The sequence below is a fragment of the Canis aureus genome, chromosome 21 (assembly GCF_053574225.1).
Source record: "Canis aureus isolate CA01 chromosome 21, VMU_Caureus_v.1.0, whole genome shotgun sequence".
NCBI classification, from domain to species: Eukaryota; Metazoa; Chordata; class Mammalia; order Carnivora; family Canidae; genus Canis; species Canis aureus.
The window spans coordinates 3,535,829-3,746,527 of NC_135631.1; the positions used below are offsets into that span (position 1 = coordinate 3,535,829).

The following is a 210,699-nucleotide window of genomic DNA, read 5'->3' on the forward strand; positions in this document are numbered from 1 at the left end:
AGATGCTTGCAGTTAGGGATGCTTGGGACTGAGGTTATGGGGAGAGAGCTGTCATTATTGGCAATGAAAAGACCTAGCACAGTGCTTCCAGTAGAAATGTAACAGGAGCTATATATATAACTTAAAAATCCCTAGTAACTACATTAAAAAAGTGAAAGACTTGGGACGCCTGGCTGGCTCAGTGGTTGAGCATCTGCCTTCCTTGGGTTGTGATCCTGGGTCCTAGGATCAAGTCCAGCATCAGGCTCCCCACAGGGAGCCTGCCTCCCTCTGCCTATGTCTCTGCCTCTCTCTCTGTCTCTCATGAATGAATAGATAAATAAATCTAAAAAAAAAGTAGAGGGCAGCCCCAGTGGCTCAGGGATTTAACGCTGCCTTTGGCCCAGGGCGTGATCCTGGAGACCTGGGATCGAGTCCCGTGTCGGGCTCCCTGCATGGAGCCTGCTTCTCCCTCTGCCTGTGTCTCTGCGCCTCTGTGTGTGTGTGTGTGTGTGTGTGTGTGTGTGTCTCTCATGAATAAATAAATAAAATCTTTTTAAAAAATAGAAGACTTAATTGAAATTAATTTTAATAACATCCAAGAGGCTATTTCAACTTGTCATCAATATAAAAATTATTAATGAAAATTTATATTTCCACATAAGTTTTTAGAATCTGCTATGTGTTTTATACTCACAGCACATCTTGTTTCAGGCTAATCACTTGTCAACGGCTTTATAGCCTACTTGGTGGCTCTCATGTAGGCTGGAGCTTCTTCCCAGTATGGCTACAGGAACGTGTGGCTCGGGCAGGATGGAAGACACACGGTCACGGTCAGGGAGAGGTGGTTCCAAGGAACTGAGAGACTCAACGCTGGATCATCTATATGTTATACCAAAGTCTCTTAAGAATTAAAACCAGAGTAGGAGGGAAAAGAGTGACAGCAAGCCAGGAGCTGGAATAGTCAAGAAAGGAGCGATCCATGGGTTGGGAGATGTCAGAAACAAAGTGGGCAGCATACCCTGATAACTTGAGTGCATGCCAACTTGAGTGTTTGCAAGGAGGGAGGAAGGGGTCTGTAAGCAGCAATGAGAATCATGGAGAGTGCCTACCCGACCTCCAGACCTAGTGACAGAAGGCAGAGGGCAGTAGTGACCTCAGGGTTTCTGCCAGAGCAGTGGGCTGAGGACCATTTGCAGAAGGAGGGGGGGCGGGGTTTGCTGAAGATGGACCATGAGATGAGCCCAGAGGGCACCCAGACAGCTATTAAGAGCTAATTTTGGAGATGGGGGTCAGAAAAGGGGATGGTCAGAGCTCTGGAGAACCTAGGAAGCCTGAGTCTCTCAGAACTTGTTCTGATGGTCCTAAGGCAGGAGTGAGGTGGGGAGGGGGGCAAGTGTGATGTGACTGTACCAAAGGCAGGGTTTCAAAAGAAAATCTTAAAAAAAAAATGTTAATATCATGGAGGCAACAAAAAATGGGAGACCAAGAAAATTTTTCTGGGTTAATGGAGACTAGAGAGAGCCTGGACCACCAAATGCAACATGTGATCCAGAATTAGATACTTGATTTTTTTTAATGCTATAAAGAGCATTTTTTAAAATTTTAATATTTTTATTTATTTATTCATGAGAGACAGAGAGAGAGAGAGGCAGAGACACAGGCAGAGGGAGAAGCAGGCTCCATGCAGGGAGCCCGACATGGGACTCGATCCTGGGTCTCCAGGATCAGGCCCTGGGCGGAAGGGCCAAAGGTGGCGCTAAACCACTGAGCCACCCGGGCTGCCCTATAAAGAGCATTTTTGACACAGCTGTATCATCAACTGGGCAACTTAAACAACTGAAAACGCAGAAATGCCTTGTCTCCCCATCTGGAGTTTGGAAGGCTGAGGTCAGAGTGTTGGCAGGGCTGATTCCCTCCGAGGCCATGAGGTAGAATCTGGTCCAGACCTTTCCTCAGCTGCGGGGGGTTTGCTGGCAATCTGTGGTGGTCCTGGTTTGTAGAAGCATCACCCTGATCTCTGCCTGCAGCCTCACCTTCACATGGCCTCCTCCCTGTATGTGTATGTCTGTGTCCAAGTTTCCCCGTTTTTAATTTAAAAAATATTGGGGGATGGGGTGCCTGGGTGGCTCAGTTGGTTAACCATCTGACTTCGGCTCATGTTGTAATCTCAGGGTCCTGGGATCCAGCCCTGCATTGAGTTCCAAGCTCAACATGGAGTCTACTTGGCCCTCTGCCCCTCCCCCTGCTCATACTCTCTCAAATAAATAAATAGAATCTTTAAAAAAAAAAAAAGATAAAATTGTTTTGTGTGTTTTTTTTAATTGTTTTTAAGTAAACTCTAACCCCAGTGTAGGGCTTGAACTGATTACCCCAAGATCAAGAATCGCCTGTTCTACTGACTGAACCAGCCAGGTGTCCCCAAGTTTCCCCTTTTTATTTATTTATTTTTATTAAAAAATATTTTATTTATTTATTCATGAGAGATAGAGGCAGAAACATGGGCAGAGGGAGAAGCAGGCTCCATGCAGGGAGCCCGACACGGGACTCGATCCTGGGACTCCAGGATTACGCCCTGGTTCAAAGGCAGATGTTCAACTGCTGAGCCACCCAGGCGTCCCAAGTTTCCTCTTTTTTAAAGGAACCAGTCATATTGGACTAGGGCTCCCCTTAATGAACTCATTTTAATGAACTGCATCTGCAATGGCTCTTTCCTAGTAAGGTCACTTACTGAGGTATTTGGGGTTAGGACTTTTTTTTTTTTTTTTTTTTTTGCAGTTTTATACCTTGATTTGACAGTCAGCGATTAGCTCTCATCCACATTAACAGTCTGTAGATTTTTGAAAGCGGTGACAAGTATGTAAGTAACCAGTGTGTAGAGTTTGTTTGGTGAATCATCCTTGTTACATTTTCTGGACAACCGAACACGGATATGATATGGAACATTCTGTATTTCTTTGGCCCAGACAGCTTTGTAGAGCCTGGTGTCAATGCACACATCTGGAGTTCCTGTGTCCTTCATGGCAAATTTCCGAATCTCTTTGAGTGCCTGAGGGGCACGCTTCTTGAAACCCACTCCATGGATACACCTGTGAATGTTGATGGTGTATTCTCTGGTCACTCACTACCTTGTTGATGGCAGAAGGGCCCTTCTTCTTCTCACCACCCTTCTTTGTGGGAGCCATTCTGCTGGGCCCTAGTTGGAAAGGAAGGGTGTGAGGTATTGTGGGAGAGGGCTGGGTTAGGACTTAAACATATGAATTTGGGGATCACAGTATACCCAATAACGATTGTCATTAGATGGTATTCTTGTATCAATGTTAAATCTCTTGAGACACTAAAAGCGACTTCTGGTGGCTCCTTTTTCTTTTTTAAAAGATTTATTTATTTATTTATTTATTTATTTTATATAGAGAGAGAATATGAGTGGGGGAGGGGGCAGAGGGAGAGAGACAGAATCTTTTTTTTTTTTTTTAAGATTTTATTTATTTATTCATGAGAGACACACAGAGAGAGGCAGAGACAGAAGCAGGCTCATGCAGGGAGCCCGATGCGGGACTCAATCCCGGGACTCCAGGAACCCTGGGCTGAAGGCAGCGCTAAACCGCTGAGCCACCTGGGCTGCCCAGGACTTCTTATTCTTAAGAGATGCCTCTGAAGTTGTTGGGCTCTTAGGGCTGGAATTCCCTGGACACCCTTCCATCCCAACCAGATGTGACACTACGGCCTTGTCTTGGTACTTTCCTCAGTTTAGGGCTGGCTCTAGTCTCAGAGCATAGCCATCAGTTCCCCAGGCCTGCCTTGATCCCAGGGCATGCACAGGCTGTACCCTCCTTCTTCATGCACATCAGGCCTGTGTCCTGCTCAGTCAGGGACCCCCCTTTTTTAAAAGATTTTATTTATTTATTCATGAGACACACAGAGAGAGGCAGAGACACAGGCAGAGGGAGAAGCAGGCTCCCTGCAGGGAGCCTGATGTGGAACTCAAGCCCAGGACCCCGGGATCACGCCCTGAGCCAAAGGCAGACACTCAACCACTGAGCCACCCAGGCGTCCCTCAGTCGGGGACCCTTGAGCTCAGAACAGGAGCCTTCCCAGGCCTCCTCTGGCCTCCCACACCTCCCAGCCTGGGTGGGGCAAGAGTGGGTTGGCTACCCTTGACATACCCTGCCCTGCCCTTCCCCTCCCACCTTGGCTCCAACCTGGAGCTCCAACTCTTTCCCTCTGCCCCTCTCCCCGCAGCTCAGTACCCCCAAGGCTGCGCTCTACTAGCTGCAGTAACCAAGCTCTAAAGTCCTCTGGCTGCTGCTTGGGAGGCAGGAGATGGAGGGAGGGAGTAGAGTGAGGTATGAGGAATTTATTCCCTGGGCTGGCTGCCACCTTTCTGCTCAACCACAGCCAAGTTCTATGGAGAGACACAGCTCCTGTCAGGTGACATCCTGGTATCTTCCTGCTGTGTGGCCTGGTGGTGGTAACAGCTTTCCACACTGCTGGGGCTCAAAAGTGCTGCCACTCCTTGGTAGCCACCATGAACACTGCCCATACTTCTGTAAACTGTCCTTTCGCTATCGAACTGTCCTTGCTACCCCCATTTGCGTGTGTACTCTGATTCCCGAAAGTGCAGGGAAGACAATTGTCCCAGACATCCATTCCTCCCTCCATCTCTGTAACCCAGTTTTCTGAACCCCAGGAGGACAGATCCAAGCAGGGAGGCCAGCAGCTGAAAAAGTTGTCTTTATTGCTTTCTCACTGCCTCACAGAGCTTCAGGTCAATCCCTCCCGGGAATATGGTGTTTGAAGAGATAAATACTTATTTTGCCCCCAACTTATCAGTAGAGGGAAGTTTAATAAAAATAGCAATATAATAACAATTATTATATTAGTCATTATTATGACTATGATCAATAATAAAATGCCCCCTATTGCTCCCTAATACACAGATGGTTGAAGGTTTGAGAGAAAGGACCACCCCTTTTCTGGCAAGGGCCAGGGTGTGCCTGGAGACCCTCCAGCAGGCCCCCAACAGGGTCCATCTCCTACCAAGTAGCCTTTATAAATACCCTCCCCATCCTGTCCCTGTCCAGGAATTACCTCCCCCCTGGGCGGATTAGATGCAATGTCAGTTGGTTCACAGGGCCCCTCTCTGTTCCTGATCACAGAGAAAGGCCCCTCTCAGTAGTGTGCTTCTCTGGCTCCCCTCGGCTCTCTGCTCCTTGGCTCCTCTTGGCTCCTCTTCAGAGCTCCTCCTTTATTTGTCTCCTCCTCTGGATGGCTCTCCCTTCCTGCCAGTCACTAACACTGCCTCTTCCACTTCCTTTCCTTTCCCTTCCCCCCTCACTTCCTTCACCTACACCCTCCTTCACCTACATCCTCCCTGCTCCTTGTCTCTCCTCCTTAAAAAAAAAAAAAATCCATCAATTTTTTTTTAAATCCTTCTAATTTTTAAAGTAATTTCTACACCCAACATGGGGCTTGAACTCACAACCCTGAGATCAAGAGTCACACCCTCTACTGACTGAACCAGCCAGAAGCCCCACCCTCCTTTCCTTTGGATCAGACTCTGTCTTTCCTACCTTGACCCCAAGCAGAGACAGCGATATGCCCCAACTTGGCCCCACCTAAGAGCTAGACAGTCCATAGCCAAGACCCCAGGTTGCTCCCAGGGCCTCCGTCCTTCTCCATCCCTCAGCCCATCTCTTGCTTGCAGGCTTTCTGAAGCTTGGCACTGGAAAGGAGAGCTTTGGCACGATTGCCCCTGGACTCCAGGGCAGATGGGCCCCCAGAGCAGAAAGGGGGCCACTGTGTTCCCAGTAGCTAGCACAGATAGGGGGTGAAAGCAGAGAACAAAGGCAGGATGAGGGCTGGGAGTCAAGGTCCCCCAGGGCCTGGGTACCCAGACCAGCTTCTGAGTCGCCTCCAACACAAGGCCTCCCTGAGTCCAAATTTCCACACATCCCGGGCCAGCCGGAGCATGGCATTCCTCAAGCTCTTTGTTCATTCCTGTCTCTTGGTCCTGGGATCAGGGTGGCCCCTGCCAAAGAGTGTCAAGGGGAGCCCTCTGATTCAGGGGCTGGAGGGAGGCTCCGGGGCCGTTCTGACACCTGGAGGGGAAACAGAAGGAAAGACTCCCAGTGCCTCCCAGAAGCCTCCCCAGGACCCATCACCTGCTACATCCGGGCCCTTAGAGGGGGCCAGATGTGAGGTGGGGGTGGGCCTACAGAAGAACCCTGGCAACTCCAACTTTAATTAACTCTGGAGCCCAAATCAAAATCCGTTTGTTCATTTACTCTATTCATCTATCAACAAACATGGTTTACTCCAGGCAGAAAACAAACTTGACCCTCACTATCAGGGAGCCCAGAGTTGAGGGAGGAGGACTGGCATCCAAGGAAAACCCTAGCACATAAGGACTGACAAGGAGGGGTGGAGGGAGCAGGGCGTGGGCCCTAAAGAAGCTGGTGGCTGCCAGGCACTTAGGTGATCTTTGGAAAAAGTGCTATTAGCGCAAAGCCTTGAAGGTGGCCTGGATGTTAAGGAGAGGATTCCAAGCAGGGGTGGGGGACGACACGGGGTGGGGGTGGGGGACACGGGACGGCAGGCGCAAGAACCTGAAGGTGTGAAAGAAAATGGCAAGTTCCAGGGCTCCCAGCAGCCTGGTGTGGCTAAAGTGGGGGTGGCAGTGGAGAAGTGGCCAGAGGGTGAATGGGAGCCTTCCAGCTCCTCTTAGGTCCCCTCCCAGAGTGGACTGTTCCCTCCCCTGATCCTTCCACCTCAGGCCGGGCCTCTAAAGAGTTCCCCTTCTGTGGCATTCTCCCCGTGTGCCAGGTACCCTGCTGAAGCAATCATCACCTCATCTGGTTATCACTTACATAATAATAATATCAAACAGTAACCTCATTTTATAGGTGAAATAAGCTTAGAGGGGCTCGACATCTCAGCCAGGGCCACAATCCTGGAGCAGTCCGAGCCCAAATGCCCACCTGGGCCAACCTGCCTCCAGGCCTCTGTTGGGGCCCACTGTAGGGCGAGTCTTTCTCTTAGGATCCCGGGAGGGATGGGCTCAGCTTGTTCTCTAGCCTCAGGTCCCAGCACAAGGCCTAGCAAGAACAGAACTACCTGCCCTTTTATAGGAGGGGGAACAGCCCCACCAGCTCACCTGTATCAGGGAGTCTGCCGGGCTCAGAGATCCCTGGGGGCAAGACACAGACTCGCTGGACAGAGATGTCCAAGGCTTCCTCTTCCCTGAGCCAGGGGCAGGATGAGAGAGGGAACAGAAAGCCAAGGTCACAGATCAGGTGTCCAAAGGGGTGGAAATTTGGGGGAGGGCTGTGGAGGCAGGGGAAGCGGAGGGGTTGTCCTTACTGGCGTCCGCGTCGCCAGCGAGCCCGTCGCTGCCCACGGAGGCTGGGCGCCGCGAGGCCTCCGAGAAGCTGTGGGGACGCTGCGGGCCAGAGCCGCGGCTACCTCGGCCCTTCCCTTCTGGAGCCTGTTGGGGGGACAGCGCGGCAGGGCTGGGACCGGGGGTTGCGCCAGCCTGGGGTGCCGAGGCCGCAGGCCCCGAGGTAGGCAGCGGGCAGCAAGTGGCTCCAGCGCGCCGGAGGGGCCGCTGATTGGCTGAGCCCCACCGGGGAGGCTTGTGATTGGCCTCGGAGAGCTCACCGGGGGCTGGGTCCTGGCGCCGGGCTTCCCGTCCGTGGGGCCCACGTGCACCAAGTGGTTGAAGTTGGTGGGCGGTGAGATGAGCTTGGAGCGCACAAACGGGTCCTTCAGCATCTCCCTGCGGGCAGAGGGAGTAGGGGGGGGCGGCGGCGAAAGGGATGCTTCCCCGGCCCTCCCCCGAGACGGGCCCGCGCCCCGCCCCGCCCCCAAGCGTGGGAGGCCCCGCCCCCAAGCGTGGGAGGCCCCGCCCCCAAGCGTGGGAGGCCCCGCCCCCAAGCGTGGGAGGCCCCGCCCAGCGGCCGCATCGCGCACGCGCACCTGCGCCGCTGCTGCCGCTGCTCCTCCGACACGCGGAAGGAGAAGTGGCGCTTGCTCTTGGTGCGGAACAGCTGGCGCCGGCTGTTGTCAGTGAGGTCGGGGATGTCGAACTCGTCCTTCTCTGTGGGAGGAGCAGAGAGCCGGACGGTGCTCACACGCCCCCAGTGCCCCCGTCCGCTGGAGCTCAGGGTCGCAGCCACACGCGAACGCCCACTCTCCGTACTCTCATGCACACGCGCTTCCTCACCTGCCAGCCGGTTCCTGAGGTAGGTCAGGCGGACCTTCTCCGTGCCAAAGAGGAACAGGGAGCCCTCCGGGTTTAGGGGTCGCACCTGAGGCAGCAGGCACAGGGGTCAGCCGGGCTACCCAACTGCACCGAGGCCAGGGCCAGGGGCCTGGGGGACGACCCTCACCTTCTTGAGTGGCACCGTCTGGACCCATTCTGTTTTCCTCACGTCAAACACATCGATAGAATTCTCGCTGAACACTGTCAGGTAGGGGGCTGCGTAACCTGCAGGGCAGGAGACTGTGCTGTGCCGCCCTGGCAAGTCCCGCACCTCTGTGGGCTTGTCCTCGGCTGTGGCCCAGTGACTTCCATGCCCAACCCAAGGTCCTTCTGAAGACTTCAGGTTGTCCCCCCCACCGTCCATAACCAATCAGAGATTACAGTCCATGGACCACTCACTCAGTGGCATGCCAGGCATAGTTCCAACCACTTGGCTAACTTTTTTCTCCTTGACTTCTCTCTCTCTCTCTTTTTTTTAAGATTGTATTTATTTATTCACGAGAGACATAGAGAGAGAGAAGCAGAGACACAAGCAGTGGGAGAAGCAGGCTCCACGCAGGGAGCCCGATGTGGGACTCGATCCCAGGACTACAGGATCAGCCCTGGGCTGAAGGCGGCGCTAAACCGCGGAGCCACCTGGGCTGCCCTCTCCTTGACTTCTCAAACAGCTCTGGGCAGGTAGTATTAGTATCATCCCTAACTTATAGATGACAGAATGGAACCCCAGATCTAAGTAATGGCCAAGGTCACGCAGTCTGATGGCCCGGGGCAGTCTGATTCCAACTCCTACAGGCTAAGTCTGTGCTACGCTACACCCAACTCCCAGGCCCAACCCCAGAAGAGCCACTGCTTATGAAGGGAGTTCTGTCCCCGTCTTCTAGCCCGAACACCATCTCACAGTTACATGTGAATGTACTGGATGCTTCCACTGCCTTGTTTGCTCGTTCATTCATTCATTAATTCATTCATTGACTCACTCATTCATTCCTCCAAACATTCATAGCCCCGAAGGTGTGCTTCCCTGGACTGGGTGCAGGATGTGATAAAGAAACCATCACATCTTGCACCCAGCTCCAGCCCCTCATAGGCCCCCGGGGTACCAAACCAGTCATTACAAGAAAGTGCGAAGAGCAGTAGGGCAGAGGTCTGCACACAGAGATGGGGAGCAAAAAGGAACAAAGGGCCAGTGATGGGGGAAGGCAGGGAGCATGAAAGCAGTAATGACTATGACAGAAATCATGGTGGTCATTTATGGAGAGCCTACCAGCTCCAGGCCCTGCCCTGGCATTGGGGCAGGACCTGTTTAAGAGTTTGCCAGGTACAAGAAGAGTTTAGGCAGGGGGAAGAGCATAAGCAGAGGCATGGGAGAGGAAGATCTGGTGCAGCCCACCTAGGGCAAAGCAGGGTATGGTCAGGCAGGAGGACCCTCCACAGGCCTTACCCCAGCCTGTGGGCACTGCTGGCCACAGCAACTCATGGACTCGAGACTTGCGGCCGGTGCTGTCCACATAGACCCCCGCAGTGGTGAAGAGTAGCAAGAACTCACTGAGGCTGAGCTCCACAGCGCCCAGAGCCTCGCCCAGGCCCCCACGGGATGGTGGCAGCTCCTCAGGCACCAGACTGGCCCCCAGCGGTAAGGGCGCAGCCTCATTGAGCAGTGGGTAGAGGGCAAAGGCACCGGCGGCTCCCACGCACAGCCGGTCGCCCAGCAGCCCCAGGCTCTGCACAGGTGCGGGTGCCTGTAGCTCACGGATGCGGCGCTGCCAGGGCCCTGGGCCTGGGCCGAGCTGGTAGCAGAGCACCTGGCGCTTGACAGCTACACAGAGCACAGGGGTGCGGGCCTGCAGGATGCGCCCGGCTGCCAGCGCCTGGCAGCCTCGAGACTCGGGGATCTTGGCACCCACCACCTCCGCACTCTCCAGCTTGGCCAGGGCGAAGAGGCGCACGCTGGGGCCACGGCCACACAGTACGACCAGAAGGCCTGCCATGGGGCTCACAGCCAGCCGCTGTACCCGCCGGCACTCGCCGACCTGGAAGATGTCTTCGGGGTTGGCAAAGAAGAGTCACCAGTAGGCGGGTGAAGAACAGCCCCATGCCCATCCTCTGTCCTCTGGGGCTGACCCCCACCTGGGTCCACCCTGGTGGCCCAGCCTGGCACATACCATTGCTATGCAGGTGGATCACAAATAGCCCCTCCTCGGTGCCCAGAGCAAGCCGTTCCTGGTCTAGTAGAGGGAGGGAGAGGATTGGGTCAGACAGCCCATCTGACAGCCGGAGATGAGACAGCCTGCCTGTCCTTCCTGAGCTTCAGTTTCTCCTGAGGATGTGGGGATGGCAATCCCACTGTCCCTGCATCACCGGACCCTTCTCTCTCAAAGTCTGGGCTGGCTGTACTGGAGGGAAGGCCCACAAGGGCAGGGGGCTGGGTGAGAGCCCCTACCCCAAGTTGCGGGGTTTGGGGTAAGACCTGTCACCTCTCAGAGCCTTGGCTTTCTTTATGCAAAGTGGGGACAATGGGTCCTTTTCACAGCGCTGCTTGGAGGCTGAAACAGTGCAGGCTGAGAGTACATTCACAGCAGTCCCTGTTCAATGCCCTTGTCCCCCCAGCTCCTGACTGACACAGGGGACTTGGAGGAGCCACATAGGCTCTCCAGGAGCTCCCACTCTGCATGCCAGGGGAAGTCCCAGCTCTCCAGGGCAGGGGCTGGCTCAGGGCCCCGGCAGCTGCCCGGAGAAGCCAGGAAGCACCACTCCCTCACTTCTCCCCCGGCTGTCATGAAGGTCCCGCCGAGCTCCAGGCTCTGGGATGAGCATAGTTGCCCCCACAGGAGGTCATATGAGGCTCAGCTGCGTCCAGGCTCCCCCGTGATCACCCTACTGCTGGTAAGAGAGCCAGGCCTGGAACCCTCATTTGTCTCTTCCTAAAGCCTTTGCTCTTTTCACTCACTTAAGATTATTTGAGCAAAAGCAGAAACTGGGGCACAGAGAAATGGAGTGGCAGAAGCCAAGCCCCCGGCCCCCCAGCAAAGGCTGCCACACACCTATACCCAGGGGAGGGTCACGTATGTAATGTGGAGACCACAGCTCATGGCTATAGGGACTGGGCAGTGGTCACTAGGCAGTCCTCCCCAGAGCCTGCCCGGGGCAATGCCCCTCAGCATGTAGCTCACCGATGATGGCAGCGCAGAGCGCGTGGGGCAGCAGGGGCAGCCCGTTGTCATAGGCTTCCTTCAGGGTGTACACAGGACGGGGCCTTGGCCGTGAGTCCAGCAGCAGCCTCTGCAGCTCGCCCAGCACCTGCAGCCAGCGCTCCCGCTCGGCCTCGCTCTCTGCCAGCAGCAGCACAGTGCACACAGCGGGGGGGACCATCAGCTGGGAGGCTGTCACCTGTGGGCAGGGACCCAGGTGAGAGGGCTGTGGGTTGAGGGCTGGCCATCCCCTCTCTCCACCCACTGATGCCTCTTAGCACCAACGTGAGTGGCCAGGTGCAGTGCTAGAAGCTGTCTTACAGCAGCAGGTGGTTCACCAGGCAGGGTGGTTAGACGAGCACACCAGTAAGTCTAGAGCCCTGAACCAGTGCCTGAGTAGGGGAGGGACAGGGCATCGTGGGCACATGCAGCAGGGCCCCTAACCCAGGCCAGGAATGAAAGATGACCTCTCAGGGGAAGAGACATTTCTGCTGGAGCCCAGGGGATGAGTGGAAGAACCAGGAATGATCCAGGGTGGGGAAACGCTTGGGGTGTGGTCTGGGCCCAGCAGAGGAAACAGGATGTGCAGGATCCATGGTTACAGGGCACTTTCAGAGCTGGGGAAGGGGACGTATGTTCATAGCAGGGAGAGGCTCCAGAGGAATTCTGGGGAGGCTGGCAGGGTCAGACACGTGAGGCCTCAAGGCCATGGGCAGGAGCGCCCCGAGGGTGATGGGAAGCCACAGGAGGCCCCAAGACTAGCAGGACACAGCTTCACAAACAGAAAGTGTACCGCGGCTGTGGAGTGGTGGCTACGGAGCCGTCCCTGTGGAGGCAATGGGGGGCAGGGGGCCGGGGTGCGGGTAAGGAGGGCAGCCATGGAAAAGGAGACAGAGAAGAGTGGCTGGAGCAGGGCCACATGGAGGCCGACGGTGGCCCAGCCCACCTGCCCTGGCGCTCACCCTAAAGATGCGTGGCAGGTCCCTGGTCTGGGCGTGAATAACATCAGAGGCCAGGACAGGGGTGGCTGAGAATTGGGGGTCCCTGGGGAGGTCCATGGGGCTGGTCAGAGACCACATTGCCTCTGGCCGCCCCCTCACCCCCCACTGCCGCACCCCTTTGCCCCTGCCCCTCCCTGGCACCCACCTTAGATCCAGTGCCTGCAGGAGTGCCCCACTGGCTGGGCTGAGTCGTGGGTCTGGGGCGTCAAACAGCAGCAGGCGAGAGTCGCTGAGGGCAGCAAACACCCGCTGCCAGCCGCGCCGCACGCCCGAGGGCCGGGGCACCTGGGGGGAAGGCAGGCATGGGAGGGCCCGCCAGGCTCTGGGATGGCCCCCGCTGCCTCCCCCTCCCCAGCCAGCCCCAGCTCACCGACAGGAAGCCCTCGTAGGCAGTGCCTGTGCCCGTTTCGGGGTGTACACCCAGGGCTGTGCGGAGGTGGTCAGGGGGCACGGGACAGGGCGGGGCCTGGGGGACGCAGGCGGAGTGACAGAAGTAGCCACAGGCTGTGGGGGAAGCAGGAGAAGCAGGCGGTGTAGGCTGGGTGGGGACAGCCCAGAACCAGGACTCTGAGTATTACCCACCCTGGGCTTCCCTGAGGCTGTGGTGGCACCTCCAGCTGTCACCAATTCCCCAGTCAGGTGAGAAAGAAAACAAACTAAATGGAGCATCGGGAATGAGGGGTGGACTAAGGGGAAAACCGGGATGGGTCAGGATCAGAGCAGTCTCCTTCTCTCTACCTGGGGACAGGAGGTGGGCATGCGGGTGTCGGGGGTGGGGGGTGGGGTCTCACCATCACAGCCCAGGCCCTGGCGGCCCAGGCCCAGCATCAGCGAGGTGCAGAGGAGGCACTTGGTAGGGGACGGGAAGCTCCGGGGCCGCAGCGCGTGTGAGCCAGGCTGGGGAGGCAGGACACGCATTACCCACGCCTGACCACGGCCTCCTGGGGCCCTGTGTCCCACCCCCGAGGCCACCGTGAGATGCTGATGGGATCAGGGAATGAGCCTGGGGCAGTGTGAACCCAGCCGCAATGAGTCTGTCACAGCACTCAAACTCACTGCCGCCGTCCCCAGTGTAGTCGGCCAGCCATGATGCACGCGGAGGGACCCAAGCAGGTCCTCGGAGACCCGGCAAGATGGCCTGGTGCCCCTACCCCGCTCCAGCCCTCTGGGTGCTGACCTTTGCAGGGGGTCCTTCTGCTGGGGCGGTGGGAGCCGCAGGCACTCTGGGGAACACAGGCTGCAGGGGAGGGCAAGCAAACAGGTGAGGAGGGCCCGGCGGGTGGCGGGTGGCCCAGCCCTCCAAAAGCGGGACTCCCGCCTCCTCACCCCCAGGCGCAGGCTGCGGCGGCCCTCTGGCCTCAGCTCTGGCTCCACACTGGGCCTCAGGTCCTCTCCTGAGATGCCCGGGTCTTTGCTGGAATCCTTCTGGGGAGTGAGATGGGGGGGAATCAAGGCCCCTGAGCTTCACCGGAGGATGCCTCCCAACCAGCCCCTGCGCACAGTTCTCACCTCTGAGCTCCAGAGGGACCGGAAGGGAATCAGGGAGTTTGAGGACTTAGCGTCTGCAGACAGAAAGCAAAGGTCACTCGGGGTGGGGGTGGCCCGGGCCCAGCCCCAACACTCATTCCTGAGGAACTGGGGCCAGCAGGAAAATGGAGCAGTGACTGCAGGCTGTGGTGACACATACAGCAGGTGCTCGGTAAGTGTTGGGTAGCGGATGGTGGGGTAAAGCAGCCGAGTCTGGAACCAGATTTTGTCTCCAGAGCACTGCAGGGCTGTCATGCCCCTCCCCGGCCCAGTCCCCGTGAGGCTCAAGTGGGGGCCTTGCTCAGGGACAGGCACGCCAACGAGCACCTACCTCCTGGCCCACGGGCCGCCAGCTCCTCCCGCAACGCAGCCAGCTCCTGCTGCAGGCCCTGGCTCTGCTTCTGGGCCTCCTGCAAACGGCTAAGAGTGGGGTGAGGGCTTGTCAGAGGCCACTGCGTGGGTCCCGAGCCCCCATGCAGGGCCTCCTCCACTCTCACCTCTCGGCCTGCAGCTGGGCCTCTTGCATGTGTGTCAGCTGCTCCTGCAGGCTCTGCTTGGCCCGGATCTCGGCCTCTAAGGCCGACTGCAACTCCAGCCTGGCTGAGGCCTCCATCTTCTGCAGCCGCCGGGCCTTCCACTGGTGGTCCTGGTGGCCAGGGGGGTACCCACGTAAGACATCCCTGGGCCTGGCTGCTTCAGAGGTCCTGCCCACCAGAGTGCACTGCCGGACTCCAAAGCCCTAGATAGGCCACTGATCTGTTGTGAGCTCAAGCAAGTCCCTGATCTTCCCAGAGCTCAGTGTCCCCACCTGCTGAGTGGTACCCCTTCCCCCCAGGGTATTTCTGGGGCTCACAAGTGGTCGGGCAGGGAGTGTCTGGGTGCCCACGTTCCGTATAGACTCCAGCTCCTCGGCCATCTTGGTGGCCAGGGCCTGCAGGTAGCCTCTTGAGACCTTCTCATCGTTCACCCTGATTGGGAAAGGGGCTCAGGGTCATGGCCTGGGTTTCAGCCCCCTTGCCTGGGGCCAGCCCCTCCCCACTAGCCCCTCGGCCCCCACCAGCTAAGGATGTCAGCGATCTGGGCTTCCCAGTTGCTCTCCGTCTCTCGCCGCTCGCCCTCCAGCTGCTGCTTGCTCTGCTGCTCCCGCTCCAGCTCTTCCACCAGCTGGGGGCCGGGTAGGAAGATGGGTCAGGCCTCAGGGACCCCAGCACCCCCGAGCCCAATCCACGTCCACCCTCGTTTACTCACCATCACTTGCCTGCCGGCTGTGGGTCCTACAGGGCTGGGAGACAGCCTGCTCTGGGACCCCAGCAGCATGGACCACTCACCCTGCCAGCTCCCCTCCTCTGTCCCCACCGCCCCCACCGGTTCTGTGCCCTCCATCTGCCATGCTCACCCGCTCCTGCTCCAGGCTCAGCCGTCGGTTCTCTTCCTGGAGCCAACACAGAGTCTCCTCCTTCCCACTCAGCCTGGGGAAGGGCGGATGACTCAGTGACTCCCAGCTCAGACCCCCCCTCCCGTCCCCTACCTGCCCAGGCTGCCCGACTCACCCATGGCTGTGGGCCGCCTCCAGCTGCATGCGAAGGGCAGCTACCTCCTTCCTCAGCTGTGCTTCCTGCGGCCCACCCTCAGGCAACCCCGTGCCATTGGTCTCAGAGGCCATATGGATGGTCTTGAGGACATGGAGAGGGGTCAGGGCAGGGGCCTGAGAGGCCATGGCCCACCCCACCCTAGGGAAACAGGCCTGAGTAGGTCAGGCCAAAGGGAGTGTTACTCGGAAGAAGGTTAAGACCTTGCTACCTTGACTCGGAAAGATTCCTTCTCAAGACTTCGCTCCCACTGTCTCTGGAGCTGTGTCACCTCCCGGCAAAGTGTGGTCACCTGGGCCTGCAACTGTAACAAGGTTCAGAGGCAGCCGCTGCTGACCCTGTCCACCCCAACCCGCTCCCCCGCTGCAGACTGTTGGGCCTTGTCAGCCCTAGCAGGAAGGTAGGCAGTGAACCTCCAGCTGGCCCCACTCTAAACATATCCCCTCACTTGGGCCTCAGCCAGCCACATTGGGGGTGCAAAGGCACATGGTGCTGCCAGCACCCAGCCCTGAGCTCCTTGGGCTCCCTCCAGCCACACTGGGGTTCACAGGGGGCAGGGTTCTGCTGCTGTCCCTACCCGCCCCCATCGCTCACCTTTCTGCTGGTATCCTGGGCTTCCTCCAGCTGTGAGCTCAGGGCCTGGGTCTGGCTGGCTGTGGCTGCCTCTCTCTCCTGGGCCTCCTGCAGCCTCTGGAGCAGCTCCTCCTGCCGCTCCTGGGCTCTGCACAGCTCCTGTGACTGCGCCCGCAGCCCTGCCTGAGCCTCGGCCAGCTCCTGGCGGGGAGAGGGTCAGCGAGGGGGTGCGGAGGGCAAGGCCTGGGGTCAGGGTATGGACCTCCTTAGCATGGAACCCCAGGCCACTCACCTACCCACCTCACTGAGCTCTCACCTGGACAAGCCGGTCTCTCTCCTGCCATAGGTTGCAGTTCTGGCCTGGGCTGCTGCCATCCATCTCGGCCTCACCATCCCTTGGTGTCTCTGCCAGGAATTGTCACTGAGGCCCACATGTACTGACAGCCTCAGCCTGACATTCCACATGCAGCATCTCACAGAACTCTCACCACAGCCTGGGAAGTGGGTCTCCTTGGCTCATTTTCTACATTTAGGCTCAGAGAATTTAAAATACTTCCCCAAGATCACACCTTGTATACAGTAAGGGCAGGATTGGAATCCAGGCTGGACTCCAGTGTGTGCTAGGAAAGCACCTCAACCTCCAGGGTGAGGATGGGGGAAAGAGATGGGGTGGCGTTGGGGGGCGGAGTACCTGACAGCCTGCCCTGTAGAGTCTGTACTTCCTTCCGTAGCCGTTCCAGCTCCCAGTGGTCCGAGGAGACCTGCAGGGCCTCTGCAGAGGGGGCACTCGTAGGTGAGTAGCCAGTCCAGCAGTAGCTCCTGAGTCAGCCCACCCCCGCCCTAGCCCAGCGGGTCCCCCTGTACCTTGGAGCTTCCGGCTCAGCTCCATCTTCTCCTGTTCCAGACAATGGAGCTTCTGCTCTAGGGCAGCCAACTGCTCAGAGCTGCTCTCAGGGCCCGGACTGGGGAGAGCAGGGTGACATGGGTTGGCAGAAAAACCCACCCCAGGGATCCCTGGGTGGCTCAGCGGTTTAGTGCCTGCCTTTGCCCCAGAGCACAATCCTGGAGACCCGGGATCGAGTCCCACATCGGGCTCCAGGCGTGGAGCCTGCTTCTCCCTCCTCCTGTGTCTCTGCCTCTCTCTCTCTATGTCTATCGTAAATAAATAAATCTTAAAAAAAAAAAAAAAAACAAAACCCACCCCACCCAGAGCCCTTCCATCTTCCTTCATCCAGTCGTTTATTCATCCAAGAAACACCCTCTGTGAGCCAGCTCAGCTCTGTGTCCATCCCTGGGCTCTGTGCCCGAAGAAAGAGACCAGACCAGGCACTGCCCACAAGATCCCAGACCCAGGCTCAAGCCCCAACCCTGGCCCTTATAGGCTGTGTGACCTTGAATAGTCACCTAACATATCTGATCCTCAGTTTCCTCACAGGGCCTCTTTCAAGGACTGCCACGAGGAAATGGTGATTTAGGCCAGCTGGCCCCATGCCTGGCACCCAGTGGCGCTCAGTGCAGGTCAGACACATTTGTTTGTACCACAGCGTACCTCTTCACCGTGATCTCAGGCCAGCCCCTCGAATGAACTAGATCATCTGACCCAGTGTAAAATGGGCATAAAGAGGCATAAAGTGCATCTCCAGGACTTGGAGGGGTCCTTCCAACTGTAGGCCTCTGGTTCTGAGGCTAAAACACTCTGAGCCTGCTATGGAGGGTACTCTGAGGGCCAGAGGCTGGGACGGGACTCCTAGGAGGCATAGGCATGGCTCCACTAGAATTTGAGGACGTGAGAGTTGTCTTCCTGAGGGCTCAGAGCACACTCCCTGTCACATACAGGCACCTGGTAGGCCATTTAGCCCCTTTCCCACGGTCCCAGCGGGCTGCATTCCCAGTGTCCACCAGGCCAGGCAGCCCCTGGCCTCCCACTAGGTATGTGATGACTAGACTCACCTGCTGGAGGTGTAGGTAAAGCCCACGAATGGCAAATGGTGGCCAGAGAAGGCCCCGTGGGAGGGTGGTGGGAGGGTCCCCTGCAGAAGGAGGGGAAGGAGTGTCAGACTCCCAGGCATGGCTCCAGGCTGAGGCTCAAGACCCAGGAGACATCCCTGGGACTGGGAGTGCTGACCTCCTGCTCAGATGGAACCTAGGAGGGTGCCACGGCCCCCACCTAAACAGACCACAATTCCCATGAGCCCTTATGGTCATGGCCTTCCAGGTGCCACTGAGAGCCTTCCTCTTGATAAGACTTCTGGTTACTAGGATAACACTTGGGGTCCAACAACCCACCTCGGTAGAGGTGAACCAGCCCAGGTGAACCATGACTCCCGTGAGCTTCCGGAAAGCAAGGGCCTCATCCTCCACCCAGCAACTGCTCTGGAGAACTTCTGGTTTCCCTTGGCCAGCAAGGGTCAAGGCAGTTTTCCTAGTGCAGTGGAACCCACTGCTCACCGGCTGGTTGAGAGTGTCATCGTCCACATCGAAGTTGGAAGTGTCCACGGGCCCGCGCAGCTCAGGGATGTAGGGGGCCGTGCTGGTTGCCAGCCGCTCCCAGTCCACACCTTCAAAGAAGGGGTGGTTCCGGAAGTCGTCCAGCCCTCCACGGCCCAGCCGCTCCTCCTGGCGACACAGCAGCCGGCGGATCAGGTCTTGGGCAGTGGCTGGCACGTCAGGCACATCCGAGGGAAACTGTAGGTGGTCCTGTAGGCCAGGGGAAGGGGTGCAGGTGGCTGTCCAGGATCCTACCCCCTTGGGTATACCAACCATATGGGGTCAGGCCTCCTGCCGTCCTCCCAGAACCCCAGAGCTGGTGGCCTGACCTCATGGTTCATGATCTTGCCGTAGGTTTCCACCAAGGATTCAGCATAGAAGGGCGTCTCCCCAAAGAGCAGCTCATAGGCACAGACTCCCAGTGACCACCAGTCACACTGCGGACCATAGTGGCCCTTGCCCTCCTCCATGGCCTGCAGGATCTCCGGAGAGATGTAGTCTGGTGTCCCTACTGCCACTGACGAATCCACCTAGGGGTGTTGGTGGTGAAGATGCCATGAAGACAGCCTTGGATTTGGCTCGGCCTGATGCTCCTTCACTGTAGCCCCGGCTCTGGCCCTGACACCCCCATTCCCTAAGGCTTAACTGGCCTGGTGACCCCACTTGGGGCCTAGACCCAGTCTTTCCTTCCCCTGGGAGCTCTCCAGGCCAGGTGTCCCCTTCCCTCACCCTGGGGCCTTACCATACCACTATTGTTGAGACGGAGGCAGGAACCAAAGTCAGCCAAGCGGATGTGACCATTCATGTCCAGCAGGACATTGTCTGGCTTGACGTCCCTGAGGGAGCGCAGGGAAAGAGAGGGGCTTGACCTGCATGTGTAGGTGTGAGTTCAGGCACACATGCACACTAGCGTTCACTATCTGTTCACAAGATACGGCGTGTGTGTGCATGCATGCAGGAGGGAGGCTGGTGGCGAGGCCTCCTGGCTCCCGAGAAGGAAGGTGGTTAGATTGGGAAAAGCGACCCATAAGGATGACCCCTGGAGGCAGCAGGGCACGCAGTGAGGGATGCAGGAGTTAGACTAACCCGGTGCAAACCACTAGCTGAGTCACCTTGAGCCAGGCGCTTACCTATGCTAAACTCTGACTCTCTCACCTGTAAAGTGGGCACAAGAGCAGCCCCCATCACATAAAGGTTTTGGTGTGAGGATTCGAAGACATTGTGTGTACAAAGCACCCGGTCTAGGGCTTGGCATGTGGTGAGCACTCAGCAACTGCCAGCTGTCCCAGAGCAGTTAGCAGGGGCTAGACAGGGCAGCAGGGGCCTGGGGGCCCTACCTGTGGACGTAACCCAGCTGGTGCAAGGAGTGGATGGCCAGCACCATCTCAGCCAGGTAGAACTGGGCCAGCTCGGGTGGGAGGCGGTCCTCAAAGCGGCTCAACAGAGTGAGGAGGTCTCCACCGGCATAGTAGTCCATCACCAGGTACTGGGTGGTGGTGGATGGGGGAGAGGTGGGGCAGAGATCAGATGGGGAGGGTGGGTGAGGGGCACCTGTCCCGGGGCCCTGCCTCCTGCCCGCCTCCCCATGGTCCTGAGGGGTTCTGGGAAGGCAAGAGTGTCTCCCAGCAGCTCTAGGGTAGCCAGCCACCAGCCAGAGTTCAGGCAGGGCCTCCAGGCCCAGCAGCTGGTGCCTCTCGGTGCCCAGAGCAGGGGTCTCTCTCTCCTTGGACCCAGCACCTCTGGCCCCCAAGGGCCTTCTCCTTTGTCCCTAGGGTACACCCTCCAGCTTTGCTGAGTATCCTCACCAGGAACTCCTCGTCTTGGAAGGCATAATGCAGAGCAGTCACCCAGCGGCTGTCCCCCTTCACCAGAACATCCCGCTCCTCCCGGAAACAGGCAGTCTGCAGCAGGTTGGGGAGCAGGGGGAAGGATGGGATCAGAGCCCTGGAAACCCTCCTTGCTAGCTCAGGGGACAGAGGAAGAATAAGTCTAGAAGCTCTGGTCAAGGTTGCCTGTGTGGGCCAGGCACAGGTGGGCCTGTGCTTTATGGCTCCAGGCCTCAGAGTTCTAAGGAAAATGGGAACTAGGCTAGCTTCTAAGAAAGGCCTATCGTGGGAAAGCAATGGGGGAGGTTGGCAGTTCAGCCAACCTGAACTGAACACGGTTGCCGGCTCAGCAGCCATGCCTGCCCCTTCCCCAGCATGCCCTGATTTCCCCACAGGCAGCACCCTCACCCTGCCCCACACCCCCACCCATTCGTAGGGTGCCAAAGTCCCAGCCAACCCCAAACTGACCTCGGCCCTCTTCAGCATCTCCCACTTGTGCAGCATCTTCATGGCAAAAATCTGCCCACTGTCCCTTTGCCTCACCACGGCAACCTGAGGCCATGGGGAGCATAGGGGTCAGCTCTGCCTGGGTGCGAACCCCCTTTCCCATCTACCCCAGGCCTTTGCCTTTTGCTCACCTCCCCAAATGCCCCTCGGCCGATCACCTTCAAGATCTCGAAGTCATCTCTCTGTAGCCTCAGCTCTTTGACCTTCGCTACGAAGGGACTAGCTGAGGGGAACACAGAGTGGGGCTCAGGGCACCTGCAGGGAGGGTCCCAGCTCTCTCTCTTGCCTGGGGAAAGCAGGAGCTGCGACCCCCATGAGGCCAGGACTGGGAGGGGCCACAACCCCCTCAGTTGTGAGTAGGAAGCATGGAAGGTGGGGTCCAGGCTTTGCTGACCACCTGGCCCCGAGACCTCCTGGAATCCATGGTTCCCTGGACCCCTGTCCACAGATGCTAGGTAGGCAGTCTCCATCCCAGGAGCTGATGGAACTTGTAGTCCTTCCCAGCCTGGGTGGGGTTGAACCTGGCTGACCAGGTCACCCTGGGGAGGAAGGGGATACCGTTCCCACCCTCAGCTCACAGTTCTTGGCGCCTGGCAGGACCAGGCCTGGGCCTGTCTTGGGAAACTGGACGGGCAACATTCCTTGTCCCCAGAGAGGCTTCCCTGCCACTGGGAACTGTGAGCCCTCCTCTCCGGAGCCTGCAGGCCCAGAGGTATCTGGCTGGGAGTGAGGCCTGGGGCAGCCCTGGAGGAGAGGTCAGATGGTTCTGCAGGGCTTGCTCTGGGAGGATAGGCTTTTCCCGTGTGGGGCCTTCTGGGTCTGGAGGCATAAATAGCTCTGCCCATGTTCTCACAAGACTCAAAAACAGAGCCAAAAAACCTTTCCTTGGCCCCTGACGCTGGCACCTGAGGGGAGTGAGCGCTCAAGATGTCCTGCAGGCCTGACCAACCCTACAACTCTAGGCACTGCCTCCCATCTGGACTTGGCCTTTATCTGGGCAAGAACTTCCTCCTCTCCCAGTCCTGAGACTCCCTTGAGGGGCATCTCCAGCCACTCTCGGACCCTTTCCAGGCCCGGAGAGGGGAGTGGAGTCTGGAGGCTTAGGGAGGTAAGAGTGCCTGGTGGGGGCTGGGGGCAGCTGCAGTTTGGCCCCCTGCCTCAGTTTCCCCCAGGTAACTCCCTGCCAGCTGGGCGGGTCTGTGGGCAGGACAGGGAGCTGCTCCACAGGTTTATCAGGGAGAACCCCCGCAGCAGGGGTGGTGTGGAAACCTCATTACAGAAATTAATTGTCTCTTTCCCAGGTCTGTGTGTGCAGCTGGAGAGGAGGAGCCACAGGCCTCCAAGGGGGAACTGAGGCCAGGGTGGCTACCTATCAGCCAGACAGGAGCCAAAACCTGGAGTCCATGGTCAGGAGGATCAAGGTCCCCAGGACAGGCTGCCCAGTCCTCTTGCCTTGCCGCAGGGGATGGGGGCTCTGGGCAAGAGCAGGGACAAGTCGGAGCGGGAGCAGAGTGAGTCACCACCCTGCCAGTTACCTTGGGAGATGTCAACAGACAGGCCCCCATGCCGGGGTCTCAGGCAGAGACGCCAGAGGCAGGCAGGGAGAAGCACATGTGTGTGCAAACACACACACACACACACACACACACACACAGGTGCGTAGGCATCACAGCAGGTGATGACAACACAATCAGATACGCATGAATAAGGTGAAGTCCCAGGGAGAGTGGCAGGCACCAGAGGTAGGGGCTTCCTAGCTGCACTCACTCTGGAGGACGGGGCCGGGCCGGGGGCCAGCTCACTAGAATGTCTTACAGGCCCCAACCATGCCAGGCCAGCCCTTGGGCCTGCTCAGAGCTAAGGTGTGCCGGGAACGCTGGTCACCCACCGGGCAAACACCAGCCTCACCCCATCCTCCTGGCCAGGCCCCTCAGCCCTCCCCCCTGGCCTGGCCAGGCATAACCAGGGAGGCCTGGGGCTGGTGCCGGTGCCCACACTGGGTGGAGGGTTACTCCAGGTCAGCCACTTCCGGTGACTCAGATGAGTCAACCAGGAAGGGGTACAGACCCACCTCCAGCCAGGCCCCCCTCCCTGTCGCTGGGGAATAGACCTCAGGAAGCCTGGCCGGCGACTTGCAGAGGGAAAGGGGCTGAGGTTGGTTTCTGTGTCCAGTCTGGGGTGTGAGAGATGCCGAGAGATGGAAGTGTGCATGTGGGAATGTGTGTAGGTGTGCAATCCCTGTGGATCTGTGAGTAGAAGTAGGCAAGCATGTAATAGCCAAGGTGGTCCGGATGGCGTTTGGGGTGAAGTGTGGGGCTCCCTGGGTCTCTCCTTGAGCTGTGAGTACCTCAGTGTGTCCGTGTGGTCTGCGGGAGCCAGAGAAAGCATGTGTGTCAGTGCGTGAGACACGTGGAGGTCTGCATGTGTGACTGTTCTCCAGGGTCATGAGGTATGAGTGTGAGTGAGGAATCTCTGACGTGACCCCGTAGCACACGTATTATGTGCTTGAGTCCGAGGTCTCTACTTGGGACCGAGGTTGTGTGTGTCTGGGTACGTTGTGAGTGGCGCACACGCGCCAGGGTCTGGGTAGGAAGGAGCGTGTTGTGAGTCCAAGGGAGGGTAAGGTGTGCAGCTGAGAGGGCCCAAGGGGTCCAGTAACGTGCCAGGCCAGCCCGCGGGGGTGCCGCTCCCGGCGGGAGGATCTGAGGGCGCGGGGTGTGCGGGGACAGCCCCGGCACAGGGTCCCCGGGGCCACCCCACCTCGGTCCCGCCCAGGCCACTCACCCCAGCTCAGGAACTGCGCCACGTTGCGCTCCCGCCGGAGGGGGGCGCTGCTGAGCTCGTGGTGCAGCCCCAGCAGCAGATCCAGGAGGCCGTCGAGCCCGGGGCCACCGCCGGCCTCGCCCCGCGCCAGCCGCTCCAGTGCGCGCAGCCGCCGCTCCATGGCTGAGGCCGGGCGCCCGGGCTAGAGCCGCGCCGTCCGCATGCCCGCCCGTCGGCCCGTCCGTCCGTCTGTCCGCGGGTCGTCCGCGAGTCCTCCCCCGCCCCTCCCGCCCTCCCCGCTGTCACCTTCCTCGCTCGCAGCCTGCGCGCCCACACCTGGGCGCCGCGCCCCGCCCTCTGCCCCGCCCCTCGACGGACGGCAGGTGAGCGCTGGCCAATGGGCGGCGCGACGGCAGGTGAAGGTGGGAGGGCGGAGGCGCGCGGGAACCGGGCCAACCCTCGGCCAGGAAGTGGGGAGGGCGGACCCCAAAGAGTAAGCTCTCGGGGGGCTGGGCTAGGGGGTCTCCCGCGGGGGCCGGGAAGGCTGCCTGGATCCCCGCGCGGCCCCAGAGCCAGCCTGACCCGGCCCGTCGCCGGCCCCGAAGCCAGGTAGGGGATGCCGGGGGCAGGAGCGCTTCCCTCGCCCCCTGGGACAGCGACAGCCTCTCCCTCTGCTCTGGGAGAGGGGCCTGGAGACGCCCGCGGCCCCGGAGCCGGATGGGAGTTGTAGTCCCCTCCCCGGGATGCCCGCAGCGCTTGGCCAGCCTCCCCCCCGGAGCGGGGGCGGGGCGGGGCGGGCGGGGCGGGGCGGGGGTACTCGCTAGTTTCCGATTTCATTTTATTTGTATCGTTACTGCCCACCTGGGAGACAGGTAGGTGAGGCAGGGATGATTACACCCATTTGGCAGACGGACACACCGAGGCTTGAGGAGGACGAAGGGGATTGGAGAGGCTGAGGGTGAGGAGGCCCCGCAACTAGCCCCCGGAGTGGGGCCGGGCTGGACTCCCCACAGGCTCCTCAAGCCTAGGCGGGAGCAAGGCCTGCGGCCGGCCTGGAACCGGAGGGCCAGAGAGAGGTGGGAGCTGGGCTGGACGAGGTAGGAGAGGGGAGGGACTGAGTCTGTCCAGTGGCATTTCTGATTTCTGCCCAGCTGTGTGCAGCTGGGCTGGCCCGGACGCCATGGGACTGTGCGTCGGTCCAAGAGGAGGGAACGAAGGGTGGGGCATTTTAGTGGCTTTAGACAACAAATTCTTCCATTAAAAGATCTCTTTGAGGATTTGCCTGCCCGCTCTGACCGGGACCTCCTTGAGCCCAGGCGGGGTCGTTGCCAGCGTCCAGGGAGGAGGCGCTCTGGGTGTCTGGAGCTGGGCTGAGCCTCCCTGGCAGCACACAGGGGCCTTCTACCAGGTTCCCCGTTTGCCGTCCTCTGAGACATGCCCTGTGGCTTCCCTGTGCCCGCCGTCTGCGAAATGGGGAAACGGAGTCAGGCCGGCTCACTCACTGCTGGCCAGGCGTGGGGGCAGGAGTCCGGCCGGTTGGTGCACTCTTACCTGGAGCATTCTAGGTTCTCCTGGGGCAGGGCCGGGTGGACCCCGCAGGGAGAGCCCCCACCAACGGCCACAGGGGGGCGCCAGAGACCAGAGGAGGGCCAGGTGCCCCGGGGGAGCCCAAGTGCCGTCTCCGAAGGAACGGAGGGACGGTGTCCTGGATGGGGAGATGGGCGATTCTACTCCCCGCGGCCCCTCTTGGACAGCCTGATTCCCCGCCCGGCCCACCACGGCCCCCAGGGGTCAGCAGTCACGGGCCAACCAGTGAGGCCCCTGGGTCCTGGATCACTGCAGGTGCAGCCTCTGGCAAGTCCCTAGCCTCTCTGAGTGCTGTTCTCAGACAAGGCTGTCCTCTTGCCCTGAAGACCATGCCCAGGGGGCGCCTGGACCTGAATGCCTGGAATTCCTGCCTTTTACTGGGGCTCCCTATGAAAGCTGTCACAATAGGGGCACCTAGCTGGCTCAATCCTAGAGCATGGGACTTTCGATCTTAGTGTTTTGAGTTCAAGGCCCAGGGTATAGAAATCACTTTAAACAATTAAAAATCTTAAAAAAAAAAAAAAAAAAAAAAAAAGACTCCATCCCCACATAGGACAGCAGAGAGGAAACTGAGTCACAGGCAACAAGGATTGAGTCCCGCCGAGGTCTGCTTGCACAGAACTGGGACTGGTGCACGGCACTCCCCATCCCATCCCATACTTGATTCTGTTTGGTCCTGAGTTCGTTTTTTGTCACATTCTTGTTCCAAGCCTCAGTTTCCTTGCCTGTAAAAGGCGGTTGGGCACCCTGCCCACTCCACTGTGGCTCCAAGGTCAGAAAGCCTCTCGGGACTCCATCTGTGCCTGAACTGCTCCAGCCTTCGCAAGCAGCCTGTCCTCCAGCCCTGGCCGCAGAAAGTTCTTGCATGTGGTGCTGCTTCACCGCAGTAGATCTGTTCTCTGAGCTTGTATGAGCCAGACGGCCAGGGCCACAGAGTCCTTGCCCCACGGAGCCCTGTGTGGGGCGAGGATCTTGGCCCAGCTCAGTGGGTGCTCAGCAGGTGAGTCTGAGCAGGAGACCCCCACTACCTTCTCAGTCACTGCTTGTAGGAGGCCCTCCTGGGTGCAGGGGCAGCTTCTCTGCTCATAACCTCTCCCTCCCCCACTCCGAGTCCCTTTGGTATTGAGGTGCTGGGCACTCTCTCTCACCCAGCCTCGCAGGGAGCAGATCACCTGGATAACACCTTACGAATATTCCTATGATGCTTCTTGGCATTTCAAAGTGACTGCGGATATGTTATTTTCAGGACGTATTATTACCCTCCGTTGACAGATTAATACCTTGAGGGCAGCCCCGGGTGGCTCCGCAGTTTAGCGCTGCCTGCAGCCCAGGACCTGATCCTGGAGTCCCGGACTCGAGTCCTATGTCGGGCTCCCTGCATGGAGCCTGCTTCTCCCTCTGCCTGTGTCTCTGCCTCTGTCTCTATGTCTCTCATGAATAAATAAATACAATCTTTAACAACAACAACAAAAAGGATTAACACCTTGAGGCAGAGGAGATGGGAGGTGAGTGGTGCCAGCTTTGCCTCCTAACCTAGGCTGCGGGCTTCGGCCAGTGCTTGGCGGCTCAGGAGGGCGGCGTGTTGTGCTCAGATGCTGGGGACAGGGGCGAGGAAAGGCCAAACTGCGGTGGACTTGACATAGACCTTCTGCCAAGGGCCTTTAGATGGTGAGACCCAGGCCTAGCGGTGGGGGGGTGGGGGAGAGGCTAGCCCAGATAAGGGGGCCCCTTATAAGTGGGATAAGTGACAGGGAACCCAGCTTCTCCCACCCCTGAACATAGTCCTCCGGGTCTGCGAGGGGACCAGAAGCAAGACAGTCTCCAGGGTCTCCTGCATCCACAGCCACGTCTTCAGTCTCCCCAGCCTGGTCTGTGCCCCCACCCCCCACGCCAGTGAAGCAAAAGTAAGATTCAGCTCCAGTGACTGAGGATGACCCCTCCTGGAGCTGCCCTGGAAGCTGCTCTCAGCAGATGGTCTTGCGCTAACTAGAGTGACAGACTGCCCTTGCCCTTGGCCACACCATAAGTCGTAACCTACTCCGGCCCCAGAGAGCCAGGGAAAGATGAGGCTGGCTGCGGCGTCATCCCGCCCTGCCTACTCTTAACCACGCACACATGTGGCCTTGGGCAAGTCACTTCCTCTCTCTGGGCCGGTCTTTGTGCACAGGGAGAAATGTCCAGCTCAGGTGTGAGAGGCAAATGGAACCCAGAAAGGCCACCAATGGCTGCTGGAGCCCATCTGCCTAGAAGAGTGTGTGGTTGAGGGGGGCGGGTGGGGGGGGTACAGAGCTCACATAAAAGCTATGTCGTGCTGCTCAGGCACTCGAGTTTATTTCAGTGTCCACTGGGATGGCTTTTTGGGGAAGTGCTGGTAGAGATGGTGGGGTTAAGGGTCCCCACTCCCCAAGCTAGTCTTGGCAGCCCCACATACTCAATCCTCCGCCCTCCCTAGCACACTAAGGGTGTGTCCTTTGAAAAGTCCAAAGCTCCAAATGGATGGACATATGGTGATTTCATCATCCTGGTTTTTCTTCCAAAAACCTTCTCTGGGCTGTTCCAAAACACTATAGGGGCTCCCACACTCCACAGCGGCTGCAACTCCACGTGGTTTTATAATTATCAATCCCTCTGGGTGCACAGGAAGCCAGGCTCTAAGCCCCCCCTTGGCCACCATCCCTCTGGCCCATGGGCGCCACCCAGTCTGCGAGCGGCCTCAGGGAAGGGTGGGTCCTGCCTGCTTTGTTCTGGGTGGGGTGGGGTGCTGGGCTCCCTGCGCCAAGACTTACCAGCCCCTCTGGCCCACCACATAGGCCACTCAAGCTGGGCACCCCAGGGGCCCTGCCTGTGAAGCTGGGGTCACGCATCTGGTGCATGAGGAAACAGTCTCCGGGAGGGAGGGGCTGAGTCCCAGCAAGTGGCAGAGCTGGGATTCTAACTCCTGCCTGTCTGGCCTAAGGCCTGCCTTCTGTGCACTTTCTCAGCTGTGGTGTTTTGAATGAGGAGGGGCAGGAGTGGTAGCTTGGTGTCCTAATCCTATCACAACCTGGTGGCTTTGGGCAAATCCTAAGACCAGCCCACTTGAGATAAGAACAGGACACTGGGTTGGATTCATGGTTTACTTTTTTGTTTACTAAGCACTAGGAGGAATGTTCTTTCTGAGGTGTTCTCACGGGATGTCAATATATAAAACAGAACTGCTGAGTGGGGCCTAGACAGTGGGTAGGCCCCAGTGCCTCCTGGGTGCTGGACTCTGAGGTGTCATGTGGGTAGATGACCCCAGATGCATCTTATTCCAGGAGCTGTGGGGACTGGGTGGCAACAGCCCCCCTGTGTTGCAGACTAATCTCTAAAGGGGGGGGTCTTCTGCCCAGGATCCTGGAGTGGGGGAGGGGGAAGGGATGAGGAACTGGCCCTCAGGAGAGTGGCCATGCCTAAACCTCAGCCTGGGAGAAGAAGAGCAGCCCCTCCCCGCCCCCAACTGTAAAACACAGACCCAGACGGGGGACCTGAGCTCTGAAGCAGCAGGGGGCAGACACCTGCTGAGGGCCTCTCCCTCAAGCCTTAGAGGCACAGCCAATTCCTGGGGCAGCACCCCGCGCGGAGTGCAGGCCCTCGGAGAGCCTGCAAAGGGCAGAGCCGGCCAGCAGCGCCTCTCACCCACATTCTGGAAGAACTGTTTTAAAGTTCTGTTTTTTCCCTAACAGCAAGTGCACTCCACCTCTTGGGTGACCCCTGGAAACGGAGGGCTGCCCCAAGTCTTGAAGGCCCTCGGCTGGAGTGATTGCACTGGACCTTCAGTGTGGGGTTCTCAAATCTGAGTCTTCAGAGCAGACTTTGGGGAACAGAGAGCTGCAAGATTTTCTTTTTTTTTTTTTAAAGATTTATTTATCTATTTTTATTTATTATTTATTTATTTATTTATTTATTTGAAAAAGAGAGAGAGAAAGAGGCAGAGACACAGGAGGAGGGAGAAGCAGGCTCCATGCCGGGAGCCCGACGCGGGACTCGATCCCGGGACTCCAGGATCACTCCCTGGGCCAAAGGCAGGCGCTAAACCACTGAGCCACCCAGGGATCCCTGAGCTTTTCCTTTTTAAAGGCTACTTGCAGGGGTGCCTGGGTGGCTCAGTCAGCTCAGATCATGATCCTAGGGTCCTGGGATTGAGCCCAGTGGGCTCCCTGCTCAGTGGGGAATCTGCTTCTCCTTCTTCCTCTCCCTCTGCTTCTCTCCCTGGCTCATGTGCATGCTCTCTCTCTCTCTCTCTCTCATTCTCTCTTGCAAAGAAATCGTAAAATAAAATAAAGGCTACTTGCAAGAGCTCATGCATGAGTCAGGTGGACTGGGTTTGAGTGTCACGTCTCACTGGCTTTCCCAGCTCTGTGGAGTCTCTGGTTCCCAGCTGTGAAATGGGGAAAAAGTGACCTCCTAGGTCTCAATGGTCAAGACAAAACTTCTGAGTGGTAACGGGAAGGCTGGTGAACCCCCCACTAGCTCAGCTACTGGCCAGCAGACCGGACGCTTGTCACATGAGCTGTGGCACATGACCTGGCCCTGAAAACCTGTGGGCCCTTGTGTGCGTCCTGCCTACCATCACAAATGTGCCAGCCTGGAACAGTCTCTACCCCGACTGCACCTCAAGTGTTCACCCCTCCCTCCGCTGGTACCAACAGGCCCCCTATCTGACACCGGCTGGCCCCACCCTTCATAATTTTCATAATTGTTTTTGTCGCTGGTATGTCCGCTTGGTCTGTCTTCAGAGGGCCTGCCGCACTGTCTCCAAGCCACCCCGGGGCTAGCAGGGAACACACAATAAACCCTTGTCTACTGGACCCCTCCCAGTGCCGAGGGCCCCATGACGTCCCCATGTCTGAGGCCGGGGAGGGGCCCAGGTTGGAGAAGCTGTGAAGGTCACAGAAGGCAGAGAGTACCTTCTTCCCTAGACCCTGGGGGACCAGCCTCACCCTCAGTCACCAGAAGTTCTCCTGATTTCTCTACCTCAGTCTCCCCCCACAAATAAAATACTCCCGCTCAGCCCACTCCTAAGCAAAGACGGGGTGGGGGATGGGAGTGTGTGTGTGTCAGCCCCACCGAGGCCTCACTTTAATAGGAGGCAGCAGCTGCTGCTGGGCTGAGCATGGCGGGCAAGGACTAGCCCTCACCCCCCTGCGGGCCTGCCAATCTGTCTCTGCTGGCATCTTGGCCCTCCAGATGCTCCGCCAGCGTCCCAGTAGGCGCTGTGTGGTGCAGGCCCTGGAAGACACAACTAAGCACCAAAAGCGAGCTTCGGCACAATTAAACTTTTTTTTTAATGCAAGAAAGAAAGTTGTCTTCAGTTGCCCTTTCTTCCCAAAGCCAAGTGCAGATGAGCCACAGCACCTTGCAGTGACTTCCCGACCAGGAGGCTGCCTCCATCCTCCCCTAATGCTGCACAGTGGTGGGCCAAAGCCAGCTGCAGGTACAGAGGCCAGTGCCAGGGAGTCAGACCCAGTGGAGGCCCAGAGAGCAGCACTGAAGGGCTCGGTGGGGGCCAGAAGAGGTCAGATGGAGAAGTCCCTGAGACCTACCCTGGGAGTGCCTGGTGCGAAGCTTGCTCCCCCACCAGGGGCCCGTGAGGAACCAGCAAGTGCATCCAGGCCCTCTGGGTGTGCTGGGACAACCTGGCCACAGCAAAGCTGACGAGGCAGCCTGGATGCTCAGCCTGGAAGGAGGTCATTTTCAGGAGATCCAAGACATACGCTGCCCTCCTTTGCTTGATGGGAGGAGGGAGGACAGAGCTTCCATGGGAAATGAATGGTCACAGGAGGAGGGAAGGGGTTGCGCTGTCCCTGGTCTCTGCTGTCTGGAAAACTAGGCCCAGGTTGGAGCACCGAGCCTGCCAGGTCCGTGAGGGCCCACCACCCAGCCGAGGTGGGGGAGGAGGCAAACCAGAATGTTCCGGGAAAGTGAAAGGGAAAAGCAGGAAACACAAACTCTGGGGTTCCCAATGGTGTACTCTGCACATCCAATGGCCCCTGGGTGGACTGTGGGAAAGGAGACAGAAATCACAGCTTCTGAACAAGTGGTTGGGCAGTTACTGAAAATTCCATCAAGTACGGAAGGTGTCACTTTACAGAACACAGCTAGCTTATGTTTTTCTGGGAAATGTTCTCGCATCCCTGCTCATCCCCTGGACCTCATAAAGGTAGTTGGGGTAGTCAAGCTGGGGGCGGGGGGTGGATAGGAACAAAGAGCAAGGCCTGTGCATGGCAGGGCAAGGGAAGAAGGCACCAGAACCAAGTCAATCCAGGAGCAGGGGGAGAGGGCAGAGCTGGACAGGGCAGGAGCCACTGGCCCAGCAAAGTAGCACTCAAACTCAGAAATGAACTGGAATCCTGGGGTTCCTGTCTACACAGGGCCCCAGGGCCCCCGCAGCTGCCAGGATAGGGAGGTCAGTGAGCCATGGGAGGCGCTGCTGTACAGCAGAGGAGAACAGGGCAGGACAGGGGCTTGTGTGCATGGGGCTGTCAGACGGAGGAGGCACGAAAGAATACTGCCTCTAACATTATATATTAAAAATATCCATAGTTCTTGTGCACAAAATTCCATCATTCACATACGACTATTACCCGCCTCCCTGCTGGGCCCAGGAACGGCCTGAAAAGAAAGATGGTGGTTTTTCTTTGCAAGAGCTGCAGAATCATGGCTCAGTCTTTATGGCCCTTCCCCTCCCCACAGCAGCCCTGCCGGGCGGGGGTGCTACGCTCACTCATGCCTCCGCTTGGAGGGGGGGATCAGGTGTGGGGGCAGGTCGGCAGGCAGCTCATGGCCCTCTAGCTTGACTTTGATGAGGTGGTTGGCTAGGGCAAACTCCTCATCATCCAGCAGCCCATCCTTGTCCACGTCGGCCAGCTTCCAGATCTTCCCCAGTACCGTGTTGGGCAGCTTGGATTTCACCATCTCCTTTTTGGCATTGGCGCCCGTGATCTTACCATTGACAGGCGATAGTGTGTAGAAGATCTCGTCGTAGGTGGGCTTGTCCTTACCCACTACCCACTCTACGTCATCGATGCCCTCGCCGGCCCCTTCGCCGTAGCCGTGCCCAAAGGGCCCGTTCATGGTGCCGTCGAAGGCACCGCCCTTCACAGCCTGGGAGGGCATCAAGGACTCCTCCTGGCGAACCATCACCATCAGCCGGGCAATGTCATTCGCCAGCATGTCATCCACTGTGTCTAGCAGCTTGGGCTTCAAGGCCTGGAACTTGCTGAAGTCCTGAGTCTGCAGGAGTTCCTGTGGCAGGCAGGGGAGGGGATGGGCGGGTCAGGTCCCTTGGGGACTCCAGGCTGAGTGGGTAGAGCTGGGGTTCCCAAGCAAAAGAACTGGTACCAGGTCACAGGCCCAACCACCCAACCACTCAGGTGACCTAACTTCTCCCTCGGCCTTGGCTTCCTAGTCTGTGAAGTAGATGTGACAAGAATACCTTCCCTGAGGGGCTTGGGGGGGCGGCGGATCTGCTGGAAGGCCAGGCGCCCCACCCCTTCCCCACTGCTCAGAGTGAGTCACTGCATTCCCCTCTGCGGTGTCACCTTCTTCCGTTCGGGCAGGGTGCTGCTGACTAACTCAGGGGCTCCCATTGGGGAGGCCCCGCCCAAAGGAGGGTGTGCAGGATGGCCATACCTGCATCTTGCGGAGGCTTGGGAAGTCCCCGGGGGAGATCTGATGCTCCCTCTCAATCTTCTGATAGATCTCTCCCAAGTTGTTCACCAGCTCCTTCTTTTTGCTCTCTTTACCAAAGACATTGGGCATCTCCTTCTTGAGGGAGCTGATGATGTAGGCGTGGACCTAGAAGACAGGAAAGGGCAGATGTCAGGTCGTCAGGCGCTCCCAGGACACTCCAGAAACTGGGGGCTGCCCGAAGCCATCCAGGGCGCTTGTCTTCCGCAGTGCTGGGCATACCCCCAGTTCCCCCTCCATGCAGCAGAGATGTGGAGCACACTGTCCGGAGCCAGGTAGGGCCCTGATGTCCCACACACGCATAGCGGTGGCTGCTGTCAAGTTCACAAAACTCCAATACGGCCCATATTATGCTCCATTTATCACCCTGCTGGCTCAGAATGAGTAAGATTAGGAAAACCACATAAAGCTTTTCCTAGATGTTTTGGAGTTTATCTAAGCTCAATACCTTACTTAGACGTTTGCCAACTGAGGGCGGCACACCCTTCGTTTCCCCACAGCAGACCAGTGACGCTGGCAACCCTCTGAGGGCATGGGCCCTCGGATCCCTCCGCCTTCCGAGAAACGTCCAGGCGTGAAGGGCTGCGGCCAGCCCTTGATCAGGTCACTGAGCCAGCCTCACCCTCCTTCTCCCAGGCTGCCAAGCTCTACCCCATCAAAACCCCTCCACCGGCCTGACCCTGTCTGCCACAGGCTGGGAGCCTGGCTGAGAACTGCCCGAGGTAAGCAGGGCTGTGTGAGAAAGTGGCAGTCACCACACTGCCTATCAAGGGCCTGTGCAAGTTGGCACAGAGAGCCACTCACTCCAGGAAAAGGAAACAGTCTGGAAACCGCAGGTGCGGGATGAGATCGGAGGCCCTGGGGTTTTCCAGGCATGGTGACTCAGTGCACATGCAGGCCCAGCAACTACACACCATTTCTGTTGCTGAACAGAGCCTATCCTTTGTTCGGTCCTCAAAGGAGGCTGCACGAAAGCACAGGCGGCCCTGGCAATGGGAGGCTATTCAAAGAGAGAGTAGAGCTGCCCTTCCCTGCAGCCTGGAAATGGGAAAGACCAGGAGCCAGTTATGCAGGTTTCCTCATGGGTTTCTTTCTTAAAACCAGCTCCACTCACTGGGAAGGCTCCAGAAGTGAGATGTGGGAAACCGTGTAGCCCTGGATCCCCCAGAGCAGGATTCTGCAACTGAACTGTGCATACTGATTACCAGGGGATGGTGTTCAAATGCAGATGGTTCAGTAGTGGAGGGTAGGGCAGGGAACCTACACTTCTAGCATGCTCCAATATGGTCCTTGAGCACTCCGGGTAACCAGTGTGGAGAAGATGAAAGGTCAGTTCTTTTTACTCAAGACTGAGCACCAAAATGCTACTCGACTTCACACCGCAAGATAGTGCAGGGAACCTAACCACTATGTCTGGCCTACAGCAGACTCTCAAAAGCTGTGAGCTACATCCAGGTGGCTGTTTCCCTGGAAGCAGAAGCATGGCCTGTGGGGCTCCTCTTTGGATCTCCCCGGACTGCCTTCGCCGAAGCCCTCACACCCAGAGAACATGTTCTTACTCCTCCACAAGCCATAGGCAGGTGTAAATACCCCCATCCTCTATGGCCATTTCATCAGAGAAGTGGTGATGCACAGGGTTACAGGGTCCCGGCTAACAACCATCACTGATGGGGCCTGGGCGGAAGCTGAGCTCTGAGCCCAAGGATCCATGATTCTCACATGTGCACTGATGCGGCCTACAGACTTATCCAGGTGGGCTCATGATGTGCTATGGTGCTAAATCAGAGCACATGTTCCTGTCTGAGGGGCCCACTGGTGCCATCAACCTTCTTTCCCAGCCCTAGCCACGCCAGGGTCTCACTGCAGTACTTGGCCAGGCACTGAGATTCCAAGCTCTTGAGCAATTCAGATGCCACCCAGCAGGTGCCAGCAGGTCCTGTGCTTCCACAGAGGGGCGGAGATGGTTTACAAGACCCTTGGGGGCACAGGCCACCCAGGGTTCTTGTGCCCCATCTTTCCACTAGCTCCCTCCTGTCCTGGCTTATGCAGCGTCACCCACCTGAGGCCCCCCAGTTGCCGGCTTCTATGGCATACCATGACAGGACAAATAAACCAAGCTTGGTTTTTCTTTACGTGTTCACTTTCCCGTTGCCACCAATGTGTGCTGGAAGGGCAAAGACTGTGTGTGTCAGTCCCCACTGTGTCCCCAGCACAGGCTGAGGGCTCAACAGGCCTGGGAGGTGAGGACTGGAGTTGCACCCCCGCCTGCACCCCACTTCTCAGGCTGCCCCTGGGCACAGCGCTACCTTCCCGCTGAATGTCTGCGTGCATCAAGAAGACTCAGCTGAGAATCAAGGGCTACACCCATTGGTGCAGAGAGGACTCGTTCAGACACAGCACACACAGGTGTAGCTGTGGGAATGGGTCTTGGGCACCCCAAAAGCCAAAGCAGACCAATCCTAGAGCCCCAAGTGCCAGTCCTGGATCCCCGTGGGCCCCACCCAGCAGTGGGCCCAGCCCCCCACTCCTAGTCTACCTTTGCCAGCCGTGCCCGCTTGATCAGGTCATTGAGCTTCCTGAGGGCAGCATTTCGGGGCAGAGACTGGATGTCTTTAAAGAGGTCCTGTTCCTCCGCCTCAAAGAGCTTGCGATTGTCAGGGATGAGGAGTGGGTGGGACCAGAAGGAGCCGATGTATACTCTGACAACCTCGGGGGTGTTGATGATCTTCCCCAGGGACCACATGAGAGCCCCGTAGACCCGCATCAGCTGCTGGGTCTCAATCTGGTCGGCTTTGTTCAGCACCACACGGATCTTGTCCTCATGGTTCTTGAGGGCCTTGATGACCTCGGAGAACTCGTCAGAGATGTCCAGCTTGTGGGCGTCAAAGAGCAGGATGATGCGGTCGACCCGCTCAGCAAACCACTCCAGGACAGCTGCGAAGTCGTAACCTACGGGAAGAGCAGGGTGAGCTCAGGGGCACCATGGCCAGGCAGCTCTGATGGCTCTCTTCCCGGACCCAAGCTGGTATTTATTTAAATTTCCACCACATACTCAAGGGGCCAGCACAGCACCCTCCTGCTCCCCCGTTTCTGTGCCCACTCAGTACCCTAGCGCATACAGCACCTGGCAAGGAGAGGTGTGCCACAGATAAATAATGCAAAAGAAGTCACAAAGCCCAGGGGTACCTGGGTGGCTCAGTCAGTTGAGCGTCTGCCTTGTGGCTTGGGTCATGATCCCAGGGTCCTGGGATGGAGCCCCACATGGGGTCCCTGCTGAGCGGGGAGTCTGCTTGTTCCATCTCCTGATCCTGCCCCCGCTTGTGCTCACTCACTCTCTCTCAAATAAATAAAATCTTAGAAAGGAAAAAATAAAAGTTGTCACAAAGTCTGAGCCCTAAAGTAGCTCAGACCAGGTCAAGAGTGAAGAGGAGAGCGCAGCAGTGTGGCTCGGCACCGTGTGGCGAGAAGGACAGAAACTTGGGGTCTGCCACCTGCTGGCTGGATGTCCTTACATGACAGGGACAGTAAGGAACAGCCATAACACCTGCAGCTGCTACTCGTGGGGTGCTTGTGCTGGGCCCCCATTTTCCAGGAACCTCACTTATTCTCCACAACAGGGGCTGGCCAACTGCAGCTGGCCCATCACCTGTTCTGTAAATAAGTTGTTTGGTTTTTTTTTGTTTTTTTCTTTTTTTAAAGATTTTGTTTATTTATTCATGAGAGACACAGGCAGAGGGAGAAGCAGGCCCCCTGCTGAGCAGGAAGCTGGATGTGGGACTCGATCCCAGGACCACAACCCGAGCCAAAGGCAGATGCTCAACCACTGAGCCACCCAGGTGCCCCCATAAATTAGTTTCATTGGAACAGAGCCACACTCCTCTGTTCAGCTGCTCTTGTCTCAGATAGCAGAGTCCAGTTGTTGTGACACACACCACAGGCCTCCCAGGCCAAAGATATTAACTCTGACCCTTCAGAAACTTTGCTGGCCCCTGCCCTATGACAAGCCTAGAAAGTGTGACACACCACTTCCCCTCTCTAGGTCTTAAATGCTTCTATGCTGTTTCCCACCATCCTCTGGAAGCCCTTTTTAGTGGACGTGGCCAACTATAGCACAGACTGCTAACTGGAGCTCTTCCTTTAATAACAGAACAGCCTAGTTCCAGCTGAATTCAGGGCCCCTCCTTTTAAGACCACATTTCCTAGCCTCTCCTGCAGCAGATGAACAAAAGAAGTTTATGTGCCCTTTGCTTTTCTCCCTTCCTGAAGAATGGAATGCAGATGTGATGGTAGGAACTGGAGCAACCACCTTGAGTTCAGAGATGGCCTTGGACTGTTATTTTCCACGTAAATGATCTGATAACTGATTTAAGCCCATGGATTTTTGGGTCTCTCTAACAGCAGTTTAGTTTGTATCCTGTTTTATAATCACAACTCTTAAAATGTTTCTACTTCTTACCACTGCCTCCAGAAGAAGTGATGGTTCTATTTCTCACCCTTTAGGAATAAAAGATGAGGAGAGATAGGAAGACCATGTGATGGCCACAGCCTGAGAGTCTTAGGGAAGCTTGGTTTGAAGGCCCTGAGCTGCCATTTCCTCTCTGGGTAATTCTGGGCAAGCCTCCTCGTCCTTGGGCTCCTCCTCGTTCTTCACCCACTACCCACAGGCCACCTCAAGCATAGGCCAGCCCTCTTAACCAGCACAAATTCATCCCAGAGTGCAGTCAGGCTCCTGAAAGTAAGCCAGAGAAGCTGCTGCTATAGAGAAGAGCCCGAGACGCTGCCCAGAAACGGGACCAGACCAACCTCCTCCCCCTGACAGCCTGCTTCTAGCTCGCATCCCTCACAAAACACGCCACTACTCCTGACCAAACTGGGATGGAGACATACTCTCTAGACCGCGGGTTACAGGAAAGTAGCACGTAGAAGGAGAGAACAAATAAAAGAACAGAGCGACCACAGTGCTGTGAGGAGGGAGGGCAGCCCTCCCCACCCTGCCGGTGAGGAACCTGCTGAGTTGGTCATCAGAGTGGTATTCAGCTGCTCCTGGTCCTGCCAAGCCTCCCAGACTGAAGACAAGTCCACAGGAGAGTCCCTGAGAGGCTGCTTCCACTTGGGCCAGAACTAGGCCCCTCTCACTCACAAGGGCTTTAAGACCAAAGTCAACACTGGGGCATGTCTAGGGGGTGAAGGTCTGCTGGGATGGATAAACCTTCTGGATAAAGCCCCCCAGGTTTAAGTGCTTCAGAGCTGTCTGTGTACCCGAATGCACAGCATTCCAAGCTTCTCCCCACACTTCAGCGCTCAGAAAGAACACAGGCTCTTAAACAAGACAGCTCTAGAGTCAATTCCCGGCACTGGCCACTGACTGCGATCTGAAGTTCTTAACTTCTGAGTTCTCATTTCTACTTCTGTAAAATTTAAATAACAATTCTTCCTCCTATGACCACAGGGAGGGTTAGATCAGGTACCACAGCAGGCTCCTAGCACCGGCCCCACGGCAGGAGGGGCTAACTGGCCTAGGACAGCATTACTGGTCAGGAACAGTGACAAAAGTCCAGCCTGGTTCTGAGGCTAGGGGCCAGCTTTCGTCATTGGGGTAAGACATTGAAAGGAAAACCCCCAATTCACTGTTTCTGTTGACTTAGCACAGCAGCCTCGGGATGGCAGCAACATGCAGCCTGTTCCTGCCACAGCAACCCAGGCAAACGGAGCATTCTGATCAGAAGCAGCCCCTTGAAAGGCCGGACTTTCTAACAGGGTGAAGGGGAGGGCAGTAAAGCCCCCATGAATGTGAACTTGGGCCTGAGCAGGGCAGCCACCAACTTTCCTGAGGCCCATGCCGATGGTCAGAATCAGCCAGACCACCTGATTCTCTGTGCTCAGAGTGTGGGAAGGCATGGTCACCCCTGTGCCAGCAGCCAGCCAGTATCACAGGTTGCCGGGTCCAGAGGACACAGTCCCCACAGTCCCTGGACACTATGCAGCTGGCTCCAAGAGCCACGGGACGGCATGCCCGGAGAGGAGCCACCAGCACAAAACAAGAACAGGAAGGCAGAGGGGCTGGCGAAGGAAGCGGCCAAGGAGACTGCAGTGCCTGCCTGGGCTGCACGGCGAGCGCCTTTTATGGCTGATTCTGGGAGCGGCAGGTCAGTGCTGGAAAAGCAATGACTCAGGACTGAATGACGGCTCCCTCTCAGCAAATATGAGGCCCCATTCCTCCCCTGGTCAAGCTGCTCGTCCTCAGACCGCCACAAGCTGAATGACCACAAATTCACATAGCTGGGAAGGCAGCGGCGCCAGAGGCGAGGTACTAGGAACGGGGGCACCCTGACGGACTGGGCTCCAGCCCAAGTTAGCTTTGGCCTGGGAGTCAGGAGGGCGCACAGGGAGCTGAGCTCACCCCCGAGACTCCACCCAATGTGGCCTCACACCCCCTCCCCAATGGAGGGGGCCCAAGATGACTCCAGGAAGGACAAACAGAAGAGGGGGAGGAGTTGCTTCTGAATCGTGGCACCAGAGTCACTGCAGGCAGAGTGGAGGACCCCAAGCGGCCCCTCCTGCCCCACCTGCATCCCAGTTACCTGCCAACATCTCCAGTTGGAGCCAACAGAGCTCAGTCCATTTTTTTTTTTTGCAGGTGAATGAAATTTCCTGTTTATTATGAAAAATGCTCACACTTTCAGTGAGGGAGACATGATGGCTGGCCAAGTGTGTCCACGGGTCACGAAAAAGGTCATAATACACAGGCGCGTGTGATGTCACCACAGATGTATGATCACACACAACCATGTGGCTGCAGCCACCTCCAGGCCCACCCAGCACACATCTATCCACCAAACTGTCACTTGGCCCGTGATGGTGTCTCGAAAGGAACCAAGGGCCGGACTCACAGCAGCAGCACCAAAACATCAATCAAGTCCGTGCAATCAGCAGGGTGGCTGTAGCCACCAGGGCAGCAGGTGACAAGTACACGGACAAGCGTGCCAGCCAGCGCCCCCACTCGCAGCACTGCCCAAGGCAGTGAGCCTCCAGGCTTCGGGACATGCTAGATGTCAGCCTCAGTGACAGGATACGTTTTGGCCCCTGCACTGGGCTTAACGCACAGCAATTCTGCAAAGCAGGAGTTCCTGGTGCTCCTGGTAAAAGAGCAAACTACATCCTCACCAGTGGAGACAGGACCTGCTGTAGCTTCATCTGCCTTGGGTGCAGACGGGAGTGAGGGCGCTGACACCCATGTCCCTTGGACAACACAGTCTAAGGGGGCTTAGCTGGAAAGAGGCCAACCCCACAGTGTAAGGAAGAGCCGGTGCCATCTCTGACAAGGGACAAGCTCTCACATAGAAAGAGTTCTGGAACTTTGGAAACATTATACCAGGCTGAGGGCTGGGCTCAGACTTGGGGACATAAGCACACAGGGAGATGTGGACAGGGGGTCCAAACGTGCTTTCCCGTCTCCGGTCCATTCCCACCACGCCTCCTTGGGCCCCTCCTGCTCTCGGGAGCACCCGCTGGCCTCCTCACTGGGTCTGTCCTCCAACAAGAGTCCCGCTCCCCACCACAGGCACAAAGGTGGGGAGAGGGGAAGTTATGACAGGTCCTCGCCCAATCCTGGCACCCTCCAAACACAGGTAGTTCCAGTGGCTGAAGGAAAAGCTGCTTTCATACATTCCAAGTTTCTAGAACATCAACAATACAGGGTTTGTCTGCAATCGACTTTCACTTCCTGCCATTCAAGCTGCGTGGGCCTCGGTATTTCTTGCTGTAGCCCCTACCACACACATTTCCAACGGGTGCTGGGCCCGGGAAAGGAGGGGGCACAGGACCCCAAGACGAAAGTTAAGGAGCACAGAGAGGACCCCCATGGTTGGTGAGCTTTCTCCAGGGGCACGCTCTTCAGGAAAGGACTCTGCTGGGGTCACCCAACAGCAAGGAGACAGGGGGCCTCCTGATGCCTAGGTTGATGCCAAGAGAAATTCAGAAACTGAAATCCACCCTACACCCAATATTTGTAGGAGCTTTACTCAAAATCGCTCCAAACTGGAAACCCAAGGGCTCTTCAGCAGGTGAAGGGTAAGAAATGAGAGCGCAGACTCGTGACGGGAAGAATGAGAGCAACAAAAGGAACAATGGATCAATGCTCTCCCACACATGATGTCCCGCGAAGCACATGCTAAGTGGAGGATAGGCACGGAAGACCCATATAGGACCTTCTGGAAAAGGCAAAACTTAGGGATAAGTATCAGCTCAGTGGTTGCCAGGGACCAGAGGAGATGCAAAGGGGAGCAGGGAACTTTCTGGGCTGAATGGAAAGACTAGATCTTGATGGTGGTGGCGATGGTTACATGACCGCTTCACAGAGCTATGCACCTAATGAGGATGAAAACCTCTACAAATCTGACCAGTAAATGGGCAAAGGGCAGGGAAAGACAGGTGGACTCTGACATCAGGCTGACATCGGGCTCTGGAGCCCCCTCCTTGGCAACCAGTCGAGTGACCCCAGCACCAGGGCCCCTCTCTGAGCCTCGTTTCTTTGTCTATAATGTGAAGGTGTGACTGTCTAGCTGCTGTGGGCAGCGAGGGAGCGCCTGGAACACTGTAAGCACTTGGTAAATGTTTGCTGTTATTTACACACAGGAACTGTATTTTGGGCTCAAGCAGCTCAGATTCTCAGGGGTGTGTGGGCGCTGACCACTTCTAATGCTCGAAGAATGCCTCATCCCACCAGATATAAATGGAATGTCTGCAGGCGCTCGCGCCAGCTACTACGGGGCCGCCTGCCGGCTCGCAGCCTTCGATCCAACAGGTGCTGAGCCCCAGCACCGACTGGTATGGCTCCTCCGTGGGTGGTGGCCCACGCCCTTAGGCAGAGCTGCACCCTTCCCACCAAAGGCTCCGCCCAAAAGCTGTCCAGGGGACCAGAACAGGGGGCGGGGAATGGCAGGGGGTGCGGTGGTGAGAGGGAGGCTTGGAGGCAGCCCGGGGCCCTGAGAAGGGAAACTCCAGCTGAGTCAGTGCTTCCCTAGCCTCTGGCCTCTTTGGCATGTTAGTCAGAAAAAGGTCTTTCTAACCAAAGTCTGGGAATCCCTGGATTTTTTGGTGTTATCTAGAATTAGCTGACATGTGCTGAACATGCAACTGAGCACTAGGTAACAGGGCAAGGGCTAAACACGCAGGATGCAATAACTCCCTGGAGTCCCCAGCTTCCAAAGTAGTGCGCTGGGGCCTGAAGCTTCTGTCATCATCTGTACCGGGGGCACGAAGAATCCAGGAGGGATGTAGCCTTTGGCCTGGCCCAAGGCTGGCAGGCAACCTCATGGGGCATTCTACGGGCTGCAGAAAATGCCTGGGTGCATCTCAGGAGGTAGTCAGCACAACGGTTGGTAGGCAGGGAGGGCTGTCCACAGTGCAGGCCCTCCTCGGAGTTAGAGGACCCCAAGTCTAGACCTGGAAGGCCCTGCCTTACCTCCTGAGATGGCTTCCAGACTTAAACGGGGCCTGGGAACCAGGGACAGTCAGCAGGATGGCAAGTGAGAAGCTAGGGAACCAGCCAACTAGGGCCAGGGGTCCTAGTACCCATCCCCAGGGGGTCTGGGGGCCAATTTCTGCTCAAGGCAGAGATGCCAGCATGGTCAAGCCCTGGACCTCAGGTCCATTTCTGGCTCCGAGTCTGATTTTAAGCGGGGAGAAGCCAGAAGTGGTCCCTGTGCCTGTCAGGAGAGCTCAGAAACCCTGCACAGTCCACCAAACAGGGTCAAAAACGTGCCCGATCTGCACCCCCCCCCCCCCCGCCCCGCCGCACTCCTTCAAGTGGGAGCATCCCCTCTCAGCACGGGGTGGCATATGCACAGCTCCTGTCAGGCCTGCAGACACACACTAGCCTGCGAGGCCTTGCACAAACTACTCAACCTTCCCAAGCCTTGGCCTCCTCATCTGGAAAGCAGCAGCGTCCTCACGGGTGCGGCTGTGTGACAGCTAAGTGGAGCCGGTTCATATGGCGACAGTACGGGCGGTCTGTGGAAAGCCAGGCACAAGGCCGGCCGGGCATCAGTCTCCAAACGCAGGTTTAAGTAATACTTCCCTGCTGACATGACTCGCATGGTGAAAACCAAGGCACAATAGTTATGGCCAGCTCACAGCCACGTAGTGCCCTGGGCAGGCCGCTGACCCTTAGGCTGGGGTTTCCACCTGAGTGTGCCTGGGCCTCCTGGGAACCTGCTGTGGGAGATCCCTGCTCCAGCCTGAGACTGCGCAGGCAGGCGGCAGCCCGGGAGCCAAGGGTACCAGCCCCACCAGGTCCAGGATGTCCTTTGGAATGCCCTTTGTCACTCACACGGCACTCAAGAATAAATGTTGTCCCTACAGTGCACCTTTCTTTGCTGACACAGGAGATCGTTTATCTTTAAAGCTACTCAGATTAGGGGCGCCTGGGTGGCTCAGTGGTTGAGCGTCTACCTTTGGCTCAGGTCAGGATCCTGGGATCCTGGGACAGTCTCACATCAGGCTCCCTTGAGGGAGCCTGCTTCTCCCACTACCTGTGTTTCTGCCCCCTCTCTGTCTCTCATGAATAAATAAAATCTTAAAAAATAAATCAAACTGCTAGAAAAAATAAAGTTGCTCAGATTAGCATGATAGGGAAGTTCAGCCGCAGACCCCCATGGAGGCCCCCTCTCCTTCCCGGAAAAATTCTCAGTGGCCTGTTGCACAGCCTGGCCTATAGCCTGACTGCTCTAGGCCTACGTTATCTTTCCACATGGAATTTCCTGCACACATTAGGGACCATGGGGAAAGGGGGAAAAAGCCAGGAGGGGCCAGGCAGATAGGGTGGGAAATGGAAGTCAACGTAATTAACAACTCTAACACACATGTGACCTCCTGAAGAACCTTCTGTTTCCAGAGAGCAAGGGCGGCAGACCACAGAAACTCTCGCTGCTTGCCCAGGACCCGTGTTTTCTATTGGTCCTATCTTTCTGAGAGGGAAACACCTGCTTTCCACGCTGTCAGCAAAGGGAGCAGACAGGCACGCTAGCCAGGGAGTCTGGAACGTGCTGCCCTACCATGACTTCCTCTGCTGGACAGGGCAACATGGGGCCTCCCATGACTGATGGGTGGGGCCTCAAAGCTGAGATCCACTCCTTCCCCATCCACCCAGCAGCCTTCCCTTAAGGACCACTGCTAGCATACTTGAGAGGTACAGGTACTGTGCCATGATCTCTCTCTGGCTGATAAAACACTGACACCAAACATTGCAGAGCAAATCCCAACTGGATAAGTTTTGGTAAAGTACTTGAAACCAAGACACCTAGGGTCATGGAGGGAAAGAGAAATTATCTAGTGAAATCAGTTTAATCTTGCTATTTCACGGAAGAAGCCTTCCTCCTCCTCCGTGCCATGATGGGGGGAGGGAGGCCTTCTGCAGCTGCCCCAGGACAGAGGGGGCATGGGCAAGCAGGGGTGAGCCCTGGTGCCTCTCACTGGCCTCCTCCTCCAAGTATCTGCCAACTGCACGGATGACTTGAGGGCTGGGACTGACTGCCTTGCATGCCGCATCCTCCCCCTGGTCCCCAATCAAAGTGTACCCTACATCTGCCAATCCACCGACTGGGGAGCGCAGGACGGCACCTTGGTGGTGCCTGTCGCAGAGAGCAAGTCTGGACACCGCTGCCCACCTGTTTGCCAATCGGGAAAGGAGGCAGGGAAGGGAAACATCCCAGCAGACAGGGCTGAGGTGCCCAAAGCAGCAAGACATTAACATTACACTCCTCACCAGTCAGCCTGCTAGACTCTGTGGACACAGGCTCAGTGATCAAAGACTCCTCCCAGCTGGGAGGAGACTTCTCCCAGCACTGGTGGCAAACGGTGGCATCTGGGTTCCCTTTCACCAGATCTCAGGGTCCCACAAGAACCCTTTCCCTTTCCCTCAAATCCCATAACTCCCAGCTCTGAAAGCCAAAGTGAACACAGCCTGCACAGAAAATAAGCCTCTCCTCGTGAGCTATTGTCCCTATCTGAAGATGTGTACACATCAACTGACTCTGGGCTGGGAGCACTGCACACATTACCCCACGGGTAGCTTAGTTCTCTATCCCATAGCCCCAGTGAGAAGAAGCCCCTCCACCCAATCTTCCAGGTCATTACAAAGATAATGCTATAGAGCCTCAAAGAAATTCCACCTAGGATGATAACTCAGGCCAGGAAGGGAAGAGAGAATCAATTCCCCATTGTATGTCTGTCTTTGAATGCTTTCCTAGGCATTTCTTAAAACCAGCCTGGAACAATAATAGCAGTAAGAGGAAAAACTAGACCTTGCCTTTTTATTTTTTAAAGATTTAAGCCATCTTTACACCCAATGTAGGACTCAAATTCACAACCCCGAGATCAAGAGTCACGTGCTCCCTTGACTGAGCCAGGCAGGTGCCCAGCCCTTGCCTTTTTAGAAGGGGTCCAAAAGCTGTTTCCTTGAACGCCCAAGAGTGTCACCGGGGTGCAGAACCTAAAAGCTTAAACCAGATCGAGAGACAGAGCAGTTTCAGGATGCTCTGATGCAAGCCCTTACTAGCAGGGGCCCACAGCCTAGAAAAAAGGAGAAGCAAGGTTTCTCAGCACCAAGAACAGGGCCCCCACCCCCTTGGAGCTACAGCAGACATGAACATCCCCCAAATATCAGGCTGCTGGCTTCAAATGCAAAGCTTGCCAATGCCGGGCAGCCCAAGGGGAAGGGGAACACTGGAAAGATTTGCAAGTTAACGATACACAAATCCAGCAGCTTATCCTCAACCCCTGAGTGTGATCTTATTTCATTTCCACATTTGCAGCTGTAGGCTCCACTCCTGGCCAACCCTCACGCCCCTGCCAGAAAATATTCAGGCCCCAAGGCTCCCCCACCCATCTGCAAAAGGAACAGTGGCAGAAATATCGCCCAGTTCAGGCCCCTCCTTTACCAGATCTTTAGGAAAGCTTGGCAAAGCCGAGACAGGAGTTTATACAACTAGGGGCCTGGCACACCGACTCTCTGCACAAAAACCTTCCACTGCACACAGCACCCAGGGAAGCTGCTGACACCACCCCCGAAGCAAAATTAAACACGTTTCCACTAGCCCCTAAACATTTAACATGTCTCCGCAGCTTCTCCTCTTGGCTGTCTTGTTCGAGTCAAGTGTTCTCTCACAGGCCTGCTGGGCTCGCCAGGAATTTATATATATATATACACACACACACACACACAAACACACACACACACACATACTGGGGAGCAAAGCTGTTAAACCCCAGCTCAGGTGAGGGTGCCCCAGGGGAGCCCAGGCCCCGTTCAGAATGGCAATGCTGGCTGAGGTACCTGGAGCCCAGTGATTTCCTGTGACCTCACGGCCAGCCCCAGGGTGCCATCTCACAAGCCTGCCCTCTTTCCCAGCATGCTCCAGGGGTCAGAAAGCACAGGAGCCCCGAAATAGGCTGTGCTCTGGCCCTGGACAGCTCTTAGTAACCTTAACAAAGAGAGCCAAAGAGAAAGAGCAACTCCTGTCCCATCAGGGCTCAGTGCACAGGGTGGACCCAGGTCTGATGTCAAGTGGGTTCTCACTTGGGCTGGGAAAGATTCAGAGGCAGCATCTGGTCCACATCACAGACATCACACCAGAGGCACCCTGTACAGTGGCAGAGCCTGTTTACCTCTGCTGATGCGCTGTTTCTCTCCGGACAGGATCCCAGGAGTGTCGATGATGCTTATGCTGTCCAGGACCGGGTTGGGCAGCTGGGCACACATGAACCTGCACAAGAGCAAGAACCAGAAGAGACATCAAGACTCAGCTATCAGGGGCACTGGGTGGCTCAGTGGTTGAGCATCTGCCTTCAGTTCAGGGCATGATCTGGGGGTCCTGGGTTCAAGTCCTGCATCAGGCTCCCCATAGGGAACCCATTTCTCCCTTTGCCTGTGTTTCTGCCTCTCTGTGTCTCTCATGAATAAATACATAAAATCTTAAAAAAAAAAAAAAAAAGACTCAGCTATCACTGCTCTGGAAGCAACGTGGGGCTTTCTGTATACCCTCTTCTCCACCTCTGCCTTCTTTCCCAGAAGCGAGGAATTTAAAGGAGGTTTTCTCTTCTTCCCAGGGGCGGCAGCTGAACTCTATGACCAGGAATCCAAGCAGCAGCTCAAACAGGCCAACATCAGCAGTTCCCTCACGTTAGCTTTCCCCCCAAGAGTTCAAGAGTTCAGCTTTCAAGTTGCTGATGTGTTAGTGAAAACTGCACCAGCCTAGGTCACTGTTCAACTCCAGAAGGAAAACAGAAAGGGGATACTGGGACCTTGGAATTCCATATTAAAATGTTCAACCACTTGGTGAAATTCCCAGTCTGAAGGCGGGGAGCAGCTTTCCTCCTGCTGCTGGGACCAGCCCACCCCTTCCACCCAGCTGCCGGTGGGCGGCTAGTAAAAGCTGGGGGACACATGGCCTGATTGGTGGGGCGGGGAAGTACAGACACCATTCTCTGAAAGCCAGAGCAGGCCAAGGAAGGACGAGTGAAGCAGAGAGGCTGGCAACTCATGAGCAAGTGCTTAGCCATGTGTGCCTGAGTTCTCACTGAGCTTAGAACAGCCCAGAACAGGCTCCTTTAAAAACTTCTCTGAAAAAGATATTGTGAGCAAAGAAAATACTGACCTTTTGTCCGTAGGACGCAGGCTTAAACTGCCTTTCCAATTGTGGGGGGAATCTGAGCTGATAAGGTTCTCCTTTTGGCTCAACCTCCCAAGTGACCAGTGGCCAGGCTAAGGATAACTGGCCAAGGTGAGAGGTGTTGCCTGCAAGCACAACAGAGCAAAAACAGCTGACCCGCAGACCTTGGACCTGGGCCTTGCCAGTGCCAGCAGCAGAGCACCCACGCCATGATTAACTACATGCCAGGTCTGGGGCTCCTGCTGGGGAAGGGTCATGGGGAAAAGACCAAACTAGAAGAATCTGAAATAGAACTGACTCTGAGAAGTAACAATACATAAAAATGTCTTGTAAAGGAGACCTCTGAGTAAGTGGACATCTGTAAGATACAGAGATAAGAGGCCCCACAGAGCCTGGGGAGCCTGGCAGGAAACAAGGGAGCAAACAGTCCAGATACAGACGCTTCATCTCTCACCAACAAGGATATACACCGACTGCATCTCACCCGACAAGTGGCTGGTGCCAGCTACACAATTGAGTTTTCAAAGATGCACTTAGGACATCCTGACTGTACCCTGCCTTGGTCTGCTCCATTGGATTTTAGTTTTAGAGCAGCCACTTAGGGTAAAAAGGGCAGAAAGTCAAGTTTATGTCTCAATGGGTCTTTTAAACAGCAGGGAGAGACTGTGTCAGCCAGAGAAGAGCCCCCTTTGTGTGCCCTAGCTAGCTAGCCAGCACTCAGTGTACTCCATAGGCTGACACAGCTTGGGGCCCCTGCTCCACTGCAAACCCATGGCCCCCCAACCCTCAGCTGATAAGGCCCCTTTTGGCAGGGCTGTTAGTGATTGGGAGCCCTCTGGAGATGAAGTGGCAAGAGGGAAATAAGGGGCTCCTGGCTGGCTCAGTCAGTAGAGCACACGATTCTTGATCTCAGGGTCATGGGTTCAAGCCCCATGTTGGGTGTGGAGCCTACTTAAAAAAAAAAGAAGGAGGAAAGAAATGTGTGGTTCTTGAATCCTGTGGCACCATCATCAGAGTGCCCAGCTCAAACCCAGCATCCTGGAGCTGCACCTTTGGCCAGAAGCAGCAGGTGGGAACCGGATGCTTAAAGGCCAATCAGCACTGCATTAAGCTGCCCCAGTGAGCTTGACAAATCAGCAGAGTCCTCCGAGCTGGGGTTTCCTGAACCACGAAGATGGGGGTTGCCTGGATGATGTCTCTGATCCCTTCCAACTCTGAAATTTTAGGTTTCCAACTTCAGAAACAAGTGGCACATCCCGTTTCTCCTTTCAAAAAACAGTCTGCTCTCACAGTCAGAAGTGGAGGCCCAAGGACAGGAAGTGTAGCTACCCTTCCTTCTAGCTTTCCAAAGTTCTATGTGAAAGTCAAGACCTAATAATGCTTGGAATTCTCATCCTAGCAGCCAAACCGTGCACAAGATCCTAAGGCGCCCACCAGCTGACAGTCTGGGCCAGTCGCCTATCTATAAGCACAGTAATTCCCAGACACAGGTATTCTCCAGAGGAGGGCTCAAGGCTAAGAGGGCCATGCCTCTCACATGAAGGGCTCTACTCAGCTCCGGCTGTGACACACAAATGCCCTCAGCCATCCAACATGTGGACAGGCTTAAATGCCTCCAAGGGGCAAAAAACAAAACAAAACAAAACAAAAAAACACAAGTCTGCCTGTCTTCTCTGCTAAAAGTCAGCTCTTGTGCACAGAGGCAGGCTGGCCCCTGGCTTGGATCAGGAGCAAGCTGGTTCACCCTGTGTAGCTGGACAGTGTCTGGAAAGGAATGTGATCATACAGGGTGGAGACCTGGAAGACAGGAGTCCAGGATTCTTTCCTAGGCTCTTCCCCCCAACACAGACTTTGAAAGGCATGTGGAGTCACTCCTTGAATGGGGGGTGGGGGTGGTGGCAGGAAAAGCAGATCTGTGGAGTCCTTTGGTTGCTGGGGGTAAGGGTGGGGACAAGTTCCTTTCCAGAGGAGTGAACTTGATTGTTGGAAAGAAGAAAGAAGGCCAAAGTGTTTCATTCCCAGCATCAGGAGGGTTAGACTCTGGGAGGAGGACCCAGATCATGAGGCAGACTTCACCCATCTAATTGGGGAAACTGAGGCTCTAGTGAGGGATTCAGGGCCCAGATCTCACTCCAGGGCTCCCAGTGGTACAGCCTGAGGCTGCTTCCTGCAACCCCTAAAGGAGCACAAACCCTTTAGAGCTGACCTCCAAGGAGAAGTGTTCACACTCCCTCTGTCTGCGACCTCATGGGCTGCCCCAAATACAGCAGGCCACAGCAGATCCTCTCTGCCCCTCCCTCCCACACAAAACCAGCGGTCACGGGGGAAGCACAGCACAGCAGCAAAGGGAATAACTAAAAGTTTCACGTATTTTTCCATGACACTTCGGCAGCAGGCACTTGAAGGAGAGAGGGGAAAGGGGTTGGCTTGAATGAATCAGGTGCATCCAGTCTGGGACGACCCTGGGAGGAGGTGGAGACGGGACGCTCTCACCTTCCCGACGCTGACCCCGGTCCTGAGGGAAGCGGGGTTGAGATCTGCTGGAAGGTTTGGGAGTTAAACTGATAACCTGGAAAATTCTGGAGGCGATAAAAGCGGGGGAGGGGCCGGAGACCTCCGGATGCGCTTTTTGTGCGAAGCGGCAGGGGCCCCGGTCCCGGGGAGCGGTCGCTGAGGGGCTCGCTAGGGCCTCGGAGACAAAGGACGAGCGGGAGCCGGGGGCAGGCCGCGGCCGCGGTAGGGTCCGGACCTGGGTGCGGCCCCGGGGTCCCCCTCGGCTCCGCGGGGGGCGAGGGGCGGGTACCTGTTGAGGAAGGCGTTGCCGAAGGCGTTGAGCTTGCGGAAGGGGCGCCGCGGGTCGACGACGAGCGCGTTGCCCGGCACCACACCCTCGGTGGGGCCGTGCATGACCGCGATGAAGGAGTCGGTGGTGGGCTCGGGCCCGATGCGCATTCCCGGGAAGTCCTGCTCGATCAGGTGCCGGATGAAGGTGGTCTTGCCCGTGCTGTACTGGCCCACGAGGAGCACCATGGGCTTGTTATCGAAGTCGGCGTCCTCCAGCGCGGGCGAGTGGAACTCGTGGAAGCGGTAGTGCTCCTCCAGCGGCAGCAGCTTCTGCGCGTACAGCTGCCGCAGCCCCTCGGCCACCGTCTGGAAGAGCTCCGGCTCCTTCTTGCGGCGGGCATCCTTGCTGACCCAGCTGAACATGCTGCCGGGCGCGGGGCTGGCTGCTGCGGGGCAGAGCGGCGCTGAGAGCCGAGCAGGGCGCGGAGCCGAGGCGGGGCCGGGCCGGCCGGCGGAGGGGCGGAGGGGCGGCGGGGGTGGGGGGGCGGGGAGCGGCCCGCACTGCGCAGGCGCCCGGCACGGCCCGCGGAGCGCCCTCTGCGCAGTGGAGCGCGCGCCCCGCCGTGCGGCCTTTATAGGCCCGGCCTCGCGTCCGGGCGCGCGCGGGGCCGCGGGAGGGCGGCGGCGGGAGGAGCCTCCCCCGCGAACCCCGTGCCACGTCCTTCCCTCCCCCGCCTCCCATTGGCCGGCTCCAAGTATCGCGAGCGCCGCTAGCTCCGCGCCCCGCCCCCGGCCCGGGTGCCGTGGCAACCGCACCTGTTTTGGTCCCTCCTGGGCTGGGGCGGCTCGCGGAGGCGCTGCGGCTGGGAAGGCGGGAAGCGGGGCTCCCGCGCGGAGCGGTCCCGCGGCCTACGTGCCTTCCGGAGCCCTCGAGACGGCTCCCCGACTGCGCGCCCCAGCCGCGGTCGCCCCGCGAACGGTCGTCCTTCCCCCGGCGGCCTCGCGCCCCCCCCCCCCAACTGCTCGCCCTCACCTGATCCTCCTTCCTGCCCCTCCGCTTTACCTGCTTCGGAAGACGGAGAGATAGGAACGAGGTAGTGGAGAGAGGAGGCCGAGGGGTAGAGCATCCCAGGCCGGGTGGTGACTGGGGAAAGAACAGGGCGGGAGTAGGCGGTCCCTGGGGAAATCTGGCGGCGCAGCAAGGGGCCGGACCCCCGGGGGGGGGGGGTGCTGGGGTTGGGAGGTGGGCGCGGCCGTGGAAGACACGTGACAGCTGACACATGGGAAGAAAAGGTGGCTTCTCCGAGGAGGCTGCACCCCACCCTGTGGGAGGGTGGGTAGGGGTACAAAGGAAGTGGAGGCCCTCTGGCCGCTTGAGTTTTGAGGAAGTGAAATCGGAAATTCCCCGTGTGGGGAGGAGGGGGAATGTGGGGCAACAATGAAATCTTGTGGGAACTTAGGGGAAATTGAAAAACCCAAATACTTCTGCTTTCCTCTCAGGGTCACTACTAGTTAACCTTTATGCTGACCTGTGCATCCCCCCTCCCCCTTACCAGGTCCTGGCTGTTCCATTAGGCTCATTCCCCCACCATCATTCCCAGCCACACTTAGACCCCCTTGGCTGTCCAGGCTGGTGAGAATCTTCAGTGGGTGATGTCAGAGCTTTGGGGACTGTGATTGTTATGTAACCAGTATCGGGGACACCAAAGTGTAGGAGCGGGTGGGGAGCCTCGGAGTTAGATCTAAACTGCACTTAAGAACTTGAAGGCCTGGTGTCCAAACCTCTGGCTTCTGGGAAATGTGAGAGCCCCGAGGGCCAGATGCCTATACTTGAAAAGAGAGCAGGCTGGCAGTCTAAGACGATGGAGGCGGGAACCCAAATCTGAGAACAAGTAGAGTTACTTGGGGAGCTGGGTCAAGTGGGAGCCAGAGAGGGCAAAATGGGAGGTTTTGATTGCCACTTCATGTAGGATGAGGCTCAGTTCTTTCTGAAGAAATAAAATGTTAAGTCAGTTGCCTTCCCCTCTTCCCTCTGCCTCCCTGATCATTGGAGAGCCCGGCCAGCTGGCACTCTTGTAAGTCTCCAACTTACTGCTTTTATTTGGGATTTCATTAGCATTCTTTTCATCACTGCCAGTATACCAGAAGCCGCAAGACTTTTCTTGGTGGACTCCTCAAAAGAACATATTGAGACTCCTAGGCAGGGCTGTCACCAGAGGCTGTGTGCCAGCTGATGATCAGGAGCCTTGGGTGGGCCCCAGTCCAGACTTCCTGGGCCAGCCTTAGAAGCCAAAGAACTTGCCTCCTCTGTGACACTTTGAGGGGTCCACCCCGGAGATGCAGTTTCTGCTGTTCCAGGGAAGGGCTTGGGGCTGAGGATCCTGAAAGAGGTGGTTGTTCAATGGCCTGAATGAGGCTTCAGGGAGCTCCCTCGCGGCAGCATTCACATTGACCCGCCATGGTCTTCACATCTCCCCAGAGTCCTCTGTGCTGGGAATAGCCAGCCCAATAAAATTGAAAACAAAATGTTCCTGGGTTATTTATACATGAAACTTCCAGCCACCGTTCTTTCTATATGGCCACTTGACTTTCTCCAAGGAGCGCAAAGGACTGAAAGAAGGGATCTCTCTTTCTCTCGTGAGGCTCAAGGGGACAGAAATTAGTTTTCCCAATTTCACGGAGTTGGCACTCAGGTCCTGGGGAGCTTCCTTATCTAGTAATTCCCAGATTGTAAAAGTGTCCTAATTTTCTTCTTGTTTTTGGAGCAGAGTAGATTGTTTTCAGTGGGAGTTTTGTAAAACATGAATGAAGGATTTCACTTTTGGTTTCTCTGTTTCACTGTCTTTGCCCAGGGCCCTGACAAAAGATTAAGAGTTCAAATGTTTTCCTTTATTGTGGAAATGATAACCATGCCCCACTCCCAGTGTTTCCTCCTTTCAGATTCAGAAACGCACACCTGCGCAACCTGGCCTTGTGCCACTAGGTCTCTGCAGAGATTGCTCTCAGCAGAAAAGGGTCACCTGCTTTCTCTCAAGGCGGTCTGCTCAGTCCCATAATGGCCTGGTTTAGAGAAGGGTCTATGTACAAGGCCCCTAAAAACAACTTTAAAAAGAGGTGGGGGGGGAACCCTGGGTGGCTCAGCAGTTTAGTGCCTGCCTTCGGCCCAGGGCGTGATCCTGGAGTCCTAGGATCGAGTCCCGCATTGGGCTCCCTGCATGGAGCCTGCTTCTCCCTCTGCCTATGTCTCTGCCTCTCTATGTCTTTCATGAATAAATAAATAGAATTTAAAAGAAGAAGAAAATAACTTCTGTTCAAATATGGCAGAAGAGTCAGGCTGGGAAAAACCAAAAACCCATAGGTTTGTTCCTGGGATGAGACTATGGAGAAAGTCTGTGCAGATGCAGCTTTTCTTGCAGTCAAGAGGAATAAATTTGGCCAACAGATGAGTTTTATCAAAGTAAAGAAAGGGGAACGTCTGTTCCTCAGCAGCCTGGGGTCTCCAGCACCAGCCACAAGGGGATCCTTGGCACCCCAAAGAAGCCTCTCTCCTTAAAAGGCACATGGCCACGGGGGAGGATCCTGGCGACAGTTGCTGTGTTTCAGGGGCCTCAGAAGCTGTCCAGGAGCAAGGATAGGCCCAGCTTGGAGGTGACAGTGTCAGGGCTGTTCAGGATCTCTGCTTTCAACTCTCAATGAGAAGAGCCCAAGGCACAGGGATGGTGAGTGCCTTGCTTGGAGTCACTCAGGCTGAATAAGAGGCTGAGCCTTTGGAATCTTAACGTTGCCCTCTTCACGCTCAAATCCTGAAGTTGCAAGGTCGGGCCAGTGGCCACTCAGAAGGAGGGGTTTCCAGCACCTCCTTCCCAGGTGCGGGCCGGGGTGAACTCTACCCGTAAGTGCAGCAGCCTGGGAGCCCAGCCTGCATATTGACCTGGGTGCTGTGTGTACAGAACCTGAAAGTGCGTTGCAGAGCTGAGCCACAGAAGCCTCTGAGTACTTGTGGTAGAAACTCTACCCACTGCAGGGCTTCCCAGCGCCCCGTCTTGCAGGGGCTGCCGGCAGGAGCTGCAGCTGAGCTCAGGATGCAGTGTTTACCCTCAGCTCCCTGGGGTGCTCAGGCACCACCCCTGTGCTGCCCTCCAGGTCTTTGCTGTGGTGGACACATCGGGTCTGGAGACCCGATGGTCATTTATTATTTGGCACGTGAGAATTCTGCCCTCTGCATGATACTGTCAGGGGTCCTATGGCAGGGTCTTGGGGTCTCCTTATTCTGTACTGGTGGAAATGGAGGGTGTGGGAGGACAAATGGCAGGAAGATGCTGAGATCAGCGGGGGACACAGGATGTGGATCCATTCGCCAGTCAACAGGCTCCCAGGGCACGTGGCAAAGTTTGAGACAAGACGAGATTTGGGAGGTCTGGCCTCTGCAGCTGGAGAGTACACATAGGGGCTCCGAGGTGGCTGCTGAGTGACCACTGGTCACTGTGGGAGTGCAGGCCGCTGCCCTCCTGACGTCCCCTCCAGGCAGGCATTTCTGCTCCAGCTGACTCTCTCTCATCATAGTCTTGAGCTCCTGTTCCCCTGTGACTGGGGGCTACCCTGGGCCACTCTGTGGGCCTCTCAGGCTGGGGAGCAATTCTGTGCTCAACAGTGTGTCACACTTGGCTACCGGGGCACAAGCCTGGCTCCTCTGGCTTCTGGCCCAGCCCCTCACACCCATACCTCAGTGTGGGGGTCAAACACTGTGCCCAACGCCACCCACCAGGTCCCTCCACTGGCCTACAGCTCTCTCCTTTCCCCACACCAGTCTCCGCAAAAGTCCCACTGAGCTGGGGGGGTCCATGCAGCTGCCCCAGGTGACCTACTCTGCCAAGAGTCAGCCTCTCACTTCCCTTCCAGCCCAGCTGGAACATTCCCCTGCCCTTTGTCTTCATTCTGTCCTAAGTACAGGCAGTGAAAATGAGTCATCTGAAAAGGGACTGGCAGCTGGGGAGATGAGAGGACCCAGGTCTGCCCAAGCTCCATGCTTGCTCCCAGAAATACATGTTGGGATTTCTCCAAGGGCAGGGATATGCAGCAGGACCCTCCTGAGAGCTGGCATTGAGCCTCCACTTCCTGCTCAGCTAGCCTGGCCTCTGGCTCCTTGGTTCTAAGAGCTTGCCCTGAAACACCCCTATCACCATTTAGTCCTCATGGTGGACAGAATTCTCAGCTGTACGCAGGATTCCCCACTCTGGTGCACATACCTGGAATAGGGCCTACGATTGTGACTACGATGGGTTTACTCTGGGATAGGTCATGTTCAATGGCACAGTTGACTTTATTTGTTTGTGTATTTATTTTAAAGATTTTAGGGGATCCCTGGGTGGCTCAGCGGTTGAGTGCCTGCCTTTGGCCCAGGGTGTGATCCTGGAGACCTGGGATTGAGTCCCACATTGGGCTCCCTGCATGGAGCCTGCTTCTTCCTCTGCCTGTGTCTCTGCCTCTCTCTCTGTGTCTATCATGAATAAATAAATAAAACATTTAAAATATATATATTTATTTGAGAGAAGGGGGGGCAGAGGGAGAGGGAGAAGCAGGCTCCCTGCTGAGCAGGGACACCCCCCACCCCAACATGGGGCTTGATCCCAGGATCCTGGGATCATGACCTGAGCCAAAAGCAGATGCTTAACTGACTGAGCCACCCAGGTGCCCCCCATAGTTGACTTTCAATAGGAGATTCTCCCAATGATCTGATGTAATCAAATAAGCTCTTGAAAAGCAGAGATTTCTGCAGTTGGTGGCAGAGGAAGGAAGTCAGAAATTCAAAGCACAAGGAGAATTCGACATGCCATTATTGGCTTAAAGACGGAGGGGATCTCATGGAAGGAATGTGGTGGGCTCTAGGAACCTAGAGTTGACAACCAGCAAGGAAGCCCAGTCCCTGCCAAGGGACAAGAATAAGGGTAGAGGGAGACTCCCTCCACCCCTGAACCTCCAGCTGAGAATTCAGCCAGGCTAACACCAGATTTCAGCATCTGAGACTCTGGACTTCAGACCTGCAGAACCATGAGCAGGTGTTTAAAGCCACTAAGTTTGTGGTAATTTTTTGCACACCATGAGAGACTATTGTGGCAATGGATGTGTCTTTTGGGCAATTGATGATTTATTTGATGGGAAGCACCTGGACCTGGTGGCCATTGAACTGTTGATGAGAAGAAAAGGAAGGAAAACTAAAGTGATGGTGGAATCAATAACTGAGAAAGCAGATTGTAAGACTGAACTGAACATAGTGTGCTTCACACACACACACACACACAAACACACGAGGTTCTTCTTTTTTTTTTTAATTTTACTTGAGAGAGAGAGAAACTAATGAGGGTATGAGGGTATAGGGGCAGAGGGAGAAGCAGGCTCCCCACTAAGAAGGGAGCCCGATGTGGGGCTCGATCCTAGGACCCAGGGATCATGGCCTGAGCTGAAGGCAGATGCTTAACCGACTGAGCCCAGGCGCCCCACACGCGAAATTCTTAACCAGAGGCAGTTTTGCTCCGCAGGAAACATCTGGCAGCATCTGGAGACATTCTTGGTGGTTACAACTTGGGGAGCATTGGTGGCATGTAGCAGGCCAGAGTCAGGGATTCTGCTTACCATTCCACAATGCACAGGACGGCCCCCAACAGAGAATTATCCAGCTCCAAAAGTTGATAGAAGTTTGAGACTCATCCACTCACACCCAGCCACTGTCAAGAGGCAATGCACCATAAGGGCCAAGTACAAGGGCAGACTCGAGTCCTACCAACCATGTGATCTTCAGCAAGACTTAAGGTCTCTGGGGCAAGCTCTAAGGAAAGCACCTACCTCTCGGCTTAAATGAGTTAATGTACAGAGTGCATAGAATGACAAAGTCAGCTAACTTGAGTGATTACAGGCAATGTCTACAGAGCTATGCTTGCATCATAGAACCTGGGGCAATTTTTGTTTACTTTTATCTATTGCCCAAATTTGATATAATGGACATATTTGATTTTCTTAATTGGGGGGAGGAGGGAATAAGCTAAGGGACACACTACAAAACAACTGTCCTGTACTCTTCGAAAATGTCAAGATCTTTTTTTTTTTTTTTTTCTTTTCAAAAATGTCAAGATCACGAAAAACGTAGCAAGGTTGAGCACAGTTTCAGACTTAAGCCTGAAGGGACCTGGCGACCACATGCGAAGTGTGATCTCAGTTTATTGGGGCAGCTGGTGACATTTGAAAGTGGATGGTAGGTACACCTGGGTGGCTCAGTCGGTCAAGCATCTGACTCTTGATTTTTGACTCAGGTTATGATCTCAGGGTCATGGGATCAAGTTCCACGTCAGGCTCCAGGCTGGGCACAGAGTCCAATTGAGATTCTCTCTTTCCCTCTCCTTCTGCTCCTCCCCCTGCTCTCAAGTGTTGCACTCATTCTTTCTCTCAAATAAATAAATAAAATCTTAATTTTTTTAAGTGGGTAGCACGTTCAGTTTTATCACAGAATTGCTTCACTGTTGCCAGGCCTAAATTTGGTAACTGTATCGTGGTTGTGTAAGAGATGTCATTTTGGGGAGGGATACATGTTGAAATATTTAAGGGTGAAGGGTCATAACCCATGTAACCTTCTCTCAAATGGTTCAGAAGAAATTCCTGAGCTGTGTGAGAAAGAGAAAGAGAAAGTAAATGTTGCAGAATGTTAACTGTTGGTGAATCCAGGTGAAGAGTATGCGGGTGTTCCTCTTACTTTTCTTGCAACTTTTCTGAAGATTTCAGGACTGTCAACAACAAAAGGCCTGTGACTAGGTGCTCCTCCTTCAGGCACCCTACAGCCTGGTCCCATGTTATTTGCTGTCCCGTGCACCATCCAGCGGTGCCAAAGTCCATTTATAGTAAAACGATGGAGAAACCAACTGTTTTCATACAATGGAATGCCGCACAGCAGTGAATGAATGGGAACCAACGATGGCTCCAGCCACCTTATGCAGACAGCTGGACCCAGGGGCAGGGTTCCACTTGTCTGATAAACACAACGACAGCAACAACAAATGCAGGCAAAATGAACACATATTGTTTTAGGCTGTGTACACGGTGGTGAACTGCAGGGAAGGGCGATGAAATGATTATCATTAAGAGCACCATTGAGCTGACCTGGGAAGAGGTGCCCTGGAAAGACCATGTGAGGGGGCCCTGCAGCACGGAGATTTTCTTTGTTCAAGATTGATTGAGGGACACACTGGGTGGCTCAGTGGTTTGTCCCCTGTTTTCGGCCCAGGGCATGATCCTGGAATGCCTGGATCAAGTCCTGCGCATCAGGCCCTGCATGGAGCCTGCTTCTCCCTCTGCCTGTGTCTCTGTCTCTCTCTCTCTGTATCTCATGAGTAAATAAATAAAATGTTAAAAAAAAAAAAAAAGATTGATTGAGGGACCCCTGGGTGGCTCAGCCTTTGAGTGTCTGCCTTTAGCTCAGGGCATGATCCTGGATTCCTGGAATGAAGTCCCACGTCGGGCTCCCTGCATGGAGCCTGCTTCTCCCTCTGCCTGTGTCTCTGCCTCTAATTTATTCATAAGAGACGCAGAGTGAGAGAGGCAGAGAGACACAGGCAGAGGGAGAAGCAGGCTCCCTGCGAGGAGGAGCCAGATGCAGGACCGGATCCCAGGACACTGGGATCATGACCTGAACCAAAGGCAGACACTGAACCACTGAGCCACCCAGGTGCCCCAAGATTTATTTATTTATTCAGAGAGAATGAGCAAGAGTGCACAGGGGGGTTGGGGCAGAGGAAGAGGGAGAAAAAGAATTTTAAGCAAATTCCATGCTGAGCAAGGAGTCCCCCAACCCCCCTTGGTCCCAGGACCCCCAGATCCTAACCTGAGCTGAAATCAAGAGTCCGATGCCTAATTGACTGCCCCATCCGGGCGCCCCCAGAAATTCTTTCTTACTTTATAATTTACTTTATAATTTTTTTTTTTTAGATTTTATTTATTTATTCATGAGAGACACAGAGAGAGAGACACAGACAGACAGAGCCTCACCCGCCTGGGGCCTGCTCCCGGAAGGGCTGGGGAGGAGGATGGGGAGGACGCGCCCCACTCAGTTTGGGAGGCAGGGATGCGGCCCCGTGCGCCCCCTGGTGGTGGCCGCAGGGAGTGAGGCTCGCAGAAGAGCAGGCCCCCAGGCCCCCCACCCCTGCCCGCAGCCCCCAGCTCCCAGCCCCATCTCCTTTCTGCGCTTTTCCCCGTTATTCACCTCAGCAAACGCTAAGTTCAGCCTCCGCTCTAAGGAGACTGCCCCCCTCGAAGCCGGTTCTCTGACCCTTCCATCCCCGTAGCCCTTCTCTGCTGTTGAACAGTGGATTTGCATATACTCTCAGGATGCCTGGTGGGCATCCTGCTGTTTCACAGATGTGTGGTGCTGGAGAGGGAGCCCACGGGCGGCAATTACTGCGCCTCCCGCCTGCCTCTCCCCCGCCCCCCGTGGGTCAGCCCTTAACCATGCATTCATTAAGACGCTACTCTGTGCCAGTCTGAGGCCACAGGAAACGAAAAGGCAGCGGCGGGGTGTTGGGCGGGGGGTTCAGAGCTGGGCGGGAAATAGCTAGGCACCGGTGGCAGGTGTGATGGAGACTCTTAAGAGAGTTCACAGAGGGCAGCCCGGTGGGGCAGTAGTTTAGCACCACCTGCAGCCCAGGGCCTGATCCTGGAGACCCGAGATCGAGATGCAGTCCCATGTTGGGCTCCCCGCAGGGGGCCTGCTTCTCCCTCTGCCTGTGTCTCTGCCTCTCTCTCTCTCTCTCTGTCTCTCATGAATAAATAAATAAAATCTGTTTTAAAAATCTTAAAAAAAAAAGAGAGAGATAGGTCACAGAACATCCTGGGAGCCGGCGAGGGAGAGGATGGAGCCCTCCTGTCCCGGAGGGCTCAGGAGAAAGGGAGCAGGACCTAGGCTAGGCAAGACATGCACAGGCCCAGGGCCTGTCCAAAAACGGCCACCAGTCAGTGAAGAGAAAGGAGCCAGTCAGAGGCAGCTGGGTCTGCTTTGCTTGGGACCTGGGACCTGATCTGCTGGAGCTGGGGCTGGCAGAGGCTCTGCGGAGGCTGATGGAGGTGGACCCCCAAGGCAGGGGTGGCTGCCTCCCACCACCTTCCAGCCTAAGCCTGTACTCTGGGCCTGGGGCCTGACAACCCCTAAGAGGGTCAGAGTTCAACTCCTTGCCATTTGGCTGGTGTATCTTGAACACCTACCACGCAGGGGCGGTGGCAGGGGTGGGGGGGCTCAGGCAGGATGAGTGAATAGTGGACTTTTGCCCTCAAGGAGTCTCAGACCAGCACAAGGATAAGATAAGTGCAACAGAGCTCTCAACCCCGCAGAAATAAGATAAGGGGATGGTGGGAGAGGCTCACAGAGCTCAAGGTGTGGGCTCCAGCAGTCATGAGAGGGACATCTGAGCTGGGCCTCCATAGGGACGGGGGCCCAGGGATCCGGAGCCGATGGGGCAGCGTGAGCAAAGCAGCCACACCGGGATAAGTGACAGCGTCACCAAGAGCCAGAGAGGGTGGCCAGAGGCTTGTCAGCAGCATAGCCCATGGAAGGTTCAACGACTCTGTGACTTTAGCAAGATGCTCACCCTCTGAGTCTGTCTTCATCTCCTGCACAGGCTCATGACAGTTGCTTTGCAAGGTTGTCAAGTTAATTCCACGTGACCACTGTGTGCAAGTGCCCAGTGCACAGAGAGGACACAAGAACCGGATCCTGTTATTAAGCAATTCGAACTTTATTCTTAGGTCTGTGTTTCCAGGTTTGAAAAGTTTATCTTTTGCAGCAGAAGCCTTCTTATTCCAATGAGGATGTCTCCAGAGCTGCATCATATTAAAGCCAGGCAGGGGTGAGGCTGTGTGGGAAGCTGGAGCGGGGGCTAGGTCGGAGTCCTGCCCCCTAAGGTGCCTTCTCTGCTACCACCACAACTGCTACCTGGGCTGGGGGAGCCTGCAGGGTTGGGGACTGGCGAGAGAGAAAGAGAGAGAGAGAGAGAGAGAGAGAGAGGAGAGTGGGAGGAGAAAAGGAAGAGAAAGGGGGTGAGTGGACGGGAGGCAGCTCTGGGTCCCTGTCTGGGGGTGGGGGGAGGACACAGACTGGGGCCCAGGGCCCTTGGCCCCCTCTTGGCCACACAGGACATTGGTGGTGCTTCCTTGGGGTACAAGATGAAGGCTTAGGATCTGTTCAGACATTTATTGAGCACGCACCTGGGCTTGGCCTGGGCTGGAAGCTGACCTCACAGGTGGTGGGGAGGGTGGAAACACCGGGGGAGTTCAGTCCTCTGGGGAAGCCCAGGGTGCTGGGGGTGCCCAGGTGGGCAGTAGGGACCAAGTGGGCTTCGGGAAGGCTTCCTGGAGGCAGCAAATGCTTGGACAGATCTTGGAACAGTTAGTAAAGGTGAACCTGGCAAAAAAAGCTAGCAGGGTGTTCCAAGCAGAGGGAACAGGACGGGTAAAGCACAGAGGCATGTCACACACAGTCCGTCTAGGTGGGGACCTAAAGCAGTGCAGGCTCCCAGGAGGAAAGGTAGGAATGAAACAGGAGGGAGTTGGGCCTGAGCGCTGCACTGGGGTAGCAAGTCTTCACTGCCCTCTGGACACCCCAGCCCCGTCCCTTCCCCCGCAGATCCTGGTGGCTGGCATTGAGGCGAACATACCTGTGACCTATGGAATTGGCAGCCAGAGGAGAGATGAGAGCACTGGCTGTCAATTCATAGGTCAGAGCCCTGTGCACTCGATCTCAGCAGCCTGCTGACAGCCCGCCACCCTTTGCCATCCTGGGCCCGGGAGCGTGGCCATGGAGGTCCCTGCTGGTCTGCTGGTGGCAGCTACCTCTCCTCCTCCGTGGGTACAGGTCCCCATCCCCGATAACAGCAGCCCCACTGGAACCAGTGGGCACTTCCACATGGAGTTGCTGTTACAGGGGGTAGGAACCAACTGGAGGCCTGGCCCTGCCTGCCTGGTATCTCCCCTTGGGCAGAAGTCTGGGGAGGACCTCATGCCCATCCATCTGGGCTTCCTGGGTCCTAACACCTCGAGGTTCATGGTCTTTTTATTGAAGCTCCTTATCATCCAGGGCCCACACCCAGAGTCCCACACCAGCCCTCCTTCTCTGGGTGAAGTCCGGGCTCAGCCCCAGCTCTGCTCATAAAGCCGGGAGTGGCTCCAATTTACAGCTCCTGGGCAGCCTTTGCCCACTGACACCCCCACACCCTCAGTCCCCAAGTTCCTTCTTTCCTCCTTTCTTTCCCAACCAGAGCTGGGCCCCAGGTTGGGCCACCACAGCCTCCACCCTCTGCCCTTTGCCCACCCTTCCTGCCGCAGACACAGGACAGAGGGACAGCAAGGGATGGCAGGGCATCGGTCGGCCTCCAGGGCAGGGACCCCCACCCCCCACTCCACTACTCAGATTCCCGAGGATGGCCCCAGATGAGGAGCTGGAGACATGACAGAGGCTGTGGAGGGGGGTACACAGAAAGTAGGAGAGTGAGGCAGAGAGGTCAGGAGAGCAGCAGATGTGGAACAAGAGAGGATTGGAAAGGAACAGAGCAAAGAGGGACAGGACAGAAAGAGCCATGGGGGGAGGGAGAACAGGAACCATGAAAAGATGCTGATACACAAACCTGCTGGCAGAGTGCTAAGAACAGGGCTGTCAGCAACCGCCATCCGGAGGAACACTTAGCACCTCTGTGGCCTGAGAGCCAGCAGGGGTCTGAGAGCTGAGTGACCTTGAGCACTTGGCTTAACCTCTCTGAGTGGCTGCTGCTTCCTCACATGCAAATATGGGCCCGTCCTGCACTCTGGCCTTGGCTGGTGGGAAGCCACCCTCCCTTCAACCTTTGGTTCCCTTCCTGCTGTGGGGAGTGGAAGGGACTTCTGCTTCTGGTCCCTGAGCTGGCTCAGGACCCCCGAGGGAGCAGACTTTTCTCCTGCAAAGTGTGTTCTCACCTACCCTCCCATCCCACAGATAGGATCTGGCTCAAGAGGCTTCAGGGACAGGCTCCAACGCCAGTCCTACCCACCAAGGGGACACTTTAGAGAACCCACGCTTCTGGAAAGGAAGGGGACCTAGGATTCTGAGCTTCGAGAGTAGACTTGGGTCATGCCTCCTTCTCCTGGCAGTGGAAATGCCCAGAGAGGCAAAGGAGGCTGCCCAAGGTCACAGAGCAGGGCCGTGAGGTCTGTTCCTGTCTGGCAGCTTCTCTGAAGTGGCCTCCTTCCTCTTGGGATGCAGTCAAGGCGGGATGGGAGGTCCCTGGGCAGGAGTCCTTTGCCCGGGAGGACAAGCCTGTGAATGAAGACACCAGAGCAGGTGACACCTCCCCCCTTCCAAAGCCCAGAAGGCCCTCCCAAAGACACTAGGCAAGGCCAAGCACCAAACTTGGTGGAGGCAGCGGTGGTGGCCCCCCAAGCAGGAGTCCCAGCTCCTTCATCTCACAGGTGGAAATGGAGGCCCCGGGCTGGAAGGGACTTGCTTGGGTTACCCAGCGGCTGCCTCGGCCCTTTCCTTTCCCTGTCAGAAGGGCTGGGGCCCCTGTTGCAGGTGGCCAGGCTCAGGAGAGCCCTGAGGCAGGGGGGCTGCGGGGGTCTGACTGTCTGGGCAGGTTCTTACCTGGGCGCCTGGCTGGCCCTCTGGGCACAAGGAGGAAGCAGGGACGCCCTGGGCCCAGTGCCTTTTGAGCCGTTGGCCCAGCCCCTGGTGGTGGTTAATGATTATCCTGCTGCTTGTCAATACCGATCACAAGTGTGGTTCGAAGGGCATGAAACCCTGGACTGTGCCCAGGCAGGGTGGGGCACTTCTAGGAAGCATAAGGCTGGGCCTCCATATGTTTCCTTCTGTAGCATCAGACCCCAGCCACCTGCAGTCTGTCTTCTTCCACTCCCCCTCTCTCTGCTTGGCTTATTGCCCCAGGTGACCAACCCTGGGCAGCCAGGACCCCAGGATCCACCCGGAAAAACTTTTGCTGTTTATTTGGTGCCCAGACAAAGGGGACAGCAAGGACACAGAGGGGATTGGGGGAGGGGGAAGAGGTCTGCAGATGACCCCAGCAGGTGAGGGTTCTCTAAGTCTTGCCTCTTAACCTGAGCCTGTTTCCCCACAGGCCTACCTGTTTCAGTGCAGTGTACTGAGGAACAAGATGGGGTGGGGGATGAACAGATTAGTCCCTTGTTCTGAAGGAACAGGTTATGTGTGTGTGTGGGGGGGGCTTTACAATGGGCATTTCCCTACCCCCATGTCAGTCTATGTGCAAATGCCTGACCCCTGCTAGCGAGTGCTACCCCCAGCGCCCTCCCCATCTAGTACCTTGGAGCTGGGACCCCAGGGCAGAGGCTCTAGTCACCTGAAAAGCCTTCTGCTACAGGTGGCAGGAGCAGCCTCTGTGGGGGGCAGGTGGCAGGCAGCCTTCCAGGAATGGCCTGGACTGACCCTCCAGATCCCAGGTAGGAATTACCAGGAGGGACCCAAAGCTCAGAGAACAAGGGCACAGCCTCAGACCACATGGTCAGGGTCTGAACCTTCTTGGGGCACTCCACAGCCCAACCCTCTGCTCTGGTCCAGTGTCCTCTTAGCTGTCCCCTCACATCTGGCCCCAGGTAAGGCTGGATCCTGGGCTTTGCAGGGACAGAGCCAAGAAACATGGTGGGGGTGAAGTCAGCTCCAGGCCTCCTCCTCCCCCAGTTCACTCAGCTCCTGCCACAGTAGACTAGGGCCAGGAGCACAGAGCAGAGACAGGGCAGCCAGGGGAAGGAGTACAGGGTGGGCAGGTAGCTGGAGGCCAGCTTGAACCTGCTGGTGGGTGCAGTGACCCCTGGCGGTAACACCAGAGGTGCTGGGCACAGAGGTGGCATGTGGTTAAGGTGGAGGCCGGGGCAGCACAGGTACACAGGACAAGGGGGCTGGCGGTGGGCACAGTTTATTCTACACTCCATGCAGACACTGACCCACACGCTCAAGGAGCTTAGAAATACATTGAACCACAGTGTCTGCCCCCCACCTCCCCCAGACACAGAGACACTTGGCTGAGTGGGGTTGGGGTCTGAGGGTCCAAAAGCCTCCGCCTGGGACAAGGCGGCAGTGTGGGCCCAGGTAGCAGTGGAGGCAGTGTCCTTTCTCCCCAGAAGAAAAGTGCAGAGATGGGGCCGAGGCCCTAGGCGGGGAGGCCTCATTCTCACAGCGATTGGCAGGGTAGGCCAGGCGGGGGCCTTCCAGGTCCTTCCCCTGAGGGCCCACCCGGCTGTAGGCCAAAGCTCTGGGGAGGCGCACGAGCCATGATGCCACTGGGGCTGGCTGGGCGAGGCGGGCAGCAGTGCCTTGGGTCCTGGGCGCCTGGTGCTCAGTCCTGGCCTTCATCCGAACGCCACTTGAGAGTGTGGTCCTTGTGTGCATCAGGAAGAATCTGATTTCGCATCCCCCCAAGTAGACTGGACGTGGCCTCCGTGGCCAGAATGAGGGGCTTCACCACGGTTGGGGGCAGCTGGCGGATCACGCCCCCCACGGCGCCTGTAAGTCCCTTCTGCTCATGGCCCCGAGATGCCACATCACAGATGGTCTGAGCAGTGTCCAGGATGCCCTGTGGAAGTCGGAGGTCAGTGCAGGGGTTTGGGTGGGGAGGTGGGTGTGGGACTGGAAGGAGGGAAGGGCCTCATCACCTCTCGAACCGTGTCGTAGGCCTTCACCACACCCTCCCGGAGGTCAGCAGGCTGGTGGCCCTTTCGTAGCCTTCGCACAGAGCGCTTGTCCTGCAGGGAGCGGGGGATGGGCGCTGCTGGGGACAGGATGTCGTACACTGTCTCCGCGGTGGCCTGAGGGGACACAGAGGACACCAAATGAGGACAGCCAGTCTGGGCACACACACCCAGCCCCATGGCCCCCAAGCCAGCCCCAAACAGCCAGCCTGGGTGGCGGGGGGCAGGGGGCATCACGCTTCTGCCTCCCCCACAGCTGTGTATTATGGTGCTACTCCTGGGGTCCTGGGGAGGCTTCCAGCACCCAGGTCAGGTGGAGTGCATGCCTCCTGAGGGGATTCTCCTAATATCCTCTGGACCCCAAGCCCTCCTTGTGTGGACCACATGTACACCCTTGTCCCATTTGTGTGGTGCCCCACGTGCAGCGTTCTTGAGACTGTGCCGTCTCCCCACCCTGTACCTGGTCTGGCCTTGCCAGCTCCAGAGGAAGCCCGGGCAGAGTGCTGGGTTCCCCTGGCTACCCCCTCTGAGTCTGATCTACTTCATGACTCTGGCGTCTCTGTTCCTTTTGCCCCCTCACTTCTCACCCAGCTGCCTCACCTAGCGGTGTCTCTGGGGGACTCTCTGGGGCCTGCTCATCCTTAGCCTCCTCTCTAAAGATCTTGCCTCCAGCCTGCAAGGGGGTGGGCTTGCAGATCCCAGAAAGCAGTGAGCTCCCCTTGCATCTGCACGCTCACCCTCCTCTGTCATGCCTGCCCCACGAGGGCCTGCCCATCCTAGCCCTTCTACTAGAGTTCATGAACCGCAGCTGCTTACAGGACAACTCCCTGGCCTCCTTGGGGATCTGTCTGGGCCTAGCAAAGTATGGGGCTTAAATGAGTGAGGGCCAGTCTGTGCCTCAGTTTTTTTGTCTGTAAACAGAGCCACAGCCCCCCTTCTCTCCTCTTTAAGAGGTGGCCATGAGCAGTCACCCAGTGGGCTGTAGAGCCTGGAGAGCACTTACCCTCCAAGGAGTTGCTGTGGGCCCCAGGCCAGTCACTGGGCCTCTCCTGTCCATGACTGTGTCTCATAAAAGTGAGACCGCGTACCCAGACTGTCCATCCTTAGTAGAGCTTTGAGAACATATCAGGTGCTGTAGAGCAGACTCTCCTTGCCCTACTAGGCCTGGAACCAGATGCCCACTCACCTGGATAGCCTGCACCAGCCGGTTGCTGAGTTCCAGGGCAGCTGAAGCCGTGGATGAGCCAAAGGAGGCAGCCCCTCGCTGCAGCCCCCGCATGAGGCGCCCATCCTTTCTGTACTGCTCGATTGGCAGCCAAAGCAGGTCCCGGAACCCTTGGACTGCAGGAACAGGGAGTTCAGAGAAGCCCAAGGCTGTGCTGCCCACACCTACCCTGACTTAGGACATTCTCCCTATTTCCAGGGCAGCCTTTAGGCTTCCCAAGAGTAAGAGCAATTTCCAGAGCCCCCAGAGCCAGCCAGCCACTCACAGAGCTGGACAACTGAGTGCATGGGGCCCACGCCCCCCAGCAGGCCAGGCAGCTGGTTCTTGCGGATATCCTGCAGCCACTCGTTGAGAGCATAGCCCAGCACCTTGTCCACACCCAGGAGTCTGGGAAGGAGAGGAGGGTACAGGGGCAGAGCCACACATTGAGGGGTCACAGGGCCAGGACCGGAGGCACCCCAACACTGTCCACAGTAGCCCCCCAGCCCAGTGTGAAGGATGATTGTGCCCACTTTATGGAGTGGAAACTGAGGCACCAGAGGAGTGTGGCCAAGGCCACACAACTGGTCAGGAATGCAGTAAAGGGAAGATAGGGAACCCTGAAGAGAGGCTAGGAATGCTGGAGGGCATGGAGGGCTCACCCGTGTCGGCAACAAAGCCGCTTCAGCTTCAGCTCGGAGCAGTTGAGCTGGGCTAGGCCGATGAGGAGGCCAGCGAAAGTGCCCTGGGGAAGGAGAAGGTAGGTATTTGGGGTTCACAATTCAGGACAGGGACTGGCCCAGCCCCGGCACCCAGGAGCCATTGGAGGCCGACTAGCAGCCACTACTGCCTGGATGCAAGCCCTAGCCTCCAAAAGACTAAGCCACACCTGGGCAGAATGGGGCCCCCCAAGAGGGATGGCACATGCAGCAACTCTGTTTGACAGCGCCACTTACCACCTGGTCCATGGTGACATGCTTGCCATGGTAATCCAACCAGATAGGTACTTCAGACGTGAAGCGGAACTCCCTGGAGGGGGAATTGGGGGAGGGGTCTTTTGGTCACTGACCCAGCCCCCTGCAGCCTGGGCAAAGACCCCAGTCTTCAGCCCTACCTGAAGTAGATAGGCTGCTGCTCAGCAGAGGAGCTGTGTCTACCGCCCGCGGCTTCCCCGGAGCCAGTCATCTCTGTGTCCTCGAGCTGGCCTTCCTGGAGGCTTCTGGGCTGGACCCGGGTCTCAGGGCGAGCTAGGGTGGGGGGACATAGATGGAGGATGGGTCCAGGGATGGCTGGGAGGCGGGAGGCCTGGGCCTTCCCTTCCCAGCTCAGCCCCTCACCCTCAGCGGACGTCTCTGCCGAGACCATAGGATTGATGCCAGCCACCAAGCTGGTGAAGAAGTCCTTGAGGAAGAAAAGGGCGTCCTACAGGAGAAGGTGCAGGTCAGGTTCAGAGGCCCAGAGGCAGTGGGGCTCACTGTAGGCTCTGCTTCCACCTGGCCTACTCACCTGGTCCACGTTGAGCCGCAGGGGCATCAGAGAGACACGGAGACAGCACTCGGGCCCACCCAGGTTGGTTGTGGGGGCCACATGCAGTGCTTTGATGGTGAGCTGGGGGCAGAGGGCAAGCTCTGGGTAGCTGCTGGGCCTCAGCCCTGCCCTACCCTGTGCCCAGCTGGTGTTGCATCTGCATACACTGTTCCCCCAGCTGGGCCTGCCTGAGCCCCAGCATTCTCCCAGCATCCCCAAACCACCTGCTATGTGCACACATGGCCCTGCCCAGGTGGGCAGTGGGGGCAGCCGGTACCATGTTGGAGTGCGCGCGACGTGGCATCCGCTCGCTCGTGTGTAGGTACAGGAACTTGTTGATTTGGGAGGAGGCGAGCCGGTCTCGGACCTCAAGTTCTTGCACGATGAACACCTGACGGGACAGCGGCCGCTCCTCCAATTCCTGGCCCGGGGCTGCAGGGCCTGTGGCTGGCTCCACTGGGTACACCTCATGCTGGAAGCTCACCTGCGGGTTGGATGGAGGCCTAAGCCAGATAGGCAGGGCCCTGTCTCTCCCAGCCACACCTCAGCCCCCCACCTGGTTGCTTCCCCATGGTTGTCCCATATGCATTTCAAACTCTACTTGGCATACTGAACTCTTGACCTCCCCTGCATCTACTTGCTCCCATTCCCTTCCTGTCACTTAAGAGGCACCATCTGCCTGTCACCAAGCACCAACACTGCCCTCCAGCCTCTCCATCACCAAGGCCATCTGGCTTGGTTCCTCGGCACATTTCTCCAATCCCTCTACACTTGTGTCATCTCCACTGCTGCCACCTGGTCTGAGGGCTGCTGTCCCCTCTTCCCCTGCATGGCCTCCCTGCTTGGGTCCCTCAGGCCCTTTTCCACACACCCAGAGGGATCTTCATAAAGCACATGCCCACCCACCTTGCACCTTGCAAACACCTCCCCCTGGCCTGGTGAGGCCCAGCCTCTCCCTCCAAAGCCCATCCTCCACCTTGCTTCTGACCTGCCAGCCCCACTGGCCTGTCTTCTGCTCCTTAAACAGGCCAAGGCCTTTCTCATCTTCAGAACTTTGCCCTGGCCTCCCCTCTCTCCCACACCCAGTGCTGGCTCCCCTGCCCAGTGGGCTGCAGAGAGCCCCAGTTTTCTTGGCACAACAGCCTTATGTGCTTGAGGAGAGGACCCACATGGACTCACTCCCAGTCAGCAGCACCTCTGCCTGCAGCAGCACCTCTGCCTGCACCATCTCAGGTCGGCCCGGCAGCCCACCCAACCTGTGGTTCTTCCCTATCCGCATTCTCCAGAATCTGACTGCTGTCACTGGCTCTGCAGCTACCAGCCTGCTGACTGCATCTCACTCCAGGAAAATCCAAAACCGTCCCGTGGTCTGCAGGGCTATATGCGGCCTAGTTCTCAGGGGCCTCGACTGCCCTCCTCCTGCCCCCTTCCTCAGATCTTTGTACCAACGACATCTTTTCAAGACTTTCCTGATCCTCCCCAGCTCCCCTTCCCCAAGCATTTATTGCATTCCACACAGCATAGATCTGTGGCTCCCTTCACTACCGCACGAGTGACAGGAAGGCAGGGCTTCTGTCCGCTTTGCTCAATGCTATGTCTAACATCTACAACAGCACCTAGTGTGCAGCACAGCAGCCACTCTGCAAACACTACTTGTAACTTGGTGCATGACTAGGGACCGTGAGGTAAGTTGTCACGGTGAAGTGCTGGCTGGGTGCCAGGGATGGGATAGCCTGCCCTGTCCCCCACCCAGGTGGCTTTCTGCACGCTGAGCCCCCAGCTCACCTTGCTGAGCTGGATCTCCATGAGGACTTGGTGTTGCCTCCCACTGCCCCCCTGTGTACGCCAAGAGTTCTGGGGCCGGTTGGGGCCAGAGCAGCGAGAAGGAGAGCCCTTAGGGCCCATGAAGCTGCCTCTTGCCCTGGAAAGAGGGACAGGGGACAAGGTGACTCGGGGGAACCCCCTTCACCTCAGAGTAGACCCTTCTACCTGAGGCAGGAAACCCTCTCCAGCCTCAGCTGTGGGAGGTGGGTGGGGAAGAGAAAGAACGGAGGCCACTGAGGCAAGGATCCTGCTCAAGGTTATCAGTGGCTGAAGTCAGAGCTGGACCTTGGGCTGCGTCCCATATCCCAGGTGGGTGGGCCCCCTTGCCATAGCTGCCACCTGCACCCGTCCTACTCACCTGTGGCCAGGGTGGGGCCCAAAGTCTCGGCCCCCATAGAGGTGCCAGACAAGGGAGACCTCACGTAGCACCACACGGCTGCTAGGCACGGGGAAGTGGGCAGGCGCCCGTAGCAGGTCTGTGCTGCCCAGGGGCCGTGAGAAGTACCCATCCTGCACGATGATGGGGCCTGGATGCAGCTGTGTCACCACGGGCTCCCCATCTCGGGGCTGTAGGCAGGAGGCCAAGTGAACACATGTGCATAGATACTTTTCCCAGTCTAGGCCCAATTTCTTCCCCATCCTCACACTTCCCTTCCTGTTTCTTACAAAAGATGAGTCTCCTGCCCGCTCCCTCCCCCGAACTTATATCACAGTGCTCTGTCCAGGGGGGACCAAAGTGCCCCTTGCTCTCGCCAGCCCTATCTCCCTGGGTCTTGCTTGCATGTGACATTCCATTGGCTCCTGGAGGCCAGCAGGTCATCACCCCTGCAGTCAAATAATTCTTCTCCCGCTCCTGCTAACCACCCTGCTCCTCCCTCTCCTTCCCCTTGATGTCCTTCCCTTTGTCCTGGATGCCATTCTTTCTCTCTTCCTCTGAAAATCAACTTGCTCCTTCAAAGCCCAGAGTCAGAGAGACCCACCCCACCCCCAAACTCTGCCACAGACCCAGGTGCACCTGCTCCTCTAACAGCAGGAGCTCTAGAAGGGGCATAGAAAGGAGCCACCCTCTCCCACCACTCTGTGGCCCTGCCCAGCCTGCCCCCCACACACCGGGATGCCCAGGCCAGGAGCATCAAGGATGCAGAACTCGTCACTGTCCAGAGTGTCTCCATCTCCCTCTTCCTTTTCACCTTCCTTGGCCTCTGAGCAGGACCCCAAGCTGCCAGCAGGGGTCACAGCAGGGGCCAAGTGGGGCTGGGCCCCAGTCCGTTCCCCTGGGAATAGATAGACTGACACGGGCGAGGCCTGAGTGAGAGGGTCACCTGGAGAGAGATGTCAGTTTTGGGGGGATGTCTGATTTGGGTGCCTGATTGTGTCCCCTGGCCCCAAAGCACGCCCAACCCTACCTGAAGGCTGGGTCAGCTCCCGCAAGGTGCGCTCAGTGTCCAAGAGGGCGTCGGCCAGGTCCCGCTGGTTGATGAGGGCTGTCTCCACTGGAGGGCAGGAGGGCAGGGAGGCAGGGCTCTCAGAGAGCTGGGCCAAGCAGAGGAGGAGTGATGAGTGAGTCACAGGAGGAAGGGGTGCCTCTCCCCCAAAGCCAGGCCCCTGGGGGCTGAGGCAGAGGAGTGGGCCTGGCAGAGTTCTAGCAGCCTGTAGGGCCAGGCCTCACCTGTACTTTCTGGCCGGCGATCTCTGTGGGGCTGGGGGGCCGGGGAGGGGGGTGTAGGTCGCCCTCACTCATTATGTACTGGAGCAGGTTGACCAGCAGGGCGCAGGAGTCTGCACAGCTGTGCACGTGTACCACGTTGTTGGAGCAACGCAGCTCGAACAGCGGCTGGCTCTGGGTGGCAGGGGTGGGGTGCCATCAGCTCAGGCTCTATCCACGCCACACATACGTAGGACCTGGCCAGGTCTTCCCCAGGCTGCTCAGCCTGCTGCCCAACAAACCCACTGAATTATGGAGCAAACTGAGTCCAGAGGGTGAAAGGGACTTCGTCCAGAGTCACTCAAGGAAGCAGGAGTGCACTCCCCGTGTGAAAGTGGTCAAGTGCCCAGTCCTTTATTGCTCACCTCAGCCTGGCCAGGTGGAGCCTACTATCTTTATTTTACAAAGGAGGAAGCAGGTCCCGCAAAGGCTATCTGACTCCCTAGGCCCTGCTTTCGCCCTCTAGTGGTGGGGTTCATATTATGGGACACCCAGGGTAGGCCGGGCCCTTTCCAGGAGGGCCACTAACCAGAGCCCAGCACAAAGGGCAGGTAGTGACTATAACCTAAGCCCAGGTCCAGGGAACAGAAGGGAGGAGAGTGCAAGGGGAAAGGCTCCCTCGGCCCTTGGCTCTGCTCTGGCTCCAGGGGATTCTGGGCAACACTCACCAATTTGCCCTCGGTGCTCCCCTTCCAGGTTTTAATCACAAGCTCCAGAAGGTCAACATCCAAGACACAGACGTAATCTGAGCAGGAAGCAAGAGAAGTTGCAACTGCTTCTTCACACCCAGCCCCTGGCCCACCACCAGAGGGGAGAATCTGGGCTTTATCTGAGTATAGCCCTTGTGTGCGTGCACAAATGTGTGGGTGCAGCTAGGTGAGGACACCTGGCTGCTCTGAGTGTGGCCGGGGGCTGTGTTCCCTCAGAGGGGAGGGAGCCCAGTCCAGGCCCTGCCCACCTCGCTGCAGATCCGGGGTCTCCACCTCACACTTGTCGGACAGGTATAAGGCTGAGTCGTCGAGGATGAACCTGGTGGGGAACAGGGCTGAGAAGGGCCCAGGAGCCACTGCAGGCTGCAGCTCCATGGGAGCCAGAAGGGTGGGGCTCCTAGAGACAGGCAGAGGGGAAGCCACAAGGGGTCCCGAGCCCACAGGAAACTAGCGCTGGGTCCTCTCTGGCCTTAGTGTTCTTGTCTGTACACTGGGGAGACTGGTCCTATCTCCTGTGCTGCAGGCCCAAAACAGTGCATGCTCGCTTAGGTCAGAAGGCAGGTAGTGCTCTCCAAGTACTTCCCGCTTCTCTACCTCATCCAGGCCTCACAGTGGCCCCAGGAGGCAAGTGTCCTGCTTCCCTGCTACAGCATTCATTGTTCTTTCAAATTAGGTCCTTATTCTAATGGCAACACAACACAAGCTCCTTTAAGACATTTTAAAATAAAAAAGAAATAATCTCTTATCGTATTCCCTAATCTCAAATTCTGAGAAAAGCATCATATATATTTTCTTCAACTTTTCTGTGAAGCCACAGACATATACAAATAAACCCTTATAAATCTTTAAGAAAACAACGCCCCATAGAACTTTGTATCTTAGATTCTTCAGGATGTGTTGCATTACTGCATTTCCCATATTTTTCAATGTCACTCTTTGACTTGACTTTAATCATTGGGTAAGCCATGTTTACTGACTCAAGTTGTCATTTGGGGGCATTTAGACTGTTTATAAATTTTAAATTATACTACAAAGTCATCGCATTCCACCTGTTTTCCTTGTACCCTTAGAACAAGTACCTCCGTGAGACATCAGGTTAGAGAGCACCAGCGCTTTGAAGGCTCTGATGCACAGGCACAACTGTCATCCAGGAAGGTGAAAGCAATTCCCATTCCTGAGAGAGGGATCATCACCCAAGTGTACAGAGGGCTCAGAGACCAGCCTGAGGACACACAGCATGTAGGTGGGACCCTGGGGGAGTAGCAGCTGCAGCTCAGCTTGAGGGGGAATGGAAATTGTGCCGGGTGAGGGGGGTACATACCTGAGTAGGAAGGTGGAGGTGTCCATGATGATGTTGCTGGAGAGGGTGAAGGTCTCAGCGGTGACAAGGACACGCACAGGGAGGTAGAGGGGCCTGAGGGGTACACATGCACCAGGGCAGGCTCCTTACACATGAGAGCCTGCCCCTCGCTCTTAGCCCACCTAGCCTGGGTACCTGTAGTCCACGGCGCAGGAGAACAGGTGAGTGTGTAGGACGGTAATGACGGTTGGGGGCAGGTAGCCCAGCACTGGGTCATCGAGCACATCTAAGAACTCCAACAGCTTTGGGGGCCACGACAGGAGGGGCAGTGAGGATCAGGGGCCTCCTCTTTCCTCTAACCCCTGCCCCCACCACAGCATGCCCCCCCCACCTGCTACGCACCCCTTTCTCAGGGGCTTCACTTGGAAGTCAGCTCTGGCCCAGCCCAGGTCCCTCACACTGGCCTCCCCCCAGCTCAGAGACCTGCCTGCCCACACCACTTATGCTCACCTGGGAGTGCCAACTCTGTTCTGGCAGAGCCATGAAGTGGCGCAGGGTGGCTCTGTGGAGCCTCAGTGTCACGAGGAACTCCTGGAGGTGGGGCATAGTCAGCATAGTGGGGCCCAGCCTACCAGGCACCAGGGAGGCAGTTGCCCCAGCCAAGCGGGTAGATCAGAAGCAGACACTGCTGTACCTTGACATTCTTGTGGGGGTCCAGATGGATGCGCACAGCAGTGGATAGCATGTGGGGACCCCGGCCCTGGCCCTTGTGGCCTGAGGCTCCCCGTTCAGTCACCCCTTCCTCTGATGGGTAGATGGTTGGGGCCAGCTGGGCCGGAGGAGCAAAGCTGGGCAGCTCCAGGTGACTGGGCAGCAGGTAGTCATCCACAGCCGCTGGGGAGGCAGCTGGTGAGCCCCCTGCTGAGCTGGCTTATTGTCCCCTCCACCCAGGGCCCATATCCCTCCTTCAAGCCCCCTCCCCTCACACCTCGGTGGTAGAGCTTTGCCTTCTCTGCTTCTAGGCAGAAGTAGCCAAGTCCCGGCTGGCCTCGGTACTGGGAGACGCTGAAGATGGTGCCTTGCTCCACATCCAACACTAGTTCCCCGTGTGAAGTCTCTAGCCGCCTCCCAAGCTCATCCTGTGGAAAGAGGATGTGGCGTGGCCTCACCAGAGCACACAGCAGCCCCCACTCCCTCAGAGGGGCTGTCTCCTGGAGCCCTGGCCCGACTAGGACCAGCTCTAGCTCTATCAGGACTCCACTGAAGGCCTAGGACAGCACTTGTCTCTCTCTCTTTTTTTTCTTAGAGAGGGAGAGGATGAGGGACAGAAGGAGAGATAGAGAATCTTTTTTGTGGGGGAGAGAGAGAATCTTAAGCAGGCTCCATATGCAGTGTGGAGGCTGATGTGGGGCTTGATCTCATGACCCTGAGATGACCGGAGCTGAAATCAAGAGTCAGACAGACCCTTAACTGGCTGAGCCACCCAGGCGCCCCATCACTTGTCTCTTTTGCCAGAAGGGAAGTCATCCCTGCTTTATCTGCCATCCAGCACGAGACAGTGCCCATCTGGATCCCTAGCATTGCGCCTTACACACAACAGGTACTAATGGGGTGAGATGGATCGTTGGAGTGGCATGTGTGGGTCCGTGGGTGGTGGGTGGGTGCTGCTGGCCAAACAGACCACTCTCAGTCACACTGGGGCTTCTTTTCTTCCCAGTTTCCCAAATTGGAGCTGTTCATACTGGTCTTGCTCTCCTGCAGTGGTGGGTGGGGGGCACTGCAGTCAGCGGGGCTCACCTCCCCAGGCTGCCCTCACCTTGGTCTCACAGAAGGCTGTGATCCGACCCTTCAGCACTGTTACCAATGTAGAGACGGTACTCTGGGAGCGAGGACTTGGGGACTCAGGGGCAGGGGGCTGGGGAGCGCCTGACGTCCCTACTGAGAAGAAGTGGGCATCCTCCTCATCCGAGTCTGAGTCTGGGGTGAGATGGAAGGAGTGGAAGTGGGAAGGAGACCTGAGAGGGCTGCCCCAGCCCTGCCCAGCACCAGGGGGGGCTGCCCAACCCTGCTCCCTGCTGCCCCAGCCCTGCCCAGCTCCGGGGGGTGGTGGTGCTTGGGACCCCTGCTGGGGCAGCCTTCCTACCCAGCTTGAAGGCTGACTTGCACATCTTGAAGTTGTCGTGCCAGAAGCCTGAGGGGCCTGGGAAGGCAGGGGGGTGAGCAGCGGGGTCAGGGGCGGGAAGCAGATCCGCAGGCTCCCACATGAGCAGGTCGTTGTTGATCCTGGGACAGATAGACGGCAGCAGTGAGGGTGGCCTGGCCCAGCACAGGCAGATGGACAGCAGCAGTGAGGAGGCCTGCCTTCCCCCTACCCGCCCGAGGCATCACCTGTTATAGAGGCTCTCATAGACCTCCTTGCTGGGCAGGAAGATGTGGGTGCTGGGCAGGACCACTTCCAGGCTGCAGCGGGACAGGGCCAGAGCCCGGCTCTGGAAGGTCCTCATCTCCTCAGGGTCTCCAGGAATCACCATCTAGACAGGGGAGCAGGGAAAGGCATCTGAGAGACGTCAGGGTCTGCTGCTGGCTCAGGAATCAGACCCTGGTCTACATCCTGACTTCCTATCATTTATTCATTCACAGGAACCTCTCTCTGCTGGGATATGTGATGGCCAGCTCATGTGAAGCGCTGATCACGTGCCAAACCTGCTATGAGAGTTTCACATATTTTAAACTCCTTTATCCTCATGATAAGCCTATGATGCAGGTCATTGTATCCACTTTCAAGACAAGGAAACTCATTTGTGTCTAATTCTCTGAGATTAGACCACTTCTAAGAGGATGAAACCACTGAATAGAAGAGCCTGGATTCAAACCCAGACCATTTGCCCCAGAGGCCAGGCCCTTAACTGTCTCTCACTCAAACCTCTTCACCTTCAGAGAAGGTGATGTTCAAATGTACACAGCCAATAGATGGGGTCCTGATCTTCCCAACCAGGGACCTGTGCCTCCTGGGGCTGACCCTCACCAGTGTCCTCACCCACCAAGCCCCACGAGCTGGGGTGCTTTTGATTCTCCATTGGTCTAAGATGATGGAAGAGATGAAACTCTTGCTGGTGCCCCAGGTGGTCCTGTCCTCCTGTCCCACAGCTACCAAGTGGCTCCCCTGGTTCAGGGCCTCACCTCCTCCGTCTCGTACATTGTCCTCTTGGAGGAGAAGGGTGAGGGCTCAGGTTCCCGCAGCTCACATGGACTCTCAGCCGACAGCTCCAGCTCCTCTCCCTTCTCAGGGGCCACTTCCCACTGTGCGCTGCTGAGCTGGGGGTTCAGGGTCACCACTACCCTGCCAGGGCACAGGCCTGTCACTGGCCTGCAAGGCCCCCTTAGCCCCTGATCCCACCTCAGTGCCACTCTCAGTAGCAAAGTGCTCCTCTCCTGTCTGTCCCTTCTAGAGCCCCCCACTTACTGGGGCAGGAAGTATTTGCGCCCAGGGCTCTTGGGATCCAGGGCTTTGGAGACCCGCAGGCAGGGGATGGGTGGCTTCTCTCCATCTTCATAGGTACCTGGGAGGATAAGGAGGAATGGGGTGTTGTCACTGCTGCTTTTCCCCATTTCTTCCCCAGTGTCAGATGGGGTTAGTAGGGGCCTGGAACCTCCCTTGTGGTGACTGTCCTTATCGCTTACAGGCCTGTGCCCTCGCTCACACTCACAATCTGTAGCAGTCCAGCGATAAAGGGTCCACTCTGATCATTCTCAGACAAGCCTGGAGACAGGCAATGCTGGCTCCTCACAGAGCTGGTGAGGGTTGGGCCAGAGTCTGTCCTAACTGCGACTCAGTCCCTTCTGTAACCCTGAGCCCACCTCTCCCAGAGGCCTGGGGCCCTGTCCTGGGTATTGTTCCCTGGGGAGCTCTCACCATGTAGGTCGGAGCAGGAAAGTTCCAGGCGGGTGGGGATCGGGGGACCAGGACCACTGTTCAACTCTGACCGGAACTGGGGCTCACTCAGCTCCAACCGTAGCTGCTCGGTCCGCACAGCCCGGCCTGCCCAGGGGTCCCGCTCCGGCCGCAGATCAGCAATGGGGAAGCGCAGCTGCAGTGTAGCCCGGGGTGCTGACAGCCGCACCACTGTCTGCTGCTCAGCAGCTGGTGCGGCTTCTGTCTGTGAGAGGATGGTGGTCATCAGAGCCGCTGCCAGGGGCCTCACCACCGTGGCTGTGAGCCAGAGGGGCCATGCCAGATCGCTGTCCCAGCTGGGTATCTTACCAGGAGGCCGGCAGGTGGCTCAGGAGGGGATATGGTAGCCAGACGCAGCAGGGCAGCAAGCCGGTCCAGGGCCCCCAGCTCCACGTCTGCCTGGAAATCAGCTAGGTCTAGGGCCAGTTCTGAGTGGCAATGGCAGGCAGCTGGGCGCCGGGCTCGGCTCTGGGGGCGAAGGTGTTCAGGTCAGTGAGGGCTGTGGTGGGGGGGTCAGAGAGGGTAGGATGGGAAGGGACCCCCCCCCCTTTGAGCAAAAACAGAACACATAGTCCTCTGTGGTGATGGGAAGGGAAATTTGAACAGGGGATTGGGAAATCTTCACCACATTGTCTGAGAAAGATGACCATGTTTATTTAATAAAAGCCACCTAATATTTGGAAACTGGCAAGGATTTGCCAAGATGAGCCAGGGAAGAGACCACCAGGCCAAGAGGATGCCTTATGTAGGGCCCAGACTGGGAGGTATGCTCTACCTGGAGCATAGGCAAAGGGGGAAGGAGGTAGGAACAGGGAGGTACCAGCAGAGGCCAAGACGTGGGGAGGGGTGAATGTACCACGGGAAACAGCCAAAGGTCAGGCATAGGAGGGGGTGGATTACCCTGGACATCCTGCGTAGAGTCTGTGTATGACACAGGTGGGCACAGGGCCGAGCTGAGGCCTGGGAACCTAGGCTGCTGGGGAAGCTCAGGATCTGGGATGGGATACAGGAGGCAAAAGTCAGGTTGAGCCTCCACACCCACTTGTACCTGCAGGCCTTGCCACATACACACTCGCCCTCAGCCCTCACCTCTGTGTACTCAGGCTCTGAGGTACCCCTGGGCCACAGGCACTCCAGCACCTCGAGCTGACCAAAGTGCACTTGTGTGCTGGTAGTCCTCCGGCCCCGGCCTGTCCGCAGCTCCCAGGACAGCTGCACAGCTGTGCCCGTTAGTCTGCAAGGAAGAAGCTGGGCATCAGAGGTTGGGCTTGTGGGGCTGAGGGAGTCTCTCCTTGGGCCCCTGCCTTGGGCTTGTACCGGACATGGCTACAGGGACAGGCCCTCTGGAAGCGCGGTCGGAGATGGTGGAAGTCACGGGAGCCGAAGGGCCCATCCTTGGTGGCATCAAACTCCGAAAAAAAGTGGGTGGTGAGGTCAGGTGGTCCAGAAGATGGGGCAGTCGTCTGAAGCAAAGTCAGGGTCATGCCCCCCAAGGTCATCTTCACCAGCGAGTCAGGGCGCAGGGTGTCCGGGAGGGGCGTGGGGGCCATCTTGCCTGAGAGGACAGAGGTTTCACCAGGGACTTCCCAGAGCTCATGAGTACCCCAGATATTGGGCTGGGGGCTGGGAGAAGCCCTGGCCCAGATGGACTATGTGACTCTGGCATGGGGCGTGGCTGGTCAGGGGTGATGCAGAGCCTCGTTATGCCAGATACTGAGCCTAGGCTCAATTCCACTCTCTCAGGGAGCTGGAAGAATTAGGGGTGATAAAGCACTCAGGCCAGCACTTGACATACATAATCTCGCGATAAACATCGGCCAAAAACATATAGCCTAGCAAGGTCAGATCTTATGCCCTTTTTATGGAAGGAGAAACTGAGTCTCTAAGAATTTAAGTGCACGGCCCAGGATCACTGACTTTGAAACCCAGCCTCTACCCATCAGGTTCCCCAAGCGTCCCAAGGGAACCAAGTCACCACAGTGATCCTCAAAGCATCGATGGAGGCCTCCTGCATGTGCATGCCATCACGTGGGCACTGAGGCCTCTTCCAGCTCTTCTTGCCCTGGGAGCACTCACCAGTTGGGTGGGCATGAGCAGACAGCCGGCGGGGGGCCATGTCGCTGTGCACAGAGGATCCTAGGTCTACATCCGAGAGCGAGAGCTCAGAGAGGGCTGAGGCCACACTGCTCGTGAGACCCACCATGGAGAAGAAGAGGTCTGTGGGCCAGGGCAAGGGAGGTCAGGGAAAGCTGTACTTGGCCCCCATGACTCCTGCACCCAGGCTAGCTGCCCAGTCAACTGCCAGGTCTGGCCCCACACCCACCAGTGTTGTCCGGGTTGACAAGAGGATTGGTAAGGGGTTCTGAGCTGAGGGGCTCAGCCACAGCCCCTGCCTGCAGCTGCTGGTTCAGGTCCTGCTCAATCAGCCACAGGTCTTCAGCACCTAGTGGGCGGCTCTTGTTCAGCTTGCCAACCAGGCCCTCTGGGTCTACGGAGGAGGACACTTCTTTGTGTCAGACCAGCTTGGGTGGCCCCTCCCTAGCCATCCCATCCCCTGCAGCATCCAGAGGCCTCACCTGCAAGGCTCATGGCACTGAGCAGTTCTTGAAGCTGCTGGAGCTGCTGAGGGGTCAGGAGCAGATGCAGGGAGCCCAGCTGTCCAGCCACCTCCAGCTGGAGATAAAAGGGACCAGGGGGCAACAATGTGGCCTTCTGAGAGCCACCACCCACCTGCCCTCACCTCCTCGGGATGCCAGTTCCCAGGCTAAGCTCTGTCACTAACTAGTTGTGTGACCCTGGCCAAAACTTGTCCACTGAGCTTGGTTCTCTATTGCCAAGAAGTCAGTAATCTCCTCCACACAATGACCCTGCTTTGTAGTGGGGATCACCACTGCTGAGGACTTTCTGAAACGGGGCATACTGCCTCCTCCACAGGAGCTGGGGACCCACCTTTGGGCCTGGGAAGGCTTCATTCTGCTTCAATTTCACTGTCAACTCCATATACCCTGAGCAGCTGCCGATCTGCAAGGGGGGCTTCGGGGGCTCTTCCTGAAGGCAAGAGGATACAGGAGGGAAAGGGTTGAGAAGATGAGGTCACAGATGGTCAGAAGGGATGGGGTGCAGTGGGGCAGACAGGAGAGAAGACAGGGATTAGGAGAAAGAAACTAGGGATCAGAGTCAGCCCACCTGTGGGGGGAGCTCCTCAAAGTGCAGGCGGACTCCTGCCAGCTGCAGCAGCTTGTGCAGAAAGGCAGGAGGCTGGTGCACGTCCACTGGAGGTGCCTGGCTTGGGTCCCGCACTGCCTCATCACAGTACTCCAGTCTGGGGAGTGTAGGATCAGCCCTTACCCCAGCCACCCCAGGCTGGAGCCCCTCTCCCTATGCAGCATTGTGTTCTAGGGGTCTGGGGTCAGAGGGTCTGGCCAGCAGAGCTGCCCCACCATAGCCAGGCCATCCTGGACCCCCATGGCCAGCCCTTGCTCTTCAGACCCTCAGTGTGTAACCTGATCCTTGGGGCCGCAACAATTCGGCCCCTGGACTCCATTTCCACAATATGGTCTCTCTACCACCATAGCCACTATCACCCAGGCCCACCCAAGATTTGCCCTGTTACTTCCCAGGAGCCTGAGCAGGGGTAAGGGGCAGGGGCAAGGCCAACACCATTCAGCAGTCCCTCATTCCCCTTCCTCTTCATACTAGCCCACCCCGCCTGGCATGCTCCTACCTCTGTACATGGATTTCTACTGCCACGCCATGCTCCCCATCACCCGACGAGTGCTCTACCCTCACGACAGTGTCCAGGAAGGTCACCTTGATCCTTCGCAGCACTAAGTGGTAAAAGGGGTCTCAGGCCAGGTGGAACAGCAGGGGGCAGGCAGAGTTTCCCCATTGGGGCAGCAGTGTGGCCATCCTGTTGTCTGGGGCCCGTCTTGTGGGCAACGGAGGTATAGAGAGCAGGGTAGCCACTAGAGGCCCACTTACCTGTCTCAATGGTCTGAGCAAACATTTCCAGTCCCTCCAGGGGCTGTGGTGGCTCAGAGGGCTCAGGCAGCCCGTCCCGAAGGCACTCCTGAGCCAGCTGTAGGCTGGTGGTCATGCATGAGGCCCAGGTCTGCGAGTCGGCAGCCCCTGGCCCTGCGAGTAGGAAGAGGGTCTCAGGAGAGGCAGGTCTAGTCAGCAACTGAGTCCCCAGTCCTACTCCTACCACTTGCTCCCCAACCCCCAACCCCAGCCTTGCCCTGCCCTCACCTGGGCCTTGGCGAGGTTGCAGGGTGAGCTGGAGGCCTGACACGTGCACGGTGCAGTGGTCGGTGAGCAGCGCAGCCCAGGGCACGGCCACCTCGATAGAGCCCACGAAGCCTTCCACCAGCTCTAAGGGTGATTCTATGGACTCCAGCACTTCGTTCACAGACTGGGAGCAGGGAAGGGACAGATCCGGCTTAGGGAAACTCCAAATGTGGCTGTCTCCTTGGCGGCCGCACTTTTTGGTCTGCTCTGACCTTGGAGAACTCCCTCGTTCTCCCTGCCCCTCCCCATGCTACCTGAGTGCTACCATTGCTCTAATTGATTCCTACTCTTGGTCTACCCAAACGTGTTCCATCCTTAATGCCAGAGAAGGGGGGAGCTGAAGGATGAAAAAGAAGGAGCCAAGCGGAGAGGATGGAAGTGGCATGACCCAGGCATGGGAACAGCACGTGGCAAGGCCCAGCAGGGTGTGGCAGCACCCATGTCCTCTCTGGGCAAATATGGAGTTCAAGGGGAGTGTACAGGAGAGGCTGGCAGAGGGCTCAGCTGAGAGGGGGGACCCCCTCCCACCAACTCCAAACACTTGATATAGCTGTGCCTCTCTGAGGTACAAGGCTGGGAGCCGCAGGTTACAAATGGGGAAAGAGCACCAGCACCATCCAGGAAGCTCCTTGAAGGCAGGAGCCCACCTGCCTGCTCTGTGTGATCCCAGGTGCTGTGTGGTATCACCCAGAATAGTTCCCAGTAAATTCTTGTTAGAACCAAGAATAAACAGACACATGGCAGAACCAGAAGGCTTGCAGAGAGCAAGTTGAAACTCCTTACCCAGAGGTCGCTAGATGGGAACTGAGGCCTAGACAGAAGAAACCAGTTTAATGGTTCAGTGTAACTGTGAGACAGACCTCTCTTCTTACCCCATCCCAGGATCCCCAGGCACTCGGCTTCTTCTGGGGTCTTCAAGACAAGACCTGCAGGGTGAGCAGCTGGGGGAGGGGCTGGCTATGGGGAAAGTACCTGCTTTCCACCAGGGATAACTCCTCCCTGGAGGCCAGCCCGAACGAACGAACGCAGCCTAGCTAGGAGCCATTTCAATCCCCACCAAGAGGGCAGGGCAGGGCAGGGTAGGGCAGGGAGTGTTTCCTGGGACTGGAAGTAGAAAGAGGCAGCCTAGAGGTCTTGGCCATTTCTTTCAGGCCAGCCTCAAAGTCAGAGATCAGAAAAGGCCTCTACTAGGATTCCTAGACAAGAGGCTCTCAGCAAGTGTCCCCACCTCTGGGCTTGGATGTCTCCCCCTGTACCCCTATGTTTGGGGTAGTCCTCAGGAAGTCCTGGCCTACCCCTAAAGCTTAGCTCTTCCCGCCCCAGACTGCATTTAGGCCAAGCACCCTGTCTGCCCAGCCAGAAAACTGAGAAGCCCCTGACCCCATGCCCACCCCTGCTGCTCTGGAGTGGGGGGCTGACCCAGTGCCAGCTCGGGGCTGGGGCCTCTAACCGGTGACTCCTTTGCAACTTCCCAGTTTGGCTGAGTTGTGAGCCACTGCCCCTCACTGCCCCCAGCCTCAGGCTTCTTCTGATCCAGACCTTATTCCTCCCAGCTTCCCAGCATCCCCCTTGGCCTCCTCCCTGCCTGAAGCTAAACCTCTCCAACTTTCCTCAGAGTCCTCCAAGCAGGTAGAGACAGGATTCCCAAGCCCCTCCCCAAACACCACCGGGTCCATCCCACTCTCCCAAAAGCAGGAAGTAGGCAGCTGCAGCAGTCACACGAGGTGTTGATCAACACGGGCGGGCGCTGCTGACGCGGGTTGTTGACATCCACGTCCGGAGGTGAACCCCACCCACTTGGCCCAGGATCGGAGGGTCAGGAGGTCAGGGCACCTTTCCCACAGGTGCTCTCAGCAGGCCTCCGGACCCCCTACCAGCCTTGCCCGCCTGGCTAGCTGCAAGGCCCCAACTGTGTCCCTGCCCTGGCCTGGTCCTATCAGGGCCCCCAAATTCCTCCTCTTCCTCTTCACCTTCTCCTTAGCCCCTGAGGACCACACTTCTCAACTCAGGCCCCAAACTCGATGTGCTCGTTCTGGCATTCTCCACACAAGTGACAGCCCCCTCCCCAGCCTCAGTTTCTCCTGCCGTGAAGTGGAGGCAAGGACCCCCTTCCCACCCAGCTCTGGCTCTGAAGCCAATCAGTCGCCTGGGAAGGGCCTGACTCCCACGGCCTCTCCACACCCTCCGCCTGGTCTCCCCAGCCCGACCCCTTGGCCGGGGTCCTCAGGCCTCTGCGCGCTACGCGGCCCCCCCCCCCCCCCCCCGGTCCCAGGCCTGGTTCCTCACCCAGATCTCCAGGTGGATATCCCGCAGGGCAACGCTGCCCTTGTACAAATCGAGGCTGAGCTGGTCCAGGCTGAGGTGCTCCTGGAAGAAGTGCCCCAAGTAGTGGTGCAGCAAGTAGCGGCACACCCGCTCTTTGACACAGTTCGACCATGGCCACAGCCATCGTGACATCTCGGAGACCGCCGGGCCCAGACCGCCTCCGCGCGCCGCCCGCCGGCGAGCCCCGTCCGGCTTCGCTGTTCAACAGAGCCCCCGGCTGTCCCCGCCGCTTCCCTCAGCGCCAGGCCGCGCCCCCGGACCCTCAGCCACGCCCCCCACGCTCCCTGCCATTCGCCACGGTAAAGGGCGAGGCCTACTGATTGGCCGCGGGGGGGCGGAGTCTTCGAGCATGAAAAAGGGACTGGGCTCGGTGCGCGATAAAGTGCTCCCGAGGTTGATTTACGCCTGCGCAGAAGTCCTGTGTGGGAGGACCTTTAGCCTCCCCGCGGAGGGGCTCTGGGAGGCTGGGACTGGAGGTGCCCGCCCCGCCGAGGAACGCGCAGGTGCCGGCGCGGCCGACGACTTGGGGAGATTTAAAGGGACAGTGTCCCACCGAACTTAAGAGGCAGCTTCCCGGAGGAAGAGACTCCGAGAGCTCCGGCGCGTCGTAGAAACAATTAAGTGAGTAAGCATTTGCATTTTGCGAGACACTTTACCATCTTTTATCTCATTCGGTTCTCATAACCCTCTAAGGTGGCGATTTTACAGTTAAGAAAAACATCTTACAAGTAAGAAAACAAATTTATCACGGTTGCGGTAAGTCCATCACCAGGGAAGTCTTTTTTTCACCATCCCTCACCTGGAAGTGCTGATCAGGAGATTTACCCACCCCACCCCACCCTTTCTCCCTGCATTTGGTCAGCCCTCCAGCTTCTCTCTGAAAAAAAAATAAAAAAATAAAAAATAAAAAAGTTTTTCTTATCTCTAACCTAAAATTAATAACGAATGGATTCCAAATCCCTTATGCAGGGGTCTGTTACTTTTGTACAACTTTTTTTTACATTTTAAAGTAGTTTTTTGGGATCCCTGGATGGCGCAGCGGTTTGGCACCTGCCTTTGGCCCAGGGCGCGATCCTGGAGTCCCGGGATCGAATCCCACGTCGGGCTCCCGGTGCATGGAGCCTGCTTCTCCCTCTGCCTGTGTCTCTGCCTCTCTCTCTCTCTGTGACTATCACAAATAAATAAATAAATACCTTAAAAAAAAATTAAAGTAGTTTTTTTAAAAAAAATCAAAAGAATAAGACTTCCTGACACATGAAAATGTTATGAAATTCACATGTGAGTATCGATAAAGTTTTGGTGGAACACAGCCACAGTCAATTGAGTACTGTCTTGGGCTGCTTTCGTGTTACAGTAGCAGAATTGAGCACTTGGCAGGGGAAGAGAGAGACTGCAAAGCTTCAAATAATTACCTTCTGGGGATCCCTGGGTGGCGCAGCGGTTTGGCGCCTGCCTTTGGCCCAGGGCGCGATCCTGGAGACCCGGGATTGAATCCCACATCGGGCTCCTGGTGCATGGGGCCTGCTTCTCCCTCTGCCTATGTCTCTGCCTCTCTCTCTGTGACTCTCATAAATAAAAAAAATAATTATTTTCTGGCTATTTACAGAAAGTTTGCCAACTCCTGCTCAACAGGGTTGGTCACCCAAGCCTTCTTGCATCATGGGTGACTTAAAGGATACCCACAGGTAAAGGTAAAATAATCCTATTTTAGCCTTACTAAGGAGGTGGCCTCTACTGTAATCTACTGCCAAAAGTCAGTCTGAAGCAAGGGCAACCATCCTGGCCTGAGGGGCAGGAACCTGGATTCCAGTCTTCTGTGGCCTCAGGCAAGTCACTGTTCCTCTGGGAGCCATCCCCTGTAACCTAGGGTTGGGTTAGTAGGTGGTACACTTCTTTACCTGGAGGGCGCTAAGGAACAGCCTCAAAGAATTTCGTGAAGCACTGGGAAGGAAGTTTCCCTAAAAGGAGGCAGGCTAATAGGAAAATACCCGTGGAATGAACTGAGAGATCAGCTTCTCCCCATGACAGGCCAGGGGCAGTGTTGTGTTCATCACATGTTTATTAAAGTGATAGACACCATGAATTGAGCCTGTGTGATGTCCTGGGCCATAGGCTTGTCACTTTATAGGCATATTACTTCACCACACATTTGGAGGGAGGTACTACCAACATCCCCATTTTACAGGACAGGAAAACTGAGGCTGTGTGTCCAAGAGCCTAGGGAGCAAGTGAACGAACAAGCATCACTTCTCCCAAAGGCAGTAGGAATGGAAGAGTGTATTCTGGAGTCTAGGAAAAGTTGTCCTGATGTCCAGACTAAGAGACGCAGTCATTCCCCTGCTGTGAAAACAGGGTGCATTATGTATAAAAGTTGGGAATACAGAGCCATTCCCAATATCCAGGCCCCCAATCTGGGGTAGCTGCTTCTTGGGTCAGCTTACCTCCAGTGAGGCTGTACTCATATCTGTGACATACCACTGTGTCTGCATCACAGTAGAGGAATAAATAGGACTCGGGAGCACAAAAGTCTCACTGCGTCCCTCAATGCACCATGAGATCCACCAAAGACCAATTCCAAAGATGTAGTCACTCCACAACCTGGCCCGGAGCCTTGGAGCAGGAGCTGAATGGAAGAATAAAAATACAGAGGAAAGAAGACGGTATACTCTTGGGAGGGAAGGTGGTGTGGGGGCCCCACAGGGGTATTTCTGGTATGAAGGCTCAGGCTATGGTTCCATTCCAAAGAGAGAAAAGGGGGAGGGTCAGGCTTTGTGGGGCTCCTTGGGGGCCTCTCCTTATTAGATTAGGTAGAAACTAATCAGGCAAACCAGATGCTGTAGCCCTCAAGGGTCCTGAGGGGGCAGGGGCTGTCCCTTTCCCAGAGACAGCCCTCCCAGAAGCTCCTCTGGGAATTCCTTCAGTGGCATCTGGATAGGTGTGGAAGGGATCATGGAAGATGGCCTGGGGGCTGTGGTTTTTTACTTGGTCCATGGTGGAGGGCCTGGGTTTTGCACTTTGTCTAAATTGTGGCAAAATACAAATAACAAATTTTACCATCTTATGCATTTCTTTTCTTTTCTTTTTTTTTTAAAGATTTTATTTGGGATCCCTGGGTGGCGCAGCGGTTTGGCGCCTGCCTTTGGCCCAGGGCGCAGCGCGATCCTGGAGACTCGGGATCGGATCCCACGTCGGGCTCCAGGTGCATGAAGCCTGCTTCTCCCTCTGCCTATGTCTCTGCCTCTCTCTCTCTCTCTCTCTCTGTGACTATCATAAAAAAATAAATAAATAAATAAATAAAAGATTTTATTTATTTATTTATTCGTGAGAGACACACACACACAGAGAGAGGCAGAGGGAGAAGCAGGCTCCTGCATGGAATATGGAAGCCTGACATGGGACTCGATCCCAGGTCTCCAGGATTACACCCTGGGCTGAAGGTGGTGCTAAACCGCTGAGCCACCCAGGCTGCCCATCTTAAGCATTTCAAAGTGTACAATTCAGTAGTGTTAAGGATATTCACATTGTTGGGCAACCAATTTCGAGAATTTTTTCTTTCATCTTGCAAAACCGAAACTCTGTACTCATCAAACAACAATGCCAGAATGGGTGAACTGTATAGTAAGTGAATGACATCTCAATAATGATGATTTTAAAAAAGAATTTTTACCCTGTACCCCCCAGGTGACATTGTATCTATTTTGAGACCCAGTTCCAATACCACTTATAGGAAGTTTTATGTCTTCCACCATTCAGGCCCCCAAATCCTCAAACAGAACACACCCTTTCTGTAAAACATGAACCCTCCACAGTCATTCTGGCCTGGAGACCCTCAGACTCAGAGTTCAGGGCACTAGCCCCTAGGGAGCGTAGGGTAGAGGTGGGAGCTGGTGCCCTCCTAACTTAGGCTGGAAGGCCTATGGCCCCAGCTTTGTGACTGTGGGCAAAGCACTTCTCTTCTCTGGGCCTGGGGGTCCTCACCTTGGGTGTAGAAGGCTCTGTGGGCCTGCTTTCTCCCAGCTTTTTCTGCAGGGATGCAGGATGGGCTTCACCTTCTGAGCCTGGGATGTAGGCAAGGAGAAAATTATGGGTTTTCCTTTGACAGATGAGGACATCAAGGGTCAGGTGGACAAGGCATGTTGAAGATTTCTGAGCAGGGAGGCTGCTGGCCAGCTCTTTAATCGTATAGCCCTGTACACCAGCCTGGCTAAATTATGGTCTTCGCTTTCTGTTGCTACAGTAGGTGGGCATCACTGAGGCACCCAGGTTCCCTCTGTAGCAGGGAAGATAGCTGAGTGGTCACGAAGGTGTAAGGCAGAGTGAGAAGATTCTGAAAATGGCCCTAGACCCCTCCCTGACCTCTATGTCCTGGGTGGAGATTTCACAGTGTAGTGTGGGGGATGGAGTTAAGAGAAATAACCGTTGTTGAGGTCTCGGGTCCCATAAAGGAGACCCACGACTGGAGGCCAGGAACTTTTTGTCCAGAATGCCAAACTCCTGGAATTCCACCTGTACCTTGGATACCCTGCAGTAAGGTTTTGAACAAGAGACCCCACTATCACATCTGAGGGCCCAGAGGGGCTAAAGGAGGTCCAGAGAGGCCAGCTTGCCTGGGGTGGAATGGCAGCGCCACCAGGGAGCACCTCCTGCTCTGATGCTTTGCCATTCCAAGGCTGGCTCTTTAAACCCCAGACCATGATGTCACCATAGACCGCGAAGGATGGGAGGGGGACTGCAGGCCTGAGGGCGGACTGCATTTCCCAGCAGTCTTGGGTGCACCACACCTCTCCCAGCAGGCGCCGGCTCACTGCAGACTATTAACTAATTCCGTGCCAGTATCCAAATGGGTTCTGAAGTGTCCACAGTTCTGGGGTAAGGGTGGGATTCCCCTGCGGGTGGGATGTCTGGGGCACAGATGAAGCCGACCACATCTTTGGCCTGGTATAGGATTGAGCTTCTTTCCTGCCAGGGTCCTGGCATCACCCCCATCTTCCTGGTGCAGGGTCCTGAGTCCTCTCTTCCAAGCAGTCTCTCTTCTAGAACGCGGGGGCCTAGCCCCAGTGGACCCCATCCCACTCTGCTTAAGCTTTGACCCCAGGCCCCTGCAGGGGTTACCTCTTTGGTTTGACAGCCCCCTTTAAGCGGCGAAGGGACTACATCTCCCAGCGGCCCCAGGAACTTCCTGACGCAGCGCCTCCGCCCCCCCAGCCCTCGGGGAGGTGCGGGCCGGGGGGGGGGGGGGCGGGGGGAGGTGACTTGATGTCATCCTGAGCTGCTGGGCGGCGGGTGCCGGTGCGCACAGAGCCGGAGCTCCCGCGGCGCAGCGCCGCGCTCGGTCTGGCCCCACGACTTGAGGAGAGGTCCGCACGCTGCCCGGGCAGCCTAGGGCGCCCCGGACACCCGCACCCCGACCTGGGGCTGACCTGGGGGCATGCTCCGGGGCCCGCGGAGCCGAGAGAGAACCCAGGAGCGCCGCCACCCAGCGCCAGCGCCAGCGCCCGGAGCGGAGCCGCTGCGAAAGAGCCCTGAACGGCAGCCGCCCCTTCCCCACCCGCAGCCCCCGGTGGTTGGGGACGGAAGTCGGGGCTTCTGAGAAGTGAGTGTCCCCCCCGCACCGGGAGGCAGATGAGATTTGGGGAGCCAAGAAGGAGGAGCTGAGGTGGGGGGAGGTTGCTAGGTTTTAGGAGGGAGGGGTGCTTGGAGATAGAGCCCCCCATTCTTGGGGAAGTCGCTGGTAGCTTGGATTAGCGGAGCCGAAGGGGGCCGTTCTGTTAGGGGCCAGGGATGAGGACGAGGTTCCCCGTTCTAGGTAGGGGCTGGTTTGGGGAATAGGCCCCATTCCAAGAGGGATTGTTTTGGAACCTGGGGCTTTTCAGTCTGGGAGAAGGGTGGAACATGCTTCTGTGGGAAGGGGCTGTGCCTGTATTTAGGGTCTGGGTGCGGGTAGGAGGAAAAAGAAGACTTAAGCACTTAGACTTGAGCAGCCCTACACAGTCTCTCCTGGAAGAACTGATAGGCTCTCTCTGTTTCTTTTGCTGGTCTCTCTGCCCTGACTTCATTTTCAAAAGGTCCAGGGTGAGAACCCTAACTGGACTCTTCGGGACCCCCAGGAAGGACCTGAGACCTGAGCCATCCTCCTCTCTACTCTGCCTGCCCCCCAGGCCTGGGCAGTTGCCAAAGGCCCTGGGGGGGGGGCCGGACTGTGGTTGTGTGCACCCCCCCCTCCAGGATGGGCCCAAGTTAGTCAGCCTCACCTCATTTGGCATCCTCCAGGCCCAGAGGGAACCCCTGGGGCTCTGAAGGCTTGACCCACCACCTGGCCACCATGGAGACAAAACTGCCCCCAGCAAGCACCCCCACCAGCCCTTCTTCCCCAGGGCTATCGCCTGTGCCCCCACCCGACAAGGTGGATGGCTTCTCCCGCCGTTCCCTTCGCAGAGCCCGGCCCCGGCGCTCCCATAGCTCCTCTCAGTTCCGCTATCAGAGCAACCAGCAAGAGCTCACTCCACTGCCCCTGCTCAAAGGTGAGCCCTGCTGCTGGCTACCAGGGTACCTGTGTCCCAGGGAAGGCAAGCAAAGCTGCAGTGAGTGGTGACCAGCAGCTGGCAGTTGCATTTAGAAGGTTTAGATGGCCCCTTCCAGATGAGGGACTCCGGCACTGGAGATGACCCCCACCCCCCAGCCCTCCAGCCCTCTCTGCTGACGCATGGCCTGACTGGCCTGTCATCCTTGGAGGTGGGGCATGTGGAAGTGGCGCCACCCTGGGGGGCAGACTAGGGCCAAGGGTGGGGCTCACAGCCTGGGTTCCAGGAGGCCACTGCCTGGGTCCTGGAGCAGGTACTCAGCATGGCTCCCTGTGGATCGCTATGTAGTCTCCCCATCTCTGGGCCACAGGGCCCCCGACCAGCTGAGTCAAAGAGCACCCAAGAGATCCTCAGCCCCCAACCTCCTTCCCATTTCTGGCTCTTAGAATAGCGTGCCAGCTCTGAGAGGGAGGCACGGCTGTTTCAGGCACCTGTGGAAAGCCCGGGCATCTGGGGTCTCTTACCTTGCTTTCAATCAGGCCATCATGCTCTCTGAGCCTGGGTTAGGAAGAAGAGATGCAGCTCCTTTACCCTGCAGGAATGGAGGATTTGGTCTCTGCAGAGAGTGGGGGATGACACAAGGGCAATGGGCCTGGGGGCAGGGGAGGCTGCTCTATGGATTTGGAGGGTACGCCCATGCCCAGAGCTCTGGCACCGGGGCACAGGCTCAGCCCCCTTCCCTCTCCCCAGATGTGCCAGCCTCTGAGCTGCATGAGCTGTTGAGCCGGAAGCTGGCCCAATGTGGGGTGATGTTTGACTTTTTGGACTGTGTGGCTGACCTGAAGGGGAAGGAGGTGAAGCGGGCAGCACTCAATGAGCTGGTGGAGTGTGTGGGGAGCACTCGGGGAGTCCTCATTGAGCCTGTCTACCCAGACATCATTCGCATGGTAAGCACCTGGCCCCTGACCTCTGGGGGAGGATTGGGGGACATGGAACCCCACTGACCTGCTCAGGGCTCCCTTCTTCCGTGAAGACTAACCCCACACTCTTTGGCTTAGCCTCAAGGCCTGCATCTTTCTTCCTCCTGCCCCCAGCCCCACTGCATCTGGCCCAAGTAGGCACCTCTGTGCCTGCTGGGCCTGTCCCACCCTGCACTTTGTTTTATGCTCTCCCAAGGCCTGGCGTGCACTACCCCACATCCCTTAGTTCAATGGTCTGGCTCAGGTGCTGCCTCTTCCATGAAGTTTCTCTGTGCTCAAGCTAGAACTCTCCTTTTTGCTGACTAGAATGTCGATAGACCTTACCACTTAACATCTTGTCTTCCCTACTGGACTGTGCCCAGTAGAGGGCAAGATGTATCCTGTTAACTCCTGGGTCCCCAGCCCCCAGCCCAGGGCTTCCATGTGTTCAGGTAGTGATTGTTGACGAGTGAATTGCTTGCTGGGGCAGGTGCTGAGGCTCATTAGAACTTTGGATAAGGGACCTCCTGGCTTCTGCCTTTGAGGACTCTTCCTAAACGAGCCCTGCTCCTGCTCTTCAGATCTCAGTGAATATCTTCCGGACCCTACCACCCAGTGAGAACCCTGAATTTGATCCTGAAGAGGATGAACCCAACCTTGAGCCTTCCTGGCCACATCTGCAGGTATGGGGCCTGGGGAAGGCAGGGAGCTGGATTTCAGGAGATGGGAGAGAGTCTCTAGACTGGAGGAGGAGGGCAGTAGGGCAAGGGGAAGAAGGAGGCTGTTCTTGAACTCACCTTTTTGTCTGTCCCCACTCCCAGCTGGTATATGAGTTTTTCCTGCGTTTCTTGGAAAGTCCAGATTTCCAACCCTCCGTGGCCAAGAGATATGTGGATCAAAAGTTTGTCCTGATGGTGAAGTGGGGAGCCCAGGCTGGGGGGTGCCATGGGACAGGGGCAAGCTCTCTGAGGGGTGTTGGGCTAGGATGGAAGTGACCTGGGCTTGGCCTCTCTCCCCTGACCTCCTGACCCTGGGTCCCCTAGCTCCTGGAGCTATTTGATAGTGAGGACCCCCGGGAGCGTGAGTACCTCAAGACCATCCTGCACCGGGTCTATGGCAAGTTCCTGGGGCTCCGGGCCTACATCCGCAAACAGTGCAGCCACATCTTTCTCCGGTGGGTGCCTGCTGCCTGCCCAGCTGAGGCCTGGGGAGGGAGGGGAGAGCTGGAGGGGAGAAGATGGAGCCAGAGGCTCCCATGAGCTCAGCAGGGGAAGGGTATTTATTTCCATTTTCTAGATGAGGAGACTGAGGGAGATGAACTGGTTTGCAGGGACTAACTAGGTCAGTCCTGGGGGCCTGGGATCGAATCTTCTGACCCTTGATGTGCCAGGCCGTAAAAACCCAAATAAAGGGATTCTTCCTGCAGGTGTGTATTGAGCAGCAGTGCCCCATGGGCATAGAGGCTCATATGGCCTTATAGTTGAGATTGGCTTTGGAGCTCACTGGCCTTTTTGAGTTTGGTTCAAATGTTTAGGGGAATGTGGGCAAATTTTCTCTCATCTCTAGAATGGGAATGATAGCTGTATTCACCCAGGGACAGTCATCAGGGTGAAATGAGACAGTGCCTCCAAAGCATACAGTATATAGCTTCTTGACCAAGGCTGGGACTCCGAAACATTAGCTCTTGTGCTTGTTAGCTACAAAATAGGTGACACATGATCCCTGTCCTCCAGGATCTCAGAGTCCATTAGATCCTCTGCTTATTAACTTTGGGGCGGGTGTCATTGAACTGCTGAGCCTCGATTTCTTCATCTGCATAATGGATCTAATAAGCCATATCTTTCAGGATAATTTTGGGAAGTTCGTGATGCAGAGTAGATACTATGTTTGTCATTCTTTTGGTTGAGAGGCATGAACAAAGGTTGCGGGCTAGGTGTCTGCTGACTGGATGGGGGCCAGAAAATGAGAGTTAGGGTCTAGGGGAGAAAGAGGTTGGAATGCCTCATAGAAGAGAGGTTTGAGCACCAGTGCCTAGGCTGAGGAGGGTGATTCAGCGGAGGGTGTGGATCTCAGTGGGGCCTGGCTTGGGAAGGGAGCTAAGACTCTGGGTGGGGAGAGAGTTGGATTACTGTGCAGGGTGGGGTGGCAGGCAGGATGGCTGAGAGGAGCCTGGGCCTGCTATCATTGTTCTGAGCCTTTCCACATCCTCCTGTTCCTCTCACAGATTCATCTATGAATTCGAACACTTCAATGGTGTGGCTGAACTGCTGGAGATCTTAGGAAGGTGACTGTCTCTGGGCCTCTGCTGGAGCGTCAGGATTCTGGGAGAAAAGACTGAGGCCCAGTCATCTGAGCCCTCCTCCTCTTTTCTGTCCCCTTCTCAGCATCATCAATGGCTTTGCACTGCCCCTGAAGACTGAGCACAAGCAGTTCCTGGTCCGGGTCCTGATTCCCCTACACTCTGTCAAGTCACTGTCTGTTTTTCATGCCCAGGTAAGGCCTAGGCCTGGCCCTGCCACAGCAAAGAGATCCTGAGAGAGTTAGGGCATCCATTCAGTCAGTCCAACACTCTGCTCCAAGCCATACTAAGTCATGAATTCATAGGATCCTCCCTCACCTTCTTTCTCTTTGCTAATTCTGTTCCATATACGTCATCTACATTAGAGAATTTCCATGATGTTTTAAGGCTGATCTTGGACATCAGCTTTGTGAAGCCTTCCCAGCCTTTTCCCTCCTGACCTGCCCTAGGCAAGATTAAACTCTTCTCTTTCCATGTTCCCACAGATTGTGATGTAGATTTCAATTATGGAAACTTCTGTAAAATTTGCAAGGTCTAGTTTGCTGAATATTCCCCTTGGGAGAACATGGTTGTGTCCCTGCACACAGAGCATGTGCCTGGTACATCCTAGGTAGTCAGTCAGTAAATGTTCAGTGAATGAGAGAGGAGACACAGTAAGTGAGCAAACATCTGTCCTGTCATGGTCCCCTCCTGACCTTGGTCTTCCTCTCCCCCTACCCCCACCCCACCTCAGCTGGCATACTGTGTGGTGCAGTTCCTGGAGAAGGATGCCACCTTGACAGAGCATGTGAGTACCTCTGGGGGGAAAGGCAGGCCCCACCCCTTCAGGTCTGACTCTTTTCTACTTCAACTCCCACAGGTGATCCGAGGACTGCTCAAATACTGGCCAAAAACCTGTACCCAGAAAGAGGTATGAGGAAAGGCTCTGATGTCCTCCAGAGGCGGGGGGTCAGGAGGGCTCCGTTTCTGGAGAGGAGTCAAATGTGTGTGGGGGGGAAATGGGAACAGCTGTTTCCTGTGTCCCTACCCCCAGGTGATGTTTCTGGGGGAGATGGAAGAGATTCTTGATGTCATTGAGCCCTCCCAGTTTGTGAAGATCCAGGAGCCCCTCTTTAAGCAGGTGGCCCGCTGTGTTTCCAGCCCCCATTTCCAGGTATGGGGTGGGAAGAAGGAAGGGTGGGAGCTGGGGTATGGACTAGGAGGGCTGACCAGTCCACCTAACACAGCTCTCTTCACCTTCAGTTTCTCCTCTGGACCCACCAGGGTCTGATGGGGGAGATGCTGGATTTAAGATCAGGAGACCTAGGGTCAGGCCTCAGACATGCTCCCCATGGGCTGAGGGGCCCTGGGCAATCACTTTGCCACTTCAATCTGATAGAAGCTTCCTTGTCTGTAAAGTGGACCACAGTGACCTCTTCACAAGGTGGTGATGAGTGTAGTGCCAGCCTGTTTGGTAAACTGAAATGTGCTCCAGAGGAGCTGTTATCTCTGCTCCCCTCTTCTTAGTGGCTTTTGATTTCATTAGTCCCCCTCCAGTGCCCAGCCTTTGGTTCCACTTCCTCGGGCTGGCTGTAATTGCTATATTCCTATACATGTGTGCAGACTTTTGCCCATTCTTATGGGCCTTAATGTGGTGGAAGTCAGGTCTTCCTCATGGTGACTCTGGCATTTACATTTATTAAACACTTTGTTTGATTCTTACAATAGCCCTAGGGAGATAGCTACTATTAGCCCCATTTTATAGCTGAGAACACTGAGGCTGGGAAGTTAAAATGCCTCACCCTAGGTCATATGTCCAGTGTGTAGTGGAACTAGGATTCAATCCTGAGCATTGGACTCCAAATCCAGCTCTTTTCTCTTCACTACATTGCCTCCTATGGTGGGTCAGATGAGCCCTGAGGATTGGGGGCAGGGCACCCTGGGTTTAGGGGTGGGGGTGGATACCAGGCCTTGCACATTCAGGGAAGCCCCTACGAGGCACTCCCTTTGCCATCTTGCTGCCTCAGGTTGCAGAGCGGGCTCTGTATTTCTGGAACAATGAGTATATCCTGAGCCTCATCGAGGACAACTGCCACACTGTGCTGCCTGCTGTGTTTGGGACCCTCTACCAAGTCTCTAAGGAGCACTGGAATCAGTGAGTGCCTAGGCCTTGACCTAACCCACAGAAGCTGGGTCCAGGGCCAGGCAGTTCAGACCTGGGAGGATCAGGGAGGGGAAAGGAGCAGGGAGAGAGCAGTGCCTGTGGTGTTCAGAGCTGCATGTGTTTTTGGGGAACAGGGGTAGGCAGAGTGCAAGGGAGGGAGGCAGCGCCAAACTGAAGTGGTTCCCATTTCCTCACCCTTCCCTGGACCTTGCCAAGAACCATCGTGTCTCTGATCTACAATGTGCTCAAGACGTTCATGGAGATGAATGGAAAGCTGTTTGATGAGCTCACAGCCTCCTACAAGCTTGAAAAGCAGCAGTGAGTGTTGGGCTGGGCATGGGGGGAGAGGGGAAAAGGCAGGGAGGAGCTGGCTCCTTGGGGTTGGAAGGAGCCTAGGAGGATGGCCCATGTCCTGTGTGATCAGAAGTTTAGTCTCTCCCTGTGTTCCTGCTGGGCCATCCATGCCTGGCTCCCCACTGCACCCTCCAGTCATGCTCCCAAGTCTTCTTACAGGTATGGAACTTCCTCCCCTTCAGCTTCATGACTGCGGTCAGGGGACAGTTTCCCTGTGCTCTCTTCCCTAAGTGGAGGATCCCATAGAGTCCGTTTTATTTTATTTTATTTTATTTTATTTTATTTTATTTTATTTTATTTTATTTTATTTTATTATTTTATTTTATTATTTTATTTTATTTTATTTTTTAAAGGATTTTATTTATTTATTCATGAGAGACAGAGAGAGAGAGAGACAGAGAGAGAAGAGAGAGAGAGAGAGGCACAGGCAGAGGGAGAAACAGGCTCCATGCAGGGAGCCTGATGTGGGACTCGATCCAGGTCTCCAAGATCACGCCCCGGGCTGAAGGCGGCGCTAAACCACTGCGCCACCAGGTCTGCCCTAGAGTCCGTTTATACTTGGGTGGTGGTGAGGGAGGCTGGACTGTGGGTGGGCCCGGGCAGGGGAACTGCCTCACTCTCTCTCCCCAGGGAGCAGCAGAAGGCCCGGGAGCGTCAGGAACTATGGCAAGGCCTGGAGGAGCTACGGCTACGCCGGTTACAGGGGACCCAAGGGGCCAAAGAGACACCCCTCCAACGGCTTACACCCCAGGTGGCCACCAGTGGGGGTCAGAGCTAGAGATCCCCTAGAAGGGGAGGAGCTAAATCCAGAGCTATCAGCCCCTCCATCCCCTCTCCTACCCAGGGGCCCAGAGAGACACACACCTACCCCTGGCCTTGCCAGAGTGGGCTTGGAGGGCACCCTGTCTGGCCCACTGTGGGCAGCTTTCACTGTGGGGAGAGGAGGAGAGGAGATGGTGGTCCTGGCAACAGAACTCTCAGGCCTATGTGGCAGGACTTGACCAGGGCAGGCTTGACCAGGAAGCTGCCACTGGGTACTGTACCTGCCCTGAAAAGCTGGGCTCCAGACTGCAGGCAGGTTCCCACCCTGCTCCTGCCTAGAACAAGGGGACTCAGCCCTTTGCCTGCCCCGCCTCGTGCCAGCATGAGGTCCTTCCTCACCCTACCATGGGATCCATGGTCTATTTATTCTCCCCAGCTCACCCCCAACACAGACACTGTCCTGGGCCTGGGGCATCCTCTTTCCCTCCTCTCCCTCACCCTGTACTTCCTTGTCCCCTTTTTATTTATTGGGCAGGGGGAGGGGTGAGGGCACAGGCAGAAGAGATTCCCCGTGTCCTGGGGTGGGGGGGTGTCACAGTTACCATGGTCTTTCCCCCTTCCCCTGGCTGGGGGTAGACTTAATAAAGAGAGAAACTTGAGAACTGCTTGCTTTATTTAGGGGTAGGTACAAAGAGGGGAGTGAAGTGATGACAGTCTGGTTAGGAGGCCAGGCAGAGGTAGGAGAGAGGCAGAAACTGGCGACAATCACAGAATCTTAAGGAAGCTGGAATTGTCCTGAATGAGGCTTGGGATATACAAGATATACTCCAACTCAAACCCTCTGACCAAGGCAAAGGAGGAAGGGAAAGGATGAGCTAGTAGCGCGAAAGGCGACACATGTCACACTGGCAGGCCCTGGCTGTGAAGATCTCCAGCTCCTCCTTCTGGTCCCCCCCACACTGCAGCTGCACCTTCACCTGTGGGAGAGAAGTATCCGTGTTTCACTCACCTTCCTTGGGCCATCTTAGGTTCCCATTTCTTCTGTCTCCCCACCGCCAAAGAGCCACTGCTGGGCTGGGCCTTCTCACCTTCTTCAGGCCACTGATGGTACAGCACTGAGAGACGGAGGTCATGTTATGTCGATATCCACTGGCCACCAGCACAGAGTACCGGGAAGGGAAGGCACTAGACTCACAGTGGCCCACGCAGGCCTGTGCCACATGCGAGCCCTGGCAGGTGCCTTGGCGATCACTTCGCACTGTCACATTGAAGGCTAGAAGGAGACAGGCAAGTGGGAGACAGTGCCTCTGCGAAGCCTCACCTAGTTCTGTCACTGGAATCTCAGTGTGGGTCCATTGAGGGTGCTGCCTGCCCCTCTGGACCTGTCCATTAGCTCTCTGCTCCCACCCAGCTGTCTGCCCTCAGGGTTACTCACGGTGCAAGTGGCAGCCTGGGATGGCCGCCTGCCGACCCCAACCTTCAGTGACCGCCAGGACCAGCAGGCAGAGGAACAGCGTTTGGGGAGATGCCATGGGTATCTGAAACAGCGGGTGGATACCTATCTCTAGATAAGTGTGCAGGTGGGAGGGGGAGTTCCTTACTGTGTGCCTCCAGGTGAATGAGCCAGGGTTAGGCTTATCTTTCTTTCTTTTTTTTTTTTTAAGATTTTATTTATTCATTTATGAGAGACACAGAGAGGCAGAGACAGAGACACAGGCAGAGGGAGAAGGAGGCTCCCTGCAGGGAGCCGGATGTAGGACTCGATCCCAGGACCTTGGGATCACGACCCAAGCCAAAAGCAGACACTCAACCGCTGAGCCACCCAGGTGCCCCTAGGCTGGTCTTTCTGACTGGGGTGAGGCAAGCCAGTGAGTGGGGATGTCTTTTCCCTGTCTCTGCCTTTGGGTGCATGTTGTGTTTGCCTGTGTATCTCTCATGATGGGTGTGAGTGTGAGCAGCTGTCAGCCCACTGCTGTGATTCTTCCCTGGAATTTCTTCTACTATCTGAAGCACAAACATCTACCTCCATCTCCCCCATTTGCAGGCCCCAGGGCCTCCCAGAGCTTCTCCCTCCTCAGGGGGCTTACCACTTCCAAGGCCCAGGAACTGAATGGTTTGCTGAATGGGTTCCTCAGGTCTTCTGCTGGTCTCCAGACAGTGCTGGCTCTCTGGATTTTTATTTGCCAGCATTCTGGAGCCACGCCCTCTTGGAGATCAGCTTACAGGCCTGCCTCCCTGCCAGAGGCCTCAGAGCAATCCCACCTGGGAGATCCAGCTCTTCTCTGAGGTGTGGTCCTCAGAGAGAGGCTTCTGCTTTCTGCTGCCTGAGGTCCAGGGTTGGGGGAAGTGAGATGTGGAAAAAAAAACCAGGAGCTGGTGCAGCGGGTAGCATATGTGTGACTGGGGAAAGAGACTGCCCCAGTTGGGCTGCGTTTTGGCCACCAGGGCTCTTCCCTTCTTTGCTGTGTGACCTTGGGCCAAGACACTCCCCTGTTCAGGGCCTTGCTACCCCAACCTTGAAGCTACTAAACTCATTCCTGCTTGTAACCTTATCCACTATATAGGAAAAGTGTGGGGAGGATATTTTTTTAGACAAGGGAAATGACACCAGTAAGAGCCTCCTGAGATAAGCTTAGTGGCGGAGTTGGGGAGAATGGAGGGTTCTAAGTCCATTTCAGAGCTTCATTTTCACTGTTAGGCAGATGACTCATCCTGGGGGTCAGGCACAGAGTGGGGCTCCTCCTAGTCCCTGGAATAACAGGGACCTGACTCCTAGAACTGTCTGAAGCTGTCAACCCCAGCAAATCCCATTATTTCATCTAGCTCTGGCTCTGGTTTTACAGGTAAAGCATCTAAGGCTTAGAGAAGGAAAGCTACTAAAGGTAACAGAGTTAATGTCAGGCCAAATCTGTTCTCCATACATGGTGCTAAATTACACTTGGGGCAAGAATGTAGCAAGTTGGAAAAGATTCCCCTTGTCAGTACTAGCTGCATGGGCTAGGGCAGGCCAGAGATCAGAAAGAAGTCTATGGTAGTTGCCACACACACACACACACACACACACACACACACACACACACAGACACCCACACACACACACCAGGGCCACTGCCTCACTGATTTGCTCAGAGAGGCAGAACCGGCCACACACACCACTATAGCTTGAAGGTGCCTAAGAGCTCATTGAATCCTATCCCTTCATTTTTCAGAAGAGAAAATCAGAACCAGAGAGGAAAGTGACTTTGTCAAGGCTTCACTGTAAGCTAGTCAGAGTCAAAATGGCATGCAGATCTCTAGATTCTGGAGTTGAACCTTTCAGTGGCTTTGTAAAGCAGGCCTTGTTCGGGACAGTAGGACAAAGGCAATGAACGCAACTTGTCCTTATTCCTCCAGTTCCCCTTCAGCCAATTCCTCTCAGGACCTGGGCCTGTCTACAGCAGCCACATCTCCCTATTCAGGGTAAGGCAACCAAAACAAGGGGACTCCAAGGACCTCAACATCCCAGCCCCAATTCTGCCATTCATCATGGGAACCTTCCAGCATGTGACAGACCATCAGCTCTGTTTAAAGACTAGAAGTGACAAGGACTATCTTACAAGGTGGCCCATTCTAATACTGGACATTTATAACAGATTCCTTTGTTCTGAGCTAATTTGAGTTTCCCTAAATTCCCACCTATTTGATCTTCTGTGGCCACACAACAGAAGTCTAACCTGTCTGTCCCAGGTCAGCCCTTGGGTTACATGAAGTCAGAGCTCAGGTGCCCTGGTCTTCTCCCTAGGGGCCCTAACCTGGGCTGACTTGCAGTTAATATGAGAATCTAAACTAAGTTACTGTTAAAAGCCAGAGGGATAGGTGAGTGGAAAGCATTTACCTACTGAGAGTGTGCTTTGGGGCCAAACTGGGTGAATTGGGAATAGATGATATCTTGAGGGTCAGCAGGGCTCAGGAAAGACCCCATTATAAGACCCCATTCCCTAAGCCCTGGCAGGGAGGCTAAGACTAAGGTTTGAGGTCAAGTACAGATCCCACTCTCCCAAAGCATCCTGCCAACAATAACCAGGTAGATCCAAGGAAGGTTTCAGGCATTGCTTCCCTGTATCTTCAGGAAAGAGTTTGCTTTCTCTCTACTTCATGAAATTCAGTCAATAATTCTTCATAAATAATTTATTTTCATTGAGATCCTAAGTGCTGGAGATGAAAGACCTAAACTGGCCTTCAGAGCAGTACAATTCTCAGACTAGAACATTTTAGGAAGTTCTATTCTTTTCTTAGTGTTTTAAATTAAAAAAAAAATCCATTGTAAAGGGGCAAAGAACAGGGCAAATCAGCAAGAGGACTCTGGGAGTTTGGGGCCAACATTGCCCATGACTGAAATGTCATACACAGGATGGAATGGGAAGAGTCACTGCAAGAGGACACTCTCCCACTGCTGCATCTGGAAAGCTCACTGGCTGCTCTTTCTGAAGAAGTAGCGAAAGGGGAAGAGAGAGCTGTGGGAAGGAGAGCAGAATGGGTTAAGTTTCTAAAGGTCCCTCCCTTCTCCCAGTCCCATTAGGGCTCCATTACCTAGGGCATTTTTGCTTTGGGGAAACCACTGAATGGATTCAAGTCTGGAGCAGCATTTGAAAAGGTACCCAAATTAGCTTATACTTAGGAGTGGGGCATGAAGAAGGAGAACTGCAATGGGGGTGCTGAGCTCTAGAGAGATAAAGGGATTTGCTAACTGTCTTTTGCAAAAAGGACTCTGAAAACACAGCCAAGATTCAGAGGGGAGAATGGAAGCATTTGATAGCCAAAGCATCTGAATGACCCAACAATAAGAATAGTCTCTGCCCAAGCAGTATTTATGGAACGAGGTCCAATTGCTAGGCACACTGGGGTGGGTTGGATAAAAATGAACAAGACATACATAGTCTTTATTAAATTCAGTTAGGGCCCTTGTGCTGAGTCTCATTTCCGTCATGTGTCTTGGGGAAAATAGAGATTATGCAGGTAATCTGCTTTCTTTTCTAATTTCCCTGGGAGACAATGAGGCTGACTCTGGAGCCAGAGCCAGATTGATGGTAGGAGAGACATCTGTCCTACCTTAGAAACCCAAAGAAGCCACCAGTTGCCAGCTCTGTGGGTCCTTTAGGTGGAAGTGGATTGTTTTGCTGCAGTGGGGGAATGATCTGCCCTGCTGGGCTGTCCTCTGACTTAGAATCTGCAAGGAAAACAGGGGAAAAGTATTAGTCTGTGGGCTACTTTCATGTGACATCCGGTATGAGCCAAGGGCAGCCTCATACCAAGATTGGTTTGAAGCCAGGTGAATTGTTTGTTCTGACCTTCCCAGTTTCATCTCAGCTCAGTTCTGAGATGCTATTCTTACCTTGGAGTATTTTTAGTTGGGCCCCTGAGATTTTTACACTCCTCAAGTCCTAGCCACCTGCCATGGATGGTGTCTTATCATGGAATGATGACTTGTTGAAGAAGTCATGTGCTTACATCCCTGAATCTGATATCTACAGTCCATACTGAAGCCTTATGCTAGACAACACCTTAACATGCATTCCTAGCCCTTGCCAAATATCCACTGCACCTTCAATATTAACACTAATGCCCTGTAGGAAGATTATTCTCCAATAAGACAAGTGAAATACATCCCTCCCAACCTTTGTGTTAAACTTATTACCCCACATGAAAATGTTTCAAATAGCAGGAGCATCATTTTCACCATTAGAAGCATGGGAAGGACATGCATTATTTCCCTTCACTTCTCTTGGGTGCTGGGTCAGCTTTTACTATTCAAAGGCAGGCCCCAAGACCAGAGGTTGGCCAATAGGCATCTCCACGGGAGCAAGGCACATCACCCAGCAAGTGTGCCCAGACTCAGAGCTCTATGCTCCTCTGCTCATCAGAGAACTAAAGAGGACAGGACAATTATTAAAAGAGAATAAATTTCTCAGAACTTACCCTGTTCCTGGACATCAGTGATATTAAATGCTGGGGTCTCTTGCCATTCCTGATGGGTTTTTCCTTCCCTGTTCTGATTAAAAGAAGATCAAGAAAAGTTTTAAACTTTACTCCTATATAGCTTGGTGGTCTGAATGCTATTTGATGGTTGGTGGTTAGTCAATGAAGACTTCACAGGGGAAGTAGTATTTGAATGGGGCCTTGATGGATGAGTGAGATTTTGTCATAATCTCCAGGCAGGGAGATGGTCAGAGAGAACAGGGCATTCTTGATAGGGATATAATGTACAAAGGCAAAGTACCATTAACAAGTAAATGTGATGAGCATGGCTAGAGCTGGGGTGGTGGAAACATGACTATAGCCTAAGCAACCAGCACAATACAACTCAATCTTCTCCCTGTGCTACTCCTTTATAGAACTTCTTTTGTACTGTGAAGGGGACATCGTATAATCTGGTTCCAAGCCCACAACATTTTCAGTTGACACCCTGATATTCAGAATCATGGTTCATATATTTAGTATTCTCTGCCAACTGGCCACTACCCTCCCCTGGAAAGAACCTGAGGACCTGACTACCCAGCAGTGCTGGGAAGTTCCTTGAGCCATTGTGCTGGTGAAGAATTCTATAGCAAAGGATTATAGACTGTCAAGGTAGGTCAGCAGGCAGAGGCATGATGAGCCTCTAGGAAAGTTAGGATATAACCCCCATCCAAAGCAAAAGCTGTATTTCTAAGAGAAGATTTTCCACAAACCTTCAAATTTCAGAACACATAGGCTGCTACCTAAGCCAGATTCCTGTGAAAGTGAAAGTGAACTCTGGGGAGGAAGGAAACCATCTCTTACCTCTTCTAGGTCTCCAGGTATACTGGCTTACAGGGGTACAGCTCTGATTTGTGGTTTGAAGAAATGATTCTTACAAATTTAATTAAACTATGATTTAGAGCTTAAATTCTGCTGCATTGGCCCTAATGTAAGCTTCTACTTAGATCGGCAGAGGGAAACAGAAGGGCAGAGGCCCCCCATTGCAGAGGTAAAGATTTCCCAACCAGGGGAGATTCCCCTCACAAAATAGTCTAGCATTTGTGCTCTTCTGAAATCTTGACAGGTGTCTTTTCAGACAAGTGTCATAAGAAAGGAAAAACACAGCCTGAAATAAGACTGAGAGTATCATCTGGGACATCCAATAAGACATTATAAACTTACAACCCAACACAAGGTTGTTCTCTGTATGTTCAGAGACAGATCTGCTTGGAAGTACAGTTCAGGGAGAGGTGGCAAAAAAAAAAAAAAAAAAAAAAAACTACACACATGACAGTCTGTTTTACTTCTGAACCATTCATCTGCCCTCCCCCACTTTTTTATCCTTACAAAGTCCAGATCTCTAGTCTGAAGCCTGAAGTAATAAAAGGAATGGGTCTGCCTTTCCTTCCCATTCTCCCCAAAACACCTCTTATGAAACAGAGACCTTATTCAAATATGTGCTGTGTTCTTCTAAGCTTTCCTTGTACCAGCTCCCAGTGGTGTCATGTTCAGACATGACAGTCCACACTGACTGTGAACCTATACCAGGAGTTCCCCAAAGGGGACAGAAAATATTAACCACTGGACCATAGGAGGAAATTCAATTTTTCCAGCTCAAGTGACTTACACTGAGAGTCACTGTGATCACTTAATTCAGGAGAAATCCTCTCTCTGGGAATAGGGTCTACGGTGGAGACCATCACTGGGCTTTGAGTCAAAATCAATAAACATGTTCCTTTTTTTTTTCTCAGTTTTTTCTAAACCCAGTATCAGGTTGAAAGGTAATTATGTTGAGTAAGAAACTGTGGGTACTGTTCTTCAGGGAGATGATGTGTCAAACTAAGAATAGGAAGGTATGAAGGATAGAGAGTGAGGGAAATGTTCTTTTAATAGTAATTATCTTGGTTGTATAAAGTGTCTTTGTTCTTAAGATCTTCATGTACTCTTGTACTTTCTCATTTCTTTATCTTCCTTCTTGAAAGGATTGGAGTATAGTAGAGGGCAATCATCAGCCTATAATCACTCAGTGGGCCAGCTGGCCTTGGTACAATGGGTCCTCTACCCTGCCTCTACCCGCAGGAGCAGAAGTGTGAGTCCCTGAGGGTTCCCTCTTCCCCCAACTATGTGTTAGCATGTACCTCAGCAGCTAACATGATACCTTGCAAACAGGAGGCAGAATAATCACTTAGAAATGAAAATTGCTTTATATTTCTATGTAAAAAATGTTTTGGGGAAATCCTGTGAACTTGAAGGTGGCCTTAAGTCCTTCATGATCCAGCCTGTGCTGACCTCCTCAGTAACATGTCTGAGCACTGGACTCTAACTAAGCTCCAGGTGCCCTGGCTTGCAGGCACCAAATGCACTCAACTGTATGTACTCTTTCCTCTTGGCCTTAGTTGTCTGAGCTGCTCTGGGAACTCTCCCTCACAACCACCTAAATTAGGTGAGGCTCTCCTTTGTGGTCCCTTCATTCCTGGTGCTTCTTTTATTCCCACACAGAGCACATCTATCAATAACTGTCTGCCTAGTTTCATACCGTCGGCATCCTGGAGGAGAGCATGGTATTGTTAATACTTGGCACACAGTAAGTCTGTTGAATAAATGCACACATAGGGGGATCCCTGGGTGACGCAGCAGTTTGGCGCCTGCCTTTGGCCCAGGGTGCGATCCTGGAGACCTGGGATCGAGTCCCACGTCAGGCTCCCGGTGCATGGAGCCTGCTTCTCCCTCTGCCTGTGTCTCTGCCTCTCTCTCTCTCTCTCTCTCTCTGTGTGACTATCATAAAATAAATAAATAAATAAATAAATACACACATAGATGCTTGCTCTGTAACTGATCATGTTATGGGTCTTAGGAAGGTGAGGAAGGCTAACTGGGAATGTTTAAATACTTAAGGTCAGAGATACTTTAGAGAGGTAAGTAACAAGTACAAAAAAGGCACAAATAACAGCTATTTCAAGAGGAAAAGAAAATTTAAAAAGTGTTCTTTTAGAGCCTCCTTTGGAAAAGCAGCTCTGAAATGGAGGAGCAGCAGATACAGGAATATCTAAAATGGAATAAATATCACAGATGAAATCAAATACTATTGGGGCCAGCCCATCACTGCCCTAAATGAAGTTTTCTCTTACCAGTATCCCATGCTGATACATGCCTACCTCATCTATCAAAACTACATGTTCCAAACACACACACACACACACACACACATACACACACACACACACAAACTACATGTTCCCAGGCTCAGACGCCAGTGTAGATGATGGCAAAAAGGTTTCTAAAATGAAGGAATTCTCTACTGGATCACACCACAATTCAACAGACCTGTTTTCTTATCTTACTGCAGAGTATAAGAAGCAGCTTTTTAAGTTGAGAAGAAAAGACCTTTTGACAAAAGGATTCATTGATGTGTATAGTACGTGGCCACTTTTGGGACAGGTTGTGGCAAGGATGGAATGGTTGGATGTTCTGCAGATGGTGAAACTTGAGAATGAATTCAGTCAGTTCAGGCTGTACATAGGATGAAGATGTGCTGGTAATGGAAATCCTGACTGTAACAGAGCAGGAACAGCCAGAAGCCTTGAAGCCTCCATTTTGGTGCTTACCCTCCTGGTTTCCATAAGGGGCTTCTTTTTGCTGGGGCTTTGGCTGGAAATCCCGATCTTGGCCCTGAAGTGGGGGGAAAAGCCCAGGAAATGTTACTGGCAGCAGCAACATCACCACTTTTAAGCAAATATGGCCCAAATGAATATTTCAGCAGGTTAGCTATTTTTATACCACTCCTGGCCTGCAGAATAAATTGTGTGGCCAAATTCTCTTTGGGTGCTGCTTTAATTCACAGCAGAATCCCAATTTGAGACATTTAGCGATCTAAGGGTTGAGAAAGGGAAAATGTGATGGACATCAGGTAATCAGATTTTGAAATATTTGACTACATCAAAACCCAGAGAAAGAAAAGCTGTGAGGCCTCATCCCCATGGAAAATTCAATCAAATAGAACTGAGCAAAGCTTCACACCTCTAAGTACCTTCACATTCCACCTGGCTGGGAAAGACATTTCCTAACTCTTCCCTGACATATGCATTTGGAGGGTAGAGGGGTCAGCTCCCTCATGGTTCACACTCACTGCTCTTGTGTGCCCACATGGTCCTCAGAAAGGAGCAGTTGCTCTCTGTGAACATGGGCTAAAAGCATGTTGGGCTAGGGAGCAAACCACATCTTGGATTATTCCAGCTGTCTTCTCTGGGGCTAATGAGAATGACTGAATTACCTTACTGACTGACTCACTCTGTCCCTGACAGAGATTCAAAAGAAGAAAATAAGTAGACTCCACAATAGCAACTTCAACATGTTAGGGATGTGTTCAACATTGCCCCTAATATTGCAGCATTCCATGCAATAATCTTGCAGACATTTACATTTAGCCTATTCTATCTCTTAAGGTAGAGTTCCAAAAGTTAGCTTACTAGTTAAAGTAGGATTATACTTTATTTTTTCTCACTCTACTGAGGGTTTCTCTATATTCTTGTATAATATACTGGGATTTCTTAAGTCATATGCCTTCTGGTAGTATGACCATATTAATACTCACTGAATATGGATTGGATTCAATTGTATAGATATGATTGCATTTCCTCCCAGCCATTGTCTGATGAACAGAAGAATCCTACTTTGCTGAGGAAAGATTTGTGTTCAAATTGTAGTCCACCCCAGAGAAACAGGCAGGTACCAATGAAGCCCCAAGACAAAAAGTGACTCACTAAAGGATAAAATCAACTGGCAGCAATAGCTGGCAAAGTCTAACGAGGGTGCAGGATTTAGACTCTCTCAACACCACTGACCTGTCCAGCCCTGGCCTGCTGGGGGAGCTGAGCACTTCCACTTGTTTTCGTTTCCTCATCATGGCTCCTGCTGCTTTCCTCTCTGTGAGGACCTTCAGAGAAGAACCACACTCCTGTGACTCCTTTTCCAGAGTTGCTCACAGTTCATGAGGGCAGTGAGGAGAACTCCCCATCTTTAAATTGCCAAGAGCAACATTTAACACCCGCTTTTCAAGTAAGAATAGATATTCTGTTAGAGACCAGCTCAGAACTCTGGCCATGAAGAAAAAGATGGTCTCATATATACAATTCTGACTGCATCTGAGCAGCGGCCAAAGAGCAAAGTAAGAGGAAAAGATAAGAGCAGGACCTTTTGATCAATACAAGGCAATAAAGGCAATCTTCATCTTGTACAGAAAAGGCAAACTTACCAATCCAAGAGGACTGTCTTTTATTGGTTTCCCTACAACAGGAAATTTGAATGTCATAATGAATCAAGATGCTGTTTCACCTGGATTTCTGGCTATCATTTATTTCTCAGAACTGGTTCTAGACAAAAACCTCTGTGTCTGCCCTTCTCCTTTCTGTCTGGTACCACTTTTGCTAGAGATACAGTGTCTTCAAATTCTCTTCCTCCCCTATTTTAGAACTATTGTCATCTACAAGCTCAGAAGTATTACAGTCATACTGTATTCTAATGATATGCCACTTAAAAGGGAATGGAACTTCAGATATCAGTGACAAATGAATTGGGGAGATATTTTGAGGCAAGGCATTTGCACTTTTTCAAATCAAACTGGCAGGCATCTATTTGTCCCTCTATGAATAAAAATAGCCATAGCCTTCAGAGATTAAAAACTGGGAGACACCTTTAAGATACCCATAGGTGAAAGTCACTGCACACTCTAAAATGGAAGTATTTTTATATAATAGATCACTTTCATTGAGTGATTACTGTCAGACTTTTTACTACTTTCCATCTACCAGTATTTATATATACTTAATCCTTTTAAGAACCCAACAAGATAGGTGCTATTATTCTTCTTCACCATTTCACAAGAGACACAGAAAGATGAACTAATTCATCTAAGATCATACAACTATTAAGTGGAAAATCCACCAGGATTTAAACCAGGCAGTCTGGCTTGGAGCACTTTGCTCCTAACCTCTGCACTGTGTGGTATTGGGGCTCAGTCTGGCTGACCATTTTGCCATATTGAGCTTGCATTGCTAACCCATGGACATTCAACCTTCCCTATTTCTTCTCTCCACTCACACTTCCATCATTCTACTTACCTGGTGACAGACTTTCATGAAACCATTTCATCTCCACATACAGAGTGAAAACAAATGGATAGGGGACCAAGACAATTTCCCCATGTTTGAATTTCAGGTGGGATATGCTCTCCCATTTGCTTTTATCTGGGAAATGGTGCTAAGGAATGAGGAAAGAAGTTAGTCATGTGAATCCCTCAGTACTATTTTAGGGATAAGGCCCTCTCCTTTCCCTGGTTTGCCCTGTGGGTTTGCTTCTTCCATTTGAATCTACAATGTGACTTGCTGCTCATTTCTATCCAGAAATGAAAGGATACAGGGAAATATAATGAAGTGCTCTGTAGCAAATGGCTGCAAACTGTCCAGGTTTCCCAAGACTACACGAATAGAATCCTGAAAAAAAAATGTGAAATAACTTTAATATTGTTTGGTCCCAGCCAATCTTTTCATTTATACCTGTCACTGCTTTTCACATGCTCTATATTCTATTAAAGCTGAACTGTTTACTGTTTCCTGAACATGTCTTCTGCTTCTTCATTTCTGTGTTCTTGCATAGTCTGTTCCCTCTGCCTGAAATGTCCTTTCTACTATGTCCAAATCCTACCTATCCTTTAGGGTCCAGTTCAAAAGCTATCTCCTCCAGAAAGTTTTCCCTGATTCCCCAAGTTGGAAATTAACTATTAGTCTCAAACTTCATGGTATTTTGATAGGGATTGCATTAAACGTGTATATTGCCCTGGGTAACATTGACATTTTCACAATATTAATTCTGCCAATCCATGAGCATGGAATATTTTTCCATCTCTTTGTGTCTTCCTCAATTTCTTTCAGAAGTGTTCTATAGTTTTGAGGGTATAGATCCTTTACATCTTTGGTTAGGTTTATTCCTAGGTATCTTATGCTTTTGGGTGCAATTGTAAAAGGGATTGACTCCTTAATTTCTCTTTCTTCAGTCTCATTGTTAGTGTATAGAAATGCCACTGACTTCTGGGCATTGATTTTGTATCCTGCCACGCTACCGAATTGCTGTATGAGTTCTAGCAATCTTGGGGTGGAGACTTTTGGGTTTTCTATGTAGAGTATCATGTCATCGGCGAAGAGGGAGAGTTTGACTTCTTCTTTGCCAATTTGAATGCCTTTAATGTCTTTTTGTTGTCTGATTGCTGAGGCTAGGACTTCCAGTACTATGTTGAACAGCAGTGGTGAGAGTGGACATCCCTGTCTTGTTCCTGATCTTAGGGGAAAGGCTCCCAGTGCTTCCCCATTGAGAATGGTCTTGAGTCTTTACTACATTCTATCCATACTTTATGTTTATTTTTTTATGAAGAAATATCCTTGAGCTAGAATATATACCTGATTTATTTTAGCATCCTTTCTATTTTAGCATCCTCAGTAAATGTATACTGAATGAATGAATAATACTGGTATTTATTGATATATAATTTTACTTTAGCTTAAGCCCAATCTTTTCTTCCACTCTTTTAAAATCTTAATTGATTAGTCTCTAATTAATCCATGCTTATTAGTATATATCAATTAAACAATTTGGTATCATAAAAAGACTACTGGATTTCTATGGGGAAAACATCTGAATTTCAGTCTTAGCTTTGTCATTTCCTCTCTCTAAGCCTCAATTTCCTTGTATTAGGGCTCACAGAAGGTGCCTTATTTATCTTTGTATTCTCTGTACTATCATAGTACCTGGCTTATAATTTTAAAGTTTATTTATTTATAATCTCTATGCCCAGCATGGGGCTTCAACTCATGATCCTTAGATTAAGAGTTGTTTGCTCCACTGACTGATCCAGCCAGGAGTCCCTGGCTTATAATTTTTTTTAAAGATTCATTCATTCATTCATTCATTCATTCATTCATTCATTCATTCATAGACAGGTGGGGCAGAGACACAAGCAGAGGAAGAAGCAGGCTCCATGCAGGAAGTCCGACGTGGGACTCGATCCCAGGTCTACAGGATCACACCCTGGGCTGCAGGCGGCGCTAAACCGCTGTGCCACCAGGGCTGCCCCTGGCTTATAATTTTAATAGCTAATATTTATTGATAACACAATAGCAAGTGTTATTGTTTTTACATGTATTAACAGTCACAGAGACCTCATGAAATAGGCACTTCTACTATCTCCATTTTACAGACAATGAAACTAAGACAACGAGAGGTGAAATAACTTTTTGAGGGCTACACAGCTAGTAACGGTAGAGCCAAGATATGAACCCAGGCCCAGTGGGGTTCCAGAGCTTACTCTTTTAACCATTAGGCTCACTGCCTATCAACAAACCTTTTCTGAAAAAATAAAAGAGGATGATAACATCTGACTCAAAACTGAGAGTAAGAATGTATAAAAAGCTCTTTGAAAAATCTGGTAGGGGGATCCCTGGGTGGCGCAGCAGTTTGGCGCCTGCCTTTGGCCCAGGGCGCGATCCTGGAGACCTGGGATCGAATCCCATGTCAGGCTCCCGGTGCATGGAGCCTGCTTCTCCCTCTGCCTGTGTCTCTGCCTCTCTCTCTCTCTCTCTCTCTCTCTCTCTCTGTGTGTGACTATCATAAATAAATAAAAATTAAAAAAAAAAGAAAAATCTGGTAGGATTATAAATGTATACTGATGCTACTATTTATTGAGCTACTTACTGTGTGGTAGGCATTGCACACATCTATTTCTAATCTTCACCAGAATCTTGGAAATAGGTATTATTTATCAACCGCATTGACAGGTAGGCAAACAGGCTCAGAGAAAGTAAGTGACTTGCCCAAAATCCCAGTGTGAAGGCAGAACTTAAATCCAGGTGTGACTGGCTCTAAGTTTACACTCTTTCCACTTTACTATGGTGCCTTGAGCTTTTCTCTGCCCAAATTAATGGAAGCAAAGTAAAATAAACTCTGCTCTACTCACAATTAAAATAAGCAGAAAACTGTTAGGGTCTTATATTAAAATAATTATTATTTATAACAATGTCTGTGAGCTCCTGTAAGAACTTTATGCATCTTTCAACACTTAACCAAAGAGCTATACATAAATACCATTAAGGCTATGACTCAAAATTTTAGTTTTATGGAGTTTTGTTTGTATATGTCATTGTATTCAAATTCTTTGAAATACAGCAGTATATGTCTTCATAAATTAGAACAGTCATAAATCACTGAGTTGTGAAGTTAGAAAAGAAATAAACTAGTTTAGCACTCTCATTTTACTAATGAAGCAATTAAGACCACGAGAGAGAATTATTTGCAAGGGGTCGCATGGCTAATCAGTGGCTCAACACAGATGGAATCCAGGGCCAGCACTCAGAGCTCTAACTCCTTGGGCAATGCTTTTATCAATTTACAAAGCTGTTCATTTGCTCAGTCTTCTTCCTGTGGGAGAACCTAAAGCTGGGTAGAAAAGGAATGAAAAAAAAAAAAGAAAAAAAAAAAAAAAGAAAAGGAATAAAAATGAAGTGGGAATAAAGCAAATTGCAAATGTTTCCAATTAAAGTGAAGACACAGCAGTCTTGTCTATTTACAGTTGAGTTTCCTGAACGTCAAGTACCAGGCAGTGGTTCGGAGGGTGAGGTTTCCCAGGGCCCTGGAAGGCGGCAGTCCTCCAGAAGCCTTCTCTACGCCAGCTGCCACAAAAGAGAGCTGCAGAGGGCTGGGAACTCTGATGGAAACAATAGAACTCAGCCTCAAAGATGCTGACACTTCAACTAGGAGCACTGAGAAAGGATACAGGCTTTAATTTCCCTGGAAAAACAGTGAAGTTTCTTTGCAGAGAAAACATGGCAGGGAGAAGCCAAGTGATCAAATGGAGGTTGTGACTCAGTTCACAGGAAATAATTAAAATCTGAATATGGACATATCCTTGGCTTAAAGAATAACTTTCCCAGAAGTCATTTGCTTCTTTCCCTACCTCCAGCTCCTGGACGATGACTTCCTTATCCTCTATTTCTTCCCCTCTAGAAGGTAAACAGACAAGACATAAGTAAACCAAGAAGGAAATCTCTGAAGACAGTAGACTTTATTGTCAGTAGAGAAGACAGCAGAGCAAAAATGACACTTCCATTGAGCTACAGAAACATGACTAAGTAACAGTTGTGTGTGTTGACACAGGGCTCACGGGAAGAAGTGATCACCTAGGTGGTGTGGTCTGAGAATCGGTAGAAGGCTGTACCAAAGTATCTTCTTTAACCAGCCAAGACCTGAAATTCCCATTGTGAGAATTAATAATTTGTTAGACTAGTCGTACTCAGGTGTAGTCTGTGGGCCACCAGGTATCCTCAAGACCCTTTCAAGGGATCTCGAAGGGTAAAACTATTTTTATAGTAATAATAAGATGTTATTTGCCCTTTTTTTCCTTGTGTTAACATTTCAATCATTACTGCAAAAGCAATGGGGGGCAAAATTGCTGGTGCCTTTGTGCAAATCTAGCCAGTTGCACTAAACTGTACTAGCAGTTGTGGTAATCCTTACTGCCACACGGGGAAAAATATTAAATATAAATATAAAAATAGATCAAATATATTAATAATTTTATAAAACCTCAACCCTTAAGTACCTTTTTAATACATTATGTGATAAAGTGGAAAGTACTCATAAAGCACTTCTGCTGCATACTGAAATATGATGATTGTCTTGAGGAAAAGCACTTGTGCCACTGTTTAAATTGCAAACTGAACTAGCTGGTCTTTTCATGGAATGTTATTTTACTTCAATGGCCAGCTAACAGACAAACTATAGTTGTTATTTGGATTTAGGAATGTGACATTTTCTCAAAAATGAACAGTGACCTTATCAATTCAACAAAAGCAACTGAAAGTGTTTGTGTCAATGATAATTTTTTGGGATTTTATGACAGAGAGAGAGAGAGAGAGAGAGAGAGAGAGAGAGAAAGATGCCATGCAGGGAGCCCAATGTGGCACTCGATCTCGGGACTCCAGGATCACACCCTGAGCCAAAGGCAGATGCTCAACCACTGAGCCACCCAGGCATCCCTACTTTTGAGATTTCAAGCAAAAATTTAAACTTTGAAAAACTTCTATCCACCACACTGAGGTTGACAACTTTCAAGTATTTTAATGTTTTTCTAAGATTGGTAGTGATATTAGCAAATATGATTTTTTTGATATTGCATAATGAAATGTGTTGACATTTAAATGATCTATATGTCAGTAAGCCAGTATTTTCCAAATGACCACAAATCACATCATGTTACAAAATCATTCTAGGTAAAGATTCATTCACAGAACAAGACAGATCGATGGCTTTTAATGTAGCAGAGTTCAAAAAGTTCACTGATATAATTCAGATTCCATATTGCAACTAAACCTTTAAAAAATTACCACATTAACGGGGCACCTGGGTGGCTCAGTTGGATGAGCAACTGACTCTTGATTTCAGTTTAGGTCATGATCTCAGGGTCCTGGGATAAATCTTCACCTTGGGTTCCTGACTTTGTGTTCCTTGCTCAGTGTGGAGTCGGCTTGAGATTCTCTCTTTCCCTCTCCCTCTGTGCCCCCCCACATTGATCGCCCATTCTCTTTAGTCTTTAAACAAACAAACAAACACCTACTGCATTAGGGAAGCCTGGGTGGCTCAGGTGGTTTAGTGTCCAACTCCTGGTTTTTGGCTCAGGTCATGATATCATGGGACATGTGATAGAGCCGCCCAGCCAGACTCCGTGCTGTCTGCTTGGGATTCTTTGCCTCTCTCTCTCCCTCTGCCCCTTCCCCTGCTCATGCATGGGCATGCATTCTCTCTTTCTCTAAAATAAATAAATAAATAAAAATTTTTAAAAACTCTCCTTCCGCCTCTCCACCTGCTCTCTCTCTCAAATAAAAAAAAAAAAAAAAAAAACCTATGTTAAAACAAAACAACTACCATTTGCTAAGTTTTGATGCAGGGTCAAAAGAATATTCACAATGATTTGTGAAATCTATTACCAAATCTCTATGCTTCCCAACTACAAATCTATGTGGGGCTGGATTTTTTTCATATAACTCAACCCCCCACCAAAAAAAAATTCACAACAGATTGAATGCAGAAGCAGATATAATCTAGCAGCCTTCTTTTAAACCAGACACTAATGAAATTTGCAAAAATTTAAAATAATGCCAATCTTCTCATTAATATTTTCTCTTAGAAAATATGGTTATTTTTCATAAAAATGTGTTAAGGGATCCCTGGGTGGCGCAGCGGTTTGGCGCCTGCCTTTGGCCCAGGGCACGATCCTGGAGACCCGGGATCGAGTCCCACATCGGGCTCCCAGTGCATGGAGCCTGCTTCTTCCTCTGCCTCTGCCTCTGTCTCTGCCTCTGTCTCTCTCTCTCTGTGACTATAATAAATAAATAAAAATGTGTTAATATTTAATGGATGTATTATTATTTTTAAATTGTGGTAAAATACATATAACCTAAAATTTGTCATTGTAACCATTTTTAAGTATACAATTCAATAGTATTAATTACACTCATAACTATGGTGTGCAACCATCACCACTATTTCCAAAGTTTATCTTCCCAAACAGAAACACTGTAATTATTAGTCAATAATTCCCCATTTTGCCTTCCACCTCCCCACTGGTGACTCCTAGTCTCCTGTATCTATGAATTTTCCTATTTAATATTTCATAGAAGCAAAAAAATATTTCATAGCAGAGTCATACATTTTTCCTTTTGTTATTGGGTTACTTCACTTAGCATAATGTTTTCAAAGTTCATCTATGTTGTACCTGTATCAGAACTTCATTGCTTTTGCAATTTCTTTTTATGGCTAAATACTATTTTATTGTATATATGTATATACCACACATACGAACTGAATTTTCTTTATCCATTCACCAATTTGATGGACACTGTGTTGTTTCCACCTTCTGGCTACTGTGAATAATACAGGCTTGAACATTGTTTGTACAAGCATCTGCTTGAGTCCCCATTTTCAATTCTTTTGGGCATATACCTAGGAATGAAATTGCTGGGTCATATGGTAATTCTATGTTTAACTTTTTGAGGAACTGCCAAATTGTTTTCCATGGCAGGTGCACTATTTTATATTCCTATCAGCACTATACAAGGCTTCCAATTTCTCCACATCCTTGCCAACTGCTATTTTGCTTTTTTTTTTTTTAATATAGCTATCCTAGTAGGTGTGAAGTGGCATCTCATTGTGATTTGGATTTGCATTTCCCTAGTTACTAATGATATTGAGCATCTTTTCATGTGCTTGTTTGCCATTCAAATATCTCCTTTGAAGCACGTCTATTCAAGTCCCGTGTCCATTTTTAAATTGATTTTATTTTTTGCTGTTGAGTTATACTTCTGTATTCTATATATTAAACTCTTATCATATATATGATTTACAAGTATTTTCTCCCATCTGTGGATTTCCTTTCACTCTTTGATAGTGTCCTTTGATGCACAGTTTTTAGTGAAGTTCAAATGTATCTAATTTCTTTTGTTGCCTATGCCTTTGGTATTGTATTTTAAGAAACCACTGCCAAATTCAGTCATGAAGATTTGTTTCCTCCTAACAGTTTTATAGTTTTAGCTCTTTGATCTATTTTTTTTAAGATTTCATTTATTTATTCATGAGAAACAGAAAGAAAGAGATGCAGAGACATAGGCAGAGGGAGAAGCAGGTCCCCCACAAAGAGTTGGATGCAGGACTGCATCCCAGATCCCAGGATCATGCCCTGAGCCAAAGGCAGACACTCAACCCCTGTGCCACCCAGGCATCCCTCTTTGATCTATTTTTTAAATGATTTTATTATTGCCCAGTCTGCTAGCATGTTCTTTGGTGGTCCAGAAATCCAGAGAAGTTGTTGTCATTTCATTTTTGGGAGCTCTCAAGCATTTCCCCCCCGACAGGTGAGACTGCAGAAAGGAAAGTCCAAGATGAACATCATGTTTGCAGACACAGTGCTCATCGTTTTTATCTCTGTGTGTATGGCTCTTCTCGCCGAGGGTATCACTTGGGTCCTGGTTTACAGGACAGACAAGTACAAGAGACTGAAAGTGGAGGTGGAAAAACAGAGTAAAAAATTGGAAAAGAAGGGCACCTGGATGGCTCAGTGGTTGAGCATCTGCCTTTGGCTCAGGTGGTGATCCCAGAGTCCTGGAATCAAGTTCCGCATCGGGCTCCCTGCGGGGAGCATGCTTGTCCCTCTGCCTATGTCTCTCATGAATTAAAGAAAAGAAAAGAAAAGAAAAGAAAAGAAAAGAAAAGAAAAGAAAAGAAAAGAAAAAGAAAGAAAGAAAGAAAGAAAGAAGAAAGAAAGAAAGAAAAAGAAGAAGAAAAGAAAGAAAGAAAGAAGAAAGAAAAAAGAAAGAAAGAAAGAAGAAAGAAAGAAAGAAAGAAAGAAAGAAAGAAAGAAAGAAAGAAAGAAAGAATGAATGAATCGGGGCCAGTCTGGGTGGCTTAATGGTTTAGCGTCACCTTCAGTCCAGGGCATGATCCTGGAGACCCGGGATCGAGTCTTAGTCCCACATTGGGCTCCCTGCATGGAGCCTGCTTCTCACTCTGTCTGTGTCTCTGCCTCTCTCTCTCTGTTTCTCATGAATAAATTATTTTTAAAAATGGAAATAAGAAGGAAACAATGACAGTCATTTGGTAGACAACACAAAACTGAAAAATAACAACAGGGACCTATCCGAATGAAATCCATGTTTGCAATTGGCTTTTATTTTACTGTCCTAATGAGAATGTTCAATTCCATATTTGATGGTAGAGTGGCAGCAAAACTACTTTTCACCCCTCTCTCCTATATCCAAGGTCTACCTTATCAAAACCTGCTGGGGGATGACACCACAGACTGTCCCTTCATCTTTCTGTATATTTTCTGTACCATGTCAATTCCACAGAACATCCAGAAGATTCTTGATCCTGCCCCTTCACGAGGTGTCACCAAGCAGGCAGGTGGTTTCTTGGTCCTCCACCTCCTTCTGGGAAGTTCTCTTGAAAACAAGAAGAATCCTGTAATTCCTGTTATTCTTTTCAAATTAAAAAAATTTTAGGGGATCCCTGGTGGCTTAGTGGTTTGGCGCCTGCCTTCGGCCCAGGGCGTGATCCTGGGGTCCTGGGATCGAGTCCCGCATCAGGTTCCCTGCGTGGAGCCTGTTTCTCTCTCTGCCTGTGTCTCTGCCTCTCTCTCTCTGTGTATCTCATGAATAAATAAAATCTTAAAAAAATTTTTTTAAATATGTCTGTTGGTTAGATAAATTCAGGTGATGTTTATGTACTGAGAAACAAATAGCATTTTTCTTGTTTGGCTTACATGAATATTTTCTGTGGGATTGACTCTCAAGTCTATGCTGTATGCCATGTACCATGGAAGTTGGTTCTCCATGAGCAGTTAGAAATCTGGAAGAAAAATTTAGTTTGTGGTATCTTAATCGGAACTATTTGTTGTACATTGTTTCCAAGTCAAGTAAATGACCCAAGATCAATAAAGAGGCCAAAAGGTTAGCTAAAAAAGGGGGGGTGGATTTATTATCTACTTAGAGGAGGGAGGAGCAGAGGGAGAGAGAGTCTTAAGCAGATTCCCTGCTGAAAACAGACCCCAACACAGGACTCAGTCTCACGACCCTGAGATCATGACCTGAGCTGAAACCAAGAGTTGGTCCCTGAACCAACTCTGCCACTCAGGTACCCCTAGATCTCTGATCTATTTTTAGTTAAGTTTTGTATACAGTATAGTTAAGGGTCTAACTTCATTTTTCTGAATGTGAATATCCACTCTTCTCAGAACCATTTATTAAAGACACTGTTCCTCCTCTATTGAATGGTCTTGGCATTCTAGTAAAAAAACCAACTGACTATAGACGTGAAGGTTTATTTCTGGGCTCTCAATTCTATTCTACAGTCTATAAAGTTGTCCTAATGCCATTACCATACTTTTTGATTACCTGCAGCTTTGTAGTAAATTTTTAAATTGGGAAGTATTAGTCTTCCAATTTTGTTCTTTTTCAAGATTATTGTGGCTATTCAGGGTCTCTTGAAATTTCCTATCAATTTTTTAGATGGGCTTATCCACTTTCTTAAGTAACTTATAAACAATTTATTAAAAAGTTTGATTTGAGCATCTGCAGTGGTGACTTCAACCTTAACTCTTGGCTCAATACTGATGTAAGTAATCTGTTTAACAATCTCAGAAGGGCTGATCCTCATCAGAAAATGATCCCAAATCTCAGAACCTTCACAAGAAGTTTTTCTTATAGTGATTCTCAGAGTCTTGGTAGTCATCTGAACTGGTCCTTCTACTTTGAGATTCTTTTCCTTTGCACCTCTGATCAAGTCAGCATATACCTTTTCCAGAGATTTTTTGTTGTAGCTGGTGAGAGTAATTTTTTTTAAAGATTTTATTTATTTATTCATGAGAAACACAGAGAGAGGCAGAGACATAGGCAGAGGGAGCAGGTTTCCCCCAAGGAGCCTGATGTGGGACTCGATCCCTAACTGTGGGATCACATCCTGAACAGAAGGCAGATGCTCAACTGCTGAGCCACCCAGATGTCCATAATTCTGGCATTTTTAAAAGATTTTATTTATTTATTCGAGAGAGACACAGAGATACAGAGACACAGGCAGAGGGAGAAGCAGGCTCCCCAAGGGGAGCCCAGTGTAGGGCTTGGTCCTAGGACCCTCGGATCACAACCTGAGGCAAAGGCAGATGCTCAACCACTGAACCACCCAGGTTCCCCTGGTGAGTGTAATTCTAATTCAGTGAATTGCCACCTCTGGTTCCACAAGTGTTTCCCTGGTGTTTTTAAAAGCCATGGCTGTGGCGTGGTTCCTGACTGACTTGTTCCTTGGCCAGAGTGAACAGTGGTGAGTTAGGAGCAGGAGTGGGGTGTCCAAGGCTCCACTGTGGGTGCAACCACATCTTCCTCAGAGGGCACTTGTCCATTTTTGAAAAATATGCCTTTGGGATTTTGATAGAGATTTCACTGAATCTGTAGATTGCTTTGTCACCTTAATAATATTAAGTCTTCTAATACACAAACATAAATCTATTAAGTCTTTTATTTCTTTTGGCAACTTTTCGCAGATTTTAGTGTGCAAATTTTGCATTGTGGTTAAATTCATTGCTAATTATTTTTTTTCTTATTGATACTATTGTAATCAGAATTTTCTCAATTTTTTTTCAGATTGTTTTGCATACAAATACAACTGATTTTGTGTGATTTTGTATGCTGAAACTGCTGAATTTATTGATCAGGTCTAACAGGGTTTTTTTGTGCATATGTGGATTCTTTAGGGTTTTCTACATGTAAGATCATGTCTTCCACAGATATAGCTGCACTTCTTCCTTTCCAATTTGTATGATTTAATTTCTTTTTCCTAATTGCTCTGGCTAGAAACCAGTACTATGATGAAGAGAAGTGGTAAAAGGGGGCATCCTTGTTTTGTTCTTGATCTTAAGGGAAAAACTTTTGAAGTTTTTCATAAATGAGTGATGTTAGCTGTGGGATTTTCATATATGGCCTTTATCATATTGAAGAAGTTCCCCTCTATGCCTAGTTAACTGAGTGTTTTTATCATGAAAGGGTTCTAGATTTGGTCAAATGCTTTTTTTTTCTTTTTTCTTTTTTTAAGTAGGTAGAAGTTTACTGAATACATCAAAAGGGAGCAGCAGGCAGGACAGCAAAGGAGAAGCCATTTACCTTAAATGTCTTTTCTTTATCAATTGGGATGATCATGTGTTTTTCCCCCTTCATTCTATTAATGCAGTGTATTATATTGGTGGATTTTTTTTTTATTGGTTGATTTCTGTATGTTGAACCATCATTGCATTCCTGGGGTAAATCCCAGGCATGTAAACAATGCCAATCGTTTTAATGCCAATTAATTTTTTTAGAAATATAGTTCTTTTTTAAAATATTTTTTATTTGAGAGAGAGAGAGAACAAACAAGAGGAGGGGCAGAGGGAGAGGAAAAGAAAGAATCTCCAGCAGACTCCCTACTGAATACAGAACCTGATGTGGGGTTCCATCTCATGACCCTGAGTTTATGACCTGAGCCCAAATCAAGAGTCAGACACTTAATCAACTGAGCCACTCAGGTGCCCCTAGAAATATAGTTATTTTTAATAAAATGAGTTATTTGTTAACATTTAATATTATTTTAGATTAATTAGTATATTATTTTGATTTTTAAAAATCTTTATATGATACATATTGACAGGTATAACCCACATAATCAAAACCTCTTTGGGATTCTCAATAATCTTAAGAGTAAAAAGGGATCCTGAGATAAAAAATCTTGAGAACCACTGCTCCAGAGGTATGCCATCACTAATTTAGAAACTTACATGAATAATAACATATGGAATATAAAATACCTGGGAAAGAGAGTCCTACAAGATGCTATTTTTAGCCAGTCTCATGGACTGAGTGAAGGCAGAGAAGGGATGACCTGTGGAAATGTACTAACCTGTATTTGAAAAGACTACTCTCTTAGCCTTAAAATTTTTTTTTTTAATTTATGATAGTCACAGAGAGAGAGAGGGAGAGAGAGAGAGGCAGAGACACAGGCAGAGGGAGAAGCAGGCTCCATGCACCGGGAGCCCGATGTGGGATTCGATCCCGGGTCTCCAGGATCGCGCCCTGGGCCAAAGGCAGGCGCCAAACCGCTGCGCCACCCAGGGATCCCTCCTAGCCTTAAAATTACCTGATGTTGTTGCCATATCTAATTTTGAATTTATACACATTGGGTCCTGCATGAAGAAATCTCGTCTCTGGAAACGGGTAGGTGAAGGGTTTTAAACTCATTGCTCCCAAATGATAGCCTAAATAAAACAAAAATATTAGAGAATTATTAAAAAGTTAAGATGGTTCCTTACCAACTTTATGGTATGGGAAAGACAGCCTGCCCAATCTGTAGCTTCTCTTCATGAGTAAAATGTCCAACACTCAGCACCATTGCCTATGTCCTAGGCTCAGTTTTTATACTAATCATCTATATTAATCACCTGGGCCATTTTTCTACCTACTTGGGGATGATATATGGTGGGTAATGTCTCTACTTGAAATCAAAAGACCTGAGTTCAAGTTTGTAGTTTACCTTACAACCTTGGGCAAATCACTTCTCTCCATAAGACTACTGATACTAACATCTGACGACTCACAAGGTTTTTGTTAGGATTAAATCTATCTCTCAAATATCTCTTGAATCTATTCTCCTCCCTTGTCCCCACTTTCCCTGGAACCTAGGCCAATGTGAAGAGATCTCAGGTCAAATACTGAAACAATCCAAATGCACCAATAGGTGGCACAATTAGGAAGACCTCTGCTGTTAATTTTAGATTAAAGTTAAGGGATAAACACAACTTCTTACCACAGCTAATACAGCAAATAAGGATGTACACTAATGTTTCCCAGTTCTGCTGAGGAACACTCTTTCCTACCTCTCAACCACTCTTCCTCTTCACCACTTGAGACCGCCCTGTGCTACAAGAGTGCCTACCATCCTCCTAGAGCTTACTAGTTTTACTTTTCCTATTCTAGAATCTCTGCTCACTTAAGGTTCTGAGGGAAACTCAGGAAAGGGGAAAGATGAAAAAAGAAGAATGGCATGTCTCTTCTCCTCCAAGAGGGCATTTGGTACACTCAGAAGAAAGAATCAAGCACAGTGATTCGTGATTTTCTAAGTCCCTAGGACTTTTCTGTGCCTTTTTACTTGAAGAGATAATAAACCCGATATGTTCTGTCTCTTCATATGAAAGTTTGAGTAATAAATAATGAGATTAGAGATCCAGAGTTCCCAAGGATAAAAACTACCTACACACAAACACAAAGTATTGGTTTCTGAGACAGCTAAGATGGGGCAGACAGAACAGACACAAAGAATAATTTAGGTTTGAACTTAAGCTCAAATATCCCTTAGTTTCTCTGAACCTTGGTTTTCTTACTTATACAATAATAACAACACTAACAACTGTTTGTTTTGCCCTATTCAAAGTGCTTTATATATATTATCTCACTCAATCCTCACAATAAGCCTGAAATCAATAGTCTAAATTTCATAGATAAGGAAACTGAGGTACTGAGAGATGAAGTAACCTCTCCATAGCTATATGAATGTTGGAATCAGGTTTCAAAATGAGGTAATATAAGGCCAGACTTGATGCTCTTATCCACTTTTCCACTCTGCTTTTATGGGGGGGAGGGGTTAGTACAAAAAATAATACAATGAATATAAAATCATTTTGTAAGTACTAAAATATTATATACAAATAAAGGACTATTTTCATTATTCTTTCCTTCATATTACCCTAGTCCCATTTCTACTCAGGAGGGAAATCTCTTGTATGGTGGAGTCAGGAGATCTATGTGCCCAAAGAATGGAATTTCCCATAATTTCCAAAGTTCATGTCTGGGGCTGCCAGTAAAGAGATATCCCAGTGTCTGATCTCGGCTACTTGGGATTAGAATGACAGGAGGTTGGAGCCAGAACCCATGAGACTATTTAGACTAGAATTGCAGTCAAAAATGAAAAGAAATAGTTGGTGCCAATTGCAAAGTTACCAGAGGGGAAATATTGTTCATATCCTGAAAAAAAGCTTGCTGTTTCCCATGCCCAAAGCATGGCAAGAACCCAGCTAGATTTGATTGTTTTTGCTGCCAAGGTGACTTTTGTAGCAGGAAAGGAGCCCACCTGGTGAGACTTAGGTTGCTGCCACAAAAATTTAGCTTTCAGTTATTCAGAGGGTTCTCCTAAAATGCAGTCACCTCTGACCACAGACTGAAGTCTGGGGGATCAGAGCAAAGGAAATGAAGAACATTTGCTGGAAATGACAATCCAGCAAGGAAACTTCATGTACTGGGCCACAGCTGGCTGTCTGAAAGAGGTAAAAACAGCCCTCTCTGGCTGGGGCCTGCCTGTTAATTGCTGGCTGCCTGCTTCAGAAACAAACACCACACACTAATTACCTCATTTGAAAATAAAGATTAGACAGCATAATCCAAAAGAACCACATAGTAGTAGTGGTTCAGAGGTTTCACAAGGTTATTTTCCAACTTGAGTACTGTAGTCATGATGACACTATGAAATCGTAACAGATGAAGGGTCAGAGTCTCAACCCATTTTTAGGTGATCAAAAAACAAGATGGGTTTAAAACAAAAAAGAAAAGTGTAGAGGCAATACGCAACAGTTGGAAAGACATAAGATTTGGAATTGGAGGATCAAGGTGTGAGTCCTAGCTCTGCCTCTTATTCGTCATTAGACCCTGAGCATGTCACTTAGCTTCACCATTTCTCAGTTTCTTCACCAACAAATGGGGATCCCATCTACCCCTGGAGTTACTGTGGGATTAAATAAGATTACATTGTAAATAGCACTTCATAAATTCTAGAGTATTGTATAAACATTAGCTGTTTTGATAGATTTGATGTTTCTCTCTTAATGCTTCACTAAAAAAAAGCAAATTTAAAAAGAAAACTATATTTAATCTCAGTGCAAAAAGTCTGCAAATCCCAATCAAGAACCTTTCTTTGAAAATTCCCAATAATTAGATTTAAATGATATGTAGGCAATGATGTTAAATTTTTAAAGTTTTTTAGTAATTTTTTTTCACATAAAGAAATATCTGGGTCAGTGCATAGAATCTAAACCAGGGCTGATTGTTACATGAGGATAATGATATTGACTACTGAGATGGAAGGAGATGATGAGAAAGTACTGTCACTAAATATATGGTGACATTTGATGCAAAAATCCTCCACAGTTAAAGAATAAAAGACTTTCATAAGCATTTATTCAAATTACATTTACTGGGCAGATCTAATATGACAGGCTTTGTGACCACTGAGTATGGGCAACAACATAGAGAAATCTCACTGATACTATGAATTTACTACCCAAGTTTCAGAACTGAGATTGAAGACAGATGATTAGCTTTTCCTTCCACCTTCACAAATCTTTGACTGGTCTCAGAGGTCTGCCTGGGTCTACTGAAGTATATTTAGACTAGAGATTCTATACTAGAGAATATTTCCAATTAGAGATTCATGGTTGCCTATAGCCTGAAGTGCCCTTTGTTTTAGGGTACGAGAAGAAACTGATTTCACCAAAGAGGAAATAACTTCCACAAGGTCATGTAACTCAGTATGGAACCAGGTTTAGCACTCCTCAAGACTGTTGATTCCTTTGGCCCACATATTTTCCATTACAACACAGCACCCTGTCAGTCACTTTATTAAATTGTAACCCTGGTCACTCTTGTAATTGTGGATAATTCAAGACAAACTCAACCTGGGTACAAAGGCATCAAACCAAAATGTAAGGGACGCCTGGGTGGCTCAGCAATTAAAATGTCTGCCTTTGGCTCATGGTGTGATCCTGGAGTCCTGGGATTGAGTCCTACATCGGGCTCCCTGCATGAAGCCTGCTTCTCTCTCTGCCTGTGTCTCCGCCTTTCTCTCTCTCTCCGTGTGTCTCTCATGAATAAATAAATACAATCTTTAAAAAAAAAAACCAAAACCAAAACGTAAGCTTTAGAATTACTTCTTGGGGTTAAAGGGTTACGTTCACATTTGTTTGTCTTCAAGCTCTATTTTTCAAAAGCAACTATTCTCAGTTTCTTCACCTTTCAGGGTGACTAGTGTGGCTAATGAAATAATGCAGGTATAATTGCTTATTGTAGTGCTCTACACATAGGTTATTCTTTATTTAAAAACAAAACAAAGAGTTAAGATATGGGACAAGAAGAGACTAATCTAAGACTACCCAGGACACTTTCATGCTTATTGATGTCATTCTTTCTCATTAGGTTTCTTCCTACTCTTTAGATACAATCTTTAAAATGCTCTTGGCATTTGTTCAGGAATAGATTTGCCTTTGGAACTGTATCAGAGTTTGTTTTGTTTTGTTTTGTTTGAGAGAAAAGTAACTAAACCTAACAGAGAGGTAAGAAGATGCCCTAAAATCAACCCAAAAGGCCTACTGGACAACTTAACAGACCAGAAAGGAGACTAAATTAATCTCTTAAGCTACCCTTTGCACCTAAGTACCTCTTCCACCTACATCTTAACCATCCTAAAAGCTATTGGAAAAACTACCATTGGTCAATAGGTCCAGAACTGTGCATCTTATTCTAGAAAAGCAATAGAATGGTATCTCATCTCACCATCCTGCCCAGTAGTAGGGCTTGTTAAATGACAACCAACCTATTAGAATTCACATCGTTTTGCAGCACTCTAAACATCCTACCACCCCCAGGAACCCAAAAAGCATTTGGATGTAAAACTGCAGGCAATAAAAGACGTTTTATTTTTCGGTTATACCACTGGGTGAGTTGCCCTGAAGCAGTACATGTAAGGAAGAAAAACTTAAATCAGCGTAAAGAGCATCAGTAGTTTCAGAAGGGCAAATGATGGAGAAAGTATCCTTAGGTAGAGAGAAAGGAATGACTTTTACAATTTTGAGCTAAAAACTCTGAGTCCACGATGTACATATGTCAAGGGTCTTAGTGACAGAAGACTGATACAGGCAAGTGTGAAAAGAAAGCTTCTAAAATATTACAGCTGTGTTCTTGCCATGAAACAATGGCAGATTCTGAAGAAATCAAGTTAATAAGAAAACCAAATTACTTTTTACGGAGATGCCTGGGTGGCTCAGCGGTTGAGCATTTGCCTTTGGCTCAGGTCGTGGTCTCGGGATCTGGAATCGAGTCCCACGTTGTGCTCCCTGTGAGGAGCCTGCTTCTCCCTCTGACTCTGTCTCTGCCCCTTTCTCTCTGTCTCTCATGAATGAATAAATAAATCTTAAAAAAAAAATTACGTTTTATGTAAAGAGAGAAAATTTCACACAGGAAATTTGAAATATTTTACTAACTTTAATCCAATTCTGTTGAGACACTGGGAAGATAAGAACTGTATTTACAAAAAGATATACCTGACTTGAGATCATCATCTTGGCAAAGGTCATACATCAGGATAAGATTAAAACTCATATGTATTGCTAAAGCAAGATAGTCCAGCTGACTATGAACTGGCCTAGACTCCATATTAGCTTCAACTCTTTATATTTTACCACCTAAGCCTAGCTCTAAAATAATGAAATAAATTCTAATTGCTAAGAAACATAAAGCTTTGTACTTTGAAAAACCATCAAAACCATTGGGATCTGGGCAGCCCCGGTTGCGCAGCGGTTTAGCGCCGCCTGCAGCCCAGGGCGTGATCCTGGAGACCCTGGATCGAGTCCCACGTCAGGCTCTCTGCATGGAGCCTGCTTCTCCCTCTGCCTGTGTCTCTGCCTCTCTCTCTCTCTCTCTGCATCTCTATGAATAAATAAATAAAATCTTAAAAAAAAAAAAACATTGGGATCTAATGGTGAACAGGCCCTAACAAAAACCTCATATTTAAAAGCACATTCAGTGTATATAATGCTTTCCTATCCTTATCTCACAAGATCAAAAAACTTCTATTGAAGTTGGGAGGGCAGATTCAGTTGGTTGAGTGTCTGCCTTTGGCTCTCAGGTCATGATCCTAGCATCCTGGAGTGAGCCCCATATCAGGCTCTCTGCTCAGTGGGGAGTCTGCTTCTCTCTCCGCCTCTCAAATAAATAAAATCTTAAAAACAAAAGAAAGAAATAAAAAAGAAAGATGAACTGTACAAAGGTAAGAGTAGAAGCAGGGAACCACTCAGGAAGCTTTTGTAGTAGTCCAAGAGAAAGATGCTGCTGATTTTGACTGGAAAGTCTCAGTGGTTAGTAAATAGTTGAATCTGGGGTATATTTGAGACTGATGGACTAAGTGTGGGATTCAAGGCTGACTCTTATGTTTTTAGCCTTTGCTATCATATTAGGTGGATAATGGTACATACCCTTTACTAAGATGAGGAAGGATTCTAGATAAAGATTTGTGGAGTAAGTCAGTAATTTTGTTTTGGTTAAGTCCAAGAAGTTCATTAGACATCTCAGTGGATATACCAAGAGGATGGTCACCTAGTATGCAAGGGATGTAAATCAGGATGGAAATATAAAATTATTTTCTTTAAAGATTTTATTTATTCCTAAGAGACACACAGAGAGAGGCAGAGACACAGGCAAAGGGAGAAGCAGGCTTTCTGCGGGCAGCCCAATGTGGGACCCGATCCTGGATCCAAGGATGATGCTCTGAGCAAAAGGCAGATGTTCAACCATGAGCCACCCAGGGGTCCCAGAAATACAAATTTAAGTCATCAGTGTTTAGACAGTATTTAAGGCTAGTAAACAGATGAGATCATCTAAGAGGGTATAGCCAGAGAACGGATGAAGGCCTTATTTCTAGTCCAGGTTATGATTTGTGGAGTCTATCCTAAGAGCAATGGGAAGGTACTGAAGGATAAATGACCACATAGTTGTGAGGTAAAGTATACTATTTATATTTCTGGTTGTAATGTGGGAAATAATCCAGAACAAGAGCAGATAAAAAAAGGACCAGGACCAGCCCGTGGTATGAAGCAGAAGTTAGTAAGTAGTCGACTGGTTTGGAAGATGCCTATGAGGCTGTCTAGTTATGATTTGGTGACTTGATGGGGGGTTGGGAGAAAGAACAAAGATGATTCCTAGTGGCTTGAGCAACTTACTGAAGAGAAAAAAGTGCCACTTTGCAGCCTCTCTGGAATACAGTGTGGAGACTCCTCAAGAAGTTAAAAATAGAGCTTTCCAATGATGCATCAGTTGCGCTACTGGGCATTTACCTCAAAGATACAGATGTAGTGCAATGACATAGTAGTCCAATGTTTATAGCAGCAATGTTCACAATAGCCAAATTGTTGAAGGAGCCACGATGTCCTTTGACAGATGAATGGATAAAGACAATGGAATATTACTCAGCCATCAGAAAGGACAAATACCTACCATTTACATCAATGTGGATGGAGCTGGAGGGTATTATGCTGCATGAAATTAGTCAATCAGAGAAAGACAATTATCCTTTGGTGACATTCCTATGTGTAATAGAACCAATAGTGAAAGGGACCTTAAGGGAAGTGGGGGAAACAGAGTCGGTAAAAATCAGAGAGGAAGACAAACTACCATGGACTCCTAACTCTGGGAAACAAAGGGTTGCATAAAGGGAGGCGGGTGGGGGGATGGGGTAACCTGGTGATGGGCATTGAGGAGGGCAGGTGATATGATGAGCACTGGGTGTTACACTATATGATGGCAAATGGAAGTTATTTTTACTTATTTTTTTTTAAAGATTCCATTTACTTATTCATGAGAGACAGACAGAGAGAGAGAGAGAGAGGCAGAGACAAAGAAGCAGGCTCCATTCATTTGGGGAATATACAAAAAAATAGTGAAAGGGAATAAAGGGATAAGGAGAAAAAATGAGTGGGAAATATCAGAAAGGGAGACAGAACATGAGAGACTCCTAACTCTGGGAAAGGAACTAGGGGTGGTGGAAGGGGAGGTGGGCGGGGGGTGGGGGTGACTGGTGACGGGCACTGAGGGGGGCACTTGATGGGATGAGCACTGGGTGTTATTCTATATGTTGGCAAATTGAACACCAATAAAAAATAAAGTTATTAAAAAAAAGAAAGAAGCAGCAGCAGGCTCCATGCAGGGAGGCCGACGTGGGACTTGATCCCAGGTCTCCAGGATCACACCCTAGGCTGAAGGTGGCGCTAAACCGCTGAGCCACCCGGGCTGCCCGTTAAATGGAATTTAAATACAACTTTTAAAAGTGCGACTTCCTGGAAAAGGCAGCCTTAGGAAATTTTTGAGGGGACGATATGAAGTCCTTACTGGGACATGCTCCATTTCAAGGTGCCCCATGAGATACCCAGAGAAAGATTTGGGGTAGACTGTTGGGATACTGTGGTAGATTTACTACCAGCACAGGTGCAAATGAAGGAACTAAAGTTCAGAAACACCAAGGATGTAGATGTGTAGATGTGCATCTACAAGATGCCCGTGTGCATCTTCGCGCTTTCTCAGACGCCGAGGTTCAAAGCCCGGAGAAGCCTCATCGAGGACCAGGACTCAACTCTTCACCTCCGAGGTTCAGTCAGGCATTCAAAAGCAGAAACTCACAGATTACTAAAACGTGATGTGACAAGAAATGTCTCAAAGGGACTAGCCTTGCTTTCATGGCAACCGCTATGCCTGGGTCCAGGGAAGGCTGCAGACCAGAGCAGGTGTTTTCCTTGGTGGGGGAAAGCGAAGGGGGACAGAGAGGGAGGGCAGGGAGGGGAGAAGGGGACAGAAGTGGAGGGAGGGGGGATCCCTGGGTGGCGCAGCGGTTTAGCGCCTGCCTTTGGCCCAGGGCGCGATCCTGGAGACCCGGGATCGAATCCCACATCGGGCTCCCGGTGCATGGAGCCTGCTTCTCCCTCTGCCTGTGTCTCTGCCTCTCTCTCTCTCTCTCTCTCTGTGACTATCATAAAAAAAAAATAAAAAAATAAAAAAATAAAGAAGTGGAGGGAGGGGAAGGAGGGGGAACGGGAGGGGGGAAAGGGAGGCGGAGGCGTTCTGAGGGGCCGAGCGGCCAGGGTCTGGCCTAGGACTGCTGGGGCCCCGGGGCGCTCAGCCCGGGAAGCGGGTCTGTACGAGGCGCCCCCCACCCCCACCCCCACCCACCCCGGACTCTCTCGCACTCCCGCGGCCCGCAAGCGGCCACCCCGCCTAGCCCTTGGGGGTATCTGCGGGACGGTGGCGCCGGGCCTCGAACTCTCCCTCGGAAAATAAAGGCAAGAAAGCGCCAACCTCAGGGGAGCACCAGGCCGCTGTGGGCCATTACCTCAGACCCAAGAATTTCCCAGGCCCGGCCGGGCTCCTACACAGGCTTAGAGTTCTTCGCGCCTCGTAAAAGAGGCCTCAGCCGAAGCTGCCACTAGAGAGCGCCCCCAAAAGCGGCGGGCGGCCACAGCCCGAGGAGCGCGACTCCGGGGCTCCCTCAGACCCCCGCGAGCGCTTTGGCTTTTGCCGCGCGCCCGCCAGGCCTTCTACGCACGCGTAGCTGCGCTCCCCCCGCACCCCCCCCCCCCGGCAGCCGGGCGTTCTGCACATGCGCAAACGCGCTTCCTCGCCTCGCGTAGCGGGAGCGCGCGCGCGCAGGCTTGGCCACGATGTGCGCGTGCGCTGCGTGGCGACACCGCCCTTGGGTTGCGCGAAGCCGGGGTTGGGAGAGGCCTTCGGGCCCACGCGTCGGAGCACCGGCCCCGGGCGCTTTTTTTGGTCGCTACGCAGCCTGTCCACCAATTGTTGGATTAGCGCACGCTCTGTCCCTTGGGTGGTCCGGTCGGGAGCTGCCTCCTGCGGGGCACCTACTACGTGTGAAACGTCGTGCAGGCACTTCCATACTCGCTCTCCTTCTGCCCTGACCGCCATGTTGTAAAGCAGTCATCAATATCCCAATTTTAGGGCAGCCCGGGGGGCTCAGCGGTTAGCGCCGCCTTCAGCCCAGGGCGCGATCCTGGAGACCCGGATGGAGTCCCACGTCGGGCTCCCTGCATGGAGCCTGCTTCTCCCTCTGCCTGTGTCTCTGCCTCTCTCTCTCTCTCTCTGTCTCATGAATAAATAAATAAAATCTTTATATATATATATATATCCTAATTTTAAAGAGTCCCGGGAATGGTCCTCTTCACTGCTCTTGCTGTTCCCATGCTTGGAATGCCTCCTTCACCCCACTTAAAAACTATTTCACATGCCCAACTCTTTGAAGGCTGAGTCTTGTCCATCTTTTTATACACAAGAAATTAAGCCTCTACTATTTATTGGGTAGTACATGCAAAGACCTGGAAAAGAAGCAAGGCAGGAAAAGAAAGAAGTGGATGGAGGGCACGGGGAAGAGGAAAATAGATCTCAGGTAGGCACTTGCCCCACCTAAAGAAGGCATCTGCTACCCAGTGTCCCACTGAAGGGAGGCCTTTTGAGAAGTGTGAACTGGTAATGCCAGATCTGATTTTCATGGGAAATCTCCCAATTTAAAAATGTTGGCAGCTGATTTGTGGACTGAAACTAACACATTTGTGTGCACAGGTCTTAAGCCACCCATCTGTGACTCTGACCTTGTTTGGCAAAGAGTAGAATTTAACCAAGTTAGTTGGAGGTGAGTCCCAGAGCAGGGCAGCCTTCTGACAGCTGTTGTGAACACATCCCTTGCACAATCCATGCTGGAGAACCAAGCGAAAGACCCTTCTTTGGGCAGAGTGGGGATGGGGTTCATGCAGGGTAAAGGAATCAGGATTCTGGTGAGGCTGGAGAAAACTATTCTGTACCTGTGCTGTTTACTTATAATCCACCTACCTGGATATTACTTGTACCTAAGATTGTGGTAAACAAGGTTGTGAGTCTTAAATGGCCACTTGTGATGTACATGATTTCCTATGGAGGATGACCCTGGTCAAGGGTGAAAGACAGAGGAAATAATCACTGGACACAAATACTCTTTATTTACAACCAGCCGGAAGGGAAATAGGCAGAAACCCAGGGGATTCTAACCAAAAGCCTTACTTATTACAACCCCAAATGACCAAACATCCCACTTCTTGCCATCTACAATTATGGGTTGCCAAATGAAATAAAAGGAACACACTGACACTTTGAGTAAGATGGAACTGAAGTGTCTCCTGGCAGACCCACACACTGCTGTTGAGGCTTGGGAGCAGCACCTGGTAAGCCAGAGGGGGCTTCCCAGCCCACGTGGTCCACTGTTATTTCCTTCCTGTTTGCACAGGGTAGCAACTACATGTTGGGCACTTTCTTTTATGATGAGGTCAAGGCTGCTTCCACTGGGGCTGTGGCTGAGGGCCCTTAATGGGATGCAGCTAGAGGGAGGAATTCTTACCTGAATTAAGAAGAGAAGGGGCAGAGAAGGGCCAGAGAAGGGGCAAGCTGACACCTGAGCAGGAATGTTAAGTGCCCAGAATTTCAGGAGGAACTTAGAGCAAGTAATATTATTAGAGAAGGGAGGTTGCAGTGAGTATTTCCATTAAGAGAGTGGATTCAGGAAATTGGAGCCAGTCAGATAAAGGGATAACAAATATTTAATCAACAAATATTTATTTGAGTAACTATTAACAAGCACTATTCTAGCCCTTTGGGGATACCTTGGTGAAGAAGACAAAATTAACTCTCATTATGGAGATAACCCTGAGATTAAACTGGATGGGAGGATCGTAGCTTGCTTTCGTGAGCTACCCAGGAGGGCTGTATGACTGACCTTGCTTAAAGAGCTACAGGTGGCCCATTCACTGGCCACCATAGACAAGACAGTGGAAGGGGCAATGCTTGTGGGCTTGAGGGCTGCCTTGTACCTTGATATTCTTTTTTACTTTAAACTGGTATTGCATTTATTTTTTTAAAGATTTTATTTATTTATTAGAGAGAGAGAGAGCACAAGTAGGGGGAGAGGTAAACAGAGGGAGAGGGAGAAGCAGGATTCCTGCTGAGCAGGGAGCCCAACGTGGGGCTTGATCCCAAAACCCTGGGGATGATGACTTGAGCTGAAGGGAGACACTTAACTGATTGAGCCACCCAGGTGCCCCAAACTGGCATTACGTTAAAAAGAAAAATTCGGGATCCCTGGGTGGCTCAGTGGTTTAGAGCCTGCTCATGGAGCCTGATTCTCCCTTTGCCTGAGTCTCTGCCTCTCTCTGTGTGTGTGTGTCTCTCATGAATAAATAAATAAAATCTTTTTTTTTTTAGATTTATTTATTTATTTATTCATGAGAGACACACAGAGAGAGAGAGAGGCAGAGACAGGAGGAGGGAGAAGCAGGCTCCACGCTGGGAGCCCGACGCGGGACCGGATCCCGGGACCCCAGGACCGCGCCCCGGGCCAAAGGGAGGCACCAAACCACTGAGCCACCCAGGGATCCCCATAAATAAAATCTTTAAAAAAAAAATTCCCTGTAGTAGCGTTCACTGTTTTTGGTGTATTAAGTCTGTTATTTTAACATATGCATAAATTCAAGGGTAGATCAGGAGAGAGAAAGAATAGTTTTGTCACTTCAAAAAATTACCTTAGGTTACCACTTTGTACTCAAACCCTCTTCCTACCCCAACCACTGGCAACCTGTTCCCCCATTCCTAGTTTTCCAGCATGTCACATAAATGGATTCATACAGGATGTAACCTTTTGGAATTGGGTTCTTTCTCTGGGTGACACATTTAAATTTATCCATGCTGTTGTATATATCCATAGCTCATTACTTTTTATTGCCAAGAAATATTCTTTTTTATTATTTTTAATTTTAAATATTTTATTTGTTTATTCATGATAGACACACAGGCAGAGACAGAGACACAGGCAGAGGAGAGGCAGACTCACTGTGGGGAGCCCGATGCAGGACCATCCCAGGACCCCAGGATCACGACCTAAGCCAAAGACAGACACTCAAGCACTGAGCCCCCCAGGCGCCCCTGCCAAGAAGTATTCTATTGCATGATATTCCACCACTTTTTTATTATTTGCCTCTTGACATTTGGGTTGTTTTAAATTTTTGGCAATCTTGAATAAAGCTTCTATAAGGATTGACATACCAGTTGTTTAAACTTAAGTCTTCATATTTCTCAAGTAAATACCTAGGATGGGGATCTCTGGATTGTATGGCAAGTGTGTGTTTGGATTTATAAGAAACTACCAAACTGTTTTCCAGATTGGCTGTATCGTTGTGCATTCTTACCAGCAGAGTATGAGAGTTTTCATTGCTGTGCATCCTTGTCAGCACTTGGTATGTTAGTTTTAATTTTTTTTTTGCCCACTATAATAGATGTTAATGGTATCTAGTGTAGATCTAATTCATATTTCCCTAATGACTACTAACGTTGAGCATCTTTTCATGTGTTCTTGGGATTCTTGAGAATTGATAAACCTGTACCCCAACTCGCAAACCAACCTACAGTGCTAAAGAGACTTATATGGATTCATATTTGGTTTTTTTTTTAAGATTTTATTTATTTATTCATGAGAGACAGAGAGAGAGAGAGAGGCAGAGACACAAGCAGAGGGAGAAGCAAGTTCCATGCAGGGAGCCTGATGTGGGACTCGATCCCAGGTCTCCAGGATCATGCCCTGGGCTGAAGGTAGCGCTAAACCGCTGAGCCACCCAGGCTGCCCAGAGACTTATATGGATTCATATTTGGCCTGGCATACTGGAACATTTTAGCAGCAATGCTTAGCAGATGACAATTGGCTTGAAAGCACACATGCCAGATCTGTCAAGCCAACAAGCAGGTGGCAAGAGGCTCCTGGCTGCTAGCACTATCTCCTCTGTTCCAGGTTTTAAGTAGAGGAAGATATTTTTTGCCTTTGCCTTTGGGATGTGCTCCTTGTCAGACTCTACATCATCACTGCAAAGTTTTGTGGGTTTTTTTTTTGTTTTGTTTTTTTGCTTGGGCCTTCTATTTAATATTTTCCCTTTCTTCTTTCCTTTGCTAAATAACTATTTATTGGAAGCTCACTGCATGCCAGGCACTGTGCTAGGCTCTAGGATCACAAAGTTGAAGAAGATGCCAACTCACAGTAGGTTCTCATTCTAATGGGGGGATTGACATAAAGCAGATTTGTAAATGCAGTGCAGTAAGGGCACTGATACATCAGTGTTCCAGGCCTTTGGGGACCTAGAGGATGATTCTTAACCAGCCAGGAGTTGAGAGGGCTTCCTGGAAGAGAAAACAGCTGCAAGGAGTCCTGAAGGATGGGTGGCTCTTGGGCTAAGAGACACAAAGAGGACATTCTAGGCAGAAAGACAGGCTGCGCAAAGGCCTAGCAATAAGAAATAGCAAGCTGTGTGTACACTTTTGTGAGAAGTTCAGCTTTCCTCAGATCTCTGTGTGGTGGTGTGGCATGGCAGGAGATGGGGACAATGAAGGAGATAGGGGCTAGATCATGGAGAAGCTTGTGCTGACAATCTTGAATTTATCCCCAAAGCTGTAAGGTACTTTTGAAAGTTAGATTTGGTGTGGGGTGCCTGGGTGACTCAGTCAGTTAAGTGTCTGGCTCTTGATTTTGGTTCAGGTCATGATCTCAGGGTCTTGAGATCAAGCCTCATATTAGGCTCCACATGTGGAGCCTGCTTAAGATTCTCTCTTTCCCTCCCCCTCAGCCCCCACCCCACCCACTTATGCGCTCTCTCTCTCTCTCTCTCTCTCAAAAATAATAATTATTATTACTATTATTTTGAAAGACTTTATTTATTTATGAGAGACACAGAGTGGGAGAGGCAGACACAGGCAGAGGGAGGAGAAGCAGGCTCCATGCAAGGAGCCTGATGTGGAACTCAATCAAGGGAATCCGGGATCAGGCCCTGAGCCAAAGGCAGATGCTCAACTGCTGAGACACCAATAATAATAATTAAAATAAAATTTAGATTTTGGTTTTAGAAGTGCCTTCCTTTTCTATTTTGCTAACTCATCCTTCAAGGCACATCTCAAAGTCCACCTCCTCCGGGAAGTCCTCTCCAATCCCCCTAACCAGAAAGATTGGCTCCTTCCTAGGGCTCTTTGCCCACTTTGTACTTACTAATCAGTCGGCCTGGAGGGTGGGACTATAATTTGTCCCACTTTGGGCTCCTCATGACACTTGACACGGGGCAACACATAGAAGGTGCTAATAAATATCTGATGAATGTGAATGAATTTGTGAATGGAGGAAGTTTTCTGGGCAGCCCAGCTCCAGAATCTGTCAGATTATACTAGTGCTTCTCAAATTTGAGCATGTGTCAGAATCACCTAGTGGGCTTGTGGATTGCTAAGCTTAGTCTCTAAATTTCAGGGGCCTGGGATCCCTGGGTGGCGCAGCGGTTTGGCGCCTGCCTTTGGCTCAGGGCACGATCCTGGAGACCGGGGATCGAATCCCACATCGGGCTCCCGATGCATGGAGCCAGCTTCTCTCTCTGCCTGTGTCTCTGCCTCTCTCTCTCTCTCTGTGACTATCGTAAATAAATAAATAAATAAAATTTTAAAAAAAATAAAATAAAAAAAAAAAAATAAATTTCAGGGGCCTAAAAATTTGCATGTTGAACAAGCAAAGTAAGTTCCCAGGTGATCATGATGCTGCTGGAGAGGACCACACTCAGAGAACCTTTGATGTGGTTGTGGTTACAATTCACGTGCTTCTCATAGCCACGCCCTAAGCCAGGCATTGTCATGGGGCCCTCATCGCTGCTGTTTATCACAGTTGTCTGACCACCTGACCTTTCAGAGGATCCCTTCACAGGATTTCCTTAGTCTTGACTCTGTTCCATCCCTTAGAGCTGGAGCTGGGCATTACAGTGCCCTCTCCTGTTCCTTTTCTCCCAGGGGGTCACATGGGTTCCTTAACAGTCTTCTCTCCCACTGAGTAGTTCACCAGTGAGCTCCAGAGGACAGGACAAATCCCGAGTGTGACCTGTGAAGAAGCCTGGGATATATCATGGCTCTTCCTAATAGGTTCAGAAAGGGGTCTTGTCCCCTTTAAGAGACCTGCTTCCTGGGCCTCTGGCAGCTCCCCATCTCCCTCTTCCTGGGTGGGAAGAAGCTGCTTAATTAACAGCTCCACTTCCTGCAGCACCTGGGGCTTCCCCTCCCCTGAGCTCCTGCCACCTCCCTTTGGGCTCTTTGGGCTTCCCAAGTCAATTACCAGAGCCAGGTGATGTCTTCAACCCTCAGCTGGGGAAGGCTGGAGGCCAGAGTCTGGCCTGGCAGGGCCACAGGAAAACTGACTAGTGCAGAGAGGCAGTCCTAGGGGGTAGGAGCAGGGAGGTTTCCTAAGGGAAACTCATTTGATCGGCTGGTTTTTTCTGCTTTGCGTTTTGGTTGTCTAGGTTCTCTGCAAGGCTGTAAAACCGTGAGACTACTCAAGCGTGAGCCTTGTAGAGCTCAGGGATGCAATGCGTTGGGCTAGGTCTGCTCAAAGAGGCCTCAGAATCCTTCCTGGCTCCTCCAGTGCCAGCAGCCCTAGATGGAATTGCAACCCAAGCAGCTGGTGGGCTGTCTATCTCGAGGTCCATGGCCAACAGTGAATGCACCTTCATTGCCATCAAGACTGATAGAGTCCAGTGCAGCCTCTTTGGAGAGATCATCAAGCATTTTAAGCAAAAGGGATTATTCCTCATTGCTATGAAATTAATTCAGGCTTCGAAAGACCTTCTCAAAGAACACCGACTTGAAGGACCATTCATTCTCTGCCATCCTGGTAAAGTACTTGCAGTCAGAGTCTGTGGGTGCCATGGCCTGGGAGGGGCTGAATGTGTTGAAGACAGGCCAAGTGATGCTCAGGCAGACCACCCCTTCGTACTCCAAGCCTGGGACCATCCCTGGGGACTTCTGCATCCAAGTTGTCAAGAACATTACCCACGGCAACAATTCCGTGTAGAGTGCAGAAAAGGAGATTGGCTTATGGTTTCGGCCTGAAGAGTTGGTGGATTAGAAGAACTGTGCACAGAACTGGTTCTATGAGTGACGAGAGAGCAGACCTTAGTGCTTTGCCTACTCTGTTCCCTTTCCCTCTTATGGGCAGGGGGCCAGGCTCTAACAAATCCAGTTATTTTTGAGAACTTCCTTATAAACAGGAGGGTAACTGGGAGTGCTCCCTGTTCAGTATTATGTGCTACCATCAGATTAAAATGTTTCATCCCCCTCAGCCCCTCACCCCAAAATAAGAGAATCTTTCTAGGCTCAGCTTAGACCTTGGAGGCCTTTGTGGATTTAGTAAAGAGAGTTGATTTCTGCCAGTTGTGGCTACCACAAGACAGAAACAGAGAACTCCAGCAAGGAGGTGAGAGAGAGGGACCCCTGGGTAGCTCAGCGGTTAAGCACGGCTGCCTTCAGCCCAGGAAGTGATCCTGGAGTCCCTGGATTGAGTTCCACATCAGGCTTCCTGCATGGAGCCTGCTTCTCCCTATGTCTCTGCCTCTCTCTCTGTATCTCTCATGAATAAATAAATAAAATATTAAAAAAAAAAGGAGGTGAGAGAGACTCTGGAGAGAGCCCTTTAGAAGACTTATCCTTGGAAAGGCTTTGTGTTTGGACCTAGCTGGGTGACTGAGCCCTTAGATGCTCAAGTGTGCCAAGAATTCTCCAGAGAACCTAATCTAGACACTAGGTCCCAGGCCAGTCCAGGGCGTCACATTGCTGGGGGCTGGGCAGCATTCTGTATTTGTACCAAGAATTCTTCTTTTTTTTTTTTTTAAGATTTTATTTATTTATTCATGAGAGACACACACAGAGAGAGGCAGAGATATAGTTAGAGGGAGAAGCAGGGTCCCTGCAGGGAGCCTGATAAGAGACTCGATCCCAGGACCCCGGAATCATGACCTGAGCCAAAGGCAAACGATCAACCACTGAGCCACCCAGATGCTCCTGTACCAAGGATTCTAAGTGGGTTTTGTCTAAATTAAAATATATGCTTATTATGACAATCTTCAAACATATAGAAATGTTGTACACCTACCTTTCTGGACTATCGTTCTTATTTAACTCTACTTGCTTCATCTCATACCCTTTCATCTACCCATCCTTCGGCCATCTATCAAGCCATTATTTTTTGAGAATTTCAAAGAAACTACAGATATTGGTATTCTTCCCATAAATACTTTATCATGTACTTCATTAAATAGGAATCATATTGATTTATGAGTTTTTTCTTTTGAAATAAAATTTACATAAAATGAAATGTCTAAATCTTAAGTGTACATTTGCTACATTTTAACAAATGCATACACCTATGTAACCCAAATCCCTATCAAGATATGGAATACTACCAACACACCAGAAAACTCCCTCATGCCCCTTCCCAGTCAATCCCTGCCCTCACTTCCACCACCACCACCACCCCTGGAAGTTACCACTATCCTAATTTTTATCTATCATAAATTGTTTGCTTATTTTAGAACTTTATATAAATGAAAGCATATAGTGTATACTTTTTTGCATAAAGCTACTTCCACTCAGCATATTTTTGAGCTTTATTCATATCAGTGCAGTTTGTTCCTTTTAATCCCTAAATGATATGCTATTGTATGAATACACTACAGTTCATTTGTGCATTTTTCCAATTGATAGCCATAACTATTACAGCAATTGCATTGTGGAGTAGCTAATGATGTAAGAAATGCCTACGCTATTCTATTAAGAAAACATTTCATGATACAAAATTTATATGCAATATGATCCTACCTGTGTGAAGAAAATAATTTGTAGTAAATATGCTAAAATGTTAACGTGGGCTTTGCTATGCTCTAAAACCCTGTTTTTATTAATTAGTTTTATATTATTTATTTTTATAAATAATTATAGATTCACAAGAAGTTGCAAAGGTAGTATAAAGAAGTCCTATACATTTCATCCGTTGTCCTCAATGATTACATCTTACATGACCTAGTACCATATTAAAACTAGAAAAATGTCATTGCTATAAATTGTGTGTGTGATTCAGAATAATTTTATCAGATGTGTAAATTCATGTAATTATCACATGCAAGGTACAGAATTGTTCCATCCTCAAAGATGCAACCCTTTATAGCCACATTCATCTCCACCACCATCCCTAACCCTTTGCAATCACTAATCTGTGCTCCATCTCTATAATTTCATCATTTTGAGAATGTTACATAAGTGGAATCATGCAGTATGTGGCTTTTTGAGATTGGCTTTTTTCACTCTGCATCATGATCTCGAGACCCATCAAAGTTATCAGGTGTATCTGTAGTCATTCCTTTTTATTGCTGAGTAGTATTCAACAGTATGGATAATCCCCCCCCCCACCACACACACACACAATTTTCAAAGTTCCTACTAAGCATGAAATATTTTTTTTTTAGCATGAAATATTTTAATTCTTAGGAAAAAAGAAAAGTATTGACAGGGGGCGGAGAGTGCAATGCATAGAGAAACAATTCATGCCTTCAAGGAAATATCGTGTTGAATTAAATAACAGAATTTTAGGTTTGGCAGTCACCTATGTAAGTTTTTCATTTTGCAGGTGTCCTCCTTGCAATATCCTGATAGGTAGTTGTGCAGCCTTTGTGTGGATATTCCTAGTGACAGAGAACTCACTATCAAATAAAGCAGCTCATTAAATTGATAACAAAATGTGCCTTTCTTCCTAGAGCCTACGCATGACTGAGAGAAGATCTTCTGTCATAAGTTATGTTTACCCTGCCTAGGGTCTCTTCCCTGTCTCCCCTAACCAGGTAAACACAAGCCCATGACAGTGAGCAAAGCCTGCAGAGTCTGAACAAGCCGTTGGATATGCTAGATCCAGGAATGTCTTTTCTAGGGAGATTTCAGTATTCACTGGCTTAGAAAAGCAGGAGGCTGCAGACCTTTAAAAATGGAACAAAATTCTGCATGAGCACACACACAGATACCCACAGTCCCCTAAGAATAGTCTCCTTTCTGCATTTCTGCATTGTAAGATGCCCCCCACCCAGAAGGCACTGATGCACTAATCCAAGAGGAAAGGTCTCAGATTCTCTCCTGCTTCCAGTCCTTTGTAGTTGACCTAAGATCAATTTTCTTTCCCTTCAGCTTTCCTTGAGAGCAGACTCTGATCTGTCCATGGTTCTGATTGTTAATAGATTTCACTGGAAGGCAAGGCATGGGTTATTTCATTCATTCGTTTGTGATAACTAGCATTTATTGAGCACTTAATAAGTGCCAGAGACTGTGATATGCTCCTTATATTCAGCTTCTTTTTTTAATTTTTATTTATTTTTGATAGTCACACAGAGAGAGAGAGAGAGGCAGAGACACAGGCAGAGGGAGAAGCAGGCTCCATGCACCGGGAGCCCGACGTGGGACTCGATCCTGGGTCTCCAGGATCACGCCCCGGGGCCAAAGGCAGGCTCCAAACCGCTGTGCCACCCAGGGATCCCTTATATTCAGCTTCTTTTTACTGATGTCTACCAGACATAATGAAGAAGAGCACAGATCATAAACATACAGCTTAATGATACATACAGTGAATGTATTTCATACAGTGAACCAAAATGAAGATCAAGAAATAGAACATTATTAGCACCCAAGAAGGCCCTTCATCTCTCCTTCTAGGTGCTGTCCTCCCATTGTAACCACTGCCTCGACTTTTTTTTTTTTTTTAGATTTTATTTATTTATTCATAAGAGACACACAGGAGAGGCAGAGACACAGGCAGAGGGAGTAGCAGGCTCCCTGCAAGGAGCCTGATTTGGAACTCGATCCCTCAGGATCATGACCTAAGCCAAAGGCAGACGCTCAACCACTGAGCCACCTAGGTGGCCCCAACCTTGACTTTTAACAGCATAGATTACTTTTTTCCTACTTTTGAAATTTATATAAGTGGATCATACAAATTGCCTTCTCTTTTGTGTCTGTCTTCTATAGGCCAACATTATGTTTGTGAAGTTTTTTCATATCCTTCTAGATAGCTGTAGTGTATTTACCCTTGTTGCAATATAGCATTACCATGTGTAAAACATTCTGCAATTTATTCATTCTACTGCTGAAGGGCATTTGAGTTGTTTCCAGTTTTCTGCCACTATGCATATTGCTGATAGAAACATTCTTGCTCATAGCTTTAGATGAACATATGCCTTTCCATTATATATATTACATATGCATGTATATATGGATATGTATACACACATACATATATACACTGGGTGGAATGTGGTACATTTTTCAGTTGAGAAACTGAGGCCTGAAGAAGTTAAGCCAGGAAGTAGTGGAGCTGGGACATGAATTCCATCCTGTGTGGTGTTGGAGCTCAAGCTCCAATAACTATCATGCTTTACTGCCTCCCAATGCATGGGCCATTTAAAATACTCATGATGTTGGGGTGCCTGGCTGGCTCAGCATGCAACTTTTGATCTTGGGATTATGAGCTTTAACCCCATGTGAGGTGTAAAGATTACTTAAAAATAAAATCTTTTAAAAAGAAAAAAAGTAGGGGCACCTGGGTGGCTCAGTGGTTGAGTGTCTGCCTTTGGCTCAGATCATGATCCTGGGGTCCTGGGATAGAATCCCGCATTGGGCTCCCTGCTGGGAGCCTGTTTTTCCCTCTGCCTGTGTCTCTGGCTCTCTCTGTGTGTCTGTCATGAATAAATAGATAAAATCAAAGAAGAAAGAAAAAGAAAGAAGAAAGAAAGAAAGAAAGAAAGAAAGAAAGAAAGAAAGAAAGAAAGAAAGAAAGAAAGAAAGAAAGAAAGAAAGAAAAAAGGAAAGAAAGAAAGAAAAAAGGAAAGAAAGAAAAAGAATTCATGATGTGCCAGACTGGTTGCTGCCATCGAGGGAGATAAAAGATAGGAAGGCTCAGTCATGCAAGAAAGAAAATGATAGATGGGTGTGATAAAGAACCTGAGTAAAAGGGGGTCATTTTTACTTTGGAAGATCACAGGAGGCTTCCTAGAGGAAAAAGCATCTAAAGTAAAAAGATGGGAAGCAGATTCTGGGCATGCCAGAGTGATGAGGGAAGGTATGCCAGGGTGAGAGAGTCTGGGGGCATAAGAAGAAGTCCTCATAGAGTCACAGCTGCAAGGATCCTCAGAGGTCACCTTGTTGAGTCTCCATTGTCCACTCACCCATTTTTACATTGCTGGCTTCTAAATTTATATACCCAGTCTCAACCATTACCCTGATCTCTAAACTCTTTTCTATCTAGTTGGATGACAAATAGGCATCTCAAATTTAACATTGCCAAGACAGGGATGCTGATCTTGTCCCTACACTCTCCAAACAGCTCCTCTTCCAATATTTCTTGCTTTTTGGAACTAGCAGCCACCAACTACTCAGGCCCCCAACCACAGCACCATCCTTCCTCACTCCCTTTTCCCTAATCCAATCCATGAACATGTCCCACCAGCTATATTTACAAAGCATACTCTCCTTAGCACCTCCCCACTACCACCTTGGTCATGACTACCACCATCACTCACATGGACAGCTGCAACAGCCTCCTTGCTGTTCTCCCTGCTTCCCCGCTCCTTTGGAAGGCCACAGGGAGAAGCCTTCTTTGCCTCTTCTAGCTTCTGGTGGTTCCAGATGTTCCTTGGCTTAGGGCTTCCTAACCCCAATCTCTACCTCTGTCTCCACAAGGCCTCCTCTTGCACCTTTTCTTCCCATTATTGATGACCTCCTTTTATTGGTCATTAAATTTAGGATCCACCTGGATAATCCACAATGATCTCATCTTAAGATCCTTAACTTAATTACATTTGCAAAGATCCTTTTTCCAAATAAGGTCACATTCATAGGTCCTGGGTGGACATATCTTTTATGGAATCATCATTCAACTGGGTACAGAGGTGAATCTCAGAAGCTAAAAGAGTTTGTTTTTTTTTTGTTTTTTGTTTTTGCTAAAAGAGTTTAAATTGAGTTTAAACTTCAGTCCTCCAGTGAGTGATTACTTTTCAAAGCGTAGAAGACTCTTGGCCCGCACATACTTGCTATCTCAGCACTGACTGTCCATGCGTCACTTCAAAGGTCATTCGGAGGAGGAAGTGTCTGCATTGTGCTTGCTGCAAGACTAACTTGGGGCTGTGAGTTTAGCCAACGACCTTGCTGCAACCTCAAACCCACCAGATCATTGATAGAGGTATTGCCACTGCTACTAAGGGGTCAAATAGTTTCCTTCTGAAAAATGACCTCCCCAAAGAGAGCTAGCTAGCTAGCTATTTGCTCTGCTGGTGACAAAAGGAAAAAGAAGGGATCCAAGAAAGTGCTGGTTCTTACCAAGGATGGTAGGCAGCCTTTACAATGTATGTTCCCCAATGATCCCCCTCTTCTGGTTATTATGCCATTGTATCATCCCCTTCTCTCAGGCCTGGGCTAGGGATACAATACAGTAAAAGTGTCAAGGTGTTATTTCTGAAATGTCATGGCTTCTGTATTGTTCATCTTTTCTCACTCTCTAGATTTCTTGCTCTGAGGGAAGCCACCTCCTATGTCAACCTGCCCTGTGGGGAGGCCCATGTGGCAAGGAACTAATCTCTCCAGCCAATAGCCTACAAGAACCTGAGGTCCTTGGTCCAGCAGTCCTCAAGGAACTGAAGCCTGCCAACAACCTTGTGTGTGAGCTTGGAAGTGGACCTTCTAAAGCCCACAAACAGCCATATGTGTGAGCTTGGAAGCTGACCTCCCTGCCCTAGTTGAGCTTTCTTATGACGCAGCTCTGGCCACCACTTTATTGTTTTTGCTGTTGTTTTTCCTGGCCAACATTTTAGAGCCTGTGGAAGAAGATCCTGAACCAGATGCCCCCATCTAAGCTGTACCCAGATTTTCCCCGACAAAAACTTTGAGATAGTAAAACATTTGTCAGTTAAGCCACTAAGTTTTGGAGCAATTTGTTTTGCAGTGATAGATACACTCAGATATAAATTCCTAGGATATATTCGACCATGTGGAAGCCTCATGCTATTTACAAATTTGAGGATTCACAGATATTAGCTCATATCCTTTCTCAAGAACCTACAACATCTCCTCCCACTCCTTTTCCTTTTATATTTTAAGGAAACATAATACCAAACTATAGTGACAGTTACACTTTCTATTTTATTCTGCCTCCTGTGTTGTGAGCATTTCCAAACTCATTAACTATTCTTCAAAGCATTCTTTATTCCTAGCACCTCTTCAGCAGCCCGTTATAGGAGTGTACCCACGTTAATTTAGTCACCCCTCTCTCTTATGTTTTGAGCTTAAGGGAGGGTTTTAACTCCTTGGGTCATGTCTATTAGCACTTCCTGACCCCATCAAGCTGGGCTTACAGGAGGAGTATGAGGTAGGTAGAAGGCAGGATCATCTGTGTCTAAGTCTCCTGATGTCACATCAAGTCTGTACCACTTCCTAGCTATGTGTCCTTAGGCTTGTTGCTTAACACTCCTAGGCCTCAGTTTCCCCTCCTGAACAGTGGGAATAGTAACCACACCTACCTGAGTTTTTAGAGGCATAACCTGGAGTTAATCCAAGTAAAACAGTACAGTATCTGATAAATTTTAGGGTATGTGGACACAAGCCAGACCACAATATCCTCACACACACACCCTGCTCCTCGTTGGGTCCTGGTCCATGGTACATTATATCAACTCTTGTCCCAGACTCCAGCTGACTTCCAATCAAAAGCACCTTGGCTTTCCTCCCATCAGTCCGCTCTCCATGAACCTGTGGTGACCCTGGCTCTGGCATCCTCCATAATCCTGCAACCATCACACCTGCTCTAGCTGTGTGGCCCTGGGCACGTCCATCCTGTCTCTGGGCCTCAGCTTCCTCATTTGCAATATAAGGAGAGGGCTAGATTGGGAGGCCCACGAAGGATTGCCCACCTCTAAACTCTAGACTATTCCCTCTTTTTTCAAAGGCTCTTCAGTTTCAACTGTGCAGAGTACAACCAGAGCTTTAAAGAGCTGACCAAAGCAAAAAGAATTGGAAAACACTTTATTTGCTATAACATGTGTGCTGAGACTTGTCCTCAGCATCCTGGAGTGTATCAAATACTAGCATAGTGTTTGTTTACAGGTGTATGAAAATCTGGGTGATGAATTGGAGTTTCTCATCTCTGGTCCCTTATAAAGAACTCGGTCCCCCATGCCCCCACCCCACCAGATACTGCTGCTCTGACCTCTAGCCTGGGAGAAGGAGGGGGCTCTTTGGGAATAGCCCTCAGAGCTGACCCTGGAGAATCTCCCAGAGGTCTTGGTATGGCTATGGGTGCCCCTCCTGCAGAAATCCCTGGGGAGACTGTTCCAGGCTTCTCCGCAAATCCAACCCACAGGTTCAGTTCCTTGGCACTGAAAGCACTGCTAGGGAAGAAAGAGTCCACTTCTGGGCTCCTGATTGGCCTCTCCCCATCCAGGCTTGAACTCTGGACTAGCCCCAGCTAGGGCGAGGTTTCAGGAACTGCAGGGCTCTGTGGCCCTGGGAATGACAAACCAGAAGAAAAAGCTCCTCCCCACTCCCAGCACTTAAACCTTCTCACACCAGCCCCCAATTTCTAGGACTTCAACTCCTAGGGGGCCTAGACCAGGAGATACTCCTAGGGTATCCCACCAGGAGAAGGAGGAGATGGTAGTATTTCAGGTCCAAAAAAAGGCTGTGTGACCTTGGGCACGTCACATGGCTTCTCTGGCCACTGTCTCCTTTATCTAAAAAGTGGAGTGATAATCCGGATTTTGAATGACCATGAAGTCAAAATAAGATAATGGCTGTGACAGGGCCTGGTAGAGTGCTGGGCAGCAGCGATGACTTTCTTTTCCTGGTGAAATGCCGGGTCAGCTGGTCAGCCAAGAGAGGCAACTGCCAATGGTAAGGGAGGAGATGCCTATGTGCTGAGGCTGCCACTTCAGCCCAAGGAAGGGGCTAGCTCAGCTCCCAGGGATGCCTTAGAAGTGGATTTGAGCAGAGGAGAGCAGGGGGAAGGCCAAGAGTAGGTGGGGGCTGGGATCCACACCCAGCCCTTGTTGGTCTGCTGCCAATAACGCTGGTTTGTGCTCCCCACCCTCCAGGCAGGCCAGCCCCAGGGCAGCTGAGAGGCTGTCAGGGCCCAGCTTCCCTCTGGTGGGGTGCTCCATCACAGGGGGCTGTAGAGGGGCAGGTTGGGCTGAGGGGCTGGGCAGTAGAGTGTCGAGATTGCAGGAAGGCCTCAGCAGGCTGGAGCCAATGGGTGAGGCTGACTGGATGGGGCTAGGGGACAGTTGGGCAGGAGGTGCGGTGAGCTCAGTGGAGCCAAGTGACAGAGAGGGCAAAGGGGACAGGGGGAGGCTAGGTGAACTATGAGGCTGTGGATCTGGAGAGAGCCGGTGAGCCAAGGGAGAAGAGACTGGGGTCTGAAATAGGCCCAGCTGCTCCTGGCAGCCATGTTGTCCGTGGGGCACAGGGTCCGGGGGCTGTTGGGTCTGGGCCCAGCGGCCAGGGGTCACTGGAGCCAACCAGGTGGCACAGTCCATCCGGCACCGGCACTCATGGGCATGCAGGGTCCGGCTCCACCACAGCAGCTCCGTCTGCAGGGCCTGGATTTCCTTCCGCAGCACATGGTTGTGTTTCTCCAGTGTCTCGTGCTGCTGGGGGCAGAAGCAGATGGGTGGGGAAGGGGATGTCAGCCAGCATCCAGAGCCCAGCATGAGTCCTGTCCCCTGTCTCCAGAGTCCTTAACTTAGGGAGAAAGATACTGCTGCCATCCAAATGTCTGAACTAGGGCCCCTTGGCTCCTCTCTGGCCAACTCTGCACAACTACCCAGCCCACCCTGTCCATTCTACCCCTGAGGCCATTCTACCAGGGCTCAGATTGGCCTGCTGTGCATCCTTGCCACCAGTTCCCTAAGCCAGCTGGTCTCTACCAAGCCAGCCAAGTCCACTCACCTGAGAACCCCACCAGCCTCCTAACTGGGGCGCCTCTGAAACCACTCTGTTTTCTTGGCCCAGAGGAACCATTTGGCAATTATATCATCAACTGAACATTAAAATCCTTTAAAGACTTCCCCGCCTCCCTGGGCACAGCTGCCCCAGCTCACACCACCAGCTTGATCTCTCTGACTTTTCCAGCTCCCCTTAACTTTCTGTCCCTCAAGTGAACTCTGCTTCCTCACCACATTTCCCATCTCCTCTACCTGGACACTGCCAGCACCTTCTCCCCTGGCCTAATCCTGAACTTGTCATGACAACCTAGAGGTCATTCTGTCTTGCACACCTCTAGGCTGCTTCATGCCACTATCAGACCTCCCCAGTGCCCAGAACTTATTCACTGAGGCACTGTGAGAGGAGCCCAGAGTAGTATTTCACAGGGTGGCAGCACTGGTATGTTCTATTCGGCACCCCTGAATCAGCATCTGGTAAGCTCTGTTCTTCTGGACTCCAGGTTCTGAGAACCCACTGAGAGTTAGCATGCAGCTCAAAACAACCATTTATACTGACAGCAATGAAAGAACTTTTTTTCCACAGCAACTAAGGCTGAGTGACTTCCTCTGGTTCCCTTCCCAACCTCATCCCTTTTGTGGACAATTGTTATTTATTTTTTTCTTTTTTTCATGTATTTGAGAAAGAGAGAGAGACTGCGTGGGTGCGTGCGTGTGTGCGGGGGTGGGGTGGGGCAGAAACGCAATCTCAAGCTGACTCCTTGTCTAGCACAGGGCCCTAGACTCCAGGCTTCATGCGGGGCTCCGCCTCACAGCCCATGAGATCATGGCCGGAGCCGAAACCAAGAGCCAGATGCTTATCTGACTGAGCCCTTCCAGGACAGTTTTTAAACAGAGAACCCACAAGGGTGTTTTACGTAAAAATGCTGCTTAGGGCATGAACTCAAAGTTCTTTTTTTTTTTAACTCAAAGTTCTAACAGGCCTCAAAGCCACTAGCAGCCCGACTTCCAGGCTGGTCTCTGCAAGGGGAATGATGTTTTTAAAACATTATCACTAGGTCACCAATCACCTAAATTTTCCAAAGGCTTCAATTTACCTGCAGAAACGGAATCACTTGATGGTTCCCTCCTTCATTCATTTGCCACCTCCAGGCTGCTCAAAGGTCACCTCCTCAGGGAAGGCCTCCCCAGTTAGGTTTCCATCACTCCCCCCGCCCTCCCTTGCCTTGTCCCTGCTGCATTTGGCCCCACACCACTTATCACCAGCTGACATTCCCCAATCCCTCATGGATAATTTATTTGTCTGTCTGACTCCCCAATGAAAATACAAGCCCTAGAGAGTGTGGGGTAGGCTTTTGTCTGCTGCGTTCACAGATGTATCACGGATGCTTAGAACTGTACCTGTCACACAGGAGACACTCAATAGGCCTTTCCGGAAGGAATGAACACATGAATGCATGAAGTCTCTACCCCTGCCAGGCAGGCATTATCCTGGTCCTCACTCATACAGTGTACTAGGTGCTGCTTCCTCATGTCCAGGCCAACCCTACTTCATTTGCTGGCAATGCTTTTTCTTACCTTCAATCGTTTGGAAAACTCCTATGCGTCCTTCAAGACCAGCTCAGACTCCCTCTCTGTCATCACTTTGATGCCACTACCTGTGTGTTGCCCCAGCTATGTGCTCCTAGAGCACTTTCTTTTGACACCAGCATCTGCTCCACAGGGCATGACTGAGTTCCTTCTCTTTGTTGGGCACTGTTTCAGGTGATGGGGAAAAGGAAAGAGCAGGAGCACATAGTTCCCTGACTTCATGGCACTTCCAGTCTGGTGAGGAAGACAAGCAACGGACCTCTACACATGTAATCAAAGTTCAGGCCTAAGAAGAAAAGTAGAGCAGAGTAATAAGTACTCAGCTCTTTAGATCACGTGGCTTAGAAAGGCACTTCTGCAGAGGTAATGTTTAAACCAAACAGCTGGAAAGAAGGGAGGATCTAGCCAGACTGTGGTCTGAGGATAGAGGGGAGAGTCTCTGCAGAGGCCCTGGGCTGGATGTGCTTGCTCAGTGAAAGAACAGGGAGAAGAGGATGTGGGCCGTTAGGGGAGGAGGGTGGATGGGGGGGCCTCGCAGACAGGGCAGAGCCTTAGGCATGGAGGGCTGGGAATTTCACTCATAAGCTAAGGCGCTAAGGCGTATGCAGCCTTCCCAAGGGCCAGGTCCTAAGCCCAGCTCTTAATCCTTTCCCTGGGATGGAACCAGTGATGTCCTTTCTCTCTGCCCAGAGGAAGAAGAAAAGCTCCAAGGGTCAGGTTACCATCCAAGGTCAAGTTACCATCCAAGATTAAGAGGCAAGTATAGTGGAGCCCTCCTGCACCCCTACTGGGCTCTTTTACCTCCTTTAGCCTCCATGAGGGTCCTGCCAGTGGGCAAGGATTATTGTTCTGGTTTTTTGGATGAGGACGGTGAAGCTCAGCGAAGGAAGTGACTTGTAGCTACAAATGCCACGGCTGGGACTCTAAAGCCAGCCCATCTTAACCTGAACCAGTTTCTCATAGGGTGCATGCTTGTCTCCTCTCCCTAGATCTGGGGCGCCTCAAGTACAGGGCTGGGCCGCAGACACACCTCTGTGTCCCTAGAGCCCAGTGCATGTCAGCACCTCTCTCAAACTCAGGTGACCTGGAAACATACAGCAATGGAGGGGGAGCTGCTCACATGGAGTTAGGGATGGAGAAGAGGGGACCAGGCCAGGTAAGGGGAGACAGGGTAGGGAAAGGACCCCACCTGGTGCAGGGCATCTGCCTTGTCTGTGTGCTTCTGCCGGCTGCGCTGGGCGGCTGCGCGGTTCTTCTGTTTCTTCTTCAGCCTCTGATGCTCCTCGGGGTCCTGCAGGGTGTGAGGCAGAGGGCTCAGGGGTCCTGGCAGGTGCTGTAAAGCTACACCCTTCCCAGTTCAATTCCCTGAAGGTCTCCTTTCTCCTAGAGGTCTCCTCTGGCAGCTCCCTGGGCATCCACATGCAGCATCGCTCGCATGGCACACCTTTGTGGAAACACCTGCCTCACCCACACGTCCTGCTTACAGCTCACGATGGGGAAGGACAAACGGAGAAGCCCAAAGCCTCAGTGGGAACGCAGACAGAACTGACTTGACACCCACACTCTCCTTAGCAGCCATCTGGCTCTGGGAAAATCACTCCCTTCTCTGAGCCCAGCTGCCTCATCTGTACAGAGAGGCACTGGTGCCTTCCTCACGGGCCATAAAGCAGCCACGAGCTTATCATTAAGGGTAGGGCCATGGTCTGGTTCAGCTCCATGAGCCCGTGCTCAGCTCTGACCCAAAGCTGATATTCAGTTACTCAATGAATATTTATTCAGCAACTACTATGTGCCAGGTGCTGAGCTAGGGGGACAGAAGAGCAAATAAAACAGGCAAAAATGCATGAGTGGACTCAGAGCTTCCCAGAGGTGCCCTCCCAATTCCCTGGACCCCACATTAGGAGATCCATGAAACTTACACAAAATATTTAACCTAAATGCCCAAAGTTTTGGAAGGTCAGGCAAGAGAGAATGTTGGAGACCCCACAGTCCAAATCCCCCTCCTCTATGTCACTCTGGGGCTGTATTCTGACTGTAGGGAGCTCAGGCAAGACCTTGCCCTCCCTGGCTGAAAACCCTATGCTGCTCATGGTCACAACAGGCCCATTCCAGGTGCTGGAAGTGCCAAGACACTAGAGCCTGGGGGAAAGACTTGCAGTGGATAGCAAGGGGTGGGATTCTGGTCCTTGGGTCCTAGATGAGGAGCAGGGCCTCCAAGGGGAGCCAAGGTAGAGAATTTGGGGAGGGGAGAGAATGCTCCCATAAGGGCAATGAGGGAAGGGTTAGGGTTAGGAGACACATTATTCAGGAGGCTGCATTCTACACTGGAGCCTGGCTATGCAATTTGAGAGCCAGAAAGCCCTCATTTCAATCACCTGGAGAAACTGAAGCCCAGAAAGGGGGTATGTGGAGCCCACAATCACACCACCTCTATGTACAGAGCAGGGACTAGAAGCTCTGACCACATCCCTCCCTGCCTGGGAACTGGGGATATTTGGCCCCTTCTCATCCCCTGTCCCTGGTTCCCTGTACTCACCGTCCTGGGCAGAAGCTCATTGTCCCTGCAGAGGTGCATGGCTCAGGCAGGGGGTGGGCAGAGGCTCGGTTCAGGTATCCCTCTGTCACTGTGACCTCCCAGTGCCCTCTGGGGGCCCAAGGAAGTGGCAGCTCTTTTAAATCCCTGGTGACCACTCCGCCCCCAGCAAACCCAGTTTCAGTTTCTTCTAAAGCCACTGGCTGCTCAGAATCCCTGGCTCGGGTTGGCTCACGTGGCTGGAATTTCCTAACACGAACTGGCCTTCCGGTTGGGCCCCTTCTCTGAAAGGAGAACAACAAGGGATAATGGCCAGAGGAGGGGAGACCAAAATCCTGTTACCAGGAGGGTGTTCTGGGGGAGGGAGGGCAGGCTGCCAGGTGCAAAGCCAAGAGGCAAAGCTGATGGGGAACCGAGGGCTCATATGGGACATGGGAGAGCCTCTGGGCTCTGGAATTATAGGAATCCAGGGGCAGCCCCGGTGGCTCAGCAGTTTAGCACCGCCTACAGCTCAGGGCATGATCCTGGAGACCTGAGATCGAGTCCCACGTCAGGCTTCCTGCATGGAGCCTGCTTCTCCCTCTGCCTGTGTCTCTGCCTCTCTCTCTCTCTCTCTCTCCTCTCTGTGTATTCTCATGAATAAATAAATAAAATCTTAAAAAAAAAAAAAAGGAATCCAGGTTCACAGCCCATCTCTGGCCCGTTGGAGCTGTGCTGTTTTGAGAATGTGATTCAACCTCTCTGAGTCTTAGTTTCCTCATCTCTGAAGGATGTAGGGGGATGGCACAAATATCTACTCACAGCTTCATGTAGGAACCAAGCAAGATAATACAACCACCTCCAAACCCTCTGAGCCCATGTTGAGGCGAGTGTGCAAAAATAAGCAATGCCCCTTAAATAGGAGAACAGATGGATAAATTACTGTGTTTTCATTCAACAGACCACGCAGCAGTAGAGAGAGTGATGTCTAGCAGTTAGGAGAACAGCTTCCAAGCTATGTGACTTGGGTACATAATTTCACCTTTCTATGCCTTTGTTTTCAAATCTATAAAGTGGGGATGAAAATAATTCTGTCGTGAACATGAAGTGAGTTGAGGCAGGCAAGGCGCTTGCAACTATGCCTGGTGCAGAATAAAAGTTCAACAAACAGGGGCGCCTGGGTGGCTGCAGTCTAGACCTGCAAAGGGCTCAGGTCACAATCCCAGTGTTCTGAGGTGGAGCCCTGCATTGGCTTCCCCGCCCAGCGAAGAGTCTGTTTCTACCTTTCCCTCTGCTGCTCACCCTGCTTATGTTCTCTCTCTCTCGAATGAATAAATTAAAAAAAAAAAAAAGAATTCAACAAATATTTGCAATTTTGATCTGGTGGGCAATTCAAAGGTGCACTTAGCATCATGCCTGAGAGTCTGTCATGTCCAGTTGTTTGAAAAACACAAGCTGCAACGAAATCTGAACAACATCATTTCTGTAGGGTTTAATAATATGGATATGTATATATGTAATAAAAGTCTAAAAAATATGCATGTGAATGAGAAATACAAAATTCAGAACGTGGTGGTGTGGGGCAGGGTGCACCAAGGGGGACACACAGGGATTTCAGTTATGTCTGTGGTGTTTTGTAGCTTAAACTCTATGGTAAAATTATTATCCACATGTTGGGGTATACCTGAACTGTTTCCTAATAAAAACCTCTATTAACGACCTAGCAAGGCCTGAAACCTCAGGCAAACCCGCATGGTGTTTTCTCTAACAGAGACCATGCTTGGACGGGACATCTGTTTGGGAGACAGAGGAGCCAGTAACCCCAGTTGGAACATAGTAACTAGATGTGCAGTGCCCAGGGTTCCGTGGTCTGGTGACTAGAGCACCTGGGGATAGTGCCTGAGTCCTCAGGGCTCATGGCTGATGCTGTGAGATCACAGGGATGGCAAATAGTGTAGATGTGATCTTCCAATAGGTAATGGTGTCCTGCAATGCTGTGTGGAGGAGTTCACAGCTGCTGCGTCCGAGCTTCTTAGGAAAGAGCCCTGCAGGTGAGTGGCAGCATCTGCCATGCCACGATTGATTAGTGATGTCTGTCCTGAGCAGGGCATGGAGAGTGACCACCGGCTTGCTCTGCCTGGAATTGGGCAGGCAACTGCTCTAGGCTTTAGAGTCAGACTTGACTCTGATACTTGGCACTTAAAGGTCGATGACCAGGAGCCTCAACGTTGTCACATGTACACTGCAGATGACAAAGAGACCGTACCCATTTTACAAAGTTGTTTTGAAGATGGAAAAGAATGAGCCGGGCAGCCCTGGTGGCTCAGCGGTTTAGTGCCACCTTCAGCCCAGGGCGTGATCCTGGAGACTCAGGATCGAGTCCCATGTCGGGTTCCCTGCATGGAGCCTGCTTCTCTCTCTGCCTGGGTCTCTGCCTCTGTCTCTTTCTGTGTCTCTCATGAATAAATAAATAAAATCTTAAAAAAAAAAAAGGGGGGATCCCTGGGTGGCACAGCGGTTTGGCGCCTGCCTTTGGCCCAGGGTGTGATCCTGGGGACCCGAGATTGAGTCCCATGTCGGGCTCCCGGTGCATGGAGCCTGCTTCTCCCTCTGCCTATGTCTCTGCCTCTCTCTCTCTCTGTGACTATCATAAATAAATAAAAAATTAAAAAAAAAAAAAAAGAATGAGCTGAGAAGAAGCACTTTGTATATTGTAAAGTGCTTCCCCCTAGAATCCGTTCCCAGTAGTGAGATTTGTGAGAACACAGGATTAACGAAGGCTCATCATTTTAAATGCCCAGGTGGGTGGATTTGGCATAACAGTTGGGCCTGGCCCTCCTTGCTTGAAAGGAGCCTGGGAGCAGAGACTACAGTGGAGCACCCCCATTCAGTGGGCTGCCTCAATTTCTCTGGATGATTTTTGTTTCTCGGAAACCAAGAGGGCCAGGTCATCTTGCCTGAGGCAGGCACCTAAGGGACTCATTAAACCAGTCCATGAGCTCCACAGGGAAGGATCTGGAGAAGCCACACACATGATACAACCAAGAAAAAAAGAATCTGTGTGGCAGGGGGCCAGTGGCTAGGGCCCAATTACTCTCCACCTCAGCCCCCAGCCCCAGGCTTGGACCTCCTGTCTTTTCCTCTGCAGACTCTAGCTTTGGGTGGAAAGGACACAGTCAGCAGTCAGCAAGTGTGCCTTTGGCCCCTCTCAGGAGGCTACAGCCCTGGAGGAAGTCTGGAGGAGGCAGCGTTTATGGCTTGCTCTCCCTGAGGAGTGGCAGGGATGAGGGACACGGGATGGGTAATGTTTAACCATGAATGGCTGTGCATGGCTTCCCCAAGGGGTGGACGGCCTCCCATGCTGGCAGGGCAGGCTTCGGGGTCATGCGGTCCAACCTCTTACTTAGAAGGTGATAAGACTAATGCCTGGAGAGACTAATGCCAGGTGGCCTGGAGGGAGGCGGCAGGGCTGGAGGGAGGACACACCTCTCTTGTCCACAGGCAGTGTGGAAGGGCCTGATCCTCCAGTTTATTTTTTTTTTATTATTTTTATTTTTTAAGATTTTATTTATTCATGAGAAATCTACAGAGAGAGGCAGAGCCATAGGCAAAGGGAGAAGCAGGCTTCCTGTGGGGAGCCCAATGCAGAACTCGATCCCAGGACCCAGGGATCATGACCTGAGCCGAAGGCAGATGCTCAATCACTGAGCCACCCAGGTGCTCCTGATCATCCAGTTTAAAGCCAGCAGCCCCCAAGGGTGAAGGCTGGGAGGCCTCCCTAAACCAGAGTTACAGAGTGAGCTCTTGGGCAACAAAGTCATTACCCTTCTCACCCTCTGAAGTATCCCCAGGGTCTCAAACACTGCCTCCGCATAATAGGTGTTCAGCTAATGAATAAATGAATACAAGTCCTGCAGACAGCTTGCCAGAAACCCCAAAAGCCTTCTTGATGAGTAAAGAAATTTCTGAATTACTCATTCCTACTGGGCCTGCCCTGGCTTCCTGGGGTGGGGGGAACTCTCCTTGACCAACCTCCTTATTTTACTGGTGAGGAAACTGAGGCACAGTGAGGATGCAGTCACACAGCTGGTTTGGGAGAAGCCCATCTCAGTTCCTTTCCACACCTTCCAGGCTTGGAGAGATGCTGGGGATCTCCAGATGTCCAGGAATGAGGATTCTCTTTCTAGGTCTCCCCACCCTGTGTACCCCTTATTTGAGGCCTGGTATTCTTGGGGGAGCTTCAGCTGGTGGATAGCAGAGAAAGAGACCAAGAGGCTGCTAGTGGGACTGAGGCTATCGACTTCCCACTTGCAACTTAAGAGCTAAACCTCAGCTGGTACAAGCCCACAACCCACCGGGGTGTAAGACACACACCCAGCAGGTCAGCTGGCAGGGTGGGACAGGGAGTCTATGGCCGCAGAGGGCACTTCCTACTGGGGAGATCTTTCCACTGAAGAAACTCTTTAGCAAGGACATCGGAGGGTGGACAGGCTCCATCCTGGGACCTGGAACTTGATCTCGGGCAAGTCATTTAACTCTTCATGCCCCTCTCTCAAATGGGCATAATAATATAAGGATTTGATGAAGTAATAGTTGCAAAGGGCTAGAACAGCGCCCGGCAACAGAGAGTCACATAAACATCTGTTAAACTTCTAACAAAGGCACTCAATAAATATTTGATAAATTTTTGTTCACCCAACCAAAGGCTTGTATTTTATTTCATTATTATTTAAGAAAAAAATGGTGGAGTACATGATGGATGACTTTTTTTTTTCCAATATAATATATTTTTAGTGGGAAAAAAGTGTTGGTGCCCATGTGTAAGCAGAAGCACTTAATATTTGATGAAAATTGCTCAAAATTTCTCATGCTTATAAAGGAGTATCATCAATAGGAGGATTCTTGGTTTTCTAAATGATCTAAACTCAAGCTTAAGTTACTGACAGACAAGTCTAGAGTGTACCAGCTTCATGCACAGCTGGATCACAATGCCCAAACAATTTCCTCAAGAGCCAGTGTCTCATCCTCACTGTTCTAGTAAGATGACCATGAGGAGAGTGCATCCCTCCACCTCTGCCACTTTCCCAACAAAGGGCCAGAACTTGGTTTGGCTTAAATCATGTAGCTATTCCTGATCAGTTACTGTGGCCAGGAGATAAAGTAAGATAGGCAAGGCTGGGGTCCCCGCCCATCCTGGAGCCTAGGAGGAAGGGTCAGCCCTAGGGACTAGGGGTGAGGGAAGGGCAACCCCCAAAGGCTGTTGGCAGAAAAGGGAACGGATACTGGGCTGATGCCACCACCTTGGCTCAAATTCAGATATGAGGAAGCTGCTCCTAGCAGTATATCCCTTTGCAGAGTCGCATCCCCAGGTGGGATGGACTCAATGCCCCCATGTGTCTCTGACACCGACCCTACACCCTCTTTCCATTGTTTCACAGGGACCCATGGGTGAGAAAGCAGAGGCTGGGCAAGGGGAAGACTCCAGATGAAATGAATGCTGTGCAGGGATTAGGGCCGTGACATTGTGGGGACTCCCCAGGGCAGAGGGAGGAGAGGACTGACTTTCACTTCAGCACAGTACCCTGTGAGTGCTCCACAAGCTGCAATCTGCAAATATCCAGGCTTCCCAGGAACCAGGTGACTTCCCCAGGGTTCTGTGACGCTGTCACTGATCGGTTGTTAGTAGGAGCTGCTATATGTGTCCATCCTTCGTCCTGCCGGGCCCTTGGCTGCCCCCAAAGCTTTGTGCTGCTGATTCTCGGCTATTCCTTTCACATACACATCTTTCCAGGAAACTGATTCAAACTTTTGGAAGTGGTCAGGGAGTATAAATAATAAACAACTGAGTGCTAGAGCCTAGAGTCAGCAAGCCGCCCAGGGTTCTGCAGGATGTGACCCTGGTGACAACAGCTCCTGGGTTTTCCAGGTGGTCCTAGTCCCAGGCAGTCTAAGGTTTAAATCCCTGCACTGCCACTTCCAGCTGTGCGACCTTAGACATGGCCCATGGTTTCTTTGGGTCTCAGTTTCCTTGTCTGTAAAATGAGAATAATACCCTCTTTTGCCAGAGCAGTCTCAATGAAACCACATATGGAAAGCAGTCACCCACTGGGTGGCTCAGTGGGTTGAGTGTCCAACTCATGGTTTCGGTCAGGTCATGATCTTGGGATCATGGGATCAAGCCCCGCATCAGGCTCTGTGCTCAGAGAGGAGTCTGCTGGAAATTCTCTCTCTCTCTCTGCCTCTCTCTGCCCTTCCCCCAACCCCCCCCCCCCACACACACACACTCTTTCTCTCAAAATAAATAAAAATAAAATATTTTTTAAAAAGAAAGAGAGAAAGCAGCCATCAGTAAGTTCCCTCTTGGCCCAGTGTCCCTGGCTGGCTCTCCCTTGTGATGTCACCACTCCACTGTCCACTGCAGATGGCAGAGAAGCCCAGGCTGGGTACCCTGCTAAGATCCTAGATACCGGAGAGGAAGGACTGTCACCTTGACCTTTGAGGGAGGCTTTTCACTCCTCAAATGGCTCTCCCTCATTTTGGCTTTGGTGTGGGTTCCTATAAAGGCTCAGAGAGGCAAGAAGGCCTTACCTGGAGGCTGGTGGACGGAAACAGCCAGCCAGGGTCACGAGCAAGAGCCCGGAGGGCTGGAGAGGGGTAGGACACAAAATCCCACTTCAGTGTGGCCGGTGTCTCCCAAACAGGAGACGAGAGAGTGCTTGCCTAGCTGACCCATCCCAGGTGCTGCACCAAGGGCACCAAGATCTTTGACAAGTCATGATCAGAATATTCTAGACTGGCCATCCAGCCTCTTTGCTTTATCTGTGGGGAAATTAAGGTTCGGAGAGAGGAAGGGACTCGGCCCAGGGCAAGGACATGGCGGAATCAGGCTGAGAGGTTCTCTTACCTTCACACTCCTCTGGATCCAACTCACGGCTCCTGGCTCCGGAGCAGAAATAATGAGGGCACAGAGCACCCTCGGGAGGATAGGGCACGTACCCCCTTCCTGTGGAGGAAACCTGCTATGGGTCTGCGGGGGGGGAAAAATGAGGCACCTATGAAGATGGGGCCTCTCACAGGTCCTGGGCTGAAAGGGGATCCCCATGCAGAACAATGGTCAGGAAAGGCTCCCAAGAAAACCGGATCCATCCACAGCTCACGTGCCACAGGCACGAGGCCTCGGGCAGCCAGGTGCCCTCTCCGGGGCCCAGTTTTCTTTTTTCTTTTTTTTTTAAGATTTTATCTATTCACTCATGAGAGACACAGAGAGAGAGACACAGGCTGAGGGAGAAGCAGGCTCCATGCAGGGAGCCCAACGTGGGACTTGACCCCAGGACTCCAGGATCACACCCTGGACCTAAGGCAGGTGCTCAACATCTAAGCCACTCAGGCCCTGGGGCCCAGTTTTCCCATATGGCCAGTGAAAGACTGTGATAACCCATCTTCCTGGGCCCCTCTTGCTGTGGCTGGAGGCTGGGGCCAGCCTGATGCCTTCCGGGAGATGATCACCTTGTAGCCAGAGGAGACTGCCATTTGAGACAACAGAGGAGGCTTTCTATCAGGCAAAGGGACTTCAAACTGAGGGTGGGTATCCAGGCACGGGAGGCCTTGGCCCTCTCCTGGCCTTGCCATCTGCCCAGCTCCCACTGTAGGCCTCAGCTCCCCCGCTGTACAACTGGGGGTAGGGAGGTACACAGGAGATGCCCTTTTCAGTGTTGGCTTGGTCTGGGAGTTGGTATCTGTCAGATCTCAGCAGCAGAGGTGGGGGCCAGGCCTGCCTTGGTCTGGAGGCCAAGAAGCCTGATAGTTAAGAACAAGGCTAACAACAGCTAGGAAGCACTTAATGGACTTCCACCTCTGTCTCTTTGACTCAGCAGATATTTACTGAGCATCTACTATGTGGCAGCCCTGCTCTAGGTTCTGGGAGACATTTGTTTAAAGAAAAAAAAAAAGGTGCACCTGGGTGGCTCAGATGGTTAAGCATCTGCCTTGGATTCAGGTCCTGATCTTGGGGCTCTGATATTGAGCCCCTCATCAGGCTCCCTGCTCAGCAGGGAGTCTGCTTGTCTCTCTTTGAGAGAGAGAGAGAGAGAGAGAGAGAGAGCATGAGGGGGTTCAGGGGTGAGAGGCAGAGGAGGCAGACTCCCTGATGAGCAGAGAGCTCTGATGTGGGACTCCTGAGATCAGGACCTGAGCCGAAGGCAGATGCCCAACCGACTGAGCCACCCAGGCACCCCCTAAATAAAATATTTTTTTAAAAAGCATTTTAAAAAAATCCAGATCCAATACCAGATGTGGATGATCAGGGGAGGGGGAAATGGAGGAATGTGGTCCAAAGATATCAACTTCCAGTTGCAAGATAACTAAGTACTAGGGATGTAATGTGTGACCCCAGACCTATAGCTAACAGTGCTGCATGAGATATAGGCAAGTTATGAGAAAAAATCCTAAGAGTTCTCATCACAGGAAGAATTTTTTTCCTTTTCCCTTTTCTTCTTTTTTTTTTATTGTATTTATATGAGAAGACGAATATTAGATGGATATTATTAACTCTGGAAGATACAGAAATCAAACCCTCATGCTATATACCAGAAACTTACACTGTGAATTATTATTATATATACAGTCAATTTTTTGCAATAAAACTGGAAAAAAATCCATATCCTTGTCCTTGTGAAGCTTCCATCCTAGAATGGAAGGAGGGGTAGGGGAGAATAAATGTAACAACTTAAGGAAATTATATAAGCCGGCAGGGACGCCTGGGTGGCTCAGTGGTTGAGCATCTCCCTTTGGTTTGGGGCATGATCCTGGGGTCCTGGGATTGAGTCCCACATCAGGCTCCCTTCATGGAGTCTGCTTCTCCCTCTGCCTGTGTCTCTGCCTCTCTCTGTATCTCATGAATAAATAAATAAAATCTAAAAAAAAAATACACACACACACACATACACACACACACACACACACACACACACACACGGGCTGGCAGAAGGCCTAAGTGTCTTGGGGTATGCAGAGCTAAGTAAATGATTTGGGGAATGTGGGTGGGGATTAAGGGGTTTCAAATTTTTTCTTTTAAGATTTTACTCATTTATTCGTGAGAGACACACAGAGAGAGGGGCAGGGATAAAGGCAGAGAGAGAAGCAGGCTCCATGCAGGGAGCCCCACATGGGACTCAATCCCGGGACTCTAGGATCACGCCCTGGGCCAAAGGCAGACGCTTAACCGCTGAGCTACCCAGGCGTCCTAAGGAGTTTCAATTTTAAAAAGTGTGGTCAGGGTGGGCCTTAATAAGACATTTGAACAGCAACAAAAAAATGTTTTGAGACATTGGGAATTTGAACAAAGAATCAAAGAGAGGAAGGTGACAGCGAAGAATGGGTTAGGGGTAGTGGGAATATGCTGGTGTGCTGGGGGATTGATAGGGGCAGGGGAGGAGTAGGTGATGGGGGCAGAGAGTCTCGTGGGCCACTCATGCAGAGCTTATAAGCCCCTGGAGATCCCGGGCTCTAACTCTGGAAGATACAGGGAGCATCCAGCAGGCAGGGGAAGGATTTGAGCAGAGGAGGGACAAAATCTGAGCATAGGATAAAAAAAGTCCCTCTGCCTTGGGGAGAAGGAATAGGAAAATGGGGGGTGGAGAGGCTGCTGTAGTGATTGGGCAGGTGGAGCCCCTGGTTTATTGTTAATGAAGTGAAAAGAGTAGCCAAGTAAAGGGACAGCCACTATGCTCCCCACCACCCCATTCACCCTGCCAGGAAACAAGAAGCCTAGGCACAGCCTGGCTCTTGAGGACACCACAGGCACAGATGAGGTGGGCGTGGACATGTTTGTTGGAAATGCTCGGGTTTTCAAGGCCTTCCCTGCACCCCTAAGATTCTGGACAAGGCTGATGATGCCACGTGCCCTTGGATAGATGACAAAGGCGTGTGTAAACAGCTTGTTTTGTCATCTGTCAGTTAGAGAGGATAACTCCTCTGCCTCCCACTTGAGGCCTGGAACGAGGATGCTTGTACATGTGAGGCATCTGGCTGTGGCCAGTACCTTGTACACACCCACTGGGGACGAGGCCTTTTCTGGATACGTAAGGTTTACAGGAAGATAAGGGGTGAGAGTCTTAGAACAGGCCAGCGCAGAACTGTGGTCTACAGGCCGTGGCCATTCCTTTTTTTTTTTTTTTTTTTTTAATTTTATTTATTTATGATAGTCACATAGAGAGAGAGAGAGAGAGAGGCAGAGACATAGGCAGAGGGAGAAGCAGGCTCCATGCACCGGGAGCCTGACGTGGGATTCGATCCGGGGTCTCCAGGATCGCGCCCTGGGCCAAAGGCAGGCGCCAAACCGCTGCGCCACCCAGGGATCCCCGTCATTCCAGTGATTAGGTGGCACCCTCAACCTTCCAGTTCTTTGTTTACGAATTAGTAGGACAAAGCCTACACTTGGGTATGCTGCCACCAAGTGCTAGTTGATGCTCTTGTCATATGCATGTGCTCCACAGATGTATCTCACCAGGGAGAAAAACAAGACTTCTCTTATCAAAACTGTAACTTTAAACAATCTCGACTAACACTGTACTTTAGAAGAATCAAATAGAAAAGTCCTCTAGATATCTTAAAAACAAATATTTATATATGCAAATAAATAAAATACTTAGTATTTTATTGCTTAATGAACAGCAATTTAATTAAAGCAAGGTCTTAAAAAAAAAAAAAAAAAAAAGCAAGGTCTTTTCCCCTGCTTGCTGTTGTTCCAGGATGAAAAGAGTTCTGTTACTTTTCTTTGACAATTATAAAGGCAATACACAATATGTATAGCTGAATCAGAAAGGCTGTTCCTCTTAAAATTAAAATTATGTCAGAATTTCCTCTCCAGACTGGGTAAACACATATGCCTTTTTAAAAGGCATCTAGAACTGTATCCTCAAGTTTCAATCCTCTTACTTAGCTTCAAGAAACTCTCCCTTCGAAAGCAGGTTTCACAGCTGTCAGGCTTTGGTATTTCATTTTCCCAAAGCTCTCTTGTGAATATATATATATTCACAATTATATATAGCTACAGCTCTATAGATCTTTCCCAGTTTTCTTCCAAAGGTATTCCCTAAAGATTTTACTTAAGAGCACCCTTTCCTCCTTTAAATGGGGCAAATGAAAACATTGCCTGTCACTCACGAGACCCCTGCACTTGTCTTTAAAAGCCCCTTCACCCCTCCTCTTCACCTTCCAGACTAGATTTCTAGCTATAGGCAATTTTTTTTTATAGGCAATTATTATCTTTTTAAAGATTTTATTTACTATTTATCTTAGAGAGAGAGAGCATCCATGTGTGAGGTGGGGGGCAGAGGTGGAGAAAGAGAGGGAAAGGGATCCCTGGGTGGCGCAGCGGTTTGGCGCCTGCCTTTGGCCCAGGGCGCGATCCTGGAGACCCGGGATCGAATCCCACGTCGGGCTCCCGGTGCATGGAGCCTGCTTCTCCCTCTGCCTGTGTCTCTGCCTCTCTCTCTCTCTCTCTGTGAGACTATCATAAATAAATAAAATAAAAATTTAAAAAAAAAAAAAAAAAAGAAAGAAAGAGAGGGAAAGAATCTTAAGCAGACTCCATGCCGAGATTATCTCACAGGAGCCCAAACCAAGAGTTTGATACCTAATCAATCAACTGAGCCACCCAGGTGCTCCCAGGCATTTGCTATTCAAAAGTTAAATGTGCACAGAGCTTGCACATTGTGTTTTTATCAGTATTCATTATAATCCTACTCTGGGGGTGCTGGGAAGCTACAACAGCTTGCACAGGGCAGGGCTTTCATCCTGACATTTAAACAAGGATTTTGGGATCCTGGGTGGCGCAGCGGTTTGGTGCCTGCCTTTGGCCCAGGGTGTGACCAGGGAGACCCTGGATCGAATCCCATGTTGGCCTCCCGGTGCATGGAGCCTGCTTTTCCCTCTGCCTGTATCTCTGCCTCTCTCTCTCTGTGTGTGTGACTATCATAAATAAATAAAATTAAAAAATAAATAAATAAGGATTTTGATACTAGTGATGGTAGTAAAGAAAATTGATCCAGATCTGCTTAACGTAATAATTTTAAGTTTCCCTCAACCTACTCGAGTTAACAATTGAATTGCAGTGATTTTTTCTTTTTCTTTTTTTTAAGATTTTATTTATTTATTTATTCAAGTGAGACACACAGAAAGAGGCAGAGACATAGGCAGAGGGAGAAACAGGCTTCCGACTGGGAGCTTGATGGGGGACTCAATCCCAGGATCATGACCTGAGCCAAAGGCAGACACTCAATCGCTGGGCCACCCAGGTGCCTCAAAATGCAGTGATTTTCAAACTTCATGACTAGGACTCTCAGTAAGAAGTACCCATGTATATATAAATATCTGGATTTTTCAACGAACATTACTTACCTTTACTTCATGGGCAAAGGCAGTGTCTGTTCTGTTCATTCCACATAATTTTTTTGCTAATGCTGCTAGGTTTAACCATATGAAACTGACAACTTTGCAGTCAAAATGATTAAATATGGGAGATTTCATATGGCTCAACTAATTTGTGACACCGAAGTAGTTTCACATTCTATTTAGTGCGCTGTGATCCTGTAGGAAAATACTGTCTAGTGGGTTATTGTTATTATTATTATTATTTTCAAAACTAAAATGGGATTGAAATGTTTGTTTGTTTTTCACTTGGCAAGACATCTTTCCACACAGGTACGTTATGATCCATCTCACCCTTCCAAAAGCTTCACGGAATCCACCAGCACAATTACCCCAGCTTAGGTAACTGACCCCCACTGAAGGCACTTAGATTTTTTTTTCAATTTCTTGTTGTTCCAAACCATGCCACAGTGAACTTCCTTGTCATAAACGTTCACCTGCCGGTGCTGCAATTTTTGTAGTACAGACTCATGAGGGCAAGATAGCAGGCATCTTGCTCTCTCACTTGCTATCTCAAAGCCTTTGAATAGGAGTTAGGCTCACTTTCTTCCCTTGTGTGTGCTTGGTGGAGGGTGAATAGTACTGAATGAGGGTGCTCAGCCAGGGACCCTGTTCTGTCCGGGGCCCTGTTCACAACCTTCTTCTGCAGGATTGGAAGCTCAGGCTTGCCCCGGACTTCTCCCTCTCTAGACAAACACTAAGGAGAGACCCTGAAAAACAGTACATCTTACATCAACAAACCTCTTAGGGTTGCCAGGAGGATGAAATAGAAAACATGGGGTGCTTTATAAAACAATTCACAGAAATCAGCCATTATCTTCAGCTCAGGCCAGACTGTTCTTTCCCAAATAGTAGACAGAGCCTACTCTGTGTTGCCTACTCACATTTACCCTGCAGTGGGCTGGGAAGGGTTCAACGGAGAGCAGTAAGCTCAGCTCACCCTTCAGAGTTTACAGTTCGCCTAGTCTCTGCCCTCATTTTCTTCACTTCTTCAGGACTTGAGCGCTAAGGTAAAGAATCAAACTCTTAGACAAAGTCATTCATTTAACAATAGGTATTTGTTGGGGATCCCTCGGTGGGCCAGCGTTTTGGTGCCTGCCTTCGGCCCAAGGTGTAATCCTCAAATCCGCGATGGAGTCCCGGTTTTGGAGTCCCACATCAGACTCCCTGCATGGAGCCTGCTTCTCCTTCTGCCTGTGTCTCTGCCTCTCTCTGTGTGTCTCTCATGAATAAATAAATAAAATCTTTAAAAAAAAAAAAAAAAGTAGGGGGACGCCTGGGTGGCTCAGCAGTTGGGCATCGGCCTTCGGCTTGGGGCGTGATCCTGGGATCCAGGATCAGTCCCGCGTCGGGGTCCTTGCGGGAGGCCTGCTTCTCCCTCTGCCTGTGTTTCTGCCTCTCTCTCTGTCTCATAAATAAAATCTTTTAAAAAATAAAAATAAAAAAATAGGTATTTATTGAGCACCTAACATATGCCAGTCACTGCTAACTAACCATCACCAACAGCTCAATAGTCTCACTGGCAAAATGAAAAACAGTGCTTCTGAAGAGACAAACGACGGGCATCCTGGGCGGGATATTCTTTGTGTAGGTAGGGCTCCCCCCTACCCTCTAAACGGGGGCGACTGCACCTGGTAATTGGGACAACCCAAAAATTCCCCCGCCCCATCCCGCACATTTCGAAATGGCCCCTAGGAGGCATTTTCGCCCCAATGGAGAAACCCCGGCCCACACTAGGATTCCAGAAGACAGGGAAAGGGGAAGGCCCTGTAGGTGGCAGGTTTAGGATGATGCCAAGGTCCAAGAAGAGCAGCATCTGCACCCCGTTTCCGGGAAACCGGGCCTTACAGCGGCCCCGGAACTAGCTTGTCCATATCCTTGCGGATTCCGACGCCTGAGTCAGAACACAACCCAGGTTTCCGTTCCCAGCAGAGCCTGGGTTCCCGGAGAGGGAGGAATGGCGGCCCCCTCGGCCCCCAAGGTCTCGGGAAGAGAAGGGTTAAGGCAGGTGGCCCACAGAAGCCCCCAGCGCCGCTAGAGGGACTATCTCGGTGGCACCGCCAGGGGCTGCGCGGTCACGTGGGGGCGAGGGCGGGACCAAGCGAGAGGCCGGCCAATAGGCCGCGCTGTCGGTGGGCGTGATAGCCAATAGGAGCAGGGAGAGGGGTCCCGGGACTAGGAAGAAACGGCGGCCGGGAGGGGGCCGCAGGGACCATGGGGCTTCTGACCATTCTGAAGAAGATGAAGCAGAAAGAGCGGGAGCTGCGACTGCTCATGCTGTATCCTCCCGGGCGCCGGAGCCGCGAGGGTAGCGGGGGGCGAAGGGGAGCGCGCCGGGTGGGCGGTGCCAGGCGCCCCCTGCTGGGCACGAGATGCGCGGCCGGCGCGTACCAACTGCCCTTTGTGCGTCACGCACGTGGGCCCTACCAATCGCCCCAGCGGGGGGGGGGGGGGGGGGCTGGGAGGAGACCGTACCACCGGCTCGGGGCGGGGAGGACTCCGTTCCCAAGGCCGAAGGTGAGGGTCTAAAAGCGCAGAGGCTGGACCAGATGTCCCTATGTAGGGGGAGGGGGTCCCGGAGGCGACTCGGAGGCCACCACCCGGCGGTCGGGCTAGAGCGTGAGGCCGCTGTCCTCCCTGGCTCTGACCTTCCCCCCCCCCGCCCCGCCTCCGAGGGTGCCAGGCCCCGGCCCCGCCCTCAAGGCCCGAATCCCCGGGGCGTGGGGCCCCGCCCTGCGATCCTAGGGGAGGTAGACGCCCCGGCTTGGCTTGTTTCTCCGTGGGGCTCACGCGGGTGTCCTTGGCCGCACGCCGCGTCGGTATTCCCGCCCCCCCCCGGGCTGATGGCTTGTAGGCCCGAGGGCCCCGCCGACCTTCTGCGTCCCGCTAGCGGGAGCCTGCGCTCGTTCTCCCTTCTGGGTGCAGGGGCCGGTGCAGGGGCCCGCGGGGACTCCGCGATCCCGGGGCTGGGCGGGTCTCAGTCGGAGCTCCCCGAGCAGCGGAGAGAAGACCTTAAAGTGCGCGGATCACCTTATAATACTGAGGAAGAGGCACAGAGCCTTCACTCACCCAGTTAAACATTTACTGAGTGCCTTGTATGTATGTGCTAGGCACTGTCCTAGGGGCTGGGGTAGAACAGCAAAAGAAATCCTTACCGTCGTGGACGGTCTGTAATGCCATGGGGAGAAAGATGTTAACAAAGCAAATAGGTAAAATGTATAGGATGCATGGAGAAGAATGCAGTTTAAACAAGGTCAAAGAAGGCCACCATGAAAAAGTGACAGTTGAGTAAAGACCAGGAGGTGAGGGATGAACCGTGTAGATGTCATCGCAAAATTTGTTTATGCAAAAGGAAGGGCAAATGCAAGGTTTGGAAGGAGGAACTCAACTGGTGTGTTCAAAGGAATGTCGAGGAGGGCCGTGTCCCTGGAGAGCGTAAGCAAGGAGAAGAGCACTAGATTATGACAGAGAGGACAACCGTCACCTCACGTGGCTTTTGGTTCTTGGCTTTTCCTTAAGAGGAGAAGTGCCCAGGAGAAGCATGATCTGGTTGCTGCATCACAGGCGAGATAGGATGGTAGCTTGGACCAGGACGGAAACAGTGAGGTGATGAAAGTTGGGGGACAGTTGATCCGAGGCCCAGCAGGCATTGCTGCTAGATTAGACTCGAGTGTGAGAGGGAGTGAAGTCAAGCCTGACTTCAGGATTCTGGCCTGAACGCTTCCAAAGAAGGAGGAACCACTTGCTGAGGAGGGGGCAGGGAGCAGGTTCAGAAAGATGAGAGCTCAGGTTTGGCCAAGCAAGATATCCTGAGACATCCGATAAGTATCCAGTTGGCAGCCAGATGATAGAGGGCCGGGAGTCCAGGGGAGCAGCTGGGTGGGATGTGTACATTTGGGCGTCACCAGCATAAAGATGGTATTTGAAGCTGTGATCCTGGGTGGGAGCGCTAAGAGATGAGCATGGGTGGAGGAGAACTGAGACAGATCTGGATAAGAGGTCAGGGCAGGGATCCCTGGGTGGCGCAGCGGTTTGGCGCCTGCCTTTGGCCCAGGGCGCAATCCTGGAGACCCGGGATCGAATCCCACGTCGGGCTCCCGGTGCATGGAGCCTGCTTCTCCCTCTGCCTATGTCTCTGCCTCTCTCTCTCTCTCTGTGACTATCATAAAAAAAAAAAAAAAAAATTCAGAGGTCAGGGCAATGAGAACCCGGCAGAGGAGTAGAGGAGGGGTCAGGTGCTGATGATGGAGCAGGAAGATGAGGGCTGAGTACTGCCCTCCACCTGCCAGAGAACAATGTGAAGTCTTTAGGGATCTTGGCAAGAGCAGTTTCAGGGAAGCAGGGGGAGCAAAATCTCATGGGTCCAAGCAAAAGCAGGAGGACAGAAATCAGAGAGGGTGAGTAGGGACAACGGTTTTGAGGAGATTTGCTATAAAGGTAAAGAAAAAAAGGAGTGAGTAGAGGGGGAGAGGGATCAAGAGAGGGTATTGTTTGCTTTTAAGGTGGGGGAGACACCAGCTTGTTAGCTGATGGGAATGATCCAGTGGATGATGGAGTTGGGATGTGAAGGAGGTAATCGAAGCCTGGGTCTCAGGAGAGCTCTGGTCACACTCATTCTACTGGTTTGAGTCACCTGGGGCCCCCTCCCAGCTGCAAGCACCTTTAAGGGTTGGAGTGACCCCGGGGGTGTTCTCTCCAGCTGCTGAACTCACCCATTTGTTTGCATACTCACTGAACAGCAAAGGGTTTGGAACTTTCCAGAAACGGGTGAGGGTGGCCACCTCCAGGTCCTTGCTCTTGCTGTTTGCTCTGTCTAGAATGCTCTTCCCTTAGTCCTTTGGAAAGCTGGCTCCTTGTAGTTTGGTCCTCAGCTTGAGACCCTGAGAGAGGTGCCCAAGCTAAAGGAAGCTCCTGCAATGACCCCCGCCCATAGCCTCTTAGTTGTATTTCTTACACTCACCAGGAGCTGATGGTACCTTGTTTCTCATTTGTTTGCACTCTATCGACTGTCTCCGCACTAGAGTAGAAGCTGCACAAGGGTGGGGACTTTGATTCTGGGGTACCCCCAGCACCAGAAGAGGGCCTGGCACAAAGTAAGTATTCAATAAATATTGTAGAGTAAATTAAGGAAACTTTAGTTAGGAAGAGATGATTAAAAAATCTTTATTTCTTGATTCTTTGCCATTTATCGTGAGCCAATAAATTGTGGGTCAGGCTCAACTGAGTCGATACAGTTGCTCAAGTGAGTCGATACAGGGTGGAAAATAACTTGTCCCCTTGTGATGTCACCACCCTGCAGAGTTCAGGGACTTCTCCTTAACCTAGTGCGCCCCAGCGGCCTAGACAATGCTGGCAAAACAACCATCCTCAAGAAGTTCAACGGGGAAGACATTGACACCATCTCCCCAACACTAGGCTTCAACATTAAGACCCTGGAACATCGAGGGTGAGCGGGGACCCCTCAGTGGGCTGGCCCAGGAGTAGGCAGAGAGGGTGGGTGAGGGGCCAGGCTGACCCTTGAGCCACTCCCTTCCTGTCCAGATTCAAGCTGAACATCTGGGATGTGGGAGGCCAGAAGTCCTTGCGGTCCTACTGGCGGAACTACTTTGAGAGCACCGATGGCCTCATCTGGGTGGTGGACAGCGCCGACCGCCAGCGCATGCAGGACTGCCAGCGGGAGCTCCAGAGCTTGTTGGTGGAGGAGGTGGGCAGGGTGCCTGGCCAAGCAGGCCAGACCAGGCCTCCATCAGCATCCTGGTGTACATACATGGATGGGTAAACACTCTCCTCAGTGGAGTCCCTAAGGGGCCTGTGACCCCAAAGGGACACCTAGGATGGGGTCTGTTTCTTCCCTGAGCCCTCACCATGTGCCCAGCACCCTTGGGGGCAGAGGCAACCTGTACACTTGGTCCAGGGTAGACCCACCATGCTGTGAACAGGACATGCTGTGAACTGAGACCTGGCTTCATGTCCCTTTGATGTCACTGCTTCACCACCCTCAGCTTCAGTTTCTGTACCTTGAATGGGCTTGAGGGAGGATGACTTGAGGCCCATTTATGAAGCTGTGGGAGGCAGTGGAGCCTGGCTTAGGAGTTGGACTCTTCATTGTGTAACCTCAGGCGAGACACTTAACTCTGTGAATCTCCATTTCCTCATTTCTAGGATGGGCTTTATAATTAGGGTGATCTTATAACTTATTATCTGGCCCAAAACATTTTCCTTGAAATAAAATTTGAGATTTATAGCTAAGTTGCAAAGATAGTGAAGAGATATCCCATATGCCTTTCACCCTGTTTCCCCCATGTTAACAGCACACGTAACCACCATGCATTTGTCAACACTAAGAAATTAGCATGGGTAAATTACTCTTAACTACAGATTTTCTTTGGATTTCACTAGTTTTTTTCATTAATACCCTTTTTCTGTTCCAGGATTTGATCTGGGTTACTATACTTGCTTTTAGTTGAAAAGCAGGACACTTTTAAGAATGAAAGAGGGATTTGTGAAAAATTATGCAGGGACAATAGCCATAAACAGGACTGCTTGGGGTACACAGGGATATGGCCACCTGATATAGTGCTAGCCACCTCCAGAGCATGTCAGGCAGGTCTAGTGAGATCATGGCTGTCCATGTTTGGCCCTGGCCTGTCACCTCGAGGCCCTATTTCAGGCCTAGATCGACCTACCTACATGGAGGGAGTCCCAATCGGTAACACAAGGAAGTAACTGGAAGCAGAGGCAGAGAGTTAGGCCTGCAGGGTGGTGAACAGTTAAAGTGCTACATGAACTTGGAAGAGGGAAAGGTCACTTCCACCAGACCCCATAACCCCAGGATGGTTGCATTCTTTATGCAGCTCAGGTCATCAAATGGGAGCAGTCTAGAACCAGAGAGCTCAGGGATCTTCTTGTCCATCTTCCCCTCTCCATTTATGGTGGTAGGAACTGAGGCATAAAGGAGGGAGGTGCCCACTGGGCCCTTACCTAGGGCTCTCCCCCACCATGTGTGGCTGGACTCACAGACCGTGTCCATGTTGTCTGCCCTACTTGGTAGGGCCTCTCCTACCACCCTGGGGCCTTGCCCTGATTCCAGGTTGATCTCTGATCCCACCTGCTCTGGGTATTTAGAGGAGGGGCCGTGGTGCCCTCTGAGCCCCCACTCCCCACCCCCTGTTTCTCTCCCCCAGCGCCTGGCTGGAGCAACCCTCCTCATCTTTGCCAACAAACAAGACCTGCCTGGAGCACTGTCCTCTAATGCCATCCGTGAGGTGAGTCCAAGCCTTTGCATAGGCCTGTGGACAAAAGGGGCACATGTTTCTCTGTTAACGTATTTAAAAAGCTTTTATTAGCTTCTCTTGTGTGGCAGGACCTATGCAGGACACTGGAGATTCAGTAATTAATAAGAACTAGTTGTGCCCCACAGCCTGGGGGAAGGCAGACATGCAAACATTATCCTACAGGATAACAGCAGCCAACCAGTAGTGAGTACTTTTTCTGTGCCAGGCTCTGCGTGGATTAACTCATTCAGTTCCCACCCCAGCCTCCTGCAGTAGGAACCATTACTGTCATTCTGCAGATGGCGAAGCAGGTTTAGAGAAGTGAGCTAATGTGGTCAGGGTCACACAGTAAGCAGACAAACGGGATTTCAGTGCAGGCCTGTGTGACCCCAAATTGTATCCTGCCTCTTGCTCTAGAGCATGAGCACCAGAATGAGAAAGAATGGGGTTAGAATCTTCATTCTGTCACTTACTAGCTGTGTGAACTTAGGCAGGTTGCTTAACCTCTCTGAGGCATTCTCAGTAAAATGGCCAACAATCCCTGGCTCTTTGGGCCCTAGGAGGAATGGATGAGAAGAGGATATTTGTGGGGCTTATAGCACAATGCCTGGATCCTAGCAGATGCTGGATCCTGTGTTGCTGTTCAGTTACTAAGGGGTAGTATTGGTGTGGTGTTGCACAGAGAGCCCCAGTGCCCTGATGAACTGACAAATCTTCACCAGGGGCCGGGGGAGACTTCTGAAAGCAGGCCCTTGAGGGAGGCACGGATTTCCCCTGGACCAGGAGAGGGAAGGGGGCTGTGAGTGGCAGGGCCCATGGTCACCGGGGCCCACCACCCTCTCCCACCTTCCCAGGCCCTGGAGCTGGACTCCATCCACAGCCACCATTGGTGTATCCAGGGCTGTAGTGCCGTCACTGGGGAGAACCTCCTGCCTGGCATTGACTGGCTCCTGGATGACATTTCCAGCCGCATCTTCACGGCCGACTGAACCACTCCGGATGCCCCCCACCCCACCTTGCAGTCCAGCCCCCTACCCCCGCCCTCATCAAGCACCATCCATGGGGGAACGGGAGTCAGCCAGCCTGACAAACACCCCCCACCCCACTCTGTAACCTGCTGCTGCTGCTGCTAGTACTGCCCACTGCTGCTCTGTGGCCAGCTGGCTCCCGTGGCTGGAGGGCTGCTGCCCTGGCTGTCACCCTGGCTCCTGACCCAGCCCACCTGCAGCTGCCATGCCAAGAGGAGAGGGCTGGGCTAGGGGGGGGTGGGGGGTGGAGCTGCCTCTGCTGCTACCAAGGCTGTGGGCCTCATCCTTTGCTCAGCTGTGAGAATAAATCCTTTCTTGCCCTCAACTCCTTGTAGAGTCATTTGTTGATTCTACAGCATCACGAGGCCACCCGGAGTGCATGGTGTAGCAGGGCACTGATCATTTCGGTCAGAGGGTTAACTTCTGTGTCAGAGAGACAAAGAATTACAGAAGCTCAGGACAGGGCTGTAACTAATTCCATCTGGAAGAGTCCAGGCAGACTTCCCAGAGGAAGTGACGTTAAAGTTAGGCGTGAAGGGTAAGTAGAAGTTCTTTGCATAGAGCAAGGACGTGGACGGTTTACCAGAGCAACAGCTGTCCTCAGAGGAGTGGATAAGAAAAAAGGACACAGGGACTCCTGGGTGGCTCAGTGGTTGAGTGTCTGCTTTTGGCTCAGGTCATGATCCTGGGGTCCTGGGATCGAGTCCCGTATCAAGCTCCCCATGGGGAGCCTGCTTCTCCCTCTGCCCATGTCTCTGCCTCTCTCTGTGTCTCTCATGAATAAATAAATAAAAACTTAAAAAAAAAAAAAAAAAAGGAAAAGGGACACAGCTCCACATCGGGGCTCATGGCTTGCTGAATGGAATACAGGCTGAACTTGAGCTCCCGGTTCCCCACCATAGCCAGGTACCCTCTTGCAGTGGACTATCTACACCGCTGCAGTATAGGCAGCTTTGGCTCTAGCAGAGGGACCCATGTGGCCAAGAAACAACGCTCAAGGGCTCTTGGGAAGTGGGGAGGGGAGAGGATGCAGGTGTGAGAGCATGTGAGCATCAAGCAGAGCTTGCTAACCGGGCAGAGCAGGGAAGAGTCCTCTGAAGACTAAGGTGCTCTCTGAAGCAGGGTTGTCATGCAGGTGGCCCAACAGGTGTTTTCACAGCACCCCCCTCTCCCTGCTCTGGTCCTACCAGTGGCTGCCTACTCTGTTGGATTCTGTTCGAAGCATTCTCCAGTATCATCGCATTGAAGAACAGCCCTAAGCAGGACAGACTCTCAGTATCCCGTCTACAAGGGAACTGAACCTCCAGGAGGGAGGTTAGGCAACTTGTTCAAAGCCACTCGGCTATGAAGTAGGGGAACTGGGATTTAGACCCAGCACATCGAGCCACTACGCCACACTATTCGAGGCTTTTGTGTCTCTGCTCAAAGCTCAGATGCCAGAGAGAGGAGGCCTAATGGGTCTAATGAGGAAAGAGTGGTTTTCCCAAGGAAAAGGCGAGGAAGAGACACCGAGATTTGCTCCTAAACTGGCACTAGAATCCCTTCTGGAGAGTACAGATAGGTGCAAAATGTGGGCTCTGTTAGGGTAGAAGAAGGGAAATTGATGTTGGATAGACAATCTTAAAATATAAACTGTCGGGATCCCTGGGTGGCGCAGCGGTTTGGCGCCTGCCTTTGGCCCAGGGCGCGATCCTGGAGACCCGGGATCGAATCCCACGTCGGGCTCCCGGTGCATGGAGCCTGCTTCTCCCTCTGTCTGTGTCTCTGCACCTCTCTCTCTCTCTCTGTGACTATCATAAATGAATAAAAATTAAAAAAATATATATATATATAAACTGTCCTTCTGTGTCAAAAATTAAAACTGCCTATTCTGTTCTCTATGCTGGACAGACACCGTGGTCCCCATGCTACCCAAACCTTGTGGTGAGTGAACACGCCCAGGCCCAGAACCAAATCTCAGCCCTGCCACTCACTGGATGATGCTGAGCAAGCACCTCCCATGTTTGTGCCTCAATGTCCCCATCTGCAGAAAGATAAGGCCCCCACCTGCTAAGGTTAGGACAAGGACCAAATGGGTGGGTCTCTTGTTGGTCACAAGCATCGTATAATGTTAGCTATAATGTTCATTATTTGAACCAGTAGGATCTTTTTTTTATTTTAAGATTTTATCCATTTACCCATGAGAGACACAGAGAGAGGCAAAGACATTGGGAGAGGGAGAAGCAGGCTCCCTGCGGGGAGCCCGATATGGGACTCGATCCCAGATCCCGGGACTACGTCCTGAACCAAAGGCAGATGCTCAACCGCTAAGCCACCCAGGCGCCGCTGGACTGGTAGAATCTCAAGCAGATCCATCCAACCAATGGGAACTCAGCCACCCACTGATCCAGATGAGTCACCCCAGGGTTCAAGTCCTCCTGGGGCCCATAGTACACAGCATCCTTGATTTATTTTATTTTTTTAAGATTTTTAATTTATTTATTCATGAGAGACACAGAGAGAGAGAGAGAGAGAGAGAGGCAGAGAGGCAGAGACACAGGTAGAGGGAGAAGCAGGCTCCATGCAAGGAGCCTAAAGTGGGACTCTATCCCCGGTCTCCAGGATCACACCGGGCGGAAGGCGGCGCTAAACCGCTGCGTCACCCAGGCTGCCCGCATCCTTGATTTAAAGTGTGAATTATACATGGTTAGAGACAAGAAAATAACAAGGTTGTACTCATTAGCAAGGCGTGTAGATGAGGAGTCTGAGCTGCGGCAGAACGTCTGCATCCTGTGGTCAACCCAGTGGGAATGTGGGGAGCCAGGCTGGCAGCTGTGTATTTGCAGCTTTCCTCTCTCCTGCTGGCTATGAGGACTCTTCTGTTTGTTTCTCCTGGTGATGGAAATGGAGTTGGCATCTGAAAGCTGGGGGACAAGCTGATCTAGATGGGAATGGGCTTGGAGGGGACAGGGTGAAAGAAGACAGAAAGGAGAGAATTGGGAGCTGCAGGGCCAGGGAGGGGAGGGAATGATGGTCAAGAAGACTTGGAGCCAGTCCTGCTGGGAGAGCTTGAGAGAGCAAAAATAATGTCTATAAGTGGCCTCTACGGGCAGCGGTTTAGCGCCGCCTTCGGCCCAGGGTGTGATCCTGGAGACCCGGGATCAAGTTCTGCATCAGGCTCCCTGCGTGGAGCCTGCTTCTCCCTCTGCCTGTGTCTCTGCCTCTCTCTCTCTGTCTCTCATGAATAAATAAATAAAATCTTTTTTTAAAAATTAAAAAAATAAAAATAAAAGGGATCTCTAGAGGTGTGTGTTGTTCAAGGGGACACCACCCCATCTAAGTCTCCTCCCAAACACCTCCTGGATAATCTACCCTATGTCTGAGCTTCCACCCGTCTCATTTGGGAGTTTCCTTTGTCTCTTTCTGGAAACTGGCAGTACGGTGCCCACCATAAGAGCGGCCGTGAGCACTTGAGCGCTTCACCCACGCTATCACTTTTAAACTTCACAACCTGGCTGTGGTGGTATCCATCAGAGTCCTCAACAGCTTGTCCCAGAAATGATCACAACTGCCTTCCGCAGAAAGGATGGTCTTGGGAAGATACTAAGATACTAACGCTGATTTGGGACAGCATCCTGATGGAGCTCTCAGGATGCCAGACATCAGGTTTGACAAACAGGGTGCCCAGAGGCTGGGCAGCTGAGCCCACAGCCAACATTGCACATCATGAACAAATCAGTCCCCTTGCTAGGCACTGTGCACTCTGTTTCTCCCTCAAGAAACTCAAGAATTAGGCTTCTGGGGAGAGTCCTCCTCCCCTACCCAGGACTTGGGGCAAGGAAAGGAGCTGGCACCTTTGGATTCCAGGAGTAGGAGGCTGATGGGCTATACCTATTAGAGAACTACCTCCAAACAAAGATACGGTGCTAACAGAGAGGTGGGGGTGAATGCTGGACAGACCAGGAGGGGAAAGAAAGAAACATCCACTGCAGTAGATTCTATTAGAAACATTATAAATGTTCTAGAGAGGAGAAACTTAAGCTCAGGTAGTTAAGGGAAACTCATACAACTGGTAAGAAGTGTGACTTCAGAACCTGTGAGGCCATCCTCTTCTCTGGAGTTCTTTTTTGCTTCCCCTACCCTTGCAGAAAACATGAATTAGCGAATCCTACGGAAGGAAACAGGGGAATGATTTGGCTACATCTGCCACACACTCGGCACAATATTTATTTATTTTTTTTAATATTTTATTTATTATTTATTTAAGTCACAGACAGAGAGAGAGAGAGGCAGAGACACAGGCAGAGGGAGAAGCAGGCTCCATGCACCAGGAGCCCGATGTGGGATTCGATCCTGGGTCTCCAGGATCGCGCCCTGGGCCAAAGGCAGGCGCCAAACCGCTGCGCCACCCAGGGATCCCCACTCGGCACAATAAAAGTTGGGTGAGTGGATGAACGAAGGGGACCAGAAAGCAGAGGAGAAGTCGTTTGGACACGTTTGATGGGGAAAGCTCGAGCACCTGTCAGCTAAGTGATCCCACCTCCCCGGTTCTTTTTTTTTTTTTTTTCCCCCACCTCCCGGGTTCTTATCTCTTAAACTACCTAGTTCACGCCTTACCCGCCACCGAGAACTTTTTAGACGCTCCCTGGCCGCACGCCAAGGCCAAGGACTGCGCCGTCACTTGCGACCCGCTCCCTAGGCTCGAGGAAGAAGGGCGCAGGCCTGGGAGATGCGGGGCCCGGCGGAGACTGACCTGGAGGGGCGGGGGCGGCGTTGAGGAGGCAGAGGCCGGCGGTCAGCCCCACTCCAGCTCGGCTGCCATGTCCCGCCAGGCGAAGGACGACTTCCTGCGACACTACACAGTCTCTGACCCCCGGACCCACCCCAAGGGCTACACCGAGTATAAAGTGACCGCGCAGGTGAGGTGGGCCCGGGTGGGGACCTTTACCCTTTTAACAAGAGGTGGGGCAGTGTTTTACCTTAAGGCAAGGCGCCGCTGGTCGCTCCCTTTTTAGACGACAGAAATGGATTTCCCCTTTAAGGGGAGCCTGCGGGTAGAGCCCCGGCTTACTTCGGAGCGGTCCAGTGGAGCGGCCCTGGGAGGGCGCTGTCCTTTTAAAAGGGCTTGGACCGTAGTTCTTGGAGTGGGAGGGGCGGGTTCCCACGCCCTACGTGTGGCGTCAGCACTGCGGGCTGTGAATTTCTTCAAATTAGCACGGAAACTCTGGCTCCGTGCAAATGTTAGTTCTCCAGTTTCTTGGATTAGGTTTGTGTGAACCGCTTGGTTTGATATTAACATAAAAGCCCTTTTTTTTCTTTAGTTTAATTTTTAATTTTCTTTCAAAAAAACTCTATGACTTTAAAAATCCTTACAGCTTAGGGATCCCTGGGTGGCGCAGCGGTTTGGCGCCTGCCTTTGGCCCAGGGCGCGATCCTGGAGACCGGGGATCGAATCCCACGTCGGGCTCCCGGTGCATGGAGCCTGCTTCTTCCTCTGCCTGTGTCTCTGCCTCTCTCTCTCTCTCTCTCTGTGATTATCATAAATAAATAAAAATTAAAAATAAAAATAAAAATCCTTACGGCTCAAAGAGAATTTTAAAGAGTAAGTCAAAAAAAAAAAAAGTAAGTCGGTCTGCAGCTTCGCAGTCAGAGCTGGAAGACAGAAAGAGTGAAGTTGATTATGGAGCAGTAACAACGTTATAGGCACATTTTACAGATACATAGGGGGAACCACGAGAAGGATTTAAAAAACAGTGTAAAAGAGTATCTGCAGAATGATATATAGGAGAGCTGGTTGGGGGAGACTTTAAACTGTAAATTGTTTATTACTTTTAGAATTTTAAACTAGAGGCACCTGGGTGGCACAGTGGTTGAGCATCTGCCTTTGGCCCAGGTTGTGATGCCAGTGATGCCAGGGTCCTGGGATAGGCCCCACATCGGATCCCCCATCGGGTTCTCCCGCAGGGAGCCTGCTTCTCCGTCTGCCTATGTCTCTGCCTCTCTGTGTGGCTCTCATGAATAAATAAATAAAATCTTTAAAAAAAAAAAGAATTTTTAATTAGGCGACTATTAAATGGTACATTAATAACTATTAAGGGGAAGTTGCAAAGTGATTTAGGTGCAGAATCCTAGATGTTTAAAAGGAACTTTCCCTATTTCTTTTATGTCTTTTCCTTGTCAAATAAAAACAAGACACACATGCAGAAAGATAGTCCCTAAGAAGACTAGACTGGAGGGTGGCCAGGGACTGTACTCTTTTCTGATAAATCTTTCTGTTGGTTTTTTTTTTTTTTTAATTTATTTATGATAGTCACAGAGAGAGAGAGAGAGAGGCAGAGACACAGGCAGAGGGAGAAGCAGGCTCCATGCACCGGGAGCCCGATGTGGGACTCGATCCCGGGTCTCCAGATTCGCGCCCTGGGCCAAAGGCAGGCGCCAAACCGCTGCGCCATCCAGGGATCCCTTTCTGTTAGTTTTTAAACATTCATTACTTTGATATGTTTTTATTATAACTTTTAAAGAGAAGTAATTTTCCCTCTTTTACCATCCCCATTCATCTACCATCTTGGTGAGAATTAATGCCACTAGGTCCTTCTTTATCCTTGCATATAAACCTTATATTTAAAAGCAGTTATGTGTACCTAGTTTATTATTTACACACAGTCTCACAGGTCACTTGCTGGTATTCCTCAGTTTTTTGTTGTTTCCCCTTGTAAATTTTCTAAACCAAAACAGGGACGCCTGGGTGGCTCAGAGGTTGAGCGCCTACCCTCACGCCCAGAGCATGATCTTGGAGTCCCAGGATCGAGTCCCACATCTGGCTCACTGCATGGAGTCTGCTTCTCCCTCTGCCTATGCCTCTGCCTCTGTGTGTGTGTGTCTCTCATGAATAAATAAATAAAATATTTTTTTAAATTCCACAACATAATTTATGTAAGTAATGCACGTAGATCCTAAGTGTATAGCTCAATAATTTTAGTATATGGATACATCTGCACTGGCAGTGCTCAGATCAGGATATAGACATTTCCCTCCCCCAGAGAGTTTCTTTGTACGTTTCTCATCTATAGTCCTCCTCTCAGAGAGGTAACCGTTGTCCTGACTTCTGTTCCCCTAGATTACTTTTGTCTGTTCTTGAGCCTCATACAAATGAAATCATATACACAGCAAGTACTCGCTTGTGTCGGGCCTTTTTCCTTCTCTATATAATGTTTTTTGGAGTTTATCCATGTTGTTGCGTGTTGAAGTAGTTTGTTCTTTTTTATTGCCATGTGATGGTAGCCCCTTGTATAAATATACCACCATTTCTTTATTAATTTTCTTGTTACTAGACTTCTAGGTTATGTCTAAAAAAATGTTTTCTGTTTTGTTTTTTTTAATGTTTAGTTGTTACGAGTTGTATGAACATTCATGTGCAATTCTTTTTATGGACATGTGCACCCATATTTTCTTAGTATGTACCTAGGAGTGGGCTTGCTGGGTCATTTGATAGCTACAAGTGTAGTTGTCCTAGAAATTACCAGTTTTGGGGATGCTGTTTGCTGTTTGTCCTAGCCAAAGCAGACAAAATATTTAAAAGAAATTTTTCTTTTTTAAGTAGCTCTGTGGTTGGAAATTGGCCAAGTTGGTGGCTGATATTCAGAGCCTGATAACTTTTTTTTTTGGCTTTTACCCCTATGCTAAATGTACCCAACGGGACAGAAAAACTTTCTAACATGGATAGATGGCTATGTCAGTCTTTTGATATCTTTTAGATGGCAATCCAATTCCATGAGGAATTAAAAACAGCTGTCCTTGTTTTACAACCAGATCTTCACAGGACCACAGATGTGGCTCCAGAAACAATTCAAAGGCTGTTGATCTTTTTTTTTTTTTTTTACCAATCCCTAAACCTCCCCTATTTCTCTCCAAAGGCTTGTCCTTGTGCCTCTGAGAGGTAAGTGTGCTGCCTGGTCTTCTCCAGGAAATTTTACCTGGGTCATCTCTTTAAAATACCAACATCACGGCTGCCTGGCTGGCTCCATTGGTGGAGCATGCGAGTCTTGATCTTGAGGTTTTGAGTTCTGATCTCATGTTGGGTGAGATTACTTAAAAATAAAATCTGAAAAAAAAAATTACCAGTTTTCCAAAAATTACCAGTACTTTCCAAAGTACTGTTTTATACTCCCATTCTCACCAGTACTTGATATCATCGGCATCTTCAAATTTGGGTATGCTGGGCAGGTGGGCGTGTAATATCTTACTGGAGTGTAATTTGCATTTCTCTAATGACTAATGATGTTGAGCATATGCTTATAACCTTATTGGCCATTCAAACACCTTCTTTTGTGGGACGTGCCTACTCAAATATTTTGCTCAATTTTAAAAGATGAGTTGTCTTTTTCATATTGATCTGTAGGAGTTCTTTATATATTCTGGATATGATTTCTTTGTCAAGTATATATAATCCTCAATAGTTTTAAAACCTAGTTTCTTGAGATGCCTGGGTGGCTCAGCAGTTGAGTGGCTGCCTTCAGCCGAGGGCGTGATCCTGGAGTCCCAGGATCGAGTTCCGCATTGGGGTCCCTACAAGAAGCCTGCTTCTCCCTCTGTCTGTCTCTGCCTCTCTTGGTGTGTCTCTCATGAATAAATAAATAAAATATACTTTTTGGGCAGCCTGGGTGGCTCAGCGGTTTAGTGCCGCCTTCAGCCCAGGGTATGATCCTGGAGACCCGGGATTGAGTCCCATGTCAGGCTCCCTGCATGGAGCCTGCTTCTCCCTCTGCCTGTGTCTCTGCCTCTCTTTCTCTCTGTCTCTCTTATGAATGAATAAATTAAAAAAAAAATACAATAAAATAAAAAATATTTTTTAATTTATTTTTTAAAAGATTTTATTTATTTATTCATGACAGAGAGAGAGAGAGGCAGAGACACAGGCAGAGGGAGAAGCAGGCTCCATGCAGGGAACCTGACATGGGACTCGATACTGGGTATCCAGGATCATACCCCAAGCCAAAGGCAGCGCTAAACCGCTGAGCCACCCAGGCTGCCCTAAATAAAATATTTTTCAATCAATCAATCCATCAATCAATCTAGCTTCTTTTACCCAAGATATTTTAGGTGGAGTCTGTTGTGAAAGGCAAAGGCCAGGGTATCAGTTCTAGCAGTCCGTCTTACTTGTTATGTGATTTTTTTTTTAATTTTTATTTTAACTGAGGTATAGTTGACATACAATATAATGTTAGTTTTAGGTGCACAGTATAGTGATTCAACATTTATATTCACTATGAATTGCTCACCACGGTAAGTGTAGCTGAGGGCAGCCCTGGTGGCACAGCGGTTTAGCGCCGCCTGCAGCCCGGGGTTTGATCCTGGGGACCCTTGATCGAGTCCCACATCAGGCTCCCTGCATGGAGACTGCTTCTCCCTCTGCCTGTGCCTCTGCCCCTCTCTCTCTCTCTCTCTGTCTCTATGAATAAATAAATGAAATCATTAAAAAAAAAAAGTGTAGTTGACCATCTATCACCGTACAAAGTTATTGCAATATTATTGACTATATTCGTTATGTTGTACTTTTCATCCCTATGACTTATTTATTGTACAACTGGAAGTTTGTAACTCTTAATTCACTTCATTTATTTCCATTATCTCCTCTATCCACTTCCCCTCTGGCAACCATCAGTTCTCTGTATGTATGAGTGTTTCTGGTTTTGTTTATTTTGTTTTGTTTTTTAGATTTCATATATAAGTTAAATCAGGTAATATTGGTCTTTCTCTGTCTTTTAAATAATTTTAAGATTTTATTTATTTATTCATGAGAGACACACAGAGAGAGGCAGAGACACAGGCAGAGGGAGAAACAGGCTCCCTATGGGGAGCCTGATGCAAGACTGGATCCCGGGATCCTGGGATCACGATCTGAGCTGAAGGCAGACGCTCAATCACTGAGCCACCCAGGTGTCCCCGTCTTTCTCTGTCTGACTTATTTCATGTAGGATAATACCTTCTCGGTTTATCTATGTTGTCACAAATGACAAGATTTCATTATTCTTTTTTTGGCTGAGTAATATTCCATTGCATGTATCTACCACATTTTCTTTATCCATTCATCTATTGACAGACACTTAGGTCACTTCCATATCATGGCTATTATAAATAATGCTGCAATAAACATAGGGGTGCATATATCTTTTTGAATTAGTGTTTTTGTTTTCTTTGGGTAAATATCCAGAAATGGAATTACTGGATCCAGTGGTATTTCTAATTTTAATTTTTTTGGAAACTAAAATGAGGTGATATTTCATTGTGGCTTTGATTTGTATTTCTCTGGTGGTTAGTGATGTGGAGCATCTTTTCATGTGTTTGTTGCTTATCTGTATATCTTCTTTGAAGAAACATCTATTCAGGTCCTCTGCCTTTTTTTTTTTTTTTTTTTGCTATTTATTGTGTCTTTCTTTCTTTCTTTCTTTCTTTCTCTCTTTCTCTCTTTCTCTCTTTCTCTCTTTCTCTCTCCCTCTCTCTCTCACACACACAAGCAGTGGCAGTGGGGGTGGCATGGGTTTGGGGGCAAAGGAAGAAGGAGAGAGAGAATGTTAAGCAGCCTCCATGCCCAGCACCAAGCCTATACAGGGCTCAATCTCACAGCCTTGAGATCATGACCTGAACCGCAATCAAGAGTCAGACACTCAACTGACTGAGCCACCCAGGCACCCCCTCTGCCCATTTTTACATTGAATTGTTTGGTTTTTTGGTGTTGAGTCATAGGAGTTCTTTACATATTTTGGATATTAACTCATTATCAGATCATTTGCAAAACGTGCTGTGTGATCTTGCACAGGTCATGTTCCCTCTCTGTGCCTCCACTTCCTCATCTGTTAAATGGGCGTGTTGATCGTGTCTGCCGCCTTGTGATCGAGGATAATTAAAAGGAGATGTTTGGAAAACTATCAAGTAGTCCATGCTATAGAATGTCATTTTCTAATTATTATGAATATAATGTAGTAAGTACAGGGTCTTCTTTCCAGCTCAGACCCCATTCTGCTCTTCGTGGGTCACAACCCCAGTAAGGCTTTCATCTGTGTTCAGGAGTGTTTGCCCACAGAAGCTTCCTCATTTAAGGAAGGAGTGGCTCCTGGGAAAGAACCTCATTCTTCAGAGAACTGGAGGTGCTTTGGTTTCCGAAGGAGATGCAGGGACTTGGCCCTTTGAAGGAAGTGAGGTAGCTCTTGCCTTTACCGCACACATGTCAGATTGGGCCGATAGAAGATTAGCATGGCCCCTGCACAAGGATGACACACAAACTCATGAAGGAACTGAGATAAAAGTTGGGCTGAGGACCAAGGGGTCTGGATGGGATCGGACAGATGAAGAAACTGGCATATGGTAGAAAAACTGCTTCAAGTTACACAAAGCCTTGAAGCCAGGATGTCTTAAAATCAGTGGCCAACAGCCAAAGTCCACTGCCCCTTTGAGGAGGGCCGGGAGGTACCTGGGGTATCCCTGGATTTTACTGGGTGATGGGGCATCGGATGTCAGTTCAGGTCTCACCTGGTTCTTGCCTTTCTTCCTCAGTTCATCTCAAAGAGGGATCCAGAGGATGTCAAAGAGGTGAGGCTTCTGGGAGGAAGGGGGACTTTTCCCCAATTCCAGATGCAATAACAGTGAAGGAACAGCTGGTAACTCCTTGATCCTGGGAGGAGGAGGAGGTGCTACATCCCAGTCCACACACACACACACATGCATGTGTGCCGGGGGCAGGCTGGGGGTGGGGAAAGCCTCTTTCTACTACCACTGGCCTGGGACAAGTGTCCTATCCCTCTTAGGTGGTGGTCTGGAAGCGGTACAGCGACTTCCGCAAGCTGCATGGGGACCTGGCTTACACCCATCGGAACCTCTTCCGCCGCCTGGAGGAGTTCCCGGCCTTTCCTCGTGGCCAGGTGTTTGGTGAGTGTTGATCTAGGTAGGCAGGCCCAGTATGGAGGGAGAGGTGGGCAGAGGAGACCCCTGCTGGTGGGAGCTGGATGGAGGAGCCACAACCCCTAGCAAAAACACATCTGGGGAGGGCCCTTAGAGCCTCACTTCCCACATGGGGAAACTGAGGCTCAGAGCAGCCCACCTTTGGTGTGTGTGGGGCCCTTTAGCATCCCGTCTTCCTTAGCCCCATTTTCAGGACAAGGGAGCTAGGCTCAGGGTGATAAAGGGGCTTGGCCTGTAAGAGGCAGAACCAGAATTCCTCCCTAGGAGCTGGTGTCACCTCAAGATCTACGCTATCCAAAAACAGCATCTGTGAGCCAGATGCGGTGAGTCTGAGCTGAGGTGGCCAGATGGGTTGAATGCACACTGAAACTATTACAGTAATTTTTGTATTGGTCACATGTTCAAATGAGACTATTTCGGGTACACTAAGTTAAGTGGAAGGTCTTATTAAAATGGAGTTAACCTGGGAGCACCTGGGTGGCTCAGTTGGTTGAGTATCTGCCTCTGGCTCTAGCAGTGATCTCAAGGTCCTGGGATCCAGCTGTGCCTCCAGGCCCCCACTCAGTGGGGAGTCTGCTTCTCCCTCTCCCCCCTGCCCCTCCCACCTGCTTGGGCATGCTTTCTCTCTCTCTCTCAAATAAATAAATAAAATCTTTAAAATAAATACATAAAATTAACCTGTTTCTTTTTAACTTGGCTACTAGAAAATTAGAAATTACACATGCCATGCGTGATGTATTGCTGGGGGACCAGACTGATCTGTTATCTGAATCTCTAGACTCACGTGAGATACTTTTTCACAGCAAGGTCAAGGGTTGCTGCTGGCAGGTTATGCAGGTATACAGCATACCCAAAAACTATGACAAAGGCGCATCTTGCTGTGTGACCTTGGGCAAGTCACTTTCTCTCTCTGAGTCTTACTTTCCTCCCGCTTCCATCAGAATGATCTGAAATTATTTCATTTCTTGGTGGTTGCCCATCTGCTTCTACTGTCTAGGATGTGAACCCATGGGACCAGAGACCTGGCTTTCCTCCCATTCACCTTCTGAGCCTAGCACATTAGTAGGTGCTTGATAAATCTGGTAAACGGAGGACTAGGGAGTTTGGTCCCTGCTTACAAGGACCCCGCCCCCGCCCCCCAGGAGGAGCCGGGGAAGATGGGAGAACAGCAGCTGGCTGCTGGGATCCTTTCCTGCGGAAGCAGGGAAGTGACCCCTGTGGATCACTGCTTCTCTTCCCACCCCTTGTTCTGGGGGGCTGCAGGCCGGTTTGAGGCCTCAGTGATTGAAGAGCGGCGGAAGGGGGCTGAGGACTTGCTTCGCTTCACTGTTCACATCCCTGCACTCAACAACAGCCCCCAACTCAAGGAGTTCTTCCGGGTATGTGTCCCTGCTTGTCCCTCCCCAGCACCTGGGAAGCCTGCCTGCCCACTAGGCTGCACCCCAAGACACCCCCCACCCGGTCCCTGTCTTTCTCTCCTGCAGGGTGGGGAGGTGACCCGGCCCTCTGGCATATCCAGAGACCTGCACATCCTGCCACCCCCTCTGATCCCCACACCGCCTCCAGAGGAGCCCTGGTTGCCACAGCCACTCCCTGCAGAGAGGAGAGGCCTTGAGGAACTGGAAGTGCCAGGTATGTTGAGGTTGGGGAGGGAGCCAGGACTGGCGGGTCTGGGGGTGATGGAGGGCATGCACTTGCTGCTCACTGAGCTTAGGAAAAATTCTGGGCTATGTCCCAGCTCCTCTACCACTAAGGTGCTGAGAAGCTCTAGCCAGGCCACTTTCCTTCTCTAGGCTTTAGTGTCTTAATCTGTAAGAGGGGTGCCAACCCTAAGAGTAGGCTTGTCCATGCCCTTGGGTGCCACAAGGAATTAGTGAGAAGGTGATTCCATTTTGAAAGCTAGGAAATGATAAGGGCAGGCATGAATGTTCCCGATGATGTGTTCCACAGTGGATCCCCCACCATCCAGCCCTGCCCAGGAGGCCCTGGATCTCCTCTTTAACTGCGGGAGCACCGAGGAAGCATCCACTTCCCCAGCCCGAGGCCCCCTCACAGAGGCCGAGCTTGCCCTCTTCGACCCCTTCTCCAGGGAAGGTAACGAGCTGGGGCTAGCAGAGGGCAGAGGGGGGCTGAGGTAGGGGCATAGAGGATGGGCAGAGCCACCACCTAGCTTGTGTAGTGCTTGGGTAAGTCCTAGAAAGGTGCCCCATGACAGGCAGTTGACAGCCTTGGTGAGAATTGGAAGCAGACACCCTGGTGCCAGGACCCATGAGCTGGCTGCCCCTGGACAGTGCAAGCCTGGAGGAAGGAAAGGGAGATCTCAGGGACAGGTAGATCTTCTCCCTGAGAAAGCTTTGGAACAAGCAGGGATCACACTGTCTTGGGGGAGGGTCGGAGTTCCTTCAGTTGGAAGCCCAAGGGAGGGGCGTCCTGGCCAGCTCAGGGTGGAGATGCAGATCCTGAAGGCAGGAGAGGCCTGATGGTCAGGGGGTGGGTGAGGCTTGGGCCCAGAGGGCAGCACAGGACGCCCTGCAGCAGCTGCTAGCACATGGGGGCACCCCAGACCTAGCATGGAAGCCGGAACCGCCCTCCCCCACCCTCCCTCCATCCCCCCACCCCACAAGGACGTCTGGGTCCCGACCTCCTTGATAAGATCCAGGGGAGCTGAGAGTCCCAGGCTCTGAGACACTGGACCTTTAAATTCTTCAAGTCTCTGGCTTTGTGCTTATTCCAGCTGGGGTGTTGAAGTGGCTCCTCTGCTTCAGGATCATCACGAAAGGGTTTCAGTTTGGAATCCTCCAATATTTTTAAGCCCATTTTATTAGCTTTTCTTCTTTGCCCTTCGGGGACCTCCTGGGGCAGCCTCTCAGCTTTGTGATCAGTGACAGGCATTTGAGTTCATTCACCCCAGATCAGTTCCAAATCGGGACCTCAATCTTCCATCCAATGTTCAGCTCCACACCACCACCCTGCTCGCCTGGGAGGAGTATCCTTTTACTCTTCTGGTTCTGCTTCCTCCCGTCCCTGCTCCTTCGGCCTTTCCCCAGCTGGGTTGGGGGAAGAAGAGATTAGAGAGAGAAGGTGGGGGTGGTGTCACCACACCTGCCTGCCTTGCTCTAGCTGAAGCCCCAGGGGTGTGTGGTGGTCAGATGCTTGGAGAGGAGCCTGTCGTGGCTCCTAGAATGTAGCTCCCATAACACATTCCTTCAGCCCATAAGAAAGCTCCCAAACTCTTGTCCCGCCAGAGCCTGGAAGTGCAGTTTGCTCAGATGCTGCCTCATCTCCCTGCCCCATTGTTTGGGCACCTCCAGCAAGTCCCTCACTATCAGAATCCTCCAGGCAAGGAGCTGGCACTTGTCTCTCTCTTCAGCACATATATTGAACGCTTGTAATCAATGTTTTACGGCATCCCAAGAATACTTCTGCCTTTGGCTCCGTGAGCAACACAGGGAGGGCTCTATGTCCAGCTGGGAAGTGAGAGGTCATCTTTCCCACTTGCAGGAGGCCCCAGTCTCTTCATGGGGTCACTTGGGTGAGGTTGGAGAAATGCCACCCTTCCCTCTCCAGGCCAGTGGTGTGCCATGGTGCTTTCTGTTCCAGCTCCTTCCCTTCAAAGGCCTTTTCACCAAAGATGGGCCAAATCTCTAGCCTTCTTTTGTGTAAGCTGCAGAGGGGAGTTTGGCCACCCAGTCCCGGGGTACATAATGAGACCTTCTCTCTGGGTATCTGGTGAGGATACCCACCACCCACTATCTTCACATTTGTGTCCTCAGCTGATGTTGTAACACCTGAGATTCTCTGAATCTATTATTTTACCATTCCAAGGTTTGGAGCATTTCTACCCTTGGCCTGGCTTAGTTGGTCTAGCATCCTTCAGATGGAATTCTTGAATTTATAGATAGTCAAGAGGGAGGGAGGCCCAGTGACCCAGACCTCACAAAACAATGTTAATACAAAAGAATTACTGAAAGAATTGGGAAGGTAAAATTGTTTTTTACAAAAGCACAGGAATTCTACCAGTTAAATAGATCATGGCTAGTCTGTTTGGTACAAATGGATTTTGAACTGCTCAGGCTCTGCTTCTGTCCACCTGGGGCAGGTTGGTACCTTGCTGGGCAAGAGAAGTCTGGGGATGGATGGCAGGCCCTGGGAAATGGAGGACAGTGTGGCCTGAGCCCTCCACATCTGATCATAGAAAGTTCAGGCCCCAGTCCAACCCACATGGGTGAGCTGGCAGCGATGGAGGCAGAGCCTGAAAGGCTGGACCAGGAACCCTGGGAGCCTGGAGGGCAGGAGGAGGAAGAGGACGAGGAAGGACGGCCCGTCCCTGCCTATCTGAGCCAAGCCACAGAGCTTATCACCCAGGCTCTTCGGGATGAGAAGGCAGGTGCCTACCCTGCAGCTCTGCAGGGCTATCGGGATGGCGTGCATATCCTGCTGCAGGGAGTTCCTGGTGAGTATGGATGGGAAGGTGGAGGGTCAGGCCTAAGCTTTCAGATGGTGGAGTGAAAGGAAGGGAAAATGAAAGACTCAGAGGATCAGAATTTCTCTTCACTGACCAACTGTGTAACCTTGGGCGGTTTCTTTACCTCTTGGGGCCTCAATTTTCTTATTTGTAAAATGGGGAGAATAGCTCTGATTCCCAGGGAGGTAGAAAAAGACATGTGTTGGTGCTCTGTGAACTGTAAGGGGCTAGACCAGGGGTTTTGAACCCAGAGACCTCCGCTGAGCCATTTTCTTTCCACAGGTGACCCGTCACCTGCCCGCCGGGAGGGTGTGAAGAAGAAGGCGGCTGAGTACCTGAAGAGAGCAGAAGAAATCTTGCACCTGCACCTGCCCCAACTCCCATCTTGAGAGGGAGTGAGCCCCTACCCAGGACTCTAGCTTCAGCACTGCCAGCTACTCCCTTTTACTCTCCCTGGGGCCTGGCCCTATATCCTGGTCTTGTAACTCTGGGGGTCATTTCTGTGTGTAACTGGACCAAGAATGACACAAATAATGAATTCAAAGCTCCTTGACCACACCTGCCTCTTTGGAATCAGGACAAAACATTTCTGATCCTGCCTCTTGTGTGGGCAGCATCTCTTGCTGTAAACTAGCTGTTTACCCATCTAGAACAGGGGTCTGCAAGCTATGGCCTGCATCCACCTCTCTCCCATGGCTTTTTTTTTTTTTTGTAAGGCCCATAAACTAGAATGGCTTTTACATTTTTTTAATAGTTGGGAGAAAAATCAAAAGAATAGTATTCTGTGACAGATGAAAATCACATAAAACAAGTGTCTAAAAATTCTGTTGGAACACAGTCACACTCCTTCAGTTCACATGGTCTGCGGCTGCTTTCCCACCACGCCAGCAGGTTGCCTAGTTGCGACCCGCAAATTCCTTTGCAGAAAAAGTTTGCTGACACCTGATCTAGAAAATGGGGAGAATAGTCTCCAGGGAAAGGAGTAGTAGAGAGTGACAGTGAGGCCAATTGAACCAGGCTATCCGGGGACGGGGACGGGGAGGAGGAAGCAGAACGCGGGTTCGGGTTACCCACTGCGGGCGGCGCCCGAAGGCTGAGCGCGAGGGCCGCGGGCTGAAGCCCGGGAGGGCGTGGCCCCGCCCCTCCGGCAAGGTGATTGGTCGTGCGTGGGAGGGGCTGCTCGCTGGTGCATCATGGGAGTGGGACGCTCCGTGGCCTGCGCGCAGTGCATCATGGAGCCTTTAGTAGGCGCCTGAGTCGGAGGTGGCGGCGTGAAGTACGACGCGGGTGTCTCGGGAGGCCCGCTCCAGGCCTCGTGGGAGGGGACGAGCCCGGGGAGAGGACTGCGGGGGCGGGGCGGGGGCGGGGCCCGGCCGGGATCACCCCGCCGGCTCGCTGCAGCCCCGGCCGGCCTCGGCCCGCTCTCGGATGCAATGGGGCGAGTGGCTGCCCCCGGCTCGGGGATGCTGAGAGCCTGTCCTTTCCCCTCAGCGCCCCCATGCCCGGCTGCGAGTTGCCCGTGGGTACCTGCCCAGACATGTGCCCGGCCGCCGAGCGCGCCGAGCGCGAAAAGGAGCGCCGCTTGCACCGCTTCGAGGTGGCGCCCGGGTGCCGCAGCGACCCGCCCCGCGCGGACCCACGGCGCGCCGTGAAGGAGTACCAACGGCCGGCTGCCGGCAAGGCGCGGCCCCTGCCGAGCCAGCTGCGTCCGCCGAGGGTGCTGCTGGCCACCGTGCGCTACCTGGCCGGCGAGGTGGCCGAGCGCGCCGACGCATCCCGCGCCGAGGTGGCCAGCTTCGTGGCGGATAGGCTGCGCGCGGTGCGGCTGGACCTCGCCCTGCAGGGCGCGGACGGCGTCGAGGCGGCGGCGGTGCTGGAGGCGGCGCTGGCCGTGCTGCTGGCGGTGGTGGCGCGGCTGGGACCCGACGGGACGCGCGGGCCAGCGGACCCGGTGCTGCTGCAGGCCCAGGTGCAGGAGGGCTTCGGCTCTCTGCGGCGCTGCTACGCGCAGGGCGCCGGGTCGCGTCCCCGCCAGGCCGCCTTCCAGGGTCTCTTTCTGCTCTATAACCTGGGTGAGTCGAGTCGAGTCGAGTCGGGGCAGCAGGACGGCGGGGTGCGGGGGTGCGGGGGTTACTTAGGGGAGGGGAGGGTGCCTCCACGGGGACAGTGGAGGCCGAGGAAGGAAGGAGAAGCTTTAGAGTCTCACCATTAGCTCCCTCCTCATCCCTAACTTCTGTTTGTTTTCTTTTGTTTTTTTAAGATTTTATTTATTCATGAGAGACAGAGAGACAGAGAGAGAGAGAGAGAGAGAGAGAGAGAGAGGCAAAGACATAGGCAGATGGAGAAGCAGGCTCCCCACAAGGAGCCCGATGTGGGACTCGATTCCAGCATCCTGGGATCACGCCCTGGGCCAAAGGCAGATGCTCTACCGCTGAGCCACCCAGGTGTCCCCCTAACTTCTAAATGGGTAGAGTTAATGAGCAACACCCACCAATCCCCGACGTGGGCCTTCTGGCCTGTCCCTTCCCCTATTTGGGTCTCAATTTTTTTTTTTCCTAATAAAAGTGGAGAGGACGGAGTTGGAACGGAAAAATTGGCCTGGTGATTTTCAAACTTTTTAAGACTTTCATCGGGATCCCTGGGTGGTGCAGCGGTTTAGTGCCTGCCTTTGGCCCAGGGCGCAATCCTGGAGAGCTGGGATCGAATCCCACGTCGGGCTCCCAGTGCATGGAGCCTGCTTCTCCCTCTGCCTAGGTCTCTGCCTCTCTCTCTCTCTCTCTCTCTCTCTCTGTGTGACTATCATAAATAAATAAAAATTTTAAAAAAAAAGACTTTCATCAGTGTTGCAAAGCAGCCAAGAACATATGCCCATGAATGTCTCAGACATTAGATCCTTCCTATCGATGAATGGTGCATTCTAATAAGTTTTATTTTTTTATTTTATTTATTTTATTTTATATTTTATTTTATTTATTTTATATATATATATATTTTTTTTTATTGTAATAAAATGATCTTGATTTCAAAACTTACTAATGGGCCAGAAGCCTCAGTTTACAAAAGTGGCCCAAGGTTCCGGTATCTGTGATTCTCCTGAAAGGGAAGTAGGGGCAGAATGTCCTCAAAGCAAAGGCCTTACCAGGTAGATAGATAGGGAAGATGTGGTAGAGCCAGCTTCTTAATCTGTGCAGCCCCTGGGGCAGTGCGGAAAGGGCTGGGTTTGAAGTCAGAAAACTTGAATTTTGTTGTATTGAATTCTACTACATTCGAACTCTTTTTTTTTTTTTTTTTAAGGTATTTATTTATTTATTTGTGATAGTCACAGAGAGAGAGAGAGGCAGAGACACAGGCAGAGGGAGAAGCAGGCTCCATGCACTGGGAGCCCGACGTGGGATTCGATCCCGGGTCTCCAGGATCGTGCCCTGGGCCAAAGGCAGGCGCCAAACCGCTGCGCCATCCAGGGATCCCTACATTCGAACTCTTTAAGTCTCTGACAAGTCACAAAATTATCTGGGTCTGTCTCCCTCATCCAAAAACAATGCCTCCTTTTATTAGGAGGATTCAGACTGTTTGAAAGGGCTTAGAATAGGCTCAGGAAGCAGCTGATAGAGAAAAGGGGACCTAAGGGGAACTTGGCCCCCCCAGGGGGGGGCGCCCAGAGTGGAAGGTAGGTGGGCCAAGGCTGGAGATGAGCTTGGTGGTAGGCCAGGCGAGGCGGGCGACGAGGCAGAGGACCCCGGCTGGTGGGAGGGTAGATGGGGGTTGGCCTAAGCAGATGGGGTGCCAGGCGGGCGGGGCCCTGGAGAGACTCTGGAATTCTCACCCGGGCACCTCGCTTACAGGCTCCGTGGAGGCCCTTCACGAGGTTCTACAGCTGCCTGATGCCCTGCGTTCCTGCCCGGCCCTGCGCAGGGCCTTGGCTGTGGACTCGGCCTTTCGCGAAGGCAACACCGCCCGCCTATTCCGCCTGCTGCGGATCCTGCCCTACCTGCAGAGCTGTGCTGTGCGGTGCCACATCGGCCGCGCCCGCCGAGGAGCCCTGGCCCGCCTCGCTCGTGCCCTGAGCACCCCCAAAGGCCAGACCTTGCCCCTGGGCTTCATAGTCCACCTGCTGGCCCTGGATGGGCCTGAAGAGGCACGGGACCTGTGCCAGGCCCACGGACTGCCCTTGGATGGACAGGAAAGAGTTGTGTTTCTCAGGGGTCATTACACTGAGGAAGGGCTGCCACCTGCTGGGACCTGCAAAGTGTTGGTAGGGAGCAAACTCGCAGGGCGCACCCTGGAGGAGGTGGTCATGGCAGAGGAGGAAGATGAGGGTGTGGACAGACCCAAGTCCCCAGCATGAGGAGGAGCTGTGCACTCTCCCAGAGCCCAGGACTGGATCCAAGCACTCAGGTTTCTTTTTTCATAATTCCTACACAATAAAAGGAACTTGTTTTGTAGGGACAATAACTATGCTTGATTTATTTGGGAGAGGGCAGGGAGGAGTTGAGACATGATAGCCATATGGGGGGAAAGAGCTCAGAGTAGCCGTACTGGGACTAAGCTGTTGCCTCAGAAGCTTGATAGGGTTCTATGATTGTCCTCAAATTGGCATCAAGGGAGACTGGGAAATAACACCCCCCCCCAAAAAAAAAAAAACTGGAGTGGGAGAAGGTTAAGATGAAGGATGGTGGGGAGCTGGGGTCAGAAGTCAGCCACAGGCCTTAGGGTGGCTGCTGCGCCCTCCAGGGCCACCACCAAGATGCTGAGCTGCCTTTGCACTTCAGCCCAGGCGGGAGATCCAAGGCTTGTGTTCATGGCCCTGGAGCAGGCATTAGCCAGGCCTGGAAATGTGGCCACGGAGCCGGTGCGGGGTGCCCAGAGCACATGGCTGATAGGAAATATGGGGGAGAAGCAAAGTAATTTGGGAAATGGGGAAGAGAGGAGCTTCAGCCTGGAACAGGCTCTTGTCCTGTATACAGCTAGGCAGTATAAAGTATAAAATGCCTCCCCACCGTCTCTGAAAGCTGGGGACCTTACAGCAATGGCCCTGCGAGATCTAGCTTATGGTCCCAAGGTGACCTTGACTGATTTGCCTCCCATTCTTTGAGCGTGATTCCCCAGCTAACAGCAAAGGCCACCAAAACTATTAGATTCTCCTCCCTCAGGGGATCCCTGGGTGGCCCAGTGGTTTAGCACCTGCATTCAGCCCAGGGCGTGATCCTGGAGTCCCAGGATCGAGTCCCACATTGGGCTCCCTGCATGGAGCCTGCTCCTCCCTCTGCCTGTGTCTCTGCCTCTGTGTGTGTGTCTCATGAATAAATAAATAAAATCTTTAAATAAAAAAAGATTCTCCTCCCTGAGATGGGTGCCCATTGCCCAGCCTCTCCCCATGGCACTTCCCAAGAACTTTGGAGCAGGCTCACCTGTAGTAGCGTTCTTCTGGGAAGGCTCGTGGGTTTAGGAAGGTCCGTTCCAAGAGCATAAGCTGGTCGTTGAGCATCCGGACCTGCAGGGGGCTGGAAATGGCAGGACCATCTCATCACCCTGGAACTAGCAGCCCAGCTGCCAGCCTGCATCCTGCCCTGGATGCCACCCTCCCAGACATCTGTTTGGTGCCCTTGCTCACTCAGGGGTGGCCTTCTGAAGCGCTGATATGCGTTGATCCAAGGCCCCAGCTGCCCCCTCAAACTTCTCCACTGCAGTCACCAGAGGTACTGTCAGGAATAGCCAGCATCTTAGCCCTGGAGGTGCAGGGCTCCCCGTACCTCCATGTCAAGGGGGATCCATACCCAGGCTGATGCTGTGCTGCTCCAATAGGACCCCAAGGTTCTGCTGGGCAGCCTGCAGAAAACTTCGGAGCGTCTCTCCATAGTCACTGACGTTAAGAGGAAGGAAGAGGCTGTCGCTGAGCCTGAGAAGCACACTCCCTGCTGTCCGGGCCACAGCCTGGTGGCTGCTGAAGCCTGCAGGGAGGGTGACCAGGCCAGGGCTCAGTCTTCAGCCCATCCTTCCCCAGACTCAGGATTCCCCTTTCCCCATTCCTCACCAGGGTCCACAAATTTGTCCACATAGCCAAAGGTGTCGAAGGCTGTGTGGTAGGTGGGGTAGATCCTGGCTGAGGTCTTGCTCTAGGGGAATAAGGCCAAGGTTACAGGCTTGGGATGAGAAGTCGGAGTTAAAAAAAAAAAAAAAAAAAGAGAGAAGTCGGAGTTGTACCAACAGTGAACTCTACAACATGGGAATGCTACATCCATGAGATAGGTTCTAGAATTCATACTTTACAGAGGAGGAAACTAAGATCTCTGGAATCAGAATGCCTCTTTTGTTTTAAGATTTTCTTTTTTAAAATTATCTCTATACCCAACATAGGGTTTGAACTCCTGACCCCAAGGTCAACAGTTGCATGCTCCACTGATTGAACTAGCCAGGTGCCCAGGATGCTTTTTAAGTCAATGTCATCCTCCAACTAACTGGCAGTGTGTCACACACACCCCTCATAATGCATATCACAGTGTTGTATTTTAAATTCAGTAGTATCTTAAATTTAATAAAATAGCATTGGCGAGCATAAAGAGATCCTCAGGTTGAGAAAGAGCCCAGGGAGCATAGCTAATGAGTGGTGGAGCTGGACTCAGTCTGCACTAGAGAGGATTTAAGAGAGGAAGGGACTGGGGAACAGAAGGGTGGCCACTCACCCGGTCATAAGTGTAGGCGATGTCCATGGAGGAGATGCCCAGGAAGTGAATGAATGGTGCATAGTCGCTACCAGCACCCAGAGAGCCAAGGCTGCAAAAAGGAAAGATGGTCAGGCTGAGGGTGCTGGGCCAGCCTGCCCTCCTCTCTCAGGGCCCCAGCCCTGGCCATGGGCTCACCTGGGGACCAGGCCATACACTGGGCTGCTACGGTTGAAATACCGGATCCAGTTGTCATAGATGCTGAGGCCACCCAGGCTTGGTGCAGGGATCTGACCCAGAGGGGAGTTCAGTCTGAGGCTGACCCCTCCCCAGACCCAAGAAGCATCTGCCACCAGGCCCACCCAAGTCTCCATCCTATGCACAGGCCTGTGGGTCCTATAAGGCCTGCCCCCAGCCTCAGCCCCTCTAATAAGTACCAGCTCCAGACCCGTGCCTCCCCTCCATTACCCCTTGAGCCACCCAGCCCCCTCTTGCCCCCCACAGGGACCATCCTCTCCACCCCACCCCCCTTCACCTGTTTGGAGGCCGCAAAGATGACGCTCTGGACCGGGGGTGTCCCCTGAGCCCTCAAAGTCGCATTGGCTGTGGGAAGATCAGAAAGACTATTCGGGCCGCCGCCCCCTCATTTCCCCTCTCCCAGTCAGCCCATCCACCCCAGGTACCAAACACCGAGATGTCCACATTGATGTAGGCCACGGCACGCTCCTGCAGCTTGCTGAAGAATTCCTGCGGGAGGGAGGCCCGACGTGAGCCCGGCCAGGCCCAGCACCGGGATCCTCTCCACAGCCCACCTTGTCTGGCAGCTCACCTCGGTGAATTCTGTGGAGCCAATGAGCCCAAACTCCTCGGCCCCCCAGCTTGCAAACACTATTGATCTGCGGGGACGCCAGGTGCCTGGGGAGAAGGATAAAGGCCTGGAGGTCAGGATCCAGGAGTGGCTTGGAGGAAATTCTGGGGACTCGGAGAGGAGGAAGGGCCCCTGGGCAAGGCAGCTAGCGACAGGAGGTAGGTCCTGCTGCCTCTCCAGCCCAGCCTTCTCCAGGTGCCATCCTCCTTCCAGCCTCCCACCTGTGCTGGGACCCTGCTCCAACACTGCCCACAATACCAATCTCAGCTGCTCCCTTCTGCCCCAGTGCCCTGCCTCCCCGTCCTTATAGGTATGCTTTGAGTAGACCTCCGGACCCTCCATCTCCAATGGTCTCCTTCGGGAATCCCAAGCTGAATTCTCCCGCAACCTTCTCCACTCGGTGATAATACATTATCCATCCAATCCTTATAACAACACCTTGAGGGACAGAGCCTTATCTCCATTTCATAGTTGAAACTGAGCCGCCCAAAAGGTAAATGACTCACCCAGAGTTACACAGCTGGTGGGCAGCAGAGCCAGGGTCAAATCTAGGGTCTGGCTCCGGGGTCCAGGGCCCTAACGAATGGTCCATACTGCCTCTCACAGCCTCTGGCAGCCTCCTTTTCATCTCTAGTCTCTGCCCACATCGCTCTTGCCATGGTCTCCAGCCACCTCCGGGCAGCCCTGGCTCCCTTGCCCCTTACGTCCTCCAGACCCCTCAGCTTCCACAGCACTACATGTTCCCAGTTGTGCTTCCAACTTGAGCTCCAACTCAGTACCCTTTGACCATTTATCAGCTTTTCATTTTCATTTTATTTTTTAAAAAAGGCTCCATGCATAGAGCCCAGCATGGGGCTTAAACTCATGACCCTGAGATCAAGACCTGAGCTTAACTGCTTGAGCCACCCAGACACCCCTCTCAGCCTTTTGATTGATCGACTGATTGATTTTTGAAGATTCTATTTATTTGAGAGAGAGAGAGAGAGAGAGAGAGAGAGCACCAGCAGGGGGAGCAGCAGAGGGAAAGGGAGCAGCAGACTCCCTGCTGAGCAGGGAGCCAGAGGCGGGGCTTGATCCCAGAACCCCAGGACCATGACCCAACCTAAAGGCAGATGCTTAACCAATTGAATCACCCAGGCGCCCCTTAGTTTTTTTGTTTTAAATGAAAATTGTAAAAGTATGTAAGAATTATATGCTTGCAATAACAAATTTTCACACTCTTTCCTGCCCCAAATGCATAACCTGTATCTAATCAGATGAATCCAAATTGAGGGACACTCAACAAAATAATATCAGGATCATAAAAGACAAGAACTAAGGAACTATTACAGATGACACATGCCACTACCATACATGCAATGTGTGATCCTGGATTGGCCCTCGGATCTGAAATTTCCTTTTGTTCTAAAGGTCATTATAAGAACAATCAGCAACATTGTTAATTTCCTGATTCTGATCATTATATGGCGGCCATGAAAGAAAACGTCCTTATTTTTAGGAAATACGCAGTGATATGTTTATGGGTAAAGGTGCAGCATCTCTGCAACTCTCAAACACTCCAGAAAACCATGTAAAAAGAGCCAAGGTGGTAAAATCTTAATATCAGGAATATCTGGCTTCTTTGTACTATTTTGGCAAGTCTCTTGTAAGTCTGAAATTACTTCAAAATAAAACACTTTAACAACAATAGAGGCAGAAATTCCTACACTACCAGAGGGGGTAAAGCCACAGGCCCAGCTTCTCTCCGCAAGCTAGTCCATTATCAGTTGATCTTAACCACACCTGTGGTTTCACATGTCATTTATGCCACCAACTCCCCAGTTTATCTCTAGAGTCTCTTTCCTGACCTTGGAGACCAGCACTTGCAACTGCCTGCTGGCCCTCTCCCTGAGAAATGTCTCTTAGGCACCTCAAAAGCACCATGTGAAGGGACATGCATGTATAAAGATGTAATTTGTGACATCAGTACCATAAACGAGAAGGACAGAGCTTTATAGAAGTAGAACTTTTGTATGAGATTAAGTGGGTATCAATTCAAATTACATAGTTGTAACTTTAAGATGTTACATGGACTGGAAGATGAAAAAGTTCTAGACATGGATGGTGGTGATGGGTGCACAACACTGAATATACTTAATGCCACTTAACTGTACACTTAAAAATGGTTAGGAAGGTAAACTTTAGAGGCACCTGGGTGGCTCAGTCGGTTGAGCGTCTGACACTTAATTTCAGCTTGGGTCATGAACTAGGGGTTATGGGATCGAACCCCATGTTGGGCTGCGTGCTGGGAGTGGAGCCTGCTTGGGATTCTCTCTCTGCCTCTCTTTATCCCTCTCTAAAAAAAAAATTAATTAAAAATAAAATTTTGGGCAGCCCTGGTGGCTCAGGGTTTAGTGCCGCCTTCAGCCCAGGGCGTGATCCTGGAGACCTGGGATCGAGTCCTGCGTCGGGCTCCCTGCATGGAGCCTGCTTCTCCCTCTGCCTGTGTCTCTGCCTCTCTCTCTATGTCTCTCATGCATGCATAAATAAAATCTTTTTTAAAAATTGTTTTTTAAAGGGATCCCTGGGTGGCGCAGTGGTTTGGTGCCTGCCTTTGGCCCAGGGCGCGATCCTGGAGACCCGGGATCGAATCCCACGTCAGGCTCCCGGTGCATGGAGCCTGCTTCTCCCTCTGCCTGTGTCTCTGCCTCTCTCTCTCTCTCTCTCTGTGACTATCATAAATAAATAAAATTTTTTTAAAAATTGTTTTTTAAAGAGAAAAAGAAAGGTAAATTTTATGGTATGCATATTTTACAACAATTTTTAAAAAGCTAAAAAAAAAAAACATGTGAAGAACTGAATTCATATTCTTCCCCCTAGATCTGCTCTCTGACCTTGATTTGGTTTTCCTTTTTTTTTTTTTTTTTTAAGATTTTATTTGTTTATTCATGAGAGAGAGAGAGGCAGAGACACAGGCAGAGGGAGAAGCAGGCTCAGCCCAACATGGGCTCAATCCCGGGTCTCCAGGATCAGGCCCTGGGCCAAAGGCAGGTACCAAATCGCTGAGCCACCCAGGCTGCCCCTAATTTGGTTTTCATAAATATTACTGCCATCCACTAGGTTGCTCAAACCAGAAATCAAGGATCCAGGAGTCCTCCACTTGTCATCTCCCTTACCTCTGTCACCAAAGACCTCCTTCCCACTGCTCCCTCCTTGGTACAAAACACACTATCCCTCCTGGCCCTAAGGATGACAAGGCCTCTGACTGGATGAGGAGCCCCCACTCCATCCCCCCATCCCTCCACCCCCACCCCATCCTCCATCTGCCACCGCTGCCACAGGGCCAGCCTCCTCACAACCTCCCCAACTGGAACAGGAGAAAGAGTTTACAATCAGGACTCCATCATGTCACTCTTTTGATTAGAATCCCACACCAGGGATCCCTGGGTGGCGCAGAGGTTTGGCGCCTCCTTTGGCCCAGGGCGCGATCCTGGAGACCCGGGATCGAATCCCACGTCGGGCTCCCGGTGCATGGAGCCTGCTTCTCCCTCTGCCTGTGTCTCTGCCTCTCTCTCTCTCTCTCTGTGTGTGACTATCATAAATAAATAAAAATTTATAAAAAAAATAAAAAATAAAAAAAAAAGAATCCCACACCATCTTCCCACCAACCTCACACTGAACTCACAACTCCCCAGCTGGGCTGCCACCTGGTCCGGGCCCTCCTCTCCACATGCTCTGCCCTCCACCTGGATCACCACCTCACCCCAAGCTGCCAGCTCCGGAGCGAGGCCTTCCTGAGCTGGGCCTTGTACCAGGACAGCCCCTTGGACGTTTTTCCTTATAATAGCGGGGACCACAGTTGTCTATACACGCAGCAACTCAGATGTTCACGGGGGCGGGGGCGGTGTCTGCTGCACCTAGAACTGGCTTGGCACATGGTAGGCACAAGGCATGTATGTTGAGTTAAATCCCTGCCTCAACTGGGCTGAAGCTCCCCGAAGGCAGAACCTGGGCACCCCCTTCTCACAACCGCACCTGGCCTCACTCCACGGGAGGGGCACAGGCCTCTCAGAAGCCACTGCACGACTCGCCATATCCCCCCGGGGCCACTTGAGCGAGGCCAGGGCCGCGTCCTCGCAGGTCGGCCCCCAGGGCCTCAGGCCGGGCAGTGGGCCTGGGCGCTGGGCCGGGGCAGGTGGGGCAGGACCCCGAGGTGTGGGTGCCCGCGGGCCGGGCTGCCTCACCTTTCTTCAGCAGGGTCCCCAGGACCCGGGAGAGCTCGAGGAGGACAGCAGTGCCACTGCTGGGGTCCACGGCCCCGTGTACCCAGCTGTCCCGGTGGTTCCCGTACAGCACATAGCGGTCTGGCGGGGGCAGCAGAGACGCAGAGACCCGGTTAGGAGGGAGATGGGTGGGGCCAGCCGGGCGGGGCGCGGAGGTGGGGGGGGGGGGACAGGCCCGGAGTCTCCGGGAGCCCCGACGGGGCGCTCACCTGGCTCCACCGCCCCACGGATGATCCCCAGGACGTTGGAGGAGTTCCGCAGCTCCAGGCGGTTGTAGACGCTCACGTTCACCTGGCTTGGGGAGCCAAGGGGGCGACCAGAGGTTTGGCCCTGCCCACTCCCTCCCCCCGGGCGGGGGAAACTGAGGCCCAGGGCGAGAAAGTTAATCCACTGATCAAAGACCTTTCTTAACCCGCGAGCAAACCCCAAAACTTTTTGTTGGCTTTTTCCTGTGCTGCCTCCCACACCCCCTGCTCCCCCTTGCTCCCCACACTGGCCTCAGGCTGGAAGCCCTTCCTCCACTGAAGTTACTGTTTCAAAGCAAAGTTTACAGTGTCAGCTGCCCAGACCCTGTCTCCACCCTTCCTCCACCCCACCCTGAGGAGTCAGGAGAAGCTGGGGGAGTCAGAAGAGCTTCTGGGGGCTCTGCTCATCCGACTCTGGTCTTGGCCAGCCTGGAGGATGGAAGGAGGGCAGAGGAAAGAAGATGCACAGCCCGAGGGGTTCTCATTTCCTTGGGCTGTGAGCTCTGAGCCCTAGTCCCAACCCTGCCTGCATCCTGGGACCTCTCCAGACCCCAGGCTAGGACCAGGTCCCCCATCACGCTGGGTGTGTGGATTCCAGCAAAGGAGCCAGAAAAATGCTAAGACTCCACAGACCCCTTGTGGGGGACCCCAACTTAGGCTGAGGATTGGGTGTGTTGGATGTTCATGGTACCCCTGCCAGGCCTCTTTATTTATTTTATTTTATTTTATTTTATTTTATTTTATTTTATTTTATTTTATTTTATTTTATTTATTCATGAGAGACAGAGAAAGAGAGAGAGAGAGAGAGAGGCACATACACAGGCAGAGGGTGAAGCAGACTCCATGCAGGGAGCCTGATGTGGGACTCGATCCCAGGACTCCAGGATCATGCCCTGGGTGGAAGGCAGGCCCTAAACCGCTGAGCCACTCAGGGATCCCCCTCGGCCAGGCCTCTTTGCTGAGAAGACTCCTTGGACTATTTCCCAAGAACCCTCCACATACACCCTTTCACAAGCCGCCCCTCCTGAGAGGAGGGGGCCCTCTGCCCCTCTCCCCCGTGTACTGCCCACCTGTGTTCTGCTTGACCAGCACAGAAATATTAAATGTACTCTATTCACCAGGGAAAAAAAAAATGGAGCAAGTCCTGTTCTTCTGATTCCAGTTCTTCTCATGGCCTCAGTTAGGTATTTTTTGGATACTTAGTGTATGCCAGCATCATAATAGGCTCTGGGCAGTGACTGGACACAGCCCTGCTCTTGTGGGACCTCCCTCCCCTGAAAGAGGCAAACCCCGAGGAAGTAAGCCACTGCAGGCGATGAAGTGGCATGAGAAGGACACTAACAAGTCCACCTGTGAGAGGATACCTGGTGGCAGGTTGAGGATGTTGGTCCCAGTTAGGAATGGCAGGAGTGTAGGGAAGGGTGTTCCAGGCAAAGGGAACAGCAAGTGCAGAGGTCTTGGTTTGCACTTGGCATGTTCAAGACAGGAGGTGGCTGGAGAGTGGAGGTCATAGATGAAGTGGGGGTGAAACTCCACAGGGCCTTGTGGGCCATGCAATTGTTTCACTGGCTTCCCCAAAGACAGGACAGGTATCCCGAGAAAGTTGGAAGACAGAAGAAAGGGAAAGGCTAGGCCTTGAGATGGGCAGGGAAGCCTACCAAGGGAAGAGGAAAGGAGCCTTGAGGAGGAGGGCCCCACCTCACCTGTCTGCTGGGAAGTCACCATTTGGCTGGAAGCCAGGTCCCAGCTTGTAGTCACAACCCAGTGCTCCCTGCCAGGCAGCTGGGGCCGAGGCTCCCTGGAGGTTGCTGGGGAGGAGGTGAAGGATGTGGGGATTGACGGTTGACGGCCACTGGAGGGTGGGCAGGGAACCCCCAGAGCACCAGAGCTTACCAGAGAAGGATTTTTGCATCTTCGAAGCCAATAGGTTGAGTGGGAATTGGAGGAAATCCAGAGACAGTATCTGGATCCAGGCGGAAGGAAGAGGGATTGGCTGGAAGGTACGGAGTCAGGGGATCCCCAAAATACTCATAGTAGGAGCCTCGCTCCACCCCTGATGGAGGCAGGCGCCAGGAGTTTGGGAAGGTCTCATTGGTGGAGCTCTGCCCATCATTGATGTCTGCGGGGTCCGTGTACACCAACACCCCAGCGACCCCATGTTTGGCAGCGTTGACAGCCTGCAGGAGGTGGATGAGGCTGTGTTTAGGGGAAGGGGGAGGTGGGCTCAGGTCCTGTTCCCTGCCTCCTTCCTCGCTGTAAAAGATCTGTCTTCCTACAGGCAAGATGATATTCATACCAATCCTTCACTGCAGCACTGCTTGCAAACGACCCTGGGGCATAGGCTGGCGATGCTTATCAGTGTGGCTGGTACAGAAACGGGAGGCAGGGAAACGGAGGCAGGGTGTGCTCCTGCACCCGTGGTTACAGCAGCACCTTCACAGGAACCAACAGGTGGAAGCAGCTCAAGTGTCCACCGACAGAAGGAGTGGACGAGCAAATGTGGTAGCCAACGTGCAAGAGACTATTACTCAGTGTTCCAAAGCAAGGAAGCTCTGACACAGCATCGATGGCTCTTGAAAACATTATGTTCAGTGACGAAGCCAGACACAAAAAGACAAACTGTGTGCTTCATCTTATGTGACATTTCTAGAACAGACACATTCATACAGCCTTCAGAAAGAGGGCAAAGGTTACTGGGAGCCTGCGAGGCAGAAGTGGGGAAGTGGGGGTGTGAGTATTTAATGGGCACCGAGTTTCATTTGAAATGATCAGGAGTTCTGGGAATGGATGGTGGTAATGGTTGCACAACATTGTGAAGGTACATAACACCCTTACATTATATATTTAGATTTATTTTATGATTAGATTGGTCTTAATTTTATGTCGGTATATTTTAGCACAATAAAAATAAAAGAGTACATCAAAAAAGGAAGAACAAGGACACAATTTATGTACCAATCAAGAATAATCTCTAGAACGTATTACGGTGAAAAAAAGCACAGCTTGAAACAGTGGGTATAGTATGCTGCTTCTATAGAAAAAGGGGAAATAAAAATATATATTTATATGTGCTTCTTCCAAAAGTAACTGTGGGTAGATCACCCATAAACTTAAAAAAAAAAAAAAAAGAAAAAGAAAAAAGTAGTTACCTCTTTGGAGGATGGCATTGCAGGAAAACTTTTCAACTCTAGACTTTTTTTTAACTGGGAAGTCTATAATCTGTATAATTCCACCACACCTCTTCTCTCTTTTTTTCTTTTCTTTTTTTTTCAGCTCTTATTATGGGTACTTCATTGAATACAGATAACATAAAATTTACTGCCCTATCCATTTTATAGCACAAAGTTCAGAGGAATTAAAGACATCCACATTATTGCACTGCTGTCACCACCATCCACTGACGTCTTCTACTTGCAAACCCGAAACTCTGTAGTTTCACTAAACACTAACTCTCTATTCCCTTTTCTCAGTCTCTACCTTCTTAAATTAAAAGAAAACACACACACACATTTTTTAAAAAAACTACAGATGTGAAATACTTAGTCAAAAGTTTTAGTTAGACTCCCAGCATATCAAAGCTGAAAATGTGGGTAGCCTGGGTGGCTCAGCGGTTTGGTGCCGCCTTCAGCACAGGGCAGGGCGTGATCCAGGAGTCCCGGGATGGAGTCTGGGTTCCCTGCAAGGAGCCTGCATCTCCCTCTGCCTTGTCTCTGCCTCTCTCTCTGTCTCTCATGAATAAATAAATAAAATCTTTAAAAAAAAAAAAGCTGAAAATTTTGCCTGATGCATTTATTTCCTCAGGCTCTGTGGGGTCAGGGGAGGCATCCAATGGTAACAGCACAAATCCAGCTCGCCTGTTCTGGCCTAGCCCAGGGCTCCACACCCCACCCAATGCTGCTCCGCCCCCTCCCCCACCCCACCTGGCTGCTTGCACTGGGGACTACCGCTCACCTTGGCCCCACGTCCTGTGCCCCCATATCGGGTCAGCGCGATGGTGCCTTCTAATTTGATGCCCTGAGCCTGTAGCTTCATGAAATCTTCTTCTGTTCCCTGGTTGGCATAGACCAGGAGGCCCTAGTCCCAAGAGGAGGTGGTCCTTAGAGCCAGGCCCAGCAAAGAGGGAGTGAGGAAAGGAGAGGGAGGCTGAGTGGCGGGATGATGGATTTGGATTCTATTTTCCTACTTCACCCAGACCTTGTAAGCTCCCCAGGAAGAGAGTCACCCGTGGCTTTCTCCATGTCCAGATACCCTGAAGCAGGCCTGGTCTTGAGTAGGGGCCATTAGAATTTGTAGAATGACTAGGTGATGGGCAACAGGAGTAGCAATGGAGGAATGGGGGGCAGGGCAAGCTCTTGGGCCAGGAAGGGAGGAGTTGGGGTGGAGGGCAGGATGTTCCAGGCCCACCTGTGGGGTTCCCGGGGGAGCGTAGGCTGCGTATGGGGGTACCACATCGGGCCCCCCCTGCTCCCCAGTCAGGTTCTGTTCGCTCTGGCGGCAGGAGAAGAGGACATTCCCAGTGGGACTCACTGTGGAGGAGGAGCAGTGTCAGGGCTGGGCCTGGCAGCTGCCCCCCCCACAGGCATCCCCATCCTGAGCAGCAGCTCACCGACAGCCACGCGGTTAGGCTGCTCCCGGCTGGGGAAGGACAGCAACACTTCATAGGTGGAGGCCTCAGCTGAGTCCAGGCCTGACTCCGGGTCCCGCCAGCGCTGCAGCAGCAGCTGCACCAGTGCCTCATCTTGGGGGCTAGAGGCCAGGTGAGGCTCCCTGGAGAGTTCTCTGTAGGGTGGAAGGAAGGACAGGACGGCCAGGACCAGGGTTAGGGAGGCCTCTCTGGCCCACCAGAGGGGAGGGGAGACAGCCATCTCACCTAAGGTTCTCTCGGATCCTGCTGGCATCCAGCTGTTGCATGATGCTCTCAAGGATCTCCAGATCCAGGTCCTGGAAGATGCTGGGAGTTGGTACATCGGACCCTTTGGGGATGGCAAAGTGGCCCAGGATGATCCCCAGCCCTAAGAGGGCAGCAGCCCCCACTATCCCCCCAAGCACATTCACCCACTTCATCCTATGGAGTCTTAGCAAGCTGGAGTCACTCCTTACAGATGAGTGTTGGTCTAGTTAATCATTACCCTGTGGGTGGCCCTGCCCTTTGGCCTCCAGCTGTCAGGGAGTCAGGAAGCGTCAGGGAGCATCCTGCAGGGAGGGCCAGGAGCAGTTACATCTACCTCGATTTTTGCTGAGCAGTTACCTGGAAGGGACTCCCCGGGGAGTCAAGTGCACACAGACACACTGAGATCCAGGGAGGGACAAGGTCTCAGCCAGATCTCCCAGTAAAACAGGCCGAGCCAGAACGGGAACTCAGACCCCTGTTCAGAGCAAGACTGGGCCTGCTCCCTACTATCCCCACCTCTGTCTCCTCGGTGCTGTGGAGGCAGAGAAAATTAAGGCCATTCCACTTTAAGTTCAGCGTTATCACAAGTACAGCCATCCCAGGCCCCTGTGAAGAAGAGCTGAACTTTACCTTACTTAAGTTACAGGAAGAAAACAGCTTACAGCTTAATGTCCTAGAAAGCCCCATATTATAATAAAAACAGAGCCCAAGCCAAGGGCAGGAAGCCCCTATTAGAATGAGAACAGAGCTCAATGCCCTTGAAGGCCCCATATCAAAATGTAAACAGAACTTGAGGAATTGCTCCAGCCCTTCTGGAGGTCCCCCAGACCAGTCCTTAAAACTAAGCTGAAACCCACCTCAGGGTCCAAGTCCCTGCTCTGCTGTGTCGGGTCCACTTGGACCCAAGCTCGAGCTTGTAAATCAACCCTCGTGTGTTTGCATCGGTGTCGGCTCCTTGGTGGTTTCTCGGATTCACAATCTTGGGCACAACAGGTGTCATTTGATTTCCAGCATCCCCAGCCCTGGCTGCCTGAGCAGGTTTTGAGCTTAAATGCCATCACCTTGCTAGACATAGGCCATGATTTCGCTTCCCTGAACCTGTTTTCTTAGCTGTAAAATGAGGATAACAGATCTATTTCACAAAACTGGTGCTGTTTTCATTCAACAAGACCACACCTATAGAAATATATAGCCCAGTGTCTGGCACATAGTGGGAGCTCAGTAGATTTTAGCCACTCCTGCCTCATCTGACTCCCTAAAATGGCAAAGCCTGGACTTAAAGGAAGAAAGGGCTTCCGGGAGAATTCTCTGTGTGTATCCTGCAGGGGCCCAGCTTATGGGAGGATATGGAACTCTTAGAGAGGGAGGCTGTTCTAGAGGTCAGAGCCAGTAAAGCCCACTTTCTCTTGGTAAGTTGATTTCTTCCTCCATCCCCTGACCCTGTCTGGAATCCATTCACCTGTTCATCCATCCATCCACCTATTTATCCACCCACTCTGCCATTCACTCAACTACCTACTCTTCCATCCATCAATTCATCCATTTATCAGTCCATGTATTCATCTGTCCAACCACCCAGCTATCCACCCATCCAGCCATTTACTCACCCACCCATTTATCCATCCCCCTTCCTATCCACCTATCAACCCACCCTCCCATCTATCCATTATTCACTCCTTCACTAATACCTGCAAGCTTCATCCATTCATTTATCTCTGTGCAAGACCCATGCTAGGTCCTGAGGAGGAAAAGGTGCATAGATTCAGGCACTGGGAGATGCAGGGATTCAAGTCCAGCAGGGAAACAGGCGGGCCTTGGACTCAACCATGTGTTAAGTGCCCCTATAAAAGGAGGACCACCAGTGTGTTCCCAGTGGGGAGAATGAGAAAGTCTAAGAGGGAACATTTGAGTGGATCTTCCAAGGTTGAGAAGGCATTCAGCAGGCTGAGAAGGCGAGGGGGAGACCATCCATGCAAATCACCCAGCAGGTGCACTGGGAGAGGGAGAGGAAAACACCAAGTACTCAGTACAACTACTGAGCTTTTTCCAGGCCCCATAGAGCCAGGCAGGGTTGGGGAGGTCCCTGGGGCTCAAGCTGTGAGTTCTCCTACCCTCCATAGTCTATCCTGCCTTGGACCTCTGCCCAGCCAGGCTGCAGCCCATTGGTTTTCCCAAAGATGCCTGGAGAGTTAGGCCACAGTACACTTGTGTGTGTGTGTGTGTGTGTGTGTGTGTCTCTGTGTGTGTGAGAGAGGGATTTCACAGCCCATGCTCAGAGCAGCCCCACTCCTGCTCACAACCCTGTTTTGTGGGTGCCATCTGCCCCTCCCCCTCCCATGTCCATCTACCCTTGTGCTGCTGGTCAGGAGGATTAGTGTGCTAGCATGGGAGGACTATGGATGGGGTTTAGTGTGATCAGTGACCTGAGGGAGGCACACCACAGTTTGGGGCCAGGTGATGATCAACGTTCCGGATATGACCTTGGATCTTTTTTTTTCTTTTTATGACCTTGGATCTTATCAGAAGCCCATCTGTGTGTGTGTGTGTGTGTGTGTGTGTGTGTGTGTGTGTGTGTGGCTGAGGCACATACATTCCTGAGGACACAGGAGGCCGTCAGTGGGAGGAACATCCAGATCAGTTGATAAATTGAGGAGCAGACAAGGTAATGCCATCCTGAGGTCCCACGCCGCCCCCTCCTGGAAGGATTTAGCCCCTGGGACCCGGGAAGTTCTGGACAGGAGACGTGGAGAAGAGTGTGTAACATCTGTGTGTGACATCTGAGAACTCCAGCTCAGGCTATTGGAGTCAGCTGGTGTCTACACTGCTGGTGTTTGTGCTGCCAGACACAAACCTGGTCAATTTTCCTTTCCCCCAAAAAAAAAAAAAAAAAAAAAAAATTTTCCTTTCCTCATCTTGGCTAGGTGGGTGGTGAGGCCCCTCCCTGGACATTCTAGATTGTGGTGTTGATGAAACCACTGAAAGTAGCAAAGGCATTTCCTTTTCTTTTCCTACTTCGCTCATGGGTCCTAGTGATTGAAAGAGTTCTGGGGTCCCTACAGGGCCCCTGATCCATCGGTGCCAGCTCTTCCCGCTTTCCCTCTTCTCCCTCTTCTCCCTCTGGCCCAGTTCCTTGCAAAGCCTCTCCACCCCCCAGTCCTCTCTGCTTTAGCCCCCTTCACTGGGGGAAGAAACCTGACTCTCTGCCCACTCT

The 210,699-nt window shown here is 51.7% G+C and overlaps 11 protein-coding genes, 2 long non-coding RNA genes and 2 pseudogenes across 33 annotated transcripts; 6 read left to right on the forward strand and 9 right to left on the reverse strand.

Annotated features, from left to right (window-relative positions):
* Positions 1–4,697: 4,697 nt before the first annotated feature.
* Positions 4,698–23,926, reverse strand: CDC42BPG (CDC42 binding protein kinase gamma). 4 transcript variants are annotated; one of them, XM_077862304.1, is made up of 37 exons: positions 23,725–23,925; positions 21,072–21,163; positions 20,902–20,985; positions 20,413–20,508; positions 19,945–20,093; positions 19,350–19,443; positions 18,937–19,137; positions 18,569–18,817; positions 18,071–18,150; positions 16,985–17,082; positions 16,812–16,892; positions 16,437–16,525; positions 16,142–16,321; positions 15,759–15,851; positions 15,509–15,630; positions 15,355–15,427; positions 15,016–15,122; positions 14,812–14,926; positions 14,456–14,604; positions 14,290–14,378; positions 13,941–13,993; positions 13,758–13,853; positions 13,609–13,668; positions 13,223–13,328; positions 12,802–12,935; positions 12,577–12,716; positions 12,393–12,474; positions 11,413–11,629; positions 10,405–10,467; positions 9,684–10,283; positions 8,370–8,467; positions 8,204–8,288; positions 7,957–8,077; positions 7,639–7,756; positions 7,342–7,465; positions 7,136–7,221; positions 4,698–6,080 (listed from the first exon to the last, which is right to left on the reverse strand). In XM_077862304.1, the coding sequence occupies exons 1-37, from the start codon at positions 23,882–23,884 to the stop codon at positions 6,024–6,026; spliced, it is 4,641 nt and encodes a 1,546-aa protein (XP_077718430.1). In that variant the 5' UTR covers positions 23,885–23,925; the 3' UTR covers positions 4,698–6,023. The 4 variants fall into 4 exon arrangements, with proteins under 4 accessions (XP_077718430.1, XP_077718429.1, XP_077718431.1 ...); XM_077862303.1 differs by having other exon boundaries at positions 13,758–13,856; XM_077862305.1 differs by lacking the exon at positions 7,342–7,465 and having other exon boundaries at positions 13,758–13,856; positions 23,725–23,926.
* A 7,891-nt stretch (positions 23,927–31,817) lies between these two features.
* EHD1 (EH domain containing 1) lies at positions 31,818–52,112 on the reverse strand. 2 transcript variants are annotated; one of them, XM_077862307.1, is made up of 7 exons: positions 52,007–52,112; positions 51,517–51,597; positions 50,473–50,899; positions 46,666–46,763; positions 35,537–35,949; positions 32,944–33,108; positions 31,818–32,556 (listed from the first exon to the last, which is right to left on the reverse strand). In XM_077862307.1, exons 1-7 carry the CDS (start codon positions 52,032–52,034, stop codon positions 32,032–32,034), a joined length of 1,737 nt encoding a protein of 578 aa, XP_077718433.1. In that variant the 5' UTR covers positions 52,035–52,112; the 3' UTR covers positions 31,818–32,031. The 2 variants fall into 2 exon arrangements, with proteins under 2 accessions (XP_077718433.1, XP_077718434.1); XM_077862308.1 differs by lacking the exon at positions 51,517–51,597 and having other exon boundaries at positions 52,007–52,040.
* Positions 52,113–61,198: 9,086 nt separating this feature from the next.
* Positions 61,199–64,145, reverse strand: LOC144292261 (uncharacterized). Of its 2 annotated transcripts, XR_013359708.1 has the most exons (3): positions 64,096–64,145; positions 63,506–63,771; positions 61,199–61,449 (listed from the first exon to the last, which is right to left on the reverse strand). It is a non-coding gene; the product is annotated as an uncharacterized LOC144292261 (long non-coding RNA). The 2 variants fall into 2 exon arrangements; XR_013359709.1 differs by lacking the exons at positions 63,506–63,771; positions 64,096–64,145 and adding an exon at positions 61,692–63,100.
* A 1,237-nt stretch (positions 64,146–65,382) lies between these two features.
* ATG2A (autophagy related 2A) lies at positions 65,383–85,252 on the reverse strand. 3 transcript variants are annotated; one of them, XM_077862310.1, is made up of 41 exons: positions 84,966–85,252; positions 82,641–82,803; positions 82,374–82,526; positions 82,117–82,219; positions 81,579–81,714; positions 81,342–81,440; positions 80,969–81,065; positions 80,716–80,880; positions 80,469–80,609; positions 79,710–79,947; positions 79,482–79,626; positions 79,293–79,385; positions 78,702–78,860; positions 78,354–78,597; positions 77,904–78,000; positions 77,621–77,780; positions 76,829–76,971; positions 76,584–76,723; positions 76,257–76,417; positions 75,429–75,579; positions 75,135–75,334; positions 74,951–75,031; positions 74,636–74,742; positions 74,462–74,554; positions 73,389–73,459; positions 73,099–73,175; positions 72,395–72,565; positions 72,132–72,258; positions 71,836–72,047; positions 71,084–71,292; positions 70,687–70,822; positions 69,179–69,385; positions 68,881–68,982; positions 68,712–68,796; positions 68,489–68,621; positions 68,331–68,403; positions 68,037–68,119; positions 67,661–67,782; positions 67,357–67,511; positions 66,135–66,287; positions 65,383–66,055 (listed from the first exon to the last, which is right to left on the reverse strand). In XM_077862310.1, the coding sequence occupies exons 1-41, from the start codon at positions 85,134–85,136 to the stop codon at positions 65,819–65,821; spliced, it is 5,793 nt and encodes a 1,930-aa protein (XP_077718436.1). In that variant the 5' UTR covers positions 85,137–85,252; the 3' UTR covers positions 65,383–65,818. The 3 variants fall into 3 exon arrangements, with proteins under 3 accessions (XP_077718436.1, XP_077718435.1, XP_077718437.1); XM_077862309.1 differs by having other exon boundaries at positions 75,135–75,346; XM_077862311.1 differs by lacking the exon at positions 72,395–72,565 and having other exon boundaries at positions 75,135–75,346.
* Positions 85,253–90,254: 5,002 nt separating this feature from the next.
* On the forward strand, positions 90,255–98,704 carry PPP2R5B (protein phosphatase 2 regulatory subunit B'beta). The gene is made up of 14 exons (XM_077862312.1): positions 90,255–90,597; positions 91,070–91,525; positions 92,276–92,472; positions 93,066–93,167; positions 93,306–93,398; positions 93,528–93,658; positions 94,709–94,768; positions 94,869–94,977; positions 95,517–95,570; positions 95,643–95,693; positions 95,817–95,936; positions 96,790–96,917; positions 97,143–97,244; positions 97,911–98,704. Exons 2-14 carry the CDS (start codon positions 91,327–91,329, stop codon positions 98,056–98,058), a joined length of 1,494 nt encoding a protein of 497 aa, XP_077718438.1. The 5' UTR covers positions 90,255–90,597; positions 91,070–91,326; the 3' UTR covers positions 98,059–98,704.
* Positions 98,698–102,049, reverse strand: GPHA2 (glycoprotein hormone subunit alpha 2). The gene is made up of 4 exons (XM_077862317.1): positions 100,130–102,049; positions 99,478–99,580; positions 99,131–99,315; positions 98,698–99,019 (listed from the first exon to the last, which is right to left on the reverse strand). Exons 2-4 carry the CDS (start codon positions 99,572–99,574, stop codon positions 98,918–98,920), a joined length of 384 nt encoding a protein of 127 aa, XP_077718443.1. The 5' UTR covers positions 99,575–99,580; positions 100,130–102,049; the 3' UTR covers positions 98,698–98,917.
* A 145-nt stretch (positions 102,050–102,194) lies between these two features.
* MAJIN (membrane anchored junction protein) lies at positions 102,195–132,026 on the reverse strand. 4 transcript variants are annotated; one of them, XM_077862316.1, is made up of 13 exons: positions 131,826–132,026; positions 128,923–129,043; positions 127,689–127,861; positions 122,769–122,886; positions 114,016–114,061; positions 110,431–110,506; positions 110,135–110,260; positions 109,270–109,301; positions 108,860–108,951; positions 107,624–107,687; positions 103,998–104,070; positions 103,131–103,248; positions 102,195–102,535 (listed from the first exon to the last, which is right to left on the reverse strand). In XM_077862316.1, the coding sequence occupies exons 2-13, from the start codon at positions 129,012–129,014 to the stop codon at positions 102,490–102,492; spliced, it is 1,056 nt and encodes a 351-aa protein (XP_077718442.1). In that variant the 5' UTR covers positions 129,015–129,043; positions 131,826–132,026; the 3' UTR covers positions 102,195–102,489. The 4 variants fall into 4 exon arrangements, with proteins under 4 accessions (XP_077718442.1, XP_077718439.1, XP_077718441.1 ...); XM_077862313.1 differs by lacking the exon at positions 114,016–114,061 and adding an exon at positions 118,945–119,053; XM_077862315.1 differs by lacking the exons at positions 103,998–104,070; positions 114,016–114,061 and adding an exon at positions 118,945–119,053.
* Positions 132,027–138,840: 6,814 nt separating this feature from the next.
* Positions 138,841–140,957, forward strand: LOC144293199 (nucleoside diphosphate kinase A pseudogene; annotated as a pseudogene).
* Positions 140,958–147,401: 6,444 nt separating this feature from the next.
* On the reverse strand, positions 147,402–166,573 carry BATF2 (basic leucine zipper ATF-like transcription factor 2). Of its 4 annotated transcripts, none has more exons than XM_077862320.1 (4): positions 165,833–166,573; positions 153,458–153,738; positions 152,111–152,212; positions 147,402–149,040 (listed from the first exon to the last, which is right to left on the reverse strand). In XM_077862320.1, exons 2-4 carry the CDS (start codon positions 153,494–153,496, stop codon positions 148,363–148,365), a joined length of 819 nt encoding a protein of 272 aa, XP_077718446.1. In that variant the 5' UTR covers positions 153,497–153,738; positions 165,833–166,573; the 3' UTR covers positions 147,402–148,362. The 4 variants fall into 4 exon arrangements, with proteins under 4 accessions (XP_077718446.1, XP_077718445.1, XP_077718447.1 ...); XM_077862319.1 differs by lacking the exon at positions 165,833–166,573 and adding an exon at positions 160,338–161,606; XM_077862321.1 differs by lacking the exon at positions 165,833–166,573 and having other exon boundaries at positions 147,402–149,037; positions 153,458–158,973.
* Positions 166,574–167,804: 1,231 nt separating this feature from the next.
* Positions 167,805–174,489, forward strand: ARL2 (ARF like GTPase 2). Of its 3 annotated transcripts, none has more exons than XM_077862323.1 (5): positions 167,805–167,866; positions 171,162–171,308; positions 171,404–171,566; positions 173,047–173,127; positions 173,991–174,489. In XM_077862323.1, the coding sequence occupies exons 1-5, from the start codon at positions 167,820–167,822 to the stop codon at positions 174,123–174,125; spliced, it is 573 nt and encodes a 190-aa protein (XP_077718449.1). In that variant the 5' UTR covers positions 167,805–167,819; the 3' UTR covers positions 174,126–174,489. The 3 variants fall into 3 exon arrangements, with proteins under 3 accessions (XP_077718449.1, XP_077718450.1, XP_077718448.1); XM_077862324.1 differs by lacking the exon at positions 167,805–167,866 and adding an exon at positions 167,981–168,141 and having other exon boundaries at positions 171,198–171,308; XM_077862322.1 differs by lacking the exon at positions 167,805–167,866 and adding an exon at positions 169,240–169,468.
* Positions 174,490–176,610: 2,121 nt separating this feature from the next.
* On the reverse strand, positions 176,611–179,280 carry LOC144292268 (uncharacterized). Its single transcript, XR_013359712.1, has 2 exons — positions 178,761–179,280; positions 176,611–178,311 (listed from the first exon to the last, which is right to left on the reverse strand). It is a non-coding gene; the product is annotated as an uncharacterized LOC144292268 (long non-coding RNA).
* On the forward strand, positions 178,800–191,116 carry SNX15 (sorting nexin 15). 4 transcript variants are annotated; one of them, XM_077862325.1, is made up of 8 exons: positions 178,800–179,062; positions 185,694–185,729; positions 185,945–186,065; positions 187,362–187,477; positions 187,583–187,730; positions 188,049–188,192; positions 190,198–190,551; positions 190,846–191,116. In XM_077862325.1, exons 1-8 carry the CDS (start codon positions 178,964–178,966, stop codon positions 190,950–190,952), a joined length of 1,125 nt encoding a protein of 374 aa, XP_077718451.1. In that variant the 5' UTR covers positions 178,800–178,963; the 3' UTR covers positions 190,953–191,116. The 4 variants fall into 4 exon arrangements, with proteins under 4 accessions (XP_077718451.1, XP_077718454.1, XP_077718452.1 ...); XM_077862326.1 differs by having other exon boundaries at positions 178,809–179,062; positions 190,294–190,551; XM_077862328.1 differs by lacking the exon at positions 190,198–190,551 and having other exon boundaries at positions 178,803–179,062.
* LOC144293558 (U6 spliceosomal RNA) lies at positions 185,348–185,445 on the forward strand (annotated as a pseudogene).
* Positions 191,117–191,733: 617 nt separating the features above from the next.
* SAC3D1 (SAC3 domain containing 1) lies at positions 191,734–195,015 on the forward strand. Of its 3 annotated transcripts, XM_077862330.1 has the most exons (3): positions 191,734–191,839; positions 192,055–192,635; positions 194,406–195,015. In XM_077862330.1, exons 2-3 carry the CDS (start codon positions 192,062–192,064, stop codon positions 194,906–194,908), a joined length of 1,077 nt encoding a protein of 358 aa, XP_077718456.1. In that variant the 5' UTR covers positions 191,734–191,839; positions 192,055–192,061; the 3' UTR covers positions 194,909–195,015. The 3 variants fall into 3 exon arrangements, with proteins under 3 accessions (XP_077718456.1, XP_077718457.1, XP_077718455.1); XM_077862331.1 differs by lacking the exon at positions 191,734–191,839 and having other exon boundaries at positions 191,899–192,639; positions 194,339–194,761; XM_077862329.1 differs by lacking the exon at positions 191,734–191,839 and having other exon boundaries at positions 191,909–192,635.
* Positions 194,769–207,770, reverse strand: NAALADL1 (N-acetylated alpha-linked acidic dipeptidase like 1). Its single transcript, XM_077862332.1, has 18 exons — positions 207,468–207,770; positions 207,204–207,376; positions 207,002–207,123; positions 206,549–206,671; positions 204,491–204,774; positions 204,301–204,405; positions 202,562–202,647; positions 202,314–202,433; positions 198,052–198,137; positions 197,906–197,969; positions 197,758–197,825; positions 197,421–197,512; positions 197,244–197,334; positions 196,595–196,676; positions 196,338–196,511; positions 196,175–196,262; positions 195,972–196,064; positions 194,769–195,436 (listed from the first exon to the last, which is right to left on the reverse strand). The coding sequence occupies exons 1-18, from the start codon at positions 207,659–207,661 to the stop codon at positions 195,250–195,252; spliced, it is 2,232 nt and encodes a 743-aa protein (XP_077718458.1). The 5' UTR covers positions 207,662–207,770; the 3' UTR covers positions 194,769–195,249.
* Between the last annotated feature and the right edge of the window lie 2,929 nt (positions 207,771–210,699).

What these genes read in the sequence shown, in the direction of transcription:
- CDC42BPG (XM_077862303.1), bottom strand. Translation starts at nt 23,884, where the DNA reads ATGGAGCGGCGGCTGCGCGCACTGGAGCGGCTGGCGCGGGGCGAGGCC. An exon ending in CACTCCCTGCCCGACCACTT is followed by an intron (nt 14,605 to 14,811) that starts GTGAGCCCCAGA and finishes CCTGGCCACCAG; the next exon opens with GACCACCAGTGGAAGGCCCG. An exon ending in GATCCACCTGCATAGCAATG is followed by an intron (nt 10,284 to 10,404) that starts GTATGTGCCAGG and finishes CCAACCCCGAAG; the next exon opens with ACATCTTCCAGGTCGGCGAG.
- EHD1 (XM_077862307.1), bottom strand. Translation starts at nt 52,034, where the DNA reads ATGAGCCTAATGGAACAGCCAGGACCTG. An exon ending in GAAACAGCGCATCAGCAGAG is followed by an intron (nt 35,950 to 46,665) that starts GTAAACAGGCTC and finishes CTCTTCCCGTAG; the next exon opens with GTTACGACTTCGCAGCTGTC. An exon ending in AGCGGGCACGGCTGGCAAAG is followed by an intron (nt 33,109 to 35,536) that starts GTAGACTAGGAG and finishes CCTGTCTTCTAG; the next exon opens with GTCCACGCCTACATCATCAG.
- ATG2A (XM_077862309.1), bottom strand. Translation starts at nt 85,136, where the DNA reads ATGTCACGATGGCTGTGGCCATGGTCGAACTGTGTCAAAGAGCGGGTG. An exon ending in CAGAGCCTGAGTACACAGAG is followed by an intron (nt 79,386 to 79,481) that starts GTGAGGGCTGAG and finishes ATCCCATCCCAG; the next exon opens with ATCCTGAGCTTCCCCAGCAG. An exon ending in TATGAGAGCCTCTATAACAG is followed by an intron (nt 76,724 to 76,828) that starts GTGATGCCTCGG and finishes TATCTGTCCCAG; the next exon opens with GATCAACAACGACCTGCTCA.
- PPP2R5B (XM_077862312.1), top strand. Translation starts at nt 91,327, where the DNA reads ATGGAGACAAAACTGCCCCCAGCAAGCACCCCCACCAGCCCTTCTTCC. An exon ending in CTTCCTGGCCACATCTGCAG is followed by an intron (nt 93,168 to 93,305) that starts GTATGGGGCCTG and finishes CCCCACTCCCAG; the next exon opens with CTGGTATATGAGTTTTTCCT. An exon ending in AAACCTGTACCCAGAAAGAG is followed by an intron (nt 95,694 to 95,816) that starts GTATGAGGAAAG and finishes CCCTACCCCCAG; the next exon opens with GTGATGTTTCTGGGGGAGAT.
- GPHA2 (XM_077862317.1), bottom strand. Translation starts at nt 99,574, where the DNA reads ATGGCATCTCCCCAAACGCTGTTCCTCTGCCTGCTGGTCCTGGCGGTC. An exon ending in CCCAGGCTGCCACTTGCACC is followed by an intron (nt 99,316 to 99,477) that starts GTGAGTAACCCT and finishes GTCTCCTTCTAG; the next exon opens with CCTTCAATGTGACAGTGCGA. An exon ending in CCATCAGTGGCCTGAAGAAG is followed by an intron (nt 99,020 to 99,130) that starts GTGAGAAGGCCC and finishes TCTCTCCCACAG; the next exon opens with GTGAAGGTGCAGCTGCAGTG.
- MAJIN (XM_077862313.1), bottom strand. Translation starts at nt 129,014, where the DNA reads ATGTCTAATGAACTTCTTGGACTTAACCAAAACAAAATTACTGACTTA. An exon ending in AGATATGGCAACAACATCAG is followed by an intron (nt 119,054 to 122,768) that starts GTAATTTTAAGG and finishes CTTGTTTTCAAG; the next exon opens with AGAACTTCCCAGAAGGAGGT. An exon ending in CCCTTATGGAAACCAGGAGG is followed by an intron (nt 104,071 to 107,623) that starts GTAAGCACCAAA and finishes TCTTTTAATCAG; the next exon opens with AACAGGGAAGGAAAAACCCA.
- BATF2 (XM_077862320.1), bottom strand. Translation starts at nt 153,496, where the DNA reads ATGCACCTCTGCAGGGACAATGAGCTTCTGCCCAGGACG. An exon ending in ATGAGCTTCTGCCCAGGACG is followed by an intron (nt 152,213 to 153,457) that starts GTGAGTACAGGG and finishes CACACCCTGCAG; the next exon opens with GACCCCGAGGAGCATCAGAG. An exon ending in AGGCAGATGCCCTGCACCAG is followed by an intron (nt 149,041 to 152,110) that starts GTGGGGTCCTTT and finishes TTCTGCCCCCAG; the next exon opens with CAGCACGAGACACTGGAGAA.
- ARL2 (XM_077862322.1), top strand. Translation starts at nt 169,404, where the DNA reads ATGATCTGGTTGCTGCATCACAGGCGAGATAGGATGGTAGCTTGGACC. An exon ending in AGAGCTTGTTGGTGGAGGAG is followed by an intron (nt 171,567 to 173,046) that starts GTGGGCAGGGTG and finishes TCTCTCCCCCAG; the next exon opens with CGCCTGGCTGGAGCAACCCT. An exon ending in CCTCTAATGCCATCCGTGAG is followed by an intron (nt 173,128 to 173,990) that starts GTGAGTCCAAGC and finishes CCACCTTCCCAG; the next exon opens with GCCCTGGAGCTGGACTCCAT.
- SNX15 (XM_077862325.1), top strand. Translation starts at nt 178,964, where the DNA reads ATGTCCCGCCAGGCGAAGGACGACTTCCTGCGACACTACACAGTCTCT. An exon ending in CGACCCCTTCTCCAGGGAAG is followed by an intron (nt 188,193 to 190,197) that starts GTAACGAGCTGG and finishes CACCTGGGGCAG; the next exon opens with GTTGGTACCTTGCTGGGCAA. An exon ending in CCTGCTGCAGGGAGTTCCTG is followed by an intron (nt 190,552 to 190,845) that starts GTGAGTATGGAT and finishes TTCTTTCCACAG; the next exon opens with GTGACCCGTCACCTGCCCGC.
- SAC3D1 (XM_077862330.1), top strand. Translation starts at nt 192,062, where the DNA reads ATGCCCGGCTGCGAGTTGCCCGTGGGTACCTGCCCAGACATGTGCCCG. An exon ending in CTTTCTGCTCTATAACCTGG is followed by an intron (nt 192,636 to 194,405) that starts GTGAGTCGAGTC and finishes CCTCGCTTACAG; the next exon opens with GCTCCGTGGAGGCCCTTCAC.
- NAALADL1 (XM_077862332.1), bottom strand. Translation starts at nt 207,661, where the DNA reads ATGAAGTGGGTGAATGTGCTTGGGGGGATAGTGGGGGCTGCTGCCCTC. An exon ending in GGTGACTTCCCAGCAGACAG is followed by an intron (nt 202,648 to 204,300) that starts GTGAGGTGGGGC and finishes TGGCTCCCCAAG; the next exon opens with CCAGGTGAACGTGAGCGTCT. An exon ending in GCTCCACAGAATTCACCGAG is followed by an intron (nt 197,970 to 198,051) that starts GTGAGCTGCCAG and finishes TCCCTCCCGCAG; the next exon opens with GAATTCTTCAGCAAGCTGCA.